This window comes from Neopsephotus bourkii, unplaced genomic scaffold, assembly GCF_033783945.1.
Source record: "Neopsephotus bourkii isolate Nb327-2 ecotype Australia unplaced genomic scaffold, CSIRO-AGI_Nbou_v1 NB_1615, whole genome shotgun sequence".
In the NCBI taxonomy this organism is placed as follows: domain Eukaryota; kingdom Metazoa; phylum Chordata; class Aves; order Psittaciformes; family Psittacidae; genus Neopsephotus; species Neopsephotus bourkii.
The window spans coordinates 1,798,931-2,047,469 of NW_026902090.1; the positions used below are offsets into that span (position 1 = coordinate 1,798,931).

The window sequence follows — 248,539 nt, forward strand, 5'->3', positions numbered from 1 at the left end:
ACAACCACAGAGCAAAGAAGCATCCACTTAACCTGTATGGGCACAACCACTCTTCAGGTCTGCTTCCACCGTCAAGTGAATACGACAGCAGCCACTTGTTCACATGCAACTGCTGTATTTTGTAGTTTTTATAGAAACACTGGATGCTCATACCAATTCTGCTTTGCAGATTAACATGTGCAGGCAATGCTCTTTATCCAGCCCAGTTCTGAACCGCTTCCTTACCTGCTCACAACAGGGGAGGCCTAACACTGTTTCTGAACTCGCATTCCATGTCATGGGGCAATTCTTTCCCAGCCATCCTAAATGGATGTTTGATGGTGTGTGCTGGCAAGAAAACTAAAGTCATACAGCTTCCAATATGTCTTGTGATTAACATCAGAAATGATAAAACTTTCCTCAGCTTTAAATAGGATAAAATATATCTAGCTAATTCAGACAGGGCTACAGAAAGAGCCGGTTGGGTTTGTTTGGGGTTGGGTGGGGGAGTTTATCTATAAAAACCAAAACCAACCCCCAAAACCCAACAAATAACTGATTTGTTCTTGCAGTTTACCCACTTCAATTTTTCAGAAATAGTGTATTTGTAGGAAAAGCAATGTTGATCAAATCTGATCCTTGTGTTTCTAATATTTGCCTGTATCAAGCTCACGTTCCAACTCAGGTGACCGATTTCTTCTGATCAAGGTGAAGCTCCATTCATTCTGTATCTTCCTTGTTTTAAGTTTTTCTGTTATTTTTCCCTGAACTAGGCAGGATTTCATGAATCTGGCTCCCAGAAATCATGCAGTTTTCCCTAAAGAGCAAAAGCAAAAGAGTAAACAAGTCAAAAACCCAATGACAGTAGCGTAAAGTAGGCAAGTGTTTAGCCAGAGATCACCACGATGTGTTGCAAGTGCCTAGAATTTTATTCAGAAACACTTGCCAGTTTTCACATATGTGAATCAACCCCACGTATCTCTCAAAGAGCTGCGTCATTATCAGCTTACATCAGTTAGTAAGCTGCAAGTTGCTTCTGCAGCCATGTGTTACTAATTTCCTTCCCCCTCTAGAACAAGAAATGTCACACACACAACTATGTCTCTGTTGTGCATTACTGGTAGTCACTAATAGTTTTTACAGACAAATGGTCAATGACACAATTTTTAACTGAAATCAATACTAAGCATATATGTATGATTTTAAGTGCATCACTACATTACTAGAAAGTTACTGTTTCTCCAAGACAGGACTCAGTCAGATGGCCTGATCACATTAGAAAAGAAATCTTACAACCCTAGAGTGGAAGAAACAGCTCTGAACTCTGGGTATCAGCAGAAATTATCCACCCATTCCACCAAAGACAGCTAGGCATCATGAAGGCAAATATTAATGAGAGACTAATCAGGACATCATTTACTACTGCTGCTTTCATAGAGCACAAAAGGCTTTTCCTAGTCACTGTATGAAATCCAACACATTTGAAGGGGAAGGAGTCATCAAGGGCTGTTAAACATATGTTGATAGAGCCCTGGACTCAAGTAGCCTCCAAGTCACACGCTGCCAGACCACAGCAGGAAGTGCATCATTGCATTCATGCCCCAATGTCCTTCTCAAAGTGTCTGCTAATAACTATAATCAGACACAGGCCCTGTGACTTGACTCAGTACTAACATTTTAGTGTATTATACAAGCCCTTTACAAAAGCAACACTTTTAAGGATAAAGATGAAATCTTGGTTTTACTGAAGCCAACAAAGTAGTAATTTTAATTAAATTCTATTCTAATACATTTAATTGCATGCTGCAGCCATGCCATTTACGAAGAAAAAAATACTCTTTAAAAGAATATGCTGTTTTCAAATGCTAAAATCATGAGTTAAATGCACCCTGCAATATGAAAAGAGAAGAAAGTTTCGTTACAGTACCTGAGTAGGCCGAGTGGTTTGTATCACATCTTGCCATTTGCCATATATCCTGGCAACCAAGTCCTTCACCTGCAAGTTCAGACAGATTACTTTAGCCATTTATGCTAAAAAAAGCCAAAATCATACCCCATCTCACCCCAAACCCCAGATAAACCCAACACCCAAGGTCTACTGGGACCAATTTTATAGTCAGCCCAAAGTATCACCACCTCAATTCCAACCAGACCCCTGTAATTTTGGGCTCTCAATGCAAAGTAATGTACTCCACACAAACACATTACAGGCACATGACTCCCCGTGTTAAGTGTTTGGAATCAGCATGCAAGCCTCTGGCTTCCAAACACCCACCTCATCCTTCGGGTGAGTTCAATTTGTTACACAAGTCTGACTGTATCTAGAAAAGGAGCCTGCAACTGCAATCATAAAAGCAATCCAAGCACTGCCTGCTTCCAAAATTAACTCCTTATATGTAAAACTGTGCTTTCTCATGACCAATCACAAGCAGGTGTTTAATCCAAGCCATTCAGAACTGAGATTTGCTTCATATGCTGTGTTAAAACCCAGCACAGCGGAGTCCTCTAGAAGTTACCGTATGATTACACAAATGAAGTGATGGAAAAAAACAGAGGAAGATTTTCCCTTCTCAGTGCAAGGGAAATAAAAAACTAAAGTGAATGTGACCCCAGACACAAAAATCAAGGCAAGAACATTTAACTTGGAAAAAGGATCCATGGCTCTACTAATCTGGCTGAATACAACAGAACAATCTTGAGAGCTAAGGATGCACACAACTGCAAATGTTTGATTTGAAGCTGAAGAATCCAAGGCTTTTCAAAGCTGAGGTTGGTCACTTATCACTGCTCTGATTTGGCCTGCTACAACAGCATGCAAAGCACGAAAGTCATAAAATTACAATTTCATCAGTAAACCCCACACCGCAAAGCAAATGAAAGTCAATTATCCAACCTTTGGCTTAAATCTACAACAGTTTTACCTAATTCATTAATTTGAAAATAAACCTGTGACACATGGCAAGATAGGTCAGTATTCCAGTCTGTATCCTGCCCTGCATATACCCTCTGCTCTTTGGAGCCAGCTACCAACGACTGCCAGGAAAAGAAACAGAGCGACTCTGCAGGTCTAAAAGCTGAGATGCCTGGTTAAAAGGAAGACAACCTAACAGTTTGCAGTTGTTAATAGTCCTGTTGTTAGCAAAAAGATATTTTCAGTGCATGAAAATGGGGTATATATTTATGTACATGCAAAGGCAGGATGCAGACAGAGAAAACAGGGCTGAGATAAGGGAACACCATACATCAAGAGCACTAAAAACCATCCCAAAACACCCCCTCTCCAACTTTCTTGTCTTACCTTAGTTCGATAAAACAGCCTTGCATCTTCCCTAATATCACATTTTATGTGCTTATCTAAGGCACCACAAAGCTTCAGTAAGTGTTGCTAAATAAAGACAAAAGTGTACAGCTCTTTAAATCCTCCATGTCAAAACTAAAAGCTTCCTTCAGACATTATTGCAATTTAAAAACAATACGCATCAAGATGGTTTTTCCTCAGAAATATACAGTAAGGAAGAAAAGAAAGAAAGGAAAAAAACCATAAGATCCTCTGTCGATTGCTGGCATGGCCCTGGTACAGCACATCTAAGAGCTTTAAAGAAGAGTTCAGAAGTATAACATTTGTGATGTGTAGCCCTGCTAAAGTTCATAGCAGCTAATTTCTAAGTCCTGTCTGTTCCCAAGGCAGCAAGTGCAGTGCCATTTATCAGCAAAAAAAAGTTGAGAAGTTACAATAGCTAAAAAATAACCTTTTCAGCAATGACTCCGGTCATTTTCTTTTGTAGGAATTAACTAAGCAGGTAAAACAGCCAAGGTTTCTGCACTGATCTTTGATTTATCTCAAAATTTCTGGTTACTTAATAAAGCAGTTTTGTAACTTCATCTCTTGATAATGGGCTCCCAAGACTTCTGCCATTCTGTGAATTCCTTTATAAGATTCCTGTTTTCAATCTCTCACTGAGGAGCTGCTAATAGGCTCTGCTCTGCACAGCAGGAGAGACATCCCAAAACTAAATATAAATATTTGTTGGTGTCTCAAGACCATGAGAATTTACCTCATCTCACTGGAAGAGGACCAGAAATGAAACAGTTATATTGATTTTACACAAAGCCCAGCCTGCACAGTATTCAGCCATACCCCTCTTGCCACTTGATAGTTAACAGGTCAGTGAATAATAGACTCTTTCTTCATTAAGAAATACAGAAACATTAAAAATTATATTAAAAGAGATCAAGTTCTCCACAATCTTCAGGAAGGCAATGTAAAAAAACAAACAAAAAACAAACAAAAAACCCCAAACAAAGAAACCAACCCAACCCCAAATCTCTAAACACCATTACAGTGCAATTCTTTTCTTTACCAAATTGTTTCAGATTAAACTCTGTGATCAACTTTTTGCTTTGAGCAGGAAATAAAGACACTTAAGCCCCAAAAGTTAACCAAACATTACTGCTTTACCTCTCTCAAACAGTTCATTTGACAGATTCCTTTAAAGCCAACAGTGATTCCATGGGACAGGGCATGTATATAGACACCCCACAGCAAGCAACTAGAGCAAGTGATCACAGAAATCTGAACAGGATTACTCTAAGTCTAAGAAGAAGGTATTAACAGATGCTTACATTGCATCACATGGCACAGAGGAACTATCACCACAGAGAACAGAAGAGATACAGTCCTAGTTTTTCACTTGCTGCATGGCTGCACTCCAACATGAAAACCATGGGGTATTTGAACGTATTTTACTGGATACTTTCAAAGGGGTTTTCTTTTAGACTGACACATTTCAACTGTACTGCAAGAGTTCACAGGATCATTTGGCTTCTCAGAATTTCTGTTTGAGTTAATTTATGGTTACTTTCTGAGAAGGATTAACAAAATAACCATCTGCTGATCCATAGCTTTGTGTCTTGAGGTTGCTCCATTTGCAGAAATGCAGAAGAGGTTTATTTCTCTGCAAAAAGTGCAGAGAAAGCTCTTCCGTATTTACTTTGCCCCCAGACAAATTTCCCCCAGTGCTGTCTTCCACTGGTGATCTATCAGATGACAGCTACTGATAAAAACCTAAAGATTTTTAGGAGTTACTTAAGTTACTTACCCTTTGATTAGAATTTACACGATCAAAGATACTAGCTTCACTGACTAGATGAAGGAGGATGTAGATTAGGTAGTATGCCTGGAGAGAAATCAAAAGAGCTTTAGCAGTCAAAATACAATCATAACTCTTCACATCTAGATCCAGCACAATTTTTGCTTTTAGAGTAATTCCTCCAATAGCCATATCAATGGACAAGTATGTCTACACATTTGCTTATCTAATCTGAAATAGTACATTCATGTACCAGAAGCATTTTAAATCACTATTATACTGGTTTAAGTTACTTAAGTAACCTACAAAAGTTTCTGTAGTTTTAATTACCAAAAATTAAATTCAGGCATTGGCTTTATTTTCCCATCATCTACATCTAGATCTAAATACTTGCTAAGAGATTCCATGATAGACTGAAAAAAATCAAACCAATATTCAATTTTTGGATGGATGGATACAAAGACTAAATCTTTCTAATACCTATTTTTGAGAAAGGATTCGTAAAAGATTCATAAATCTCTTTCAGAAGTCTGCAGATGAAGGTCTGGTTCAGCATCAAACAGTTTCCACTGATTGCATGAGAAGGGAGGAAGGACGGTCCTCTGATTACAGAAGACAGGACTCAAGACATCCATGTGACTGAGCCATTCAGAAAATCTGACCATTTCTCTGTTTGTTAAACAGTTCCTCCATCACATGCTACTTCTTTCCTTCCTCCATGACTATAACTAAAATAGAATGTAAGTTTGAATTACGCAGATGAACGCAGCAACAAAATAAGTGTATGTACAGTTCCATGTACAGAACTGTCTTCAATTAACAGGAATTAAAGGAAGCATTCTCAAAATTATAGAAGATGCAACTACATAATAACAACAATTAAATATTTATATAAAAATATATAAAAGACAAATGCAAAACCCCACTATCAGCTCTGTACCTCCTGTTCTAGTTCTGCATGACAGTGGTCTTCATCAGCATCCTGCTGCTCCAGTCTTTCCCTCATCTTCTTTAGTAGGTTAGAAGGTCTCATGTACACAAGAAACTGAAGCAGAAGAGACATCTACAGACACAAATGTTAACAAATTGGACTGGTTTAGTGGCAGTTGGTTTGGAAACCGAATGCCACCACCATATATTTGTCCCCCAAGAACAGGACATAAAAGGGATTTTTAATTAAAATGGAAAATTTTCATGCTTTGGGTAATTTTTGACTATTCACAGAAAAAGTGTCAGTATGTTGCCTCAATAAAAGATCAACACTACAGAAACAAAGAGCAACTCTACATGAACACAAAAGGAAGACTGAAAGTGTAGACCCCTTTCCAACATCCAAAATGAAAGTTCAGGCACATGAACAATACTGAACTTAAAACTGCAGAACATGCAGGTTGCACACATGCAAATATACTTCCAATACTAAACTAAAAATTAGTAATGGTAACTTTGCAAGGTTCTTGAAAATAGGCTTACAGTATTAAAACATAAAGCAGTAATATTCATGTTTTCTAAACTTTCAACTTGGGACACACCACATACATGCAGTACCTGCTTGTCACTGTCCTCAGGTATTTCTACATCCTTTTTGAGAAGCTTTGAAATTATCACCAGGCTAAGACGTCTTCTTAATTCCCTGAAACACAATTCAAAGACCTTTCTTTCCCAGAGAATTTCTTAAATCCAAACCATTTCTACAAAGTATAGGAAGCTATGGATGGCTTCCCTAGACACAAACTTGCCTACAACTACTAAATTGGATTTTCTGAATTTAAGTGCTATTAGACTAGTAAAGAGGCTAGTGAAATATAAGTACCTTTATGTCACGGCAGCTTTTCTTCTGCACAAATAAACATTACAAGATGCTTGCATCCAAGCCTAAAACCGAGGGCCACATTCATTCTCCTTGCTCAGATACATTATAATGTATTCATTTCAAAGACACAGAACTCGTAACAGATTGACACTTAAATGCAGATATGAATCACCCCCCAAAAAATTAACTTTTGGTCATTCAGGTGAGAATTAGAGTAGGTGATGGATCTGAAGGGGGGCTATAGGGACGCTGGGGATGGACTCTTCATTAGGGACTGTAGTGATAGGATAAGGGGTAACTGATTAAAACTTAAACAAGGGAAGTTTAGATTGGATATGAGGAAGAAGTTATTTACTGTCAGGGTGGTGAGGCACTGGAATGGGTTGCCCAAAGAACTTGTGAATGCTCCAGTCCCTGGCAGTGCTCAAGGCCAGGCTGGACAGAGCCTTGGGTGGCATGGTTTAGTGTGAGGTGTCCCTGCCCATGGCAGGGGGTTGGAACTGGATGATTTTAAGGTCCTTTCCAACCCTAACTATTCTGTGATTCTATGCCAGAACCTGAAGTTAAGTCTTTCTTTGCTGTAGAGTACCAGGAAGTTTGCAGCCCAGAAAACTACACATCAAATGTAAAGGAACTTCCACAGCAGAGGTGATCAAAAAGCTATACATACACACACACTGCTGACTGCATATACCTCTGTAACATATGAGAAAACCCACGTACATTTTTTAAAGCAGCATGTAATACCTATTGCATTTACCAGACTTTGAGCTTATACAGATAAATCAGCTGTTACCAATACAACATATTTGTGCTGTTACAGTGTCATTACCGTCCACGTGTTACCCAGCTAGGCACCAGCTGAACCAGCCACAGGAGATTATGGTGATGACTGGAGAGTTCACTCAGAGCCAGGCAGAGCTCAGGCATCTTTAAAAGAACAACAAAAATCCCCATACTGAAGAATGTATATGGTGGGCATTTGTTTTATTTGTAAAGAAGCACACATCCACTCCCTAGAAACATATGCAGCATGAATATTAAAAGGAATTGATCTAACAAGAGATGATGTGCATAAAGATTATTTCTACATTACACCTATAGTTAAGTCTGCTAAATACGATTTTGAAAACGGTTAGTTGAGATCAGCTTTTCATTATGTTTTGTTAACTTAATGCAATCATTCTGTCATTCTTTCAGAGAGCCATTTTAAGCATAATCTTGTATTTGCTAAAATAGCAGTAAGTTCAATACAATCCCCTTGCAGAAGAGGACAGGCAAACGTCAGGCAACAAAACCGACTCAGTATATCCACCCTCCTCCTAAACCTCGCACAAATCCAAAGCTCCCAATTTGTTCATCTTAGATTTTCAAGCATTGTTTTTCTGGTATGTCAACCCTCCCCCCCACCCAGAAAAAAAACAACAACAAAAAAACCCAACCCCAAACAAAAAAAACAACAAAAAAACACTCAAAAAAACCAACACCCCCCCAAAACAAAATCTTCAAAGCAGAAGTTTCTTGAAAATTAAACTCCAGTTTCATAAATCCAGTAGAAGAAAATTATTTATGAAGTTACCTTTGTATCCCAGTCTTCTATTCTTATCAGAAGCTTCAGGAAAAGGCACTGAAAATCTATCAAAGGAACATGCTTTAACTGTTTCTCCAAGCTTATTTTAAATAGCAATAGAAGCAGCAGCATTATTTCTTGATCAGTATATCCACCTTGAATTACTGTTGTACAGAAACCTAGAAACTTTAGAAGAAAAAAAAAGCATTAAAATCTGAAATCAGTTTAGTTTATTTTAAGGTATGAAGACTACTTAAGTTTTCCACCCTCACATTAAAGCATACCTCAGATTGCAATTCCTGTGTACTAACATCTCCCAGTAACTGCACTCTGATATTTCTTTATACCTGCTGGAGGCTCGTGTTTTGAACAATGTCAGTATTCCCTGGATATTACAGGGGTAGGAATGATTTTTCTCCACTGCAGGTAATTCTTGTCTAACTGGATGAAAGACTGACATAGTAGTATACTGCATATACTAAATATGCAGTTCTGAAAACATATATCAAGAGATTTTCCCCCACCCAAGTATTATCACATGGGTTACTTACAATCTGCGACACATGCATAAATGAGAACAAAAATTACTCAAGAAATGTGTATTGTCTCTAGTGGAGATGCTTCAAGTGCCTCCTCTTGAACTAAGTGATTTTATAGTTAAAAATTTCCAGAAAAAAATATTTTAGGATGGCTCAAATACTTCCACAAGGAACTGAAATCAGTTACAAAGTCAGTATTTTTACCATGCAACCTTTAATCACAGAGAAATAGCCTGTGAAGTGTGACCAGCACTCATTCAGCCTATGGTTCCACAAGACTTAAATGCACTTTACACAAGGGAGCAAAGACCTCTGATAAAGGTGCCACAGCTGGAAAAGGGAGGCAGCAGAACTGTGCAGTTGTAAGTGAAGCCAAAGGAAGCCAGGAAGCTCTGAAGTCTGCAACAAGCCTGCAATAATCTCTGCTGAATGTGAAGCTGAAACCCCAGGATAGCATCTACTCACCAAACATGCCCAGAACTAGGTTAAGACACCAGGAGTTTTGCTAAAAAACCAAAGCAAAGCCACCCCCCAAAGCCAAACCCCTTCCACCCTAACTGGAGTTCTCTCACCTTAATCACATTGATTAAATTGTTCTCTGGTAGACTGGAAAAGGCTGGACTAGCAGAGGTTAGCTCTCCTCCTGGCTGGTGTTTACTCATTGTTTCTTGCATCTGACTTCTAAGAAAAGAGACACTAATTGAGCAGTAAATCAACAATTTAGAAGTCCACAAAGACTTATCTGCATCAAACTGAAGGGAAAAAAAACAACTGCTACATGGTTCAGAATGCCTTCAAATCAAACCACTCCCCAGTTACAGAGCACACACATCTATCCCAGCTTGTAACCAATTCATTGTAATTCTGCTCAGCTATTTGGCAATAGTTCTTGTAAACCTCCATTAGGAAGATGCAGGACAAAGGACAATGCTGTGGAGTTTGCTGAATCCTTACCTAGAAGGCACTGTTTGAAGTTCTGGCTTATTTACTCTTAATAAAACCTGAGCTGAGAATTTAAAGAAGAATATAGCTTGGTGGAAGGGAGGGGAAATAAAGGAGAACCTTCTGATTCTACATTCCAAGCACAAGGCTTGCATTCACAGGATCTAAGCAGTAAATATCAAAAGGAAGACACTTACAAAATATCACACTCGTTAAAGTTGGGCTGAAGCTGCTGCAACGGAAAGAGAGATCTAAACGCAACACCCATATTGACAAAAACAGCTGACACATCGGCTAGTGAAGGAATCCATGGTTCATCACTGATGGACACTACAAGCAAAACACATGGAACGGATTAGTTTTGAATTTAGTTCTTAGCATAAGGTCCTCTTCAGGGAAACAAGTTCAGCACCGATTCTACCAGCCCTCATCTCAGAGGAGCTGGTACACTGAACAACATGCTTATTTTCAGAATGATGAGGGGAAACAAAAAAAAAGAAAGTAGTCTAACATACCATTTTATGCTGGAGAAACATCAAGTGTTATCATAGTGGGACTGGAAATGGAGCTCAATAAGGTTTGAAAACAGGCAAGGTTTCTGAACAGAAGTGCTAAACAGGTGGAATTCACTCACTTGATAGCAACAATGTTCATTGACAAAAGGGGCTGATTTGTATGACTTGTATCTGGAAGTCTGCAAACTACAGAGGATTCTCTATAGGACACTAAACTAGCAAGTAACAGCAAACTAGATGCAGTGTCTTCCAAACAGTTACAGAATTATTGGATCATTTCTGTGTGTTAGAGAAGTTTGTAAGAAAACAACAAATATAAAGGAACATAACATGCAAGACACTGCAGGTTCACATCTCAATGTTTAATTTAGTAAAAACAACAACAAAGAACATGCTTCCTCAGTTAAGCACTGGAACAGAATGCCTCAGGTTAAAAGATTACATAGTTGACAATTTGCCCCAAGTCTTTGAATGTAATTTCATCAGTTTGAACTGTTCATTCAGAACCAAGCTTAATGCCAGTAAAGCACAAAATAAAGGAGGCTACAGTCCCTCCTCTAGCAGCTCACAGTTTGATTTCAAGCAAAATTCAAAATATGGGGTGCAACTTGGATAGACCTGAGCAAGTACTTCACGAGAGACCATTACTTTACTAATGTTAACTGGCAGGATTAAATGAACTGGTGACTTCTGATGGATCTGAATAAAGTGAAGACATAAGGAACATATGAAGGAACTTGTATTGAGAAGTATTTAAGAGTACAGATGAAGGAAAGCAAAATGCACAAGACATGAGCAGCAGCATGGGCTGAAGCAGATCCTTGAAAATGTTTGTTGCTTTTTTTTGCAGGCATATGATTCTTTTCACTTTTGCCATTTATCTGGGCAGTAAACTATGCAGTGCTATATACTGGGCTTGACTATGTGAAAAACACCCTGTAGTCCTTAAGCTATGAAATTAAGGTCTGGATTTTCCAAAGTAAAACATGGAAAGGGGAATGAACTTCTGAGCAGACTGGGCTCATTTTCAAGTCACCTCTATTTGTTAAGTAACAGAAGTGAGTTTGAAAGACTCTGTACCAGACACACTGCTTTGCAAATACATGCCAGCACCACATCCTGCAGTACCAGCTTGCACACACTCGGTGAAAACCAACTTCTAGCATTTGTGCATAACATACAGAAGAGCCTAAATTCATGCCACAATCAGAGACAGAGCCTTTTACTTCCTCCCCAATACCCTTCTATACTTAACAGAAGGGAAATGCCTTCATTCAGGTGGTCAGTTTCAATTCTTCAAGCACTCACCATTTTTTAGTGTTATCTCCATCAATCTGTCTAAAATCTGGGTGGAAACACAACAGTTAGGATGAACAGACATCATCTGTGGAGAGAAAAAAAAAATGCTACATGTCAAACATCAGTTTGCTTTTAAATAAAACAAAAGAAAGTAAAAAAAACAAACAAAAAGGAAAAAAACCCACCCACAAAACCAAACAACTATTTGGCAAAATAAGAGACAGTAACAGAAGGGAGGAAAGAAAACCCCAACAAATGAACAAACCCTCACCCCCAAAAAAGCCCCAACAACCAAAACCCCAACCCGCAGTGCAAAGATGCTGTGAATACAATAAAACTGAGTATTTGCAGTATGGGAATGCTGTAACTCCAGGTTGAGTCTGTTGTTTCATAAGAAGGTACTGAGAGTTAAGAGTTAAGTCCCTTTGCAACTCATTTGCATCTGTGATCTAACTGAACTCCTCAATCAGACATGGGGGCAATGGAGTGACTTATAACCTTTTCCGGTCACGAGCAAGTTAAACATATACAACACTTAACCCAAACAATGAATTTTCAGTTTTTCATAGAACTCTTAACTACAAAAACATGACTATGAAGCACAGCTCAAGTTTCCTGGAACACTTCACTAGCGCAGCAAAACACTCTTCTTTATCTCCCACAAGTGGTGGGTAGTTTCCTGCTCTGTAAGTGGGCTGAATTGGCTCACACTTCCTTCTCATGAGAGGAACATCAGGGCTCACAGAAGGGGTGGAAGGCACTCTTTCACTGGCTGGAGGGAAGGACACAGAGGAGCAAAGCACTTCCTTTTGGCAAAAGTAGAAAGCCAGTCAGACCCAGGCTGCAGTTTCACAGGTGGTCCAGCTTTATTTTTTGTTTCAGGCACAGTTGGAATGTGGTAAATAAGTATAGAATGGTTTGGGTTGGAAAGGACCTTAAGATCGTTTAGTTCCAATGCCCTGCCATGGGCAGGGATGCCTCACTCTGTCCAACCTGGCCTTGAATACATAGTAACAGAATGGAGATTGGAGAGGGGCATTTTTGCGAGTAACAGACCAATGTAAATGCCTAAGGATTTAGACACCTAGAAAGACATCTAGAAAACAGACACATTTCCTTTGGCAACAGTTCCAGTCTTTTCTCCTGAGCTACCTTTTCCACATGAAAATTACCTGATAATGCAGTTATCTCTGATGATTTAGAAGGCGAAAGACGTAGAAATGGTACTTCTGCATTTTTGTATACTGCAGTATGTACCTTCTGGTTTTGTTTGGTTGTTGGTTTTTTTTTAAGGATGGAAGGAAGCAAGATTAACATTTGCTTATGATTTGTCCCATGCTATTATATCCTGAAGTCCCTTCTCACCTAGCATGTACTATCCCCTTTTAAAATGCAGTAACACATATGAAGATGGACTGAGAAGTGGAGCTTTGCAGTCACTTGGAAGCATGGAGAAAAACCCATCCCTAGCGTTTTACCCCTAATGACAAAGTATTTCAAACTGGAGAACAAATCAGAACCCAGAAAGAAAGACTTCTTTATATAAAAGAATTGTTAATATAATGCAACAAATTGACAAACTTGTTCTGATTATTCCTGCTACTACTGCTTTCAGGAAGAATATTGTATCTGAACAGAGTATAACTGCACAAATAGTATGGTCTTACCTGGAAAAGCCACTTCAGAATTGGTATGGGACACAAGACACAACTGTAAGCAGAACTTAGAAAACCATTAATAACTAAAGAAAGTTGCTGTGTTACACTGGAACTGCAAGACAAAGATGGGGGTGGGGAAAGAGAAGAAAAAATTCAGTTAGTGGTTGACTCAGTACTTCCCCACCCGTCAGACCATCAACAGCAAACAAAGATTTTTAGAGATTTTTAACTCCAATGACCTTTACCAATACTGTTAGAAGAGGAAAAAAACCACTTTGAAGTTTTTAAAATAACTTTTCAAATAAAAAGTCTGAAGGCAAACTAAAGCAAAACGGCCGAAACTCACTGTGCAAGTCTGTGAGGTGCAAAAAAGCAGCTGTCAGAACACAAAATACATCACTTTTATTACTGAATTATTTTAGCTTTAGCCTTCTTTAGAGAGTCAGATATGCCATAAGCAGCTGAATTAATGATATCCAGGTTCCCACACACCCTTTAGTTTCCCCTGTTCTCAGTATCTACTAAAACAGGTACCTCTGTTGAGATTTGTGTCCTGATTTCCCCCATCTCCTTGACCTGCCTGTCTGAGCAAGTGGCTAGGAAGACATCCATGTGCCAACTGAGCAGAATGCAAAAGCAATTAAATCATAATTGCCTTCTGCAAGGGATGATTTGTTTAGTTCTTATTCCTCCAGTCACAAGATGCTTTTGAAGCTTATACCTTTGTGATCTTCAAAACATGTTAATAGAGAAGCCTGAAGCTGAAGGAGTATATCACAAACATCGTTTTCTCAAGAGATCAGAAGCCACCCTCCTCCTCTTCACACCCACAGTAGCACATACATGTGTACATAAAATCTTCTAAGAGTAAATGAATTCTCTCCGTTCCACTGATGCAAGTTTGGAGTAAAATGCCAAGCAAAATAACTGGATTTTTTTTCAGGATTTGCACTTGTGGTATTAGGCAAGAATTTGTCCATCTATTTGGATCCTGACAGCCTTGTAAACACTGAATACAAATCCCTATGACTTACAGAACAGTTGTTTCTATACGCACAGACACACTGCTAAGCTCAGTGACTAAATCTAACAGATGTCAGAAACCATGACCTCCTGCAGCCCTCATTAGGTGGGGGAGGCCTGAAGTCCTAAGCCCATTCAGAAGGAAAACATCTGAGGTTTTCAGTAGACATAATGCAACATTAGCAGGCCACAAGTCAGTTTACCACCAACTGGCTTGCGACAGTTAAGCTCTTATGAATTAAACGTTTCACTTCCACAAACTTGTAAGGTTATCAATGACAGCCCAACACAGCAGAAATATACAAGAGGGAAGAACACCTTTTTTTCTTATGTCGCACTTAAGATGTTTCTCAAGAATTCCAGAGGAGGAAAGAAGGAAGCTTCAAGTAACAATTCACTGTTCTGTAAAGCCAACCTGGAAAGGAGACTTCCAGGAAAAGGGAGTCAATCTTGCCTACTTAGTAAGACAGAGCTTATTTGCTTTCAGAGATAATATTTAATGTTAAAAGCTGCTAACACTGAAAAAAACATGCAAGTAAACGCAACAGAGTGAAGATATTCTTACTTATGAAGTAGCTTTTCTATAGGATTTTGAGGGATAAAGTGAAAATTCCTGAAGTCCAGGTCACATTGACTGAAGATTTTCCCAGAGGTTGAGAAATCAAATATATCTTCTCCAGGGTGGTAGTCAGGTATGGCATGAGTTACTACTGAAAACCTCTTTATAAATGCCCTGTAAAATTCAAAATTGCTTTTATGAATTTAAACATACAGAGGCTATTTGCAAGTTGAGACAGTTATTTTCAGATGATGAACACATCAGCCCTATGTGAAAGCTCAACTGTTCAGACAGCACTGTCCAAGAAAACCCACCTTACCCCAGAAGACAATAAAAATGGTTCACATTAAACATACTAAGAACTAATGAAGGGAGATTAGAAAAAAGCTAGGAAAGTGAAGAACTAGATTTAATTGGTTTAGGAGCTGGAAGGACCTGTGCTCTTCTGAGAGATCTTCATCTCCAGTGGTATTCTCATTTTCTCCATCTGAAGAATCAGCTTCCTTTCCTTGTAGGTCTTCCTGCAGCTGCTTTTCTAGTTCATCTATCCTGAAATAACAGTAGCAGCAGAACTTATCATCACCATTTAGTATTTACAACAGAAATCAAAAAAATTGAAGCTCTGAATGTGAACCCAGTATGAACCCTAATGGGCCAGCAGCCCATTAGGTATGGCAAAATCATGTGAGACATTGTATCTGTATGAAAGCTAAGCATCTTGCTATTCCAAGATACAAATTAGATGTTTCCCAACCCCTAACAAATTTCCAACAGCACAATTAATCACTAGTTTGTCAAAGACAAACACACTCAGCCAACTTCTGACAGAATTTGCTGTAATTGCCCAAAACTCTGAAACTTCTCATTGCTTTTTTTAAATTTTGGGGGTTGGTTTGTTTTTTGTTGTGATTTTTTTTTTTCAGCATCATACTAGTATTTTATTTGTTAAACAGCATTAGTTATAGGAGTATTCACTACTCCATAGTCAGTCAGCCCATAGTTATTAGGGTCAGATTCTTTAATGAAAACAGTTAATCACACACATATATACCCATCACCACTGCCTGCCATTAGTGGTATTAGGCACGTTACACATTACACTTTCTACCCAAAAGATCTCTTGCAGGAACACTCATTAGCTCTGTTCACTGAACTGCGTAGCTACTCAAGATACCAAGAGTCTATGCAACTTCAGAAAACACAACTAAATTACAAATGCCTCTGAAGAAAATTAGTACAGTCAATCTACATAAAATCCTTCTATTTCATGCCTGTGCAGCAGCTGCTAGCTGGCTCAGTGACCTACAATGAAGGCATCAGTAAATTTAGTCTGGCTCTTGAGGGGTAGGCAGATGTATAACAAATCACTCGTTATTGCTTGGAAGGAGCACGTCATCCAGCTTTTACAGTTAAGCCACACTTGTAGGTCCCATCAGACGGTGGTATCAGCAGGCTAAGTTTTGCCTACAAAAACTCCATCAGTTTTCAGGAGGTAAGGTAATTCTGAGCTTCTACAACTCTGGCCCAAATTTTTCAAAGCAGCTTTAAGAAACAAACCTTTTTGATTCTTCTTTCTCCTTCAAGAGGTATTCTAAGCTGTTCACATACGACACTTGGCTAACAACAGGAGGCTGAGACAACTGTAAATGAAATAAAGAAATTTAGAAAGTACCGCAAGGTATCAATTCATTCTGTGTTAGACAATAAACATGATCAAAACAGAAACCTCCAATTTTAATGACATCTTACTTGAAGATAAAAACTCAAAGAAGTTATTCAGGAGATCCTGAAAACAGCAGAATTAACAGTTTAGGTTTCTTGGTCCCCCGACAATTATCAAGTCTCAATGATTAAACTGTTTCACAACGGAACAGAAGAGCAAGTCCCTGACTCTCTCCCTGTGGCTGACCTCCAGCTAACCTTCACAAGGAATACCAGCATCAGAAACCTTTCACCTCACTCCTTTATTATTATCATTCACCAAGACCCTGAGAATCCCCATTCTTGTGCATGAAACAAAAAACTCCAAAAATGATTCAGTACCTTTGTTACTTTCAGAAGTCCCTAGAGGGCAAAGTACCAGTGTTGGCTAAATCGTCACCAAAAATCATCAGACAAAACAAAGCTTCCTAAATCCTAAAACAAACCCAAATCAAGCAGCTAATAAATAGAACTAAACAAAACAACACACAAAGAAAGTCTTAACCACTAACAAAATTAGTATGGTTTTCAGTAGCCAGTGTTTTATTCAGTAGCAGACAATACAGACTTTAAGTCTTTTATGGCCATGACTTGGTTCTTTGGACAACCCTTCTGACAACACCTTCTTAAATGGATAGCCTCTTACCAGGGACAAAGCTTCTTCCTATGAGCTCATTCATTTTAGGAGAACACAATTCAGTAACAGCATTCCCTCTCAATTGGGGATTTTCTATTACTCGAAGGCAACAAAAACTAGTTAGTGTCACCTGCTAATAAAAAAAAGAAAGCCACTTAATACAGCACCTACTTCGGTACTTGAAAATAGCTTTCATACATAACAAGCAGCATGTCTTTGTGTGGGAAATCCTGTGGGAAAGCTGAAGCCCTCTAACCTTACTTTCTATCTGGTTAATAGGTCTAAAATAACTCGTGAACAACTGAGAAATCAAGATTTTACACCAATGTGCACATGTGCCCCTTTTTACAAGGCAAGGGAAGAATGCTAGTATACGCCAAACCCATGGTCATGGAAATTTTGGGACAGTTCTTAACTGTGCTGTCTTACTTGGCCATTAATTATGCAGAAACAGGATAGGCCAACTGCTGTGGTCACACACACGTTTCACAAACATTTGATCTAATCTACATCTGTTTATCAGTATTAGCCATTAACTATGTGGACATGTTGGCTGATACAGTGGAATATGCATGTAGCCACAGAATTCTGATCTATGACATGCTTGCTTAATGAATTATAAAGCCAGTTAAAATAATTATGGCTGTTCAACATCTGCCTACAGAAACAGTAACTAGTAAACAAATAACATAATCGTAGAATAGTTAGGGTTGGAAAGGACCTTAAGATCACCTAGTTCCAACCCCTCTGCCACGGGCAAGGTCACCTCCCACTGGACCAGATTGCTCAAGGCTCTGTTCAGCCTAGCCTTGAATACTGCTGCGGATGGAGCAGCTACAACTTCTTTGGGAAGCCACAACTTCCTCAGGCAGCCTGTTCCAGTGCCTCACCTCTCTCACAGTAAAGAATTTCTTTCTTCTATCCAATCTAAATCTCCCTCCATGTTTAAACTTTAAATAAACCACTTCAGAATTTTAAAAATAGGAGAGGAAGACAGTATTTATACAGATATTCTGCTGTTTGTTTTCTATTGTAGAAAATAGTGGTGGGCTGATGCCAGCCAGTATCTCGGCACCACACAGCTTGTTCCTTTCCCCGCTCGGTGGTGCAGGAGAATGAGCAAGAGCAAAAGCAAGAAAACTCCTGGGTTGGGACAAAGTTTAGTAAGTGAAGAAAAAGAGGATAAGCAGGGAAAAAAAAAATAATGCAAAGGCAATCACTCAGTACATGCCACAAGCAGGATTCCCAGCTCTGAGTAATAGCTATGTGCCAGACCAGCTCTTCCTGGTTTGTTTTTATTGCTGAGCATGACACTGTGTGGCATGGAATACATACATCCCTTTCCTCAGCTGTGCGGGCTCTGTTCCCTCCTAACTCTTCGACCACTCCAGCCTAATCACTGCAGAGGCAGAGTGGGAAGAAGGGAAAGCCTCTATGCTGCGCAAGCACTGCTCTACAGCAGTCAGAACACTGGTTTCTCATCAACACCGTTTCTGTCCAAAACACACAGCAGCATACAACTGCTCTAAACAAAATTAATTCCAACCCTGCCACATTCAGTACTGAATCTTTTATTTAAACAGAGGCATTTCCCACCTGTACCAACTTTGCCAGGAACGCCACATAAAGTCCTACTGCAGTACTTTCCTCATCAGAACATTATTTTACAGTAAAACTCCAAAACCACTATTTGACAAGGTGCTATCTGAACAAACAGGCTAAGTCTTAAAAACACAGATCAATTCATCAGTGTAATATCCTGTAAGCTGCGAATCACTGGTCCTCGTGAGCAGAAGTCATTCAGCTTTTTGAAATACTAAAATACGTCCAATACCCATGAAATTCAACCTCAAAGAAAACACCATACTTGCAGATCAAGAACTTGCACACAGAGCTCTGACAATCACAGACTGTCAAGGATATAGGACTGGAGTCTAGCACACAGGTCTCTCAACATTTAAATCAATTTCCTCTAGTTAACCTCAACTCAAAACCCCACACATCTTCTAAATGTAGCCTCCTGCCTTTTTCTTTAGAGGGAACAAGCAAAAACAGAACTCCTAAAAAACACTGGAAGGCATATAGGTAATGTAATCTAGCTGCACAAACCATCTTTCAGCCATTCCAAGGACATACATAGTAATGAGTTCTCCCTTTCTCTGACTGCATTGCACTGTGCAGCATAGGACCCTTCAGCTGAGTAACCACTTTTACAGGCAAGTGACTCCAATTTTCCATGCATTATGAACAAAGGAGAAAAAAACCCGAATCACTAAAAAATACAACAGAACAAATCTGATGCAATGCTTTCTTGGGGATTTGTTTGGGGTTTTTTTTAGCCACTTACATGAAGCTTCAGTAATGGACTCATATTGACCGGAGAAAAACTGTCAGAAGATTCTTCCAGGTTACCTGCCTGTGGCTTGGAACTTGAAAAGAGGATTTCTTGCAGTGGCACAAATTCTTCATCATCATCATCATCATCTAGATTGCATTCCAAACTTTCATCTTCGCTGTCAAAGCTGCTTTTTGATTTTCCACTCAGCTTGGACTTGGACGTACAGGTGCTTTCAACTTTTAAATCCCTCGAGGGTTCTGAACACTTATAGCCACTGTCCATGTGCCCTTCCTTAAAAGACAATGAATGGGGAACACTTTTACCAGTACCTTTGGAGAGTGCCAGTTTTCCAGATCCTTCCACTGAATCAGAAGCACTTTCGGAAGCCTCATCTTTTGTTTGTGAAAACCTGTTGCTGGATTGAATACTGTAAGCACATCTTTCTGTTCTTTTCCCATCTTGCTCTTTCTTAGCATCCAATACCTGAGATAAGCCAGTGTTCTGGGGATGAGATTTCACCCCTTTTGTATGTGTTAAGTGATGGAGAGAAGGCAACACAGCACTTTTTTCCTGAGAAAAAGGAGGGGACTTTTCCAAGAAAAAGCATGAGTTAGCCACCTGTAATTGATTCTCTTTGGTATCCACAACTGAAATGTGGTTATTCTTACCAGGACTGTGTGCAGAATATGAAGATGACAAACCACCAGAGGAGCAGTTATTTTTCTCATTTTCATGGCTTGAGTTGAGGTATTCCTCTGAGAGAGAAGAATCATGTCTAGGTAGAGCAGCAGCCTCCATCAGTTGCAGAACACCACCACAAGTAGACTTTAAAAGGATATTTTTTACGAAGTGAGTCTTCCTATTTTTGCATTTTGCAGGTGATCTACTAAAAGCAGGTTCATTCAAACTTGACACTTCAGACCGATTTGAACTGTCTGCATCCACACTCATGGCATCACGTTTTCTTTTCCCAGGAAAGTCTATTTGTTTTGATCGCCCAGAAGATATCTTAGTTCTAAGGCAGCATGAAGGAACAGACTGGGTCTTCTGCACACCAGCAGCCATCTCAGATGATGTTCTCAGTGCATTCGAAGAAGATGCCTCATGTTTGTAAACCCGCTTTGGCTTTGGTTGAGATGGGTCATCTAAAAAGTGTTTTAAGAAGGTAAACCACTGTTGTCATGTTTAAAAAATAATTAAAACCTCCAAAACAACATTTTACCCTTAAAAAAGTAACTGGTTTTAAATCAGCTATGACTGAATTTTTTTTTTATCAGAAACAATACTTCCATTCTGCTTGAACACAGTGGACCACAATCAAGATTTAGTTGATACTTTATTGTTATGTTATTATTACGTTATTGTAACTAACTTGGAAATGAAATTAAATCCTTTTATTTTAAAGCAGCTGAGTAGACACTGTACGACACTTTTCCTATATACTATAATCAGTCAGTCTTTGGAAACAGACAATACCCCAGTTGAGGTATGCGACTGGAAGAAAATGTCTGTAATTATGTATTATGTTTATAAGGAATGAACAGTACAAAAAGTATTTTGGGGTAATTTTAACAGCAGTCACAAAAAAAAAAATCAGAATACAAAGAAATCTGTTTTGAGGCTATTATTCTATGGCTCCAGAGACCACCACCTTCATCATGTTTTTCTGCTTCCTGTCTTAAGCTGGCATCAGCCCCTGGCCACTTCATGCCAACCTACTTCATGGAGCTGATGTGGCTTAGAACTTCCCAACTCAATTTTCAGCCAGATCACCTCCTCCCACCGGTAGCCAAGTCCCAGTGGCAGCATGGGTGGAAACTGAAGCAGAGTAGCATTGTTCCCCTCCACCTTTTTAAAATCCTCCTACTGACCAAGCCCAAGTTTCTATTCATGTGAGCTTTTTATATTCAGTTGTACCTACTGTAGAATAAAATTACATGGTTAAAAACCAGACAACAAGCAACAATAACACCAGCTAAATTTTAGTGCTTGGTTCAACAAGAATTTTCCTCCTGGATTAAGCTGAAATTTGTTAACCCCTTCAAGGAATGTGGATTTTCCAAGATGCAAGAGAAACTATAAAAATGGTCAGGTACCAAGGGCTTAAGACAAAGAACTATCATGACTTCTAATTAAGTTAAAAATAATCTGTTTTCACTAAAACCTCAAATTAACATCTTTTCAGACTTGCCATGTATTGGAAATAATCTTGCCAATACAACAGCATTTTACCTTTTCTTTTTTTTAAGAGAGAGAAAACAGAAAAACATAACTCCCAAGAAAAAATGCCAATAAACACAGACACTAAGTGATGAACCTGATTGTTTCATTAAGCCCATATTATCAACACTACTTCTACCTGAGGCAATCTTCCTTGAACCAGAATGCAGTATTTTTCTTAAAGGAAATCCATTTCCCTAAAAACAAAGATGGAGAAAATAGAAAAGTTAACTGCATACTTTTTAAAACCAGGATGCTGACATCTTGAGCCAAGTGTTAAATCCAGCACAGCCTTAGTTCCACACACTCCCAGAAACGTGGCAAGGTACTTCATTTCAAAACTTAAAACACAGTGCAAAGATCTCAACACAAGGACACTCCACAACCCAAACTGTGTATCTTTTCCTCAGACTGGCCTATGGTTCTATCTCTCTCCACTTTTAGGGCCATTAGGAAGCTTGGGTTATATGGCAACATACCCTATTTGCCTTTCCTCAAGCAAGTCATTAGCAACTTAAAAACCAAACTGACAGAAAGCACAGACAAGCAAATACAGTGGAACAGGTGCTAAGGAGAAAATGAAAGACAAACTAAATCTTTCTTTCTGTTCCATTCATATTGCACTATAGAATCACAGAATGGTTTGGGTTGGAAAGGATCATCTAGTTCCAACCCCCCTGCCACAGCCAGGGACAGCTCACACTAGACCATGTCGCCCAAGGGTCTGTCCAACCTGGCCTTCAACACTGCCAGGGATGGAGCATTCACCACTTCTCTGGGCAGCCTGTTCCTTATATCTAACCTGAGCTTCCTCTGTTTAAGTTTAAATCCATTACCCCTTGTCCTATCACTACAGTCCCCGATGAAGAGTCCCTCCCCATCCTTGTAGGCCCCCTTCAGATACTGGAAGGCTGCTGTGAGATCCCCACATGTGTTCTCTACACAACACTGTTAGAAAACATAAGGTTGTAAGACATTTAAGATAAAGACATTTTTTCTACAAAATACAATTTAAAATTACAGTTTCCATGCTCACATCTAATTCAGAATATCTCCCCTGCTTTTAAACCAGGATTTCTCATTTATTGTAAAATAGTTAAGAACCAGCTTACCCAAGCATGACCTAAAGTTCACAAAGGAACAGCAAAGAGCATAAACTTTTTTTACAGCTGAAAAAGGCAGTACTAGGAACCCTGTCCTTATAAGAAAAAAATCACTGATTTCCAATTTTAATGACCCTTTTAAACAGACCTGATGTGATACACTTGTTCCTGAGAATGACTTCCTTTCTATGCAGAGAGCTCCCAGTGACATCGTGAATTCAGAGTCAGTTGGTGTGCAGGACAGTTTCCTAGGAAGCCCTGGGGCTTGGCGCAGAGCTGTGTTGTTCACAGTGCCATTGTTTCTATCACAGGCTTGAGTATCAGCTTCTGGTGATGAAACCCGTTTGTCGGAGTCTGAACTTGTGTCTTCTAGATCCATACAGTCAGTTTTCTGTTCCCAACAATTTCCACAAGACAATGGTGCTCTTGTTACTCCTAAACACTTCTCATTTCTTCCCTGATCTGACTTGACAGTTTTATCCTTTTTCACCAAGAAATGGCTGTTTTGAGACCCTGGATTAACAAGGAGTTTTTCAATCACAACTTTTGGGTACAACGAACCCAGTGCCTTGCATGCTGTGCCATTCTCTGAAATGTTTGCACTGTCTTTTTTCTCTTTAATTCTCCTCCGAAAGGCATCTAACACAGGACTTGTGTTTTGTGTTTGGTCTGGCATCTTTTTTCTTCTGAACTTCTTTGGAGAAGACACTTTCTTTTCAAAATGCTCGGCACACAGAGCTGCATCTTTTACATTTCCACTGTCTGGTGAGCACAATACAGTTCTGTCTTTATGGACAAGGTCTAAGAGAGAAAAGACAAGACAAATTATTCACAATCACAATATTGGGGGGGGAGGAAGTCTTATTGAACTGTATTACTTCTATTTTATCTCACACCTGCAATTCAAAATTAATTTACTTAATCATTTAGTTTTGCTAATGCCATGCAATTTATTTCGTATCAAAGAACTGCATGACCTATGTCACATCTTCAGTTGTTAGAAACAGTCTAGCTCAAGCCTGAGAAAGTAACTTATTCGATAATTACATCATTAAATAAATCCATTTTATTAGGAAATTAACTGGTTTAAAATACATTATTAGAAAAAAAATTCAAAGTGCACATATTGATGTAGCTGGTAAGCTATACTTACATTGCTGCTCCCATTTGGAATGAGCTTAAACTATACTTCTGCACACTTAGATAACCAAACCTCACATAATAGCCTCTGTTTTAAAAAAAACATACTTACCTTGGTTTAAAACGGGTTTGAAGAACTCTGTAATGGTCTGGTTTCTGACAAGAAAACAAAACTTTATCATTTTAAAAGAACAAAATCTAAACACCCATACAGTGAATATTGACAAAATTAAAATGCTGCAATTTATTTCTACAGATTTGATTTTAATGCCAGCAGCTCCTCTTCTGGATAGATCAGAGAAAGCATCAGCATCCTCATCACCTTCTAGCCTTGTTCTGCTTGGCCAATCAAGGCAACCTGTCAGTTTCCTCATTCAAACCGTTTCCTTTATCATCCTAGTAAGTCTTAACCACTCTTCCAGCTTAAATTAAGCTTTCTTAAATGGGACTGACCTGATTTATACCCAGTATGTCAGAGGAAACCTCACCAGTCACTTGTGTGAGGGTTTCGACTGCCTCCCCATCTCCATTGTTGACACGTCGAGCTGGTAACTCCTACTGGTTGTTTCTCAAGGTGTAATAGCAGTAAGCAGCCTAATCAATACCATCAGTGACCAAACCCTCTTTAACGCATTATTAGTTGCCATCAAGTCTAACCATATAGTTCCACCTGCAAGATATACCTTGTTGTCCGAAAGCCTTTGTGGCTTTTTTCCACACATCTGGTGCCAGGCTGGGATGGAAATCCCTACCTGCACTATCACCAGACTCCTCAGCAAGAACTTGTACCAGCACTGCCCCTTAACAAAGTACATGTTAGCAGCCTCCCTCTCAGCACACACATTAAGGGCACCTTCTGGATTCCAACAGAAACAACAGTCTATAACATCTTACTTTTATACATACACAATGTAAGTAATAGCTTTAAATCGGAGGTATTTTATCAGGCAAGAGGTAAGTGGGATGTGAGAACACGAAGGCATTTCTCTGTGAGAGAATGCACTTCTAAAAATGGGCATTGTACTTTACTTGGAAACCTGACCATTAAAATGCAGCATGGACTCTGAAGTTGATAAACTTTTATCTTCTCCCACATGGCAAGGAAGTTTATTAACAACGTCAAGGTTATACTTAAGCCTGTTTTGGAAGTGTCTTTTCCAGTGAAAGATATGATAAATCAAGAATAATAAATATTTAAGACTTTCTTCCATCTTTTGTAATATTTCTGTGTCTTCCAAAACAAAGCTCTATCATTACTGTCTGTGTAACAGTGATTAAGAAGGCAAAACTTATTTATGCCATATTCTAAGCACCCCTAAGTGAATGCTTTCACAGAATCAATAACTATTTTTGAAGTTCAGACCAGAAGAACCCACTGCTCAACTGTTCCAACTAAACTTGGATTTCATTTTCAGTCCTTCCCTAAGCTTGTTACTTTCACTTTCACATTTCCTAACATGGCTTCTGCATTTTTAGCACCTGTCCAAATACAAAAAGTTGTTCATGATGCATTGATACTTTTTTAATCAGGTCACTGGCAAGCAGTGATGTTGAGAATACTGTAACTCAATGAAAAAACATCTGTCATTGGAACATGTGTCCCTTCGTCTTACCAAAGAGAACAAAAAAACTACTTGTCTCCAACCTATCCCAGCTTAATCTGATGCCTGGTCATCCCACATGCTGAAGCACCAGTGTCCCCAAATTTCAGTTCAACAGAAGAATCAAAAGGCTGAATTGCAGGTTTATTTGCTATTATTGCTGTTGCTGACTGATTAATCTCCCTGTCACTGACCACCTCTGACACCCTGACCTCACCTTCTCACAGCAAGGCTCTCTCAGTCTTGCATTCCTCAGGACACTCCTCTGATGCTTGCTTGTGATTGCTCTCACCTCTGCAAAACCATGCCATGCCACAGCTTTCTACATTGCACAGCTTTCCAAAACTCTTCCATTCTCCTAATTAAGCAACTGTACTTCTCCCTTCTAGGTTAAAGCCCCATCTGCAATACCAAACACTGCTGGCAGTCCAAATCTCACCTTCGGTTACCTCTCAGATTCCTCTCTGAAGAAGAGGAATTTTTTTTGGTTTCTCTTGAAGAAATACCAAAATCAAAGCTTTCAACTACCTTCTTCCTCCTTTGCACAGCCACTGATTTTGAAGGACTGCTTATGTCCCTCCCATATCCACTCCCTCATTGTTGTCTGGCATTCTAATGCAAGAGCTTTCCAACAAAATTAACATTTGTTCCATAATTATACAAAGCCTTGTATAAGTAACTGAGAGGATGGAGGCACTGATGCTAAAAGGGTTTTTTTTGTACCCTCCCTGGGATAAGTTTAACTTGACTGAAGAGTGATTTGTCTTATATTATTTGTTTTAAAGTGCTTATCTATTGACATTTTCTACTTTGCATTTGTAATTCTGCTTCTGGGAAGTGCAAGGGATAGGAACTACCCAGCTAAAGGTAATTTCTTGAGTGCCATACTGAATCTCAGACAAGGAAGTGGACTAGAAAAATCAAACTAAGACAAAGAAAAAAAGCAAGCAAGCATGTAATACAATACAAGAAGGAACATGAGAGTACTGGGCTTTCCAACCTGTTCTTCATATATATGAAAGTATAAACAGAACTGTGATTTTCATGTGAAAAGGACCATAACTGTTCACAAACTATTCACAAAAGAATTTCCACTCTTGTTTTAATAAAAGGTCAAATTATCAGCCCTAAAAGAATGAAGAACTGCTGAAGTAACAACAATTACCACGTTTCACTCTTTTTAACCCGACACGAAAGTCACAGTTGTTTCATATATCTTTGTCAACAACTACATAGCTCTGGTTAGCACTTTTTACCAAAATAAATAAATTCAGCAAAAGATATTCATCCCCACTAAAAACTGACCCACTGTTATTTTGTGAAATCTCATTTTCAGTGAGACACCAGAAACACTAAAAAACACAGAGAAGAAAAGGCAAAACCCATAAATATGATCTTACTTGAGGAAAAAAAAAGCTACCTAGCTGTGAGATGGCAGGATCCTTCCAGATCTTTCAAAATTGAGGGCACTACCTGCATGAAAGAGGGAGGGAGGAAATTTTTCCACTTGTGTAAAGAGACAAACCCCTGAGTATAAAATCACAGAATGGTTAGATTTGAAAAGGACCTTAAGATCATCTAGTTCCAACCCCCCTGCCATAGGTAGGTGCACATCACACTATGTCACCCGTGGCTCTGTCCAATCCAGCCTTGAACACTGCCAGGGGTGGAGCATTCACAACTTCCTTGGGCAACCCATTCCAGTGCCTCACCACCCTCACAGTAAAGAACTTCCTTGTATCTAACCTGAATTTCCCCTACTTTAGTTTGAGCCCATCACCCCTTGTCCTATTGCTACAGTCCCTAATGAAGAGTTCCTCTCCAGCATCCTTGTATACTTCAATAGTAATTAGTATTTACAGCCATATCAGTGATTATCTCTGCTTGGATAAAATCTGTACTTTCAGAAATCTGTGCTAGAAACACTAGAAATAGCTCAGAGAAAGCAAAGCCATGCAACATAGACATGAACTACTAAACTCAGAGAAAGCAAAGCCACGCAAAGTAGACATGAACTACTAAATGTTGCTTCATCTTTGACGAAATGAAGCATCTTGAAAAGCATCACAGAGTTAAAAACCAACAAACCAACCAAACACAAAAACAACAAAACAACTCAGAACAGAAAGTCACACACGAAACCACAGTCTTTCAGACCGTAAGAGTCTTTTATACAACCACAGCAAAACTAAAGAGTAGTTTCACTTCCTCGGGCAAGAAACAACACAGAAGAGGAGCTGAACTTCCACCTTTCTCCCTTTCCTTCAAATGTCAGTGCTATCAAAAAAGAGCATCAGCTGAAATGAATAAAACACCGCTAATGGCATAAGAAAATTATGCCATTGCCTCCCACCACCTTCACTGGCGACCTTGTCCTCTAGCATTGTTATCAGTACAGTTCACAGCTAGAACCAGCTTGAAATCTGAATCAGTGACAACTTAAGTTCCCTCTTTAAAGCAGAACTGCTGAAGTTTGCCGAGCTCCACAGGCAGACTGCTAACAAATACCAACAAGTATGACAGAAGGATGTGTACTACATGTATTTTGAACCATGTGCTGAAGATACCTGTCAGTACTCAGCCAGACAGGGGGGGGGTTTCAGTTTCTCTTCATGCTGCAGGCTGCCTGGCTATCAGCTTCCTTTCACCTTGGCCAACAAACTACCGGTACCACTGAACAACAAGGGCAAGCACCTCAGGGATGTAACTGCCAGCGGCACACTAACGGATGATGAGGGCACCAGCCGACCCCAGCCTGGCACACCACCGTGCTCCCTGGCAGTCTTACACCCCACCTGCCAGGCTCAGAGGGACTGAAAGGCTGGAGCAGGGAACAGCACCAGGGGCTCCTTCACCGCCCTCCACCACCAGCGCGCCCCCGGACCCCGACCATAACAGCCCCGCCGCCTCCGCGGTGCACGCCGGGAGTCCCACGGAGGGGCGCCCCCTGCTGGAGGCGCGGTGCACGCCGGGAGCTCCCCTCGCGCCCCGGCCGGCGCGGTGCATGCCGGGAGCCCAGCGGCATCCCGCTGGGCGGGCACGGTACCTGTCTGCGGCCGTAGTACCTGTCGGCGGCCGCCACCGCCTCCCGCCGTCCCGCCCGCCCCTCAGCCGCTCTCCGCCGCTACCTTAATTCTTGAGATGTCTCTGTGGTCGCGGCCTCTGGCGTAAAATGGCGTCGGGACTTGATGACGGGCACGCCCACACCGAGCGGCCAGGTCATGACGCGGGTCGCCCAGCTGGCCCCGCGGAGCTCAGAGGAACGCCGAGACCGACGGCTTCCAGCACCATAGCAAAGCCCGGCGGCCGAAGCGACCCTCACCTCCGGGGGCTGCGGCGGGAGACGTCCGCTATGGCCGTTTTTTTGAGGTGGTTTTTTTCCTCCCCCGAGTTCCGTCGCTGATTGGCTGAGCGGCTGAAGGAGTCGAGCCTCCCATTGGTTCTTTCGCCGCCGGGGGCGGGATGGGTAGACGGGACGCGGCCGTGATTGGTCTCGAGGACAGCGGGAGGTGGGAACGTCCGTCCGCGGCCGGTAGAGCAACGGCTGTTTGGCGCCTTGGTCTTGTGCCACTCGTCCCCTCCCACCCCATTCGCGCTCTCTGATTGGTGAGTGCGGGGCGGGCCCCACCCCGCGCCGGCCCCACCCGCGCCCGCCTCACCCGCGCCCGCCCCACCCGCGCCCGGCCGGGTGGCACCGCCCGGCCCGTTACGGGCGCGGCTGAGCCGCTCCTCTGAGAGCAACGGCCCGGGGCGGTCGGGCCTGACCCAGGCGCATCCAGGACAGTCTCGCGTCTGGGAGGGGATTCCTCCACGAGCAGAGGTGTCCTGTGAAGAGAGCGGCCAGGGACAGGCAGCGGGCTGCAGGCTGCGGAGCTTGTACATGTGTGACAAAATCCAGAGCGCACATCCATCACCATGGCCGCTTGATAAAGTTGCAGCTTTGCAAAGTTAAGGGAGTAACTTGTCTGAAATCATCCACATTGCCACCAAAACGGCACGCAGACCTGTGCCTTCCCAGTCTGCTGCACAAACTGCATACCTTAGGTTAACCCTCACACAAAACACATCCTTTGTGCAATTGCCCTGTGTGCTCCACTGTTGTGTCTCAAACATTGTGTTCCAGAGTCAAAAACTTGGACTAGACAACCTGAAGAACCAGATCTGCAAGTTTAGAGCACCCCAGTATTACTACCTGCAATGTGCTGTGCATGGTTGGGTAATTAGTCGCCTAAAACTTAGCGGTATGAGAAAGTCTCCACACTAGCTGCTTTAACAGTTAAAAGCAGACTCTACACAGGTACAAGCTACATCCTGCCCTTGGTCTGCAGAAATAAGAGATAACAGTGCCCTGAAAGTTATCTGGGACAGTTTATGCTACATTAGGTTTTGTTGGGGTTTGGCAAGGATTTTGTTTGAGGTTTTGCTTAGCACTTTGCCTAAGACCAAGGCCACTCTTCTGATGTTTTACCTGGACCCAGAAACACCAGGAGCCAATTCACTCAAACGGAAAGGAGTGACCCATCTGGTGTCTCTGTGCCATACCAGTGGCAGGCTGGCCTAGGGAGAGTCTGCAAAGCAGAAGTGACAGCAATACAAAACTGAAAGCACAAGTGAAAATAGGAAATTGCTATTTTAGCACATGAAGTGGCCAAGTCTGATGTACTGTGCACCGCAAACCACCTCCTTTCATCCTGCCTGATTCCTCAGTCTGTGTTTCAAAAGCTGTCATCTGTGTAGTTTATGACGTCTTAAACCCAACTTCAGGAGTAAAACATCACCTGCTATCACATCATGTACCTTGCATCTTTCTTGCTTTAACCCTTCTTACACACATTCTGCCCTCAGCTGCAAGCTCTCTGCCCCAGGGACACTCTGACCCTTAGGTTTGTAAGAAACCTGCTAGGAGAGGTTGTCCCTGCTTGACAGCACACTTCAAAATGCACCATCCACCAAGCATAAACATGGACAGCGGTTGTGTAACTTCCTTGAATAACAATGAAGAACAGTTGGACTTGCTGTCATACAGATTTCCTTGAAAAGACACTAGTGTGCAGTTGAATTATTGTAACTGTTAAAGCAAAGTTTCATGCCCAGGGTCAGCCAGGAATTCCAGATACTGTTATGTCACAGTGAAGGAGCACGTGAAATGTAAGTAATAGAAACAAAATAGAAACAAAAAGTGCTTTACCTTTCAGTCAAGGCTTTAACACTTCGATTTCAATAGACCTAGAGGCATTTTTACAGTTAGGTGACCTGGAGATGTAAACAGTTACAAAGGACAACAGAAGAGTCAGATACGGAATGCATTGGTAAGTTTGCAGGAAATGCAGACACCAAGCAGCTTCAACTGAAATTCCAGTTCCAGCACTGTTGATGTCAAGATGAAGTAGTTGGAGGAGACAGCAAGGGTACAGAAAGTAGCAGTTACCTAAGTAATCACTTGGTTGTAATAACCTGCTTATGGTAAGTGACTGAAATACATCACTGCAGAAGGTGGCACTGAGGTCTGTGGGGGAAGTTAAGTAAAAGGTGCAACAACTGTAATGGTATCATCTTGTTTGTGGTTTGATTTCTCCCACCCCTCCACACTCCAGCAGGATTGTTGTGTGCACATACTACTGTTTAATGCATGCCCTACAGCAGGCCCTAATTACAAATAAATAGGCAACAGGAATCAATAGGCACAGAAGTATAACTATCAATAAGTAATCATATCTCTCAAACTACTTTTTGAACTGATATTAATTAGAATAATTCCTATCACTACAGACACCAATTATGCCCAAGAAAGAGGGAATCTTACTTTCCCTGGCAATTTGGAAGCACTCCACTGCTTATTATCCCCTTCATCGAAATGAAGCAAAAGTTAGAAGACACTTACCTCATGCTTTGCTTCAAAGAGGTTGGAAGACCATTTGCCTCCTGCTCAATCCTATGCTATTGATTTTCAGTCATACCAGTCTGAATACCCACAAATAACCAGAAACTTTGAAAAAAATACAAATCTGGGAAACTTGATATGGTTTTCCAAGTAGATCTGGAATTATGCTTGGGATTTTATGCAAGTCATTCTTTGCTATTTATTTCATCTGTTCCTTAATTGCCTTCCAGAATGACTCATACTTTCACTTTCAAGCAAAAGCAGGAAGCACCCAGAGTGCAGAGGTTTTAAGCAATATCCAATGGGAAATGGGTTGTCCACAGCACAGCTACAGCATGATGAAGAGCTGTGATTTGGCCAGAGTCCATCTGAAACTTATCAGTCACCACCATGCGATCTTTATTATAATATTTAATGTAAGTGGTCTAGACAGAGTTAAAAGCCCCAAATCTGAAAGGACATATAGGCTCTTGTCAAAGAAAGAAAGGAAGCAAAATCAAAGCACCATTTCTAAGAAGTTGTCTTTAGGCTTTTGAAAGCACAGCTGGACTTCAGGATTGTCCAGTTTTTATCTAAATACATCACTACTTTCAGCTTTTCTTCTAGAAGACCACCATCACCGCAGAATTACTGTGCTTTAGAAGTAAAGGATTTCTGAAGTCTTGAAATGGCAGCTGAAATCATACTGGAAAAAAACACCCAACAAACAAAAAACCCAACACATCAGTTTCCTGAACCATTTTGGTTTGCTTTCAATTTCAGGGGCCAGAAAGATAGTTAATACCTCAGATTTGATTGTAGGAGAGGAAGAAGGTTGTTTCTTCCCCCTGTAGATCCCTCACCCAAGGGGTTATGTGGAGAGAGATATCTGCTCTTCTGGCAGAAATGACCTTTTTACACATACGCTCCAGCTTCCATCCCTCCCAGCAACTGCAGCCACTGCCTGTGTTAAGTCTTTTCTGCACTGGTGCAAAGGAACAACCAGAGTGGCGGTGCACGGCTGATGCACAAAACACCAGCAGATCAGTCATGGAGAAGTACGCTTGGGTATATGGGACATCAGACACTCACAGCTATGGGACCACCCTCCGCTGCCAAAAAAGGCTATAACCTGTGTTCAACCATTAACTCAAACTTCCTCTTCAAACAAGTTGTGATAAGAATACAGTTTTCCATGGGGTGATTCGTAGCCCTGGCCTAAACAAAGGAGTCAATGTCCAGCTGGAGACCAGTAACGAGTGGTGTCCCTCAGGGATCGATGTTGGGACCGGTCTTGTTTAACATCTTCATCGCTGACATGGACAGTGGGATTGAGTGCGCCCTCAGCAAGTTTGCCGATGACACCAAGCTGTGTGGTTCGGTTGATACGCTGGAGGGAAGGAATGCCATCCAGAGGGACCTTGACACACTTGTGAGGTGGGCTGATGCCAACCTCATGAAGTTTAACCATGCCAAGTGCAAGGTCCTACACCTGGGTCGGAGCAATCCCAGGCACAGCTACAGGCTGGGCAGAGAAGAGATTCAGAGCAGCCCTGCGGAGAACCGTATCCTGGGCTGCATCAAAAGAAGCATGACCAGCAGGTCAAAGGAGGTGATCCTGCCCCTTTACTCTGCTCTCGTGAGACCTCACTTGGAGTATTGTGTGCAGTTCTGGTGTCCTCAACATAAAAAGGACATGGAACTGTTGGAACAAGTCCAGAGGAGGGCCACGAGGATGATCAGGGGACTGGAGCACCTCCCATATGAAGACAGGCTGAGAAAGTTTGGGCTGTTCAGCCTGGAGAAGAGAAGGCTGCGTGGAGACCTCATAGCAGCCTTCCAGTATCTGAAGGGGGCCTATAGGGATGCTGGGGAGGGACTCTTCATTAGGGACTGTAGTGACAGGACAAGGGGTAATGGTTCAAACTTAAACAGGGGAAGTTTAGATTGGATATAAGGAAGAAATTCTTTCCTGTTAGGGTGGTGAGGCACTGGAATGGGTTGCCCAGGGAGGTTGTGAATGCTCCATCCCTGGCAGTGTTCAAGGCCAGGTTGGATGAAGCCTTGGGTGGCATGATTTAGTGTGAGGTGTCTCTGCCCATGGCAAGGGGGTTGGAACTGTATGATCTTAAGGTCCTTTCCAACCCTAACTATTCTATGATTCTATGACACATAGGACATTGCACATGGATGGCTATCATAAGCCATGAACCTCCATCCACTTTATAACATGACAGTTGTAAAGCTCCAGATCAAATATCCTGACCATGGGTTTTTTTTAAGTTCTAGTGACTTCCTATCTCATAATGTCTGTTCATTTCCACATTATTTTAATACGCCTGACCTTACCAAAGGCACAGCAAAGTGTAAGCCATTCAAAATCACTGACCTTGTGCTACCTGAAGAGAATCAGAGTCAAAATAGAAGATAGTTTTTTGAAGTGGCAGAGGACTGTGAAACTCCCCTAGAACATTTAAGTACAAGAACAGAAGCAACACAAGTAAATGAGGCTGCAAAAGGAAGATTTGTCTAAGGAACCACAGGGAGTGACAGGTAAGGGCAAAGACAGGTATCAAAAGTTTTCTCCCTTTGGAGTTTAAGAGGTGTAAATTGCCTTTTCCCTGATACAGGATCAAGTTTGTGGAGAAACAGATCAGCCAATATTTATTTAGCATTCATTTTATTTCATTAAGTTGTTTTAGTAGACTTATTAATAGCAGATCACTCTCCAGACAGTAAATTTAATTATTCTTCATGATTCACACACATGCAAACACCCATCATTACCCAGAAGGGAAGGAGAAGCTGACCAGAATGGTTTTCTCAGATACAGAGGCTCATACTGAATGACCCAGAGTCAATGCTTAGAAAGTCCATCTGTTTCTGCAGATGCATATGTAGTCCTGTAATCATTGTCAGCATCTAACCATCACCCTCTTGTTGGATGTGCCCCGGTTACAAAACCATTGTTGATGGCAAGTGTGCTGGTGGCCTTGCAGGGATTCATCTGACTCTGTCCTAGGATCATCAGTTCCTGTGGATACAGCAGGATCTCCCGGATCTGGAGCTCACCACTTTTGCACATTGGGACACTTGTTTGGGACACTTTTGCACACTACCTCTCAGCATATATTTTTCCTCGTTCAGTTTCTTGCTTTCTGGTAACTATTTCTCCATCTATATGCATCTAGATGTACCTGTAGAGCCTGTTTCAATTCGTACGGGGGATTTGAGACACCAGTGCTCCAGGTACCATGTAGGCTGTTCCTCGCATGCAGAGCACAGGCAGATCTCTCCCACCAACCACTGTGAACACAGTTGGCCACAATTTGCAGCACAGATTTCCCAAATCCATCTCCAAACCTGGATCTTCCAGAACGCTGCTTACCTACAAAGCTTAACATGCCACCACTCTGCTCATGCATTGTCTTATTTCAGTAGCAGGAATTACTATGTGCTGTGTTGGCAATATAATAATGCACGCTGTGGGGAACCTCAGCTCCTCAGCACCCAAATGATTCTCATCCATCATTTTGTTGTATAGACATCTAAATAATCCCTTCCACATTGCATGGTGCATTTTCCTGCTTGTGATCATCTTCTACCAAACATTTTTCCACCAATTATTTTCATTACACATGCTTTAATCATGCTTTCAAGCTATACCTAATGCTTAGCTACTAACAGTTCATGCTGTATATCCCAGACACTATCATGTGCTACTACAGGTGTTGTACAGGTGTACAACATGTTGTACAGGTGATGTTTGATGGCTACAGATAGTCTTACCTGGGTGTTTATTAGTCATGCTTTCAAGCTTCGCCTTATTTCAGCTAACAGCTATAATGAGCTTTTCTGTCCTTCGCAGCATTGCTCTGCATTACCCATGCAATAGCAGAGAGGGAAGTGCAGGAAGCAAAGACTGGCTTTGTCTCAGAATCCATTTATATATCATTTTATGTGGCAGATAAAAGGAATGCTAGGAAGTAACAGAAAACAGATGACATTTGAATGTGTATATGGCAAGGAATGGATAGAGACAGGTAAAGTTTAGCAGATTTTCCATTGATTTTCGTGGGAGAACATAGATACTGCAAAAAGTTGTGGAGCTGGTGGAAGGGATAAAACCCACAGATGTGAAAGTGTTCTGATATAGGCAGCCATTACTTTTTGCACTGAAAATGTAAAGGGGACTACACTGGGTGCTACACTGCTTGTTTGTTTTTTAAGTAGAAAACCACTCATTCATGGAAACAGAATACGAATGTTTTCTTTAGACTTAGGCTGGCTTCCTCTGACTGAGCTGTATACCTGAGCATATAGCTAGAAGCATCATTACAGCTCACACAAGCATGTCTGAGCTAAGCCTGTGTAAACTCATCAAGTCGACGTTCTACTTTTCCAGGCACCTCCACACCCAGCTTCCTTGCTCTGCCTGCCTCGGCTGCGCTTTGTTTCCTTCACTACCAATTTGCTGTGTGGTTTCAGTACAGCCACAAATAACAGTTCAGTTCAGATACAGACATTCCCTGGCATTCCCAGTTTCCTTTTCTTCCGTCTTTCTGGAGAACCTCCCCCCCTTCCCACTAATTCCCAGGTGTTATCAGATCAGACGCTCAGCAAAATCCCTACTGAGCATTCCAGGAGCTAATTTACACCTCCTTTAGCAAGCAGACGCTGATATCTTGTCATGCAGCTCACGGAGGAGTAGACTGCATTTTCATTTAGGTGAACATCTGGAGAGAACATTTATGGTACCTGTTTCAACTGCAATTATAGTTTCATCAGCGGAGGGGTTTCGCATCTCAAGATTGGGAAGTATCCGCTCTTCTTTCAAAGCATGTTTCACCCAGGGAACTGGTATCCCTAGCCAGGAGCTCAACTAACACACTAGCTCCCTCTTTCGACTGGACAAAAAGCTGGCAGCATTGCACTCGTGTCAAGGGAACGTGTAGAAAGTATCATCTGTCAGGGCTTTGTGTACCACAATAGTTCTACTAAATTAATACACATTTAATAATCACTACGTAGTTTTCTCACACCTTTAACACACATTAACCATTTTCCTGACATACATACCCATTCCCATAATCATTTTCAAAGAAAACTTTGAATCAGTGTGGGTCAGTTAAGCTTCCTGTATTCTACTTCTCCTATACCCTTACCTTTTAATTGTTCAAGCCTTTCAGAATTGTGAGCGCCCAGGCTCTCAAACTCCATAGACAAGAACCATATAACCACACACACAAAATTCCTCTGTCACCACCACTAGAAGTAGCCTGGTTTACATCTTACGCAAATTAAAAATGGAAGTGGCCTTCACCTGTGGCTTCTTCAGCAGACATCTATCATGTTAACATTCAGCAAAGCAAATTCCTGTCCTTGCTGATCCCTTTCTGTGCAGGCTGTCTCTTGGAGAAGAGCAGTGCTATAGTCTTGTAAACTCCCTGTTAATCGCTGATTGTTTCTGCAAAGATTAATCACACAAGGTCAAACAAAACCAAATAACATTGAGGGGCAGTCCTCAACTGCCAGCAGCCAAGGGAAAGATGTTTTCTTCAACAGCTTAGCAATGTTTCTCTGGCTTCTTTCTCCACAACATGAACACATTGTTTTCAGTATAACATGCACAGAAGTGTCAGTTGGTAAATCCAATTAGCTAATCAAGTTGCCAGGCCCCTCTGCCCTTCCTCCACTCAGTGTTATGCTGTGACCAAACTCTTAAGACAGTCTTTTCCAAAGACTGAGGGAATCCCTGCATCAGCCTCAAATATTACTTTTCTCTTGCAGTCAGAGATCAAATGAAGCTGGGGGTTGTTCAGCCTTCAAAGTAATTAATTGGGAAATGCCTGCTGGGAGAGGAGAGCTAAGAGTCACAGCCTCCATCAAAAGTAAGCAGAGAAAGGACATTTGATGTCTGGCCAAAATGAGCAAACACTGTTATATTTCAAAGTCAATGCATGCACTCAGTCAGTGAAACCCCTTAAACTGACTTGCTGCTATTTTTATCCAAGTTCCATGTCTGTGAATGAACAAACGGAAGGCTAGTATATCAAAAGTGGCAAGTACTAGCAAATCTCTTTTAAAGGACTTTTTCTTTAGTAACCAGCAGTGTCTGCAGAACCAAGCATTTCACCTAGAAGAGTACTGCACAGTTGTCACTTCAGGGAGGAAAAAGCATTGTGGATGGCATCATCGTGGCTTGGTACGAGAGGGACAAGCTTTGGAAAAGCAGGAAAGAGTTAGATGTCAACAGAAAAAGAGGTTAGGCCAACAAGGGGGGGCTGTGAGATCGATGCAGGTATCAAGTCTTGGTTTGTTTTTTATTTCTGCTGCTGTCACAAATAGGGCTGGGATACCAGCTAGTGTTCAGAAAACAGACATCATTACCCTAGTAGAACAATTAGGGGCACTTAAACTGGAAAAGTCAACACTTGCTTAGCACTTAGAGGTTGCATTTCTGTTAATTCAGAGTCTGTCAGTGTTCTGAGTCTGAGCAAGCTTTGTGGACAGCCTGTGAAGGGACTGCTTCCTCCTACACCAGTTCTAAGAGTCATTTCTCACCTACAAAACGCTACATCACAGTCCACCACATCCAGCTACCTCTTCCAAGGAAGGCTGACAGAAATGCAGAGATTCATGGCAGCAATACTAATGTTGATATGAAGGAAAGCACCAGCAAAAGCTATTAATCAAGCAAGGGCTGGAAAAGTGTCTTGTACTGACAACCAAGAACATGATCAACAGCGATCAAACTGAAACACTGATGGATGAGATGTTTGCATCATGAAGCCTGTGCTCTGATATAGCCACAGCAGAAAGAACTTATCAAGAGACCTGTGCTCCAATAACAGAAGGATGGTGACAAGGTCGTGTCAGTGCTTTCTGCTGTCCTAACAGGACGGCAAAGTCGCCATAAGGATACTCAAAATGAGACAGAGACAATGGGCAGCCGCCTTGTCTAAGACTATTGGAGAAAGAGCAACATTCTTAAGGGGAAAAAATTCACAGCAATAACTTTCTGGCTTCTTAAGGGAGTATGAGACCTTCCAAAAATTGGTTCAAACCACCTTAAAAAGTAGATCTAGCATGATCAAGAGGAACCTAAAACGTGGAGCAAGGATTTGGAGCCAATAACTCATCCTTTGTGTGTTACACAAGTGATGCTTGTAAGCTTTGACATATGTCTTGGAGCCCCTGAGTATATGGGTGTGAAAATGTGAATGAAATGTGTGTCAATGAGTGAGTGAAATAAGTTTTCTTTAAACCAAACTTTCCATTTCATAAAGATTCCCACTAAATCTCATGACATGAATTTTTTTACAGGCATAGGGCAGTGAGTGCAGCTTATGTCTCATCTTCCTGGAGTACATTTTTCTGCACCCCCCTAGCCTTAGCACTCCAGCAAGCTCCCCCACACCAGCCTGTATCAGATAGCAGAATCATAAGCCTTTTCTTGGATCCGAAGCCAAATCCCTGCTAGAAATGCACAAAACTGGGCAGCACATAGGGTTGGCTAGAGCAATTTCCACCTAAGAAAGATCCGTTATTGCTACAGCACACCACTAATTGCTCTCCTCTGAATTCCCTCGAGTGATTCACAGCTTTCCTGAAGAGCAAAGTGCAAACCTGTGTGCAATACTCCCACATTGACCCCATGTAGAGCTGAAGCATCTATCCCCATACTTGGAGGATAAACTGGCCCTCATACAGGAGGGAGGAATTCCCACCCCACATCCCTCTCCTCCCTCCCTCCCTCCAGTAGTGGTTTGCTATAACCTGCAGATCATTTCTGGCAGAGCTGTTGCTGAATAGTAGTTCTCTAACTGACAGTCTGTCAGCTCATTCCTTTAACTCACTGCAACCCTCTGTACCATTCCTTATTCCATTCCTGAGACTTTCTCAAGATTACTTTTAACTCCAGCCCTGTTCTCCAGTGCTCACCATCCCTCCCAGATTCACAGTAGTTTAACATGCTTCACAAAGTATACCTTTTACACATTAGACTGAATGAAAACACTGAACCCCTTAGACACTGGACAGGGTCCTGTAAAACTTTAGCCAATAAAGCTTTCTTTTCCTTGCAGCAAGCCCTTAGAAACTCACCTGAGTACAAGTAAGCACAGTATTGATACAGATGGCCAGGAACTGGTGAAATTTATGCAAAACCCCTCATGCCAGTTTTGCAGAGCACACGTCAAGGCAGACAGGTACCTAAATGTACATGGTACGGGCTCAGATAGACAAACATACCTCATCAGATTCTGTTTTGCAGGGCTACGTTGTTAGGGATTTCTCAGCTGGGCAGTTTGAAGGTGGTTTCTTGTGCTAGTTGGAGTCACCCATTATAGCAGTTATATGTAAATACACTCCTAGTGACCAAGTCACAGGGTAATCAGGGAGCTAACTGCAACACAGCATTCAAAGAACTCAACCTGCTTTTCGCAAATCTTGGGTACCTTCAGGCATAGTGGAAACTTAAGTTACATTGGTAAACCAAACAGTGAAGAATAGGTGCACACTTACGTCTTGGGATGCTTAGAGGCAGGACTTGGAATAAACATGCAGGCAGCTGCCTCCATCCAGACACCTTGCAAACAGAATATAGGCCCAGAACTGCTTTTAGAATTCTGCACTCCTAGAAATTTAGTATTCTGTAGGTGCTAAAAAATACCCTAAAGCTCTGACACAAGCCAGGTATGCCCTGAGTAGCTGAAGTAATGAAGCCTCTCTTCCTTTATGATCGTAATTATTGTCTTTAACTCCTTCATCTCTTCTGTTTCACCCTCCCATTGGGCAGGATGCAGCCAAATGCATGCTGATGAGCAAGTGCAGACATGTGGTTGCAACTGAATATACATACAGCCTTAAGGGAAGTGGATCACTGTGACAGGAGTACTTAGACTGATAAATCCTACCAATTTTAAGCTCTAAAATAACTTCATTACATTGGCATTCATTGAGGACAACCTTCATGCCAATCATTCTCATACTATTGAACATTATCACTACATATTAGTTCTTAAACATGGAATGGATTGTAAGGGACATTTGAAGATCATCTTGTCCAAACCCCCTTGATGATCCATGTGAGTATCATGTATTCAAAACAGACAGTTCTTTACCCTAAATCAGCTGTGAGCATTCAGTACATGTGCAATCAGTCCTGGCAAATAGGACCTCTGATGGTCTAAGACATATGTTTTTCGGCCCCAGAGCTTTTCCACAAGGACAGTCAAAACTGAAGCAGGCGCTCCTTCAATCCACAGCCCAAACTGGAGATCTCATCCTGCTAAGCCTGTTGAAGTTCTCACTAGTGGCCAGCCCTTGGTGTCTGCCTCTGAAGAGAGTGCTGCAAGGCTCCTAGGGAAGGGAGGTTACTTTCCCAGACTCTGGCACATGCTTTTATCACATCCCTGCCTAGGTTTGCTCCCCCTCCCTTTGCTAAGCAGCTTCTTCCTTCCCTGAGGCAAAAGCAGTCTTTTCCCAGCTCTCAAGGCTACGCTTTTTCAGTCATAAGTTGTTTATGATTCTCTCTTCTCTGCTTTCAACCCATGACTGTATTTTCAAAGCCCTTGTTACTATCTCACACTTTAACTGGGAATCATAGCAAAGAGCACCTGGTCCCAGGTGCTCCACACAGTCAGTTCTCATAGCAAGCTGATAACTAGCCTGACAAGCCAGGACCAGGGCCTTGCACCATCTTCTCTCTGGGTTGAAAAGAAACCAATATTGAAGTTTTAGTATGTTTCTCTTAAGGGTGCAGCAAGCATCCACTTTGGCTGCAGCAGCAGCAGCAGTTGGCTGCAGTTCTGACTCCTGGCCCTTTAGGACCTAGATTTGGAAGAGTTGTCAGTGGTCTTGCAAGAAGCCATTTCTCCACAAGGATCTTCCAGTATATTGTCATGAAATTAAAAAAAAATAACAATAAATCAATTCTTGGATTATTCCTCACCTGCTTCTTTTTACTGTTCAATTCCTACAATCAGTATCTCCAGCTTGGCTAAAGAGGAGTGATACCTGTCCGGGGGTGCATCACCTCCCCACCATGCTCTACTTCATGTTTTCATCACAACAGGCTCCCTCCACTATGGCATCCTGCTTCCAATCACACCTGGTTCGACCTGATTTCAGAGTCACACTGGGAACCCACCCTGGGACACCCACAGGTATTTTTCTCAGTAGCTTATCTGCCATGTACCAATGAGCTGTTGTCTCTGGCATCTACATGTACAGTCAGTGCTGATCCACAGTCAAACCCTGAGCTAAGATGAACTGGTACGGTTTCAAAATAAACCTCGGGAAATATGAGTGACCTCCTAAAACCCCCAGTGACATTTTAAACCTTAGAAACTCTGTTTCTAGCTGCAAGGTTAGTATTTTCAACAGGCTAACTTGAGTTTGGTTATCTGGATATCCTCTCTTCTAATTGTTAGCATTTTAATAATCTTGTTTATATGGGATTAGAAGCACTTTAAAACCTTTGTATTCCTACAATAGTCTTGAAAAAAATTAGCTTTTTTAATATACAAAACATGATACAGGATGAACTCACCTAGAAAACATTTCTTATATTGAAACTAGGAGATGGGGAGCCATACAAAACATGAAACATTTACAGCTTCGTTAAATTGGATACAGTAATGTAAGAAATGGTTATAACTTAGTACGTATTCAGTTGGTCCAAAGGAATTCTCTTGAATTCCTTCTTAGGGAAGAGTTTAACTTATAAGGATAAGACTCTAATCAATCCAATCGCTTTCATCCATGTTCCTTTCAGCCATCCATCAGCCACAACTGTGCAAATCAGTTCATTGCTCTCTGCCCTCTGCTGAACACTGCCACTACCCCAGCTCTCCTATAAACACACCTTCACCCATTTCCATCAAAGCAGCTTTTCCTGGCTTTTTAATAAGCCTTTTTGCTAACCCAAATTGTTTTGGCTAAAATGAGTGTGCGAGTGTGTGTGTGTGTAGAAACAAAGGTCTGCCTGTGTTTTCCCACCAATAGCTCAAGCTCATCTCTGCTTTAACTGAGTTGCTGTAAGTTAATTTACCTTTGCCTCAGTTGGGCTGGTCTTGGCAGAAATATTTATCTCAGACAGTTTCTCCCCATCAGCCAAGCTCTTCAAGAGGGACAGGGTGTATGTCTGCACTATGCACTTGCTCTTCCTATATTTCTGCTCTCAGAGAGAGCCACTGTGGCCTTTTAAACGCAAGGAAGCAAAACCATTTTCTTGTCAGGCAAGGAAGACATTTTTCACTCTCACACACTCAAGAAGGCTTGATTGCTTCATTTTTATTGATAACTTGTTATTGCTTCTTATGTAGCACTAAAGACAAGACTGGTTGTGTTAGATACTGCAGCCTTCCTGCTTTTCTTTTGAGGACTGGAAAAGCATCCCTCAGCAGAAGGCTTCGGTGGCAGCTTGATCCCCGATAAGGGACTCTGCTGCAACACCATCTCACCTGGAACACTTCCAGCCTTCTCCTCACCATAGCACCAGACATCCAAACAGCCCTATGGCGAGCAGACTGCAAACTGATAGTAACCCAGAGGCAACAGGGAGAAAGTTTATATATTTCAACAGAACCAGCCCCCTGCCCTGCTGCATTACAGCAATACAAATTGAAGAGATTTAATGACCATACCCCACATTCTGAAAAGAAAGCAGGTACTATTCTAGGGGGCATTTTGATTTACTCATAATATCTATAACAGGAACTAATATTTAGGATCAGAAACCAGACAGACTGAAACGAGTAATAAGAAACAGGAAAAGAGTGCCAGTGGTTAACTAGTAGAACAAATTATCAGGGGAAATGTTGGGTTTTCTCATTTCCTGATGTCTTCAGATCTGTCTGTTTGGAAAAAAATAATGTACTTTAGTTTACCATAAATCAGTGGGGTAATGTCAAGACAAACATGAAGAAATTGCAGGGCCTGTGAAAGATGAGAGGTCAGTCTAAGGGGTCTAGTGGTCTATGCCTGTTCTGCAGAGTTGAACTCCAGAGGGACAAATGAAGAGTGTCTTTTGCATCCACATGCACACACATCCTGTGCCCACAGAGCAGAGTATCCACAGGCAGCTGGTATTTAGTCCCACATGGAATGCTACACTGCTGACCACCTCATCCACACACAGCAGTCTGCTGCGTGTTCAAAGCCGCATGCCCGCTCATTTCACATCCAGTTCCCAGCCCTTCTGCTTTTCTCACTCCAGGACAAGAAACAAATCCAGGTTCTTCTCCCTCCTGCTCTGCATGAGCAATCATCTTGGAGAAGACATCCGAGTGCCGTACATACCCCATTATCCCTTTTACTACAGTAAGAGTTTTCTGTAGTTTGACAGATTGGACAAGGAACCTGCAAACACTTGTCACTTTTGGGACCCCCAGTTAAACCACCACACAAAACCAAGAATGTTTCCTTTAGCAGGAAAATACTAACTTCACCTCTTAGTTCTCATGAATACCAGGAAAAAGCTCTTACAAAGCAAATCCTCTCTACCAGTTTTTCCCCCCCTCTTCTGTGATCGCTCAGCTGGTGGGACAAGGTAACCAGCAGGTACAAGGCAATTTGGGAAAAGTTGGAACAGCCTTTTGACAAAAGTGTTTTTCTTCTGAATGCCATCATGCCAAACACACATCTTCCTTTACAGCCCCACAGCACCCTTCCCAGCAGTACATTTGGGTACCCTATTCCAGCCATTAAGCCTCAGTCATACACTCCTAATTACTACTGTTCACAGCCTCTTTTGGATCTCAGTCAGCTTCCAAGATGTCTTACCAGAATACTCATCACAGGTGTTGTTCGAACTCCATCCACATCAATTATTGCACACAAATTTAGGCAGTAAATCCAAGTTTTTACCTAGCAACATCAAATGCTTTCTGTATGAAAGAATAATCGCATTTCATACTGTTCTTGTTACTGTTATATCAGCTAGCCCGTCTCCCAAGCAGTATAGCTTTGGGAGTGTAAAGAGATTCCTTTCTGCCCACCAGCAACTGAAGCCATCACATCTGCAGTGACCCACCAACATTTGTGTGGGGTTCAGAATCTTCTCTTGCACTTCCAAGCATCACTCCACTTTTCATGGAATCCATAAAGGATGGGTTTATTCTCATCAGAAGATGGATACAAGTTAAACACTGTTCAGAGAAAGCAATTAAGCTCAGAAGAGCCTTTGCAAGCATAGCAACACACAAGATTTATTTTCATGTGAGAGGAAAATGATGGTAGTCTTAAGGAATCGATGTACAAGTGGTTTCTAAAGTGACAGGCCTGCTTTTCCCATGTACCGTTTACTGACGCATAGATCAGTGATGCCAAGCCCTTAATCTGGACTGAAACTGAAAGCTTCAAGCTTTTGAAGAGGCAATGAATATGATTATCAAGCTGATATGATATTGTGCAAGTCTGATTCAGGATTCCTTGTGCACTCATCAATGAGCCTGTGCTGACAGTACAATGATATTGAAAGCATTCACTTACTGAAGGAACATGAGCACTCACTAGTGCTGCTAAAACCATAGGGTTTAACTCACTAAAGTATTGATGCATGCTCCCAATGACATCATGAGCTTAGCACAGGCAGGTTGATTTTTACCTAATCTCCCAAGCAACTGGTGGCTTTTTCTTCCCTCACCTTTATGCTCTATCAGCACCCTGAACAGTATCTGCAGACATTCCCTCATCCCCACCTATTCCTGCAGTTCTTTCCCCACACTCCATTTGTATCAAGCTTCTGGGGACAAAACCATTGATTTCCCTTTTTATTCCCCTTGGCCAACCAGGTTATTACAAGGTAGGACAAGGGAGGACTTAAAGCCCGATGAGCTCATATGGAGACCATCTCTGACAAATGCCTTCCTTCCATGCTGCTGACACCTTTGAGGACAGTTTTACTTCATCCTCCCCCTCCAGGGTACAAACATGTGCAGAGTGCATCAGTTCACACTGTCACTGCTGTATACTTGAGGATAGCCCATGTTTCACGTAAGGGACTGGAAGATTTATCCATGTGCTATGTGAAAGAAGCCAGCCACGGTCCCAAAGCAGCGCTCATAGAGAGGGGTCTGGTCAGAAAGGCAGTGCTGTTCTCCCTGTGTTTGGTGCCTCCAGCAGGTCTCACAAGTGCTTTACAGCACAGACCTTAGCTCCAAAATGAGCTGGTTCATGACTGCAAGGCAAATGGAAGACAGAAGAGCAGAGCAAGTAAGCTGCTGTTATTGCCATATGATACAGTACCCTGTTTAGGAGACACAATGGGAGCCCCTTGAACAGCCCTTCTTAAAGGGGGAAGGCTGTGGGATGCTTTCAGTACTTATCACATAGCTGAGGGCAAGAGCAGGCACCAAGGTGAGCCTTTTCACCCTCTGCTCTCAGCAGTGCAGACCCAGAGACAGTGTGCACCCAGCTTGCAGCTGGAGGTGCAATAATGAAACCACCAGGATTCCCATGGTGTGCTCCTCACCAGGGACGGCACTTGACAGGGGCACAAGGCTGTGTGGTCTTAAGCTTGCCAATGTGGGCATCTTGCATAGAAGACACCCAGGATGCCAGGGCAGGTTCACATGCAAGAGTGTGGGCATGCTGAAAGGTTTTTGGGAGCAAAACACAGAACTGAATCTAGGTGGGAGCTCCTGGAAGGTCTCGACATAGGAAACAACAACATGAGAGCTTACATATGGGATGGGGTCACAGCTGCCATTAAAGCAGTGGGGACTTCTTGCAGGGGAACAGAAAGCCAAAAAAAACAGGTAAAAAAATAAAGCAGCGCACATAAGTGGTCAACGTTGCTCCAAAATTACTTAAGATGGGTGTCTTAAGAGTAAGCATGCCTTCGTTTTCCACCTTCTCAGTGCTGCCAGATTCCCTAGAAATCCACGTTATAAGGGAACCCAATGGATCACTTGGATCTGAGGCAGGATCAGCCATCCCCAGCCACTGCTTACCTATGATGAGGAGCCCACTGCTTCTGCCAAGGACACAGCTTTTGTGGGAGCAAGTGCTTTGCTGGAACTGCTTTTAAGGGAGCTGGGCAAGCTCAGCACACACACCTCAGCATCAAGCCCACACAGAACTTGCTTCTTTCCACCTTGTAAGTTTGCCTAGGCAGCAGAGCCTAGAAATGAAGGGCCCCCACCTTGGCCCCGTAGCAGGTAATTGCTATTTCCCAGCTATTCACTTCCCCATCAGGTGAGCGAGTGATGAAGTTAATCAGGAGTTTCCAGACCAGGCTCCTTGACAGCAATAGTGTGAGTGTGCAGCCCTCTAGTGCCCACTCCCAGCCATGCTTCGGCACGACCACGTTACTTAACACCACCGTCCACGTCCCTGCAGAGCTACCACAGCCTTCTGCCATGAGGAGGCCCTGTCGCTCCTGGAACCACTCCTGATGAGCAGCAGGTCGCTGGCTTTGTACCCCGAGGAACACAGCACCTTTTCTTTGTGTTCGTTCTAGCCTTGTGTCTTTCAGCTGCACCCTCCGCATGCAGGGTCAGTCCAGGAGCTCTCTTCTGCACTGTCTGCTGTTCCAGCTCCATCCGCTCACAAACCTTCCCTCAGCACGCAGGGCTGATGTACCTGCATGTGTACTGCAGGATAACATCCCCATAGACACACAACTCTTTCTGATTCTTCTAACTCTGCCACGAGTTTGCTCATGTCCCCTTTGCCTGGGGCATCAGCCCTGGCTTAGGATGCAAAGAAACCCAGGCTTCCTCAGGGTGTTCACCCCAGCTTTGCTGCTGCACTTCAACAATTTGTAATCTCTGGCTGTAACCCCAAAGAGGCCCAAAGTTGTGTTAGCAGTGAGGATGGCACCCACGCTGCAGCCCCTCTGCCAGGTCAGCCCTTTGCCACCCCCTAAGCAGTCATTACCACTTCTGCCCAGGCTCCCAGATAGCTTTTAGGGGTCTTCTTCTCTCATATCTACACCCTCTGCTCCCAGCAAACTTGCTGAAGACCCCAAAGCACACCTCTAGGAGACACCCAGCTTACCCCAGAGCCACACCAGGGATACAGCAGCAAGTTGCCAGATTTGACCTTTATTTGCTGACCACAGGTGCCTGCAGTCTGCACTTCCCATCTCCCATTGCTGGAGCCTAACAAGACCCAAACCCCATCCAAAATGTTCTCCAGGTGCTAAATGAGTTCGGCATCACCTTCCCCTTCTGCTGCAGCCCAGGGAAGGGGGGCACAGCACAGAGGTCTCAGCACTGGGCAGCTTGATTTAAGGCTACCTCTGTAAGGAGAGTGGTTGCTCTGGCTGCTGCAGCTCTTTGTAGATGCAAACCCCTTTCCTCATCTGACATTTGCTGCAGATGGAAGTAATCTTTTCTCATGTGAGGGCTCAGTTTGGCTGCCTGAGCATCTGCCTAGCTCCAGAGAGCACCTGAGATAGCCCAGAGGGCTGGCAGAGTTGTCAGAGGACCCTAGAAGATCCATATCCTTCCGAAGACAGGGTGGAGTGCCCCAGGCTGTCTCCAAGGGCTCTGCGCCCCTGTGCTGTGGCAGCTGTAGCAGTTGGTCCTTACTATAGCAAACCCGTATCCTGCTCCCATGTCTGGAGAACAGTGCTTGTGTCCAAGCATCCCCTCTTCCCTGCCAGCCAGGACATCTGTCTGGTAAAACACACTCTGTGAGTCCCCCTGGGCTGGCTGTGGGGAGCAGAGCACTGCTGCTGCCAGCTGTGGTGGGTTTTACCACCCATATGTACTGGGTTGATGTAGAAATGGGTGCCCTGTCCCAGAATGCAGATCCCTCCGTGCAGGGCCAGCCCTTGCACCCATTCCCGAGGCATCGGGGCTGCTGAGCCAGGTCTGCTCCCAGTCAGGTGCTCTCTTGGCATCTTTCCCTTGCCAGGAAAGGTTAAAAAGGCCCAAGTTTGGTGTGTTTTCCTTCCCCACACAGATGATTCACTGCACTTTCCTCCGTAAACAGTGGGTGGATCCCAGCTGGATTTCCGGGAGCAGCAGAGCACCAATTCCCGGCTTGGGGAGCCGTGGCCCCGGGCCTCCTTCTCCACATCCTCCCAACCTGTCTTGCAGCAAGGCACAAGTGCAGGAGCAAACCTGTGGTCCACATGCACCTGCACGATGCTTATGGGGCGTGGATAACGCCTGAGCATGCCCTGAGCCAGGTCTCTGGATGCGGGGGAGCTGCAGTGCATTGTGCACCCCTCACTGCCATGCACCCTTCGCTGCCCACTCAGCTTCTGCAGGCTCTTTCCCCCCAGCACAAGAGCATTCCCCTGGGAAGGAGCCTGGCATCACAGCTCCTCATCACATCCACCTCACGCTGTCTGCGAATAGCTCCATGCCAGCTAAGAGCTGACCTGGCTCTCACCTCCCACTGTGCCCTAGTTACAGGATGAGGGCACCGTTTGCAGAGAGAAGTGCTGGCTGAGCCCAACATCCCTGTATTTTTTCCAAGGGACTAATTGCAAGGCTAGCTGAATGGAATTACTTGGAGTTGAGCTGACATTTCCCTTGGTGTTCCTCATTGGGCTTTTGGGGCATGGAGCAGTGTGGGAACCAGAATGATGCCTGCCATACACCAGGCTAAAGCTTCCCATCTTGTGTAACACGGTCCCTAATCCAAAAGCCCTCAGTAAGGTTCCATCTCCTCCCAGATGAGGCCTGGGGCAGGCAGGGACTGGGGTCACCTACCCGATGTTGAAGTGTGGGGGCATTCGGGGGGTGTACCCTGTACCCCCATGTCCCAGCTCCAGCCCTGGGTGATGCTGGGGGTCAGTGGGAGCCCCAGGCAATGCAGGATTTTATCCACTAGGAGGATCAGGAGGTTGGATGCCATGGAAATGGCACACAGAGCTCTGTGTAGCAGGTCCCAGATCTGGACATGGGCACTGGTCTCACACTGAGCCCAACCCTGATCCAGGACCCATTCCAAGACCCATCCTGCTTCAGCTATGCTCAGCACCCAGTCCTGGCAAGGCTCTTTTCAAGCAGGAACATGGCTTTGCCCATCAGGGGATTTCAACCCTTTTGCAGTGCTTTCATTCCTGGAGAAACTGTTTCCACCCTGATGGCTCCAGCTCCAGCCCTGATGCCTTTCCTCCACCCCCTGTGCCATCCCTGCTGAAAACGGTTCTTTTTGGCATCTGCAGATGCTGGGGCAGTGTTTAAGGTTCTCCAAGCCCTGTATCCTCCTCTGCTAGCCTAAATCCCTGGAGCAGCATCCATTGGGCTAGGGCCACCACCTGCAGTCCATCACCCCAAATCCTGCCTTGTTTGCTGATGCATAGCTTGGAGAGGGGAACCACCCCCATAAGTCTGCCTGCTTCTGGGAGATACTGAAAGGCAGTGCCCCGCTTTGCTGCTTCTGGGAAGAGCTCAGCTTCCCCGCAGCCACGCTTGCCTTTGCTCTCACTTCTGCTTCATCAGCTCCGCTTTCCCCACTGGGAAGCCTTCCGATGGAAACCAGCTGATGCTGCCCAGCCGCTGGCCAAGGGGAGGCTCCGAAGTGGGGGGAAAGGATGCGGCCGTTCCTGTAAGCCGCCCGTGCCGCCCCGTGCCGAGGTAGCGGGAGGAGGGCTCGGCTGGCACTTGCCCAGATGCGAATGCGTTCGGAGGAGTGACTCAGCCCTGCGGTTTTCCTCCCTTCCTCACCAGCGGATTTGACTCCCAAAGAGCTCCATGGCTGCTGGCAGCAGGGCGAGGGGGCACCCCTGCCTCCCTGTGCCCCCCTCTCCTCAGCCCTGCTCCATCCCACAGGCACCCTCAGCCCCAGCCATCCGTTTTGCTTCCTCTGCAAGGCTATGTGGGGATGGGGAGAGCTGCCAGTATCCATGGACCAGGGCTGGAGGGGAAACAGGAACCTTGAGGGGAAAAACAACCCAAGAAACTCCCTTCCCCCCCAGCCCCCAGACATGCTTCCTCTGGGGCTGCCAGCACAAAGGGGACTGGCTTGTGCTGCTGGAGCATGTTTAGTGGGGAGCTGCGTGGGGTATGTGCTGCCTTCAGCATCTCTTTGGCGGCAGGAGTTGCCCCAGAGGGGTAAATGCTGTGTCTGGTGGTTGAACTCCAATGCATGTCCCTCCTTCATTCCCACTTCTGTCTGTCCTGGTGATTTACAAAGTCTCACCCAGTTTCTATCCATGTGGGCAGAATGTCTCAAAGGATGTGAAAATATGGCACAGGGAAACAACAGCCAGGCAGGTGGAGGGGATGCCCGAGCTCACAGACACAGGCTGAGCAAAACCCTGGCTGGGCTCAGAAAGCTCTGCAGGGGAGAAAGGAATAGCAAGCCCCTGTGGCAGGCAGATACCTGTTGCTGGCCATGCCTTTGCAAAGGGAGGGTTATTGTGACACTCACTGGTGGGTATAACCATGTTTGAGCTGCTCTGCAGACAGCCGAGCAGCCTGTCCTACCAGCCTGGCCCCTTGGACCTGGTGCTGAAGGATCAGCTCTGTCAGGGAGGGCATCTCTGACCTCGTGCTGTCCTGGTTTCACAGTGGGAAAAGCACCTCCTGAGCCCAAACTGCTCCAAACGCCACATCTTCCATCGCAAGGGCAAGGCTGAAGGATGTGGTTTCCTCCACGTATTACATTTCTCGGCAGAGGAACAGGGGCTTAGCGGAGAGGGAAAAGGAAAGAGGTACAAGAGCCAGACACTGAATCACACAAAGCCCAGTGCTTGAAGGGGTAGGCCTGGAGATGGGCTGAGCCTCAGCAAGATTAGCTCTGTATTAGACACCTGAGGACAACCTTCACTTGAGGAGGGGCTGTTGATGCTGGCTGGGCACAGGCCTGGATCTGGGCTCCCTTTTGTGCTTCTCTCGTGTTTACTGAAGGGCTGAGCATCCACGGTCACCTCACAGCACCTCCAGCCACTGCCTCCCTGCTTTGCACATCCCAGAGCAGCCCCCTGGGATCCCACCTCAATCAGTGCTGGAGCTGAGGAAGCCCTCAGCCCCTTCCAGCCTCAGAGGCCACCGGGACAGCCCCACGCTGGTCCCCGTTCCAGAGGCAGCTCCATCAGCTTCCATCCGAAACCGCGCAGCACTGCGGGGCTCAAGCACTCCTCAAGTACACGTCCGCCCTTCCCTAAGGCCCCTGGCTGCTTCCAGCACTAACACTGCACGCTGGTTTAACTGCCGGCTATTTCTGATCCCTCCATGCACCTTGCTCCTGCGGGCCGGCTTCGTCCGCAGCCGCAGGAGCCTGAAGATACGGCAGGGAAACCCGGAGCTGGACGTGGGTTCCCTTCGCTGCGGTGCAGCCCCAGCGCTCCGGTGGGCGCTGTCCTCTCCCCTCCCTTCCCTCCCCACAGCTCCCGGCCCAGCGAGGCCGCAGGAAACTCCCGCTTCCCCCTGATAAAGGCCGAGCCGCCGCGCTTCCGCAGGGAGCTGGGCCAGGCCTGGCTGCTCCTCAGACGAGGGGAGCACGGGGGAAAAGTGGAGAAGCAGTGACTAGGGATGGTGTCGAGTCTCAGCTCAATGTCACAGGGAAGGAATGGGTCCTGCTGCAGTGCTGAGCCCACAGGGCTAATCCCTAAATGCACCTTGGTCCGGAGGGCGGGCTCTGCCCAGGAGACCCACAAAAACTGGGGTCTGGGTGCTCATCCAACTCCGAGCACACTGCTCCTCCTCTTCCTCCCATTTCTCTTCCTCTCTCAACCTGCACTGTGGGAGCTGGCAAAGCTGTGCACTCTTCTTCCCACCTGTGCAGAGTTAGAGGTGCCCTGCTGCCTTCATTATAGCCCATCCCCTTGGCATTGAGCCTGCAGTGGTTTCCCTGTTTGCCCCACTTGTGCCTCTCTCATGCCTGCTTCTCCCTCTGTTCCCCGGTGGTTTTCCAGCTCTGGAGTGCACCAGACCCTTCCCAGCAGGTAGACGTATATGGAACCCAGCCAGCCCGGATGTGTACATGGATGGGGAACCCACATGCCAATGGGAATGCTGGGAAGCAGTGGGGGTGCCAGAGTGGTACTGGGAAGGGTAATATTCTTCTGGGGGCAAGCCTAAGGGAAGGCATGAGGAGCAGCAGTGGGGGACGTCTGAGGTGGTTAACGTGCATCCAACCCCATCAAGGATAACTAATGCAGCAGCAATGGGGACACCAGGTACTGCTGTGACGTTGCAGTGCTGCTCCGGGAAGGGCTGGGGCAGCAGCTAGGGAGGAAGGAGCGAGGAAAGAGCATGGGGACACCCAGGACTGGGAGTGCTGGGTGATGGCTGTGAGGAGGGTGCTGTGTCATGCCTGGGTGGGACATGAGCAGCCCGGCCTTGAGAAACAGGAGGTATTTCAGCTCACTGATTCACATGCCAAAGTCCCTTCTGGCCCCACAGTGAAGGAGATGTGGGGCAGAGTGCAGCAGCCATGCAGAGCTGGGGAGCACAGCCAAGCCCACGCCTGGCCTCCCAAAAGCACACTCGAGGCACTGAACCAGGGATGCTCATCTGGTTTGAGGGGCTGGCAGGGGTAAATCTGTGCCTCTAACTCAGCACCTCTGTGGAGCAGCCTTCCAGGTGCTTCCTGCCCCAGGAATTCATGTCAGTCCCCCACAAAGCCACTCTATGAATGTCACCAAAACCACAAGGGGCAGCTCTCGAGCCCAGCAGTGGTGGTGCAGGCAGACAGGGGTGCCAAGGCATCTCGCCATCCCTTATCAATTCATTTGCCAATTCATCGATTGATCTGTGCAGGAGGAGCCATGGTGCTCGCCTGCCGTTGGCTCAGTGCTGCAGCCTGTGCCAGGGCCCCAGACTCTGGTTTCCAAACCACTGTGGAGGGGAACCCCAGGGACCTGATGTCATTTCTGAGCAAAAACAATGGTTGGGCATTCTCCATGTCTCCGTGGGGAAAGGATGGGAAGAGGATGCTGGTGAATGGGACCTTGGGGAAAAGGAGTCCTGCTTGGACAAACACGCTCACCCCAGCTGGTAAGTGGGTTACCTGCCTGGCCATGATGTCCCAGGGCAACCGGCCCCGTGGCACACTGCTGGGTTGAACACTGGCTGGCACGCTGCTGGCAGGGCTCTGCAGGCTGAGGACAGACAGCACCCATCACACGTGTCAGTGATCCGGGATCACCCCAGCCCTGGCAGTGGCACCACATGCAGAGGGACTACATTAAAGGAGGAGGTGGATGAGCTTTGGCAGGGTGAGGCCAGGATGTGTCTGAGTCCCAGGGGATGGATCTTCACTCCCAGAGCAGGAGGCTGAGCCAGGGAAGCAGCACTCAGCACCCCTTCCGCTCAGCTCAGGAGGGGCACTGGGTGCTGGGCAGCCCAGCATGAGCACGGGGTGCTCCCGGCCATGCCACAGCATCCAGGGAAAGCAGCTCATCCACTCCTTCCCGGGGAGCAGAGGCTGCTGGGGGCCGCGGCCCTGGCACGGGGATGCCGGTTGCTCCCTCCCACAGCTTCCCCTTTTCTCAGAAAGCCTGGAAACCAAAGGTGAAAGAAGTGGGTGGAAACTCCGCGCGCTGCCGGCCAGGAAGAGCAGTGAGTAAGCCAGCGGCGATATTTAACAGTGCCTCCGGCCCCGCTGCTCGCACTCGCCTCGATGGAGCCGGAGCTGACGGGTGAGTGCCGGGGTCACGCTGCTGACACAGGGGGGGTCTGCGCCGGAGCGGGGGGACCGGTGCGGTTGCATTGTGATCGCTTTGCTGCTGCTGTCCCCAGGGAGTCAGAGCCCGGCGCTGCCGAGGGCAGCTCTCCCCGCATGGAGCAGCGGGAACACAGCTCCTGGCTGTGGGAAGCGGAGAGGATGTGCCAGACCCCACGATGGGGGCACGAGCATCTTCACGTCTACCGCTGGCTTTTGTGGTTATCTGCAAAGCCGGACCCGTTCTGCTGATAACGTTAAAGGGCAGGGGACGGGAGGCATGGGATTATGCCTGCAAACTTCCTTCCCCGGCAGGCAAAGTGAAACCCCCTGCGTTAACAGCCCGTGTGGCTCCGGTGCCTGGGCAGCACCCACTCAACCACTGCTTGGCCCGGGGCATGTCCTGGCTAATGAATAACTCCTGGGCACTGCCGCCTTTTAAAGCAGTGAATGGTTAACCACTGAGTGGTGGTGGGAGCAGGTCCTGGCAAGGAAACCACGTCCCTTCCCGGAGCAGCCCCTCCTGCTTCATCTCCCCCGGGAGCGAAGGAGAGGGGAGCTCTCCTGCCTGCCCTGTGTGCCCCATGGGAGGGAGCAAAGGAGAAAGCCAGAAAGTGCTAAATGCGACCTCAGATGCGCTGCTCTCCGGGAGGTGGGGTTGCCTATGGGTGAACATCTGCTTTCCCATGTCCTCCCATTACCTCCAGCCTGGCTTGCCATGGGGCAGTGCATCGGTGTGGCCATCTGATGTGCAACCAGGGCAGGGCCAGGCTGTTCTGCTGGGGTAGCTTGCCTTTGCTGATAGCATTTCCCCTACTTGTTGTGGAGAAAGGCAATGGGGGGTTTGCAGGGGTGACATAACCTCGTGGAGAGGGGGTTGTCGGATATATGGGGCTGGGGCGGGGGGGGTGCCTCCCTGGGGTGACTCCTGCAGCAGCAAAATGTACCTGTGGGTGCTGTTTGGGTCCCCTCCTGCTCACTGCTGGCCATTTCCATTCACTGCTGCCGTGGGGCCTTGGAGCCTCCTGCCCCAGGAACAGTGGCTGTGAGGGGCACAGTGCAGCACAGAAAACCCCGCAGCAGCAGTATCCTGCTGGTACCCGCTTGCCTGGGGTGCCTCTTGACTCACCAGCATTTTTGGGCTGAGGTCAAGAGCCCTGAGGAGCTCTCAGCTTTTTGGCTCCTGTGCCCATCTTTTCCCTGGTACCTGCCCCTGGGCATGTGTGTCAGCTCCAACAGGCCAGCACCTGGTTGCTGGGGTCAGCATCAGGATCTTAAATCCAGACCTGTCCCAGTGGCAAGACAAGCCTGGTACAGGCAGCCACAGAAGGGGATGTGTACCACAACCAGCGTGGGCACCCACATGCTCCGAGCCAGGCAGAGAGGAGGGTATCAGCAGTGCAGGGTGCTAAGGGGACGCAAATCACAGCAGGGCTACGAAACCCCCACCTGCACAGCAGCAGCTGGGCTGATGCAATCCTCCCCAGCGCTGCACTGGGGCAGTGGGCTTGCCCCATGGTCAACCCATAGATGAGCGCTGCATCCTGACACCCCCTCAACCGGGCACCTCCACACCAACAAAACAGCCAACACCCAGATGGGCTCGATGTCCATTCACCCTGGTGTTACCCAGCACCCTGCTCCAGTGCAGAACAGGGCTAGGGATACCCCCAAAGACACAGGGACAAATCTAGCCCTGGTCCTGTCTGGCTGCAGGAACGTGGGGCAAAGCTGGAGATGGGAACACCAAAGAGAGAAGGCAGAGCCCAGAAGTGTGCCTGGCACACACAATGCATACAAACATACACGAGCATCCCAAAACCACCACGGAAGCAGCCGCTCTCAAGAGAAGGGGTGGGTCTGGAAGCAGGAGGTTGGGTAGAGCAGTCCCTTTCCCACTGAGTAGCAGCAGGACCCCAGCACCCCTGGAGGGGGGTGGCAGCCTCCTTCACCCCATGGCTGCCTGTGGTGCTGTGCCCACATTGCTCCCCTTGCCTGCGGCCTATTGGTGCTGTGGATGCTATGTGGTGGGGACGTTGCTTGCAGGAACAGCCAGGAGTGAAAGGAAAGAGCTGGAGCTTGTCTGAGTTTGCATTTCAACCCCTCCTTTCCCAGCTTGGCCCCCATGGGCTTCCCATTGCAGCCGGGTCAAACAGTCTTTTGGCAATGGGGTGCCCCAGCACCCACAGGCAGGATGCCAGCAGTAGCTGCTGGAGCTGTCCCTGCCCCATCTTGGGGACGGCAGGGGCACTGGGCATGGTGGGACACATGCAAGGCAGCCACTGAGCTGTTCCACAGTGCCCCAGTATCCGCTTCACCTCCCTGGGGTCACAGAGCAAAGGAAAGGGATCACTCCTGAAGCACCATCAGGAGGGCTTGTCAGGGTTGCTCCCCATCCTGCTCACCCACCTATCTGCTTGAAACCCTTCCTCTTTCTTTGCAAATCAGCCTATGGAGGAGGATGGGGAGGAAGGCTTTTCCCTCACCTTCACCTTTTGGCTCCTGGAAGCTAAGGGCTGAAAGTGGGTGGCCGGCACTTTGAACAGCATCGATCCTTCAACCCTTTGGTGGCAAATGCCTCAGAGAGGAGTTTTACAGCTTAAAACTTGAAGCACAAAGACTTTTCATGTATTTAAACAACCAGTGACTGCCAGGCAACCACCCCATGGCCAAGGAGCAGCCCAAAGCATCCCATTCCCTGCCACCCATCACAGGCTGTTCCCAACCATCTGTAGCACATCTGGCAGGCTCCTGCCCTGTTCCCTTGCACTGGTGCCTGCCTGCAGAGCAGGGTAGAAGTTGGGGGGGTGGGCTCAGAGCTATTGATACCCCTCTGCTACACCACTGAGGAACAGCACCATGCACAGCCAGTCCTGAGCCCCATCTCTGACCCCAACGACCGGCTGCAGGCAGGGGGACCCTGGTGTCAGGCTCTGCTTCACCCCATCTCCCTTCACTGCTGATGCATGTGGTCCCTGTGCATGCAGGGACCTGCAGCCTGGGACCCCACAGCTTCTGCAGTGGGGTTTGGCTCCCCTGGGACACCCATCGGGATGGTGAGTTCACGCTGCCCCGGTTGAACTCGGGTTCCCTGCAGATGGATTAAAATAGAGCCCCAGGCCAGCGGTTGAGCAATCCTGGAGCGAGCTCCTCGCACCGACAGTTGCTCGGTGCTTCCCCCATCGCAGTTTCTGCCCGTGCTCCAGTGTGTCATTTCCCGTCTCTTCTGCTAATCCATCAGACCCAAGGGCTCCCCTCCTGCACTGCCAGCGTGAAGACAAAGGGCTGGAATCCTCTCCCAGCAGTTACTCCTGCCCAAGCCGCTCTGAGCCACTGCAGTCACAACTGTGTTCAAACTATTGCCAAGCCAAAAGAAGCCTCTCCCTGCTTTCCAGCTATCAGCTCCATCCCCGGGGGAATGGCTTTAAACTGACAGAGGGGAGATTAGGATTAGACACTGGGAAAAGATCCCTCACTGTGAGAGTGCTGAGGTGCTGGCACAGGATGCCTGTAGAAGCTGTGGCTGCCCCGTTCCTGGCAGTGTTCAAGGCCAGGCTGGATGGGGCTTGAAGCAACCTTGTTCAGTTGAAGGTGCCCTGCCCATGGCAGGGGGTTGGAACTGGATGAGCTTTAAGGTCCCTTCCAGCCCAAACCAGTCTGGGATTCTATGGAAATGAACATCTGCTGAGAACCAAGGCTGCTCAAATCTGCCCCACAGCACCTCTGTGGCTGCTCATGGGGGTTCCCGCATGTCCCCTGAGTCCGCCCCTCCACACACCTGAGCTTTACAGCCCAAACCAGTGTGTGGGGGCAGCGGGCAGCAAAGGGCACATGCATAGTTGTGGGATACAACAGCCTGTCCCACACTGAGACTGATCCCTCCCTGCATCCATTCCCTGAGCTGCCTGGAAAAGGCCTTTCGCAGCTTCATTTTAAGCAGCAGAATTACCCTCTGTCCTTTTGCAGATCCACACGGAGATGCTTCAGTGCACCTCGTGCACCACCCGTTGTATCATGAGCTGCACAAACCACTTCCATCCATCAGCTGCTGCCTCCCAGTTCAAGGGGCTCCTATGAACATTGGTTTCAGCATGAATGGAGCAGAGGGACAGTGCCTGGAAGCACTGGGGTGCTCCCACAGGGCTGAGCATCCCCCCCCCTCACAGCTGCACCCGTTTCTTAGATACACACGTGGAAGGAGAGCAGTTTAGGCTAAGGGATGTGTTACTGCAGTGCACAGAGCATATCTGTAGATGGGATTCCCAATGCATCAGTGAATACCAGCCCAAACCGGAAGGAATGGTATTTCTCTTCCAGCTCCAGCAGGTTTACAGAGCTCAGGGCTGACCTGCAGCTTTGCAGCGGCTCCCAATGATAGGACAATACGTGGAAGCAGTGGAAAAACCAGCAGCCAACTTGAGCAAAGTTTCCAAGGAAAGCCACGGCTGCGCACGCCGCCCCTGGAGCGGAGTGAGAGGTGCCAGAGCCCTCTCCTTGCAGTGGCTCCCAGCTGTAAAAGCCTGTGTCAGCACAACGCCTGCACCATCGGAGACACGATGAGCTCTCTGCTATTCCCCCCCTTTGCAGATGGAGAATGCAGCCGGCCGGAGCCAGGGGAAGCTGACTCGCACTGGCTGCTTGGCTCTGAGAACTGAATTCCATAGGCGTTAAAGCTTCCCAAAATGCCCTATGGATTCAGTTCTGCAGCTGGGCAGCAAATGAGCCTCAATCCTCCAGGAAGAGAATGGGACTGAGTATTGCTCCTGCGCAGAGACCAGAGTATGGATGGAGGTGAGTTACAGCCACCATGGGAAAACCACTCAAGGCAGTGGCAGTTTGTATCAGGCTTTCTCTCAACCCCAACTACAATAAGCTTTCTTCCATCTGGAAGTGAAATGGCACTTGGGACAACAAATGTGTTGCTACCTCCTGATGCACTGCATGCAATTGTAAGCCTCTGCTAAAAATACACATGGTCAGAACAACAGCCTGGGCGTGCCCAGCCATCTCCTGTTCAGAGTCCAGGCAGCAAAACCAAACAAAGCTATGGAGAAGATAAACAGGGCAGGATGGGTAAAGCTAAGGGTTGTGCCCGCTCTCTACCCATGGGCTGCAGAGATGTCCACTGTAACACAGTGCAAAGCTGCACAGGAATTTATTGGCTGGAGGAGTGGCTTTTAGGATAGATTATGCAGGTCCTGGTAAATTACATAGCACCTGCTCATCACCATAGGGCAGATCCCATGCTCCCCGTCACCTCACCTAGAAGAGCTGGTTTGCATCTGCTCAGAATCCCAGCTAAAGCAGCCCCTTCCCAACACCCTTCTAATGGCAGACAGCATGCAGCTGACAGCCCAAGCTGTGCCCTGAACCAGGCACAGAATGGGGGAAAAGCTGCTTCCAGCACCCCAGCAGAGCACTGCACTGCCTGGACAAGGATCCAATGCACAAACTACTGATGCAACACTACTGCCTGTAGGAGCAGTTGCTGCTGCTAGAAGGACAGGGAGTGCAACACCCTGCAATGCTATGCTGCAGCAATACATCTAACTGCACATCTCCACCTGGGCAAGATGCTCTGCTTTGCTAAGGGAGATAAAGAGACAGGAATTGCTGCTTTTTTTTCCTATGGTGGATAACTAAAGGTGTAGCTGATCAGCCACCAGTCATTAGTGGAGGCCTTTTCCAGCCCATTCAACAAGTCTTACAGCCACTCTTGCAACACAGCTAAACAGTGTCAGTTTGGTCTGAGGTTTCTGCAGCAGTTTTTCTGATTCAGCCCTCTTGCAGCTTTATCTGGCAGCAGAATTAACCCATTTCCAAGAAGCTGATGGGTGAAGGGGAAATTCAGATAGTTAATGAGACAAATTGCTGCATTAATTTTTAGAAAATCCACTTGCTTTGACTTTATAGCAACTCGGACCCTCCAAGAGCTAAGTTCACCCTCACAGGCTCTCCTTTGCAGACCAGGAGCACACAGTTACCTCCTGCATTATTAGGCCCTTCTCCCGTATGGCATGTCAGGGGGAGATTACAAGGAGACAGAGCAGACCTGTTTCTCCTGTACACCCTAGGAAGTCCCTACTAGTCCCCAAAGATGAAACTGTCAGGCAACAAACTGGGGCAAGGTAGGGTACTGCCAAGCAGAGCAAGCAAAATAACCCACCATAGCTGGGCAAGAGCCATGGCAGACCCATCCCTAACTCTGCAAAAGGGTATCAGACCAATTTGCAGGTTGTTCACAGGAGAGATAGCTGCCAGGCAGCTAAAAGCCAGGAATATAACACATTTGCATTTGACATTTTTATTATTTATAATCATTTAAAAGGTACAGAAGTTTACAAGTCAGACCCAGCCCCTCACAGCCCTCCGGGTTTCAACCACAACTTCCAAGAGACCAAGCTGTGACAGTGCTGTGGTTCACAACTCCAGTAACCTCACTGGAGAGCCAGCACCTCTAACCAGAGCTGAGCAAGACCCAGAGGAGGGTCTCAGCAGTGATTCCAACAAGGACACGTGGCCAGGAGAACCAAGCACCAGGTGACCAAATGTAAGAGGATGGGGACACCAGGATCTTCTGCAAGCGTGTAAGGAAATGCTGCATACAGGCATTACACAGTGATTCAGTACAATGGAATGGTCATAAACAGCAGTGACAAGACATGCAAATATTTGCTCTTTACAGTGTTCAAGAACCCCTTTCTCCTCTGGGACTTGCACTGCCCCCAGCCTGGAAGAAATCCCACTTTGATCTTATTGAGTGCCAGGAAAGGAGCCAGCTTCCAGGACATTCCCTTGCACGGGGTAGGAAGAGGCTGAAGTTTTCTGATGAAGGGCTGCTGCCTGGAGATGCCCCCACAACCAACCAGTGGAAATCAAACACATTTTAAAGCCAGAACCAAAGAGCTGATCTGACAGACAAGTGCCACGTGGTTTCTTCACAGGGCAGGCACTGTGCAAACAGGGTAAAGTTGCTGTAAGCTTGTGAAGGATGGGGAGCAGTTAAAAGCCAACAGGGGTGGTGGCATTCATTGCTTGTGCTACTTGCCAGCTGCACCAAGGAACAGCTGCCAACTGGTTTCCACAAGGGCTCTGAAGCACTGGGTGATGGACTACATCAATGTCTCGGTTTCTTTTTCTTCTTACTCTTCCGGTCCTCACTGCTGTCATCTGCCTCACTGGCACTGGGGGTCACAGCCTGCTGGATAACTTTCTTTTCCACTGCATATTCCTGCTCTCCTACCTTGGGGTCCCCCTTTACCAAGAACTCCCCTTTCCTGTAGGTTATAGAGACACTGGTACGTGGGTAGGTGCCATAAACCCTTCGGAGATCATCCTTCACAAATGCTGGGAGATCTTTCCTTGGTCCAAACACCTTTGCAAGCTTCCCCCATTGAAGTTCTCCTCTCATTGTGAAGCCTTCCGGCCATGTGTCACGATACTGATCTGACCTCTGGTAGGCAGCATAGGGATTGTAGTTTGCATAGGGATGGTAGAGAGGGATAGGGACCATGGGAGGGAAGTGCCAGGCATAGTACGGATGGAAGTAGGGACGGGAGGCACCATAGAGATGGTGATACTCCACCTGACCTCCCTCATAGTCAGGGTGGCTGTTCCGGTCCACCACAAAGGCGATGGGTCGGCTGTAGAAGCTGTGCATGTGGATGGGAGGGAACATCACAGGGCTGGTCATGTCTTCTGCTCTCCCAGTCCGCAGTGGTGGGTAGGTGTAGGCAGAAGGTGGGGTCACAGCTGGGTAATACTCCCGTGGCACAAAGCCAGACTGGTACATGGTACAGGAGCTAGGGTTTTACACAAGGGATGTTTCTTTAGAACAGTTGCTGAGCCTCAAAAGCTGCGAGGGGAAGAGAAACAATTTACATTGGTTATATACATCCCAGAACCAGGCTGAATAAGGAGATATGCTTAGCAGCACTGTAAGGATACCAACTAATAAAAGATGCTCCCTGCAGCTTGCAGGGCAGTAACATGCCAAGAACAAGCAGAGCCTTATTGCCAGTGACTGCCTGATAGCTGTTCAGCAGGACTCCTCACTTAACCCACCCACATCTCACAGTTAAAAAGAGTGGGAACCAGCTGGCATAGAAACCACTGCAGCCAGAAGTGATGGCCTCACATCCTTGTGACACATCTGCGCTGCTGGGAAGCAGCAAGACAGGCTACAAGAAGCTGGAGAGCCTTGAGCGGGCATACAAATGGGGAAGGCAAGCACCAGTGAAAGATGCTTGCTTTGTTTTTCAGCTAAGAGGCAAGAGGACACAGCCCAGCCCTGCTGCAGTAACTTCATGTCCTTGCCCAGACAGCAACATCTTCAACTAAAAGAAAAAAAAGCAAGCTTCAACCGTCCTTGACTCTCTCCCCATCCTCCCAAAGCACTCCTACTGCCATCTGCAAACAAGAGCTGCGCCTGCTCTTTGTTTCTAGAGCAAAAATCCAGCTGCATCTACATTTCCTCTGATGAAGTTCTCACGTAAAAGCATCTCGCTGCAGTCTCACTACTTACTCATTCACATTTAAGTGTGCATTTACCTTGAGAAACTCTGACCCACAGCTGAGTTTGTTCCTAGCCTGCCTTCACCAGACAATCCAAGCATCCTCCAGGGCATTAAGCAATGTCCTCCCGTGACTCATTATCCTCTCCCCAAGGGCAGGAAGGAAAGCTGTACATAGCATTGGGTTTTTTAAAGGAACCTTGCTACCAGAGTCAGGAAAAGTCCATGCACAGAACTAAACCAGCAGGTTGTTGTCCCCATTCCCCCTCAACCCCCCAGTTTAGATCCTTCAGGCTCTTTTTGCTTCAGCCTTAACCATACACTTGCCTCTTGCAAGTGTTAACCAAGATGGTGAAACTCATCCCTCAGCTCTGTGCCTTCCCCCAGCCTAACAGGAAATTTGGCAGTCCCCTAATAACCTGCCTGCCACAAGCAATGCTGGGTACTACACAATGGAGGTTGTTCCTGTCCCTTGAGGCTCATAATCTACACTAGCTCAAGCCTGCTTTTGCCATGGGTGCAGAGCTCCAAGTCTATCCCTGCACAAGGAAACAGCACTATTTAGACAAGACCAGGCAGTACCCTTAAACCAGACTTGTAGTCTAGCAGCCAAAGCCCATCATAACCATCACCTCCTCAAACAGGAGGAAAGGAAAAACATACAACCTACTTCATTTAGAGCCATTACAAAGAAAGTAGAGGCTGAAATGGCTTCCAGGCAAGTCAAGTAAATGTGAATAGCTTTGACTGAGGTCTCCCCAGCTCATTGGCAGATTGGGAAGGAGGAGAGCAGGTACTGTGATATTTCCTGCATTTAGCCCAGTTTACAACAGAGCATATAGCTCAGGCACTCACCACGCAAGGACAGGGCTGGGCTCTTCTCTAGGCTTGATGGCTCCTAAACATCTCTTTCCAAATTTGCCCGACTGTTCAGAAAAGGTTGAGAGCTGAGCCTCCTGCAGCTCCACTGCACCCTGTTTGAGCACACCTCATTATACCTTTATTGAGAGGATACCATTAGCTAGCTCCTTAACATCTTGCCTGCCTAACTTGCTCAGAGCCACCACAGAAATCCAGGGGGATATTGTATGTCAATAGCAGCATGAGGTGGGTAAATGGAATAAAATGATCTCTTCTTAAAAGCCAGTCTCAGTGCCTCTTTTAATCCAGTTCAGCCCTGCATCCCTACTGAGAGCCACAGGATCACTTCCATGGACCCTTTGTGTTTCAGAGCAAGTGGTCTGTACAGAGCACATAGCTATTGCAGCCATTGAGGGGAAACAGTGCAAGCAGCTTGCCCCTCCTGCTTCATGCCTGTTTAGGACAGCCCTAGAGAAGCTGTTTTCTCATGTAGTTGATCTCCAGCTCTTGCTCCAAAGCTACAGATGGTCCATCTACCACCAGTGCTCACAGGTCTCCCCTGCAGCTGCAGAAGGGTGAGACCATGTTAATCACTCAGGTTCCAGTACCAAGACAGCCCAAGCACTACTATTAATTGCTCTGATTTTGCACTGGGAGAAGGGGAACAAGCTGGTGGCTCAGCCAGGCAGGACGGCTCACAAGAGGAAGCAAACTGAAGAGGTAAGAGCGGGAATGAGATGAGGATTAAGCAGGGCTGGGAGTGCTCCAGGGCAGCACTGTCACACGCCTGACCACAGAAGTGCAGACATATCCCTGGAAGCAGATCACCCCAGAGGGGGGTGTTGACAGCAGCCAGCGTAGACAGCACTTCACAGCCCCAGAGGGAGAGTGCAAAACCATCAGGGCAAGCCTTGGCTTTGTGCTGGGGTTCTGGCTGCCTGATGCTGCCCAGTCCCTGCTGCTCCCCAGCACTGAGCTCTCCCCTGTGCCCAAGCACCAGAGCTCTCAGGATTGCCCCAAGAGAGCCTTACCTTCACAAGCACAAGGGGACAAATCCCAGCTCCTGGCTTGCAGGGCACAGCACTGCTCTGAAGCATTAGGTGTGTTACAACAAGGTTTTGGTATGCAGGAGGCACAAGGCTCCTACCCTGCCCCTGCAGAGCTGCAGCCTTGTGCTCCCAGAGGCTGACAACATTGGTTACCCCACCATTACACCAGTGCCTATCATTCATATTAACCTTCAGGCTTGCTTCAGCTCCCAAGGCAGGTTTTGGGAGACCACAGCTAGAGCAAAGCTCTGCTAGAGAATGCAGGGCTGAACTATAGTGTAACAAACCCATGCATATAGGGTAGAGGCATCTGAGAGCACGAGCACCAGCACCAGCTTGCCTGGTCCTGTCAGATGCTCACTGAGAAGTGAGAGCAGGCAGTGCTTCAGGGAAAACAAGGTTTGCCAGGAAGGTGATCTTCTGTAGGGCCATCTGATGGCCAGAAGGCATCAAAAGCCAGATACTTAAGCAAAACAAGCCCCGGACACTAACATTACCTAGTGGTACCCCTTAAGGAAAGGGTCCATCCCCCAGTCTCGCCTTCCTCTTTACCTGCTCCTGTTTCTCCAGTGCCAGCAACCAGAGGCTGCCCTGGCTTTGGAAGTAAGCATCCAACAGCCTCAATGCCCCCAGCTGTTCAGGAGCAACTGTAGGACCAGAGATGAGATCCTGGCCAACTTGTTTCCTCAGGCTACCATCCACTTTCTATCCTTGCTGCAATTTCAAGCTCTGCTATGCCTTCTGAAACATCACCATATCCATTGCCTGGCACCTGAGCAGGAAAGGGCAAAACCGTTCTTAAAGCTTTAGCTCTGCTAAATGCCTCCCTGGTCCCAGAGCCACAGCCACCCATCCATCCATCCATCTATCCCTATACACCAGCTCCTTGATGGCACAGACTGAATGGGTGGCTGGGCAGGCAGCACACTGTGCCTGGGAACCAAACCTCGCCAGCCTGGGCACTGGAGCTGTGGTTGGCAGCAGGGAGTAACAACAGACCACCGCAATAAGAAACAAGGCAGTCTCTGCCTTCAAGCCTTTCCAACAGTTTTAACCTCACTGGAAAAGGGTTCAATCCCACTTGGCCAGAGCTGAATGAGAAGCCAGGCACCAAATAAAGAGGAGAGAAAACTCACAAGAGGGTCACAGCCAGCTGAAATGAGATCCTCATCTCTGCTTGGTGAGAACATGATACTTCAGACTCTTCCCAGGCTTGCCAGAGCAATTCCCTCACCCATGCCCAACCATCTGGCAGGGCCTCTCCCTCCTCATGCGTCTTGGTGCAGGTCAAGGAGGCTGACACCACAGCTCCCAAAATACTTGATCTGCCCAGAAAAGCATGCTTCAGAGCCAGCTGACCCAGACAGAGTTGCTATGGAGCAGGCAAGCAGTATTTGCAATACAAAACCAGCCAGTACACTTGATAGCTCAAGTAGAGAGCAGATTTTGTTTCACCACTTAATTACACAGTTACTACAGGTGATGAATCCACCACTAGTTAATGCCTAATGCTGTTATGGCTTTTCTAGTATCTAAAGCAGCAGAAATTACTTGCTAGCATTAGAAAAACATGGTTTTGCTGGACATGACTCAGGGCAGTAAAGCTTTACTGTCACCCAAGCTAGCTTCGAATCCAGGGAGCTTTCTGTTTACCTGGTCATGGAGCACAAAGCCCACTGTGAGCTGCAGCAAACAGGGAAGTGTACATATTTGAGTACATGTCAGACTGCACATTCTCTGGGAGAGAGGTTAAAGTGATCCTGACTACTGGACAGCACAGTCCAACATACACAGTGTGCCACGGTATCCAAATGTGAAACTTCATACAAGTGTCTCCTGTCTGGAGATCATTTTCACCAAGGCCAACAGTTCAGAAGTGTCGCCAAGTCTTCTGTCCACCTGAAGCAGCAACTCAAGTTAGCTGTGTCCTCGGGTCAGGCTGGCAGCTTGAAATTGTTTGGATGCTTCCTTGGGAAGCATACTGAAAGCCAACACAACTGTAAAGGCATTGGGCCCATAGGAGAGGACATGCCCACTTATTTTACTCAAAGACTCAACCAAGACTATTCTTGCCTCATGCCATTGCCCTCTGATCAGCTGCTACACAGGGAGATCCCATTAAGTCACCTTTTCCTCTCCACTGTTCCAGCACCTAAACTTTCAGACTCTTCTTTCCAGCTTTCCTTCTGCCCTGCTCTCCCCATCCCACAAAAACCACAGATCTATTGCCATTGCTCTGTAGCAACTCCCAAGGGTAAAGGGATAAGTACTGAAAAAGCAACACTTCCCCTAACCAAGGGGATGAAGAAATGATGAGTTATTTCCAGTCAGTCTCCCCATTTTGAGCAGACTCTGTGTAACTGTCACTCTCTGACAAAGCCCTGGCAAAGGCCTCCCTTGAAATAAGGGAAAAAGCTTCCAGGAGTGCTTTGGAAGAGAGAGGTTAAAACTGAACATACTCATCGAGCCAAGGTTTGTCTTGCACAGCTCCAGTGCCAGAGTCAGACACACTCATCCAGCATCCAAGCAGCTGGAGACAGCACACAGGAGCAGATCACAAAGAGGTCTCTTATTTTTCCTTATCACTTCCATTCCCACTATTCCCAACATAAAATCAGGCTCTGTTTGAGGTCTTTAAGAGAAAGTCACCCAGGAGAAGATGCCCAAATACTTCTTGGGGAGGTGGGAGAGTGGCATAGAAAGCCACGGAGTACAACACAATTGCTTCAATCCTCTCCAGACAGTAAAGATCCTTAGGACAGAGGCACTAGCTGCCTTCCTAAAAGGGATGCTTCCCCTCAGCAAGACGTGCCTGGCAGCAACACAGGAATTCAAGGAAAGCGCAATAGCTGGGTCATTTCAGGACTTTACATATGGGAGCATCTTCCCACACCAAAGTCACTTGGTCACAGAAGCATTTTGGAACTCTCAAGGTAAAGCAGCACCACGGGTTTTTGATGCAATCTCCCAAAGAAAAGCAAACCCACAATGTCCCAGCAAAGCACTCCAAAGAGTTAAATACTTCCACAAGAGATTACTACATCATGCCTAGTACAACAGGGTGACACAAGGCAGTAGCCAATTACCAGCAGTAGCAACCAAGGCTGCAGATAACAGGTCATGATTTATTAAAGTGACACAATCCAAGGGGAGGGTTGACCTCCTGGAAGAAACAAGGTCTTGTAGCATGAAGAAAGGGAGAGAGATGCTGCATGGTGGCCTGAGATGAAGTTTCTGCCCCACTCCTGCTCACACACTGCACCCCTGCAGCCTTTCCAGTGGCCCAGAGCACAGCCTGGACCAGCACAGCAGCCTGCCAGCTCCCACACTGGGATAGCACAGGAGGAGGAACAATCTGCTTCACATTTGAACTTCAAGTGCCACCATGGTCACAGGTTTCTGTGTACAATTCATGTCACAGTGCACATAGCAACAACCTGCTTCCTGCAGGCAGAGCTGGCACTGCACACCAGGAGCTGGTTACACACCAGTGTCTCCTTACACTGATCCTCTTAGATATTTGCAGATGGAAAGTTTGGCAAGGCAGGAGAACACAGCCTCTGCTTCTCAGAAAAAGGGGTGAGGCTATTTGCCATCCCTTGTACTGTCTAGTGGTAACATGTAAAGGAAGATAACTAATACTGAAAGCAGCTTGAAAACAGCCCACAAGAAAGAAAAGGGCTTTGCAGACAAGAGCAGGAACTTCAAATGAAAGCAATGACTCCACAAAGAGCAGCAACACTACATGGAGGAAAGGTTTTGAGAGAGATTAAAAGCAGAGATTAGTAGAAACCGGAGAAGCCCACCAATCCACACAGGTCTGTGTTTTTACTAAAAGGGAAAATACAAAAGCTATTTTGGTGGGATAAAAGCAGCAGATGGAGATGGCTGAGGGGCCCCCCGCTTGTCCCCAGGGTGAGGAGCTGGATAAGAACAGCAGCTGAGGGGTGACACCTCACCTTGGCAGCAGGACAAGCAGCCCAGGTTTCCAGAGCAGACCAATTCCTTCACCCATTCATCTCTGAAGCTAGCAGAAGACTAAGCTTTAGAGCACAGCTGAAGAGCCAGAACAGCCCAAGCTGCAGGGCACCAGTATGCAGGCTTTGTAGAGTGCAAAAAAATAATGCTGGTCTATAAGGCTTTTCAGCCAGGAAGCTGCAGGTTTGCTCCTCTGAGCAGTACAACTGGCACAGAAGGCAGCCTGCAAGCAGCCTCATCCCCTCCACACACCATTTACTCAGTGAGAGGAATTCCCCAGCAACACTGGGGATCTGACCCTACTTCCACAGGGGGGACCTTTCCATCAGGAACTACTTCAGTGTTGAGATTCTTACAGCTGCCCAAACCAACTGAAAAGGTACCATGAGCATAGCTGTTACCAGAGCTCCTTTTGTGATGGACAGCCTAGAAGACCTCAGATACCAACTCCCTCTCCCAGAGGTGGGCTTGGGACCACTCCCAGCTCTTGCTGCATGAACACCCCTTCAGCTCAGCCAAGAGGGAGGCTTTAACTTCTTCAGCCAGAAGACTCCAGTCCTCACCCTGCTTTTACTAGTGCACCACAAAGAAAAGACCTCCAACTGGCACTGTAAACTGCAGAAATAGCACTTAATGCGTATTGCAGTCAGTCACCCCTTAAATAGGCACTTGGAAGGGGGAGTGAATCTCTTTCAGCTATTCAAAGCAGCAGTCCCAGAAAGCACTGAAATCTGGTTTGGGTCTGGCATCTATTTCCGAGGTCTGTGAAAAGCCCAGACTCTGTATGAGGTCAAAACACGAGGAAAAGCTCTAGTCATCACAGAGCAAGTCTTCACTTGACTATCTAAAACCCACCCCCTGCATAACTCTGCTCAAATAGCAGTCAAAACGCAACTCGGTGGTGACAGAGAGGTTTGGAGCAGCCACTTCTCTCACTGCAGCTGCTGAATAACACAGTAGGTCTGAAACAGCTGCACTGCCAAGAATAAGACACGGTGAATGTTACCACAGGGTGACTGCATCAGCAGGCAGGGCACTGGAAACCACCCTGCCTGACACCATCACCCCTTCAGGCTCTCCCTGGGCACAGATGGCTGCTGCACCAAGGTCTAGATTCTGGACACACTCCAAGCTTTCTCCTTTCTTGACTTGTCTGCTTTCAGCACAGCCCAGCTTGTGTGTTATTATAGCTCCCACCACCAGTCTCCTCTTCCTAATAACCACTGCAGGCACCCTTTGTATCAGATGTCTTCCTCACCAAAGATTTCAATCTCCATGCCCTGTGTCTCAGGATCCAAAAAGCTATCATCTTTTTCCTCATCTAAACCCCTTTTCAGACACAGCTCTGCATCAGACACTATTTTGTTTAATTGAGCATATTTTAACCTGTACTTTATAGCATTCAGCCCCAGTAATCCCTTCCATGTTGAAACAGCCTGCACAGAGACCCACTCTCACTCAAGAGTTCATCCCATATCCATCATTCCCATCCACACACAGAGATCTCAGTATCAACCCAAATCAAGAGGTCCTGTACCCCAACTAGCAGCTCTGCCCAGCTGATCCCCTTCAGATGGCCATCAGGGGACTAACTTCTATGAGACACTCATACATCAGCCAAGTGATCAACAACTTCATTACCACACCACTAGTACCTCATGGTTACCTATATCACTTTGCACACAACTACCAAGCTACTAATCAACTCTTACAAAACACACACAAGTGCTATTGAGTTACAGGGGTGTCACCCTTCCCCCCCACACCACTTAAAACCCAAATGCAAATCTGCCCCTCTTTGCCCTCCCACAGCAAATCTCTGCAACCCAGACCTGATGGAGAGTCCAGCAGCTCATCCAAGGAGCATCACTCCAGCATCCCAATCTTCAGACTTCACTACCATGCACAGTTGCTTGTGCTCCTGCAGTCAGCTGCTCCCACCTTCATTCTTTCATTCCAGGTTCCACTTTTTTTGCCATGCTCTTACCTCCCTTCCACTAGTCTCCTCCTAAATAGGCAATCCGCCCCAATTACTCCTTCCCTATTGGTCTTAGTTTTGCTACATCTATAACAGCATCTGGCATTTCTGATATTGTTACATAGACAGTCTCAGCCTTACATAATATTACTGATACAGTGCAGGTGGCCTTGCAAGGTTCTACCCTGCAAGAGTTGCTTCACTCTCCCCCATGATCTCTAGTTCGTCCTGTTTACATATTTACTTTACACACTCCAAGACAAAGCATTCTACTTTGGCCTTGATTCCTCTGCCTAGCTCCAGTTTCCTACCGGTGCTGTCTTATCTCACACAGACAGTTTCAACAGCAGAGCAACATGTTTTACACACTGTTTTTGTGCTGTCACAGCATCCATTCCCTCAGCTGCTAGATTACAGGGTTTTGCCCTTGACATGCTCTTGGTGTCCTACAAAGGCCTGAACTGGTTACACAGCCTGGCTCTCCACAGTAGGTTTTCTCTGTGAACAGACCAGCACCCAGTGCCACAAACCATTTATTTCTTAACTATATGTGTTTGAAATGCACTTGAACCCACATTCCTGTGCATCCAGCATTGAGAATGTGTTTAGAAGCCAGAAAGGCATAACTTTTTATGCACTTGTACTACATCTTCCCATGGGATAAACACCCCAAACAATAGGATAGGGCAGGAAACGGATTATCCAGATTTTAGGGTTGTGTTACATATCATCACTTCAGTGTATAAAAATGCCTTCTGGTACAACAGCAGCACACACTATTTCTAGCTCAAGTTCAAGCGTCTGAGCTAGAATTACCCATGAGAATACTGCTCTTACTGCATCCCCCAAGGCAAACAGCTGCAGCATCTGCTGATCTACAACTCTAATACATTTGTTTTGTGAAAAAAATATCCAGCTACCTTCTGTTATAGCCTTTAGACAATACAGAACATAGCTCACAAGTAACATCATTGATTTTTAAATGGGAATCAAAAGGCAATCTTCTGCTTCCAAAGCGGCAATCACTCAAAGAAGCCCTTCTATGTCACCTTTTCCAAACTAAAGGCTTTAAAGCCTACCACCAGCCAACAATAACAATTTACCTTAGTATCTTTCTAGATAGGTTACAGGCTAGAGCATTAGCATGAATCAAGGCCCAGCCAAGTTATGCAACTCTACTTGCATCTACTGGATACAACAGCAGATGTGCAGGGGTGAAAGGCATCACCTCCAAAGGGATTTAAGCACTTCTGTTTACAAAAACCCAAGCAAAGTGTAGAATACATTGGTCATACACTGCTACTACTGCAGACATTTAAGCTAGCACTAGTACTGTTTTGCCATTCTAACTGATAAAACATTGCAACATAGGCCAGTCTTTAGTCATAAGCACAGAAAACAGAGAGAGGCATTTACTTGGTGGGTATGTACTCACATCCTGAGAAAAACCAACCAAGATGATGCCTTCGCTTAACCAAGGAGCAAGAAACAGCAGCACGCACAAAGCAGCTTGCTTTCTGCAGTCTCCTTTCACTGACCTACCTGAATGGCGCATACAGAGCTAGGAGATGCACCAAGATACCACACTGCACCTTGCAGAAGTTTTCCTGTAGTAACCAGGGTTGCAATACCTGCCTAAACATGCCCTTGTACCTAAAGAAAGCAACAGAAAGCTCATTCCTTCTGCAGTTACATTATGTGCACAGATAAGGAGCCTTAACCCTAGCTACCTGTAAAGGCTACTAAAGCTAACACAAGGTACATGCTTCAGCTAGCTAGATGCTTTAAAGAATAAATAAAACAAAGTCCTTGAACAGAAAAGCTCAGGCATAACAAGGGTAAGGGAATGCATGTAAAGAAACAGCCAAAGTCAGCACATGAAGCCAGCATGAAAAAAACTTCAAAAACACTCACCAAAACTTCAGGTTCTTTCCTAAAGCAGTAAAACACCATCCACAACAGAGCTGCAAACCCTGAAATTGCAGCCTGAAAAGCATGGAAAAGAGCCCACCACTAAACACTGCACTGATGAACCCTCCTTCTTCTCTATCTTACCCCACACACACAGTCTTTGCTCATGCTCAGCTACAGGTGCCTACACCAGAGGTATTTGTACTCACTGCTCATTCAGTAGGCTGTAATTAAACAAGAAGCCATACAAATGGCTCCCATCAGCACTATTGTAAGCACCTGTGCTGTTGTGGGCCTTCACAGTACAAATCCCCATACAGGTTTGATAAGAGGACTGGGGCTGCAGGGCCAGTGCATCACCACTCGGCACAACTGCTGCATGGAGCACACTCCCTGAGGACGCTTAATGCCATGCTCTGCTGCAGGTGATCTCAATAGTGAAATACCTACAAATCACTCCTTAATTGCAAACCCTATTGACTGCAGTTAATTGCTTGGCTTTCATTTATAAAAATTACCTGTTCAGGAAGCCAACAATGAGTCTAATACATAGAATCACTGGGAGGTAGCAGGATGCAATGATACCTCTCTGAATATAGCAGTTGGCTTTTGCATTCATTTTCTCTGGTGAAGCTTGTGAATAGTTGGGTGGTAGCAGGCATTGCAGTGAGAGGGTGTTGATGTGGATGCTGAAAGCAGCAACTGTGTAGATGAGGCCTAGTTAACATGGTTTAGTGGTGATCTTAGCAGTCCTGGGGTAATGGTTGGACTTGATTTTCTTAGAGGTCTTTTCCAACCTAGCTGATTTTGTAATTCTATGATTCTAACAGGAGTTGCTTGAACTAAAAGGTCCAAAGAGAGATCTTTAAGTAATAAAGGACAACTACAGTCTCTGTGTTCTGGACAACATGGGAGGTAATGTGAGTCTTTGGAGAAAAGTATAAACACCTGCTAGCTAAGGCCAGAGACAAGTATTTGATGATTATGGAAGGCCCCCAGTCGCCACGCTCGTTGTTTTATCCCCACTCAATGCTTTAGAGGCTCTCTGGGAGCAGTGCGAGATGTTCCAGGTGAAAACACACAAATCCGCTGCCTCCATCAGCAGCCACCATGTGCTTCCCAGGTGGTGGGAAGCCTAGGGCCACCTTGCCTTCCCCTCCCCATCGGCACCGGTGCCAGCGGCCTGGCCGAGGAGTCTGGTCCCCGGGCGCGGCACCGTTTCCATGGCGACCGCGCCCCGCCAGCCGGATGGGTCGTAAAGTACCCGGCCTGCTCCCGCTAGACAGACCCCACGGAGCGATTGCTCTCGGGGGGCGGGGCTAATGCAAATGAAGCAGCCACCTCCCCGCGCCGTGCCCTCACAGAAGATGGCTGCCGGGAGCGGGCGGCTTCATTTTCCAGGACACAAGATGGCGTCGGGCCGGAGCTGACTCTGGGGTGTGGTGCCGTGCGGCGCGCATGCGCGGATGTGCCGCCTGGCGGCGGGACGGCGGGGGCAGCGCCGGTGTCGGATGCAGGTAGGAGGCTCGGTTGCTGTGTCCCCCCCTTGCTACTGTGCTGGTCTGGCGGAGCGGGGTGGGGGAGATCCCCCTTAATGCAACAGGGCAATCCAGCTGGGGTGGGGATTTCCCCGCTGTAGTGGGGCTGCCTGTGTGGGGTGAGGGGTTTCCCCCGTCCCTGCATTGGTAGAGCCCTGGTATATACATCTCCTCAGTACTCTGGACGGTACCATATGGGCTAGGGGTGTGCTCGCTCCCAGCTGTCAGTGCCTGTGTGCAGCGGCCTCAGGCGTTCTGTCCCCGCTGTGGAGCCGGCCGGGGTCTGTCTCCCCTTTGCCTCTCCTCGCAGCGTCCCGGCAAGGAGAAGTGTCTCTGTCCCACTGCACTTGGAGGTGCGAGGCGGGACTCTGGCTGCCGTCTCCCATCACAACCCCAAACTGGCCCTCCACCGCCATGGAGCAGGAGCAAGAGCCCACCAACAACCGTGGCTGTGCCCTGCTAGACCTCCCCTCAGCATGGGGGCCCTGCGGATGGAGTGCTGCGGTGCCACCACTGCTTGGGCTTGGGCTTGGGCTTGGCCTCTCAGTGGCCAAAGAAATGGCATCCCTATCTGTGTATGGCATCGCCTGGCTCCCTGCTTTCCTTTCCTGCTCATGGGGTGTCAGCTGCTTTAGCTGGGGACCTAGTGCTATGGGTTTTAGGCCTAAATGCCACAGAGATTTCTGGTGGCCTCTGCAGCTGGGCTTTCCTCAGCCCTTTGGTTAGTGGCATGTGGCCTTGTGGCTGCAGCTGGGGCACTGGAGGGGACTGTGGCTTTGGATGGTTTGCAGAGGTGACTGATCTCCCTGATGAGGTGATGGAGATGTGTAGTAGAAACTCGGGGTTGCTGCACTTGGGCACAGTGGTAAAAAGTTACTGTCACCTGGTGCTTCCTATTGAGTCTTAACAAGAGCAGGCAGTATCTGTGCAGTAATCCTGTCTTCTAGCTTCTGTGATTCCAGTCCTGGAGGTTGATTTCAATCAGGGTTTCATATTTACTTCTGAATTCATAATTTGAGGCCAGAGTTACCTGGCATTGGTTCCTGTACCAGTTCTGTGAAGTCTGATACAGGATTAGAGCTTGTAATTACAGTAATATCATGGGGAAACAGTTTTTAATACATCCAACATGCTTTCCTTACACTGTAAAACATTGAATTCTTCAAGAAAGGGATGCCCCATGCCTTACCAAGTTCCAGGACTAGGAGATCTACACATTTACCTCTATTAATGAACCTCGTAATCACATTAGGGAATGAGATCTGATTTAATGAGATTGCTCTGCTGGAACACAGCTCTGCACAAACTACCAGCTGGCTTAAGATGTTAAGTGTCATTTGTGTGGCAGGTGAGTTTATGTGTATGAGCTCTGCAGGCGTGGTGGAAGAACCTGATGGAAACACGAGATTGCCTGGAGCAAGAAGGGTGTTACCAAACCTCTCAGGATATGGAGGCATCTGTGATTGTTGGATTGGTAAACAGTACTGGGAAACACCCTCACGGCCTCTTCAAAGTGGTCTGTTTCCTTGTTTGATCCTGGTGCTATCAGGTTTTCAAGGGCTTCATTGCTTTACCATTCAGATACTGGTCTGCTGTTGGGCAGTTTGTTAGTGTTTCACGTGGGACGTGTGTTTGGTGTTCCATCAAGGATCTCTAGTGGATTATTTGAGGAAACGTGGTGTTAGGTTTTCAGAAGTAGTACATGGAGAAACTGAGAGTCTTGGAAATATGTTTATCTCTAAGAGGGTGCACAGGATCAAAGTTTGGTCAGAGGAGCCTAAATTTTGTGCAATATGTGTTTAGGTCGCAGCTTTCCTGGGATAGGTATAGGGTTTTGAGACACTGTTTTTGGTCCAAATGAAGGCACCATATGGAGGAACCAATGTGGAAATGAAACTTTCAGTTTCATTGTGAAATAGCTCTGTGGAAGGATGTGCCTTCTTACTGAACACTGTCCTGCCAGAGTCTAAGTAGCTCCATGGGGTGAGGTATCTGTGCTTTGGAGGTACCGTGTGCAGGCTGGGAAGGAGTGTGCTGAACCTGATCTGTGCTCACAAAACTTGTCACTGCTGGATAAGCCTGACCAGATGAAGACATCTGTGACTGTTTCCTCTGGCTGAAAATGTCACTGACACAATCTGGGAGGAACTCATGTGCCCAGCATCAGGCACTGTGCTGGGACAGGTCATGGTATCAGCTGTTCCGTGAGTGTAGCTCCAGCCCAGCTTGCCTGTGCATGGGGCTGGAGTGTCAGCACCCCAATCCTGTCTGGCCATGCTGACTGTCTGGAAATAGTGTCACTCTTTGGGTTGCTTATCCAGCTGGTGGATTTATTGTGTTGCAGATGCAGAGACACAGAGCTGGTATATTTATCTGTTTCTCTGCTTCAGCTAGTGAGCCACACAAAATCCAGAATATGCAGCTGAAACAGTGTATTGACAGCTGGAGCAAGCACAGACATATCATGAAGTATTACTTGGGATATTCCAGCCTGCATTACCCACATAGTGGGGAATGAATGGGAAGGTCATCCTGTTACTGCGGTCAGGTTTGCAGATGACTATATCAGGTTCCTGAGTGGCAACTTCAGCATATAGGAATCATCTGGTCCTGCTTAAGACAAGCTTGGGCCAAGATTCACATACAAAGCTCTGCTGCTAACTCAGTACAGCTGACTTCAGCTGTGGAAGGCTGGAGCTCAGCCCTGTTGCAAGGCCAAAGGGTTGCCGAATTGCCATGGGATGCAATGACTTGTGAATCCAGCTGTGAGCTGGTGAGGAAGTTAGAGCAGATGTTCAAGCCCTAAATGGTGATGTGTTTCCAGCCACCATATGCCAGCACTCAGACAAACCGGCTCTTTCCTGGTAGCCAGTATTCAAACATCCTTCTCAAAAAGATAATATCTGCAAACGTCACTGGCAGGAGCCAGATGTCAGATGCGGAGGTGGAAGGTTCTCAAATAAAGGCTAGTTGCTTTCTAATTTACAAGCTTGCTGCTTTATGACTGTGCCTTAGAAGTTCAGTGTGAATGAATGATAGCTGTTCCCTCCTGCAGCTCCTTTGCCCGTTACTGCTTAAAAGCCTAATGTTGAAAAGTTCTGACATACTCCATGAGTAATTCTCCATCCCAAGGAAAAGGTTATGAAAATACCAGTGTGGCAAGCTTAAATAACACAGTGCTTTGGATGTAGAAGCAAAATCATAGTTTTTACAGACAACTATGATTTGTTTCGTTTCATCTGCACATTTACAGATGGGGAGGGGGGGAAATATATATAAAATGACTTAACAGCTATCCCAGCAAAGTGAAATCACTTACATGTCAGCTGGCTGGAGGGGTTGCACATCTGTGAGCGAGTGACGAGGGAGAAGAAGAAGTGCAACTTCACATTCTTTAAACATTCAAAATGAGGTGTCTCTGTAAACTTCAGCAGCTGTGGTTTGTGCAACATGTGCTTAGTGAAGCATCATTCGGGTGGATACAGTATGAAGTGCAGCACTAAGGACCAAGCCTTAAGCAGGCTTTGCTTCCAAACAGGATTTGGGGATCAGAGTCAGGTTAAGAATTGCCCTTGTGGATCAGACCACTGGTCTGTCTCACCCCATGTTCTGCCCCACGATGACAGCAGCAAATGCTGTTTATGAGGAGAGCATGTGAGCTTGGCCGTCGCCTGTGGCCTTTCCACTTGTCTGCCCCTAGTTTGTGTAGCCCTCGGATTCAGGATGCTGGAGGGGATTTCCCTGCCTGTTCCCTTTAGTAGCTGTTGGTGTACAGCTGTTTTCCATTAAATTGTCCAATCCTTTGAACCTGCTTTGGCAGCAGATGTCAGATGTTTGCTACCTGCCAGGTATTTTTTGTGTGCTTTAAACTGATTTTCTGTTGGTTACAGTGTGTGCTCCCAGTTCTTGTGTCCTGGCACACAGCACTTCCAGCTTCACCATATCCACTGCACATGGGACTTAAACCTTGGTCGTGTCCCCCTTCGGCCTTTCCTGCCCACCTGAAGAGTCCAGCTGCTTAGTCTTTCATCCCTTAAGCACTTCAGTTGCTCTTCTTTGTTCTCCCTCAACTGTATGCTCAGGAAATTCGTATTGAGGTTAGATATACGTGGCAGGGTCTGGATACACTGCAGTTTCATATTGTGCAGAATGATGCTGTCTGCTTGTTCTGCATCCTGTTCATGAGTTACCCAACACTGCTGGCTTCACTGCCATTGAGCCAGTTGTCTGCAGAAGGCTCTTGGTGAGACAGAGGACTCATCGATGGGTCAGTTTGCTTCACTCCTTTATCTTTACACATCACAGATTCTTGATTCCTGTGCAATTCATGACCATATAAAATGCAATTTCCCCTTGAGGCTTGTCTGTCTTTAATTACACCTATAAAAGTTCATTGTCTGGCTGAATTCCCTTCCAAGCAGTGTCTTCCTTTTATCTGGCCCTGGGTTTTGGCATAGTGGGCGTGTGGAATGGTGGCTTAGCTCCACAAGGGCTTTGCAGTTGGATCCAGTTGAGGTCTGGTGCTTTGGCTGTGAGTGGAGTCGATGTGCAGTTTCAATCTAGTGATGCAATTGATTGGAACAAATGTCATTCCTAATCCTTCTGAGCTAGTTATGAGGAATACCTTGGGCTAGGCAGAGCAGATGGTTATTTTTGCTTTTCTGATCTTGCCTAGAAGTGGTCAGACTCATGGCTTCTGGGAAGTGCTGAATGGGACTGGTGTTTCAGCAGGTTTCATACCCAGCTGTGTATCCTTCCCCTTGATCTTCTGCTTGGACTTGATGCAGCTGATGTTGCAAGCCCAAGAAGGCTGACTTGGTGCAGAATTTCCCATTTTTGATGTGCTTATTCTTATCCTGTGTGGTGAAGTCCCCATCATGTATCTGAGTTGGATGAATGCAGACCCTGGAGGGCTGAAATAGGAGTGACTTCCAGCCTTTTATCTTGCTTTTGACAGTGTTAAGATAGTGACCTTGTTGTCACCCATCCTGCGTATGCTGTGAACAAGGCTCCTTATGATGGCACAGGCTGGAGAAGGCGACTTACGCTGATTTAAGAACCCTTACCACCTCACCACATACACAAGTGCCTCTGAAGAGGTGCCTGTGTTCTGCCTTTGGTTTGCAGCAAATTGAGTGTGAAAGGGAGCTCAGTCTGAAAAGCACGGGAGTACATGGTGGGAGAACGATGGAGCCATCTCCTGGCCCTGAGCTCCAGTCACTGCCAGCCTGAGGAGTCCCCTTATACCTCAGCCTTCTGTGAACATACAGCAACCTGTGTTTTTCCACTAGTTTTATTTCCATACATATTTCTGTCCAGCCAAAGCATCTTTATTTCAAACACTTACCCTAAAATTCATGCCACTCTAAGATGAGCTGGACAGCTGCTGAACAACTTCTGTTTGCCTGTATGCCATGATGGCAGCATATCTGCTGCATGCCATCATGTTCTGGCTGTGTCTCTTCATGCCACAAAGCAGCACCACTGCTTGCCATAAATATCTCCTGTCTTAGCCAGCCCATTTGCAGTTAGCTGTGACTGCCTGGGGAAAGCAGCATGTGCGTGAGGTTACATCATAGCTGGTGGCATTTTTCTGTGGCTAAAAATGTACACAAGTACCTAAAACTGTCAGTGACGAGGTGTGCTTTCTGAAGGCTGCTTTGCTGTTTGCAGCTCTGTAGCTCGATTCCTCCTGTGAAGAGCTGGAAAGAGCTAATTGGCTACTTGTGAGATGAGGAAGAACATCACAGGGTAAAGGACAGGGCAGCCTGGTCATGAGGAGAGACTTGTACCTCTGGGAGCCCACAGCCTGGCCTCTGCTTAGTGAAACAGGTTTAGTGCAGCAGACAGCTTTTAGTCTCATAAGTCCCCTCCAGTCCATTTTGAACAGCTCCTCAAAGCAATGTGAATTCTGATCTCTGCAGGCAAAGACTGACCAATTAATTAGATTCAACTGTTAATTAGTTTAAAGAAATTGAACCTGGTTTAATTGACTTTTATTTTTCTGTAGGAGCAACAATGGATTGGCCCCAACAAAGATGTCGCAAGTGTTGGGATAAGACATCCCGTCTGAAATGGAGGTGATCCAGGGAGCTGAATGCTGACTGCACCGACATGGGGTTGCGACTCGTGGCTTGTATTTTCCATTTGCCCACTGCAGTGATCTACGGGTCCCTGTCGCTGTTTGTTTCCATTCTGCACAACGTGTTCCTCCTGTACTACGTGGACACTTTTGTCTCTGTTTACAAGATTGATAAACTGTCCTTTTGGATTGGAGAGGTTAGTCTTTTCCACAGGCTTCTGCCCTCTTAAGTAAGAAATTGTGAAACCAAACCTGCTTCTCACTTAGAAGGGTGAAGAGCATTAGCAGCAATAACAGTGTTCTCCTTTGGAGAGGGAGCAAGGGAGCCTTCCAAGTGCTGGCTTGGACTTTTCAAGGTTTCCCGCTACTATAAAGATAGAACAGGCTGGGATAGAAAACCCAAAGACTTTATCCTTAAGACTGCCTTTCCTCTGGGGAGATTGGGGTATTTCACAAGCAGTGAAAACCACTGGCCCTGCTGTGTTAAATCTGGCAGTCACCCCAGACAGCAGAATCATTCTGTGGCGTGAGGCAGGCAAAAGGTGTGCTGGGATGGTTCTTGCTGGTTTTTCACTGTGCCAGCTCAACCCTGCTTGCTTCAGTAACAGAACAGACAGGAGCTGTCCTGTGCTTTGTTTCACTGTCCTGTTTTCTTTCCTAGACAGTGTTTCTGATCTGGAACAGCCTCAATGACCCTCTGTTCGGCTGGCTGAGCGACCGAGTGTTCCTTAGCACACAGCAGTAAGTTAACTCCTGCTTCCAGCAGGGGCTGGGGAGTTGTTCAGTCTTTGGGGGAGATGATGTGAAATTGGCAGCTTTAAAATGATGGTGTGGGAATAGTTTTCTGAGGCATGGAGCTCTTAAATACCTCATTTTCCTGGCATCTCTGATGTACAGTACTCTTTGCACGTTATTTCAGGACCTGGCTGTCACACACTTAGGTGGTAAATGTGACCCTAACCCTTAACAATCATATGAGTGATACAGAGCTTAAAATATGGGTGTCTGAAATACCAAGGCCCTGCTGTATAAGCAAACCTCTTAGTGGGGTGTTGAGGAGTGTCTAGGAGACACAGGGTGAAAGGACACTTATTTCCACCTGGAATGCCTGAGGCTAGTTATTCCCAAACTCCCTGTATCATGGATCACTGTTGGCCATTAGCATTTCTCATGTATTTACAGCAAGCTTTTAATGAAAATCATGTTGTAGCTTCCTGGAAATGGTGAAAACTTCAAGTGCTCATTGAAATTATTTACATGGTGCAAAGCACAGACAGTGCAGCACTATAAGGGAGAAAAAAATATCCCTTCATGCTTTTTGGCTTTCTTAAACCCATTTTTTCAGTGTATTCACATTAGCTGAGAAGGTGTTTGATGTGGGTGTTTGTTATATAAGCAAAAGCTTATGCCACTTATACCACTCCCTCAGAGAGGGAGAATCCATGGTCATGCAGGGTTTTGTCCAGGTGTTTAAAGATTTTTGCCTTCTGTTGCAGGCCAGGAGCAGAGATTTCCTCCCCCGAAGTAGTTCTGAAGAGACTCAAAGCACTAAGCCACAATGGCCCCCTCTTTGCCATCTCTTTCCTGGCTTTCTGGGTTGCCTGGGCTCATCCTGGTTTGCAGTTCCTTCTTTGCCTTTGCATGTATGACAGCTTCCTCACCATGGTCGACCTCCATCACAACGCCTTGCTTGCAGACCTGGCTGTTTCAGCAAAAGACAGGACAAGCCTCAACTTCTACTGCTCCCTCTTTAGTGCCATAGGCTCCCTCTCTGTCTTCACGTCCTACGCAGTGTGGAACAAAGAGGACTTCTTTTCCTTTCGCATATTTTGCATCCTGCTGGCCCTCTGCTCCATCGTTGGCTTCACCCTGTCCACACAGCTGCTTCGCCAGCGCTTTGAGTCTGGTGGGAAAGCAAAATGGGACCAGGAATCAACCCTAAAAGAGTAAGTGTCATCAGTTCTGCAGCAGGGTCCAAGGCCTGGCATAGATCTGTAGAGCTGTTACGCACTGCAGCAAACTAAATCTGTGGGAAGATCCATGACGAGGCAAACTTCTGTTAATCCTCTGTGGTTCTTGTCTGTTGATACAGTTTTCAGAATCACCTCTGTCACACTGGCTCCTAAGTAGGACAAAACTATCTCATGACACCCCTGGCCCAAACTGGAGTCAGAGCCCTGACCTGCTGTATGGCCATCCAGTGTTTGGAACATGAAATGAGCACCCAGTGAGGCCTGTGAGTGGCAAAAGATCAGAAGCAGCTTATCATGACAGCATTTGTGCTTGAGCATGAGGCTACCTGGATGCCCATTCCCTCTGGAGTGGGACAAGCAAATGTCTCTTACCCTTTTGCTCACTTTAGCTACCTGATAGTGGCTGGGCTGTTGGAAGGCCACGACGCAGCTGATTTGCCATGTTCAGCTCCCTTGCTTTTCTTTGGGCTGCCTCACTTGCCATCTCTTGTTATGAGCTGCCAGCATTATGCTGCAGTAACACAGCAGATCTTGATGAGATGTGCCAGGTGAGCTAACCACAGGGCTCTGGCATATATGTAGTGGAATGGCTAATAAAAGGAGGATGCTTCTATGGACAGATACCTGAATTTTGAGTTTGGAAGACAAATGCTGAGAGACCTGTTGCCTGTAGTTCTTGCTAGCAATAAGCAAACATCAGTGTAGACTCTACTGTTTTGATTTGGCTCAGGGAGAGGGATGATTGGGATGGGAGCTGGGAGACAGCTCTGCGTTTCCAAAGGGAGAGCTTGTGGGCTCTCACCTGCTTGGTGAGAAGGATTTATGGTTGCTTTTTCTCCTCTCCCTCTAGGCTGTACATCGAGAAACCGTCCGTCCCTCCGGAGAAGAGGATCACCCTGGCAGAGTATCTGCAGCAGCTCTCCCGGCATCGCAACTTCCTCTGGTTTGTCGGCATGAACCTCATCCAGGTGGGCACAGCAGCAGTTTGTGTGATTCAGAGGCTGAGTGTTGCCTCTGCCTGTTTGAGGTGGTGATTCAGCCGTGTATGAGTTCCCCCAGAGGGGTTTCCAGTGCCCACTTGCTCTTGGAGCCTCCTGCAATGCCAGCTGATTCACCAGCTGTTAGCCACTCTCCCTGTTGCAACCCAAGGATGCTTCCTGAGCAAGCTGCGGGGTGCTGCTTCCTCTCTCTGCAGCATAAGCTGCATTATGAGGGCTGGCTGAGCTCACCACAGCCCATCTGGGGTGCAGCAGCACAAGGCCTGGCTCGTGGTGGGGATGAGTTCAGGAGTACAGTTTGCTGGCGTGGCTGTCAGCAGTCTCCTTCTCCTTTCCTGAGGCTCACATCACTGTTCTCGCTGTCCAGCTGGATCCGCCTCCCAGCTGGCTTTTGCCATTTCTGTTCTTCATCCTCTCACTGATTACTACCAAATGCCGGCAGCCTGCCCAGCTTTGTGCTGCACTCACAGCTCCCTGTCTCCCTGGGGTTCCCTCACTTCCCCTCAGGCAGGCTTTTGATGCTGGTCTGCATCTTTGCATTCAACCCTGTTCCTGACAGCTGCCTCCTCCCTCCTGCTGCGCCACTGTCTTCCCCAGGCCCTTGTGGTCACCACTGCTGCCTCCTTGCCCTGACTTCCCCTGCAGCTGGGAAGCAACACTGATCAAACAGTGGGCATGGCTGGTGGTGCTGCAGCTTTGCAGTCTCAGCCTGCAGTGTTGTAAACTCCACAGCCAAGCTTTCACTCTGCTGAAGTGCTACTGGCCCACCCTGCATGGTCTCTTGGCACAGGGCTCCCAGGATAACAGAGGCCAGAAGGCTGTTAGCTTTTTCTGCTCTCTAACTGCTGCTCCTGCTGACCAGCTCATCTGCATGCTGCCTTCACAGGTTTTTCACTGCCACTTTAACAGCAACTTCTTCCCTCTGTTCCTGGAGCACCTGCTGTCAGACCAGATCTCTGTCTCTACAGGATCCTTCCTGCTTGGTGAGTCTCAGGTGGGATTGGAGGGAGCAGCCAGGTTAGGACCTGGCTCAAGTCTGGGTTTGCTCTTCCCAAACTCACATGCAGGTCTCTGGGCTATAAGAGTCACACGTGCACATGTCCCACATGCTTCCCTGGGACTTCTGTGTTCCCCTTCATGAGCACAGAAGTAACTTGGAGCCTTTTCTAGTGATGAGGAGCCCAGCATGCCTGACTCTGGCCTAAACTCCACAAAGGAGGTGTTCTAAGCATTAGTGGCTGCAGAGGGCGTCCCAGGGAGGCAGCAGGGAACACAGCCCTGGATCTAACCCCTTTAGCTCTGTGGCCTGGACCATTTCCAGGCTGCCACAGGTATGTGGGCATTGGTCCTAGAGTTACCAGGGGTACCACGGGAGGGTTCCGTGTGAGTCAGGACTGGTCACAGTGTCTGTCCCTCTCATTTCTGCTCTCAGCCCCTGTGTGACACTGGGCAAGTCTTTTCTTCCCTTTTGCCCAGGCAGTTACTGGAAGAAGGCTTCCTTCTATAGGAATTGTGTGTGTGTTGTGCCACAGAGCCACTGGGTAAATCTGCTGCAGCCTTCTGTATGTGCCTGGGGGCTATTCTGTACCATGCATCCTACAACACCACTGGTGACAGCAGCCCTGTTCTCTTCCAGTATCGGTCCTAGGGGCATGGTAGATACTGAAACTCCCTCAAGCTATTTGTGCCTCTGTCTCTGCTCAGGTGTTTCCTACATTGCCCCCCACCTCAACAACCTCTACTTCCTGTCCCTCTGCCGCCGCTATGGGGTTTATGCTGTGGTGCGAGGACTCTTCTTCCTGAAGCTGGCTCTCAGCATTGTCATGCTCCTGGCAGGACCGGATCAGGTGTATCTGCTCTGCATCTTCATTGCCAGGTAGGCAGCACTCCCTTCTCCTCCCCTCTGCCACCTGGGGAGGAAAATGACTTGTCCCTGTCTTGGGAAGAGGAGCCAGAGTCACACAGAAGCCACGTGGCTCCCAGCTCTGACAGCACCCAAGTGTGGGATGGGTCACTTCAGAACCCTCTTGCTGTGCCTGCAGCAGGGTGAGGGAGGACAGAGACCCAGCAGGGATGGTGGCAGCCTGCAGCAGCCTTTCCCAGCTGCTGAGTTCCTCACCTCTGCAGCCTCCCTGTGATGATAGCCCTGAGCTTGTCCCCAGAGTGTCCCATTCCCAGGCCTGTCTGTGTGGCAGGTCAGGAATGATCCAGGGCATCCCTGCAGGGTACACAAGGCTTATTATTAGCAGTGTTCCTCTCCTCTAACCAGGGCTTCTGAAATTCTTACGCATGGGGGAACCTTTCTCATCCTCTTTCTGTTTCCTCTGATCTCACTTGCTCCCATAATTTCTTGATGTCCCTACAAAGTACTTTGTCTGTTGTTCTGCAGCAACCGGGTGTTCACAGAAGGGACCTGTAAGTTGCTCAACCTGGTGGTCACCGACTTGGTGGATGAGGATCTAGTCCTGAACCGCAGGAAGCAGGCAGCCTCAGCACTGCTCTTTGGGATGGTGGCTCTGGTCACCAAGCCCGGCCAGACCTTTGCCCCTCTGATTGGCACCTGGCTGCTCTCTGCATACACAGGTAAGGGTGCTCCCAGAGAAGGCAGCGGGGCAGGAAAGGGCAGACTTTGTGAGTTCAGTGTGCTTCCCTATGTCCTGTGTGGGTGCAGAGGGCTGGGTCTGGTCTCTGCATCTCCGAGGCCAGTCACTTGAGGTGACAAAGGTCTGTCCCACCGATCACAGCCTCACAAACTCTACTCTGACACCAGGTTACGACATCTTCCAGCGCAACCCCTTGAGCAACGTGGTGAGTGCCCAGCCGAAGCTGGAGTCTCCTGCATTCCTGGAGCCAACGCTTCGCCAGGGCTGCTTTTACCTCCTTGTCTTCGTACCTGTCACATGTGCACTGCTGCAGCTCCTCACCTGGTCTCAGTTCAGCTTGCATGGGAAGCGCCTGCAGATGGTGAAGGCTCAGCGCCAGAACCTGACCCAAGGCCAAGCACCAGAGGTCAAAACGATCTAGGGGTGCCCAAGCTGGCAGGATGTGCCTGGGTGCAGGCTGGTGGGCTGAGACCACCCAATGTTTACAGCTCCACTGTGAAATGCTGTAATGCCAATCTTTATCCATTCCAAGAGGTGGCCACTGGGGAAGGCAGAGGAGTTCAGCAGGAGGGGCCTGGGGTAGATCACTTGGCCACAGGAGCAAGAGCATTTTATCCTGACCTGTTGTAGGAGGAAGCGGGGAGGTGCTGGGTTGCAGTGTGTGCTACAGACAGAGAACCACAGGGAACCACAGCGGCAGAGTGAGAGAACTGCACAGGGAGCCCTTCCTTGCTAGAGCCCTGCAACTTTGGGGCGTGGAGCAGGAGGCTCCTGGGGGACTGAGGGGGTGACAGCAGGAGCAGGGATGAGAGGACCCTGAAGGCCTTTCCCAGTAGATGCTACAACCTCTCCCACATAGTGCTGCAGTTCTTGGACCAAATCCACTAAGGCATTTCTTATTCCCAGGACAATATCCTGCACAGCCAGGGTCTGCTGCCTGTGCTTGTTTTATGCCGAGTTCCCTCCTTCGTAGCCTTGCAGAGGGAGCTGTTGCAGGCTGGGAAAGGCACTGGGCTTGGAGCCTTGAGCTGTGACATGGCATTTGGCATCCTACTGCCTGTGTTTATCCCTCCTTTCCCCTCCACAGCCCTGTCTTAGCACAGTGTCACACAGCCGAGAGCCCCCTCCCACTCTGGCAGGGACTGGGGGGGATGAGGTCAGAGAACCAGCCCCTAACCCATCCATGGAAGTGCCTCTCTGCCCAGGGCCCTCCCAGGTGACCGTGAGGCAGCCTGGCACCTTCCCCTCTTGCAGGGGGAGAGCACAGCCTGGAGGAGACACCAGGACTTGCTTTTGTGCCTTCGATTCCTCCTTGGAGCCTTAGTGAGAATGCTGGGCTGGCACAGGGCTGGGATTTTACCCTTGTGGGAGAGAAGGTATCTCAGATGGTCTCCATTTGAAATGGGGCTCCAGAGTGTGACCAGATCCGTGGCTGCCAAGCCATGCACCCGAGGAGAGCAGGTGGTTTTGGCTGGGGGGAGACAGTCCCCAAAGGGATCCCTGAGGTCAGGGAGCGCCTCTCCAGTCCCTGCATTGCATTTGGGGGTAGGCAGAAATGATGTGCCAAAGCAGAGCTCTGCCCTGTGTGTGCCTGCAGCAGGAGGGGCAGTGTCTGAAAGCGTATGCATAGGGATGTGCTGGTTAGTGCCAGGTTCCCTCGGGTCACCCACAAACCTTCCATCCTGCCTCAGGACACGGCTGCCTTCCGTCTTGGACCAAGACGTTCTTGCTGTGAGGCTTCTGTAGCTCTTGGTGTTCCAATCATTAAGTTATGTGCAACTTACCACAAGGTTTGGGAATGATTCTTCATTTCATAAACTAATCTTTTCTGTACTGCTTGGTGGTTTTATTCCAGTGGGTGGATGGCACCTGGCTGTGGTTGTGTGGGAGAACAGGGGCATAACTGCACCAGCCCTTGCCCTCTCCACAGTGAAAAACTGAGGTCTTGAGGATAATATAATGGTTGCTGGGGGGTAGAGCAGCTTTGGACATCACCAGTGCACACCACAGCTGAAGCCCAGGCCCCTCCTCCCCTCAGCCCAAAAGCCAGGCCAGGAATGTGATCCCAGACAAGAGATGATGTTTTCTAGCTGAGATCAGCCAGCAGCAAACCTGCAGTCAAGAGGAAAGCACAGGTTACCTCCTTAACACCGCACGTGGGGGAAGATGAAGCCAGGAGGCTTGAGGGTTGTATATGAATTATTTTATTTAAGTATGCTGGGCACCACCAGGCAACATGGTTTGGACAGTGTGCGAGGGAACAGTCAGGCAGATCAAACGAACGCTGGATCAGAGACGGCACCTTTCTGTCCGGTCACTGCGGGTTACAAAGTGGAGCACTGCTGCTTCTGCAAGGGCAGCAGTGGGGCAGGGAGCAGGAGGAGATCGCTGGCACTGCCTGGGATGTGCTGACCCAACCGAGAAGGGGGGGATGCTGCTTCTCCTCCACATGCTGCAGCAAACCAGCAAGGGGAACTGATTTTCCAGCAGAAGGCTGAGCATTGATGGTTCTTTTCTACCTGCTGGGTTCTTGCTTAAAACAGTCTGCTCTGAGGAGTAAGTGAACAAGCAGCTTGGTCTCACCTGGGAGGAGACCACCACTCCTGCCTGCCTACAGATCTGGAGCCCACTGGTGGGCCCTAGGAACATGGTGCCCACAGGGGGAACATGCTGCTCTCCCATTCACCTGGGCTGAGACAAAGGCACCCACTTTCTGACTCCTCTGCAGCAGCCCTCCAGCTCCTACCCCAGCTCTGCACTTGAGAGCGAGTGACCCCAGGGTGACGCATGGCAATGAACAGGATGGAGGGGAAGAGGGAGGAACCGCCACCGAGCAACTCCAGCTCCACTGCTACTGCCACGTGCTGCAGAAAAACAACAACAGAAAGAAAAGAGCACCAAATAATGCAGAAGACGAACCTGAAGGGGAAGCAGTGGCACACCCCAATGTAAGCAGGTCCATAGCCCTGCCCTTGCTTGTAGAACAGTAGAAGCAAAGCAGCCACCAGCTGAACAAAGGCACGCAGCCAGCATGACAGGGTCCTGCTCACAAACCTGCTGCTCACACCAATGTCCTGGTAGGGTTTATTGTCCTCTCCTTCAGTGCACTCATAGAGAACAGCAGTTACCGGGTGGCATCACAGGGCTGGCTGCTGCGCTAAGCAAGTGTGCTGTACACAGAGTTAACATCAAGCAAGGGACAGCTGGCATCAGGTGTTCAAAGAAGACCCAGAGCGTAATTCCCAGGTGCTGTGGTCAGTTATTTGAGATATCCTCAGACATTTCAATAAATAAAGCAATTTTTACATTACAATGCACCTTTCAAATTACTGGTTTTGCCCCAGAATGGATGAAGTACACAGGAGTTATGCCTGGCTGTGAATACATGCTCCCTTTGCCCTGACGTGGCAGGAAGGAGGGAAACAGCCTTGACTCTTACAGAGAACACGAGAACTCAGCACTGTAAATCTTGGCAGGTTGAGGGGGGACACACAAGTGCCTTCACCCCCATTCTGGGGGACTTGCTTCCAGAGAAGTATTTAAAACAAGGTACGAGAGAATAACCGTCTAGGACAATGACAGCTGATTAGGTTTGCTTTGTTCTACTCCATGCAATACAAACTAAGTCCTATCACCAACTTCTCCAGCTGCGGTGCAGACCCACGCATCAGGCTAAGAAGTTCCACAGGCATACACACACTCACACACCCAAAACAGTGGGGGCAAATGGGTTTAACTGTTGAGAATGTGCTTTCTCTTAATAATAAAAAAAAATATATATATATATTAAAACCAACTTCAAAAACCCACTGATGGTGAAGCCGCTGCTGAAGAAGGAAGTAGCTATGGGGCCTTGGTTGTGTTTCCAGACAATCCAGGGCTGACTAAAGCAGTGGTTGGCTCCCTTCTGGCTTGCCAGGCAGTTTCTATAAGCTGTTCCCTTTGTTTTTGCTTGCTGCTTTGTTTGTTTTACAGTGACAAATGTGACTGCGATACAGAAATTAACGGACTGAAATGAAAAAGGAATGGGCCATTCTGGAGACATTCGGATTGGTATTTTCCCCTTTCCAATGATAAAAAAAATACCCAACAACAAAACAAACAAAAGTAAAATAAAAAACCCAAGAAGTTAGTAGTACTAATACAACCCTCCTGCTGCTGTTGTCTTTGCTCAGTGACATCGGGGCATGCTGGCGCACACACACACACACAGGCAGCTCTCAGACACTCGGACTCAGAAAAGCGAGTTTAGAACTGAAGTGAGTCTTCGGAGGAGACTGAGGACAGGTCCCAGGGCTAGAAGGTTTTTCGGTGGATGGCACGAGCTCCGTCTTCTTCATATTCTTTTTTCGAAACCCACATTTTCTTAAAGGTGTCCAGTGAGGCCAGGATAGAGCCGCTGGGGAGAGACAGTATGGGTTAAAAGACAACGTTGGCAGCACTCTCATCGTATCTCCACAGAGGTGAGCTCTTCCTATTGCACGATGCTTCCCCATATCAGAAAGCTGCTGAGGCTATCTACAACTGAAACACTCTGGACAGCCACTTCCTCTCCTGTTGGCCTCAGATGTGCCAGCACTGGAGCCTGCCACCAGCTCCCCCTCCCAAACAACCTGCTGGTTGCTGACCATCGTGCAGGCGAACAAACCCTCCTGACCACTTAAGGAACAATAGTGCAAGTGTGTCAGGCTGTGCCTCCCTAGCCCCCATCCCACAGCAAGATGTGCCATCATGTACTACGTACCCAATCCACGTGGAATACAATCTCTCCTGAGGAGCTGATATCTGGGAGAAAGAGAGAATCGGTCAGCACCTTCCCAGGCTCCAGACTGCTCCTCCTGGCATGCTGCCCCCATTCCACTATGGCTAACAGCTGACAAACACAGGTATGATCTCTCCCACCAGAGGGACACCCAACAGCACCCCTTGAAACAGCCACTGTGGTCCAGGATCCTGGACAGGGGCCACGTTGTCAGAGAAGCCACCCTCTCAGTGATGAAAACAGTTTTTCATTGAAACAACAAATACTGCTGGGCTGTCTCAGGGAAGTCATTTCTGGTTTGAAGCAAATGGCAGCTGCACTCTCAGCATGGTTCTTTAAAGGTGACAGAACACTACATGCAGGAAGCATAAACACAGAGAGATTGCTCCTACCCTTATTTTGACGTCCTTCGGAGCTAGTTTCTTCACTTCACTCAACAGCCTGTCACCAAAGCCTGCGCAAGACAAAGTGTGGAGTGTGAGCTCCTCGGCCAAATCCCAGGTTCCATCTGCTAACAATGTGGACTTGTCCTATGCAGCCCTACTCAAATTTTCCACTCCAGATCCCACAGACAGACCAGTTTGGAAAGGCACAGAACACAGCCAGCAACATAAAGGGATCTGATCTCACTCAGACCCATTTCAAACAAAGCACACTGGGTTCCACCCCTAAGCAGCAACTTGTGAGGAGCAAATAGGACTTTTAGCCAGGACCTCCTTGTTCCCTGTGCGTTCCTCCTGTGTTCAGCCCATGTGTATAGGGGAGCAGTGTTTAAATGGGAAGACCAGGAGCTATCTGGAGATGTCCATCTGTGAGTAACAGGTCAACAGGTTCTGGCAGAGGACATCTTTAAGTCAATGGGGACTACCTGAGCACCAAGGGGAGGGGTAGAAAGCTTTCTGCACACATGCAGCTGACACACACGTATGCAGCACCAGGACTCTCAGACTCTTGCACACACCAAAGACCTAAGGGAACCTCAGGAGATTCAAGAGCCTTTTAGGTACCTGGTCTCAAATATCCTGAACTACAGCAGCAGGAAAGAAAACACTTACTCAGTCCTGACTCAGGAGGAAAACAGTAAAAACCCTGCAAGCCCAGCAGGTGACATACAAGGGCAATGGCATCCTGCATACCCAGAAGGGTATGATCAGGGCTCATAGACAGTAACCCCCCTGAGAGAGTTCCCACAGCCTTATCCCCCCAGGGCAAGTTGGGTGATCTAGGTTATCTCTGCAGTTTCCCATGAGAAGGAAGCAAGAGATCAGTTATGTCACAGCCCACTGAAAGAGAAGAGAACAGGAACCTTTGAAGAGTGTGGAGCCTCCAGAGAGCACGATGTTGGAGAACAGCGTTCGCCTCAGGTCCATGTCTGATTTCTGAATGGCAAAAACAAGCACCTCATGGAGTCCTTCACATTCCTCCCCTATTAGGTCTGGCCGGAACAGGAGCTCCGGGGCTCGAAAACGGGCAGCGCCAATCTGCAAGCAGAGAAGTTAACACAGGGGAAGGGACAGCAGTGAGGCTCTGTGCACCATCACAGTTTGGGCCTGCCCTTCTGATGTGAAACTTGAGAACAATGAAGCATCCTGGGCACTGATGCTGCATCATTAGTTCCCAAGTGAACACCAGTTTGGTCTGCTTCTAGAAAGAGCACTAGTTCCATTTTGCAGATCAAAGAGATGAAGAAACTTGCTCAGCTCCATATAGCAGGTCACTGGCAGAAAAGGGAGCGGATCCACCCCTGGTGCTGGAGGCAAGACCTGTATTTCCTCTCCTTCCACCATTCTATAGTGGGCTCAGTCTTTTAAGGAATATTCCTACTCACTCTTCAAAGGAATTGTTTGTGCTCCTCTAGGCAAGATGAAAGCCACATACAAACCCACTGCTGAGTTCAGTGAGCAGGTAACTACTCACACTCCATACCCAATCTGCATAAAGATTGGCTAGATCAGAGCCTGCCCTCAGTCCCCATGGCTGCACTGCACCCTTACCCAGGACTTCCAGTAGGAGTTGTGAAGTTTCTAACAATGCTTGCTTCCCTTAGGAATTCTAGTGCCCAGTCAATAGCCTGGGGTGGGTTCTGGTCTTTGAAACTATCCCCTCCCATCTAACACCGCATTAAGTTTCCCATCACTAGGCAGAAGGCTATTCTGGAAACCCTGTGCTTCACATTAGGATCCTCTGAGGGCAATCCTTACAAACCTCAATAGTGCTTCCATCTGGCAGGTAGTACTGAGCCTTCTCGGTCTCCAGAGTCTCATCCTTCTGGGGGTTTATTGACAGGTAGCAGGCACGCTGGAGAGGAAACAGAGACACAGAGGAGGAGGTGAGAAGGGTAAACCCAAACGCTTCTGATAAAATACTTTTCTCACTAACAATCAAAATCTGTAGATCCCTTTGGGGAGACCAATGTCAACAGTATTTTGTGCTGGGGAAAGACCTTTTGGGCTCACATCAGGTAAAATACCTGTAATATCCCACCTGTGATCCCTGCCTGCCCTGGGTTTTACAGACCCCTGCCCTGTAGGGTAAACAAACACTAGTCAAAGGTATCATCAGACCCTGAGAAACTGCAGCACAGATCAATGCAAAACAAGATTCTGAATCACCAGCCTGTCTCAATCTCCATGTTAACAGCCCCTCAACAGTGATTAGACGCAACCTTGACTGTAAGTCTCCAGAACACAGCATAACTGAGGTTGCAAGGGACCTCTGGAGGTCATCTTGTCCACCACCCCTTGTTCAAGCAGTGTCTCCCTCTGATGGATAAAGGAATGAGGTGTGGAGCTAGGTAGGCTGGCACTTCCCAACAGACTTCCCCAAGTCATGACTGCCCTTGGGCAGAAGTCCCTTCTTGGATAAAGCCAGAAACAGACAGTGCATCACCTCCTTGATGGTCTTGACAATCTCAAACTCAGAGGTTGTGTGGAAGTCGTAGCCCTCCTTCCGGAGATAGAGACGCAGGAAGCGGGAGACATCGCGGCCAGCAATGTCAATCCGCATGATGGAGTGAGGCATGGCAAAGCCTTCATAGATGGGAACCGCATGGGTAACGCCATCCCCAGAGTCCAGCACCACTCCTGTGGTCCTCCCAGTGGCATAGCTAGCAAAGGGGCAAACAATCAAGTCAGAACAAGCAATTTGGAGTGACCCCAAGCATGCAGCACATCCAGGCTCTACTCAGCGAGCAGAGGTTTCACATGGAGCACCTCCCATATGAAGACAGGCTGAGAAAGTTGGGGCTGTTCAGCCTGGAGAAGAGAAGGCTGCGTGGAGACCTCAGAGCACCTTTCCAGTATCTGAAGGGGGCCTATAGGGATGCTGGGGAGGGACTCTTCATTAGGGACTGTTGTGACAGGACAAGGGGTAATGGGTTAAAACTTAAACAGGGGAAGTTTAGATTGGATATAAGGAGGAAATTCTTTCCTGTTAGGGTGGTGAGGCACTGGAATGGGTTGCCCAGGGAGGTTGTGAATGCTCCATCCCTGGCAGTGTTCAAGGCCAGGCTGGACGAGGCCTTGGGTGATATGGTTTAGAGGGAGGTGTCCCTGCCCATGGTAGGGGGGTTGGAACTTGATGATCTTAAGGTCCTTTCCAACCCTAACTATTCTATGATTCTATGATTCTATTCTAGGAACAGGGGCTAACTTCCTCCTCCCCAATAGTTCTCATCATAATTCAGCAAATTCCTGTAAAATCTTTAATACAGAAACTAAAAGTGAGATTCAGTTCTTGCCTGACAAGGGGCAGTGTGTGTCTTACACAGGTGGAGGATTTTTTTTGGTTAAAAGTAGATTTCATGGCAACATTCCACAAGCACAGATCAAAGGCAAGAAACACTTACAGGCTAAGCACAGCTTGCATGGAGATGAATAGCGCCGGCACATTGAAGGTCTCAAAAAACACCTCAGCAGCACGCTCCCTGTTCTTGCGTGGGTTTAGGGGTGCTTCTGTCAGCAGCACAGGATGCTGGGGAAGAAAAGGAGCTGTGCTGCAGTAACCAGGGGCATGTGTTCCTGAGAATTTCTGCTTATTTGTTCACTTGTGCAAGAGGACAGGTAGAAAGGAATAACTTCAGCTACGGCGCTGTAGTAGTCTGTGAATAACCTCTATTAAGCTGGAAGACCAGCAGGGCTCTGGTCTAGATATGAAGAAGCGTTAGGACATCTATTCTGTGAGCAACCCTGCTCCATGAGGATGAACAAGATGACTCTCAGTGCCAGAAGTCAGCCAAGTTAGCCAAAATACACACTCTTTTAAGGGTGAAGGCGTATGGTCTTACCACGAGCAGGCAGAAATATTCCTGCTCCACTTACACAACCTATCACTCTCAGTCATTTAATAATTTTTTGGTCAGCTCTTTCCAGACCACAGGATTGTGGTTTTCTCCTTCCTCACTTCAACTCATGTCACAGCTGACTGGATATGCCTGATGCGCAGGCAGAACAGGAAAAGTTAGAAGCACTTGGCCTAAAGCAGAATCATAAGAGAGAGTGTGAATAACAAATGCTGAAAGTCAGATTTTCCATCATGCCAGAACATTAGATCTGGGGAGGAATTCTGCTTGGACACTTCCCATGCAGGATCTCTCCAGAGGTGAAAGAATGTAATTTTAACAGACACACTTAGAAAGAAAAGTCCTGTATCTTTCCTGGAGTTCCAAGGGTCCTGGTGTTACACACACACTGAATGACATCCGTGCCATTCATAATGAGGTATCTTACCTCCTCTGAGAATGTCTGAAGCTGGTCTTTTGAATACACATACTGCCAAATGCGCTCCATGTCATTCCAGTCCTTCACTATGCCATGCTCCATAGGGTAACGGATCGAGAGGAGACCTCTGTGCTCCTGAGCAAACACAAGAGTGATTGTTTGAGTCTGACAGGTATGCACATTTCTAATCACTATGATTAACTCACTTTTTATTCCACTAAAAGACAACTTATCTCTAGCATATAGGGCAAAACCCAAACATTGATCACAAACATCTCTCCCAAAGAAGCATTCACAAGATTAAACAAGGCCTTTTTATACCAAGTCTGGCATCTGTAGAGCACATTCCATTTTAACACTTTTCAAGATAACATACAGGCACCTATCAAATGGTGTTTTTGTTCTACCAGCTCAGTTATGATATAAAACATAACAGGGTGGCAAAACATAACAGGGAATGCAGTTTGGAGGGCTCACAAGAAATGTGAGACCATATGACTTAGACGTTGACAACGCAGGACTATGGAAAGCAAGCTTCTTGCCCACGTCAGGGAAATAAAAGACAACCAAGTAGGTCCATTGCTAAAGCTCCCTGTCAAAAAGATGGGGATGTAACCACACAGACCTAGAAGTAGCCTAGGGAAAAAGGAGAGATATAGGAGTTGGGAGAAAGGTCTGTGATCAGCAGGTTGGCGCAAGAATTTTATGGAGCTTCCCACTCTATCTTGGACATGCTTCAAAGTGACAATCCATTCTGTTCTTCAGATCTATATACTGATACCAAGGAACCATAGCCCTTTCAGGTGCAACTGCTACAGCTTCTTACAGCAGCATACTGGGATGTATGGAGAAATGCAGTATATAAGTGTCTTACCTCTGCTTTTGGACCAATGAAAATGTCCCCTTCTAAAGCACCAGCCATAACACGAACGTGCTTTGGTCTGCCCACACTGGAACAGAAGCAAGAGTATAAACACTTCTGGAGAGTGAACTAAGATGCACCTAGGGATTAATTACTTTGTGTTCCTCTGTCCTAATCAGTACTTTTAAAGCAATGGGTGAGTGCATGGGCACCGGAAGGTGCAGACAGACCCAGGTTTGCTCTGTGCTAATCTAAGAATCAGAGGTGAAGGGAACAGATTGTAGACAGTTCTGAACTGGCAGGACACATTGCTGAGTCTGCCAACACTCTCCCTGGTGATTCAGAACTTCTTTATTCAGCAGTAACTGGGGTGACCATGGCTATAGTGAGCAACGGTCTGAACTCATAGATCCACATGGTGTTGCCCAACCCAGGTAGGTTTCTCAGACCACACTCTCATAGTCCCATACCGCACCTCATCATACAGAACACAAATATACTCATTAAAACCCCACTCCAGTGACTATCACTGTTCCTGATCCAGCAGTTCTCCTATTAAAACTCTCAGAAAACTTCCAAGGAAGTGTGGCAGGAATCAAGGCATCAGATCACACACCAGGAATGTACAGAGGTCTTCACACCTCTTGTTCCAGCTTCATCTTTTTGACAGTTCTTTTCCTGTCTCAAGTCTAAAAAAGATCCTACAGCTCTGGTTGGGTGTTGAGCCTGACAAAGTGGTAAGTCATCCTTTATGGCGTGTTCCCACTGGGAAAATCTCAAAGTGCTTAGTAGCAGAGTCGCATCTCCCTGATGCTTCTGTGCAGCAGGCAGAAATAGAATAATTCCTTTCTCCAGTGACAAAATTGGACCATTCTTCCCCTCTACATATCAGGCAATTGGTACAAGGCACTAAGAAACTAACAAGACCAGCAGAATACTTACTAGTTTGGAAAGCAGTATTTCGGTATTTGATCGCCTGCAAAACCTGCTTTAATCACACCAGAACCCTGTGGGAGCAACAGATAAATACATGAGTTTGTCATTCATCCAGCCATCTTCACAAGTTTTAAAGGAGCAGCAAAGTACATCAACACTGACAGATCTTCTCTTTTTTACTAGGAATAAAGCTCCCCACAGACTGATTCTCCAGGCAGGACTGGGCACGGGAAGGTGCCAGCCGGGCCACAGAAGGAGAGTAACTGGAACCTTCCTTGGTAGTGACACATCACATATGGGCAAACATCCAGGGGCATCCTGGTCCTGCTTCACCTGCACACCTAAATGCTGCTCTGTACAAAGTGTTTTTCTACCCAGTGCTATTGCTAGGGAGGCAAGAGGCTAACCCTGCTAAAAAGGGGAGGAGGAAGGCTCTAGGCCTCTCAGAATAAAATCAGAACGGATGGAGGGAGGGTGGATAAAGCCAGAGGAGGGGTAGGAAAGGACTGTGTGAAACAGTGGCGTGGAGACTAGGGAAAAGAAGATCAGGTGGTGGATAGACTAGCTAACACTGAGGAGGCAGGTCACAGAAATGTGGTCAGAAAAGACACTGGAAACAAACCCACACTGGGATGTGGGAAGAACAAAGATGCCAGTCAGGCTCCAAGAGGAAAGGCTGGAGGCAGGAAAAGTGGCTGACAGGATACGGCTTATTTAGAAGGGACAAGGAAGAAGAGATTGAGTATGGCAGTCAGAACGGCACCGATCCAAAAAGCCTTCTGCACCACTGAAAGCAGCAAACACAGAGTGGACAAAACCAGCCACAGGGAGGCCCTGGCAGGGAGTCAGTGCTGGGCATCTGGCCCTGCACCTCCCATCCCATCAGTGTCATCCGGAAGCATCCTGAGAACTCCATCATCAACTTGGATCTGTGCTGACTCCTTCCCCTCCTCCATTTCCTCTCCCTGTATAAGAAATGACATCTCAAAACAAAGAGGACCTTGCAGGAATACCCAAGTTTGCCAAGGAATGGATTTTCATAGCATCCCCTTGGATAAACCACACTGGTAATCCCAGACTAGTATGGGAGCAAACTCTGTGCAGAAAGAGGAGCAGTTCCACTTTATCACATGCTGGGAGCAAAGCATGGGAGCTTGCATTGAAACCCATGACCTGTGAAGTGACTGTTCACTCTCAAGGGCTCTACAGCAGAACTGGTCTGTTTTTGAGGCCAAAAAGTCATTTTGACTGCCCCAGAGCATTTCAAAATGAGTAACAATGCAGCTCCTCCATTGCTTTCTTCTTCCCACCACCTCTGCATAAGTCAGCATCACAGCTTTCTCTTGGAGGCTGAGGCCAAATGCATTGCTCGGGCTGCCAGAGGTTACCAGCCAGAGCAGGCTCAGCAGAAAGGAATGCAGGGCAGCCCCAGCCTCTCCAGTTCACAGCCCAGTGCCTTATTCCCAAGCTATTTTATCAGCAATTTCAAATGAGGTGCCAGGCTTTGCACATAGGATTGTGCTCTGCTACCAGGGCACTCCTGCCTTAAACCTGCCAGTATCAGATTTGCAAGGATGCATCCATAGGAGATGAGATCAGGAACACCCTGCAAACCAAACCTAGCTAGTTATAAAACATACAGAAGGTAGATTGCTTGAATCCTTGTCTCCTGACCAACACCTGCAGCCAGGCTGGCTCAGGGAACACACCCAAGCTGGCACCTGGGCACGACTATTCCCTCTGGGCAAGAAGGACTTCAGTTTCATCCCAAGGTCTGCACTGTGACAAAGTGAGCTGTGAAGTGCTTAAAAGACTTCCCTTTAGACAGACTCTTCTGGCTACTCACTTCAAAGCAAAGCAAAGAACAAACCCGCTGTTTTTAGTTTCCCTATAAACAACTCTATACCTGGGAAATAATACCATCCTTTGTCAAGTCTTGTAGAAAAAAAGTTGAATCAAAAGCAGTACCAGAACCACATCAGAATATTGTGCTTATTGACTATTTTATTCAAAATAATGACTGCTCCGGCTGCCAGCACAGTCTGCTGCTGGGAAGTGGTTTCAGGAGAACAGTGATGCTCCTGTTTTAATGCAGAGACTGAAACTTCCTTATACCAGGCTTAAAATCACCCACTGTGTCCTGGTGAGATTCCCAGCAAGTTCTGCATTTTAAGGTTTACATATCGAGGTTCAAAGTTAACCAAATACGTGGGTAGCTCAGAACTCCTAGCTGGAGTCAAAGAGGAATGACTGTTTTGAATGTGCCGTAGGATGAGACTTCAACAGAGCTATGCTTCCAAGTGCCTGGGAACACACCAAGCACAGCTGTTTGCTATCTCTGCAATACAAAGACCTGACAGCACTTTCTGACCTATTCCATTTTGCTTGAAAACATTTTACTCCTTTGAAGCTATGTGTGCACTGAATAAATCTGTTTATTATAGACCACTCAGATTCCTGTGCAATGAAAGGAAAAGGCTTAAATTTTTAAGTAACCCTGGCTCATTCAGAAGGTTTAAAGTAAAAACTTTGGGATTTTAATCTCTGTTTCAAATAAGCAAAAAACCCATGCATCCTCCCTTCTGCTACAAGCTCTGATTTATTAAAACCTTTTAAAAAACATAAAGATTAACATCCTTCCACCAGTAACCATCCTGGCTGGGCTTTCATCCCATTCTGTTTGGAATACAAGAAAGAAAAACTACATGTCAAATGTAAAGGTCAAGGAAGATAATCTCATGAAAGAGTCTCCCGTGTACCTTGAAGTAACTGTACATGCCTCTTCCGTTAGCTCTGTGGCTAGTCACTTATTGACTCATTCATCTTGGCACATTCAGGTCCCAAATACAAATGGAAACCACCAAGAGTCAATCTGCTTTGTAGCACTTGTCATGGAGAGTGTATGTTTCATATTGTTGTTTTATTATACTGTTTTATTAGATACACGTTTTATAAGATGAAGCACAAACCAAAGACAATGGCCCTTAATGACAGCTCAGCTGTTTAAAACGCCACCACATAGACTACAAAGCCATCTTTTATCCTCTTTTGTGCAAACAGAGACAATTCCATGGAGGTCAAGGAATTTGGACTTGCTTAGGACACAGCTGAACCATACTGTCTATTTACACGTGCATTATGTTCATCAGGGCTTTCAGAGTGTTTATTTCAGAGAGTTCTTGAAGCAGTGCAAGATGAGAACACAACTCTTGAAATTACTTATTAGACAATGAAGAGTATTAAGGTTGTGCTGAGGCACAGCTCCAGCTTCTCAGTGTATATTACAGAGCTCTCCCTGCTGAAAACATGCAGCTGAGCATACTGTTTGGCAAGAGGAAAAAACCCTTCTTGAGTTTTTAGCTTTATACTTTAACACCCTTTTGGAACACACTGAGATGCTAGAGCAGGGCTCAGACTGGGGGATTCTGGTTCACCCACCAGCTCAATATCTCATTTCCCCCTTCACAGGAAAACATTCAGCCCTGCGAAAGCGCCTGCAACTCTCTGGGGTACAGCAGTAATGAGGCAGCAGGAACAGCGGTACCTGCTCTGTGCAGCTCCACTTCCCATCCTGCCTGAACTCCGGAGAGTACCAAAAATGCAGCGTCACCACAAGGCTCCTGGCTGACAGCCTGCCAGTGCTCAAGGCAGATGTCACAACAACTGCTTCATTCTGCTTCTTGTACAGGGAGGGGAAAGGGGGAAACTCATTTATCAGGCAGGCAAGAAGAATTAGCTTTTAGAAGACAAGCTGATAAAAGGAGAGAAAAACCAGAGTCAGTTGCTGGCACAAGAGCCCTTCTTCAGGTCTGAAGCAGGGGTGCCACTGCTGTGCTAAATAACAGAATTGGATATAGGATACTACTATATGACTGCAGCACAACAAACTTACCCTCAACAGTACCAGCGTGCCTGGAAGTAACTTTAATGATTAGCTAATCACTTGACAGTGCAGCAGGGTCATTCCAGCACTATTCCAGTCATCTCTAAAAGCAATCAACTTATTCTTTAATGGCTCCAATGAAGAAGATAACGTTTACTTCCATGTGGTCAATGCTATTGCTTAATCTCCTTCTCCATTAGGTATTTTCTTTCAATGTCTAACTAAATCTCCCTGCTGTAGTTCCAGCGGAGAAAAACAAAAACAAAACTGTGTCAGAGAACTCAAAGATGTAGAGAGGCAATTGGGATCGATAATAAAGAAGGGGTCAGAAAAATAACTGGCTTGATCTGAGAAGACCTGCAATCATTCAGCCTATGGGGAATAAAGGGAATAGGTTGAGAAGTGCTAGGTTAGCAAGTCCACATGTTGTATGGCAAAAAGATTCAGCAGAAATTAAGATTATGGAGAAAAAAGTGAGCACAGCACTGACCCTTCAAGACAACAAAATCTGAATCACTGGCAGCAGAAGTCAGAAGGGAGGAGCATCAATCTGTGACTCACTATATGGAGGCAGTGTCCAAGATATGCCCTCCCACCCCTTCCTGAATGGTCCTTTCTCTTGAGACCCCAAGCCTTGATGTAGCTACTCAGAGCCGGACCCAGAAGTACCTCACCAGGACATGCAATAACTACTGTTCCTCTCCAGCAGAGCCATTACCCACACAGGTTGAAGGTCTGCTTTGAGCTCACAGAAACATTGTTGGGAGCAGCCATCTGCAACGCCACACCCCACTGTCAGATTACAGCTGATGCAACCCATGCTGGGCGCAGCTCCTTCTGGAGCTCTGCTCCTGCAGGATTCGGAGCGGGATCCACGCCATGGGTGCCAACACTCTCTTACTGTGACCAGCGAAGGTTGGAGGTGGCTGGTGCTGGGGTCACTGGGCCGTGATAGGGCGCTGGCTGCAGGGCATCGCCTCCAGCCCGGTCCCTCAGGGAGGGAGGGGGCAGCGCGGCCCAAACCGGGCCCACCAGCCCTCATTGTCCCCCGCCACAAGGCGGAGCCGCTCGGCCGGGATGCAGCCACGCCTGACGGGCAGCCCGGGCTGCCAATGAGCACAGGTACCGGGCAGGTAACGCCGGGCTGCCCCCCTCCCGCCCGCTGACTGACAGCGCCACAGCCAATGGGGCCGCCGCGCCCCGCCACCACACACCTCGGCGGCGGCGGGGGCTGCTCCCCACCGGCGCGGGGCAGCGGCCCTCCGACGGGTGACGGGCACACACCTCAGCCAATCGCGGTGCGCCGAGCCCCGGCGCCCCGCCCCGGCGGCTGCCTGCGTACGGCGCTGTACGAAGGCCTGAGGCGGCGGCCAGGCCGGCGGGAGAAGGAGGGGGGGGAGTAATGGTGGTGGCGGCGGGCGGGGCGCGGCCATCCCCGATGACAAAGGGATTGCTCCCCGCGGTCCCTTCCCGCCCTCCCCGCTCCCGGGGCGCCTGGCCGCCCGCACTCACGTTGTCTATCACGACGGGCTGGTTCGCTATCACGTCGTAGGATTCCATGGCGAGGACCCGCCGCAGCCGCCCGTCAGGGAGCAACAGCCCAGCCCTCGGCGGCGCACGCGCGGAACGGCGGCGCGGGGCCGCCTGGGCGATGTATTCCTGCGGCGGCGGTGCCGCTGGGAAGTGTAGTCCGGGGCCTGCGCGGCGCCCGACGGGAAGGAGCGGGAATGCCGGGAGGTGTAGTGCGGGACAACGGGGAGAGGAATGGGGCTTTCGGCGTGAGGCCCGAGCGCTGTGTGCAGGGGGAGCCGTGCACCTCTACCAAATCCCACTGCATTCCAGATGCATGATTTACAGTTTAATGGATTGAGATTTACCCTAAATTTTCTGATGGGAATTGAGAGAAACCGATCCCACCACCTTCTGACAAGGGAATTTATGCTAATGGCAGCACTTTGCTGTCCCATCATTTCATGGGGTTATCTCTACAAACTGCTGGTCATGACACATCTGTTACCTCCAAGCATCTCCTCGTTTCTGTACTTTTTGAGGCACGGCAACCAGAAATGAAGCAACAGCACACCATCACACAAGAGGCGTTGTGGTACTAAACAATGTGTTACCTGTTGGTTTCCATTTGCTGCATGTAAAGCAGCAATGGGAAGCTGTCTAGATGACTTGCCCAGAGAAGCTGTGGCTGCCCCATCCCTGGTAGTGTCCAAGGCCAGGTTGGACAGGGCTTGGAGCAACCCTGTCTAGTGGAAGGTGTCCCTGCCTGTGGCAGGGGGTTAGAACTCCATGAGCTTTAAGGTGCCTTCCAACCCAAACTTGTGTTCTAAAAGTACTTTGAATAATCAGTGACTGACAAAGACACTCAAATGACATGTTCACTCAAAACTGAGCAAGACACTGGGTCTTGAAACCAGTTAAAGTGAACGTCAGCACTGTAAGTGCACGTGGAAGCCGATTCAGAACCCATCTCCCTCTTCCTGTATCTTTCCTATGGACACTGGGGCTTTTCTACAGTTTCTGCTTTAGCCCAAGCAGACAATCTCACCTCAGGTATTTATCTTTGTGATTCCCACATAGTGTAAAAAGCTTTTTATAGATAGCCAGGACGGAGGAGTTTAAATTATTTCAAGACTAGCATTGTATCACCTCAGTAAATGCCAGGAGAAACTCACGATGTCCTTATTAAACCCACACAGCATTTCACACATAATTCTGTTTTATTTACCTTCTCAGCTGATGGTAATTGACTTCTCAGGCAGATGTCACAAGAAGTAGTATCACAGTAACGGGATAAGTGAAATACTGTTCACTGGGGGAAGCAGTGATTCACAAGGATACCAGCTGCTTACCTCCTTTCTTAGCAGATAGTCATTTGTCTGCTTGCCACCTTATTGACTATATGCAATCCCCTAAAAGGTACGTTGTGACTATTAGAATGAGCTCTCAGCTATTTAACTGAGAAATACAACAAAGCAGGAGCACTCATCCTATCATCTCAGCACTCTGTGGTTCATTTTTCTCTATGAGGATTAAAAAGCAGGATGCTGCTCTAGCAAAGAGGAGCAGGACTATTGAGCACATGTCAGCTCACGCATACATACAAGGCTCTGCAGGATCACAGATGTAGCTGCAACTCAGGAATGCGTCAGATCTTCAGTGTTATTACACCGGCCAAGATCCTTGATCAGACAGCTGCCTCCGAGGGACCTGCAGATACAGAAGGGTATAGGGAGAGAAAAATGCACTGTGGGGACTGGAGGTGTAATGGTAGCGTAACAAAAGCTGTAAGAGCAGCAGTAAATAAGGCTGCTAGGTGGCCTCCTCTCAGAGCTCAGCCCTGGTCCCACACCCCACAGAGAGCAGTGCTAAGCTTCACTCCAGCTGTGTCCCAGGCCATGCTGCACAGAGAGATGGCGTCCAGCAGAAGCAGCTCCTGAACCGCTGCAATTCACACCCTCACTGCACACCGAAGGCGGGATGGCTGCAGCCAGAGGGCTGCCCTGATGTAACCCGGGCCGAGACAGGGCCGGGACCCTGCTCCCCTCACCGCGCCCGGCCGCCGCGTTCCCCCCGGCATCACACGGGGTCCCTCGTCCCGCTCCACGCGGTGCACCGCTGCCGCCGCTAGAGGGCGCGCTGGCGGCGTGGCGTGGAAGGAGGGGGAAGAGGCGCGGCCGACCTCCGCGCCGCGCCCCGCCATTGGTGGAGCTGCCCCGTCAGTCACCGTCTCTAGGGCAGCGGGTCCCGCCCTCTCCTCCCGCAGCGCCGTGCCGCGCCGCCCCGCGCAGCGCCGCTTGGGCCGGGTCGGGCCGGGTGCACGTCGGAGCGGGAGCGAGTTGAACCGAGCAGAGTCGAGCAGGCCGTGACCAGCCGCTGCCGCCGCTGCGCCGTCCCCGGGACATGGAGGGCGTGCGGCCTGGCGGGGGTCCCCCCGCGGGCGGCCCCGGTTCAGCCTCGGGGTCCGGGTCTGGCTCCTTCCCGTCGCTGTTCCCGCCGGGGCTGCACGGTATCTACGGCGAGTGCCGCCGCCTTTACCCCGACCAGCCCAACCCGCTCCAGGTCACCGCCATCCTCAAGTACTGGTGAGGCGGCCGGAGCTGCGGCCTGGAGGGGGCCAGGGGCCTTGTGTGGGGCTGTAGGGGGAAGCAGTGGGGCTTGAGGCCTTGTGTGGGTCTCTGGGGAGCGGTGAGGCTGGGTCCCTGTGTGGGGTTGGAGAGGGTTTGGGGGTCGGTAGAGGCATGGAGGGAGCCATGGGGCTAGGGACGCTGCATGGGGTGGAGGGGGGTGAGGCTGTGAGCCTGGGGAGGGCTGCAGCAAGAGGAGAGGGACTAGGGGTGATGTGCTGAGTATGGTGTGTGATGGGTCTGGGGGAGGAGGCACTGGGGATACAGTTGGGTGCCTGGGAGGTGTATTTGGGGGGGTGTCCTGGGGAGGGTGCATTGGCAATAGGAGCGAGGGTCTAGGGAGGGATGCACTGGAGACAGCAGGATGCGTTGGGCTTTTGGGGATGATTTGTAGTTTTGCTGAGAGATGGCTGCTGAGGGCCTTGGCTGGGGCAGGTCATGGGAAAAGGGAGTGTGTGTTACTCAGTGGAAGGATTCCCACAGATAGCATGGGGCTGGAGTTTGTCCGCCCGGACAGGAGGCATGAGCTCTGTCTTCTGACCCTGTGCTTGGAGTGCGAGCATGGCCAATGCTGACCAGAAGTGAACCTGCGTTCCAACCTCAAAGCCAGATGTGTGTTGTGCATGTACCCATAAAACCCATGGGGCAGAGCCAGCTTCTCTTGCCCTTGCGCAGCCATGTGCTATCGCAGACTGGGAATCTGCTGCTCACCATCTCTGCTGACACAGTGTCTGACACCAGTAACAGCAGTTGTTTATGTGGGAGAGTGGCATGAAGGAAGTACTTGGATGTTTAGCTATCGAGATAGGTGTCTGGCATCTAGTCCTGTGCAAAGAGCATTTTCTTTTGCTTTCTACCATTGCTGTTCTGCCCAGCCCCCTGTTCTGGGCCTGAGGAACATAATCAGGTCACCCCCGAGCATTTGCTGTGCCTGACATTGGCCAGTCCCTACTCCAGCAGTTGGAAAAAGTTTAGTAAATGCTCAGCTTCTTTATTTACAGTTCACTTCAACCTGTATGTCTCTATCTAAGCAACAGCAGAATAACATCAAGCAATAGAATAAGTCAAGCTCGTGCAGTTGTTTTCCAAATAAGTGTTTTATGTGATTCTGGCAAGAAATATGCCTTTTAGCCCTTATTGCTTAGGGTTTTTTTGACTTTAACAGCGGGATAAGATGTTGTAAATCTGAGACCTCAAAATACTGTTTCTTAATCATCTGTGTGGGTCAGTACTGCAGTACTTTGGTGGTGGGGATCCTATTGCTCTGGGTTTGCACCTGTTTCTAATCCTAGATACTCAAGCTTGATGAGTTTCCCGTCACCTTGATTGGGGAGTCACCACTCTTTTCTTTCAACTGCTTGAAATAATACTGACTAGATTGATGTGAGGTTTGTGTGGCATGGAAGGAGATTTAGGTCTGTAACAAAGAATGGCAGAGATCCTGGTTTGGGAAGAAACCTTGCTGCTTGTTTGCTTAAGGGGTTGGTTAGGGCTTCATTGCACTTAGAGCTTAAACACTAACAAAACTGCAGTTGGCAGTGATGGGCAGCTGCAAGGAAGAAGCAGTGTGGAGGCTGTTTATCCTGGCATTTTCCACTTAGCAGTTTTTCCGACTGGCAGCTCAGCTGGCAGTGAGAGCGAAGAGCTTCACTTGTAGAAATCAGAGGTGAGCTCCTTCCTGCTGTCCTGCACAGGAAATTCTTGTGGGAGGTGGAGCATTCCATGGACCCTGCAGGTACTCTCTCCCCCTTCGTTAGGTGAAATTTGGAGCTTGGTTTTGTTAAGTCTGGTAAAAAGACTTCTGCCCCCCCTTGCTCTCTGTGAGCCTGTTTTCCTCTGCCTGCGCTGCCAGCTATTAGTTGGTTTAGGTTAGAAGAGGAAATTGCTGAGCAAAATTCTCTGCCTTAGGAGAAATATTGTAACACTAATCAGCTTTTAATTATACGTATCAGTTTCTCTATGGTTAACAGCAGTACTTTTTGTTCAGGGAGCTGAAGTTCTATTCTTTGCCTTTGCACAGCAGAGCAGATCCTCACTTTGTAACAGTGGAGGATCTGCAGAAGCATGTACCTGTTAAACGAAGCGGTATAGCTGTGTTGGTTATTTCATGGAACTACTCTTTTTCTAAATGCTATTTGCATATCTTGGGAGAGAGTTTGTGATTGCAATCAGAACTTCTTGGAAGAGTTCCTGGCTGCATTATAAAGGTCGTGCACTGAGGAGGAGTTTCCCTCTGTTGATATCCAGTACCTACTTTTATTTTTAAAACATGGTTGAGTATCTCTAAGTGAAACACTTTCATGCACAGCATTGCTGGTGGAAAAAACCCAAATCTGTACTTTGCTTTGTGATAGGTTTTCAGATACGCAGAGTTTGGGCTGGACAGTTGGTTTTTTCATCAGCTGTCTTGGTTTTAGGCCACGTACTCAAAAACCAGTGTACTGACCTGTGTTGTGCAGCCACTCGGGGATCACAGACTACTTCTGAAGGGCTGTCAAAAGGTAGCTTTGAAAAGCAGTCCTGTTGTCAACTGCAAACAATCCAAGGACTTTCCAGGGTGAATGGACTGGGAATTTTATGGGTTTTTTTTTTCCCCATTGTGGAGCTGTTTCCTCTTTGCCCACTGTGGGTTTCTCCCTCCACCAAAAGTTCAGCGTGCTCTTCACATCAGTCAAAGGAAGGCTGTTGGTGCAGATACAAATACCAGTTTCCCCCGAGGCTGCTCTTCTTGCTCCTGAACGAGCTCTGTGAATAGAAGTGTAACAAATTTGTACTGTACCTCTGGCTTTGAAGTTGGGTTCTTCCTAATAAAATCCTCCAACGCTTCCAGCTCTTTGTGTGAGCGTGTGTACTGATATGTAGATTGTGATACAAGGTCGAACCCTATAACAGTGGCTGTGGGCGGGAGGATGTACCGCAGAGGCATTAGCGCTGCTCGACTAGTTAGCTTAGCTAACTAACCTGCCACTGGGACAGGGTAAAGATACCAATCCCTGTCCTGAAAAAGCGCAGTATAAGGGTTTGTCTTGTGTGTTGTCAGTGTCCAAGTGCCTGTGTCAGCAGCGTGCCAGTGTGAATCGTTTGATATCTAAGACATTATTAAACCCAATTTGGAAGCAGGTTTAATGTGTGTGAGAGATACTAGTTGCTCAGCACGTGGAGGTGTTTTCATTGCAAATCGTACATTAGCAAGCTCTGATTGCTTGCTAATCCCTCACATTGATGTGCTAGTCAGTGTACTGACCTTCCTTGTTCTTGCGTCGTCCCAGTCAGGTAAGGATTGTGTGTGGCTGCTGCTTTTCACTGCCACTCCTTGGGGGTGACTATCCTGGCTGGAGTTGCTGGGGTATTGGCTGGAATTCCACTTGGCTGCTTCTATCGTGGATCAGGGAGTTAATCCCATGGGGAGCCTCAGTGCTGGCCAGGATGTTGGTGCCACGTTCTGAATATAGCCACCTGAAATGGGTGTCTGTGGCAGAGAGCTCAGCCTCCAGTGTGACCTGATGCCAGTGAGATGGAACAGGTGGAGATGGGGTATGTCAGAGGAGGACTTGCTTTTTTCCTCAGTATTTAAAGCTGTTGCTAGACTTTGAGAACAGGTTTTCCCAGGCTGCCATTGAGTGTCAAACTCTGCTCCATCCCAGGGTCTAATTCCCCATGCTTATTCACTAGTTTGCCTTTTACATCATAAAGATATTACTTGTCATGTGAGAAGGTTGCACAGTATGACTTAACTCTTGCCAATGGACCTCTGTGCCATTACTGGGCATGGTATGCTCACTAACTCTGGGCTGCATCCTTGACTAACCCACTGGGAAGCTGGAGCTGGCCCCAAGCCACCCTGGTGGCCTTACGTGACTTCAGAGGAGCTGTCCTGGGGGAAGTCACTCATGTTAGAAAATGCTGCTCTGCTTCTCTTTTTTCCCTGCGGCAGTAGGAGGGAGGCAGCACAGCACAGTTAAGGAGAAAACCCACAAACCTTTTAATGCAGGCTGATGCATTACTTTGTACAGGATTGATAAACTTGGGCAGCAGAAGGTGGGCAGAGGATATCTAATAGTTTGCCACTGTCACAAGAAATCCATGTAGAGTGCATAGGCACTTTCTGTAAGCAAAAGGAAGCCTGTTCTCATGGCCCTTCCTGGCACCATCTTCCCAGCAGGTGATAGTGAGGCACTGGAATAGGTTATCCAGGGAGGTTGTGAATGCTTCATCCCTGGCAGTGTTCAAGGCCAGGTTGGACGAGGCCTTGGCTGATATGGTTTAGAGCGAGGTGTCCCTGCCCATGGCAGGGAGGTTGGAACTTGATGATCTTAAGGTCATTTCCAACCCTAACTATTCTGTGATTCTATGATAAACTCAGTGTGTTCTCTTGCGCATTAACTTTCCTCAGAGCTCGCCCTGGAAAGCATCTTCTTGCAGGTGCTCTACAACATCAGCTTAACCTGGTGCTGGCTGGCCTCTTGCTGGACTGTTGAGCAAGGGCTTATGGTAGGTGTTCTATGATTGACAAGGCGAACAGTGAGCAAAACAGTCAAGTATGTCCCATCTTTTGGTGGGGAGTTGACCCACCATTGCATTGGCAGATGTGAAGAGCAGGATGCTGTGCTCACTGCTGGCACACCATCCTTATTTCCTTGTCATGGGAAGGAAGGCTGCTGGTGATCACTGCTTAAGTCGGTCTAGCTGTGCTATGTTGACTTTTAAGTAAGGTTCTTCTAAGGAACCTATTCTAATGTTGAAGCAGAGGGTGCAGTGATGCTTTTTACTTGTTCTTGGTTAATGCAGCTAGTGTGTTTTACAAGTTCTGGTACTAATTTTTCTGAATCAGTGTTTTTCTCCTCCACTTTTCACTGTCACGTCTGTGTTCAGAAGTATGGATTATTCCTCTCAAAACTTAGCTATTTCAAATTCTGCTTTGAAGAATAGCATCACTGTTGGGTTTTTTTATTTGAGGTATGTGTCTCTGGACTGAATTAAGAGCTTGCAATGCAGATACAGCTATTGCTCTTTTACTAGTATAATTTTCCAATTTTCTTTGTGTTTTGCGGAAGCTTTAATATGATTTTCCAGAGGTTTTTATGCTTTAACATTAAAAACATTGTAGTATGTTGCACACATGCGCTTTGCCTTCCTGTGCTTGAAGCTTTCTGGACTTAACCCAACTTTTCTCCTCAATTTTTGTTGTTTTAGAGGTAACATGAACATGCTAATTTCATTTTTGTCACTAGCTGTGTCTTAAAGCAGGTCTTTGTACAGGCCTTTGTAGCACCTGTGGAGACTTCCCACTTGTCTTGAATTAACTTAAAGAATCATAGAATCAGCTAGGTTGGAGAAGACCTTTAAGATCATCAAGTCCAACCATTACTGCAGGACTGCGAGGACCACCACTAAACCATGTCACTGAGGGCCTCACCTAACAGTCTTTCTGCTCTTAATGCAGGCTGGGAGGACCTGACCCTCTGGACTACGTTAGCATGTACAGAAACCTGGGAAACCCAGCGCTGAATGTCCCTGAGCACTGGCACTACGTCAGCTTCGGGTTAAGTGACTTGTATGGAGACAACAGAGTACATGAGTAAGTGCCATTTAAGTTCTGTTGCTATGTGTTGTTTTTTGTGTTGCATTTTGGGGGAGTATAGATAAAACCCTGTCCTGCTGTTCACATTATTTGAACAGCTGGGTTTCTGCTTGGGAATATCCTTGCCCTGGTCTTGTAAGGAGTGGTGTATGCCTGTTCTTGGATGCAGAAGAATTACTGTGCTCCCTTCTGCAGGCTTTGAACGCAGTGTATTTCCTCATCAGTGTTAAGCTGAGTGTGTGTGTGTGTGTTTAAATTTCCTTTAGCTGGTTGGGATTTCTTTTTTAACTGACTGTCTTGTTCTGTTTTTAATTCCTGGGAGTCTGCTATGGTCATACGCTTAAATCCTGACCCCTCCCTGTGCGTGTTAAATGCCTTCCTCTGGAAAACTGCTGTAAGGGCATTTTTCCTCTTGCTGGCACAGCAGTGTTAACTGTCACTGGACTGCCACCCCAGTGGCTGCTGTGTGAAGTGTCAATTTGTGTTCAGAAGCATAAAATTCTAATTGTTTAACTGTCTTTTCTTCAGTAATTAAATTATTTTCTTAGCTTGTTGGTGTGCATGGTCTTTAGCAGGCACTTACCAGGCAAGCAGCATGATCTAACCTTATTCTTGTTTTTATTTTACTGACCTTGCTCTTTAACTGAAGCTAAACTGAGTAGAAATGGCCAGGCTGTCATGATCTTGGGGCTGTGAACATGACCTTTTAAACCAGCCAGAAATGGCAGAAGGTTTCTGCTGTTACTGTTTAGTGAAACTGTCTTTATGCTGTAAATGTCCTCAATGAATGGTGCAGCAAAGGTCCCAGTTTGTTCACCCACACTTTGCTGCTTTTATTTGTCTTGGTTAAAATTCAGCCACCACTCTTTTTCACCCAGGTGCTTCTCTTGCAACAGCCGCAGTCAGGCAGTTTCTTTCACCTTACCCATGTTCTCAAGGCAGTTTGTTCTGTTTTTTTTCTCCTCATGTTTGTGATTACAGAACTGTTTTTCAGAAGCAAGTCTTTTAAAACTGACTTTATACAGGACCCTAGTGTCACAGAGATCTGCCTGGGGCATGTAACCAACACATCTGCTAACAACAAACCCCAGTCACTAGTTGCTGGGGCAGTGGAAAGGTAGGGCAAGTGAAAGAAATGAAGCTAAATATTCCTTCCCTTGCTTCCACAAGGGACCCTACCATGGACATGTTTTCAACTGAAAATCTGAGGTTGTCAATACTAGGTGACCTGTGTTTGCCCACTTGCTTTGATGTGACTTTGAACGGAGTAAGTTCTGTGCTGTCCTCTCTTTGGTGACTTGGCAGGCTGAGCTTTTCCCATGATGAGTCTCTTTTCTTTACTTGGACTCTTTCCTGATGTTTTTGGTTTTTTTTTGTGAGAGCAGGGAGTGGATATGAATGTTTGAGCTGAAGACATGAAGGGTGACGTGTTTTTATGACTGAAGAAGCAAAATATGTAAGGACACAGCCTCCTTAGCCCTGGTACATGCTTTGGCTTCTCACTTTCAAAACCTGTCTGCTTAATAAAAACCTGTTATTCTTCTGTAGTGAAAGCTTGGGGGTGGAGGAGTGAAAGTATCACACAGGTGGAATGTCACAACTTGAAATAACTTCCTGGCATGAGAACTCCTAATTCTTCATATTGACATATGGTTTGATGTGGAAATTTGGATTGAGATAGTGGAATATTTGCATGCCTTTTGCTGGTTGCAGGGCACAGGAATTAAACCCCCAACTCAGACACAGGCTGCAGGTGATTTCTAAGGACTGCTGAGTGAAGCAGGAGCAAAGTCTGCACCACGCTCTGGGAGGTCTGCAGTCCCTCAATGCCCTGTGTTGCCCTCCCTGGGAGGAGGCTTAGAGAGAGCTGATGTGCCTTGGCTGGACGTTGTAAGCAGATAGTGAACCCGCACTGCTGTGCTGCTTTGGGGATGTTGGCTGCAGTCTCTTGAGCACAGGCCTGCTTGATCCATCAAAGTGGTCTCTATGCCTTGAGCACCTGTGTATGTTTCCCTTCTCTCTGTGGCTGGAACTGTGTCCCCAGCTCCACAGTGGGGTGTCCCTGTGTCACTCACTCTGAGGTGTTCAGCTGTCTGCAGTCTGTCACCTTTATTTTGGCCTCATTTTTGGAGCTACAAAACTTAATATTACATGTGCTGTCAAGAAAGCTGGCTCTGCCTTTACAGTAAAAAGTCTTAATACACAATTATGCATGTGGTAAAACCATCAAAACCTACACATCCCTTAAACACTGAACCTGAAGTTATCACCTGGTAGATGAGCACTGTAGGCAGGTGGAGAGAAGATTTTCAAAGGAGCTGAGAACTCACCAGCAATTCTTGCCCCTAACAGCAGCTGCTTTTTGCTAACTACTCTTGAAACACCACTGCCACGCGAACTGCACATCACCAGACCAGCAGTGGGTGCACGCTGGAGGAACATAGTGGTTTTCGTATGTGTTGAAAGACTCATGTTCTACAGCAGGGAATTTAATACAGCCTTTGTTTAAGAAAATGGGTATCAGTCTCTGTTGCCTAAAGGACCTTGTGATTCCTCTGTCCCACGTAAAGCATGCTGTGGGATGGTTGGCAGGAGCACAGGGTGACAGGGGAGTTGCTTAAATCTTTGGAAGACTTCCTTTGAAGCTGGTGTGGCACTGAACCCTGCCCGACTGTCCCTAGCCTATGGACATAGAAGTTAGTTTGTGGTTTTTTGGTTTCCCAGCTCTCTCTGCAGAGAGTAAAGAGCTGGATCTGGTTGTGATGGTCAGCAAGGTCCCTGCAACAGGGATATGCTTCCGTGACCTTGCTTTAGAAAGGTAAAGGTAGTACACTGCCAAAGGTCTTTTTAATTTCCCAGCTTGACTTTGGTTAATTTCTTGTGGACCTTTTCCAGTAGCAGTATGATCTAGACCAATTACAATGCAGTATTAAATGAAAAGCACTTTTTGATTCTTTTTTGAGCAAACTAACGCTGAATTGGAGGCCCCTGTATTTTTATTTATAATGGAATAGCAAACAGATGTAGCGAGTAACGTGAAAATGTTGCCTTTAATTTATATTTTTTAATAAGAACCTGAAAAGTCTGAAGCGGGGCTCTCCCAGTGCCTCCTTGTTGACAGATTTATTTTCAGTTAAAGCAGCACTGTTTCCTGCTCTGCTTAAATATCAGCTATGCTCTGCTTTACAGAACTGCTCTGCCTTTAAGAGTCCACAGAATAAAATGGAAGAAATCTAAGAATTTCAAATGGGGAAACCTTTTTCATTTAAAACCACTCAGTGTTTCATGGTATAATGGCAACCATGACACCAGCTGTGCTGGGCTGATGGCGCTAAACATCCTGATCCATGACGTCATGACAGTGTTAGGGAACCACAGGCCTTTCAGTGGGGTTTCATGCCAAGCTGCTTACATGGAAATAAGTCTCTCCAGTTGAGCATGTTGCACAATTTCAGTGGCAGCAGAAATCCTTCTGGGGCGTTTCTGCAAGTTACGCTCCATTTTTAACTTTTTCTGTCTCCTTTAAAATCAAAATCAATGTGTAACTCTTGAATCTGTTCAGCAGGGTTGGAGTAGAGCCATTTTTTATTTTCACTGTTCTTGCTTTCTGAAGAGATTCTGCTCTGCAGTGCTGAGTGCACGTGTAGCAGGTGAGCACACAGGCTGGTGTGGCTGGTACAGATGTGGGAGAGGAAACAGGTCCTGCACCCTTCTCCAGCCCTTGTTGGCAGCTGCTGCCCCACCGCAGTGTCAGCAGCAAGGAACGTGTCCCATGTGTCTGCACAGAGCACAGTGCCTCAGCTGGCAATCACAGATCCATGCTCCAGTGCCACACCGTTGGGAGGACTAAGGCACAGGCACCTGATCCTTCCTGCAGTTTCCAGGCATGCTGGTGACTTCTGCCTACATGCAGAATGGGTGCCTGAGGGATGCAGTGTCAGCAAGCATTGCTGAACTGTGATTCCATCAGTGGTGATGCCAGCTTCAGCTATTGCGGTGCCACGGTGTGCTGCAACCCTGGATTGTGCTGGCTCAGGTCTTTGTAGGGCTGTTCAGAGAGCAAGGAAGTGGTGTGTGTTTTCATCAGACTGACTCCAATCATTTGCTGTAAGGCCAAGGCTGAATTCCCATCAACTGTTCCTGTAATTTGAGTGCTCACTCTTTCTGTTAACAGTTTTAAAAGTGTGTGGAAGATGACAGCCACGATGTGATAGAGTTCCTGAAAACCTTGAATGGTCTTATTTATATTCAAATTGCAAGGTTGTAATTCACAGCCACAATAGAAAGCAATGCTTAAATTATGGCTAGGTTGAGAGATAAGATTTGTGTTTGTGGCCTTCCCACATCCTGAGAAGAAACGTGCCAACTGTGTTTTGATGTTTAGCTTTTTATGCAAATTCCAATAATTGGGTTTCCTGATCTACACAAACTTCATATTGACAAGAGGGGTGGGTTTTGTTTTCCCTTTTTTTACCCTGGCAGCTAGCCAGGAGCTGGAGCAGCAGCATCCCATTTGCATAAACCCAAGGAGATTACAGCTGCCTTCATCTCTAATACAGATGCAGGGTACCACCCGCGGAGACAACAGGTTCCAACTTGCAGTGTTTCTTTTGATTTGCACTACTTTCCATTGGGATCAGGAGGGAGCAGTGCATGCCGGGATAACGTGTTGTCTCTGTGGGTGGTGCCTCCCTATTAAAGGTGAGGGTAAGCATGAGCCTTTCAAGGTCTCCAGTCCAGCTTGTGTTCTACTTGCTTGTATAGATCCTCTGAATGACCTTAACTTGTAAAAGGGCAAGGATGCTTGTTAGAGCTGGGAGGAAGAAAAAGGAGCACAAAACTGGATCAGGTAACAAATGCAAGGCTTGCAGAGGGGTGGATGTTTTCTGGAAGGCTTTTTGCAAGTATGAAAGGAGTTTGAAAAGAGTATTTAGAAAATAGCCTGAAAGTTGGAACGAGTGCTCTCTTTTAAGTGCGTGCTGGCTTCTTTGAGTGTGCGTGAATGTAGGACGGAGTGGTGCTGACAGCTGTCACTTCAGTGGCCTCTTAGTTCTGTAGCCTTTCATAAATTTAAAAGCTCACTGCCCTAAGCATGCCAGCCTTTAGCCTTAAGTTTTGGTATTTAATAGGTCCCTAAGTGCTTTATAAACCACACGCCTAAAGCACCACTGAAATATTACACCAAACTCCAAAGTGACAGTGAATGCTTCTAAAATGGTGGAGACTCATTCTGCCCCTCTTTGTTTTCACAAAAATGCTGTAAAATAAGGGGCCCTTGGGAAGAACCCTTAGATAAGAAAGGGGTGGTGGTGGTTCTGGATCTGTATTTCAGGTAAGATTTTTGTGGAGTTCAGCATATCTGCACTGGAGGGAAGAAAGATCAAATCAGTTTAGCCTGAGAGTTGAGCCTGCAAGGAAAATTATTTAAGCCACAAGGTTTTCTTATACCTTTCATGGTGCCCAGTTTCTTTTAAGTGTGGTGTAGAAGCATACTTTCACACATGTGTAAACTCTTCCTTCTTCGTCCTAATCTAGTTTCACTAAGCTGTTATCTCTGAAGTTAAAGGACACCTACCATGTCAGGGGTGGCTGAGTGGCAGCTACTTTGTGGAACAGGGGAGTGAGGTTGAGTTTTGAGGACATATGCTGAAGTTGAGGATCAGGAAATAGTGGTTCTTCTCCTGGGTCAGACTTCTGTGAAGTGTAACTGTGTTGGGTTGGTTGTGGGGAACAGCCATGAAATTCTGTCATTTACAGTTACTCTTCTGTTACTGTAAAATGTAAGGAGATTCTTCCAGGTCTCCATAACTTCCTGCTTTGTGTTACCATTGCTTCACCTGTGGGAACTGAACTTTAGACAGTGCACTGAAGAAAAGCTTCTTCTGGATGCGGTGGCTGGAGGTGGAGAACCTACCCCAGCTAAAGGGAATGACATGGAAGAGAACATCAGTAAGTATCAGTTTAGGAAAGAGGTACGAGAGCTGACACTTGGAGAAGGGGAGCCCAAGGGGAGCACCGTACTGTGGTCTTCCTTTTTCTTCCTAGGTCTCTTGTTTGTCTGTCAAAGTCTGCCCCAAATTTAATGCTTATTTTTCCAGTTGGCAGAGGAGAGAGGGGAAGGTTTGTGGCAGAGCGGTGAGGGACAGGCCATGGAATTAAGGAGTTCTGTGACTAAAAAGATATTTCCTTTTAATGATAGCTAATTTGAGAATCCATCAGAATGGAAATGAGTAATTTAGCTGTGGGGGAGCAGTAAGATCTGTATTTTAATGGATTTGTGTTCAAGGCCAGGTTGGACAGAGCCTTGGGTAACATGGTTTAGTGTGAAGTGTCCCTGCCCATGGCAGGGGGGTTGGAACTTGATGATCTTAAGGTCCTTTCCAACTCTAACTATTCTATGATTCTATGTGTTGTGGTAGGATGGGTTTTGTCTATGAAGACATGAGTTAGACTTAGCTTTTCCCAAAATCAGGGGAAACGGGTCTTACCCATGTGGGTTCTTTGATGTTTAGAAATACAGTTGTGCTTCTACTGACGCTTACTGGAGTCCCTGTAGATCCTTTTGTTCTGTCTGGCTGTTTGTTTCTGCCTTCATAGAAATGTGGTATTTAGGGGAAAACTTCCTTTGAAGGACTTGATTGAATTTGACCAATGAGTTAGAATATTGGGGGGACATTTTAAAGAAGCACATGCAGAAGTGTGATCATCTAAGGTTCATTTCCCTCTTTCCCAGGCAAAAAAACCCAGTAAAACCAACTGTCATGCCTATTTACGTGCCCCATTGAGATGAGTGTCTCCTCATGGACCTAGGCAATGTACCAGGACTGATGAAGGCTTGTGTTTCTCTGCTGGAGGCAGACCTCCCTTGAAGCTATGGTCACCATGGGGAAATCTTTTTTCCCTCCTCCCAGGCAGACAGCACTTGGCTTCCAAATGTCATTTGTTGGAGGTGGTTAGCACCGTTAATAATATGAAAGATTTAGGCCACCTACAGAGAGAAGTACGCTTGTGCTGCAGTCTGTGTCTGTGTGTGGAAGCTGTGGGACAAGAGTACACTTGAACTGTGCTAGATTTGGATCTTTTGTTGTGAAGTATTGAAGGAAATTCATGTAACATTACAGCACAGTAGTTGGATTTACATGAAGGACTGCTCTCAATCAAAAAAAAGGGAAAGGGTTTGAAGTAGGTTTATAGGTGAGTGATAACTGAAGGCAAACCTCACTTCCTGTTCAGTAGCAGGGTCTGCATGTGCATCTTGGTAAGATGAGCCTTGTGCTGCCATGCAGGGGAAAGGTCAAAGTGTTCAGACTGTGATCTCATCAAACTCATGATTTCTTTTTGTCAGCAGAACTTCGACAGTTATGATCTTGGCCTACGGGGATGGAGTTGGCCCAAAACAGGGCTTCCTTACTGTCATCTCCCAGCTGGGTTAGTGCTGTATGACGTGGGAGAGCTCGCAGGCTCTGCTGTCCCAGTGAGTTCAGCCTGCCAGGAAGAGGAGCGACTGGGGCTCAGAGTTGAGTCTTCCAGTGAAAGATTGCTTTATGTGATAAAGGTCTGTTTAGGATGCTCTAAAAAGCAAGAATTAAAAGGCGGTGAGCTCTCTTTTTTTTTTGGTGGGAGGTGAAGGTAAAAGCGTTTTTGGAGCTGTGTGGCCATTCCAGCTGTGAGATCAAAGAGGAGTTGACTTTTTTTATCCCTTTGCTGCTTGGAGTAATGATACTAACAAAATGAATGTTTGAAGAGATGAATGCCATTATTATGTCTAATCCCCTTTTTCTCTTCAACACAGATTTAGCGTTGGGAACATGCCTTCTTGACTAAGACTAGAATAAGTCCGTGTTTCTTGATGGAGCAGTGGTTACAGTTGGTAACCACAAATTACCACTGGAGACAAAATTACTGATTTCATTTGAAAATCTGAGCTATTGGGATTTCTGTCTTCTAAGCTGGAAACCCCATAGCGATTACCTAACTTGGCTGCCTCGCTACTGTCATCTCAGTTTTGAATTGAGGCCCAATAGGCAGTGACACCAGGCTAACAAAAGAGGGCTGCAGATCTTTGGTGGTCTCCCATTCAGATGGTATTCCCTTCCTTTCGCAAAGGGGTGGCTAAGGGCTCTTCAGTGCCACTCTGCCTCCAGGGATGGTAAACAAGGAATGGATCATCTGGTGGGAGGCATTTTTTGATCACTTGACAAAGCTGGGTAGATGTGATACCACCTGACAAAGGGCTGAGGTTTAAAGGAAGATTTTGCAACAGCTCTGAAGAAAAGAAAGCATCAAATTGGGGGGGGGGGGGGGAAAGGCCAGAAAACGGTGGTGTTTTTCAGAATGTAAACAGGGTGGAGGTGAAGGGGGACTTGGCCATTCTTGGGGGGCTCTGATTTAAACCCGGGACATAGAGACAAGGAAAGGAGGGGATGGGCGCACAGATGGCTCATTGTTTTGCGAAGCTCAGCATTCTTGCACTGCCAAAGTGAAGGGCAATTGTTTTAAAATCCCTTTTGCAAAGAATGCTGTTTGCTTTTCGACTATCCCTGGTCCCTGAGATGCAAACTGTAAACCAGAGGGGCTGGTCTTTAACACCCGCTTGTGTTGGAGGGTCAGTGCCCTGTCCAAGGGGCACAGGACGGTCCCTGGGCTGTGAGGCATCACTCCTGTAAGGGAATGGAGGAAAAAGTGTGCCTGGAAAATACACTGCATTAGCCTGAGAGAAGGTGACAATGAAAGGATGCACATGGGGGAGTGATGCAGAGCAGTGTCTCGCCTGGGGGAACATCACCAAAGCTAAGAAATGTGGCCTAAAACTGGCACATACCTCACCTGCAACAATATCTGATGTACAGAATAGTTCTTTTACATCATTATTTTTGGTAGTAAATACTTTGTTAGTGTAGAGAAATGTTACTATTTCTATACTGTTATTCTTTCAACCACTCCAGTTGCACTGGCATAGCTGCCGACCCTCCTCCCCTGTGAATTGTTGTGGCCTTTCTGGAGCAGGGGCCTTTTTTGGCATAGTCGACAAAAATAAACCATAAAGGCAGCTGTTGTTATGAATAAGGCTCAACAGGGGAATTTTACCAGTAGAACTGCAGCAATATAATTATACTGGTAGACTAGTTACAGTCAATTTCCTCATGAAGACAAGCCTTAAGTTGACATTTCCTAGCTAAGTTGGATCCATATGTATAACTTTATCATGCAAAAATAATACATCTCTGAGCTCTGAATTCTTTTTTACCCAGAAGAGTAACATTAAGCAGAAAAGCAAAGAATTTAGTGTTCAGAGATGGATGAGAGATTTGCCGTAGCAGAGCTGCTGTGATGATGCGCTGTACGCTGAACTGTTTTACTGGGTCAGTTATTCTTCCCAAAGTAATCAGGAACGTGAGGAGCGTGTTCGTACTTAAGCACATTTCAGTACTGCTTACTTTTTGGTGCAGTGAGTTCACATCTCTCCCAACTTTACTCCTGTTTGGAAGAGAAGCTGAGCCATTTTGCAGTTTCCATGACCAGAATGGTTTGGCTGAAAGGCAAAACTATTTTGCCACTATTAAAATCTTTTGGGTTAAGTGTGGACCCACTGAAAGGAAGTGGGGAAGGATGCTTCCTTTCCTCCTTTGTTTGATTTAAAGAGGCTAAGATTGATTTTGTCCTTTTGGATCTTGCGTTACAGCGGATGGAGCCTGTGTAACATTCACAAGCCAGGTGTTTATTTCTATAGATCAAAAATATCATCTATGATTCCTACTTCTGGAAGTTTCCAGTGCTTCAAAGGAACCACAATCTTTCAGGAGAAGCTTAATGCTTAAAGGCAGATTAAAAAATATATAGTATACTTCTCATTGCAGCTGTCTGGTGTTTCCCTTTCAGGAGTCTTGTGCAAGCAGTCTGGTGCTTGCTTTTCCCGGGAATTACAGCGTGAGCTCCCAGGGCCTTTTTGAGTGTGCCCTTTACAATGAAATGAGACTATGTAACAGCTCTGCAAGTAAGCAGGTATTGTCCTGATTGCTACAGCTAATGAAGTGAAAGATCAGGGACTGAATCCCAGATCCAGCAGGATACTTAGGTGCGTAAACCCTGCTTGAAATCTGTTGGATTTGGATCAGCCTCCTAAAAGCTCCAGAATACCTTTTATGCCTCAAACTCACTTACTGTGCAGCTGAGAACTTAATTGTATGAATTGCATATTCTAACTGTGCTTGAGGGTGTGCTGAAGTTTTCTTGCGTTTTCTTTTAGCATATGTTCTTTAGCCAGCAGGAAAGTAATGGGAGACACCAGTGTTTATATTCTGTGTAACATGTTGGAGCTCTGATCCTCGCTTGAGGATTCTAGGCAATGCTGTAAAAAACTAACTGTAGCTGTCAGTGTAGCCTCTGGCTTTGGGTTTTTCTCTTATTCTTTTCACCCTCCCATACTGCTTTTGAAAGCCGCTTTTGTTATGCGAATGGGTTCCTCCCAGCAGCTGCAGAACTTTCCACAGTAGGAGCTAGAAAGGAGCCAGCAGGCACTGCAAGGAAACTTGGAACCCTGTTCCCAGATGCTCACCAACACAGCAGTACTGTCCTTTCCTTCCACACTGGCTCAGACTGGCCCTTTGCTTATGTTCTGTTGGCTGGTGAGGTTGCAGCTGAGCCCTTTGGTGAAGTTTAGGGGTGTGTTACCGTTCCTTGCTGGCTACACAAAAAGCAGTGTATGAGAGCTAAGGATTCTGTCCCAATGTGAAAAGGATCTGTGTGCAGGTGGAAGGTTGTCTTCTTCACTGGTGCACTGTGTATAGCACAGTAACTGTGTGCTTCATTTGCAGAATCACCTCCAGCTCCGGCCAAATGAGAGCACTGTTGTACTGGACCTTGTAGGAATGAAGGATAAGTAGTTCTGAAGTGCAGCGTAAATAGCTTAAGTAAAATGTTGAAGTACAAATCTTGATAAGTTGTGGGGTCTTTTTTAGTAGTTCCCTGCCCCTTGTTCTATGAATGCAAGAACAAATCCTTATTGTACTCCTAGCTGTTCTTTCCAGGATCCTTTCAGTGGGCATTAAGGTGATGCAACTGTGCTCCAGCTTCCCCAGGCCATCGCAGTGAGACTGTTTGCCCTTTCCCTGTGGAGTCATGGAAGCGCAGCCTCACTTGCAGTGCTGGCTGTGCTTGCAGCTTGCTGCAGGAGGTGGTTGAGAACCTGCTTTCAGTGTGAGATGGGTTCTGCTGCCTGTGAGATTGGAAGCCTGGGTGACTCCATGGAGAACTCTGTGAGCCCTTGAGCTGAAAATCATGGCCAGTCCTCTGTCACTTGACTTCAGGGAGTTTATTTTTTAAACATGTGTTTTGGGAATCATGAAGATGAAATGGTTTGGTCTTGTCAGTTTATTTATGACTATAATGGAAGATCAAACCATCACCTACTGGTATAGCTGTATCCATGCACCATAAAACAGAAAAAATGAAAAGTAAACTGCCCTCATCTGGACATCTTTTTCTGGGGTGGAGAGTGACACATCCCATGTAACCTCCTGTTTCATAGTTTGTTGTTTTAGTCATTTCCCATGTGCAGTATTTGTCCATGCTGTGTAGAATGTGGAGTTCATTTCCCAGCTTTTGTGACCTTCATAGTTGAAGTATATCAGCATTTCCTATATATGACAAGTGTGTCACATTACTCTTTGAAGCAGGGAAATGTCATTAATTTACATATGGGAATCAAATTCTGAAGTAACTTGTTGAGGAGGATAGGAAGTTTATAGCAGACAAGAGATTCAAACTTAGGTCACCCAGATGCTGAGTTAGGATTTTAAGTCTTCTAAAGTTTCTTGACTTAATAATGAAGCAGATAGATGCCTTTGGCACCAAGAGGGCTGTTACAGCCTTTTGCCCTTAATCAGTGTGCACTGTTCTTGTATGGATGACTATGTTAGCCCTCTCCATAATGAGACAATAATGTTCCCAAGCCTCTAGAGCTCAAAGTGATTAACCTCCAGCAGCTAAGTGGGATCCTATACTTAGATGCTACTGCTTCCATGGCATGGACAGCTGAACCTCAGAGAATCAGCCCTTAGATTGCCTTAATTTGCAGCCCAACACATTAAAATTACCTGAAAACTGATGGTGGTTTACTTTAACATGCTAGGCTGGAGGAGCACAGCTCGGGAGCTGTTTCGCCATGTGGCTGGGCAGGAGCTGAATATAGCAACTGCGTCTGTCAAAATGAGTTAAACTCATGTGTTCATAAAATTATCAGCTGTGGGTCCTGCCAACTTGGTTTTGGACACAGGGTACCAGTTGTAAAAGTTTATCTCTTGTTTGTGATGCTTCATCACTTGGGTTTGAAGGGACCTCTGAAAGTTTCCAGTTGATGCCTGCTCAGAGGGCCAACATCTGCAGCCTCCCTGATCCTGTTCCAGAGTTTGATCATCTGAAAAAGATTTCCAGATACATGTAACTGGAATAGTTCACTGCCATTTTGCTGTGCGTCTCTATGAGAAAGAATCATAGAATTGTTAGGGCTGGAAAGGACCTTAAGATCATAAAGTTCCAAACCCCCTGCCATGGGCAGGGACACCTCGCACTAAACCATATCACCAAAGGCTCTGTCCAGCCTGGCTTTGAACACTGCCAGGGATGGAGCATTCACAACCTCCTTGGGCAACGTATTCCAGTGCCTCAGCACCCTAACAGGAAAGAATTTCCTCCTTATATCCAATCTAAACTTCCCCTGTTTAAGTTTGAACTCAGTACCCTTTGTCCTATCACTACAGTCCCTAATGAAGAGTCCCTTCCCAGCATCCCTATAGCCTTCAGATACTGGAAGGCTGCTCTGAGGTCTCCACGCAGCCTTCTCTTCTCCAGGCTGAACAGCCCAAACTTTCTCAGCCTATCTTCATATGGGAGGTGCTCCAGTCCCCTGATCATCCTCGTGGCCCTTCTCTGGACTTGTTCCAACAGATCCATGTCCTTTTTATGTTAAGGACACCAGAACTGCACACAGTACTCCAGGTGAGGTCTCACGAGAGCAGAGTAAAGGGGCAGTAAAGGTCTGGCTCTGTCTTCCCTTTGCCTTCCCAATAGGTTATTAAGCAGTAAGATCCTCCCTTCCTATTAGCCTTCCTTTACTGAGACTCAAGAAACCAGCACCCAGCCTTTCCTCATGTGATGGAGGCGGCTGTGTGCTAAGTGCTTCTCACGTGTCTGACTGATTTGGATGTCTAAAAAGTGGTCAGTCTGTCAGGTCTACAAGTGTCTGCAGAGTTAGAAGTGTTAATGACTCTGTAGTCAGCAGGTTTAGGGGAAAAATCAGTTTGTCTGCTGTGTCAATGCTCATTATTTCATAGAATCATAGAACAGCAGGTTTATAGAAATGACTTTTAAAAACAGAAACCTGAACTGTGACTTTCTAGGCTTCAGGGGCAGGATTGTCCTAGCTGAGTTTTGAAGAAGCTGAATAGTAACGTGTGAAATCGGTGTTGTGTATGTGTGAGTGAAACTTAAACTGAAGTCTCCTCTTTCCCCCTGTGCCCCGTAACAGCACTTTACTTGCTGGATGGTAGCTCAGTGAAGAACATCTCTGTTTTTTATACTGGGCAGCACAAATTGACTCGCAACAGATCTATTTCAGTGTAAGTTTTCTAAGCTCATCCTACATGAGTATTTTGGAAAGCTGACAAACTGCCTCCAAATGCCAGCAGACTGAGTGCCTCTGCATCTGTTTGGGCTTAGATGTTGGAATAATTCTCTAAAAACAACTTAAGTTGCTGTTTCTAGAAAGGTTTTCCATTTGGTTGACGACTTAGACATTTGATATGCTCCAAGCAACAGCTTTGGGTGTAGTCTTAGACTGATGTCTCAAGCATCTTGTGTCACTCACTTTCTGGCCTTGATTTTACATGAACAGAAATCTCTGAGCATGTGTTCTTTTGGCATTTGTATTTCCCCTGTTTATGCATGAAGCTTTTCCTTAAATCAGGCTAGGAAGGAGTCCAGTAAGATCCTGTGTGCAGGTTTGGGATGGCAAGATCTCATGGAATTTCCTGTTGAGCGCTCTGAAGAGGTAACCATCTGACAACCAGATAACCACCCCCTGCTCCTCTGAGATGTTTTTATGCATTTCTCTTTAAAATTGATGCTTTTCTTAATGCCAGGAGACAATCCAGGAGAATATGTGAGTGAGCAGGTGGGGTTTGGCTGAAATAACTGTTCTGGATACTTTTTAAGCCTTTAATGTAGGAAGGGTTCTGTGCCTATTATGAAATTGTTTCACAGGAGTGTCCCAGCATTCCATCAGGGCTCTCAGATGAGACTTTCATATTATTTGACAGCTGCACTAAAACCAACCATTTCCTGTTAGGCAAGATGCTTGAAGAAACAGGCAGGATCACTTATTTTCTTTCCATTTTCTTCTGAAGCTCTGGAATCTGAGTCCTTTGGTTATAGTGGGAAGACATTGGATAATGCACCTGGAGCTTGAATTTGCAACAGTGATTCTCTGCATAGTCTTGTTTGGGGCACATCAGCTCTTGCCTGATGTCTTTCCTGGGAGATGGAAACACTAGGGTGTTCAACTCAGTGGCTGTGACAGCTTGCTGAAGGCTTATCTTTTGGGTTTTAAAAGGCTTCTCTTTGGGTTTTAGACAGGAGCTCACCCTTTGTGTTGCTTGTTTGTAAGCACATGTGGGCAGGGGAATGATAGATGTCCTGATTTTTCTCAGGAAGGACCTGTGAAGTCAGCTTTTTGTTAAACAAGCCATTTATGTTGCTGATAATATCTTTGCTAGCTAATAGGAAAATCTTCTGGGATGGTTACTAGCTATGCAGTCTTAAAACACTCTTGAGAGTTGGGCCTTGAAGTACGTCGGTCTCATCAAGCAGACTGACGGGCACTGCCCATTAGCTTGGTTTAACCACCTTCTCAAACATCCTGATAGGCTGATCTGGAGTACTGAAAGCTGTGGATTAACAGGGTTTTCTTGAGGGGTGGGGTGCACTGAATGGTCCATCCCTCAATTCCATGCCTCTCCAGTCAGAAACAAGGATGTGTGGGACATTGCCACATGCTTTGCACAAGTCCTGGCAGATGATACTAGGTTGTGATAACTGTATTTCTACAGCCTTCAGAACAGTATCAGAGTAGCTCACCAGTGGCAGAGCAGAAGCTTTGTCCTTGTAGAAGATACAGGGAAATGCAATTAGGGAGTTGAAGCAAAAGGCACATGAAGTGGCTTTGCTAAAGCAGTGGCAATGAGGCTGGAAACTGAACCTGGGACAAGTGGGCTCAGAGTACTGTGAGACTCCCATAAGAGTCCTGGTTTATCTCCCTGGAGCTGCTGGGAGTGGAGCTGTGACTTCTGAAAGGGCAGTCCCAATTATCCCAAAATACCCTGAAAGAACTTTCTTCTTGTTCCCTGGCTGAAATAATAGTAATGAAGGGCCTGCATTTCTCTACGTAAACTCCCATTTTCAGGAGTGGTTCACCTAATGCATTTATACATATACTTTTAAACTCTCAAAAAATAAGCACCTAGCACACTCTGCTCCTTGTCTAGAGCTGTGTCACTTCCAAAAGCAGAATTTCAGAAACACAGCCATTCTGCACTGTAGTAGAGCAAATCTCTTCTCATTCCTTGCAAAAGTGAGGATGAAAATGCTTTGGCAAACAGCTTTGATTTAAACTGAAAAGCCTCTGGTTTTCAGAGCTGCTTTTAAAGCAAAGGGCTATTTTGGCTTTTGATCCTGTTAAGCTGGGTTATTTGATGTGAAAAACGCCGTGGGTACTCTGCTGCAGAGAGCAGCTTTTCAGTTCTCTGTGTGTGGCTTCATGAGAGGGCCTGGCAGAGCACAGGGTGGTGGGGGGCTCAGGGGGCCCGGCCGCATGGCTCTGTAAATAAAGGGGCCTCTATTTCTTTGGATTCTTTTGCTGGAACTAAATATCATGATCAGTGAAACTCTTACCTCATTAAAGGAACAAGCTAGGCTCCTTCAGCATGTGTGCAGTGCTGAGATGTGGTCTTTTCTGCTGAGCGGATTTGCTATACAGATAAAGGGAATTTTAACCCAAAGAATGGCATGTGATACATGACCTTGGCTTTCAAAACGTTTATTTTTGTTCATGCGACAAAATAAGGTTTTAATATTAGAGTTGGATTTGACTTGGCAGATATCAGAGCCTTCCATTACTGCTGTGGTCATAATATAAAACTATCTGATGTGTGGGCATGCAGCAAGCCAAGAATTTCTCCATCAGTGTTTGTTTTTTGTGAAAACTTAGCCAGCTGCTTGGCAGTTGCCTTGGCTATAAAGGTGATGTGCCCTCATGTTGGAGGGGGCAAAGCAGTGGCAGGCACAATACGGTTCATGCTGTCTCTTTATAGTTAGTATCTTCAGTTTACGGGCAAAATATAAATGTATTTGTTTTCCTTCTTAGTATTTTAGGGGTGTTTAAAAGAAACTTTCACTTCTAACTGTAGGGTTCAGCAGAAGCAAGGCATAAACCAAGCTAGGTTTGACCAACCAGGTTGGACAAGGCCTTGGGTGATATGGTTTAGTGTGAGGTGTCCCTGCCCATGGCAGGGGGGTTGGAACTTGATGATCTTAAGGTCCTTTTCAACCCTAACTCTTCTATGATTCTATGTGAAATACTTGGGTCTGTTAGTAAAGAAACTTGCTGCTGTGTTGCAGCTTTTAGTTCATGTACCTGAGGCTATGCACAGATACAGAATACTAATTCTTGAGGTTCCTTTACTGCACGCACTCCATTCTCAGATCATGGTCTTACTGTAAAGCTGAGGCTCTTTTGGATTACTGGATTCTAATTGTTTTGCTGAAGAAATGATCTGTAAAGCGCTTCGGTGTTGAGATGCTGAACTGAGCTCCAAAGCCTTTGTTCTATATTGGCTATAGTCTGAATTGGTCACCTTCAGATTTAAAGAAAAAGCCAAACAACACCAAAGTGAGCAACTAAACCTCAGCCGAAAAGCCCCACCACTGCAGTTGCCACCTCCACTGCTTACAAAGAAACCAGCTCCTAATAACTGTGCCAGAATCTGGCTTCTGTAAAACAACAAGTGTGCAATAGAAGCATTACTTCTGCAGTTGACAGGAATCGGGATCAGGGTAACCTGCTGCAGAGGCTTTGCTGCCCTGTTGGAAGGAGCAAGTTAGTTCAGGTAGTGGATCATGAGCAAACCTTGTCTCTGTGTGCTTTAGCAGGATTTCTTCCACCTCTGGGTTATCCTCATACCTTCACCCAGTTTTCTGTGGAAATGAGGTTTGTTCCATCTGTCTTTTCCAGAACTATAGGATTTTTTTAATGTGTTGGTTGACTGTAGTTGGATTTTCTGGAAGTTTTCTGGAAGGAAGTTCAGTGAAAATTGGGAACATTTGGGAAGGAGACTGAGTTTGAACATCAACAAGCCTGCAAGATGTGATCCTTTTTTGTCCAGTTCCTTGGCATCCTCCTAAGATAACACTTAAACAGTGGGGATGTACCCTACAAGGAGGCAGCTGCCATGGGAATTCAGTGTGTCCACATTAAAGCAATGGATCATCTTGGTATAAATGAACTTGTTTATGAGGAGTCTCATTTTATTCCTTGATTATGGGTGGATTTCTTGATTATGATAGGTGCATCTTTTGTCCTGTTGGTAAAACCTTGAACAAAAATGAGCACAGATAAGCTGGGGGAATGAGCAGCTGCTTACAGCCTGGATATAAGGGAGGAATAGTCTCTTTACTCTTGTGGGGATAAAATGGCATTTTCTTGAGCTTCTCTTCCTATGGTGTGCATATCTGGAGGTCTCAGGCTTTTTACTGGGCAAATTCATTTCCCACACGTTTGTTGTGGCTGTGGGTGCTACTTGCCCCTCTGTCAATGGACTGATGCATCCTTACCCTCACAAGTTTTGAAGTCCAGGGCAGTGTAAGAACTCACTCCCTACTGAAAAGGTCTTCCGTAGGAGAAGCCGAGCTGTATAACTCAGTACCAGGATTCTTCTCTGATTTCTGTTAGAGCAAGAGTCAGAAACATGTGGCAGGGTTATAGTTTGTTCAGTTCTGAAAGCTCACATCTACCTCCATTCTCGGTACATCGGTTTATGGTCTCTTGTTCATTGAAAGAAATTTTATTGGCATCTATTGAAACTACATTCAACTTCCTTTCTAATTCAAGACTTCTTAAGAATAAAAGCAAAATCTTTGGCAAAAATGCTAAGCGAAAATAACTATCTAATTACACTCTGAATATTAGCATTTCTTCCTATGAAGAACTTCCCTGAATTAAATATAAAGGATTTCTAAAATAATCACAGGCTTTTAAAGCCACATGTGTCACAATTTCTTCAAAACCAAATTGCCAACCTAAAATTAAACAGATCGGACTTTTACTTTATAGACTGTTATCTTGGAACAGCTGCACAGTGGAGGTGAACTGCATGTATAATTTTTACTGTGACAAAGCCATGTATTTTCAGCAACCTGTGACCATTCACTATTAAAAAACCCATTTGAAATCTAATCTTTAATTACAGATCTCTTACATGCAGATAGGACTTTTCTGAAATGTAACTGTTAATTTAAGAATTTGAGAGTTGAAGCATTGTGTGTTGCTGTGGTTTTTAGTGGTTTTACAAGATGCATGTTTTATTCTTGAGGGTTTGGGGTTTTTTTAAGTCTTTTGAGGGAAGTAACTTCTTATTTCTTTATCTTTAATTCTATTTATTTTCTCGTAGATCTTCTCTGTATTAGTGTCTATTTTATTACTATATTAAAAAAATCATGTAAGAAACATTGCCTCTGTTTTACTGCTTTGCCAACTACTGATACGTTGTTGACCAGTGTTCTCCTAAATGTTCACCTTGCTTTACATCTTATGGGTAATCACCTGAACACTTCTGTTACCCTGTAACTTGTGCATGGATCAATATAAAGCATCTATTGTGTTTTCTTTAACAGTTATTTCTGAGAAGTGGAGAGGGATCTGTGGAGTTCAAAAAGCCCCCACTAAACTCTAGTTTGATGCATATTAGAAGTAAAGCTATGTTGTTTCAGAATGGGCCTTGAAAGGAGGAAATTCAATAGGGAGCCATCTTACTTTCCAAAATTTAAACTGTGAAAGATCAGCTCGGAGGCTTTTTGTTAACTTTGAACTTTCTTAAAATTGACCCGTTCATAATGTGTTTCAGTTTCTGCTGTATGCTTTTTCCTGGAATCAGTCCTTGAAAACTACCCCTTTGAAGCATTTTTGTTTCTCCCTTTTAAGAAATAGTTCTGGTTTTCTTTTGCTAACTGATACGTGAAACTAATAAAATACTACATGGGTGCTGAATGTGCAAAGTACAACTTTGCATTTGTGAGGCTATCACCATCCTGGGTCAGTCTTTTTGGTAGGCCTGTATGCGTGATTGCAGAACACGGGTTTCACTGCATATCCAGATTTCACTCCCTGCTTGGCTGGTTCTTCAGTAAGCTCTTGCTCTGTTTAAGAACCAAATGTAATTATTTGGCTTGTTGCTTAAAGCAGCACTTCTTTCCCAAAAGAGGTTTTGTGGATCTTAAGGTCCTTTCCAACCCTAACTATTCTATGATTCTATGATTCTATTTGACCATTCTGAAACGTGTTTACTGCTCTGTTCATAGAGGGTTTGATTCAGTAGTATGTAATTCTCTAATTCTTTGCTGAGGTGAATGTAGAGATAAATAAAAATGAACATTGAATTTTACTAATGAAATAAAGACTTTTTTTTGCTATATTGCTTATTCCCTTTTATTGCAGATGTCTGTCTGACTTTCAGTTCATACTCCCTTGGTTTCAGTCAGATATTTCTATTCTTTTCAGTATTTTAGTGGTGTTTAAAAGAAACTTTCACTCAAAATTGTGGGGTTCAGCATTGTATTCAATACTGTAATTGCTGTTACCTCTTTGGACTGTCTCGTAGCCTAGCTCTGTCCTTGGGTACATTTCTTAACTACTTTCATTACATCAAACTTTCCTTGAAAAATCCTCAAATGAAGTTATATTACATTATGATGGAGTGGTATCAATGCTTAAGTCAGATCAGTTTTAACATGTTATTACGTAGAGTCACCATAAAGCATTTGTGTTTCAAAGTCTTTTGGAACTATTGGAACAACCCTTCCAGAACTTGGAGCTGGTCACTACATTCCTGCTGAGCTTTGCTTTTCAAATGGAAAATGCTGTCATTACTGTCCCTACTGCTCTGTTTCACTGGTTTAAGACATAGTACAATGTTAAGGCTTTGTGCGCTGTGACTTTGATATGTGCCAGCAAGGTACCAGCATCCAAGACATTCGCAAAGTTTCTCCAGAGAATTTGCCAATGACTGCAGGTGTTGGAGATTTCAGCTGGCAAAATGATACTGATTTGTGAAAGCTTCTGTGAGATGGCTTTATGCTCAGAGTAAATCTTTCTTTCCTCTGCCTTTGTGGAATATCCACAGCGAACAAGCAAGGCAGGCCATAACAGCGGTAAAAAAGGAACAGATATCCTCAACTTGCTTTCAGTTTCTCAAGCTATGAGGTTGCTTATTTTCCACAGGCACATGTGGCAATTTGAGTTGTTGGGGACTTGGAACAAGAAATTTCCCTTTTGTGTGTCTGTATATATATGTATATATATATAAAAAAAAGGATTTTCAAGCTCTAGTTTTGTTGAAGTAAAGAGTAGTTTGGGGTATCCTCTATTTATTCCATTGTGCTATAGGCTTGATATTTCAATTATGACTTTATGCTTTCGGGTAGATACTATCTGACCAAACCAAATAAACTGGCACCTATTTACGTCAAATGGGGAAATGCCCAAGCCAGTGCTTCTTGAAGAGTAGTTGTCCTGTTCAGTGCTTCCTTTCTTTTCTTTCTCCTCTACAGACAAGGAGAATGTGTGCAGGCATGTATTGGAGCAAAATAAGAATTACTGCATTGTATGAGACATTAATAACTTTCTGCCCGTATCCTCTTGTTTTGCCTCTCCCTTGCTGACCATCTGCAACACAGAAATGTGTTACACATCAAAATACTTAGCTGTTTCAACCCAGAAACTTACTATGCAATACTTCAGTTGCATCTCACTTCTCAATGTATAGAAAATTGAATTCACAAGGGTGGAGTAACATTATTTTCTGTTACACACTCTCTTTGCTGTTCCCATTTAGCTATCAGTGCAGAACTTACAATGATGTTTTAAAACCAAATTCAGGTTGCTGAAAACCCCACCTGTCCCGGGAAAGAAGTCATGTTTCCAAGGCTCCGTTATTTTGACTGAAAACACTACAATGATAGTTATCTTTGAAATTGTATTACGTCAGCTGGCCTAACAATGTTTTGCCATTTGGGCCAGAGTAGACTGAAATAAGAGAATTACTAAACTTATCTTTTCTATGGGAACACTCGTAAGTTTTCCATGGTCCTAATCTTGAAGCCTGCTCTGGTTACAAGGAATATGTCGTGACTTTTTATTTTTCATTCCCTCCAGGTTTACAGGAACAGACGGACCAAGTGGTTTCGGATTTGAGCTGACGTTTCGCCTAAAGAGAGAAACGGGGGAGTCAGCACCACCTACTTGGCCAGCAGAGTTAATGCAAGGCTTAGCCAGATACGTCTTCCAGTCAGGTACTGCAGGGTTAAGTATGCTGCCTCACTTTTTTCCTGCCCTTGTTCTTAAGGGCAGCATCTGTTACGTGGTGCAACACTTGTCTCATCAGCGCTCTATCAAATCTTGGGCATTACCTTTGTCTGAGAACCCACGAGTGTGTTCCTTCCATCAGCCCAGCTTGCTGGGGACAAAACCCAACTGCTGTTCAGGTAACACCAAATCCATAGCACTGAAAAGCTGAAGATACAGAACAGTTAGTAACCATAGGAAGCCTGCCCAGTGACTCTTTGTTGATCTTTTGTGTTGTTGGTTTCACCTTCTCTCAGTAAGGAAAGCTTATAGTGAAATGGCTGAGAAGCACCCACCTTGATAAGGTTGCACTTCTCAGCCTAACGGCTGAGAATAACTTCAGAAAAAGTTGCAGTTCATTCACAGGCAAGTATGTTCTTATTGTCTCTGCAGTTGAGCAGCAGCAACATGTGTAAACAAGAAGTTGCTGGGATGAGAAAATGGCATAAGGGATGCCAAGGCTGGGAGGGCTAGGGAATTAACAATTGGGAATCATTAATGCTGATGGAGACATGCCAGAAAACTGAGAACCAGGGAACCTAGAAAACATCCTCTTGCATCTACCCTTTCTGGGTTTCGTCCACACCAGTAGATTGAATATTAGTTCTAGTCTGAGCACGTGCAGACCCAGAGAATGGTTGAGTGCATTGGAAAGCACTCTCCAGAATCGCAAGATATGAATGAAAATATTTGAAGAACTTTCTTTTAACCTAGTTTGAGGTCCTTTACAGGTAAAGTACCTTCCAAATCAATGATTATTGAATTTAAAACATTTGGTGCTTATTCTACTAGTTAATAAATTGGTCAGTAACTCCTGATTCTGTTGCTGGTTAAAACCAGGATTGCTCTGCTGACCTCAGTGACAAATCTCTGAGGCAGTGGCGACTCATGTGGGTTTGTTTTGTTTTGTTTTCCTAAATATTGACAGCACAGGTTATTGCTTCTCATCATACTGGGAGTGTCTCTTGTTGCAGTTTAAAACGACCCAAGCATATTTTTATAACCTTTGCTGTGTAGCTGTCTCCGCTGGTTGACATCCAAATTTGGGCTCACCTTTCTGTCTTGATTTTTGCTGCCCTTAAGTGTCTGAATCCGAGTAAATATAGTAATTTTTGCTGTTGTTTGAGGTTCCCATCCTGCCCAAATTGTATTGTGTAGTAGCTTTTTGATACTGACCATGCAGTGATGAATTCATACTTACATTTTCTATGTTTTTGCTACAAGGTCTGAAGAAAAAAATCTGAATCTAAAGTCTCCCTTTTACATACTAGATACTTACATACTTATTATTTAGATATTTATCTTATGTATTACACCCCTTTTAAAATTTTCTGCTCCAATGTAGATTCTCATAACAGTCTTTTAACAGAGTAGTTTCAGTGCCTTCTATTAGCATGTTAAGCAGCCTCCCATGCTTATTTTTCTTGCCCTTTTCGTGGGTGAGAGAAAGTCTGCAGAGTAAAATGGGATTTGGTAGGCTACTTTAGGACAAACTTCTCTGTGACTAAGTTGGCACTCAGGGCAGAGACTTTCCTTGTTTGGCTCCTGCACTAATGCAGTCTCGTGTTTCTGAACTCAAAGCTAATGAATTGTTTTTAGACTGGAAAGGGTGGTTGTGCCCATGCATCAGTCTGACATGAACTTTTAAGGGCCTCCGGTATTATCCATGCTGCTTTTGACTTTCTGTCCACCATGACTCCTTAAAGGCACTGCTCAAATATATGTTAATGGATTCTAGCCTCTGGGTGCTTAGCTCTCAATTTACATTGTTTAAAAACCCAGTGTATGAACCATAAATTGACTTCTTTCTTTGAATATGAAATTAAGCAACAAGCCAACTGAACACTCATCATGCAATAGGCAACCCATGTGCTGGGTTGTCTTAGGAAGAGCATGACCAGGAGACTGAGGGGAGTTATTACCTGTTTGGCAATGCACTGGGGATGCTTCACCTAAAACACTGGGTCTTGGTTTGGGCCTTCTGGCTTAAGAGATGCTGAAAAACTGGAGAGTGTCCCGGGCAGTCAGGGCCCTAGGGCATGTGAGCTATGAAGAGAGCTGAGGGAGCAGGGCAGGGTTAGCCTGTGAAGAGAGGGTGCAGAGTGATCCGACAGGAGCGTACAACTATTGAAAGGATAGTTACAGGACTGGGGTCAAGCCCTACGTAATACAACAAGGGGCTACAGCTCTGAACTGTAGTATGGGAGGTTCTGGAAGGTCTTCAGGAAAAACTTGCTCACAAGGAGGGTGGTAAAGGACAGGTAATGATTTATGAGAGGTGGTGGATCTCTATTCCTTAAAAGGTTCAGGACTTAGCTCCACAAAGCTACAACAGTCCTGATCATCATTGGTGATGGCTCCACTTAAATAGGAGGCTGGACGAGAGACTCCCAGAGGCCCCTTAGATGTTACCAGAAGAGTTGGATTTTTTGTTTTGTTTTTTCTCCATGCAGCTTCGTGCCCTTCAGCAAGCAGCTGTGTGCTGTCACTGAGTATTACCAACCATTCCTTGCCCTGTATAGAAGGAAACCATATGATGTTGCAGCAAGTGAACAAGTTCTAGTTTTATTTTAGTACAAATTTATTTATTGCTCGTCTCCTTTGGATATGAACTTTCTCAGACTAAAATCTTCTGGCTAATCATAGACACCAGGTTAATCCCAAGAAGATGATGTAAGTAAGCCTTACTTGGAAGATGATGTAAAAGTAAGCCTTGTAATGGGATAGACTATCATGTTTCTTGATCTCTCAGGGCAATGCTTGTTGACAATACCTAGATGTAGGCATCTTCTGTTTAGTGTAGGCTTGCTCACTCTATTGCTTTGCACAGTCCCCAGTCCTTCTACATCTGACGTATCTCACTGCTTTGCTTATGAGCTGCTGCCTCTCAGGCTGGCAGTTCCCAGAGCAGTTCCTATGTTCTTCTTTACATCACCCCTGAGTAATCAGGCACCCACTGCTCTGCATTGTTGGGGTTTTTCTGCCTAACAGGATTTCCCTCAGTATAATGTGGTCACTCTGCAAAGCCAGGTGTCTTTTTTCCTTGGTCTTTTACAGGACTTTTCTAGTCAGATGTTAAAACTGGGAAGTATCTGAAGGGGTGGTTTTCCTGAAGCCCATCGGGTAGTAGGCAGGCTGGGGTACAACAGCATTGTTTCACATGACAAAAGGTTTCTTTTTTGCTCGAGTTCTTTCTGTCTGCGCCACTCGGAGCATTTATCAGATGCAGCAATGGTGGTGTTTGACTCTGGTGTATGTACCTGAAAGTTGTCCTCTTCTTTCTTTTCTTTTTTCTTTTTTGTTTTTGTGGGTTGTTTTGGTTGGTTGGTTGGTTTATTTTGTTGGGTATTTTTTGGAGGGGGGGGTTGGTGTTTTTTGGTTGGGGGTTTTTTGTTTTGTTTTTTTTTTTAACCCAACTTTTTAGTCTCTTTGATACTCCAAAGTAGCCTCAAAAACATTTGATGAGCCGAACCAACTTAAGTAATGCCTATGAATCCTCTCTGAACAAGAGGCAAGAAAAAATAAACTGGTAGGAGCTTTTTGGGTAGGCTCCAAGCACTTCCACATGTCAAAAGATAGCTTACTTTGAAAGCTATGCTAAGAGCTAAATTCTTATCTCTTGAATAACCAGCCAACTTTTAGGTTATCATAGATGTGCTTTGTTGGGTCGGGTTGAAGCTGGGGGAGAGTAAGGTGTAGTTATAGTCCTGCTGAACCTGAGCATTTTCAGATGGTGATGACTGAGTTGAAAACTCACCTAGCAGCTACTGCTGTCCCAAATATTATTACTTTATATTGCAGTTGCAAAGCATGTCTCATTGCAGTTGATGTATTTTTGTAACAAACACTTCTAGGCAAATGAATGTCATGTTCCTTTGTTCCTGTCTCTCCTGCACTCTGGCTGTGATTTAGAAAAGCAGCCTTCTGCATTGAATTTCAGCCCTCTTTGAGCCTTGGCTTCCCTGTTCACTGTTACAAACACTTGGTGCTTTGTGCTTTTGATTAAATGGCACTACTTCCCCTCCTTCAACAAACCAAGCTTGAGAATCTCAAACATTTTATTTGTGGCTTTATCTGTTCTTTATTTTATCACTGTTTGACCACGACCACGCATTCCAGCTCTGTTATTTTTAGTTTTAAAAACCCCCAAACCTTGAATCGGTGACCTTAGCTTGTCATGGTTCACGGGTATACTGGGAATATCTCATGGTAGAACAAATTTATACTTCAAACAGACAGGAAGAAATGCTCTTCCTACAAAAAGCGTATCTTGGGCTTATTGCAACTCTTAACTCTTTACCTACTGCAATATGACAACACGTAATCAGTATAGAGAGGCTGTGATTTGTGTTTTCCTGAAATCAAAATCTGCATTGTTTCTATGTTATTTTTATAGGCGCATCTGATATGTATATCATAAGGGCAATACATTAATGTTGCATGGAAACAAATATGTTGTGTGCATGAGTTCTTGCTGCTTCTGTGTTTCTTGGCCTGAAAGAAAACAGCTGCAGCCGTAAGGTACAGGTTTGGGGAAACTGTCAGGAAAAACCCATCATGTTAATGGTATAGTATATGTCATGGTTATATTCTCTGCAGTGCATGATTGTAGTGGGGAGCTAGTTAGTGAAACTATATTCAGAAGTACTAAAATGTCCCTGAATTAGAGGTATACAGGTTGGCTAAGCTTGATAACATTTATCCTGGCACATGTCTGCTTGAGCAGTTTGAGCCCTACTGTTACAGGGGGAGCAGGTAGCTTTACGGGAGGCTGGAAAATGGCAAATGCTGTTCTTCACTTTCAGCCACACAAAAAAAACCCAAACAAACAACAAAACCAGAACAAACCCCAAAAATGCAAAACCCTGAGGTTTCTAATTGGTCTCCCAGACTTTAGATCTTAAGAAACAGTTAAGAAAAACAAACCATCTAGCAGGCATTCAGGGAATAATGGATGTTCCAGCATGGGCTTATCAAGATAAATCAGAACAAACTAACTGTGGTGAAGTTACAGGCACCATGGGAAGCAGTGAGTGTTGGTTACTTTGATCCTAGTGAGACTTTTGACATTGCCTCTTCCAACAGGTATGTGGGTGAGCTGAGGAAGTGTGGCCTTGATGAACACTAAAGAGGGATGGATACTGGTACTGTTTGGGTGTTTGGACTCTGAGTAATTCTCAATGTGCAGTTGTCAACAACAAAAGATGCATAGAGTTTGGATTCCTCTAAAATCTGCCCTAGAGCTCATGCAATTTTGTACTGATCAGGATGATGAAATGCAGAGTATCCTGATGAAATCTGCAGACACAGCAAAGCACTTCTTGTGCAGAGAGCTTAGATTCAGACAGCCTTTGCAAATAGTGGAAATTATCTCCAGTACCAATGTGCAGTAAGGTCAGGGATGTGCAGCAGCTGTGAGGTCCTGTGCTTACACAAGTTAATCCACTGCACAGTTCTGAAAGAAGAAAATGATTCAAAATTAAAGTCATCAATGAACTATACCTAAAGCAGCATGCTGAGAGAAATTTAATTACTCTAATGTAGAAATAGGAGTGTTCTGTGTATTGCATATGATAGCATCCTGTACTGCTGGAAACACCTTGAAGGGAAAAGGGAGAGCATTGTCTCTCATTTGGGGCAAAAGACTTCAAGTCAGATGCATCCCAGTTGGAGAGAATCTGGAGGACAGCAATAGGAGTGACCGGAAGGTCCACAAAATATGACCTGTGGAGGAATGATAGAGTTACGTTTGTTTGGTGTAGGGCAGAGAAGATGGGAGGAAGATGTGAGAACAGTCTTCAAGTATGCAAAAGGTTGCTGTAGGGAATAAAGTAATAATTTTTTTGTGTGTCTACTGAGGATATGAGAGTGTCACTACCAAAATTTCTGTAAGGTAGACTTAGGATTTGTCATTAGGAAATCTTTTGGATAAATATGGTGAAATACTTCAATAGTTGAAGATTCTCCATTGCTGCATGCCTTTAAAACCAAGTCAAACTATTCTTCATTGATACTTGTCAGGAAGAGTTGATCCCAGATGAGGGCAGAGTAGGCGCCTTCTTGGCCTCCTTTGTATTATAAACGTGTCTTCACCGATTAGGTGTCCTCATCAGGTTTTCTAAATGCAATTTTGGGTGGTTCCATAAATACATAATTTATCTTTTTTTCCTAGTCTCCTGATTACTGGTGTGCTAAAAGATATTTAAATGTGTGAGCTTGAAGTGTCTGCTAATTTGAAAGTTCAATTTTAATATTAAACCTTTGACTAGACAGTAGTTAGAAGCTGTCTGGGGGACAGCTGCAAAACAGTAATAGCAAAATGTGTGAGCAAAAGAAGTAAGCATGCAAAATACAGTTTGTGGGTGGCGGTTTAATGTAGATTTCAGCTGATTACTTCAGGAGAAACTTACTTGTATGAGGTATTCCTTAGAAAACCTATTACACTTTTGTAAAGTGCATTGGACAGAACTAATTCCAGCAGGTACATCCAAGTTCTACATGCGGGCAACAGCATGTTAAAACACTGACTGAACAGCTGATGTGTTGGGCTCTTTGCTGAAGAAATGAGGCAACTTGGTATCTGTGAGCTTCTGCCCTCTGTCATGATTCAAGTCAGTGGGACAATTTCCCACTGTTACTGGAAGGGAGGATGGTGCTGAGTGATGCGTGCAAGTGCCCAAGGCAGCACAGCCACACAAGCCTTTGTCAGCCAGGCTGAAAAGAAAGCCCAAAATGAGGTATGTGTAGCCTTCCTTAGCTACTTCTGACATGTCGTACTTCAGGTAGAAATTATTGTCTGATGGTTTATCCATAGTTTGAGGAATCACATACATTCTTCCTGCCTGTGTGCTTGTTGGGTTGTTGCATCGGTTTGGGGCCATTGTGCCTGCTCTGTGTGCTGCAGATTCCCCTTTTTTTAAGCCAGGGTGATTCTAGGAGTTGTAAGGACTGCAGACAGAGATGCAGTTTTCATCTGATCAAAGTTAGTTTAAGTCTGAGCCACAGAGGCACTTTGCATTTGACAGGCAGTATAACTTCTACACTGAAAATGGGACTCAGTGGGATTAAGTGATTTGACTGGGGTCGCAGCCCTGCAGCCGTTCAGCCAGCAGATACCTTGACACCTGCTGCCCTGCTGTAACTGCTAACACCTCATCTTCACATCTTCTGGAGTCCAGAAAGCTCCAGCGTGGTAGCCTCACTGACTCTTACCTTGCCAACATGTTTTCAAACATTCTTGACACAGGCCAATTTTGTGTGTAAAAAGGCAATAAAAAACCCAACCAAACCCAAAACAAACTCCTTGCTTCCTTGAATACAAATGAGGCCTGTCTAGCTTGTTTGTAAAACAGTGTTTATTTCTTCCCAGTATGGTGACTAAAGCCAAATACAATCTCCCAGTAATTCATATGTATTTTTCCCTGACTGTGCCTTTATATATATTTTTTTCATCCCCAGGCTGATTTATTGTTCTCTTCTGGTTGCTATAGCTCTGTAAAATGTATGTATTTTTTCTATCATCTGTTTGTAATATTGACCAGTTTCCAGCGTAGAGCTGGCCTGGCTCCTCTGTAGTATTCCAGGATTTTAGATTAAAAATGGGGGGGATTAACTATGTTTTTTAACTCTACAAAGAAGTATAAATCAACATCAATTTCATTTCAGCAGAGCCTGTTACGTAGTGAACTCTGCTGTGCAAACACTGAAAATGTACCACAGTAAATTGCCGTAGGTGAATGGGACTCAACTAAGTGCGCAGGCTGCGTGCCTTTATCCTGCAAAGGGGTATGGAAACATTAAGTCACTGGTTCCAATTTAACCCAAGTTTGTCATGGCCAAAAGCTCTCATCATCTGATAGTTATTCAGTGGTCCATGAGAAATTGGTTGGGTCTTAGCCTAATTCCCCTTAGATGTTTCCCATAAAACAAGCTATTCTGTGAGCAGCAGCACAGATCAAGCGTGGTCCTTTACGTCTTTGTGCGCTAGCTCCTCTACATCCCACACTGCAGCAATAAATCCACTCCCCATACTGCTGCCTATGAGCTCACCTCCCAGTATTTCCCATCCCTACCCCCATCTCCTAAGCCAGTCTTGTCATATCCCCTGGATTCCAGCTGGGATGTACGTGCTGTGGCTGGTACCAAGCAACGTGCTGGGTGATAAAACAAACTGGTTGCTTGTGTTCAGAGTGGTTGGCTGATGTGCCAGGCATGACAGACAGCTATTGAGTTTGTGCTTCAGTCTCTAACCTGTTGCTGGCTTTCCCTGTGGCTGTCTGGGGGCTCTTAAGTTGCTGGGGAGGGAATTGCCAAATGCAGCTCTTGTAAATTGCCCTGATAGGCGCTGCAGCAAAGCGCAGGTTGCAGATGGATCTGGCCATTTTTATTTCCCCTTATAGATCACAAATAAAGCTTATGCAGCAACTGCTGGTAATCTAGGAAGAAGCGTCTGCCTGCAAAGCTGTCAGATAACACTGAAGAGACCTCGTGGAAAATGTTTTTGTCTACAGAAGAGGTGATTCTAACAGGAGACATTTTATTTGCATGTAAATGCATCTTCTCTTGAAATACTGCCCTATGGCTGCACAGAGAAGATACTGAAGGTGGGACCGAATTTAGTCTTAGTGTCTTCTTGTTGTTACTGCTTGGAATGCTTGAAACTTACCTTGTGGCACTATCTGATCACCCTGTCCTGCCTGATGCTGGATGCCTGTTGAATGTCCCGCCACATGAGGCTCGTCCTGCTATGGCAGCTCTGCTCACTTTGTGCGTGTGCCCATTAGCTGACACACAAGGCAATGCCACTTGCAGGAAACCTTTCCTTTTGCAGCAGCAGCGATGACAGCTTGCCATATGCTGGCCTCAGCCTATGCGTGCAGTTGTAACTTAACACAAACTTAATTGTGTATCTGACCTCTCAAAGGGGAGATGTCAGTGTTGCAGTATGGCTTCATTTTTTGAGTGGGCTTGAAGGATGGGGCAGCTAAACACCTATCTGCTTTCCTGCTATAGCTACTCTGAGGCAAACCTTAAGGAGCTTTCTAGTTGTTTAGTTTTTGGCATCAAACTTTCTAATCCTTTTGTTGTTTTTTTCCTGGGACTGTTCTGGGTTTGGTCCAGCACTGCTCATTGAAAGGCATTATTATAGCTCTTCTTTTCCCCCTAAAGAAACTGTAAACTTCCAGCGCCTGCTTTTAATGTGAAGATGTTCTTGCCAACCCCTAGCAGAGGTCTGTGGAGGAATATGCATAGCAGTAATATGCATAGCAAAATAGCCTGTCTATAACAGCCAAGTGGAGGGAACCTTTCATTTGAAAAGGAGATGGTGGGCAGGTCTTTGCACTGATGACAAGTTTGGGACTTGCTAGGACATTGTGCAACACCAAAGCATCTCTTCTCCACACAATTCCTCTTGCTGCCATGAGAGAAGACCCCTTGCAATCCTCAGCTAGGTTTAAAAAGTGCTGGATGCTTTGTCAGGAACTTGAGAGGAGTTCCTGCTGGAGAGAGTCCAGCGCAGGGCAACTAAGATGATTAAGGGAGTGGAGCATCTCCCTTATGAGGAAAGACTGAGGGAGCTGGGTCTCTATAGCTTGGAGAAGAGGAGACTGAGGGGTGACCTTATTAGTGTGTATAAATATATAAAGGGGGAATGTTGTGAGGATGGAGCCAGGCTCTTCTCAGTGGCAAACAATGATAGGACAAGGGGCAATGGGTACAAACTGGAACACAAGAGGTTCCGCTTAAACTTGAGAAGAAACTTCTTCTCGGTGAGGGTGACAGAACACTGGAACAGGCTGCCCAGGGAGGTTGTGGAGTCTCCTTCTCTGGAGGCATTCAAAACCCACCTGGACACGTTCCTGTGTAACCTTATCTAGGTGTTCCTGCTCCGGCAGGGAGATTGGACTAGATGATCTTTTGAGGTCCCTTCCAATCTCTAACATACTGTGATACTGTGAACCAGCAGCACTGCAGTGTGACACCGACTTTTGCTTTGTCAGCACTGGTGATGTGAACATAGACTGGGCACAAGGTTCTCCCAGGCTTCCTCCCAGTGTGCAGTTCAGCAGCAGAAATGCATGACTGGGAAACCAGGAGCTTCCAAGGACACAAGTATTCACTTTCAACTTGGAGGGGGAAAAGTCTGTGGCTTACATTGTCTGTGAGCTAGCTATGTAATACAAGTTAAAGCCTTTACTTCTCTACCTACCTAATGTCATGAAGTTTGGGCTTTTTTTTTTCTCTCCTGTAGTTTGTCCTATGGGTCAGGCTGGGTACTTCCTGTGCCTTGCCGTTGAAGCCTGACCCTGTGTCTCTGACTTCTAGCTCTCAGCTGAGAACAGGTTTTGGACCTTCTCTGGCCCCAAAGGGTATGTTGACACTTAAGCATGGAGACACTTTGTGCCAGGAGCCAAAGGTACAGAAAGTCTTTGTTCCTTATAAAAGACTTGTTGAAATAGAAGGAAAGCTGGCTTCCCCAGACTGCTGTACTGATTGCATAGTATTTGTAGGCAGTAAGCGAGGGACCTCAGCACTGCGTGAAAGAGAAGGCTTGTTTTTAGCTGCTGCTGCAATTTAGATAAAGTAGGTTTAGGCCCAGTTTGAGTTGGCTGGATTTCAACTGATGTTGTCCCTTTTAATTGTGTCAACTCATGTCCTGTTCCTGCCTGGGAACTGAACTTGGCTCGTTGCTTTTCAGCTGTTCAGTTCAGCTCATTCAGTTCATTTATTAAAAAAAAGAAAGAAAAAAAAGGGGTGGGTGGGGTGGTGTCTATTTTTTTCTCAGTGCTTTGCATCAGTCCCTGTGCCCTAAGGCTGCTCCCAAATGGCAGGGATGGACAGAGCAGCAACACTTGTAAATCTGATACGTGGTTGCATTTATAAATGCACAACTTGCTTTAGGCTTCATATAGACCGTGGGCTGCCACTGAGAGGGGGGAAAGAAACATGCACAGAGACCTGGAGAAAGCTGTGTGACACATCTCTCTGCAAGTCTGCTGCAGCAGTCGAAGTGGTAGGAGGGCAGCCAGCAGGCCCTGTACCCTGGGGTGCTTTGATGCTGGCCCCTCACAGTGTCTGTCTTGAGTGGCAGCAGTTTCAAGATCAGAACTGATCTTGCTCATGTTTTCTGCCCAAAGTGAGGAGGAGTCGAGCTCTCTGCAGGAAGCTTTTTCTCCATCATACCCATAGCTTCCCTGCTGCAGGAGGGTGACGAGGAGCTGACATGCTGGGGACCAACAGGCCCTGTTAAGAAGAGCTTCTGTAACTTCTGGGGTAAGAAAGTGGGGGAGAAGCTGCACATGGTCCGCCCAGCCTCGGACAAAGGCTCTGTCCTGTGTACTGAAGGAGGAATGCAAGACAAAGGCAACAGCTCAGAGAAGGCATAAAACTCCTCCTCCTGCTGGTGTGAGGTCCTTTGGCGTGTTACATAGGAGGTCTTTGTCCCACCCGGCCTTTCCTGGGAAACGGAAGCAGCCGCTTTAATAGTTAAAAGCTTCTGCACAGAGCAGTGTTGCCTCCTCCTATCGAGGAGCTGAAAGCCACAACACAGAGGGATTGTTCTGTGCTCGCAGGAGCATCCTCTCTTGCTGCCTGTGTGCAATTGTTTGAGATGCACAGAGGAGAATTTGAAGGTTATGTGTACTGAGTAGCCTTGTGAAAAGGACTGGTTTTTCCCTTGACAGCTGCCAAGCCCATGTTAGATGAAACCGCAGAGAAGAGTGGACTGAGCTGGAAGTTGGGTTCAGTGTTACATATCCACCTTATGCTTTCTATTGAAGATCTGTGTAGCAAGTGGTGTTCAAACTGTGCTAACTCACTCTTCCTATGAAAGTGGCAGTATGTGGAGCTTATTACAGACCATCTTCTGACAGCGTCAGACGCAAAGACCCTTAGCAGCAGCCTGCTCAGCCGGGAGGCAGCAAATGGGCACAGCAGGGAAAGCGTTTTGTTCTTGGTGGGGAAGAGAAACTGGGAAAGTATATTCAGAGGCTGCAGGCAGCCTACAGCCTGTGGAAAATGGACTCTCCTGCTTTCTGGTTTGAAAACATGAACCTAAAGGAGTTATCTTGGAACACTTGGGGTGACTTTTCAAAAGGTGCTCCATAAACATGCCAGCCATTTTGGATCTGAACCATAAATATAGCTCTTGGACTAGGTTCGCATGTTTCTCTTGCCCTACTGTAATGGGTTGGTAGAGCTCAATGCGTAACTAATATTTTACACAAATATGTGTGAATACAGAGTTCCTCTGTTTCCTGCCCTTCGGCCTCCTGCTTTGCCAAAGGAAAACAAAAGTTTGGCCTGTGCAAGCTTGAAATTCCTCAAAATTTAAGAGAAAATAATCACTGAGAAAAAGGCTACAGTGCTCACTCTTAAGGGACCCTGCCCTTCCTGTCCATTATAAGCCCCAGAACTGAAGCCCAGGTAACTAGAACTCTTTTTCTGAAGAGATTACAATGTAATAACTGCATGAGTCTTTTCTCGCGGAAAATTTTGTATCTATTGCCCTTTTTTGAGCATTTTTTGCTAAAAGGGGTACTCTTGTGCAGTCTAGCAGTCTTCCCGTTAGACATCTGTGCTGTGAAGGCTATTAAAAGAAGCTGCTTCCATCTTCTTTGCATCCTTCACAGGAGAATACTGCCTTCCCTTTCAAGCTCCCTGAAAGCTCTTCAACATACACTTATCCTATATAGATATCCAGGGGAGGATCACAAGTGATTGTACAGTCTTACAGTGCTCCCGTGTCTATCTGAGCATCCATCATTCTCAGTGGCTTGCCACATGCGCAATTACGTAGGAGGTCCAACAGAAAGAAGTGCTTTTGTTTTTCTTTCCTGCTGCAGTTCTCTCTCCGAACACACATAAAAGTTGCTAAATGCTGTGGGTACAAGTCTTTGTTCTAGTTGCATCTGGCTGGGAGGCATTCAGGTAACCATAAAACATTCTGGCTTTCATGTGCCAGAACACAGGATAGGGTTTTTAAATGAAAGGCAGGTATCTCTTCAAATTAGCCACGTGGGATCACATAATCTGTAAATAAACTGTCATTAAATACCTATTTTGAGCTGAGTCCTTATCTGACAGGGATCCTTCTGTATAACATCCTTTCTTGCTTGTGGGCCTCCACCCCATCCCGAGGCTATTCAGTTCCTGAAACTGCTGAAGACATAAATACCATCCTTTGAAGGGGAGCTATAAAAAATACATCTTGTTCAGGTGAAGGATGCAGGAAGCTGGTGGCAGCACAGCTGAACAGAGGTGAAAGGGTCTCTTGCCTGGCCTGGAGCTCAGCATTTGGCAAGTGTGTCATTCCTGGACTGGGTGATGGAGAGGGTGAAGAGAAGGTTGTCCCACTTGCCTGTTGGAGGAGCTGAAAGAAGCCCAGCCCTGCAGCATCCAAGGGCAGTGGGTCTGAGTGATGGGGTGTAGAGGAGTAAGAGCTTGGAGCAGGCGAGTTGTGGGGCTGTGAAGGAGCAACTTGTATTAATTCTCTTTCTCTGCCATACTTGTCAACATCAGAGAAGTCCTTTGATGCTCCTTTGTCTTCCTCCAGCCTTCTCTCCCTGTGGGAGGGAACCATGCAGATAAATCTATAGATAGGTGAGAACAGTTCTTGCAAAAGCAAAACAGGAGATGCGTCCTGCCCCAGGCGTTGCTTATGCTGAGGGGATGCCAAGCACAATGGATGTGCCAGCTCCCGCCTCTGCTGACTTCGAGGGCTGGAGAAGGCTGAAAGGAGATGTGGGAAGGAGAGGAAGTGTAGGAGGAGGTGGCTGGGGGAGCAGGCTGTATGGAGTCAGGGAGAGGACAGGGGGCCCACTGCTCGCAGAGGGTGGGAGCGTGCCCTGGGCACCGGAGTCACTCGCTGGGAGCCCGCATGAGAAATTCTCGGAGGCTGCAGTCATGGAAATTGTATACGTGCTTAGAGATGGGCAGGGAGAAGGAGCCAGCCAGGCACACAGATGTGTAAGGCATGGAATGAAACATCCTGGAAACCACAAGAGGTAGAGGAGGCCTAGAACCAGATCGGTTATTGCATGATAGCATTTTAACATTTGGTTTTTGGCTAAGATACTACACTCTAATGTTACAGAAGGTACCTGGGTGCCTGGGACCTACTCTGTGATAAGAAAAGCAGAGCTTGCAACTCCATCAGCAGAAGCTGCAGTGCAGTGAGACACATTTTCCACCCTCCCACTGCCAGTAGGGGTGAGTGCTGGCTCTGAGCAGGGCATGGAGAAGTGAGGACTTAGTGTTGTCCTGCTGGTGATGTAACCTGGGAAGGCATGGGAGGCCCTTCATGGGGCTTTCAGTCCAGGAGACTTGAATGAGCAAGTGAGTTTATATATGCTTGCATGAACTGATGTGACTTTCGAGAGGCACGTTAGTTTTCCAGGCTTCCAGCCTGGAGCTGTGCAGTCACCACCTCTCTATTTTCAACCAGCTGATCAAGTTTTGGAAGTCTGCATCACACTTCTGTCTGATACTGTCTTCAACCCTTAGAGGTCGAGCAGTGCTTACAGTACCAGTTACAAAGTACAGTACCTTACAAAGCCAATTTTGGGTTTTCCACGTGTTAAAAGAACCTCTTGCCTATGCCTATTGTTTCTAAAAGCTCCATATGAATCCCTGCAGTGGAGCTATCATTTAATTGTACTCCAGGACTTTAGTACTTCCTGAAGCACCTTGTCTGTGCTGCATGTCTGCAGCAAGCAGCAGCACCACGTGTATTTGCCCCTCTTTGGAGTGTCTGGGCAGGGGCAGTTCCCATTTCCAGGACAGGAGATAAGGGGCAGCAAAACAACTGAAAAAAAGAAAAACAGGGAGAAAAAGCATTTTTTTAACATAGGACAAATGTACTATGGCTGGATTCTACTAATTCCTTGTATATTCTTGAAACACATCCAGCTTGACTTGCAAATGAAATTACAAACTATTTGTCAGCAGGTCCCACAGAAGATACTGCCGTCATTTCTCCCCTTTACCAATCTATGTGTGCAGTCCTTTGTAGGTTAGGAAACTAAGCAGATGGGCTGAATTCAGCATTAATTTGATTATCCTTAGATTATCACAATGTGGCTGGCAAATGAGTCTGAATAAAGCCTTATTTCATCTCTGTAATAAGTTGCAATAGCAGTATTACTTTGAAGTTTTTAGACACAATTTTCAGTTTTAGCTTTTATATCTGTTTATTATAGGTACGTCTTTGCATGCTTATATCCGTTATTGAGGTAGTTAGAAACATAATTAAGTAGTTCTAGCGAAAAGTGTATCTGATACGTTCAGTGCTGGCCCCTGAGTCTGCCCTTAGTTTCAATTAGTTCTAGCTGTTCAGTCAGCAAAATGGCACTGAAAAACAGCATCACATCTTACTGGTGACAGATTGCCAGATTACCTTTTATTTTTAACAAAGCCAGGCTGAATATTAAGAGCCTGTTGGAGAAAATTCGTTTATATAATAAATTATACAGACCATGCATGGGGTAATCGTGGGGCAATAAATTACATTGTTTCTGTAAGTATCAGACAAGCTGAATTCAATTTAAACGTCTGGCTGCATCACTGTCGTGCTGGTGAGGAACTCACTGGGGGCCTTTTTAACATTCCTGCACCCATAAGTCATGGAGCTGAAATCCTGCTTTGCTTTGCTGTCAAATACAGAATTGCTCTGAGTTATGCAGACTGATGTCTGTGTCTTGCTGCCTGCACTTTAGCTGAGATTTCACAGTAGAATACAAAAATGCAGGTTTGTACCCCTGAGAGCAGTGAGTTTTCAAGCTGCCAAGTGATGCAGATAACGTAGGTCTGGCTCCTGTGAGGGATGTGGTCATCTTGTTGGTGTGCCAGCATCCCCGGTGCCACATGCTGTTGCAGATTTATTTGGTGTTATATTTTAGACCAAGTTATCAGAGAAGTGACAAGCCTTATGCTGGCATAGCTAAGCAGCATTGCTAGCTCAAGAGGGTAGTCCAGGTAGTTGCTGCTTTATCAGGGGAACAAGCAGGACTGTTTTTCAGCATCAGCTTGTGCATATCCCAGGATAAAGTGACCATGTAATGGTGGCCTGGCTTTCTGCAGAAATAAGAGGGGAACAGAAACTTGCTTTTGAAGGATAGGAGTTGCAGTAGGGGCGGTTGTATTCCCCAAACCAAGCATACTTAGTAGATAATGTACTTAGGGCATCTTCTGCTCTGTGTGATATCAGCTCGTAACCTGTAACACACTCTCCGGATGGATTTATCCAGCTGGTAAGTCAGAACAGTTTAACTTGTCTGTTGCAGACTTTAGCTGGCAATTTGGAGGAGGAGGTATCTTAAAAGACACACACACAGGAATGGTCAGGCTACAACTCTGTTCTTTTAAATTGAAAATCTATCTAAAGCACTCCATGGCATGACCATGTCAGAAGGTGGAAGCTTCTGGCCTTTGTATGAACCAGGGTGGTGCAGTGTGAACTGGAACCAGGCTCAGGCTGGGGTCTGTATGCCAGGCTGTGCATGGGCAAGAGCATGCTTCAAGTTTCTTTGCTGCCTCCTTGCTGGTGGAACAGCATCAGCTCCTTGTTTTCCTCCATACAGTCCCCTATGCATATGCCAGGGCAGACACTTGACTCACAGATGCCCAAATAGCTATTTTCCATCTGCTCTGCATGCAGGTAGCAAACTCACTGGGAATGCTCCCTAACCCAGATTAAGCCTGGGGCCACTTTTTGCATGGAGCTGTTTTAGCTTGTAGTACTTTTCCCTGTTTGCTATCCTTTTCAATTTATACCCTTTGGCTATTCAAGGGAATAAGGACTCCTTGCAGGATCCCACAGAAAACTGGCAGGTTAAAAAACAAATTGAAAATACAGTGGGAATTAATCTGTGTTTCTCTCTAGAGGTAGGTAACACCTCTTGATCATAGACTGCATGCATTACACTGTTTATAAAACATCTTGAGGCAAAGAATATGGCTTGGTTTTATTTCTTTAGGCATCAGCTATATTTAGTCAAATTAAAGGGGATGGGAATGCACTCCAAGGAAATACATGAGCAATGTTACACAAAGAAAATTTACAAGTCTTCAGTGGAATGGTTCCTTCTGAGTTATTTCCTCAGTTCTCATTATAGAGCAGTTGGATAGTAAAGTTAGGAGAGATTGCACAGCTGAATTATGACCATTGCTGCATGAAGGAACCTCACCTGCTTTAAATGGGTTGTAAAAGAAAATGGATAATGACATTTTAAAGACTTCAAAATATGGGAAATTTAACAGAGTGGCCCAGTATAACTGTCTTAGAGATGCTGTTCTCACGTAATAAAATGGTACAAGAGCTAGTTTATGGAAAATTTAGAGATTTCTTATTTTTGTAGAGCTAGAGAGGGGCTTCAGATTTGCTATTATAAATTATGAAACAAAATAGTAAGCTTGAAATGAAATGTTTTAATGATTTCCTTGCTGAGTTTTGGTGAAAGCAATACCTCCCTATGAAGCACTTTGATTTCATAGAATCAGCAATTTCTGAACAGAAAGAAAAAGAAAAATCACTAGTTTTTGTTAAAACACAAACTTGGAGGAAAAGAACCAGTGTCAGACCTGCTAGGATGGGTCACCTGGCTGTGTTAGGTTTAAGTCCTGTTAGTATGCCTCCTGAGCAGGAAGGTTGCAAGTATCCAAGAGGTTGCTGTAAGCAGCCTGTGTATTTACAACACATCCAGCACTCCCATGGTAACTGCTGAAGGATATGTGTTTATCCTGAGGCACGTCAGGAGCTTAGCTCTTCCTTCCGTGGAGGGAACATGTCACCACCTCAGGTTTACTGTGAGGCAGAAGTGTTCAACAGCAGTCCCTTGTGAATCAACTTGTATGCAATAAATCATTGCCTTTGTGTACTCCTGAGGTTTTGTGGATTTATCCATACACCAAAATCATTTGGATTTAATTTTTTTCATATATTTTTTTTTCATGTCCTTTGCTATTTAATTCCTCCTGTTGATGGTTAGATGTTTTCTTGCCGTCTGTCCGACGGATTTGACAGTTCCCTGGTGAGGTGCTGATAACTTTTTCTGGTGACTGTTGTTTTCGCTGTGCTCATCTACGGAAACAAGGCTGTTTCATTCATGGTAGCTGACACTGCTACACAAATGGTGTTTGAACCTGTTGGCCAGTGTCAGACAGACTTAACAGAGTAGTAGGGCTCTTGGAGAAACTTGGTTTTTAGATTGTAAAAAGAAGCAGATGAGTAAAAATGCTGACAGTGCTCCCTGTGGTGGTGAAGAGTGGTGGTGTGTCACACTCAACCTTAGACATGAGGGAACCTAGATAGGGTCTTCCTGTGTGTGCCATAGCTGCAATAAAAGCTTTAGTTAAAAGCTCCTTCCTCCTTAGGCAATGAGGAGTCCATCCACAATGTGCACACCCCAGAGAAGAGAGCATCTGTAGATCCCCTGTTCCTAGAAGTCTTCTCCAAGCTTATTCCTGAGCATGGGAACATACAAACTGGTTTGAGGCTTGCTATTTACACAAGAGTACATCAGAGTTCTCCCATTATATAAAATTATTTCCCTGGACATAACCACATCTCTTGTTGGCTTTGCTGCTCAGTCAGGTAGCATGGGAATTCAGAGGCAGAAGTCTTTGCAGTAGGAAAAGACACCTGAGTCCTGGCATTTGCTGCTCCCAGGCTGATCATTGCCCTCCTGTAGTAGTAGAGAAATGCTTGTCCAGTAGAAGCCCATGATTTTTCACTGCTGAAAGCCGTCTCACCTTTTCCTGGATTCTGGACACCAATGCAGTTTCTCTCATTCAGAAATACAGTGCAAAAGGACTTTGGTACCATCTGATGTGTTCAATCCCTGCTCAAAGCCAGTAAGAAGTTTTCCCACAGGTGCTAATCTGCACACAATTACAACATGCCAAAAGGGTTGTCATGCCAGAGCTTGTTAAGAGTGAAAAGTTTTGGATCAAAAGTTGCTTTTTAATCACCTAGTATAGAGCAGAGGTAGTTCCCAAATCTACAAGGGCTGGGACAGCATCAGTGTTATGATACGATCCTTGCAGAACTTGCTTTGTTGCTGAGGCTCTAAACTTTCAGCTTTACTAAACTGAGATAATTCGTAAAGGAGTGTTCTGTGCTTATCTGAAAGGGGGGTTATGTTTTGCCTTAAAACTACAAATCGTTCTGAGATATTTGTAGCAATGAGTCCTGTTAGACTAGGTCAGAGCTCTGCAAACATAAACTTCTTCCTGTAATCTTTTGTTTTTCCATACAATATTTCCTTTACGTGTTTATTGATACCTATCGTCATGTCTGCATTTTCATTTTGTATATAAGTAGCTTCCAGCTGTGAGTGTAGGAGTCTCATTTGATATCTGCAGAAGGCATCAAAATGTGTACTTCTCAGTATGGCGCTAAAACTGAGTGCTGTTGAGAGACCCATATTGGCATCATTATCTCTCAAGGTCCTAGTCCCGTCCTTCATTCATAGCAATACAAAACGGATCTCAGAAATTAGTTTGGAGATGGCAGGCTGCTCCTTTGGTTAGTCTGCATGGTTTACGAGATACAGGTTTGCATTTTGGGGAACAAAAAGCTGACTTCAGGCACGTCTGACTGAAGTGTGTTGTTTCTTTTAAGGTGTTTGTGCTCCTCGTGTACCTGAGCGTGTCCTGTGCCCACTCATCTCTTGGGTTTATGGAAATACATACGTACATGTAGGAAATACTAGAGCATTTTACCTGTTTGTGGATGAAAGGCAGGTTGTGAAAAGTGAGTTATCAACAGCGCTGCAAATGTAAGGTGCAAAAACCACAGGAGACTTTTCACATCTGGCCATGCTGTGATGAGTTTGAGGATTTATCGGGGTGTTTAGTGTTCTATTCAACATAAATTAAATTCAAAGCCCCAAGTTTAGTTATAAATTTACTTTGGAGGATGAAAGCTTTAGGATTTTCTGGCTAAAACGTTGTTTAAAACTTAGAATCATAGAATAGTTAGGGTTGGAAAGGACCTTAAGATCAAGTTCCAACCCCCCTGCCATGGGCAGGGACACCTCCCACTAAACCATGTCACCCGAGGCTTCGTCCAACCTGGCCTTGAGCACTGCCAGGGATGGAGCATTCACAACCTCCCTGGCAACTTTCCAACTAACTTAAATGCTTGGAAAGACTTTGATCGTCTTGTTTTGAAAACATGAATGTGAAAGGTGGGAAAGGAGAACGCTCATCCTCCTTCATCCTCCTTTCCAGCATTAGGCAAAATAAAGTTATCAAGTCCTTTCTTTCTGTAATTTCTTCGCTTCTGTGGCTACAAGTGCTGCAATTAGAGCTGTCCTCAGTGCAGTGGTCTCTGTAGAAGAGCTTGTATCTCACATTCCACATTGGTTACAATGCACCAAGTGAAGAACTGAGGTTTATGCTGTAATTCTGAATTTCTTGCACTCCTACAGGTTTTAATTCAGCTTCATGTTATGTGCAGTGTTTCTGTGTGATTTAATTGAGTAGTCAGTGTGAATTTTGTGGTGTTGGTGTGCATGCAAGGCAGAGGGAGGTTTTCTAAGTGCTCAGTGTTCACATGGATATAAACAGGTGGGTTTCCAGCAGAGACATTTGCATTTGAAAACCTGCTCTAAACGGGCTGGGCTTTCCCAGGAGAAGCAGCACCAGCAGTGAAACGCAGCGATCGATCAGCATAGAATTGTGTGAGCATTTGATGGGCAAAGTGTTGTGGTGGAAAGACAGGGCCCAAGAATAAGCGCTTTGTGGCTTTGTTTCCTTCCTGAAAACTGTGACTGAGAGGCTTTTATCATTTAAACCAAAAATGCAATCAGCCACATTTTGGCTAACCTGGAAAATATCAGAAGATCCTTTGCAATATTCTAAGTGGTTTCTTTAATCCAGTCTTGATACTAAAGAAAAACAACCCATAAGTTATGCTTTTCACTTTTATATGCTTATGTTTTCCCAACTTTAAAACTAAAGTAATATCTGAGCCGCTCCTTTCAGTTGCAGAGCTGAAAGTGTGCAAAGAGTACCTCAGGATAAACTCTTTCAAGCAGCTTGCATTCGCTATGTTTTCTTTCATTCCTAATTTTAACTAAGGAAAACATTCCCTTACTTATCACAACACTTCTGTTACATGCCTCGATTTTCTGGCCAACTTCCTTATGGTATTTGGAGTTTATTTTAATTTTCAATGGAAAAAGCAGTCCAAGACATTCATGTGAAAACCCTGTAATGATAAATGTTGAAATGCACACCAATGGGGACACCTGGTGGAGAAACTACGAGTTGCCCGGGACGCCCTGCATGAAATCCTTGAACGGGTGAGCCTGGGTTAGCTCATCACTGAGACTGCTGGTGTTTTTAACCACAGCAACTGCAAGATAACTCTTGTTACCTGCTGATGGCTCCCTTGAAGCATCCTGCACTTGCTGCTGGCCAAGAGTACATGCACACAGTTGTGGTGGTGTGAGTGCACAGTGAGTGGTGTGCAAGGACCCAGTTCCTCAGTATCTGTTTTTTAATGTGACTGGGGACAAAGCAACAATTACTGGCAAATGCTGTTTCTCTTTTGTCACTGCAGAAGCTGCCATGTTCAAGGATTTTCAAGTATGCCCTATAGATAGTTAAGTCCTCTTGACATGTATTTGGAAGGTGATGTGGGAAGGTTAGGTGAAGATCTAGGACCACATCTGGTCATAGCTGCACTCTACTGAATCATGAGATGCTCTGAGGTCCCATCATATGAGATGCTCCAGTCTTGGCAAACAGCAGCTCAAGTAACCACTAACATTTTCCTGTTTGCAGTATAAGTCCTAGTCCTCCTCCAGTAAAGGAGGGCAAAGCCTCTCCGGTAAGCATGGCCTTGAGAGAGACCATGGTAAGAACAGCAGCCCAGACTGCCTTCATCAGTGAGCTTGGTCAGGCAGAGGGGTGTTGTGCTTGCCACTGGCTTTGGTAGCAGGCAGGCAGTACTTGCTTTATCCCTGGGGCACTACACATCTGTCAGAGAGCAGAATGTGTATTCCAGGCTGTTTACTTGTGTGTGCTATAAAAGCTCTGTCTGGAGTGAGACAAGCACAAGACCCAGGGACAAGGCAGTCAGCTAGGCAGCATTATCTCACACATCTTCTAGGAACTGTGTGCAATTGGACCATGCTATAACTGGTGTGAAATGGTCATGGTTGGTTGTTTTACTTCTAGCTCACTCAGAAAGCACGTATTAGCCTTTCCTATGATGGGGCAGCAACATACAGATGGGTTCTGGTGGGCTTTGTAGCATTCACCAGCTGTGGAACATGGGATTATCTGGGGCTTTGTCTTTCTAAGTAGGAGACAAAGAAAAGAAAGGAATGCTTGCAGTCGTGAAGAAGGAAGGATAATTTCTGTCTCTTTGTTTTAATGCACTTTATTCTGACATAGAGGGAAATATATAACCTGTTGGTTTTCTCATTGTTTGGGAAGGAAGGAACGTATTAATTATAATTCTGCACCACAGCCACCAGACAGCTGGGAGAGAAAGTGGCTTTGACTGAGACCCTCACAAATTGGGCTGCAGACTGTGGATTTTTATTAGACATAGCAAAATGTTATTTGTGTTTAAGTCACTTTTCAGCATCTTTTCTCTGTGGCAAATCAGAGCTGCAAATTAAGTATGAATTGGTGTCCCATCGGCATCCAGCATGGCCTGCTGACTCTGCACTCTCTCACAAAATGAGACTAATAGTAAATGAGAGAAAAGCTAATCTTGTTTGTTGGGTTTGGGATTAATATCAAAGCAGGACACCCATTTTTTGCTGCAGGACTCAAGAGTGAGCAATTTTAAAGTCAGTTCTTGAATTCAGATGGCTCAGCGGTGAGTCACACCAGTGACTGTCCTGAAACAGACAGGGGTCAGGAGCAGATGCTAAGAGAAGGAATATTCTGGCAGACTGCACAGACTAAATATTTCATGCTTGTCTTTCTTGCAGAAAACACCTTCTGCAGCGGTGACCATGTATCGTGGCACAGCCCTTTGGACAACAGTGAATCCAGAATCCAGCACATGCTGCTGACAGAAGACCCTCAGATGCAGCCGGTGCAGACTCCTTTTGGGGTTGTTACTTTCCTACAGGTATGAGCCAGAAACAGTGGCTCTGAGTGTCACCTCCCTGGTGTGGAATGCAGCTAATGTGTACATTTAATTTAGCTCTGATAAGTCAGATGATTATTATCCGGTCTTCCACCTTTCTTCCTTATTTGATTACCATGGATTTGATCTTCGAGTTGTTACTCTGGAGGTATTCAGTAAGCATTTTACGGGGATTGAGCAATGGCATGCTCAGCTCTCAAGATAGAGGTCTATCTGATCAAGAGAAGTTTTACACCCTGCAACAGAGCTGGAGTTGAATATTACGGTACTGCTCTGAAATTCCAAACATGAACATAGGGGAAAAAAGCTGAGAGAAACGCTTTTAAAAGGTAATGTAGAGCTAAATTCAAATTAATTCTATGGTAAGTGATCCACTGGTTTGAGTTCCAGGAAAAGAAGAGTTTGGAGCAGAACTCAGAGTTGCTTTAGCATTATTTAATGGCAGAAATGTAGCTTGCAGCATTGACACAAAGACTCTTCGGGGGCTAAGTGAGCTTTCCTATATTGATGTGCTGTTTAAGAAAGGTTCAGTTTTGCTTTGCAAAAGAAACACTTAAAAATTCCCTTGCAATTGAACCTGACTGTTAGTGAGGGGAGCTTCCTTGGCCAAACAGGTTTGCTTGCTTTCCCAGAGTCCTTCTCAGTGGTGTCTCTTAGAGATGGGCTGCTTTGGATATTTTTAAATTGCATATTGAAGTTAATAGCCTTAGTAGAAGAGTTTATGCCAACTGGTTATTTCTTCCTGCTCTATGGAAAAGTTTCCATCCTGTGGGAAAATGCAAGTGTCTGTATTTTACAATATAAGCTTCAAGTTGCTCCCATTTGTCCTTCACTAGTAGTTGCAACATGTAAGTGGAAGCTCCATTTCCATAGACCTACACAAGGTAACTGCTGTGCAAGGGCAGAGGCCTTCCTGAATTTTCTGAGGTGCCCAAAAGTCCCTGTTTCATCAACAAGAAAGGGATGGGTGTGGGTTTAGTCAGTGAAAGGTGAGTTGTGGGACCTGGAAGGAGAGAAGGTGCCAAGATAAGCAGGGTGATTCCTGGCTGATTCCCCAGTTAGTGCTGCATGAGTCCTCATCTCTCCTTTAGTGCCCAGCTGTGCTGGATCAAAGGACAGTCAACTTGTTTCATCCTGAGGCTCTTGGCCTCTCATCTTCCACAGCACATATGGTTGACTTAGTTTTCCCCTTTGTTTGATGCTTGTTGTTATGGATTTATTTTGACCCTTGAGGATAAACGATTGCAAAAAGAAAAGAATGAACACAAATTAATTTCCTGTTTAGAGTCTTGCTGTTTGTATGTAATTAGTGAGTGAAGGCCCAGGGAGGGGTGTCCTGAAGCAAGGGTGATTCAAGCCGTTGCTGGAGGAAGCCTGGGAGATGGGTGGGGATGAAGTGCGTCTCCAAGGGCTGGGTCCTGAGAAAGTGAGGTCTGCAAGGGGCAGGGGAAGTAGGGTATGCAGGGCTGGCTGTGTGCTGACGTTGATGATTTTCCACACAGATCTCTATCAGTGCAGATTCACGCTTGTGGCAAAGGCGCATCATGCACTTCTGCTTGCTGCTCTTCAGAACTTAGTTTTCAGCTTTTCTCCTTTCTGATAAAACGTCAGTTCAACAAATTTTGGCCAAAACTTCAGTGTCATTGGAAAAGACTTAGAGTATTGAGGAAGAAAGTAGAAAAGCACGGCTAAAATAACTTTTCATCCCAAAGAGCGAATCATTATCCTCAAAGCCACAAGGCAGCAGATGATGGATCAGAAATAAACTGCCATCCTCTGTCAGCTGAAGGGTGTTTCACCCCTTCATCTGAAGTGGCAATCTCAGCTGCTGTGAGAGACATCTGCTATTGCTCAGTTATACCTTATACAGGAAAGCAAACACATCCTACTTTATACAGGAAGGCAGAAGTCTGCAATTGCCTGCAGTGGTGAGTGGATTATGTGATGTGTAAGCAGCTTTACTTTATGGTGCTGGGTAAGATGTAACCAACCAGTCAGCAAACTGAGTTGGTCAAGGATTTATAAGCACTGAAGCACTCCCTCGTGGCAGCAAGTCCCTTGCCTGACTGAAATTGCGGGTGCAGTATTGCATTTGCCCCTAGCAGTTGGCTGACAGAGCAGTGTTTTGCATGTGCTCAGACCCTAACCTGTCCTGTCTTGTATGGACTAGATTGAAAAGTGAGAACAGATTAGTGGATCTTCAGTAAACCCTGATTTATCATCAGGCTCTCCTCATAGTTACACACTGTGTGCAAGATTAAATGTTACATGACCAGGGCACTTCCCATGACAAGTGTAGTGAGAGGGCATAAGGAATTGCAGAATCCTTCTATTGTCTCAGGCTCAGTTTGTCCTTGCTCACCTACTTTAAAGATTGGTGCTTTCCCCCTGTACCTGCACTGTTTGATCCAGTACCACATGGTACATTTTCTGTACAGTTCTTGCCGGGTTCCCATTCAGTTTAGTATCCCTATTTTTATTTATTCCAGATTGTTGGGGTTTGCACTGAGGAACTGCATGCGGCTCAGCAGTGGAATGGGCAAGGGATATTGGAACTGCTTCGGACTGTCCCAGTGTAAGTGCTCATATAGCCCATATAGGGGAGCATTCCCGTGGAGAGCAACTCACTTGTTTATTTTCATTAACAGTCTTTAACTTGTTGATAGAACTTACTTAATCCTGTGCTGTAGCAAGAGATGGGAATTCATTGCAAATCTGTTCTCACGCAGAGACACTTAGATGGCAGATTAATGCGTGTAGAAGTCCACATGTTCATGGTGAAACAGAACAAGGTCTTGAAAACTTAATTTCTTTCCTTTTATGCCTGCAGTATTTTCTCATTGGCTCTTCCTGGTAGAGCTGGGATAACTTACTGATGACCTCTCTGTGTAGTTCAGAAGGAAGGAAGGTCTGATTTGCAATGCCTAGCAAAGCTTGGGGACTGAAAGTGAGAAAGTCACTCTTAAACTGGCCCCACTCTTGGTGAGCCAATTTAGAACACGAGGAGTGCTCATGCAAGTGAAGTTTATTGTTATTTCTCCCATAGCAAAACAAAGATGTCACTGGGTTAAGAAGGAGATCACTTTTAACTGTTAAATGATATGATGATGCTTTATTTGCTGCCTGGTTGCAGCTAAACTTTTTTGGCTTGCAAGTGTTTTGTTTAAATGTTTTCTCTTATATGTAGTGGAAGTTATTGCTATGTGATTGTAGTGCAAAAGGTCACTTTTTTATTTAAAACAAAATAGTTCTGCATATGTGTTCTTGGGTACAATAGTATACTCTCTAGTGTCACGATGGCCTTTGATTATTTGGAAGAGCCTTTGCTGATGAACTCTTTAAACTTGAACCTTTCCCTTCTAGGCACTACTATACTATCTCAAGCAGAGTGAATTTGTCTAGCTGCAAGCTTTGTTTCTGGTACCCCAAGACAATAAATGCTGCTTGCAGCTCCTTTTGCTCCTCTAAGTTAATAGAGATATAGCACCCCTCTCACTCTGTTCTCATATTGGTTTGGGGTATTTGTGGTGTGGTAAAAGCACCTTTCCAAGGATAAAACGGGACCCAAATGTGTATAATTCAAAGGCAAAACTGCAAACTACTAGGCTGGTGATGTGGAGTCGGGGTGAAAGTCCCTTGCTACCCCAGTAAGGAACTGAAGCAGGTCACACCTCTGCAGGTAATAATTCTCAGCTTCCAAAGGGATGTGAAAACAGAGTGGCTATCAATGCCTCTGAAAAACTAGAAAATACTAACTTTTATTGCTCCCATTTTAGGAGACTGTAACACAGACAAGGCCAGAGGAGGGGGCTTTTGACTACAATAATAAAGTGTCTCATGAAAATAATGACAATTTTTATGGCAATTCCAACAGACTTCAGTTTTTATTTCAAATGAAAAGCACCATCTGAGGCTGACTTCTGCAGTCTGCCTGCACCGTGACCCCAAGAAAAGTTTCTGAGTAGTTCATCTTCACAGTAATCCGTTTTCTATCACCTTTGTTGGGAAACATCTTGACCCTTCTGACTTTTAATGCTAATGAAGAACAAAGCTTTCCCTGAACCATCCTGAGTACTTGGCCATTAAGTACCAACTAGGTAAAATGTCTATTGTGAGGCTATTTATCAGAGCAGGAGGCTTTTTATGGTACTGAACGTGATTGCTGATCTCTTCAAAAAGTACAGTCCCACTGGGACCCTGCTGCATCTTTAGATATGTAGCAGAGGTATAAACCTTGCCCCTATGCTTTGTCCATCTTCCTTAGACCCAGGCTACATTGGACTTCCAGTCCCAATTCAGTTACTTGTAAGATTAAAACTCAGCTCAGTCTCGTATGAGTAAGTGGGCCCACACAGAGGACAGGGGGCCGGACTTGGTGATGCCAGACACCAGGCAAGGAATAGCTATGTCATGGAGGGCTTTTATTATGTATTTGGGAAATGTAAAGGACGAATGCATGTTATGAGATGTATGCACAACACAGAGGGGCTTCTAGGCTTCTTTTAAACTCTGTCTTGTGTTTCCTTCCAGTACAAGTCCACTCTGAGGTCTCTGCTGGGGAGTATGAGCTAAAGTGCTTGTTTGGTTTATTGACTTCCTTTCTTTCTTTGTAGAGCTGGAGGCCCCTGGTTGATAACAGATATGCGAAGAGGAGAGACAATATTTGAGATTGACCCACATCTACAAGTATGTCTTTAGTTTATAAAATGTCATGTCTTTTGTAGTAGCCAGAGGGAGAATTGGTTTAATGGTATAAACCGTTCTGTTATTTTCTATAAAGGTGCTGTTATCTTCTCAATGTTTGCTATAGTGCTGGAAAAGTATTAGAGACTCCCTTTGCTCTCTCAGAGGTGGTTCAGGACTGCACATATCCAGTCCCAGGTGGATGGCAGCTCTAGGAAGAAAGTTAGAGAAGGGGGACCAGGAAAACAGAATCTCGTTGATGAAACAAATTGGTAAGATTTGGGCTGCATGTTTTGGAAAGAAGGAAAATAGAAGAAGATAAAAGAACATAGAACAATACAAGATTTAGACATTATTAGGAAATTAATCCTTTGTTTTGTATGCAAGCATATGGAGATGTAACATGCAGAAAACTCAAAAACAAGTAAGTAATATTTTTTCACGGCGAATGTGATAGTGTAGCTCATTCCTGTAGGATGTCACTTGAGGCCAAGCAGTTAGTGTGGTCTGAGAAATAATAGGAAGCCAAAAGTATCTCATGCAGTTATTACTAGTCCATGTAGGAAGACATATTCTTCTTTAGAGGTTAAGTTAATTTCTAATGTTTAAAGATCAGCATAGGACCTCTATGGAGGGGGTCACAGTCCCATGGGCTACTGCTGATCCATTCGTTTAGGAGGCAGTTCTGCATCCCTTCAGCAGAGTTGTGGTACTGGGGCACATGTCTCCCAGGCAAATCCAGTGTGTTTCTGGCCTTGGTTCAGTGAATCACTGTGTATTTGCCTTTAACAGAGAACTTACGGCTTAGCCTGGTAGGCCACATGCATATATGCACGTTTTGTACAAGCCATTGCATTTGCTTATGGTCTGCATGTCTGCATCTGCTAACCCTCAGTTGCCTCACAGCATTTCTTGTTTTGAAAGCTTACAAAGAAAGCCAAATTCTACTTTTACTGTTTTTAAGGTTTTATTCGTCTAAAATAACCCCAGTCTGAGACACACACAAAAAAATGTTCCACAAGTGTCCCACAGTGTGGGAACTAATGCCACGGCGGGTCCTATAAAGTTTTTAGGCTCTTCAAAATGTTGCCCTGTTACCTCCTGGAGGTATTTCTGTTCTCTGCACACTGGTGATTCCTAATGATAACAGGGTTTTCTTCAATTTACTGTAAATGAAAAGGAGCTCAGCTTACTGGAATCTGAGTCAGCCACAGCAAGTTAAGGCAAATAGAGTACCTCTGCCTCACCAGTGTGTCCTGCCTCCGAAAGCTGCTATGTCTGTGGTCCTTCCGGACTTCCTCACATTGAAGACATTCCTGTTTCTGTTCTCTCTTGCCCGTGCAGTAGTGTGTGTGCACAGATGTGTGTGTGAACCTCCTTCCTGCTCTGCTGCTGCAGCCCCTGGGGATTCACAGGGCGAAACCTGCTCCTGCGGTGCAAGAGTCCCAAAAAGAGCCTTTGCTGAGTGCAGGGAGCTGGACTGGGCTCAGCCATGTTATGCACCTCCTGCTCTAATTAGTGGGGAAAGGATAAAGTGTCATTCACTTGGCATTTTCTTGGTGGTGGTACAGGGTGTGTGAGAGGTGAAAGGCAGCACTGGAAGATAGGTGGAGAGGAAAGAGAGAGCCGGCAGGGAAAACAGACAACTTTCCCCAGAGCAGACAGGCATGGTGCCTGCCTGGGAAGCGGGCAGAGCTTGTTTTGAGGCTGCATTGTGTCTGTGGGAATTGGTTGAGGCCTAAACCCAGCCCTGGCAGCAGCAGCTGTACTTTCTGTTCGGAGTTGCTGAGAATGGATCCCAACTAAGATGTCATCCCAGGATGTCGGCAATTAACACTGTGGCAACGCTGGCTGTTTTCTGTTCAGCCAGGCTTCCCTGTAGGCCATTCAGATTTCCCTGGCAGCACTGTCAAGCAATCCTTGTTGGTCCCCAGCTCTGCGCTGATTCTCAGTGCTTCGCTTCTGTTTTAGCAGATATGTCAGAAGAGAATAAAGCTGATTTGAATTTCCTGAGTTGTGGTTGCTGCTCTGCGGGTCACACTGCAGTGCTCTGGCTCATGCAGAAAGGGATCAATGACTTACAAGAGCCTCAGAGCATCCCTCCCACATGCTGAGAGGAAAATGGGACAGAAACATCCTTTCTTTGAGGAAAGAAAAAGCTGAACCTCCTTTGCCCTGGGCTACTCCAAGCTCCTGCTCGGACTGCCCTTTCAAGGGAGGAAGAAGAGCTTCTCAGTCCAGGCACATCTCTGCTGACTAAAGATGGACTGAAGCTGTGCACTGCCCCAGCTACTGGTTAGGCTTTTGGGGGTTCCCCCCCCCTTCAATACTTGCAAACGTTATAAAAAAGGCATGCAAATTTGACTGCCTTAGGCCAGATCGTTTCCATCAGCCCCCCTTGATCTCCAGGGGATGCCAGCAGAGCTGTGCTTCTTCCCCTGAGGAAGTGCTCTGCAGACCAGCTGAGATGCAGATGACGAGTCCCTTTCCCCCTCCCCAAGGCTCTGTGCACTGTCTGGGGGCCCCAGCTATGTCTGTGAGTGGGGGCCCTGACTTGTGGGGATGGAGAAGCACATCCCACAAGATTGTATTGATGGAGTCCTCAGGGCCCTTTGGGCTCTTCTGTTCCCTGCTAAAGGGCAAGTTTGGTGGTCTTCCCATGCTTCCCCAGTCACTGGAACAAAAAACAACCATGCTGACAAGGCTGATGTGGGTCCTCACAGAGCACTGCGGAGGGCTCCCAAAGGAGCCACGTGCTAAATCTCACTCTGAGCATTGTTCTGCATGTGTAGGATCGGATGTATTTTTACTTCTTTTTCCACAACTTCTATTTCTGGGTAAAACAACTAATTTTATGTTTAGGATATAACAAAAGAAAATCCCAGCAGATTTGTTATTTCTCAGATTTTCCTATGACGTTTTCATAGAAGCCAGATTCCCCTTGACGCCAGAGGAAGATCCCAATGAGGAGTAGGCTTTCAGGGAGAGAGGCAGACGGAAAGCAGTCTCATGAATGCTTAAGTATAAGTTAGGACTGCTCTGATCCTGCCCTCAGCCACGGGCTTGGGCCAAAGAGCCAGTTAAGGGAGGTGATCCAGCTGAAAGAAAGAGTTGGCTCAAGGGAAGGGGTAGGAGCACATGGAGGAGGGTGGGACTGCAGCCGCTAGAATTACATCAGTTTACACTGCTGTGCAACCACACCCTGAGCGCTTGTGCTTATCTTGGAGCTGCTCAGATCCTCTCTTGAATGGTCACAAGAACAGGCAATGCTCTTTCTAAGGCACTGCTGGGCAAGGAGGAACTGAATGTAAGCGGGTTTGGGAAGAGGTGACAGCGGTAAGAGCAGCCCTTCCTCGGTGTAGCTCAGCCCCGAGTTTGTTCAGCTCAACATTACCCCCTTGTGGGGCAGAGGTGGAAATTCAGACTAATGCCAGTTTCCCCAGCAGGTAGGTGTCCTGTGGAAGCGTTGGCTGTAGCTTACAGCAGTCTTGCTGGCTACAGATGCACACATCCTGGACAAAATGCATGGTGTCTGGGAGCATCCAGCTGCGTGTGGGTGGTGTATGACACCTTATGAGGCCCAAATGGTGGTTGCATGCTTGGAAAGTCCAACTTGCAAGGCAGGAAGTTTGTGTGTTTTGCTGATAAAGCTATGCAAAAGCTTTGACACTGTGAACAGACCTGTGTCTCCTTGCACATTTGCCCTTTGCTGAACACCCCAGCACACTGAAAAGCGCAGTGGTTGTCTGGTTTGCCAGTGATGAGCTCTCGTGAATGATGAGTCTCTCTTTGAGCGCTTTTCATTGTGGGATTCCGTGGTAATCTTGGAAAGAGAACAAGTCTATTCAGGAGTTTGTTGTCACTGACATACACTAGGTAGACTGCCAAGCTGTGCTTCATAGAGGAGTGTATAATGTACTTTGAGTTGGTGTAAAATCAGAGCTAACACTGAAAGTAGCAACACTGCATACCCCAATCCATCAGTTTCCACCTCTCCCTTTCCCTGCCTTGTGCCTGCTAGGGCTGTGTAATGAAGCAGTGGGAAAGGAGTAGGACTTCAGGCAAACCTGCTAGGGAAAAGGTTTGTTCCATTTCAGACCTGCTCCCTAATTTTGCTGAATGTGCAGTCACTGTTAGCTGATACATCAACGTATGGAGGACAGAGAGTGGAAACTGGCCACAAAGCAGGGTCATGTGAAGGTTGGGTTGAACCAGGGTGGGTTCCAGCTCGGGTTCAAGCAACACCCAAAAACATCTTGGGGTTTTGGATCTTTTCAAGCAGGAGAGAGTGGACAAAGGGATTGAGACAGATGGCTCAAACCTGAGTGGAGTGAGTGCCAAATGTGCCTGGGACGATCTCAGCCGGCCCCCAGAGGATGATGAAGACAGCAGGAGCATTTGCATTGGGACCCAGCCACGGCGGCTCTCTGGAAAAGGTGAGAGGTCCTGAACTGAGTCACTGTCAGAGCCTCTTGGCTTGTTTTCTGATGGATCTGGGCAGTGGGCTGAGTCATGCAGCATCTTGGGGTTCGTAACGAACACTACAGTTGCTGGAAGGCTCAGTATGCCACAGGAGAGGGAAAGGAATTCTGGTGTGGCCTCTGTGTAAGGCAGGGGAGAAGAAAAGAGATCTTTGTGTTGTTTTGTCTTAAGTGCTTCCTTCAGGTTTTAGGCTATTTCTAATCTAAATCTGCACAGTTAAACTGAGCACTGGGTGAAAGAAACCAGGACTGTGAACACCTGCAAGGTGAAGCAACTGCATTTTCCTAGGCTGTGCTCCTTCACTAACATTGTCACTTCTTGGGGGGCAAGTTAGACTGATCCCGCACATTTCTGTAGCTGAACTCAAGTGATCTTGCAAATCCGGAACTCTGGAAAGAAGAAATAAATTACAGTGGAGTTCCCCTTTGCAGTGAGATGCCATCCCAGGGTACCAGATGTCATCGCCACTGCACGTGCTTGAAATTACACGTGTTGCCTTTCAAGTGCGTGAAACAATGTCAAATTGAAGGGCTTGTTTTCCTGGAATTAATAATGGTTTCCACAGGAATGGTGTCTTACTTGGTTTAAAGTCCATGGTAAAATAAAGAGGATTTAAATACATATAGGGTTCCTTCTGGCTCCTGTGCAAATATTTTGAGCTGCATTGAATCTAAAAAGGCTGTTTTCCCTCAGCTCTGCGAATGGAGAGCCCAAGACTGGTAAATGTGATGATATTTGTATAGCCTTCAAAAGACTTTTAAATTGTTTGGATATTTTTTTGTCTACCCAATTCCCACATTTCTCAGAAAAAGATGAGGAAACTTCTAAGAAAGGAAAGCAAGGCTCCTATTGAAGTATTTGGCCATTACACGTTATAGGAAGATGAAAAAGTAAGAAGACTGCATCTGAACTGCATAATTTGCAGTTTATTTTCAAATGTGAGCTTCAGGCTAAAGTTTGCCCTGGATGAAATTCCTTTCTTTTGTGAATCTTGTCGTTAATTAATCAACAGATTTGTAAAGCCAATTGCAAAAGCTTGGGAACATCCTTGCGCTCGTTTGGTAAAGGAACAAATTCCTGTTACGCCTAATGGGGAAAGTGGCTTCCAGTGCGAAGGCTGGAAGTGTCATGAGGTTCTGTGGGAGCTGCAGAAACAGCAAACACCTCATTTATGAAAGGATACAAAGCTACTCAGAATTTCCTCCTGAGGAGGGCTCAGTACAAAAGGTTCCAGCTCTCCTTGCCTGACACAACATCGCAGCCCAAACTGAGAGAATTCAGTCTGACTTTACAAAGTGAAATGGCTCCTGAGGTGCAGAAAGAGCTGATAAGAATTAACCCTTAAGGGATCTTCATTTCTTTCTGAAGGGGAAGTTTAGATGAAACACACCATAGAAACAGGCCTTAAAGAAAGTCAACCAACTGACATTTCCTTGTGGCTGTGAGGTTTCTGAGGACTCTAAGTCATGTTTAAAACATTTCTCTTCGCAGATACGGAGCAGATCAGGGAAACTTTGCGGAGAGGGCTTGAGATTAACAGCAAACCTGTTCTACCTCCAATAAATTCACAAAGACAGAACGGATTGAACCACGACCGAGCACCGTAAGTTTCACCCTGGACACCCCACACTCAGATGGAGGGCACGGGGAGGCTAAAGAGTTCAGTGTGGGAAACAAAGTTAAAGCTGGGTGGGAAAAGACTTGGCAGGGGGAAAGGAAGGCTGGCAGCAAATACTTGCACAGCACAAGGACAGAGGGAGAAGAGTTGTTCAGGTTGGGTTAATGGGCTGATACTCAGGAGGGCAGATTTTGAGGAGGGTTTTGGACAAACCTTGCTAATGCAAAGCAGCTCTGACTGTGTTCTGTAGAACCTGCTGTTCGTGATGTACAGTGATTGGAATCAGACTGGACTGAGCCCTGTAAAATGTACGGATACCTATAAAGTGTATGGTATCCAGAGAACTAGGTGGCATAGATGAGTATTTGCTGATGTTTTTGTCTAAGCATTTCAATTTCAAGCCCATAATTACAAACCTTTTGCTTAAAATGTTGGGTTTATCCCCCTTTTTATTTTTAAGTGACTTTGATCTTACCTTGCTTAAGCATGCATGTACCGGCAGTAATTACATACCAGTACCACCCTGCTCTCTAATAGTCTGTAGACTAACAGGTGATTTAAGTAGGACCTGGTGGGCCTCATTTGTAACTTGACTTCAGTGAATCTATAGGAAATTACCAGTGGTTTCAAGCCATCTCCAGTATCTGTACTTAGGTCTTTTGGGGTTTCTCCCCTTCCTCACTTTGGCTTATTTCAGTTGCTAATTAAATATCTTCCCACCAATCTTTATGTTTTCACCTAAATGATACAGAGAGGCATGCATCTTTGCTGTGCCCTTTCATCTTGGTATTTCCTTTGGTTTCCTAGTCTCCAATGAACATCTGTGCTTTCTTGTTCCAAGAGTAAAGATCATCATGAAATCAGGCAGGGACAGCATCCTGCTCTGTTTCAATTCCTGTTTCTTTCTTGATTCAAGCATTTCATGAGAAAAATATTCCTCATCCTTTGTTAGCACCCTGATGTCCTTTCTTGTTCCATTTTGTGGCTGACTTCCGATTTGCCTTGTATATGAATATTTCCAAGTTGCATAATCCTTTTGGGGGAAGTATTATGTCAGTTGCCAATGCTGTGTACTACAATAAGTAATATGAGATATTGCTGCTTATTAAAGAAAAATCTCAAGTGGCTTTATTATTGCTTTAGAAATAATCTTACTTTTGCTATATAGTAATTCTGTGGAGCCACATTCTGACCTGACTCCGATTTTGAGAAGTATTTCTGTGCCTAAAGTTTGGTCCTGTTGGCCCCACAGAAAAAACAAAATGATTTGCACAAGTCACACCCAACTTGGGAAGGCTCAGAAGTATTGAGCAGCATTTCTCACAGATGCTGGGCTCCTGCATGGATCTGCATGCCCAGCAAAAACTCTTGAGTTCACAGTGGTTGGGGACACTCAGAGACATTTGGGGTGCACATCAGATCAGGGAGGCAGCTGATTGGTAAGCCTTAATGCTGGGAGACAGTTGTTGCTTAGATAAGAAAGCTTTATGTTATTCAGGATAAGATAAACAGAGATGCACTCAAGACAAGGTGGTGAAAGGTTAGCAGAGGTCTAAGATGAAGCACACAAATATTTATCTGGGGTTTTAACTGTTCTGAGGTACAGAAAGGAAGGCAGGTCAAATTCAGAGCCTCATAGCCATGACAGTGCTCTTTGTTGCAAACTTCTCTTACCTATAGCAGCTGCACACCCACCCTATCTGAAGCCTGAGTGGTAGGAATGGCTGGTTCCCAGTGTTTGCCTGCTAGAGATCAATACATTTCTCTGAGGCCTATGGTTACCACTATGGAAACTGATAGCGAGTCTGTTTCTCCACAACAGCAATTTATTTAGGGAAAGAGAGCTGTCACCTGTGTGTCTTACCAGCAGATGGTCTGGTGATAGTACCAAGAGGTGTCCTCAATGCAAGTGTGGCATAGTACTTTCTTCCTCCATCTTAGTGACTTCTTTGAGAGGAATTTGGAAAAGGTCTTTCTCTACTTGTGTAGTGGCTTGTCTTCTACAATTCATGTACCGGATAAAATGGGACTTGCTGAGTGCATTGGGCATACTGAGAGGGGTGGTTTGTGCTGGAAAGCAGTGTTTACTCACTAACTGGTACTTAAATCAGGCCTGTTGATTATCCTTACTGTCTGAAACTTAGCAGTCACCACATTGTCCAGCACAGTGTGGTACAGGTAAAGCAGAAGAGGGAGATCTTACTAAGTCTCAACCTTTCTTAACACACTCTCTCAGCATATCTTGCGTGTTTCAGCAGCGTTGCTCAACATGCTATAAAGTACATGAGCATGATCTGGAGACTCTTGTCTTCAGCAGCTACAGAGGGATGTAACTTAAAAGAGTTTAGCTTTTGCATGTAGTAATATATCTACATCATATTCACTACAGATAGCTGCAGTGGCAAAGGATGAGACACAAAAGCAGAAAACCAGTGCAGATACAGTAATTTCATAATACTTTCAAGCACCTGAGATGAAGGACAGCTCTGCACATAGATCTAGTCCTTCTGGTGCAATCCTTGCTTGAGCCTGATAGGTTTACAACTCAGTTCTGTCCTTCAGTGTAAATCTTGTGTAATCAAAGGCAAGTCATTTAGCTGTTGAGCTTCAGTTCTGAATCTATAAAATGGGACTAATAACAATGTCATCTTCTTGAGGCACCACAAGGATAAATATGTTAACGATTACGAGGTGGTGGCTGATGGGAAGCAGGCTTGTGTGTAATCATATCCTGCACTGTACACACCAGACCATAAAATATCAAACCCATGGTTCATTGCAAGGGTCCTGTGAATAACTACTACGTTAGAGGCTCCTTGGGAACTTGACAGCAACGCTGTTGGGGCATGGCAAATTGTTTCAGATCCCAAATCTGCTTTCCATAGGGAGCACTGCAGAACCCCAGGCTGTCAAATTTGCACCCAAATGACATTAGGATCTTAAAGTCTGACACAGACTCTAATGGAATTGTGCAGAAGAGGAATGTGCTGTTTATTTATCATAGATTTGCAACCACCAACTGCTTTCCTAGTAGCTTTCTTCCCTTTCTTTCATCTTAACCCTACCACCCACACACAATAATCTATCAGAGCTTAAAGGCGACAACCTGTTCTGCATTCGGTGTCACAAAATTGTATCAGAAGCACTCAAACTCTCCAATATTTATTGGTATAAAATGTGGAGGATCCGAATTCCATACAGATTCCACTGCTTTTGTGTAGTTACAGTTTTCAGCACTTACACAAAAGCCTCCCTTTGTTTGGGTGCAGATAGGACTTGATTCAGTGTTCTGGCCCCAGCAAAGCACATACTTACATGTAAAGCATGCATACTACCAGTTGTTCACTGTCCCAGAGTCCTAAAAAAAAAGTTCCTTTGAGAAAAAACTGGTTTCTGTCAGAACCATGTTGGGCAGCTGTGGTACTCCAATTCATTAGTGTTATTACTGTAGACTGTGTAGCCCTTTTTCTCCTAAGGATATGAATAAAAGCACTCTTAATGCTTAAAACTGCATCAGACATCTGTTTCTCAAAATGACTGTTAGCTCAGTTTGTAAGCAGCCATTAAATCAGTTCATACACATTAAACAAAAGAACATGTAAATTAATCTTTGGAAACATGACTAATCATTTCAACCATAGGTAACATAATACTCTCGATTACTGCTTGGAAAAATGGGGTGTGTGTGAATATAAATGTACTTTACAGTGGTGCATTATTTCTTTCTTAGGACCCTTTAGCACCTTAGTAGGTGCTGCTCAGACAGACAGAAAGGCAGAGCTTCCAGTTGCCTGAACCATACAGATCCACTCTTGGTATAGCGAGCTCTTACCCTTAGGGAACATTGAGATGTTAGGCTAAGCCCTGCTGCTGCTAAGACCTTGGAGGGCTGGAACCTCCAGATGTCAGAGTTAAGTGACGCTTGTGGAGTCTTGCTTCATTCAGTATTTCATTTCTTATTTCTTCATGTAGTAAGTTCTGGAGCCGAGTCTTTAGTTTTCCGTGGTAATTATCTCTCTGCTTTCCTGTGAGGTAGGCAAATAGTATCCCCACTTTGTAGAGGAAGATAGAGGAGTTAATTTGCCACAGTTGCAGTGAGAGCCAGGGTTGGGATAGGGGAATTCATGACCTTTTCCACCCCTCAAGGGTCCCCTTGATCACGCAATGTTGCTGAAAGTGATGTTTTTCTGCCCCTTGGCTGACTCAGACCGTTCTACAGCTCCTGTGAGCTGAGGCATGGAGTAGAAACCTAGAGCTAGCACACTGCATTGCTGCACATGCTGAGGCTAAAATGATCACTAATTGCTACATTTCATTGTGCCAGGAGTCAAGTAATGGCCGTGTGCATCCTTGTGTCTAAAGGTGAGGCTTGAGTGTTCGAAAAAGGTCCCCCAAGGCTGCGTCAATGAGGCTTTTCCAGCATATTTCTGCTGTTTATCGCTTTCCCCCTTCTCAAGAAGCATAAGATGGTGTGGTTCAACATACCTGATTCCCCTATTTCTGTTTGGGATTCCCAGATAACTGTATGGGCACTGGTCCTCCCCTTGCATTGCAGTGGTTCATCCAGGGACCCACACTGAATGCCCCAGAGACCTCAGATCCCGTCTGCATTCAATTTCCAGTCAGAAAGACAGGTTGAAGCTAGGGAAACCTGAACATTCAGTAGCTCTGTGACCATCTGCTCATCCATCCAGCCCTGAACAGTTTCCAGCTGTGTGTGGAAATGAAGGCAGGTTCCTGGCAAAGGGAGCAGGGAACAACCCTCCGGCAGGTGGGGCTGGCAGAACTGTCCTGGCTGTGACCTTGTGGTGCCCTGCACCATGAGCATCTCAGGATGTTGCCATTCCTTTGTGGGTAGAAGGAGTTGTGTCACTCCAGGAGTGCTCCCGGGAAAACCCCAGACTGTCACACCGTGTGCCTGGTTTGGAGAGGCACCACTTCCAGAAATGGGAGTACATTGCCCATGTAGTTCCTCTGAGTTGGTAAATAGGGCAGGCTGATGTCTCCTTTCAGTGAGTAGCACTGGGTTAATGCATTAACAAGCTCCATCTGAGCAGCATTTCTGAGGAACCTCTGACAGCAATACCAAGATGTAGGATTTGCTTCAAGGCCAGTCTGCACTTTGCTTCTCCCAGTTGCACTGGATTTTGTTTGCTGCTTTCCTTGGGCGGAGGGGAGCTGTTGTCTGTGTAGCTGGTTTCCTGTCTTCAGTTCTTGGAGGCAAACTTTTACATAAAGGGGAACATTTCAGCATTCTCTGAAACTATCCAGTTCTGGCTAGACTTTCTGATTCTGGAGCCACTAAGCTGTAAGTTTCCAATCCAGTCCTGCTTATTTAGGCATGCTCTCTCATCAAAACGCCGTTCAGTGGTGTCTTGCTTAAGTAAGGAATGCTAAATGGGGGGAGGCAATATACTTTAGGGAGTGTCTCCCAGCATGAGGCTGAGTGCCGGGTGACAAGCCTGCGAACTAGTAAAGTAAATGGAAAACCAGTGTCAGAAGAAGTACAGAATGGCCACCATGCAATAATTTGCACTTCTGCATCGCTCTCCCCATCTAAGAATCCAAAAGTGCTTTGCAAACATTGACTCATTCCTTGCAACATCTCTACGTGATAAAATGTCTCAGTTTTACAGACAGGGAACCTGAAACATAAAAGACTCAACTTTGCTTATTGAGTCTGCAGGGTGCCAGTGGCACAGCCTAAATCTCCCTATCCCTGCTCAGTTGCAGCGCTGGAACAGTCTTGCCCCCCTGCAAGCACTGACAGTAGTTACTGTGCAGCTTTCTAAAGGGATGTGTGAGTGGCAAGATGCTGCTGGCATTGTCCTTGGAGTCCTTCCATGCCAGGAAATGCACACAGAACATCTTCACTGTCTGGTTTAACCAGGGTGACGAGCATCCAGGTCTGAACAGTCCAGCTAGCCTTGTCTCGGTGTGACCACAGCAGGAGCTGTGTAACCGTGTCCTCCCCATTCCTGCAGTTGCTTCTGTGCATCTGTGACGTGTGCCGTAACTTTGTTTGCCAAGATGCTTAGGGCTCTTTCCCACAACTGCTGGTTTGCCCTTCAGGGGTGACTGTGGGAAAGACATTGGAAGATTGCCGGCACTAAAGTGATCTTTGACTGTATCTTCGTTAGGGAGTGAAGAGGTTGGGAAAGGAAGAAAGGCGGGGGGGGCAAGTGATTCAACCTTTCTCTCCCAGCTGTGTAAGCTTGCACTGATGGTTTGCATTTGCTGGGGTTTGTACTGAGAAAGCAAGGGGCAGTGACTCTAACTCGGGTTAGTGGTGCAGTAGGCACCCACTCCTACAAAGAGCCCTTGCCACAGCCAGCTTCCAACAGTATGTCCTTTGGTACCTGGGAGAGTAACTTGGAAATACAGTGAAATTATGTTCTATGTCAGTGACAGAGCTTGGAAGGGCACTGAGACCTCCTTCTGTGACAGATCCATGAGATCAAACACTCTGATCGTAAAGCAAAACACAAATGCAAGAATAAATAAACCTTTCTTAATCCAATCAGCCTGGATATTCTTGAATCTCATAAAATAACTGCCAGTGGTTGCTTGAGAAGAGGTTGTTATAAACATGGCTTAGAAGGAGGGGACATCCAAACTTTGTGCAACCCGGTGATTGCATTGGCGATTTTCCAGGAGCCCCATGGACTGCTGCTAATTGCCATCAACTTAAGGAGGTTGCAGCCACCCTCGTCTTCAGTACAAAGGCAGGGCCCCAGGGAGGCGGCAGGTTCTAGTGTGTGGCTCACATTGAGAAGGAGCGCAGCACGCTGGGACATGTAGTCTCCTCAGGCCCTTTGTCCCTGTTGACAGAGGTCTGGGAAAGCTGCAGGCCACACTGGACACCTTTGCAAAGGTTTGACAACCCCTGTCTTGAAAGAGGGGGGAAGAATTAGGTTTGGCTTTGTTTAAGTTCATGGGCTGTTAATCAGCATTCATGAGACTTAAAAATAAATGAAAAACGCCAACAAACCTCATTTCCTCCCTCTCTCTCCTCTGCCCAGAAGCAGAGTACTGGTAGAAACCTAAGCTGGAAAAAATAGTTGAAAGTCAGCTAAAGTCACCTTGGTAACTGCAGCAATACACTTGCCCAGAACAGGAGACATCAAACCCAACTACAAACAGCTTTAAAGAAACAAAAAGAATGTAATCATCTAAAGAATTAATCTGACAACTGCCCACGTTTACACCTCCCACCAGCTCCCAATCAGAGGGAAATGCGCTTTAATCTCCTCCAACTCCCTTCCAGTTTCACAAAACACGAGATGTGCAGTCCTTAAACTGGGGCATTTCCGGCATGCCGCTTCCATTTAAATCTACAGCCTTTCCTAATGCAGCAGCCTGGCGTTTCCAGACTTGTTTTTTCTGGACACTGAGAAACATGAATTTTTTTGTGTGGGTTGGATGAAGTATTAAATCTGGAATAGACAAGGTTTGCAGCATTTTACATGATAGTCAGCTAGATCTTAGTCATAACAAGTAAAACTCCACTGGCTTTCGGTGCTGATTTATTTGGTGATGGGGTGGAGGAAGCAAAGGCTTACGGGTAACTGACAGTTGTAAAACCAGGGATGTTAGTGTTAGGAAGCAGACTTTTTCTACATTTTCTTCTGAGGCTGAAAGCTACAAGCTGTGGATGGCAATGTGTGTTATGACAAGAGCATTTCATTAATAACAACCTCCAAGTCCTGCCGACCCTTCATCTTGGCCATCGCCCTTTGGAAGGATTTCCATTCCCCAAAAGAGAATTTTAAGGGGTCATGCCAAGTCCCTGTGTCATGCAACATATTCCAGAGTCTGCAAGTAATTGCACTGTGGCCTTTTGGATGTGTTATACGCAGTCCACAACACACAACTCTTGTATAGGAAAGTTTAGCTTAGATAGACGGTTATTTGGTTTCTGCTATAGGAGCTTCACCCTTAACTTTAAATAGCTGCGATTGTGTGAGAAACACAGACACCGTGACTATTTTGGGAAGGTTTTGTGGAAAGGATTAATACTTTCATGTCATTCAAAGTATTAACTGCTATTTTGCTTCACTCCTTCACCTTTTTGACAGAAGGGCTGGTTACTTATTAATGTGAAGTCATAATTATTGACAGCCTTAAAGTCATGACAGTTCCGTTTGATAGTTACACATTAGTCAACATCTTCTCTTGAGCATGTAATGACAAACAGCATTTGCTGGTTTTAATAAGACTTAGAAAGCTTTGCCCCTTGCCTCCAGAATACTGTCGTCATTCCTATTATTGCATTAGCAACCGGAGGCTGTTTTCCCTCCGGACTGCAGCCCCATTGTGCTAGGGGCTGTACTGGATAGCATAGTGGGAACCTAAAATCCCACCTTCAGCTCAGGGAGGTTTGGAGCCATGGGGCATGGGGAACTGTCCTGTGTCTGTTTGTCCTTCTGAAGCATAAACCTACCTACAGCAGCAGTTGCCTGGAAGGCTGTAAGGGGACCTGCCCAGCACTTTTAGGTGGTCCAGGTGGCAATGGCACAGTCTCTTGTCTATAGCAGTAATATTGCTGTAAAGCTCCTGATCTGCTCCAGGGTGCATAAACTGCATTTAACGAGTGCAAGCTTATGGCCTGCTTGAAAATCATGCGTTGCTAATGGGTGACCCTTTGGTAGGGGTTGATAAATGAATGATTGGAAGCTGTAGACCACAGGCTGACTTTCCCACAGCTCACTGTGTATATAAGATCTGATAAGGAAGTTGAGGCAAAGCTTAGCTTAAGGTCAACTGATCATTAATCAACTGTAACTGCACTCCTCTGGTAATCAGCCTGTAAAATGCTGGCCCACTCCACTCTTTGAAGACCCCACCTACAAAGAGCTGTAAAATGTTTGCTGAAGTAGATTAAACATAGCTTTAAGTGCCACCTATGGACTACAAAGCATGTTGTGTCTTTGCTTCAGGGTTAAGCCACCAAACTCGATGCTCTTGCTGACTTGTCAGTCCATCAGCCCCCCCTGTGTATAATCTGTGTCCTGAGTTACTGTGTCCTTGCTGGGCCCACATTGCTTTTGTGTGTTGCCAAGGCAGAAGCTGGGACATGGTTTAGTTTTTTGTCTTGCAGGCAGCCGAGCTGCTCTGGTTTATTTTTTCTCCTCATGTTTCTGGCCTGGCCATGCAGAGTATTTGCAGGAAAGCACTGTGAGATATCAGAGTTTAGCTTGTATCCTCATTTCAGAGTGGGCAGCTCAGCAGTCTGGGTGAAAGGCTCACCTAGGTCTGGGTGACCTGGCGAAGCAACAGGCCGATCTGCTTTGGAAGCCACACTGAACTATATTACAGTGAGAGTGGTGGATGCGAGTTATTTTGGGACAGAACCCAAATGTAAAATCAAGTAAAGGTGTGATTTAAGTCAGCTTGTGAGGGTCAGGCTGCTTCTTTATGACCGTTTCCAGATGTACATTAAAGTGGTTCCTCTTAGGTGGAGGAAAGACCACATTTACCAGTGTTCCCAAATGGAGCCACAGCCTGATAGCCTTGTTTGGCTTTTTGTCTGTCTGACACGATGAAAACACATTGCAGTGTGGCATCTCCCAGTTTCCTTCTGCTTTCCCTGTCCTCCTCTGGTGATTCTGTGCTACAAAAACTATCTCAACAAAGTCTTACCTCTGTTAAGTTCACATGGAATGCTAGGTGGTAAAAATACATCACATATCAGACACATCCCAGCAGTCTGTCATCTGCAAAAACTGTAAACCCCCATTTTCTTTGTTCTGGACTATCAAGTAAGGGATCGCGCTGATGCTCTTTGGACATATAAAGTGTTTATGGTCAAGTGTTTAGAGATATACCGTTGGATTATCTAGAGGATTCTTTCTGGCGAAGTTCTAATTATGTAACAGCATGACCTTTAGTCCCAGCTTCACAATATGCTGGTCTTGCAGAAATGAACAAATAAGAAAGCAAAGCTGTATTGTCTTAAAGCAGCTCCGCTTACAAGTGAAAACAGTCTTCAGATGTCCTACTTGTCACATGTAGAGTCCACCTTCTGGCTGTTGCACTTGATGCTGGTGGAAGAGGAGGGTTCTCTAAACCTTTTGTTTGAACTGTGCAGAGAAATGACTTAGGGATGCCTCAGACCTCAAAGATATTCAAGCAAAGGCACCAGGGACTGGACAACTCTGTCCTACAGGCCACTGCCTAAAAATCCTGAAGATAAAGCAAAAGCAGGAGGGAGGGCACACCTGGTAAATTTTCCAAGCCATTTTAAGGGGTTTTGGAGAACATAGGTTTGCTCCAGTTCTTTCCAAAACTTTTAGTTCTTGTATGCTGGGAAGGGATGCGCCATGTGTGCGCCAATTCAGATCCCAGGTCGTCAAATCAAGGTGAAGAGCTGCAAGCTGGGGCTGAGGGAGGCTGTCTCTCTGTAGGAGTGATGAAAACTCAGATGTGCGTTTGTACAGTTTGCTCCTGTGTCCTTCAGCATTCACACAATCGCTTTGAAACACAGCAGAAAGCACACAGCACTGGGATCCTAAATATGTGTGTTTTGTCTCTTCTCTTAGGAGCCGTAAGGACAGCTTAGAGAGCGAGAGCTCAGCAGCTATCATTCCTCATGAGCTAATCCGCACGAGACAGCTGGAGAGTGTACACCTGAAATTTAACCAGGAGTCCGGAGCACTCATTCCCCTCTGTCTAAGGTGAGCGAAGCTGTCCTCCTCCTCAGCTTGTGCTAACATGCTGCTTTTGCCTTGTGGCGTTGTTTCACCATACAGACATGCATGCAATGGATCTTTAAAGGCCAGAGCTGAGATATTTTGCCAAAACACATTAGAAACAGATGATTCTTTGCATGTGCGTTCATCAGGGTAAGATTGTTTCTCATTCTTTTTATGTCCTCCAGTATATTTTGAGTGCTGAAACAGGACAGGGTTAGTATTGGGGGGGGTTATTAATGTAACGCTGGCAACTCTGTGATAAAGAAGGGATGTCTTAACATTCTCTGTCAAAGAAACCCCTTAAGTTGTTAATTCTGGCTTATGGGCTCAGACACAAGTGGTTGTGCAAAGTCTGTTTGCAGTCAGTTCATGCGTGCAAGTGTGTTTTTCAGACAGATTATGTCACATACATGACAGAAGGAGCAGAAACATCGCGTGTGTACTCTGCACGTTGTATTTTGAAGGTTCAGGCTCTGCATACCACTGCAAGTGACTTTTCTGAGTTTCCACAGTTCAGTCAGCAGCATTTTTACAAATACCTGTGGCAAATATCATAGTCCTTAACATAAAGATGAACTGCGGGGTTGAGACAAATGATTGTAGGTGGCTGAGTTACTTCAGCTTAATGAGTTACATATCTGTAGTATCAGAGTTATCAGCAGCTGGTGCACACTTGCCTGTGCCTGTTGAGAAACCATTGGGGTAGTTAACATGAATATATTTTATTTTACATCACAACTGTGTGAGTGGTCTGTCTCATCAGTTACCACATCTCAGCTGACCAGCAGTAACTCATCAAGCAACTGGGATCTGTTAGGCACAGTATATCTTACCTGAAGTTTTCCCCCTTGCATGTTGGAAGCCATGCATGCATGTTACACATGCTCTGAGCCTAAATACCAGAACCATGATTTTCCCTGTAGAAAGCACTGACAAAAAAAAAGGGGGAAATGATACTTTAAACGGTCAGGTATGCATGTTTTCTAGGCATTTGCTTAATAGAGGTTATGTTTATAAAGCACCAGGGCAGTGGATTAGTAGGTATTGTCACAGTAGCTAAGTTTAGCCCCACTGATAAGCCTGCTTAGAAATTCATCTTCAGATTCCCACATGATACGGAGTCTGGATTCCCTTCTCCAGTTTTCATCTTGCTGAAAGACTGGTAGTCTTCTGCCCTTATATACATCAGCACCTCATCATGGTGACAGGCATGCAGTGGGCTTTAGATGTATTCTAGTTCTGTAACAAGGCCCTAAGATTAAGGGGGAGATAAAGGGGAACTCCCAGCTTCAGCAGGAGGCTTGTGACCTGCTTTGTGGAGCAAATCATACATATATATTGCAGAAAAATTAATAGTTGCTGCCTTCAGAAAGGTTTCCCATGCTGATGGCAGAAGGTACAGGTCTTCATCATTCTGTTGTTCACTGCTCACACCCTCTCAATTCACACACGTGTGTTTTATTCCCCAGGGGAAGGCTCTTACATGGACGGCACTTTACATATAAAAGTATTACAGGGGATACAGCAATCACGTTTGTATCAACGGGAGTAGAAGGAGCCTTTGCTACAGAAGAGCACCCCTATGCAGCACATGGACCTTGGTTACAAGTGAGAGAGCCTCCTTCCTTTTTCTCCCCCTTCTTCCTTTAGTGTGTCCTAAAACTGATCCTGCTAAGGGCTTCTGTGGTTTAAAAGTGTAACAAACCTGTGTTTTCTGCTGCACCATGTCTTATAGCTCTTGCATAGTTTTTTCGGTAATTATGGATTCAAAAAATAATGGTGAACTGTTAACTATATTAATGGAACTCAAATTGATGAGCAGTGGCTGGGAAGTTAAAAAATCATCTGTGAATGCAAGCGTCCATTTTGTGGAGTCAGCGAACACTTTACAGGCAGTATTTACTCTTGATATCTTCCAGAAAGGAATTTGGGGAGGCAGAGTGGAATGACCTAAACAAGAATGGAGCCAGGGCAGAAGAGCTAGAAAGCTGTGGGACTGTGATCCTGCAGAGCCAAGATCTCGGTTTGACATCATCACTAACAGGGGAGCAGCACAGAGAGCACTGCTTCTTTCAGTTTCAGCTCTTTCCAATGGATTCTTTGACAAAAGCTCATGGTTGTGAAAGCACCCACACATTTTCTGCACCCAGTTTTTCTGTATCACAGATTTTTCCTTGGAAGCTCCCCATCTGCTTAATGTTGAGGGTCAGCCCTATGGAGCAGTGATGCACTAATGATACAATGGTGTATCACTAGTCTGACCTTGAATTTCTTCATGGTTATGAACATATTGCAAAAATAAAAAGCTTTGAGGAATGTGTTTATGCTGAAAAGCCCATCTCTGCGGGACTATATGCATGCACTAAGTCTCTGCCTTCATTGTTATTGTGGCATTCCTGCCTCCACTTCTGTTTTGAAGGCAGGGATTTGTTTTAGCATTACAGTGTTGCAGTTAACCTTCCAGTGACTTGTTTTCAAGGCATTCCACTGCCCCTGTTCATATGTCTGGAGGACATCATACCTTGAAATCTATATGACTTGTAAAGGAGCTGATCTTGGCTAGAATCATGTTGTGTGTAGGGATTTTCAAAGAGCTTGCGTGCTTTGATTGTACTGACTGGAAAGTGCAACACTCCTCTAATGATTAACAGCAAAGGGTCAGGTTTAAAGGTGGGTCATTTGCTGTTGGTCCCTGTGCTTGCCAACACATGATACACAGGATCTTGTGACTGTGTTAACTCCAAACATAAGTGTTTGTTTGCATTTACATCACATCTTGAAATGTATTGATGTGTAGAGTAGTCAGGTAACCTCTAAATTGTGAATAACGGCAAGGATCAGGTCACCATTCAGACGTTAACCCTTATGAACCTGGCTGATTCCATGTGTGTTGCTTTGGTGGAAAATTGTGGAAGATTTTTGGAGCAGGTTAGTGGGAAAGGTGAATAATTGCTGGCTTCTGAGCAGCAATGAGAAGCAAGTTTCCTTGCTTGTCTCCTACACAAGGTCAATGTATTGGATCTTCTCATCTGACGTGACTGGCTCCGCTGCTGGCTCCTGCCCTGTCCTGTGATGAGGATGAAGGAGGACAGACCGGGTAGGGGAGGAAGGGAAGCTAAAAGCAGCACAGGACAACTGGAGGAGCACCCAGTTGTGCAAGATACATGTGGGAGTGTCTGAGGCTCTTGGCTTAATACGCAATGGGAGGCTTCATCTGTGCTCAGCAGTCCCTTGTGGTGGTGTGAGCAGAGGAGGGAGGTTCATGTGGCTTTGCTTCAGAAGTAAAAGAAGTTGTGGTGCATAAGATTTCCAAGGAGGTGAGCTGTGTTTGGTTCAGTCCCTTGCAGCCTGGGCTGGCCGAGTTGGCAAGCCCTGCAAAGCTTTCACAGCAAGGCCCAGAGAGGATTTTCCTCCTCCCCTGCTTGGGACCCCAGGCACAGCGATGAGCTCCAAGGAGAGCTGGTGGCTGAAAGCAGATCACTGCAGTGCAGGGGCTTGTTGCAAAGACAAGTAAATGGAGAGCCCATAGAGAGAAAGAAAGATGGCAAGCGTCTCCTGTGGACTTTTCCCCTATCTTAGGGGAGAAATAAGAGCCTGAAAAATCCCGACCTTGGCTCTGCAGCAGCCAGCAACTGCCTTCTCTTGAGGCTGAGCTTTGGTGCAGTGAAAGCCCAAACCTGCAGACTAAACACAGTACCTCCTGTTTACATGCCGTGGGCTGGAGTGGAGCATGTCCAAGGTGGGACAGGCCATAGAGCTGCTGCAGTCAGCCCCTGCTCCCAGGCTGAGCAATGAGCTGAGAGTCGCTGTGCTGCAGTGGAGGGCTAGCAGATGACAGGAGCTTGGCAGGTCCCAGGGCCATTCCCACCGGACAGGTGTCTGTATCCCCACCACAGCTGGCACTCGGCTGTTCTAGCTGTCTCAGCAGAAAAGGCCAGGAGTTGTTAGACCACGGAGATTGTATACCCCGTTTCTATCAACAGCCTTTCCAGGTCACGTTTGAGGCATGTTAGTAAGGGAAGCCTGTCCTGCTGCTGCCCATGCTCTGGGGATGATGAGATTATTTCATTCTCTAGAGCTGTCAAATTGGCACCTTTCCCAAGTACTTGGACTTTTTTTTTTCTTTTTTCTTTTTTTTATAATTTTTTTCATTTAAGTAACATTTAATTACTTCTAAGAAGCCAAATTCTATTAAAGGTCTAAGCATGTCAGGCTGGTTTATTTCTGAACTTCTTCCACTGTGTCATGTATTGTTGAGTAGGGAAATTGCTTTGACTCAGAAATGTACAAACATATTCAATAAGTCCTCCTTGTTAACACTAGGCTCCTGTTTATATGCTAGTTACCCTGGCAAAGTCTCTGATGTGTAACACTTGGCATTAACATTACACATGATCAAAGGCTTCCGTGGTTCTTTCTTCCACCCCCCCTTCCCCCAGTGCTGTGACAGCAGAGCCCCCACACTGCCTCCCTAAGCACCTCTCCTCTCCTTTCCAAGGGGTGGATGTTCCAGATGCACAGCAAAAGGCCACATGTTGAAGGGTTAGGGATGCTGACCATGCAGACAGACTCTGACATTAACGACCCCATGGTGACATTCGTATTCCTGGTGGAGCATCCAAGGTTCTTGGTCCAGTGTCTGAGTTGAGCCAAGCATGCAGTTAATCTCACAGATCAACCTTGTTTGTCTCTAAAACCTACCCAAAGCAAGGTGAGGTTGTTCATGTGTTCTCCCTCCCTCCCTTACTTATGTTCCGGCAGATGATAAAGGTCTGTTGAAATGTGTTTCTGATCAAGCCCGTCCCAATAAAGTTGCCTGAGCCTTTAATACATATTAATATTATCCTGGGGTAGTTTGTGTCAAAGCCTGTCAGCATGCATCATCTTTTGGGAATTACCATCATTAAGTCTCCAGTGATGGGAGTCAGGACATGCTTCTGCAAAGCTCCTGTGCTTTTATGTGGAGCTCTCTGCCTGCCTAGCACAAAGCAGACTGTTCTCCCCTCCTACCTTGCTCACCTGGACTGCTTACTCTCCCCAGAGGGGAGAAGGAGGTTTGTTTAACCCTACCTTTAGATAACTTCTGCTCCTGCTGCTTTAGGCAGTCATTGTTCCAGGGAAGAAGATGGCACTCAAGTCTTTGATCATGTACAACGTACACGTTACGCATCAGATACTGCTGCAGACTCTGCCATATGAGCCAATACAGTGCAGTAAAAACAAACCTGGAGTTAGACTCCTTGTTAACTGCAAAATCTAGCACACAGAATGTAAGAAATGTCTCTGCACTTCAGCCTTGCCTCTGTTGCATGTGTATTTTGATGCTGTATCTAACTGAAGGATCGATCATACCTACTTTTCACAAAGCATGTCTGCCTCATTCAGTGCACAGAGACGCGACATGAATCAGGAGTGTGGAATAAGGTATACTCTTGCCTATAGGACTTCCTCTTTGTTTGTCTGTCAAAATTAAGAGGTGTGTAGTAAATGAGACAGGTAATTGCAGAAAAATCACAATAGTTTTATGGCTAAGTCTTTAAATGTTGCCCTGGAGAATTGGATCCTGTTCTGCCTCTACTACTCTGTTCCTCTTAATGCTTTTCCACAGAGTCTTGAGCTCAAATGTAGTCGTGTGGCAGCTGAGTTTGTATTCCATGTTTTCTGGGTGCTCAGCTCGAGACCTGAGGTCTGACCTGTGTTCCCAACAGCAGAAGGAGGCCAGGAGGAATTCCTCTGTGGATACCCCTGTGCCCTGCAGGGATGAGTGGGCAAACAGAAACCTGCAAGTCTCGAGACAGGCACCCACAAGGAGAAGACATTCAGATCCAATTTTCTCTTCACTTATTTTCCCATGTCTGTTCAGGAAAACCTTCTTCCAGTCATCCTGCGAAGATTAATTCCGTGCTTGCCAAGCATTCCAGCTCCACAGATGAGCACCAGAAACAATTTCAGGAAGAGATTAAAATTTGTTCTTGCAGGTCAGGAGAAGGGATCTCTCTGGGGCAGGGGGGGCAGCCTGGGAGTCGAAGAGCCATGTTTGGCTCCCTGCTCTTGCAGATTTTCTCTGTGACTTTGTTAAGGCTCTTTGCTTCTTCCAGCCTCCCTCCCCCATCTGCTGCATGGAGAGGAGCACTTCTCTGCCTCGCTGAAATGTAAGGCTGAGCACGTCAGAGGCTGTGAGAGCGGTAAGGACAGTAAGATTAGGTACTTCCAGTGTAATCCATGCTGGCAGTAGTTGGATGGAGCATACTAAATAAAGGGGAAGAGAGTAGGAGGGAACAGGGAAGCAACTTGAATGATAATGCAAAGAAATGATGACTAATGCTGCATTCAGTGAGCAGAACCATCCTGAGGACTGAGCAGGGCATAGGTCTTGTGGGAGAAAAACTGCAGGCGATCCTGTGATTACAGATTTGTTTTGTGAGGCAGACGTACACTGGAGCCAAATTAGCATGGCACAGGCACTCTCTGCAGCCATTTCCAAAGTTTTGTATGCCCAATGTCACTGGTCTCTGAGTCTAGAGGGGCTTTTTTTCCAGGTAACTTACTCAGTTTCAGGATGATTCGGCAGATGGAGGCTATGGTTCATTTGCAGTTGGCACCCTTCAATTCTCAGCACAAGGTCTGTGTCTCCGTGTGAACTGAGCAGCTCGCAGCAGTGGTGGGGTATCATCCTCTGGCACCAGCCACTGCTAGAGGACACGCTTTGCTTGCCTCCCATGCCAGTAGGTTTGCGACATCCAGCAGACGGGATGTGGATGCTGAGGCTGTGGAAATGGGGTTCTCCTCCAGTTTCCTCGCCCTTTGTGTTGCCTCCAGCCTTGGCCTCTGATCTGCTCTCCATCCTGTTTTTCTGTGTCTCTGTCTTCCCCCCATCCTGGGCCATCTCTGCTTTCCTTTCCTCCCCTTCATTCAAGTTGGCAAATTCCTTCTCCTCCTCCTCCACACGGCCTGACTTCCAGCAGAAATGCTGAGAGGGCTGGAGAATTTCCCTGCCTTTAGTCCTGATGTGCTTGGTGCCATAGCAATCCCTCACCACTCAGAGGAATCCCTCACACAGAGGAATGATCAGAGGGAAAACTGCTCCTTAGCTACCTCTTCCCTGTGTTTGGGGCAGACCTGCCTTGGGTTTGGACATGCTCAATGAAGAAGGACTCTTCAGAGCATTTATCTGCTTTTCTCTGACAGGCTGTGGACCAACAGTGACTTTCCGAGGCTTCTGACTTGGCAAAGCATTTCCATGATCAGGAGGAAGACTTCCTCTTGACCTCCAGAGTACTTTCTGGCTAATCTCGTAAGGGGTAGTTCTCTTGTTTTGCAACAGAATGATCATACACATTTGTTAGTACTGTCACAAAATACTTTTTCCAGAATACCTCTCTGAGATCACTTGAGTCCTTTTCCCCTAAAAGCCTTAAAAAAAAAAAAAAATGAAAAGGCATCCAGCATGGAAAAATAAGTTGATGCTTAGGACAGCAAGGTCAAACTTCTCATAGGAAATGTTAAATGTGCCTGTAGGCAGGATAGGTATATGGAGGCTGTGGGAAGCATCCAGCATTCAGGAGCTATCAACATGCACTATCTGTGCTGTGTCGGCGGTGGGGGTGGGGATTAGTGTGAGCAGGGTCATGGGGGACAATCCATTCTTTCGGTTTGGCAACCTAAGTGAAAAATCTGGGGAAGAAGATCAGCCTGAGCCCAATCTTTAAATATTTTCAGTTTTTCTTGCTGAAACAAAAGCCTTAAAGAGACCAAAAGCTGAAAAAAAAAAAAATCCTTTTGTGTTGAATGAAACCAGAAATAGAAGGTTTTCTTCAATAAAAACAGAAAAATAATAATCTAGCTTTGCAGAACAGAGCTGGAGTTGTTAGAAGTTTTGCCTTCTCTAATCAATATTTGAGGGATAAAACAGTTGCGTAGGATATGAGAAACTCGTGTTTTATTCCTTTCCTTTTATTTGAACCCGCATTTCTACTTCTTGGCTTTATGGACACCACAACTACAGGGTATTTTGGTTCTTCCTCAGCTCGTCCAATTGGAGTTGTTCCACATCATATAAAACACTGAATTAGTCACAGAGACAGAGAGCACAAGAGAATGACTCTGTTCCGGTAGAGTTAGGACATTCCCCTGGAAATGAGCACATCTGGTTCTTCTCTCTGCTATACCACATGTTAAATCATTTACGCACATTGGCATAATGGCAGCAGTAGAGGTTCTAAGCAATGCTTGAAAGAGCTACTCTGGTGCTTGAGGTGCCCACTTGCAAGTTGGAGTTGGGTCAGGTCTTCTCTTGAAGAGATAGGGGGGATTGTCTCCCCAAACTATAATGGATGTGTTATGCCTCGTGTGGTGAGTTTACAGACAACACTCACAAACTGGTTTAAGTCATGTATAACTACATCCTGCTGTTCTCCAAAGCAGTTTGATGCATCTACCCAAAGAAAAGCTCTTTACAGAATCTCTTGAGTGGCTTCCCCCAAATTCTGTAGCAGTTCTAGGAAATCTAAGCCAGCACTCTTTCAGCCAGCTTATCATCTTCCCCAAAACCTCACTGCATTATCCCTTTGTGTTCTTCATCACTGCTGAATGAGACGCTGGGTGAAACCTACACTAGGGTACATATGTCCCATTAGGTCATCACGATCCTCCCTGTATCACCTCTCCTGCAGCATGTTCTCTAGCACTTTGTCCAGGCTAGTTTTGGGTGAGTCAAGTTCTTTCATCTTTCTTAAGCCAACTGTCTATCCTACCACCTAATGCCCCTCCCTTGCTGCTCAAACTACATTTTGGCAAGTTTGCGTAGGTTTTCTTCCACCCACTTGGAGCATTCCATGAAATGCCTGTTCTTCCTTTGCTTTTTCACTCTGAAAGAATTAGTATTGCCTGTAGCCTTGGCTCTCTTTTCAGTGCTCTCCCATCTGAGCCAAGCTTTATGTGTTCACTCAAAGCAGCCTGTCTGAAAGACATATCTCAGTCAGGCTAGCCTCTGAGAAGGCCAGGTCCTTGCAATCAGCCTCATAGTTGGGAATGTCATGGAGAGATCCCACAAGGTCAAAATCTTTCAGCGTCATCATATACTTCCTCTTCATGGATTGTAACACCGCAGTGTGAAGCAACAGGGTCCCCGAGGCATCTGTGAGTGGATGTTTTTCCTTTACAAGGAGGGTTATGAATCTCCTGGAAGAGCAACAGTGGAATTCCCCATCAAAGGTGTTTGTTGCAATACTGGTACCTTTGAGGCTGTAATGAGAGCTCTGGTGGGTTCAGGCAGCAAGGTGGCCTCTCCAGGTAGTGTCAGGGCTGGTTGTGACGTGGAAGTGATGTGACAAGACCTCTGCCCTGAACCACTTGCAGTCAAAGCAAAGCAGTGTGAAGAAAGAAGGGGAGAGCAGAGGGATGGGCTGGGGGATGCACAAAGAGTGATTCATCAGGGGGGTTTCTTGATAATGTTTAATGTCATTGGGAAACGCTGACACACTTTAACTTTGCTTTTTACTGTGCTGTTGAAACATTTTCAGGGCAGAGGGCTCCTAAAAGCTTCTAGAGACTTCCAGCTCTAACAGATGACATGTGGCTTAGGGTACAACTGCTCCACCCATTCCAGACGTAGTACCTGGATGGTTGAACAGTTTCTTTGGAAGAGTTGGCATGGTTTATATAGGGGTTTATTGCAATGTGTCCCCACCTTGCCTGGCTGAGCTGTATAAGACAGCTCTGTACTAAGTCCAGAACTAATAAAATGTGGTTTCTTTTCTTTGACAAACCCGCTAGAAAAGCAAGCGGCAGTGTTTAATGCAAACAAAGTGCTAGGGCAAAGGGATTGTTTGGTTTGTTTCTAGGTAGGCAAGAAAATGGGGTATTATCAGTAAAAGCACCCCTGCTTAATTGTCCCTCTCCCAGTCCCTTGTGTTTTGCCCTGGACAAAGCATGTTTCCTGAAGCTGGAAAGAGCTGCAGCTTGATTCCAAGCTCAGCTTCCGAGGGTCCTCCTTGATCAGAGCTGTGCCAGGCTTTCAACATGAGTGTGACCTCTGGCCTCAACCAGCCTTTCCTGAGCTGAGAACTTCAAGCCCTTATAACAGTGTTGAACCCTTATACAAGATGGGGTGTTAACTGTGGGGTGGTACCTGTAAGCTGACTATTATAGAGTCTCTAATGTTTCACTAAGCACCACTTGCTTTCAAAGTCAGCCCTGGAGCCCCATGACCTTGTGTACGTTTTCAGATCTCACCTGTTTTCATACACTTGCAGCCACATACCTGTAACAAGTCACAATACAGGTTTCTCAACTATCCGCGGGCATGAAAAGCTTCAACACGAGCTGCTTCAGTTGACCCGTAGGTAAGCTCTGTATGGTAAGAAGCAAGCTCAGGTGAGTCTTGCCACGAGAGGGAGACATCATGCATGTAGCCCATGTGTTCCCCGAGCACATCCACCTGGATACGACTGCCTAGCCTGGTATTTTGTAGCATGTCTGGGCACATGCAGTTGTTAGTGAAGAGTGAGAACCCAAACTTCGGACCTCGGTTATGCGGTAGGTACCTGTGATAGGAAACAGGGATGTATCTGTTGGCTAGTCATCATCTTCCAAGCATCCATAGCATGACTAACAGCCACAAAGCACACAGAAAATGGAATCTTGATCTGCTAGCAATAGGATAGCACGTGTCTGGGCCTCTCTGGTTCAGGTCAGGGACATCCTGGTGCAAGCAGGACCGTGCAGCACCGACGGAGATGTTTCAGATACCTGCAGCTGGCTGGCGAGGCCGTTCCCTGTTCATATTGCAAACAGCCATTAGAAAGGCTGAGCTACACCCTGTAACCAGCTCCAGCAGGCTGGGCCAGCAGGAGTGTTTGCACAGAGCTGTGAAAACACAGTGCTGCGAGCTCTGCGGCACCCAGGGCGCCTGCTGCCACTCGGGAGAGGGCCTCTGCTTCCTCAGCACCAGCCGGGAGATTTCATGGGAGAGGAGGCCTGATCAGGGTGCATGGGATGGCTCCGTTTCCCCTCCAGATTGTGCTGCATTTTCCCATGGCTGCAGCACAACAGCGAGGCTCTGTTTTCCTTTGGGAAGGGAATAAGCTGCTTCATCATTGTGATCTCTGTGCAGTGTCCTGTTGATAAGATCAGTTAACAGCATCGGAGGAAAACTCTAGATTCAGGTCTGAAATATAAAGTGAACAGGGCCTATTTGTTTAATTTGAGCTTCTAAGGTTTAAATCCCAGAGGAAATTAAATTAGGTGCCTAGAGCAATGGCAGTCTGTCATGTTTATTTGCTGGGAATGTCACCTTTAATATCATGCACATATAACGTGTGTGTGTTAATGTAATGGGGTATCATACTGTGCAGGAGCAGGCATGCTACAAGAGCTGGAAATGTGAAATATTGTGAGTGAGGGAGGCTGAGATGGGATTGGATTTATTCTCATCCTTCTCCATAGGAGCAAAGACTCACCGGCATGAAGGTGGTTTTGCTGATTGCAGGTGGGGATGGCAGCCTGATCTATGAGCACAGGCCATAATGCTCCTGGGCCATTTTGATTGGGCTACTTCTAAGAGGAGAAATCTTGCCTAGATGTGAAGGCAGGATGACAGTACCTCTTGCTTCAAAGCCCTCTTCGGCAGTTAGTGTGCTGCAGACACATGCCTTCCCCCCTGCATCCTCAGGAGAGCCAGTTCCCTGAGCTGAGGATGTGGCTGCTTCTATGTTCAGTTGCACCCATGCCTCAGAGACTCCCTTCTCCAGGAGGAAGAGCTGTACCCAGCAACGTGAGGCTGTAGGGTTTGGGGTGGTTTTTTTTTTCCTGTCTCCTGTTGTTAAGGACAGGCTCTGAGTGACACACTGTGAATGTCACTGCAGCAGTTTGTCTATGCAGGCTTGCAGAGCAGCTCTGCAATCCTTTCCCATTGCTTTGATCTCATAAACACGGGCCACGAGACAGTTGAGCTGTGGACTCCAGTCCCAGTGCACTTGTCAGACCCTTCAGGAAGCCAGTTCAGATCACTGCATCAGTGGAATTTGGTTGGTTGGGGCTTTTCTTTTCAGCTGGATTACCAAAACTCACTGAGAGGGGAAAGCCATCAGCCATCTCAGGGGGTTGCACCCCAGGTCAGTGCTAGCCATAGTGCTCCACCTAGCTTTGTCCTTACTCTGGGAGTCTGTGGTTTAGCCTGGACTGACTTATCCCCCCCTTCACTCTCTCCACCCTTTGCTGTTTACTGCTGCATACCCTGTCTTGTTTTGCCTCCAGCCTCGGAGCAGCTGGCTGCCTTGCACACGTGGTTCCCATTTCTCTCCTGCCTCTGGCACCTCAGGAGCGCCCAGGGGTCTTCCTGCTGCGCTTGTCTTCTCGTCCCCTTGCCAAAGCCACGGCTCCTCATTGCTGCTCTCTCACCCATCCCAACCTCTGGCATTTTTGCTCATCCACGAATGGCTGAATATTCATTTCCTCCTTGCTGCTTTCCCTGATTGCTGCGAATACCAATTCCTCCTCCTTTTTCCGGCTGTTCTGTAGATTTTGATGTCTGCCAAATTGTTTTCATTCCCTCACCCCATTGCAGGCTGCACCTCCGCAGAAAGCGATCTGCTCCACGCAGAGCCCCGGCTCCCCACCCAGCTCTTCCTTGTGAGCTGAGCGATCAGGTTGCCCTCCTGCCTCCAACACAGACAGACAGCTTCCTCCTCCTGCAACTAGTCAACAAACGGGTGTCTCCAGTTCAACAGGCAGAATAGTTACAGGCTCCTGCAAGGAGACTGCAGCACTTTGCGGTGGTACTGTGTGTTTTAGTGCAATGTTCCTCAGCTTGCCAGTCTGCAGATTGGTGCCAGGTTGCAGAGTCCTGTCCAAAGCAGCAAGCTCCTGGCTCCTAGCTAAAGCAGGTTTTTTTCAGGCTGAGGTGTGATCAGAAAGGCCTGATAGAGGTGCCTGCATCCATACTGAGCAGCTCGGTCATAAGCCCTGGCCTGGAGCCTGCTTGAAGCTAGGCAAAGAAAGGAATGTAGTGGAAAGGGGGGGGGTGCAGTTCCCTCATCCCCTGGGAAATCTGTCAGCAGTGGCAGCAGGGTGACAAGGTTGAAGGGTAGGCACCTGATAGCTCTCAGATCTGGATTTGGTGTTTCCAGATCTCTTGCCAACAAAGGAAGAAAGGGAGACCTGAATCTTGCCTTTCTCTTTCTGTCCAATAGTCCTGCTAGTGTGTGACCAAATGGAACTCAGAGGCTTTCACTTGCCAAACAGCCCATGTCACCCTGCCGATCACCTGCTCCTTACTGGTGTTACTGGTACCAAGGAGCTGGTGGGCATAGGAGGTGGGGCTTTGTGGTGGCTGCCCGTCTTCCAAATGTGAGCTGGAGGGGAAGGCAGAGAGGAGTGGGGCTGGGCACATAGCTCCATCAGTGTTTGGTGCTGAAGTGGTTCCTTCTATGGGAGGGAGCACAGAGTTCATTGCTGGAGAGAACAGAAAAAGGGAAGAGTAAGAAAAGAGGCACTGGGGAGGTAGTTGCTGCAGGATGGAAGGCAATGCCAGAGATAGAGGAAAAGGTGGAGTGAAGAAAGGAAAGGAGGAGCAGCAAGGGAGAAACAAACCTGTAGGCTGAAATGGAACTAATCTGCTGGATACTGCTGCAACCTAACTCCCAGGAATGCCACTGCAAGGCCCCCTCACCGCGTGGGGATGTTTGCCTGGTCCTGCACTGCTGTCTCTGCTCCTGTGCCAAGCCAGCTGGCCTGCCTGGAGCTCTGGCCTTTATGGCTGTTGTGAAGAGAGGCAGGACGTGTTTGCTTTTGGCTATCACATGCTTTTGTAAGAGGGTGGGAGTTCCTCCCCTTGAATTCCTGGGGCTGGTTTTCCCCCCGGTGTCTCTGGTGTATGTGACCTGGGGAGCTCCATGGGGCCAGGGTCGTAGCCCTCAGCTGCTTTCCTGGGCTGCTTTGTGCATCCCAGCCTGGCTTTGAGATGAGCTAAAAGCTTTCTTAGCACAGGCATGTGTGATACAACATGGAGGTGCCTGGCGTAGGCACCTCTGGGACCACCTCCCGTACCCAGCATCTGGTTCATCTGAATGATGTGCTGCACTCGGGTCAGAACCCTCCCCGTGCCCAGAGCACCAGCTCTGTATGGGTCCCTGTGCTGCTGTTTCTTGATTAAACTGAGCTTAACTTCAATGGATCAGATGAAAGCGGCTGTCTCCCACTGTCTCTCCAACAGTTGTTCTCCTGACCCCTTTTCCTTCTTCCCCACTCCCTGTGTCTAAAGCTGAGCCTCTAATTTTAGACTAAAGAAGATAATTGAGGGTCAAAGAAAGACTGCTGTATAATTTTAACTTTTTTTCTTTCAGTGGTTGGGGTGGGAAGCAAAGTTAGGAGCTCCTTGCCCTCAAACCCTTGTATTGCAGGAAAGGAGGACATGGAGGAAGGAGTGAGCTGGTACAGTCTGCTCTCTGCAGAAGTCGTTCCGTTTCTTGGCTATTAGCTAAAACTAGGAGTGTAAAGGCGTAAACTACTCTTATTTCCTTTGCAGATCCTACTGACTGAAGAGTTCGTAGAGAAAATGCTGGAAGATTTAGAAGATCTGAATTCTCCAGAGGAAGTAAGGCTACGTCATTCCCATATCTCCCATGTACTGTTCCAGAGAGCTTAGCCCATCCTGCAGCTTGACTTTGATCCTCCCCTCTGCTCGCAGGCTGCAGCCTGCATCGTAGACATGAGGCCTTGCTAAACTTTCACATCTGCTGTGACCTAAGGCACTGAGAGAAGGGGTTGCAAGAAGTACGGGGCAGGGATGGGTATTAAGCGAGACTCTGCATTTCCTTTCCACCAGCATCTTTCCCAACATGGTATGTGAGCACCCCAAATCAAGGTGGTGCAGCCCCTGAGCCAGGTGGAGGGGTTTCCTTCATGCCATGCATAGTGCCTTCCACAGGAGCACCAGGCACATCACCTTCCCTGCTTTGAGAAAGGCTGAAAGTGGTAGCAGTACTTTTACTGCTGAGCAACCTGTGATAGGGGCCTCCATTCTGGGGCCTGGGGAGCAGGGAGGGGGGGGTTCACATCTGCTGCTTGGCCTTCACTTGCCAAGTGAAGGAGAGGACCATCACCAGCCTGGAAGCCGCATAGCAGCAGCCAGGGGAGCTTTACAAAGCTTTGCCGTGCAGTACTAAACTTCTCTCTGCCATGTGAACCCTTCCTGGGGAACATTTAACACCCTGTCTCCCATGCATGCCATATAAATACTCTGCTTGACTTCAAAGAGCAGTGGCAGAAATGACATGTAATATTTTTAATCCCATTTTTTACAGCTCCCTGCAGACTCTAAAGAAACTTTGCTTGGTTTGTAGAGCAGCCCTCCCATCCCTCACCCTGCTCCCTTCCCCCCATGAAAATCTCAGGGCTCTAATTGTTTAATCCAAAGTTGATTTAATGCCAGGGTATTCTTCACTGTGTGAGTGAGGGGAGCACGCTGCTAGCTGTGCAGTGACTTTCAGACCAGCTTTTATCCAGTTAAACCTAATCCAAAGCTCATTTTTGCTAGTGACATAGAAGCCCAGGAGCACTTTGGTTTGAAGGCCCTTTAGTTAAGGCTTTGGACTGCTCTTGTTCCTTCGCTCTCCACTGAGAAGCAGAGGCAATGAGCATGGCAGCTCCTGGCACAGCAACCGGGCATTCGGTTCTGAGTTACTGTGACTTTGCTGTGTTAAAAAGTGGCAAATAAACAAATGCAAAGGATGACTTCTCCAAGAGGATTGCTTTGGAACCACTCCTGTTTATAAAAAGGAAAATACTCGAGATGAAATGTGAGCTTTCACCATCCAGATTCCTCCAAGGATTTGTAACTTGCAGGACCCTGGGTTGGGCCAACCCAAGGCGTTCCTCAGCAGCCCTTGCTGTTGCTGATGATGTTCCTGTGGTAGAATGAAGCGCTGCAATGAGAATCTTCCCTTTGCTGCATAAAGAGCCACCTGTGTTAAGTGAAGTTAGATGATCTGAGTATCTTTAGCATGTTTTTTACATACCCTAGAACTGAACTCAGAAGAATCCCCTCAGTATGAGGGCTTGAGGTTAAAAAAACACCAGCCCTAAGTGGGTCTTGGGCTGTTTATGTTTCCTAGAAGAGAAAGAGTGGAAGTTTGTAGTAGCCACTATCCTAAAGGACCCTTCTTCCATGGTTCTGATGCTGAACCACCAGCCTGGCATACTCAGGTCGGTAGGTACCAACTGAAGGTTATCCTTATACACAGCTGCATATGGAGCAAGGTTGGGAGCAAATTCATGCTAGAGCCATCCTTGCTGTGGAGCAGGCAGCTGGAAGGGATTTCCTTTAGCAGGAACTTGCCACTGGGCATGTGTTAATGTCCTTCAGAAATTGGGCGCTTATGGGAAGAAAGACAAGTAATTAGGTAAGGATAAACGATTCCCAGATCAGTGCCCCCTTGCACCAGCTCTGATTCATGTAGGCCCTGGGAAGCTTATGGCATTGATGGCTTTGGTCTGAGGACTTTCCTAGAAGAGGACCACTGTATCTGTAACTGTTCTGGATAAGCTGCTTCCAGGTCAGGTTGTTACTGGTGGTGTGGGATCCCAGTAAGGAATCTTCCTGGGAGTCCTTCTGGGGTGTCAGGGACTATCATGGTGTCAGTGGGTATAGCAGATCCTGCAGGCTGGCTTCCAGAGCTGTCCCCCACATGTTTTGGACCCTCAGGCTGGACACCAGGATTGCATGAAATGCCTGTGCAGAACTGGTTGCCATCCAACTCTGGATGGGGCAGATTTGTAGCTTAAGAGATTCCACCCCCACCTCCCACAGAGCTGTTTTTGAGGTCTCTGTGAATGCATGGGCCCTGGTCAGATGCAGCTGTGAGAAGGGTTGGTGATGTAAGGCCCCTTGGAGCCCTGTCCCTGCATGGTTGTGTTTGGGGTCAGAGATGATGGGGTGACTTCCCAGCCTGAGGCAGGATGCCCTGGGGCGATATCAGGATGGGACGAGTGCACTCGCCAGAGACAGTGCTGTGCAAACCAGACTGGGGCAAAAAAATCTCCGTTCCGAGTGCTTCAATCAATGTTTGCGAAACAGCCTGAGCAGCGGAGTGCCTGTGTGAATATGAGGCGTTGTACAGCACCCTGTGAAGCCTTTGTACCAGAGGTGGGTAGGGCTGGAGCAGAAATGCTCTTCAGGCACACTGTCTTTCCTCAGCCAGGGTTTGCCCACCCAGAGATGATGGCCATTTGCAAGCCCGTCACCCAGCAGAGCCGTGCTAGCTCACATCCCACCCTGTACCAACAAGAGTTCAGAAGCTGCCATAAGTCTCACTTTAAAGCAAATGGGGGCTGGTGCAGGTGCAAGGAAAGGGATATGGTCAGGTAGGAGGGGAGATAGTTCTGCTATGACTTTTCAGCGAGGTTGGGAGGGGAAAGGGTGATGGGGGCAGAAACCCTTCAGGATCCGTCTGATGAAATAAACAGTGCTTGGGCTGAAAGCTCCGAGCTTTACTTTGGCAGCTGAGGCAGAGGCTGCATTATCTAATGTCCACTGCTGTCCAAAACACACTGATGGGGAAATGTTTTCTTAGTGGCCTCTTGTTTTAAAAGATAATACTAACATGGGGCTGCCTGCCTTTGCCCTGGGTTTGTTTGTTCTGTGCAGGTTGCAGTGATGTACATTGACTGGTTCTCTTTGCTGTCTTGCAGTTTAAACTTCCAAAGGAGTACAGCTGGCCTGAAAAGAAACTGAAAGTTTCCATCTTGCCAGATGCCGTGTTCGACAACCCGCTGCATTAGAGCTGAATTACACCCTTCTAACAACTGGGAGAGCCAAGTTACTGTCCATTGCCCAGTGACTCACAGGATAATTAATGCAGTAAAAACTCTGCCGACAAATAAGAGTTTGCTGCGCAACCACTGCGAACAGAAGAGGAGCTACTCAGCACCAGCCCAGACCGAACTGAGCCCTATCCTTTATCCTTCCCAAGGCTGAGCTCTCTGGGAACAGCCTGCGTATGTGTGAGTGCGAGTGAGGAATATTTAACTATGAAAATCAGTAGTAAGAATCCTTTTTCTCTCTCCCAGCTCCAGAACTCCCCTCTGCCTTAGCTCAGGGTGTAGATGCTCTGCACGCCTGTATTTACACATGCGTTTCTGCCAGGTGCGAGCCTATAATCCATGGATTAAATGTTCTTTACGTGACTCTGGAGTCCTTTTGTTAGCCAAACTTTTACTGACTGCAGAACTGTTCTTCCATGTGCTATTTTTTTTCTTCTTTTCAGAAACGGAATGGTATTTCCCCTGTTTAAAGGAGGCCAAAAGCTCACATGCTTGAAGCTGAACAGATTTAAAGATGAACTTTCTAGTTCAGTCAAGAAAAACAAACCCAGATCCTCCCTGCCCTCAAATTAGGCATGTTTTAAGTGTTGGTCTTGGTGCTATTAGCTATGGTATCACTGCAAACAGAGGCAACTTTATTCTCACGCATCCTGTCCTTGTGCCTGAACCCCAGGGAAGGTCGCAACCCCTGGTTTTTGCACAAGCAGGAGGAAGAAAGCTACCGGGGTGGGGGAGATCTCCTGTTTACAGTGTGTTTATCTTTAAAGAGATACTGTCAAGTATTTTTTCCTTGCTATTGTACAGAATTTGAGAAGCTAGAAAGGACCATTTGTTCACAGGGACAACTTCAGCAGCTCTGCAGGATCCAGAGGGCTGCTTGAAAGCATATGAAACAGAGATCTCCGCTGCCCTGGCGCAGCAGAGAGGAGACAGCCTCAATAAAGCCAACTATTCTCCCTGTTCCAGCAGGGTTGTGCCCTAGCACAGCTCCATTTTCCCCTCTAGCCTCACTGTGATGGCTCTTCTTGTTATTGCCGATGTCCTTCCTTTCAGAGAGATTTGAGCTGTAAAGCATCAAAATCAGCTTGAAAAGACCTTCTCTCTAGATCCCCATGGCTTCCTCCTTGGAGCAAAATGTGGTGTGCAGAGGAGACAGTCTCTGCAGGGTCAGGTTGTGTCTCTGCATTGAGATGCTGGCCCCTGTGGATATGCTGCAGCAAACCACTGCAGGCTTTACCCCCTGCTGCTGTTGCAGGTTGTTTCTGATGCATATTCCCCACCCTTCTTCTGCCCATTGTCTTTTGGTGACAACTCTTCACTCCTTGTCAGGGGAGGTGCAGCTTTCCTTCCACCCCTTTTTGCCTACAGGAGAACTTAGTGATTTACTCACAGTTGCTGTGTGATCGGAGTACAAGTATAACAGAAGCTTTTAACACTCAAGTCCCCTGACCAAACAGCAAAGTCCAGGAGGCCTCACGGTACCCCAGAGTTGGTTTTCTGTTTGTTTCCTGATTTATTTTCTTCCTGGCACATTCAGCTTTGATGGTTTTTGCATATATTTGGGGCTGGTTAACGCTGGTCAAGGAGCAGAGCTAGGAGCCACAAAGCTTTCTTTGGACTTGCTACAGAATTCTGCTGTGGCTTCAGGCAAGTCACTCAATGTCTCTCTGTGCAGAGGGTGATTATTGACTAGAGGGCTGTAGGACCTACCGAAGCATGCCAGGGTTTGCAGGGGAGGGCGTGCTTTGTGTACAAAGTAGTATTTGTATTATTATAATTGTTGTTATATTATAATTTAAGACAGGCCAAATGCAGGGTCCAACACTGCTCGGCAGAACCTTCCTTTCTGCAAAGCTACGGAAGCAATTTACATGTAAATGAGCTTGTAATTTTGTCTGAACTCACAGGATCATCTTAGAATCCTGCTGCGAAAGAACAAACTTTCAGATATCTGCATGTGCCAGCCGGGGGGGGTTCTGTGCTGTTGCAGACTGCAGTCATCCGTGGGAGCTCTTGGCCAGTTTTCATTGTCCTGGTTAGCACGAAGCATCCTTTCTGCACTGGAGATGTATATGCAGGGGACAGCGTGGGTGAGAAAATGGCATAAAGATGTACCAGTCCAGCTTCAGAAATTACATGCCCCACCACCGGATAATGAACAAACAGAGGATTGTGGCAATCAAGGGAAAAAGGCAAGGGCAGCAACTAGAATTCTGTCCCAGAGCCATCCGCCAGCAGTAGCCCATGGGCTGCTCTTGTACGATGCTTGCTAGGGGTGTCTGCAGCAGAGCTAGGCCATCGCCATGGTGTTCGCTGCTCTTCCTTGTTTCTAGATGCTAGCTCTCATTAAAAAGAGCTTAAAATCCACATCTTGGTGTAGAAGGACATTTGGAAGGTCAATTGTTGATGTTCCCACAGAGATCAGCACGGGGCAGAGAGAAGTCCATCAGACCCTCTCTGGGCTCTGACACACATCTGGAAAGCTTAGGACCTCCTGCCCTATGAACTCCTTGAGCCTTCGCAGTGGGGATGCAGTGCTTTACGCAGGGAATGCACCTCCTCCAGGCTGGCTTGTGCTCCAGTTCTGCCTTTCTTATGTGTATGTTTTCCTCACATATTTACTCTCACGAGATGCGCTGGGTTGGGTTTTCATTGACTTCAGAGGGAGCGCGCTGAATGCATTTGAAAATCCACCCAGTATCTTTGTGTGTATTTTTGTTCTATGTCATGTATTTATATATAGTTCTGTGTATTTGAGTTATGAACAGGTGGCATGCCAGAAATCTCTATTTCTGAGACACTTTCTCACAGATCCTTGCTGGTAGCCAGATAACAATTGAGGGGAAAGTTTAAAGGCAAGGAAATGAAATCTTCCTATTTAGTTAAGGGGGGGAATATTAGACAAGTGCTAAAATAGAAATCTCTGTCTCTTACAGTAGGTGTAACACCGAGAGAAAGCGGTGAAAGTCAGCCTTGAAGCTCCAAGGTTGTGTCGCTGCCTCTCAACAGTTGTCTAAGGATAAGAAAGTTGCATGTTCCTCAGTATCGTGAATTGCTGCGCACCCACAGGACCTCCCCTCCCCTGACTCACATCAGGTTTGCAACCATGCCAAAGGCTTACTCACTGGCAACTAAATGAGATCTCAAGCTTGGATATTTTCGTCTTGGGACAAGAGGACATGCCTGTGTGTGAAGGAAATGGAAAAGAAACCGTTGTATTTGAGTGAGCATTTTCCCTTCAAGAAGGGAAACGCATCAGTGTTAATAACACCATGGTATTTGTCTAGCCCAAACCTGCTGAGATGCTAGGTCCCTGGTGCTGGGGTTTTGTAGATTGTGTGGAAGGTGTGAAGGAGGATTGTCTGAAAACAAAACCTGTGAGGCTTGTGTTGGCTAAAGATAACGTTCTGGGTGGAAATGAACGTGGTTCAGAAGCAGTGAGTGCAGGTTCTCTCCCTCCTGGAGAAACCTGGCGATGCAGGTCAATAGGGATATTGCCAGAGATGAAAGCCTCATGGCAGACCCGCAATGCCTTGAAAATCCAACATGTGACAGCAATTCTGAAATGAGAGAAGTCCCAAAAGCCAGGACTGTTCTCCCTCTCTACTTGTGATTAAGAACAGAAGGAATGTATAGTTTCACTCCTGAAGTATGTGGGCTATGATCTGAGCAGAACTTGTAGCTGGTGTGACCTACGGTGATATTTTCAGTGGCTCAGAGAGGTGGTGCCTGCTGTGTATCGTGTCTTTGAGGACAGTGATATATTGCACAGAGATTTGCCAACAGTGATTTGAAATTGTATTCTGAAGCTCTTCAAATACTCAGTTACTCTTGGATGGCTTTTGAAATTACACCAAGTCATCAAGTGGTCTTTGAAGAAGTGGGGGTTGTGTTGTTTTTCATCTGTGACCAGTAGAAATATTTAGGGGGTGTAGCTCTTAAAAAGAAAACAGTTGAAAGAGATGCTTGCCTTGGAGGGGGCAGATTGCTGGGGAGAGGTTGCGTGGTAGGGGAGCAGCTTCCTCCTGCACCCACAGCTCAGGCTTGTTCAGGGCAGTGCAGCCCTTACACATCCCAGGCGCTGCAAGGGGAGCTGATGTGGATGAAAGGAAGCCAGAAACCAAAGTGAGAATCATCAGGGCCTCAGCACAGTATGGGGCCCTGCAGGCAAGTCCTCATTTCCATGCCAGGACCCACTGAGGTCCTGCATGCCGCAGGCAGCCGCCACGCACATCCCACTGCATGTTCACGCTCTGATGGCAGAGACTGCAAATGGCTGCATCTGAGGTTGAGTCAAAGATGGGGAGTGGCAACGTGGCTGCTGCTGTGGGCTCATTTGTTATTCTAATCAGTGTGGGGTGGGGAGCCGAGCTCCTGCTCCGCTGCCCCTCGTGAGAACCTCCAGGCTGGTCACCGAGAGAGCCTTATTGTTCACCCGCCATCCCTTCCCTTCGGCACATGTCCCCCAGCTCCCCACGGAACCCTTTCTCTGGTGCTTCACTGGAAGGTGCTTGCCTGGCTGCGTGCTTTGCAAGACACTGGGTTAGATGACACCTGGGATCATGGCTGCTCGGCTGTTTGTCTGCCCTCCTTCCTCCTGGGTGGGCATCTGGAGTGCATGACCTGCTTTGCCGGCCTGTATCTGGCCAGGGCAAGGCAGTGTTGTGTCAGGTGGGGAGATGCAAAGACCTTCAGGCCAGAGGAAACCCTTAGACCTCTGTGTCCAAGCCAGCCCAGGTGAGGAGGGGATCCAGCACCGTGAGAGCCCTTCCACTTCCCAGGGACTTGGTCCTTTACGTGACTGCCCTCCATTTAGAGAATGTATTGTGCCTTAATTCTCCCCGTGAGTGAAGCTGCAAGGGCACATCAACTGTCGAGCAACCAGGAATCTCTTTGAGTGCATCTGTCCCTATCGATTAATGCCAGCCTGCGCAGCAGCCAAACTGTATCCAAAACAACCTCAAAATGCGTGTTTGCCAGTGGGGTTCACCTCCAAAGATGTTAAAGCTGGATTTAGGTCTCTTGGACCATGGCAGTTTGTAATGAGCTCTGCAGCAGCCTCCTGTTTTGATAATGTTTGTTCTGTTGTGCAGTTCTCTTTTCAAAAGAAAACCCTTGTGTTTGACGTTAGTCCAGAATTTCTAATGGAGAATAAGCCTGAGGTTGCAAATGTGTTTAAAACCCAGCCTTGCATCAACCTGTCTCTCTCAGGCAGTGAACCTGTCGTGTATCGTGCTTCACCACCTCTTCATTCCTACCATGGTTCTGTTTCCCCTAAAGCCGCTGACAGGCCATAAAATCATCATAAGCGGCACATCAGTTCAGAAACATGATTTCTGGGCTGCCGTGGAGGTGGTCCCTTCCCTTTCCCTCGCTGGAAGACCACGGCATCAGTAACCGTTTGCCTCGCAGGGCCCCGGGAGCAGGAGAGGAACATCAGCCCAGGAAGGGCTGCTCGTGCCTGGGGCCAGCGCTTGGTTGGTTTTAACTGTCCTAATGCTGCCTCTTCCCTTCTTTAAAAGGAGGAACAGAGAGGGGAAAGAAGCCCCAAACCCCCAAAACCTGGGGGGGAAGCTTCCTGCCGGCTGTTGTGCTTTGCACACACTGGCCTTTTCTCTCACCCTCTCCCTCCGCTCCCGGCGAGGCTGGAGATGAAAATGGCTCCTTTGTTCCTTTCCCTGGGGCCCAACTGCAGCGAAAGTGCGGCTCCAGAAACCCTCTGCTGCGCGAGTGGCGAGGGTGGGAGGGACCGCGCTGTCGCCGTGTGTGGTAGGTCCTACATAAACACGGCATGTGTTGACAATGCCGCCGGCAGGATGGGCGCAGGAGGACTTTGTGGTGCTGGCGATGAAGCTCTTGAGCTGTGCGGCAGCGAGCAGGCAGTGAGGCCCATGGGGGGCAGAGGAAGGGGTGTGAATGGCTGTGTCCTCCCGGCAGTGACTGGTCACAGGCTGGGGACTCCAGGCCCTTTTGATCTCTGCTTTTGGCTATTCCCTTGTGGAAGCAGACGGCATCCTGCTGGGGGCTTGCACCGATGCCTTGGACCCCGCACCGGGATGCTCCTTGCACCCATCCAGCCCTGGAGTCCTGGTGCTCCGAGTCTGCCCCTGCTCATGCCCCAAACCCCAAGTTTAGTCATTGAAAACGCTTCTCTCATCCAGCCTGGGGTGGACACACCAGCTTTTCCCTGTCTTTAGAGGGCTGGAGGTTTGGCTGTGCGCTGGGGACACTATCTTGCATAACCTAGAGCAAGGGCAAGGGGTGAGGGACATGTGGGTGACTGGGACCACAGCAGACCCTGACTGCTGGTGCTGCCTTCGCAGCCCAGAGATGAACCTTTCTGTAGTTCAGCGTGTGCCTCTGTGTGTGTGTGTGTGCGTGCGTGCTTGGTCTGCGTGCACAGGGCTGGATGGAGCGAGGAGCCCAAGGATGCTACCGATGGGGCCGGAAGGAGCCCGCGTGCCTGTAGGCGGTGTGTCAGTACCCTGTAGATGGCCTTTCTTCCCCTGCCCCTTCCTTCTTTTTTATAAAAGACAAAGGAGAAATAAAAAAAAAAAACAGAAAAGTTAAACTAGCAGAGGTTTTTAAATATTTTATATTAGTTTCTAATGTAAATTCCTACCTTGTCATTGCAGTGCTGGGGGGGGGGGGGTTCGCCTGCACGTGACCTTTTGTAATATTTTTGTGACTCACTAAACGTTCCTGTTTCCCTCCCGTGTATTCGAAGTGCATTAAAGGTATTTGCAGAACTGTTGGTGTCCTTCTCTGCGGGAGAACCAGCGGGACCCCCCCCTCCTCCTCCTGGTCAGCGCCTTCTCATTGATGACTTCTCCCCACCAGCCCCTGAGGAGTGGGGTCTTATCTTCCTATTCCCATGCATGGTCCTGCCCAGGTAGGATCCTCCATGGCAAAACCAGCCTGAATGCCGTTGGGATGGGGAATGCTCGCACACGGGTCCGAAGACGTGGCCGGTTGGCTGAGGGATGACAACCTCATCCGCTGGCGTGGGAAGGAGGGAGCTGGGGTGAGTGCTGGGTCAGGTCCCTGCTCCCGTCCTCTGCCAAGCGCCTCTTGGCTCCGGCGGGACCCAGGGGGGTGTGGATGTGTGGATGTGCGCTCTGGCTTGCCGGGGAAGAGACACCGGGAACACCGCTGATGGGAACAGCACTGAGGTAATGTGCACTGATTCCCCAGTAAGGCAGAGCCATCCTGCAGTGATCTCTTTACACTCCTCGGTAATAAATTCCTTTCAGGTCAGAGAGGAGAGAGAAAGGGTGGGATGTCGGGGAGGGGGGAAGGGAGGCGGCTGCGCATAGAGGAAGAGTGATGAGGAAGGAAAGGGTGCATGGAGAGCTAAATCCAGCTTTGGGCAGGTTTTGTGCCTGCTCTCTGGGGTGTTGTCTGGGCACTCCCTGCATCGAATGGGGAGCAGTCAGCAGAAGGGTTCCTGCGTGAGTTTGTTTTCTTTTGAGGTTTGGGGTGAAAACCATCCTTTCCCAAAGAACCTCTCCCACAGCTGCATCCAGACGTGAACAGCCCCAAGGCAAAGCAGCAGCATCTCCAGGAGCCAACGGTGCAGAGCAGCCACTGCTGGACACGTCAAAGGGAATACGGCCATAGCTTGGTCCTGTTCATCGTCTCACTTGAGCAAACTTTGCTGGTCAGCTGGGGTCACAGTGAGGTTCTTCTTCCAGGCAAGATTTGGGAGTGTGAGGCTCCCTACAGCTGCTCCCCTGTCCTGAGACACCCCCCCCTCCATACCACTCACCTTCCCAGACATCAAAGTGTTTGCAAGCACAGGGCCACCCTACTGAGCCATCCCAGCAAGGATGGTGGAGCTGGGAACCCTCCCCGCTGGCTGCTTGCTTACTTTAATGAATGACCCAAATAACCCAAGGGCAGCAGTCCCCTTGCAATGGCACATCCCAGCCGATCCCTCTGTCCAGCCCCACAGACACTGAGCGGGATCCAAGGGGACAGGGTGTCCCTGGGGCTGCAGCTCAGTGGGGTGCCGCTCTCCCACCGCCACCCTTCACCCCAAGCCCCAGCAGCAGCCTGGGCAGCGGCGGTCGGGGCTCTGCCTCCGCCGGCTGAGAGCACCTTCGGGCAGTGGATTTAATTAAGGTTCCCGAGGAGCGGTGCCTGGGAGCCCCTCCTGCCTCTGCGGCTCTGACCTTCATTAGGAGCGGTTTGTTACTAATAACGCCGGCAGCTCCTTCAATTAATAATGGAAAGGCTGCGAGCAGATGCCAAGCCAGGAGAGGGAAGGGATTTGTTTGTTTATTTCTCTCCTCTTCTTGGTTGGGTTTTCTGTTGTTGTTTGGGTGCAGAGGGAGGGCTGGGGCTCACTTCCCATCCAAAAAGTGAACGGCAGCGCCCAGGAACCTCAATGGAGGAGAGAGTGAACCTGCGGGGCAAGAGGGATGGGGTGGGATGAGAGGGCAGCCGCCATGGGAAGGGATTCCTGCTGTGCTCCCTGCCCACCCAGGGCGCTTGGGTTGTGCTGGACTTGGGTAACCAGGGATGGTCCTGACCCGGGAGACCTGGCCATAGCATCACCCCCACAGCATGTCCCTTCCTATAGCATGTCCCCCAGCCCATGTCAGGGGAGGGAGGAGTTCTCCATGCTTTAGTCCACTTGGACCACAAGGAAATACAGGCTGACAGGATCAGCACAACAGGTCCCCTTAGATTGTTCTTTTCCCCCTCTTTTTGCCTTGTTTCTCTCCTGCTTGCTGTTTCACCTGCCTGGTGGTACCTCAGTGCAGAGGAAAGGCTCCCAGCACACACCGGTGTGCAGGACCTGACACATTAACACCCTGAGCTCCTGGGGACCCTGTGGCCAAGCTGCCTTCGGAGAGGGGCCTGAAGCAGCTGGGCTGTGTTGGGTTCTGCTGCCTCCCCCCCATGCAGGACAAACCCCACAGAGCCTTGGGGACAACAGGGGTTGGGCAAGCATCCTCACCCTGAGCCTCACCATCCAGCGAAGGAAACCAGCGGTGGGAGAAGCACTGCAGGGAAGCCCCAGCTCTCCGCTAGGAGCCCACAGCATGCCCTAAAGCTCTGGCTTCTCCAAATAGCTTTCAGAGCCACTGCTCCTGCTGTCAGGCAGTTTGCATTGGAGGAGAAGAACGGCCTTACCTTGCCCCAGCACTTCATCGCTCACACTAATTGAAGCAGCCCATGAGGCAGGCCGTGGCAGCATGACCTCAGCGCAGGCTCCGTCCCCTCGGTCCCCCACTGCTTACCTGCTGCAGGGATGCGCTGGCTGCGGGTGCGTTTCAGGCAGCAGCTTTCCAACAGAGCGAGCCGCAGGTCTGGGTTTGTTTTTCCCAGGGGAAAAGTATTTTTAATGCCTTTCCCATCATTCACTTTTCCTCAGCCTTTCCACACTCTGGCCACAAATAACCTGATGGAGGGCAGCGAGCGAGGCTGGAAATGCTCCTGCGCAGGAGATGGGGTACCTGCTCCCCAAGGTACCTCGGGAGCAGGGAGCAAAGGGAAGCTGTCCATGGTCAGTTTGATCGGGGAGACCCCACTCCTTGCCTGGACTGGGATCATCCCCATCTGCTTAATGCACAAAGCCCTTCTCCAGCTGTTAAAAACACTGGAGCTGCAGCACCTTGTGCTCCCCGCTTGCTTTTTTGGGCAGGGAAATGATCCAAAGCATCCGGCAAAGGGGGAGAATAAAGGCAAAATGGGCTCAGGAATGGGGGGATGGCTGGGACGCGTGGTGGGGAGCGTCTCCAGGGATGTGGGGCCGGTGGCAGCGTGCCCAGCCCCAGCACAGGCAGCCCGACAATAACGCGAGGCGTCAGGAGCACACTCGGCGGTGGGAATCCCAGTCCTTGCCTTAAAAGGAGATTTCAGGGATGCTGTGATTGGAAAATTGTTTTCTGATTATTCAGCTTATTGAGAGCCTGTTTCATTATTTGCAGTGTGACACGAGGGGGGCTGCGGCTGCACACGAACAGCCACAACCGGGGGTGTTCCCGTGGATTTCCAGGCCAGGAGAGTCCATTAAATCATCCCGTTTGACCTCCCATGTTCACAGGCCAGTTCACCCAATTCCTCTCACATTGAGCCCAATAACTTGTGCTTCTGATTCAAGCAGGAGGCCCACGACTAAGTCCTGTCTCAGCTCAATGACTTCAAGAGAAGGAGAATCGGCCATTGACTTCCGTTGGCTCTCTGTCCTGATGGCAAGGAACCCATGACAGCAGCATTCTGCTGCTGACCTATTTCTAATGCTGCTGCATCCCGCTTGCTTTGACCTTCTTTTGGGCAAAGGGGATACCCACAGGGCCCCTCAGCCAGTGCCTCCCGTGCATGTGCGCTGAGCCACATGGGTTAATACAGACAAACAGTGGGATCCCTCTTGATCTGCTGTCAGCGAGCAGCTCAAGAGTTAATAAACTTCGAACAGATGTGACCAACATGTCAAGACACGAGAAGTACGTGGTATGGATGTTTATAAGTACATCGACAGAAGGCATTCATAAAAGGTTATAAACCATGGTAATAAGCAACCCATCAACTTGTTTGGACTCTAACACTTGATTAACCATTTATTAAAAGGTGCAGTAATCATTTATAAGCCATAAGTGGGACTGAACGTAAAGTACGACTCTTTCCATGTTAATAGATGCCTCAAGAATTTCCTCTCCCTCCATGCCGTGGTTTGGGTGGTTAAAGGCTAACCCAGGCTGCCGGGAGCCCCAGCCCCTCCTCTGTGGCATGCACAGGCTGGATTCATACTGGGAGCCTCCCGCTCTCCCAGCCCCATGGAGCAGGACGGGTGCCCCCACCCCAGGTTTGGCAGCGCCTTGGGGTTGTGCTCGTGGGGAGCCATGGGTTTGTTTGGGGCTCTGGGTGACCTCCAGCAGTGCTTGAGCATCTCACCGGAGACCCCAGGAGGGACCATCCCGGTGGGTTTGGGGGATGGAGGGACAGGCAGAGGGGTCTGTCTGCTGCTGTGCAGGGGCAGCACAAGGTGGTGGGCACTGAGGCGAGCATGGGGAGAGGCTCTTCTACCAGGCACAGCCCAGTGCCACCCGCGGGTCCCATTGGACCCTGAGGAAGGGCTCTATGGGGACAGTGGCCATCAAGTGCTGAGCTGAGCGGGGTGGATCACGGACCACGGACCACGGATTTCAGCTGCCTGCCTCAAGTCCCTGGGGAATGAAGCAGAGCACAGGGAGAGAGCTGGGAACTGTCTTCCTGCATCCCCCTGCATGGAGTCAATCCAAGCCCCAGGCAGCCAACGTACCAGGATGGGACGGAAATGCCTCCGACGCAAAGGCAGCTTCATCCTTCTGTCAGCAGGACCCTCCTTTATTTGCCATCACTACTCCTACCCCCAGACAGCCCGTGTTTTCCTTCCTGGTCTCTTAAACCCATAATTGCTCCCATTACACAACCAGGAGTGACAGTTTGTTAGCAAAGCTTCCTGACCTAATTTACACTGATACCCTTGTGCTCTTCCCTTCGCTGTGGGCAAACAGACCTTTAGGAGGGGAAGGAGAGCCCTGGCAGCAGTGTGTGCATGGGCTGCAGCCCCGGGCTCCCTGCCCTTGCCCTGTCTCAGTTTACCCCGGCTGCACCAAGCTCAGGAGCAACACTTGGGCTCAGGGACTGGGCTTTAGGGGTTGCAGGGGGGGACAGCAGCAGCGGATGGACTCCCCTTTAAGGGAAAGCTCAGTAGCGCCCTGGCAGGGGGTGTTTCAGCATGCCGGGGGCCGGGTCATTTGGCTGCAGCTGCCTTTAATTGCAGAAAAGGAAGAGGAAAGATGAGAAATTGCTCTGGAGTGATGATTCCAACGGTTACACCTTGGCCAGGGCAGGGACTGCAGGGACCTTCTGGTGGGATAGTGGCTGAACTGAGCTGCAGATGGGAATGGAGGGGGTGGGATCGTACCCTGCTCCCACCCTCAACCTCCTAGAATTGGATCTGGGGCTGTCAGCTTCATGTTCCCAAGCTGGGTTGGCTCCATCTTTCCCCCAAGAAGGTGCCCAGCTACAGTGGGGGATGCTGTACCAGAGCTGCACGCACCAGCCTGGTGCAAAGGGAGGGAAGGGCCACCAGTAGCCACAGGCTTGGGGCAAAGGGCTGCTGCTTCCTGCCCTGCCTGGCCTTGCAAGGGGTGCATGTGTGCAACCTGGCACTGGGGGGAAAGAGGGGCAGCAGAGCCAGACCCCTGGGGCAGGAGGGCTCGCAGGGCCGCTGGGGGGCTGTGAATCCTTCCCTCGCAGCTACAGCACAAACCATGCGGGAAATGCCTCACAGTGACTCGCCTTCCTGCGGCACAGCCTGGGCTTAGGGCAGCGCAAGCCTGGAGGGGACCGTGGGAGCTGCGGCAGGGATTTGCTCCCAGCATCACCTTCCGCTGCCCCAGCCCACGGTGGGAGACCCACGCTGGGTGCTGCCAGCATCTGCCGCTGTCCCTTCCCGACCCTGCAGTTACTGTTTAACCCATCCAAGGACCTCTCTCCGGGTGCGGAGCCTGCCCCGGAGCACCCCCGAGGAGTACGAACCCCAGTGCTGGCGCTCCCTCGGATTCTCGCACCATCCACCCCCAGTGAAGCCTGCCCGCTGGCAGCCCGGCTCTGGCAGCACCGATTCGGCTGGCAGCAGAGGGTAAAATGAGACTGAGCTGCGCTTACTAATCCCCTTGGCCACCCAGCAAACTTGTGCAGTGCTTCTGCTGGGTCCTGGCCCGTCCTGGGGGAAGCAGCAGCCCCACAGGGGGGAAAGCGGCCCCAGTCTGGACCCAGACTCCTTTGTGCTCAAAAAACAAAGAAAAACAGAAAATTGTGTTGGTTGTTTTTTCTGTTTGGTTGGGGGTTTATGTACATCTATATATATATATATATACATGGAGGGTTTGTGGCTTTGACGCAGTTTCCTGAAAATCCTGCCTCATCCTGCCAGGGGCTGAGGGAATGCACATCCCAGCCCTCGGCGGTGGGGGAGAGAAGGAGGAGGAGAAGCCGGGGAGGGAGAGAAGAAAGCCTTTGCCAAACTGGCCTGACCAGAATGTGACACAAGAGCAGGAAATGAGTCACGCCGGCAGGGCAGCTGCTCCCAGGCATTTGCATAGAAAGAAACCCCACCAGGCAGGGAACTGCTCCTGCCCAGTCCCGGATCCCCATGCTCCAGCCTCACAGCCAGTGAACCCACTGCCATTCTCTGTGGCACCCCGAAGCCAGGCAAGGCAGGGAGCCCCTGAGCATCACCCCCGGCCCATGGCTGGCTGTGCAGCCCTGGATTTGGCCATTCAACCTTAGATTGGGATGATCCAATCTGGGTATGCCCTGAACCAAAGCAGATCTCCCCTCCATCAGCCCCCATGCAGTTCCCCTTGGACAGACCTCAGTATCTCCTTTGCCCTGTGCTTTAGGCTTGGGGAGGAAGCCCAGCATTTTTGCCCTGAGAGGAGCCCCAGTTATGCATTCATTGCACAAGGGCAGAGCTCTCCCAAGGAGCCAACGAGGCCATCGGCATCCCTGCACCCAGTACACCAACCCAGCCCTGTTCCCAGCTGTCAGTGTTGGATGTGGGAGTCACTAGATCCCAGTGCTTGGGTGCTCAGGGCAGGGAACTTGCTTTGTGTGCTGTGGGGACCAGGCTGCACACCCAGCTCCCAGTCCTTTCTTACTAATCATAGAGTATGGAGGTTCCCCCTGCATATAGACTGTGAATGCATGTGTGCATGTTCCCTCAGCAGGGACTGGGCTGTGAGGATACCAGAGCAGGCACTGACAGTGTGGGATGGACGCTGCAGCAGGGATGGGTGCAGGGTGGCCAGGCACAAGCAGTGCATGCTGGTGGTGTGCCCTCAGCTGTGTCCAGGGGTCCTCAGCTGAGCCGTGGGGACCCCTGTGTTCTGCCTCCTCCATAGGGCTGTTTCCCTCCTCCTCCTCCACGCCAGCCAGGAGCCAGGGATGGCCACAGAGAGATTTAGTGCTGCAAACCAAGCTACTGCCACCCTGCAAGTTCCTTAAACCCTTAAACCCAGTCTTAAAACCAGCGAAAGCCTTCGACGCCTTAATCACACGGAGCAGGGTGGAGGAAGCTTTCCCCATTGCACTTAGCCACCTCACAGGGCTTACATGGAAGCAGGACAGAAGGGCAGTGATGGCTTCTCTCTGGCTGGTTAATTGAGTTATAAAGAACCCAAGAAGCACATAATCTGGTATTACTTCTGGAGGGTTCAAGACTTCTGGGGAAGGCACAGGGCTGGGTGACAGAGCATCCCCCAGGAGCATCCCAGTGACAGGGTGGTGGCAGGGAGGGAAGCTGTCACTTTAACACCAAACCACTCTGTGGCTATGGGGGGTTGAGGGATGCGCACCAGGACTCTCCCAGCTAAAAAACATCTCTGCAGCCCCTTGGCATCGGCTGGAGCACCCACACGGGGCTGGGTCCTGGTGGGGGGATCCAGAGTGGTGAGGAGCACAGAGTGCTGCAGGCTTTCTGCAGCTCGCTCCTGCTGGTGTCCATCATTCACACAGCACTGGCAGGATGGTGTCTGGGAGCTGAGTGAGCACAGGGGACCCTGCCTACAGTCCCCTCCGGGCAGCTCCTACCGGCTACAGAAGGGTTGTGATGCCCAGCCTGGCTTTGGGGCTTCCCTTGCCGAGGGGGTATGTCCAGGCTGGGCAGAGCAATGGCATTGTCCAGATATAGGTGAGATGACAGCAGGGCCAGCGCCAGTCCCGGGACAGCAGGATTCCCATCTGAGAACAGGACGCATCTTTCAACTTGGCCTAGCCCCAACCCATCCATCTTCCACCTCTAAATCCTGCTAAATACCAGCCGGATTCCCCAGCTCCCCTGCAGCAAAGGGCATGGGGTTGTTCCGAGCAGCCCCTTCGGAAGAGCTGTGCCCTGCCTGCGGTGGGGATGGTGGCTGTCACCAGGGGCTGCCCGGTGCTGCCTGCGGTTGTAAAGAAGAGAGAGTCACAAATAGTTTTGCACTGACTTTCTGAGGAGAGGTTTGCCTCTGCGTGGGCTCAGCAGCCAACAGCATCTCTGACACATCCCCTTTGCAGTGCTTGAGCCCCAGGAGCCCTGGGCTGGATGTGCAGGGATGAAGGGTGATACAGGGTGAGCCCCAGTGCTGGGGGGGTACCCATCACTTCATCTCCTTAACTCTTTGGCAAGACCTGCCTGTGGGTAGGGTGTTCCTGTAAAGGAAAGTGTGGCAACAACTTGTGTGTGCTGTTGGGTGCTCATCCCTATCAGGCAGCCAGCTGCCCTGGCTGGCCCATGGCACCAGGGCTGTAGGGTGGTATAGGAGATACTACTGGGTGGTGACTCTAGACAGTTTGGTCCATGGCTGCTGTTGAGGAATTCCTGCTAAATCCTTCCCATAGGCAAATTGCCATCAGTGACCATCACCCAGGAGCAAGGTTGGAACCGGATCCTGAAGCCACCATCTGAGCCTTTGCCTCCTTGTCACTCCACCATAAACCTGATAGTGCACTCTGAGCATCTTTTGGTCTAAATACTCTATTTTGAAGCCATTTGAGACCCCCTTGCCAGTGGAAAATGAATTTACACCAGCAGGGTGCTTGATTCCCAGCGGTCTGGCACATTTGGCCTTGAAACAGCTACGGGAACATGTGGTGGAAGAGCTGTTAACAGACACACCTCTATGCCCTGGACTCTGGCAAGAGGTGCTGGGGCTGCCCGCTTGGGAAAGATCCCATGGGACAAATGACTGTTGCTCTGCAGGGGGATGAAACAAACCTGAAATGCTCCTATGTAATGTAACAGCCCATCCAGGTGGGAGTGAAGAGGGGGTAGGAGGCTCCAGAGGGCAATTCTGGTACCAAGGCCAGCAGATGCGAGCTGGTTTCAGGGTGATCAAACCCTTTTTACGGATCAGCACTTTGGATAAGTGTGGCTCCTGGCCGTGTAGGGATGCTGGTGGCCTGGTAGAGTGGCCCTACCTCTGATGCAGGGACCAGCAGGGACACCCCAGCTGGGGATGGAGCTCGACACCCTTAAGGCCCTTACCAACCCTAACCGTTCTATGAACCCCTGACAAGCCGGACTTCCCTGGGCCTGCGCTGCCGCAGCAACGGCAGCGCCGAGCACCGCGGTGGGGCCCCCCCAGCTCCGTGTCCCCTTTAAGGCGGCGCGGTCTCGGGGCGGGGCGGTCCCCGGTGACGCGCGGTGGGCGGGCCCTCGGGGGGGGCGGGGCCGGTATCTCCGCAGCGATCGCGGCGCAGCTCCGCGGCAGCGCCCGGTGGGACCCACGGGCTCCGGCAGCGCCTCCGGCTCCGCTCCCCTTTCCCCCCCCCGCCTACCTCGGCCGGGTCCCGAGCGGGGCGGCCCCGCGGCGCGCCGGGGCGGGGCGCACCCGCCTCCCCCTCCCTCCTTCCCTCCCTCCTTCCCCACGGTCGATATCTCCCCGCGGCCGCCGCCCCCATGGCCGCCCCGCCCGCCCCCCGCCGCCGCCGGGGCTGAGCCCGGCTGTCTCCGAGGCGCCGCCCCCCTTCCCCCCCCCCCCCCTCCCCGAGGAGCTCCGCTGCGGGGATCCGCGTTCCCCCCTCCCCTTCCCCGCTTCCCCTCGTCCGTCCCCCTCCCGCCCCGGGCCGCGGCCGCCTCCCCGGGGGCGGCGGGAGGAAGGCCGGGGCGTGGGGCTCCGGCGGGCGGGCGGGCGGCGCCCAGGGCGACCCCAAGATGGCTGGAGGCGGCGGCGGCGGGCGCGGGGGGCTCTGCTGAGCGGCCCCGACGGGACGGGACGGCTCGGCTCGGGCTCGGCTGGCCCCGCAGCCCCTCCGCAGAGCCCCGCCGCAGCGGGAGCGGGTTTGTGCCGGTGACTCCTATTTAATTATTTTTTTTAAATACCTTTTTTTATTATTATTTTTATTTTTTTATTATTTTATTTTTAACGCGTCTCCGGTCTCCGCTCAAAATGGCTGAGAGCTGACTCGGCTCTCCCGGAACCGCACGCTTCGGCCGGCTCCTTCTGGCTGCCCGCCGCCGCCGCCGCCTCGCCCCTTCCCTTCCCGGCGGGGCCGGACCGGGGAAGGCTCCCGGACAGCGTCCCTGTGCTCCGCTGCATTGTTACCTTCCCCCCGGCCGGCCATGAGACCGGGCTAGGTCGGTGTGTGTCGTGTCCTTCCCCCCGTGCCGGACGCCTGTTCCCCCCCCAGCCCCGTGGGAAGCCGGAGCAGGTTGATCGGGGGCCGCGGGGTTTCGCTCCCCCTTGGCAAAGCCCATCCTGCGCTATCCCTGCGGGGCGCTGGGCGAAGCTGCGCGGCTGGGGTTTGCTCTGAATGACCGAGCTCTCCCATTCAAGACCTCGCAGTCTCGAAGCAGGCGAGAGGTTGGCTTTTTTCCTTCCCCCTTTTTTTCCCCCCCTCCTGTCTTGTCTGTTTCCCCCCCCCCCCCTTCCTTTTTTCCTCTGCTGCTCCACCGGGTGAGGAGCAAATCTCGGGGGCCGCGGAGAGAATTCGTTATTTTCGCCATCGTCATCATCGCTATTATTGTTATTTTTTTTTAACCTTCCTCCTCTTCCCATTTTGGATCTTAACCCTTTGATCCGTTTCCTTTAAAAGACTCCGATTCCCAACTCCCATCGGGGGAGAGGGAGGAGAAATACTGGGGATTAAAAAAAAGAGACCCTGAGCGAGCAAGCGAGTCCACGCTCTCAGCTGTTAGCCGGGTTGGTGGGGGACAAAAGTACCTTTAAAATATTGAATGTCAGTTGCTAAACCTAAGAAAAGAAAAATCTGATCCGGAGCGCTAAATTTAGGAGCTTTATATGGAACTTGGACTCTGCTGCTGGATTTTGTATGGATTTTTTTCAACCTTTGGTAAGTTTCAATTCACCTTCTTGGGTCAAAAAGAAACAAATGGGTTTTCGGGGTGGGTTAAGGCTTGGGACTGTAAATCCCACGCTATCACATTGGGGGTTTTTAACCGTTTGTGTCGCTTGTTTTAATGAAGCGGTGGCGGGGATGTCACGTTTCCCCGCTGGAGATGCCTAGAGTGCTGCTCGGTGGGTTTATTTTATCCCTGGTTTTAGAGCTCCCTGTGATTTATCATCTACTGTGTGCTGCGGGGTGGGGGGAGCCCGGCCGTTCACCCCCAGGCTTCCCCTTGCAGGGAGGACAGACCCCGGCGTCCGCCCCTAGACCGCACTGAGTGACCGAAGCGGGTTTGGGGGGGGGAGAGAGAACGTCGCCAGAGGCTGCCGGCAGAGATGGCCGAGAATTGGAAGAACTGCTTCGAAGAGGAGCTCATCTGCCCCATCTGCCTGCACGTCTTCGTGGAGCCGGTCCAGCTGCCCTGCAAGCACAACTTCTGCCGGGGCTGTATCGGGGAGGCGTGGGCCAAGGAGTCGGGCTTGGTGCGGTGCCCGGAGTGCAACCAGGCTTACAACCAGAAGCCCAACCTGGAGAAGAACCTGAAGCTCACCAACATCGTGGAGAAGTTCAACTCCCTCAACCTGGAGAAGCCCCCCTCGGTCTTGCACTGCGTCTTCTGCCGCCGGGGCCCGCCGCTGCCAGCCCAGAAGATCTGCTTGAGGTGCGAGGCTCCCTGTTGCCAGTCCCACGTCCAGACCCACCTGCAGCAGCCCTCCACGGCTCGGGGCCATCTCCTGGTGGAGGCGGACGATGTGCGGGCCTGGAGCTGCCCCCAGCACAACGCCTACCGCCTGTACCACTGCGAGGCCGAGCAGGTGGCCGTCTGCCAGTTCTGCTGCTACTACAGCGGGGCCCACCAGGGACACTCGGTCTGTGACGTGGAGATCCGCCGCAATGAGATCAGGGTGAGTCTGACCTGCGTGGACACGGGGGTTTGTCCGGACCAGGGGGGACACCTCTCTCCCTTGTTGCCCTTTCCCCTCTTCCCCAGAGGCCTGTGTTTGTGTAGGACCTGCACAAAACCCACCCCGTTGCTGTTCCTCCTCCGCCCGGTCCCCCGTGGCGGACATGTTAGGTGGCCTCGGCAGCCCAGCAGTGACAGAGCCCATGGGTGCCGGGGGGCTCTCTGAGGAAGAGCATCTCTGCTGGGAGGTCTTTGGAGCCCTTCAGCCATAGGACCTCAGGCCGCTGTGGTCTGGGCTGTGAAGGGGAGGGTCGAGGCTGTGGGCCAGGGGGGTTTGGAGCGGTCATCTCCCCAGTTCCTGCTGGGGAATGCAGCCACTGTGGGGACGGCTGAGGAGCTGCTCACATCCGAGGTCGAGTCGACCCCAAATTGGACCCCCTGAGGGGACAAAGCGGCTGCAGACACGGACCCCGTCCATTATAAGGCCTGTGAATGTCAAACTGCTGGCTCTTCCCACCGCCATCCCCTTCCCCCCGGCAATGAGCGGCTTCATGTCAGAGACCCCCTTCTTCTTGCTGCCAGGGATTTGGGGGTTTTGGCCAAATAATGGGGTTGTATTAGGGGGCACGGGGCTGACCCCCCCTCCCTAAAGCAGCATGGGGCGTAACGCTGGCTTTGAGGGAAAGCAAATGTATTTCGCTGGTGGCCAGGCCATCTGGCAGGAGCTTTCACCCTTGGTTCCCCACCCTGAAGTTCCTGGTGGGCATTTAACAGCCTTGCCATGACCCCACCACCACCTTCCCCCCTCTCAGGGCCGCCCCTCCGCTCCCCTCCTGACCCTTCGAAAGAGGCCCAGCGCTTGTCCACCGAATAAATATTTAACAATGAATTGAATGGTGATTACTGTAAAATGGGGATGATTTCCTGTGTATTTTAATGTTGCCAAAATGAGTCACCATTTAGCAATAAAAAAAACCCCAAGAAGTCATAAATAAAAATTGCAGTATAATTACTTTCCAATTGGATGGCCAGGCCTGGGCTGGGCTGGGCTGGGCTGGGCTGGGGGGGGCAGCTCTGTGCAGACAGCGAGCCAGCCTGAGCTCACAGGAAGGTTATTTTCCTCTCCAGGTTTTTTGGGGGAAAACCGGAGAGCTCCGCAGAGGTGCCAGCGGCTCCGCCACCCGCGCTCCGAGGGGAAAGACCCGGCCTGCCTTCTGGAGCAGCGCTTTTTTGCTTCTATTTATAGGGAGGCATTTCGCTCTCCCTCTGCCAGGGTGGGGAGCCACCCCGCGAGGGGCTGGGACGGGGCTCGCGTGTGCGTTTCCCGGGAGCCTTAAGCCAGGGACCAGAACTGTTTTTCCAGGTCCTTTTCCAGGACACTTTGATCTCATCCGTTCCCGCTCTCGCTGCGTGGGGTTTTTTTTGTTGTCGCTGCCGTTGTTATGGCTGGCTGTTGGCTGCTCCTTGCGGATGCACGCTGCTAATGACCTGACAGAGAACTGCCACGGGCTGAGGCTGGGTTTTGGCCGTGGCTTGAAATGTTAGGGTATGTGACCAGGCACCTGAAGCATCAGGCGGCTGTATCGTAGGGCTGCAGAATTATTTAATGACCTTGGCCAAATCCCTTGGTACCTCCATCGCGGTGGCGTTATCTTAATTTCCTTTCTCTGCGGTGATAAGCTTGTCTCTTCCCTCTGGGCGCGTGGCTTGGTTGGGTGCCGGGGCAGTGGAGGACAGTGCAAAGCAGGGGACAGCACGAGGATCCTCCGCAGTAGTTGAAGCAATTCGTCCATGGAGAGACTGGAGTAGGGAAGAGCCCACAGGAAAAATGCCTGGCAGGTTGCTGAGGGCCCCCTGCGTGGCCTTGGCCAGGTCTCTGGTTGGAAGTTGCCCCATGCCAGCCGGTGGCTGTGTTGGTTCCTGAATTAGGGTGCGTGTGCTCAGCCGGTGACGGCTTCCCGCCTATGGGAGCCGGGCCCGGGATTCCTGGCTGCTTGCTCACCCTGCAGCAGTGAGCCGCTCTTGGAGCATCCCGGGAAAGGACAGCAGGGGCTGGATGAGTAACGCTGGGCTCCAGAGGTCCGGGGGAGGCCCCGTTGTGAGAGGTTTGTTCCATGCATGGGTCACGTTCAGGAAGCTCTTAATTGAGAAATGAGTCAAAGTTTGGAGGCTCAGGGCCCTGCCCTTGGCGCAGGGGACTTGTGAGTGTGGGGGTGACATGACCCAGTGTGGTTGGGGTGGCCCCATAGCCCAGAGAAAGGACAGGAGCCTGCAAACACACTCCCTGTAAACTCACCTTCTGCTGGCCCACCTTAAAGGACATCTTACCCAGGTTACAGTATGATTTGAAGGCGAAAAGGTGCTCAGCACTCCTTAGGGACAGCACCAGTGCTTTCTCAGCTGTAAGCTGGCAATTAGGGCAAGAGAGCTTGTGCTGGGCAAGAGGAGCCAGAGGTGTGTGTCTGCAGGAGGAAGGAGGGTGTCTGGGGAGGGCTGGCTGGAAGCGGAGGTGTGAGCTCGGTAGGTTTGGGGGCCGCTCGGCATTAGGTGCTGCACAAACCCGCAGAGCCCTGGCTCAGAATTGGTTGAACTCCACAGTGCAACTGTAATGCAAACAGTAAATAAAATGTGGTTAATCTTTCTTTCGTGGGCGTATAAAGCGCTTACCTCGCCTTCCCCCCGTGAGATGTTTTCTCCTTTGTTTCCTGTTTTTGTAGTGCTTAAAGAGGAGAGGGGAGGGGAAAAAAAAAAAGCCAACAACCCACCCTCTTTTTTTCTTTTCTTTTTCTTCTTGTCTTTCTGTTTGTGTCAAGGTCTCAAAATGAAACATTCTGTTTTCCATCTTTGCCTTTACTGCCCCAGGCACGTGCCCCCTGCCTGCATGGGGAACCTGCCGTCTCCCTGGTTTGGGGGGGACCTGCTTCCAGCGTTGAAAAAGAAAGTTGCTCCAGTGCAAGGCTGATGTATTGCTTTTGTTTATGAGGGTAAAGATAGATTGCTGGGGTTGGAGCTCAGGTCAGAAGGCAACAGCCAAAGAAACGACTTAATTTGCAGGTGATCACCATGTTTGCCACGTCTTTGTATGGGATGTGGTTGGTTGAGGCCAGGTATGTCAGAGCTTGCTTGGGGATGCCTCAGCTGGAGGTGCCACCAATGGAAAAGGGCTTGGGGTTTTGTTTCAAGGGATGGAGATAGACTTCCCTCTGACCTAGCTTGCAGTGTGGTTTTGAGAAATTGGGAGAAAATCTCTCACATTCTGAAGGTCCCTGGTGGTTTTGAACAGTCAGAGAGAGAAAACGTTTTGTGGTGCGGAGATCTGCAGGAAAACACTGGGGATCCTCCTGCAGGCGTGTAGGAGCAGCACCCAGCACTGGCTGTGGAGCGGTGCCCGTTTGGCAAAGCAGGGGGACAGGGACTGTGCTGCTGAGTCCATCTGTTCTTGGTGGGTTTGGGCTTGCTTTCTTGGCAGCACCTTGGATAAGGCCGGCTCAGGTGCTTTCTGGAGTATGGGAAAGAGAAGTGAACACTTGGTAGGAGCACAGGAAGAGATGAATCTCAAGTCTGTACCAGAAACTCTGATCTTCTGCCAGCACTGGCTGCCAGCCCCAGTGCAGAGATGGCCTGTGCACTTTTCCTACCTGTCCCAGCTGATTGCTTCTGTGATTCAAAAGCTTTAGGTCTCTAGAGGGAAAAGCCACCAGCTTTCGTTTGCTAGACAGCCCTGACACCAGAGATGCCTCCCTATTTGAAACAAGTCCCATCTCACATCCCTGTGCTGCCATCTGTGCCAGGGATGTTTTGCTGGGACCTACGGAGCCCCACTGGTGGGGAGGCTGGGGTCGGCTTCACTGCCCCGCTCCTGGCTTGAACTGCTGGAGGTTGTTTTACTCGGAAACAGGTTTGGTAACTTGTGACAGGCTGGGTTTTTACAGGCTTACTTATTTTCCAGATGACTTGTTTATGAGGAGCGTGGCACACAGCGCACCAGAGGCATTGTGAGCACAAGTGCCCAAGTGCTCGAGCATTAATGTAGCTCTCACGACTGTGGATGGTGTAGGCTGGTGTCTGGCAGGCGTTCCCTATGGCACCCTTTGAACACGCTTGGTCCCCAGATGACTTTTGCAGTAGGTCCTGTGAAGCTGGAGGTGTGCAGCTTCTCTCTGTGCCCTCCATGTGAGCCTCTACCAGCACCCCAGAGCTGAACTGCCAGCCCAACCTTGGGGTTAGGTCACCTAACCTAGGTTTTGCCTATGCCCTCGTTCCTGCTCGGGAGCCTCAGGAGACCAGCACCAGGCTCCTAAATGTGACTGATCATCGTGCCCTGGGATGCTGTCAGTTGGTTAAGCCGCTGTGATGAGTAATGACTTCTTAGGCCTTGGGCAGCGGCAGAAATCCCAGCACCCACCTAGACTTGTGTTCTAGCTCTGTGCCATTCATCACCATCGATCTGTCAGGCTTCACTGTGCTGTGGTGTTGGGGGCAGTGGGGGATGTCCGTTCAGACTGACTGCCTGTGCCTTCAGTTTGAGAGGTCTCAAACCCATCTGGTTTGCTGGCCAGGTCATTGGCTGGACTGGGAGAGTCTCTGCCTCCCCAGGATTGGATTAAGGGCTTTTCCCCACTGCTTTCTTTCTAAGCTTGAGCATTTTCCTTGCCCTTAGCCCATCAGCCATCTAGGCCTGCTGTTGAAAGTCTTCTGTATAGAGTTAATCTGAGAAGTGACAGTGGAGATGGAGGATGCTGGGAGGCAGCCTGGTGGGTTTGGGTGGTAAGGAGGAGGCTTGGGTGGAGGGGACAGGCTTGGTAAAGAAGAGGAGTAGGACAGGATCTGCAGCAGAGAATACGCTTTTACCATGGGATAAACGCTATGTGGATGGGTGCTGGTGAAGAGTGAGTTGGAAGGAAGAGAGAAAGAGAGGTTTATCAGAAGACCTTGAGCTGTTTTGCAAGGAGCTAACACACTGTAGCCCAGGCCTACCCCTGCAGTATATAAGGGTTGGATGTACTTTGCAGGTGGGGATCTCCAGCCGGACAGCCCAGAGCTTTCTGCCTTGAAGCCCTCCCCCAGTGGTAGTTTTGAATGAGCTCCTGCGACAGGGTTGTCTGGGTCTGGTCTCTGAACCAGGAGGTGTAAGCTCAGCTTTGGCTGGTGGTGAGGGCATAAGAAACTTAGCCCAGACCCTTGTTTGATCTAAATCCAACCTGTGATATTTATGTAAGCATCATGTGGCTGCTGGCATGGAGGTGTGCAGCATGCTGCTGTCCTCAAGCCTGCGAGCATGGCAGAGAAGTAGCAAAGACATGGGCTGCAGTGTGACACCCTGGACGTTCCTCCACCCTCAACCTCATGCTTTGCACGTGGGAGCCTGGGTGAGCCCTTCGAGGAATGCAGAAGTCCTTCCCTTCTCCTCTCCTCGCTCTAGCAAAGCACTGTCCTCGAGCTCTTCTGTGTGCTTGGCCAAGCCTGGTCCTGCCAGAGGGGGGTCCATAGCTTCTGTGCTGCTCTGATCTTTGCCTCTGGAGCTGAGGAGTTGCCTCTGTCCCCTTCTGAGAGGGGGGAAGTAGAAGGGGGGCCTGGTGGAGGGGGTGGGAGGAGAAGACAGATTTCCATGTCTCACAAAGGGCACAAGCGATCAGATTCATGCAACTGCCCAAGAATAAAGAGGCTCTTACAGTGCTGGCTGCCCTGACCTCTCTCCTCTCTGCTCCAGAGGACAGCGTGTGACCACACAGGGATTTCTTAGCTGTGCTTCAGAGGGAGGCAGCGGGTTTTGTATCCCCAGCTTGCCTTGCAGTGTATTGGCCTATTTTTTGCTCGTTACCTATCTGTTTACTGGAAATCTTGCAGCATGGTGGTAATTTCTTCCTTTCTTCTCTTTAATTTCATTTAATTGTTTGGGTTTTGTTTTTTTTTCCTTTTTCCAACCTGACACTGAAATGGGGCTGAGAGCAGCAGTGCTTCCAGAGCAGGGACAAAAGTAACCAGGAAACACAGGGCAAGAGAGGAGGGATCGACACCGAAACAATGAAATAGCCAAGCAAGGAAAGACTGAATACTCAATAGCACAAGCCTTTGCAGAAATGCCTGGCTAGTGCAGCATTTTATAATCAGCTTCTGTGCTGGGCTGGCCTGCAACTGTAGTGTGATGGGGGAGGAATGCTTTGAATTAGCTGGATGCCAGAATTAATTCTGTCAGAATTCAAACGTACATGTATGTACGGATTTATAAATAAACACTTGGAGCCAGATTCTTGTTTGCCACGCAGGCTCTGGGGCACAATCCGCTCTGGCTTGGCTCCTTTTCTTTAAAAAGCCATAAAATGCTATGGCTCCGGGTTAGGTTCTGGTGACTTTGTCAACTTTCTGTGTTTATCAGCAGCCCGTAGCCTCAGGAGATGCTGGTTTGGTTGAAGTAATGGGGATGGCTGGGAGGAGTCAGAGCTGCTGAGCTTGCCTGTGGTGGTAGCCAGTTTTCTGCAATGAACTGATAGAGAAGATGGGGCAGATGCTGGGGGACCAGTGGGGAGGTGTGGAATGATGTCCTGCCCTTCTCTTTCCTCCATGGAAAAAGGATTGATAGAGGCAGCCACCCTTCCTGTATCCAGAGCTACAGCCAGCACACTTGGGAATGGGAGGAAGAGAAGCCTGGTCCCAAATACGGAGGGAGGGGTGGTTGTTTACAGGCACGAGACTCTGGATGCACGCAAGAGTTTTTACATATGTCCCGCAGATGAACTCAGGAAAGAGGTTCCCAGTCCTGAATCCTTTCTGATAAGGACAGCTTCAGCACGTTCTTGCCAGGGGATCGTGGTTGTCCCTCTTCTGTCTTGTGATTCGCTTGTGATGGTAACATGAGCAAAGTTTCCGGCTCAGAGCAGTCTCCTGCCACTTCACAGTGGTGCCGTCTATGTAACACGCACTCAAAGTCATCTGCTGGGATGATGTACCAGAACTGTGCAAAAACCCCAACCTGAAATCAACATGAATTGATTTAATTTGTGTTCCTTCTCTTCCCTCTGCCTGTCCTTCCTCAGTTCCTTGGTGTGTGGATGCTTTGGGGGAGCCGTCTCCAGAGCAGGCTGGGAAGAGCTGAGCTGCGGATGGCTCCAGATGAGGCAGTTGGCAGGGAGTGATGTTCCGGATGGCTGTGTCTCTCTGAAATATGAGTAAACGTTGTCAGACTCTATGATCTGGGGCTTGGGGAGGGCTGAGCTGCCCTTTCCTCCTGCTACCCGTCTCTCCCCATGTGGGTTCCCCCGTTAGCTCGGCATCACCCAGTTTCCCCTCCCTTACTGGGTGACCTGGAAGCTTCATCCTAGGGCTTTGGAGAAAGGAAAAGAAAATCCCTCATATCCTAATGGAGGCAGTGTTTTCTCTTGCTGTACAACAGCTTAATCCAAACCCTCATTTGAGACAGTTATTGTGTGGCTTTAAAACCCCGTCCCCTGGAAACTAGCCTCCCGCCCCTTTCCCTCCCAGTCAATCCCAGTCGGTGGAGCCGTGCTCCGGGGTTTGGTGCTTGGCCACACGCAGACACAGATCGATTGCGCTGGGGGGCGGGTTGATATTTCTGTGGCAATGGTTTTTATGGCTGGTTGCGGTTGTTGTTGGAGTCGAGGGGGTTGGCGTGCGCTCTAACGGGCTTGTGTGTGTGGCAGGGGGGGAGAGGGTAACGTGATCACGTCCTTCTGCTCATTATCCTCTTGTTAGCAGCGGGGGCTGCATCCCTCTCCCCGTCCGAATCCATGCGGAACTGCGGTGGGATCTGGTTTTCCCTGCAGGTGAACTCCTCTGTGCTCAGACAAAGGGCTGGGGGGTGCCGGTGCCTCCCTTTGTTCTCCTCCTGTCCTGGTGCACCCGCCTCCAACGGCAAAAAGCCCTTTGAAGCGCGCCTCTCAAATGGATGGAGCGGAATAAATGCGCTGCGAGGTCTCTGTCCCCCTCACAGACCCTTTGGGGATGGGAAAGGGGGGCACTCCCCCTTCCCTCGGGTATTGTACTAGTGATGGGGGTGGCCGGATCCGAGAGGGAATTACTGCGCTTTCCTGACACAGCTGCACTGTTGTGGCTGAGGCCCATGAGCCCTCTTTGGGTCAGAGGTGGATTGGTTGTAGAGGATGGGATGTATGGAACGGGAGCACATCGTAGTCTTGTTTTCTTGCCTCTGCCTCCTGGCATCCTACATGATAGGGCATCCTACATGATAGGGCATCCAGGCAGGGGACTAGAAATAATGCCTTGTGTGTTGTGCAAATACCACCCCTTGCCAAGTGCTTCCTGAGAGAGTGAGCCCAGCAGGAAAAGCCATGGTCTGTCCTCCTGCCAAGGATTTTGTAGCTTTTGCTTGTAATGGGGGCAAAAAAAAAAGTCAGTTTAATCCCTGAAACAACCTAATATCTGGGTAGGGAAGTCAGGGTGCTACCCTAAACTAGAGGTAAGTGGAGGTGGAGGGACCTGCTAGGGAATCGGAAAGTCTGTGACCCTGTAGGGACACAATCCTGGAGACTCAAGCTTTCTTTGCTGGTGGTGATACCTTGCTGATCACAGACTGTGCTAGTTGCCTCCCATCCAGGCCCTTCCTCCCCTGGTCCTTCTCAGGGCTGGTTCCTGGCTACTGCTATCATCTGTGAACAAACATGGTACTAATCTCCATTTATCAAAGTGGTTTTGCAGCCATCTGATAATACCAAGGCGATGAGCGAGAGCTAGACCTTCTTCCACGTGTTAAAACTGCCCTCTGGAACCTTCCTCGGGAAGTGCTCCTCCTTCCCAAAACTCAAGGCCCAGCTTTGCAGGAGAGAGAGAAAGATAGGAGGTGTCCGAAAAGTCAACCTTCGAGCACACGCTGCACCCCGGAACTGTAGCCACAGGCATTTGAGGAAAACCTTGTGCTTCCCAAAAGGTGGAGGCTCAGAACGGCTGTTAGCTTGGGTGGAGGAAAGCAGGGGAGTGGGAACCCATGTAGCAACAATCCCAGGCCCAGGCTTGTCCCATCCATGGGTGAGCATCTTGAATCCCAGTCCTGCTGGCTGCTTTGCATCTGTGGAACCCATGTTTTGTTCTGCCTGGTGGAGGGAGCAGAAGTTAACGTTTTGAAGGTGAAGCAGAAATCAAGAGCTGGCCCCAAGGCACAGCAGTGCTAGCTTGCAGGTAAGGAGAAGCCACAATAACTGACCTCACAGCCAGGTTTCTTTGTGGGTGCACGCTCAGCAGGGGATGAGGAGCCACTGTTGTTGGTCCTTCTGCTTTAGAAAATGGCAGTGTGGTCACAGCTAGAAATGGCTTCTCTGGTCATACCCTGCATGCTGGCGCTGCATCCCCAATCCTTGTGCAGCTCTCGGCACATCCGGTAATGGCTGTGCCTCCACCGCATCCTCCTTAAAAGAGGATAATGAAACTGGAAGGGGGAAGCAGTGCACGCTGGAGGCACCTTGGTCTGCCAGGCTTGATAAAGCACTACTGATCTGCTGGAGAGCTGGGGATTTTTGAAGCAGGAAATGAAATGCCAGGTGGGAGGAGAGGGCATCTGAAGAAAGCCACCTCATTTGGGGATGGAAACTGAGCCTCAGATCTGGCTCACATGAATTGGCAGGAGCAGGGAGGATGGAGCTGACTGGGGTCTGAGCTGTCGAGCTCCGATCACAGAGTCAAACCTGGAAGATAAATGATACTTCAGGGGCCTGAGATCAATAATGTCAAAGGCTGGCCCGTAATCGGGTGAGATTAAAAACCAATGACAGGCCTCCTCACAGGGGCAGAAGTCAGCACGCTGAAGGAGAGAAGCAGGGTTTGCTCCTTTAGTTATTCCCTGGCGGTACCCGTATCCAAAACCCACCTTCCTGGGCTGCCCCTGCAACATCAGCAATTCCCCCCTCAATCAATATCGACCAGATCCCTCAGGTCCTCTATGGCCAGACCCTCTTCACTGGTCCCTGTGCAGCTGGTCCAGCGCACTCCTGCCCTTGGGACAGTGCTGAGGTGCAGACAAAAGCAATGCAGCCCAGCGCTGGCCGCCAGCCGCTTTCACTGCTGTGGGATGTGCTGGGGCCATGGGAGGCAGAGGAGAGGAGAGGCTGAAGCAGGAAGTCACATCAATGCTGTGGGTACCATGATGTTCTGCATGTTGTAAAGAACACCTAAGGAGTTTGGGAAATGCGGGCTGCAGATGGCTCTTGACTTTGTCCTAGCATGTTGGGTTTACCTGTATTTGTCCACTGAGGGGTGCACAAGTGCTGGGCAGGAGATAAGAGGGTGTGTGCTTGTACCTGTTTTGGGGGGCACTGGTGTTAGAGCTTGTCACAGAGGTGACTTTTCCCTTGGATGGGTACTGGGCAGGGAACTGTGGTTCTGTCTTGAGCTCAAGTGTGCTTCCCCTGGTCAGCAGCAGCCACAGTCTGGCTGAGGTGGAGAAGATGGAATTGATTTATTTGGAGGAACAAATTAAGATAAACTTGAGTCCCTTTTGTCTGTGCACCCTTAAAGGAGTGCATGCTCTGCTGCAGCTGCACAGGGCAGCACTGGGGCTCCTGTGAAGGGCACTGGGAAATAGGATGTTGCCTCTCTTTCCTGAGCGCAAGGGCGATTAAAGGAGAAGGGGCTGTGCCGTCTCCTGCTGCTGCCCCTCTGCGCACACGGGGAGCTGCAGATATGGCTTGCCTTTGCCCCGGGCTCCTCTTCCCCTTCCTCCCTGCTCCCCCCCCTTTCCCTGCCAGGAAGCCTGGCCTTTGTGTGAAGTGATGCCTCCTGACATCAGCCGGGCATTGCAATTTCCTCTGCAGCGGGGAGGGTGAGCAGGAAGGATAGGGGTGCTGTGCTCCCCAAGGGCTGCCAAACAGTCCTGGCCTTGATGGAGCATGGGGAGGCTGCATGTCCAGATGAGATGCTCCAGGGAGGTGGTAGCCCCACCAGTGTGGTGGTTTGGCAGAGCTTTGCCTGCTGTGCTAGTCTGCCTGAAAGCACCATGACTGGTTTGTTTCTTGCTGCCTGTGACTGATGGCTTCGGTGACACCTTTATTGGACACCTCTAGGGACACAGTGTTGGGCTCTATATCGCTGAAGCTTGGGCAGTGCTGGCTGTGGGGTCTTGCTCCCGAGTCAGTGGCCTAGAAGCAGAGAGGCTCACAGCAAGGCAGGAGCAGGGCTGACATCTCCTACACCTCAGCCCTGGGAGCATCTTGCTGTCCATGTAGACACATCACTTTGGCAAGGGCAGGGCACAGCTCTGCCGTGAGGGGTTTTGCGGGGTCCAGGCTCTTGGCTGCTCCTCGGAAAGGGGCTAATGCAACACATGGGAATTGGCCAAGCGCCTGCCAACAAGAAGCCGTGGCTGGCGCCTTGCCAGGAGCCTGGGGCCTTGCATCTCTTTAATTCGCGATGTGTTTACGGATGGATGGCGTTTTGCATCTGGCTGGCTGGAAACTACAGGTCCCAGCATGCTCCCTCCTGTGTCACCTGGCTGCTGAGTTCCAGCAGGAGCACGGTGCCACGGGGATCGTAGGCTTGGTGCTCATTGCTGCAAGGCTGTGCTGCTGTGGAGAAGGGCTCTGCTTCAGCATTGCTGGGCAGAGCCAGGCTGCAAGACACGGGGCTGGTCTCTGCCTCCTGCTTTCATATCCTCCCAACCACCCACTTGCTTGATGCAAGACCAGGTTGGCCTTTTCATGTCACCAGGCTGGGGGAGCGGATCTGGTCCTATTCTTACTCGTTTGCAATGTAAATATTTTGGTCCCGAGTACGTTGCTGGGAGCTGTGTGTCACATTGAGGAGCATGATTCATTCATGCTGTTGCTGCTTGGAGCACAATGAGGCAGCCTTGGGACCGGTCCCAAAGATTTCCTGTGATCGCGGCTGGTGGGGAATTTGGGACGTCACGTTTGAGTAAGTTGGAGCCCTCTCCGCGTGATCCCTGCAAGCCACACGTAGTGTGCCATGCCCAACGTGCCCAGCGTGGCATGATTACATGTTCAGGACTTGCTATCCCCAAAATGTGGTGAGTACAGGTGGCTTGAATTTCCAGAGAGGGAAAGAATGGAGAACGAAGCTCAGCTCTGGCTCTTGCCTTCCCCAGCTGCTGGTATGTGGGAACGGTGGCAGCGTGTAAGGCTTCGTACCTGGTTCCAGCCAGCCTAACAAATAAAGGTGCAAAGCAGTTCAAGTTCAAACCCTGCTGCACATCAAGTCTCAGAGGAAGACCTCACAGAGTTTCCCTGCTGGGGCCAGCATCACATGAGCATGTGTTTTAGAGGGACATGGGACAACCCAAGGTGGGATGCTGGGCGGATGACCCAGAGCAGTGGAAGACACCCCTCCATCCTTGCTGGTGATGCTCTGCTGCCAGAAGGGACCCTTGCTCTCCCGTTTGGGTCACTGCTGCAGAAAGGGCTGTGCCCCCCTCCCTGGAGCTGGCTCCTTCTGTCCCCCTGTGTGTAGCTTTGTCCTCCCCACACCACTGAGAGCCAGGTGTGAGCTCTGCAGCACCCGGATTCGTTCTGGTATCCTTCGTTAGACACTGTTTGTTCATGCTGCATTTTTCTGTTTTGCTGGCTTGTTTGGACACGCACTGGTACATTCACAGCGCTCAGGCAGTAACGTGAGTCTCTTTCCCATTAGGAAAGGGGCCAGGATTTGGGGGGGGGGGGTGGGAGGGCGGCTTAAGTAGTAGTTTCTGAGATATTTCCTTCTGCCGCCACACCCTGCATGAAAGAGCAATATCCGCGGCTTCAGCTGCTATCACAAGGCTCTGAACGTCTCTCTTTTAATATAGATTGGTATCATTTTGCATTTTAAAGTAAAAACACGCTGCAAGCTGCAGACAGCTGTTGGTTGGCAGCTTTGTTTGAACATCTGGTATTGCTGGGCTGCTGTTCAGCGCAATCTAACTATGGGATTCATAAAGATTATAATCCGGGCTTTCACATTCTCAACAGCCGCCTCGCAAAGAAAGCTGGGGGGAGAGAGAAAACCCAGCGGGGAGGTGGCTGCGGTGTCCTCGGCGTTCGGCAGGTTGTGGCCGTGGTTGGTCCCCTCTTGGGTGCAGAGGGGTGGATGGGCTCACTGTGTGTCACCCTGGCTGCCCTCAGGTGCTGATGGGCTGCTTCCAGCCTGCAAAGCGCCGGGCACTGGGGAGCTGTACAAGTGCAAAGTTCTCTTTTTGGGTTTTTTCCCCTTCTTCCTCCTTTTTCTTTATTTTCTTCCAGCTTGTGTGCTGAATCCGGTTGAGTCTCATACTCCCCTGGGTGGTGTCTGGTGCTGGCGAGCTGGAGCAGCAGATTCTGCTGAGGCTTTTGGTAGATGTTTGTAACAGTTGTCTGCAGCAGCAGGACTTGGTTTCTTTCCCTTTAAAGTAAGTGATGGAGGAGCCAAGGCTCAGAGTAAACATCTCAGCCCGTCAAAACCTCGTTTCCAAGAGAAATGGAGTCCCCTTTTCCTTGAAGCAACCGAAAGGTTGAGATAGCCACCTCTGTGAGCCCCATCCATCCCTCTGCGAGTCAGGCACTTTCCTTGGCACCTCTGAGAATTGAGCAGCCTCTAAGCCCCTGGACGGGTTGTATAAATCTTGTTAGTTGATCTGCATTTTTGCAAAGCTCTTTGAATCCAGCCTATTGACGCATAAGTCACCTTGACTTTCTGCAAGGCTCTGACTCCCAACTCACTTTCAGGCTCCATTTGTCAGTTGGAGGTGCACAAAAAAAGTCCCCCCTTATCTTTATTAGAAAGAAAAGAAAAAGCTGCCTGGAGAAATGTAGCTGCGCTCTAGTTGGTGCAAGCCAATAATAGAGGTGCATATAAACCTGGTCTGCCCTTGTTTGTGTTGATTTAGCTTACCAGTACAAATTAAAATAGCCTTGAGCGGTTGGAAGTTTAACTAGATCTGTTGGAAGGGCAGGGGGGAAACAAAATCATGGCCTTTAAATCAAAGCAGGGTTTTCTTCCTAGCGCTGCCTGAGTCTGGAGAGGGGCTCTGTGCCGCCTGCCCACCCAGACCCTTTTTCTTTGGGTCACCAAATGAGGTAGTGATGGGGTATGTGGCTGCAGGTCGTTGCCTTTGCACTTACTGGTGTATGTGGGTATTGCTGTGGCTGCTCTGTTCCTTGGTGGTGTGAAATTCACCCCAAACCTGCTTGGGCATTCACATCCTCAATCGAGGCTCCCTCCAAAATTATGGGGGTAGGAAGCTGAAGGGGCTGTTCTGAACTCAGGTCTTCCCATGGCAGGGCTGAGCCGTGCAGGGTGTGGAGTAGAGGTCTTTGGGCAGGGGAGAGTCAGCTCAGCCTGCAGTGGGAGGAAGGGTGGAAGAGGCTGGCTGTGTTTCACCCCTGCAGGGAGAAGGCTCTGAGATCACACAGGCCAGCTGGATCTTGAATCCAAGATGTTTATTTGGAAGAGGGAGTGAGGGTTTCTCAATTTTGCAGGGGCTGCAGATGGGGGTAGGTTTGCTGCCAGGCGGTGGGAGTGGGTCTTTGCAGGATGGCTGCTTTTGAAGGCAGAGCATCCTGCCAGCCACAGTGTGGGGACAACTGAGATTGCAGCATGTTGGGAAGATCTGGGGATTCAACAGAGGTAGATGAGGCTGGGACAGCAGCAGATCGAGGCAGGATTGGGGGTGCTGCCAAAGCATGTTCATTTCTTTGTGGGGTTTATGGAAGGAGCGACTCACAGGTGATATGTCAGAGCAACAGGGCTTGTGTGAGGAGCCGGAGTCTGTGATACAACTGAGTCAGCAATGAACAACCTCCCATTGCTGCCCAGACTGCCACCACTGGGGCTGGTGGAACACTTTGAGAGCCAGTTCAGGGGGATGATCCAGCTGAAAAGAGTCTGATCTTTTTACTGGCTTCATTTCTCTGCTGAACTGGTGGTCAGGAAGGGGAAGATGCATGAAACTAGACAGAAGAGGGAGGAAAGGAGGTTAGGGCCCTTGCAGCATCCATGTAAATTGACTGAAACCTTCAAGAAACCACACAGTCTCCTTGCTTCAGAGTGCACTGAAGATGGAAAGGGCAGGACTTCTTATGTAACCTCTTAGGCCCCCACAAATGTCAAGTAGGGTGAATCCCAGTCAGTGCAGTTTCAGGACCCAGATTTCATCTTCTGGCATGGCAGGGAGGAAGCACAAGGCAGTGTTGGTCATTGGGGCCAGATGTGCTCCAGGTGCTGGTGTCATTCTGAGGTCCCAAGTGGCTGGAAATGGTTGCTCAAGACGCTTGCATCTGGGTATCTGAAACTCTGTGGGATGTCGCAAACCCCTGCGCTTTCCCGGAGTGCCCCGGTGCTCCGGAGCCAGTTGCTCAAAGGGCATTTGGTGCTGGGTCGTGCTGGGCAGGGTGAGCTTGTGCTGGGGTCTGCAGCCAGAGCCCCGTGCCAGAGATGGCTCGGCAGCAGGGTGAAACCAAGCACTGATCTATAAGCAGCCCCAGACCAGGGTATTTCCCTCCTAAGACCGAAAGAGGTGGGGAAAAGAGCTCCTCCATCACATTCCTGATGGCGGAGAAGGTGCAGACCTTGTCCTTCATAAACATGGATCTGAGCCTTGTGGCTGCTCCTGGCTCTCTGTGCTCCCAGGCAGAGGCAGCCTGGACAGTCCTCCCTCTCGCAAGCTAGCCAGGGAGTACTGCTGGCCATGTTTGCACCCAGGCCTGGGTGGGATCTCCTCTCCCACCCTTCCCAGCAGAGAGCAAAGAGATTCCTTGAGCTCCCTTGAGGGCCTGGTCGTGCCTGCAGCCCCAGCCGCTCTCAGAGCTGGTCTCTGTCTTGCTCCTACACCACCCAAAAGCATCTGCTGTCCCAGTGCTGCTGAGACACAGTGCAGGAGCATGCTTCCCCTGTCCAGGTGTCTCCTGGCAGATCCAGGGCAGGAGGCAGCTGTGCCAGCCAAAGGCATGGGCATTACCGAGGCTCATATTTGTCCTGTGCATCCTGCGGCATCAGTTGAGACTCTCCTGTCTGCACACTCGGCATGCAGACCAGCTCCTCCAGCCCCATATTCATCTTCCAGGTGTGTTTCCAGCCCCTTCCTTCCCCTCCTCCCCATGAGTGAGTCTTGAGCCCCAGGTCTAGCAGATGTGGTTCACTCTGCTTTCACCACCTCTTGCTGTACTTTGCATGGGGGCAGCTTGTCTGACACTGGCCCATAATCAGCACAGCCTCCAACATGCTGCAAAAGTGGCTTTGGTGTTTGGGGTCCCTCTGTTTCAGTGGCCCATCACCCGTACTGGGCACCAGGCATCAGGAGGACTCCTGCCTTCAGGACTTGAAGGGTTGCTGGCACAGTGAGGTTGCTTCTGTAGCTGCTGGCCTCATCTCCTTGCTTCTGAATCTCCTTTATCCCCCCTTTCCCCTCAGAGTAGATCTTCACCCCTACTCGGAGGATATGGAAAGCAGTGGCAGCTGGGCCGTGGCTTGTACTTGAGGTCTGAAAACCATGGGTAGAGCCCCAGCCTCCTTCCCTCACTTGTGCAAGAGGCACAGCCACAAGTAATCCCCCCAGCAGTGGGGAGCAGGGTGGGCACAGAGGGCTGGGGAGGCAAATTAACATCCTCAAGGTCCTGCTGAAGGTCGCTTTCCGACAGAGAATAGGTCCCCGTTTCCTGGCCTCCAGAAATCCTGCTGCTGGCCCCACACAACACAATGCCTTGTATTTTCCTTTTGCTAATGAGTTCTTCCTTTTTGCTGGGTATAAACAAGGTGCAGAGCTGTCCTGGGCTGTGGGCACCAGCACAGCCCCACAGTGGTCCAGGGTCTGATAGTACAAGGCCAGGCAGAGGAGCGTGGTCTGCCATGGCCACTGTCCTATGGTGCCAAAGGGACAAGGGCCAACCTGAATACTGCTGAGCAGCCATCAGTTGTGGTTCAGGGGTAGCATCCATCTGCTGTAGAGGTGTCCTGTGCCCTGTCACCAGCATGTCAGAGGTGGGACATGTGACTTTGCCTCTCAGGTAGCCAGTGGAGATGGAGCATGGGGCTTAGCCTGATGGTTTTTCCTCCCTGCATGCTGGGGAAGGCCCAGAGACCAGGCAGCATCTTGCAGGGAGATAGGGACAGGCAGGAGGAGGCATCTCCACCCAGCCCTACATGAGAATAGGGCAGAGAGCTGCTCTTGTGAGAGGCACCCTGCATCCTGTTCCCCCAAGCCAGCACTGAATATTTGGCCTCCAGCCCTTTCTATGAAGCACCAGCTCTCCTGGTGCTCAGGGGGTCCCCACAATGCTAGCAAGGGTGCCTGATGCTCATATGGTGCATGGTTGCTGCTCCCATACCTTCCTAGCAAGGGCAGCTATTAATATCTTGGAGGCTGTTCCCCTCCCCTCTTCCTTTCCCTGCTGGGGATAAACCAGCCCAATCTGTACAGGGAGCACCGTGAGAAAAGCCAAACCCTGGAGCAGTGTGTGTGTGCTCCGTGCTGTCTGGTGGAGGCAAGGCCTCCTGCTCCGGCCAGGGACCTCCCCTGCTGCCTGGTGCTTACTGTAAATGTGTGCAAGATGAAACCCCAACCAGAAAACATTTCCTTCCTGTCCCTGTAAGCGGATCAGCCTCCTGTGGGGGCTGTGGGGAGCTCGAGAGGTGATTCTGCCTGCGTCTGGTCAGCAGGACACTGTGGGGCAGCAGAAGGGATGCTCCAGGCGGTTTTGCTGTGGGGACTGGTTCTCTCAGGCTGTGGTAGTGCTGGATCTCATGGTTTGGGGTTCTGGTTTTGGGGGCTCTGGTGTTCCATGCCCCAGAGCCGTGTGCTGCCAAGGTGCTGGTCTGTTATCTGCTGGGGGAGGCTTTCAGGAGGTGTGAGAGTAGCTCATTGTGTGGGTTTTTATCAGAAACCAGGGCCAGGAGCAGGAAGCCTGTGAGGTGTGGGGCGGCGAAAGGTTGCGCTCGCCTCCTCGGTCCAGGGCTTTCGCTGCATTAACATTCAGTCGCTGTGACTTCGGGCCCGTCTCCAGCAACGTGCTGGGACACGGGTCTCAATGGAGGCCCTTGATCCCAGTCCCTGGGCTGAGCTGCAGGTGTCTGGAGCCATTCCCGCAACAGGCATCTGCCCTTTGTGGCTTCCTCGCTCCCATTCCACCTTCCTCCTCCTCCTCACCCTTCCTCCCCCTTGTGCTCTGAGCTGCTCCCTCCGTTCTGGCTTTCCGGTGCCTGCAAACAATGTCCTTATTCACTCAGTGGCTGGGATTTGGCGACGAGGGGAAGGCCCGGGCAAGAGGAGAACGAAGGAGGGAGGCAGAGAAGCCAGCGTGCCTGCCCTAGGCCAGCTGTGGTTAAAGGCACTCTATGGGGCGATCTGCCTTTCTGCTCCCCCCTGTTTCCTACAGGAACAAGGGCTGTGTGCTCTTGTCATTTGTCCACCTGCCTTCTTTAGTACCCTCCAAACCTGTGGCTGGTTTCAGCCTAGTTTATTGGGAATTAGCATCTTGCAAGTGTCCCACAGGTTGATGTGTGGTACATGGTTACTTTTGCTGGGGGTACATGCCTGTAGGAAGCACAGTGCTTATTAGACATCACAGGAGATGTATGGGCTTCGTTTACCCCGTGAACACAGAAAGGCTTTTCACTGCTCCAGCTCTCATTTAAAACCAGAGCTGCTCAGCAGGTCGAGGGGCACCTCGCTGGCTCTGATGCAGCTGCCAGGCTCCTTCCTGAAACCGATGAGTCAGGCAGGGTCTGGCCAGCACCCGAGCCCTTGGGGAAGGGGTGCCACAGGCTCTTTGCTGCCAGCTTTCCCCAGGGAGGCACACAGGGACCATTCTTGGAGCAGGCAAAACCTTAGGGCACATCATGGGGTTTTGCTCCAGGGCCAGCCCCAGGGCCATGCTGGGGGCTTCAAAGGGGGGATGAGAGGAGTGATTTGCTCCAGGCAGGGCAGGGTGTAATGTGCTGTTATCGGGCTCAGCAGCGACCATAGGCTTAGCCCTGTCCTTTGGAAGAGGACGGTGGTGAGACCAGCCTAAAAAAAGCCATGGAGCCATCTTGCCTGCAGATTTCTCCCTGCCTGGGGGAGGTCTCAGGAGGGTGTGAGCTCCTTCCCACACCCCAATGCCCCCCTTTGCAGTGGGGGTTGTGGGGCAGCTGAGCTGGACCGGTGTGTGCAACACAGCCGACACTTGTGGTGCTGCAGGGAAGTGATGGCTGCGGGATGAGGAGCCTGGATGCCCTGTACTGTCTTCAGCTGTTACAACTTCCTGGCTGCAAGCATTCAGTCTTGCAGAAATTCTGCTCTGTTGGGGCATCCCTGTCCCCCTGCAGGCATCCTCATCCCCTGCCTGGGGGATGGAAGGAGACCTTGCAGTGCTTGCTTTACTTGCCATAGAAATGATCCTCCGAGTAACGTTTCCCTGCCAGCACGTGGCCTCAGCACCCCAAACCCTCCTGACTTGCCATGAGTGCTTCCCAGGACTCATCCTGTTTGCTGGCAGTGGGCTCCTCATCTGCAAGCAAAGGATAACCTCTGCTTGTTTCTCCTTCCACCTTCAGTGGTCCTGCTTCTGCACAGGGTTGATGCCCATGGTGTGTTTGCAGAGAGCCCCACTTAGGGCTTAGCCTTGCCCTGTCCTCCTTATGTTTTTCCATGAGAAGGGGGAATAACTTGCAACTCCAGACTGATGTCCAGCAACTAGCCCCTCTCCCTGGGGCTGGGCCAGCCTCTTACCCTGGCTGCAGGTTAACTTACCGATGAATTAGATGAGTTCCCTCTCAGCTGCTGTTGGAATACAGAGCGGTTTTAGCAGCCGCTCTGCAAACTGGCAGCGTGTCTCAGTCAAGACAAGCTGGGATCACAGAGTCGCTCAGAGCCCAGGAAGGGCGCCTGTATGGAGGGAACTGCGTTTCTCTCAGCATCAAGGTCATGCATGAAATATGAGAAATTACCCTGAGAAATTCTGATCCTGGAGGAGGAGTTCATGACTTCAGAAATACCAGATTTGGGAGGGGATGGAAGGGCAAGGGATATATTTTCCTTTTCAAAATACCTAAGGAATTTAGCCCGTGCTGCGGAGACAATGAGATTTCACCCTTCCGTGCCAGAAGGGGTAGTTCAGACCCGTGTATCTTGTTAAGGTTTTGGTCGCTGTGGGTCAAAAGCCCTCCCATCCCACTGCAATCCTAGGCATGCATGGGATGGGTTTAAATCTCCCTAAAATCAAGAGAGTAGCTCAAATGTGAGATTTAAAGAAAACACTCCATGTTGTCTATTCTGTACGATTTCTATGGCTTTAGGTTAGATTTCAATCACTTTTTCCAGCTGTGAGGGGCTGTTAAATTAACTTATATGTATAGAAAGTTGCTTATAGATACATTTATGCACATTTTTGTGATTTCACGTAATTGTACGATTCCAGGAGCTGAGCGCCCTGAGGTTTGTTACAAAACACAAAGGTTGGCAGCTCTGCCACGGCAGCTGCAGGGCGGTGGGAAGGGGACGATGATACGTGCGTGTCTCAGGCTGTTTGGTCTGTCCCTCGCACTGGACGGGCTGGCAGGGTGGCCTCTGCCCGCTTGGCATCTGCCACTGATGGGAAGCCCTGCTTTCCCCCATGAGACCATCCCGGCAGCATCAGGGCGAAGAGCAGGGGCTGCCTCAAGGCGGCTCCCTGTCGGACACCTGATGCTGGAGTGGGATGGGGGTTGGCCTCTGTGCCCAGTGAGGCAGCATGCTTGGATCCTGTCCCACATTCTTACCCAGCCCTGCCCCAGCTGGCATCTGGGGGATGCGGGCTGGGGACCTGGCTGCTCCCCAGGGCCACCCCACATTCAGCCCTCCTCCTGGTGGACTGGTGTGGGGTGAGCCTGGCTGCTCGTGATGGAGACAGTGAGTCTCTGCCGGCAGGGAGGGAGGTGCAGGGAAGGGCTCAGTGCGAGGTTTGCCATGTGTTTTGGCTCTCCATCGTGGGGAGCAAGAAACTCGGCCTGCGCTGCAAGAGCTGCTCCATCAGCCTCCTGCACCCAGGGATGTGGGAAGGCATCTCCTTTCCTGGAGCAGGCGGCTTTCCCATCACTTGACTGGGATTTTGGTGGGGAAATTCCAGCCTGTGGATGCCGGAGCAAGATCCAGAGCCGGGTGTGCTGTGCTGCGCGCCAGGGGGATGTTGCAAGCCCTGTTTTCAACCAGTAGTGCTGGGGGCAGGTTGTGTTGACATGCACCTGCCTGCACCGCTGCTGGAGCAGGTTGCTGCCCACTGTAGAATGGCTCTTTAATGATGAAAAAGGGAGATTTTTACTATGTGCATCAAACCTTTCCCCATGTAGACACTCCCACCTATTCAGCTGGTCTTAAACATAGCAGCAGCAATGCTCTTGGGTGCTTGCAGGCCCTTGGCTTTCTGTATGCATGTGCCACCAAATGTCCCCTCATGCCTGGGGCTCTGTTGCTGCCCCTTGGACCCTGCTTCAGCGAATATGCTGTCCGTGTGTCCATGTGCACAAGTGGGTGCACACACATGTGGAGAGTGACTGCGAGTGGGAAACCAGGGTGTTTTTAGCTCCTCATTATTATCAATGGTAGGAGCCCCATAGCAGTGAGGCTGGAGGTGCCCGAGACCTTAAGGAAAACAATAGGGAGGAGGAGGCTTCGCATTCCTGCTCCCGAATTGAGTCGGAGGTGACAGCCTTTCCCTGCAATGCAATTAATCCCGGCAGCGCCTCTGCCGCCCTCCCCCTCCCGCCTCGTCCAGGAATTAATTACTTGATTATAAATCCCCGAGCGACAGTTTATAATAGCAATAATCCCCTCGAAATTCATCCTTGCTGCCGCTTTCTTCCCATCACACCCCTGTCGTTGAGTCTCTAACGCCGTGTCTCCGTGCTGGGCAAGGCCCTTCTCACCGCGCTGGTGCCATGGACTTTCCCTGGGATAACCACAGAGGGAGAGAATCTGGAGTTGATTTTGAGGGATGTTTGGCTCCTGCTGGCAGGGATGGATCCCTTCTCCCACGCGTAGTGCATGGGGAGGCGTGCAGGAGCAAAGCGCTCATGCTGATAGCTGGGGACTAAGGTTTTGTCCCACTTATGAGGCTGATGGCCCAGGCCCAGCCCCAAGGAGTGGGGGCCAGGGGCTGGCAGCCTGGTGGGGGGAGGCCCTGTTTCTCCTCTCTCTGTCCCTCCCGATTATGCTGATGCTGGCTCTGGGGCTTGTCACAGAGGCAGGGAACGCAGAAAGGATTTGGCACAACATACAGGGGTGTGAGGGGGGTGGCCATGCCTTGCAGGAGGCTGCTGGCGATGGGTGATGGGCCTCAAAACAGTGCTGCCATAGCGGCAGATGAGCTCTCCCTGTGTCCCCCCTGAACCAAACCCAAGTGACCAGGTTGCAAACTGTTACCCAAGGGGCTGCCCCCATCCAGGGGATCCAAGTCAAGGTCCTCAGCTGTTAAGGCAGTCCAGCATACACAGGCCCTCTGTGCAGCCATTGATAGGGCAAGACTTCCACCTCCACAAGGCATGCTTGGGCTTTCAGCTCAGCAGTGGCACCCCACTGTGAAGAAGCACTGTCCCTCCTGAACAACACGGGCAGAGCCAGGGCAGGCAGCACCATAGCTTCCCGGTGTGTGTGGCCACTGCTCTCTAACAACTGCTCCTCTCTCCCGTCTCTGCAGAAGATGCTGATGAAGCAGCAGGACCGCCTGGAGGAGCGGGAGCAAGACATCGAAGAGCAGCTGTATAAGCTGGAATCGGACAAGCGGCTGGTCGAGGTAACTGGTGCTTCACCCTGCTGTGACCAGCCCAAGGGACTGTCACCCTATGAGGCAATAGGGACAGGCTGCAGGGGCAGAGGGGCCTGGTTGGCAGGGAGGAGGGTGGACATGCAAGGGGTGGGTGGCTGGACAGACCTGCTGTCGTGCAAGTCATCCTTTTGGGTGAAAAAACATGTTTGGGGCTGCCCTACAGTCTTGTGGGTCCTGGTGTGGATTGAGAGGCAAGGAACAAAGATGGCCTTACATATCAGATGTCCCACCTCAGCTCAACACAGACTTCCTGGCTTCATTCCAGGCAGAAGGGGAGGGTCTGGAAGTGGGAAATCCCTGAATAAATCACTGAAATACCCAGGAGGTGGAAGAGATGCAAGTGGGTGTTTTGCTGGGATATGGGGAAAACAAGATTAGCTTGTGGTCCTTCAAGCTAACCCAGAGCATGGGGGGGAAGGGCTCTGGAGCATGCTGTCCCCAGGCTGGGGTGGAAATGCGGATGGAAATGGGAATGAGGATGAAGATGGGCATGGATGGGACTTTCCAAGGTGCTGTGGCAGGTTGTTGCTTGGTGTTAGCTCTCTGGAGGTGATCCCCACCTAGACCCTAGAGGTAGGTCCAAGGGATTGTCTACAGTGTCCCTGTTGGGTCTTGGCACATGTGGCTGCTGATGGCAGGGTTAGGTCTGTGTGGGTACTGCAGGGGGGCAGAGCTATGGTGCAGCTCTCAGGCCGCACTCATCCCTGCTGGGGAATGGACCCCGGTGTTCTGGGACACCATGGTTGGAGGGCGCAGTGGGCCTGAGCCTGCTCCTCTGCCCCAGGAGAAGGTGAGCCAGCTGAAGGATGAGGTGCGCCTACAGTACGAGAAGATGCACCAGATCCTGGATGAGGACTTGCGGAAGACCATGGAGATCCTGGACAAGGCCCAGGCCAAGTTCTGCAACGAGAACGCAGCCCAGGTCCTCCATCTCAATGAGCGCATGCAGGAGGCCAAGAAGCTCCTCAGCTCTGTGCAGGTGATGTTCGACAAAACTGAGGACATCAACTTCATGAAGGTAAGACAAGCCGGTGATGGGATGGGGGCCGTGGGGAGGAGTGGTTGTGCAGGGAGCATCGGGGAGGTGTGGGGCATAGTGGGGAGGGGACTGGGGACACGGACAGAGCTAGCTGATGCCTTCAGGTGGCTGAGCAGTGGGAGAAGGCAAGGAGGAGTGGGGCAGGCTCGGCACCAGCCTTGAATGAGGAGATGCCGTAGCTGGAGATGGAGCTGGGACAGCCTGTGCTGGGGAGAGGGGGCTTAGCACCCCTGGGCAGCCTGTCCCCTCCTGAGGGGCCACAGAAGGTGCTACTGAAAGGGGAGGTGACTGCTACAGCAGGGACAGGCCTAACTGACCAGATCTTCTCCTTCCCTTCCTAGAACACCAAGTCTGTGAAAATCTTAATGGACAGGTAAGTGTTCTGGGGAAGGGGCATGTCTGTGTTTGCACGGTGGCAGCAGCACAATGTCCAGAGGAGAACCAGGGCCAGGGATGCTACAGGGCCTGGGAGAGGCATGTTTCGTGCCTCACTATTCCTTTTTTCTCTGGGAGGATGAAAAGATCCCCTTCTGCAGCCATGGAATCCACTCTTCCCCTTGTACCAGGGGAAACACAGTGTTGTGCTTGTGGAAGAGCAAAGCTGGGACTCAGCATCCCATCCAGCATTCTGTCCAGAGTGGGAGCAGCTGGGTTGGGTCACAGGGCTCAGTTGGCTCTGCTGGGGCAGAGGCGGCACTAGTAGGGCCAATGGGAGCTGGGGTGGCCATGATGGGGGACACAAGGGCTGCAGGAGGTGAGTCCTGGCATGGGGCCTTCACAGCAAAGCTGCACAGGAAAAGTCCTGCCCATCAAGAGAGAGGCAGCTCCCTGCTGCCTTCCACACTGCTGCCCTAGGGAAGGGGTTTGGCCCCAGAGGGGTGTGAGGAAGAATCCCTCTGACCCTCCCCTGAGAGTACCTTGTCCCTCACATCTCTCCTCTGTGCCCATGGTCCCCAACAGGACCCAGAACTGTACAGGTGGCAGCCTGCCCCCACCTAAAATCGGCCACCTCAACTCCAAGCTCTTCCTAAACGAGATCGCCAAGAAGGAAAAGCAGCTCAGGAAGTTGCTGGAAGGTGGGTGAAGCCTGAGGGGTGCGAGGGGGAAGCATGGGACCTCACTACCTCCTGTATCCATAGCTGGGTGTCCTGTGGATCCCAATACAAGAGGGTGGGGAGAGTTGTTGGGATGCAAGGACCCGTGGGAACCCCTCTGTGGTCAGCATGGACATGAAGATGCCGTGAAGCCAGCTCCTGGCTCTCCCCAGGACGTTCCCCTTGGCCTGTGAAGCAGCTGTGTTTGGGGGTGACAGAGCAGAGGGCTGCCCATCAGCAGGAAAAGTCAGTGGAAAGCTGGGGGTCGGTGCCTGGGCAGGGACAGCCAGGGGCCAGCGTGGTACCACAGCCCCCAGCCCATGCCTGGGGGCAGACCCACCCTGATCCTGTTACAGACCATGATCACGAGCTGTGCACGGGCTCAGCCTATGCAGTGATTGCAGAGCAGCACTTGAGGCTGCTCTGGGCCTGCTGGCCAGGTCCAGAATAGAACCTGCAGGTTCACCTGTGTATGGCTGTTTGCCCAGTGTGCTGCTGGTGAGGTGGGATGGGGAACTCTGCTCGTGTGAGGCTGGAACGTGGGTCCTGGGGCTTTGCTGCAGATTGGGACCAGTACCCTGGAGCTGTGCTTGATGCAATCCCCCTTTCCCATTCTCCTCTGCAGGTCCTCTGAGCACCCCCGTCCCCTTCCTGCAGAGCATCCCCATGTACCCCTGCACCGTCAGCAACTCCGGCGCGGAGAAGCGCAAGCACTCCACCGCCTTTCCCGAGGGCAGCTTCCTCGAGCCATCGTCCGGGACTGTGGCGAGCCAGTACATGAGCCAGGGCGCTTCGGCTGGCGAGGGGCAGTCTGCACAAGCCATGGTGCCTTGTAGCTCCACGCAGCACATAGTTGGACTTCCCAGCGGCCCGCAGCCGGTGCACTCGGGCTCCGTCTTCAACCCATCTCACTACCCCAACACCACATCATCTCAGCAGTCCGTGCTCTCCCAGTACGGCGGGCGCAAAATCCTCGTGTGCTCCGTGGATAACTGTTACTGTTCCTCCGTGTCCAACCACAGCGGGCACCAGCCCTACCCGAGGTCGGGGCACTTCCCCTGGACGGTCTCATCGCAGGAGTATTCCCACCCGCTGCCGCCTGCCCCTGCCGTCCCACAGTCGCTCCCGGGACTTGCCGTGAGGGAATGGATTGACGCATCCCAGCAGCACGGCCGGCAGGATTTCTATAGGGTGTACGGCCAGCCGTCGGCGAAACACTACGTCACCAGTTAACCATCACACCCGGCCCGCTCCCTGGCGCGCTCGGAGGGAGAAGTCTGGTTTGGTTTGGCTTTTCTTCCCCACCATCACCCCCTTTTAAATCAAACCCGAGGTTTTCCCCACCTCCCGCCCCTCCAGGATTTTGGGGAGGGTTGTTCCCTCATCCCCCACCCCTCCTTTTTTTTTTTTAATCCCTTTAAAATGAAATAATAATTTTTTTTTTCCTTCTAATTCCTCTTTTTTTTGTTTTTAATTTAATTTTGGAAAGTCCTTCCCGCCCCTCGCTGGGAAAAGGCGAGGGAGAAATTACTGAGAAGAAATTGATGGGGATTTCAGTCGAGCGTCTGGGCCTGTGCTCTTCCTTGCTCCTCTCTGCCTTTGGAAAACTCCAGAAGGGACAATGGCACCTTCCCTCTTCCCATTGCTCCGAGTTCATTTTTATTCCGCTTTGGTTCCGTTTTCCCTCTTTTTCCCACCCTTCTCCTTCCCTTTTGAAAAAGAAAGCCACCCATCATGGATTCCGTATGAAATGTAGATTTTGGGTTTGTTACCTTGAGGTTTTTTTTATTTGAAGAGGCTGATTTTTTTTTGCGTTCCGAGGCCACCTCTCACACCTGTTGGCATTTTTTGGTTGTTTTCCTTCTTTCAGAGGTTTGTAAATACACGATGGCAGGAAATTAATGCACAAAAATTACAAAAAAAAAAAACCACAAAAAAAAAAAAAAGGGAAAAGAAACTTTAAAACGAAAGAAATCACGAATAAATCAATACACAAAGACCGTGTTCTCGTCTCCAGGAGGGGCCGCGTGGCCCCGCGCCCCCCCTCCTGCCTATCGCTGATGCAACTTCCTGTAACAAGCACTTTGTATAAAAAGAAAGTGGACTTCCTGCTATAAGGCACAGGTATTTATTCTGTAACCCATTTTAGAACACACACACACACACACAAAGTACTCAAATAAATGTGATCACTTAGTGCAAACGCCTCGCTCTGCTGCAGCTCTTCCCCCCCCCCGGGAACGCCAGCTCCGGCGGGAAGCTCCCATCTGCTTTCGGAAGGAACCGCTCCGACGATGATGCCGATGACGGGGATTTTCCACAGGGCTGTTGGGGAGGAAGCAGTGTGGGGATGGGGTGGCAGCGGGTGCCCACCAGCACCCATCCTGCATCCCAGCGCCGTGGGGAGGATGCTGGAGCCATGTCTCCCAGCCGGTGAGGATGTGAGTCAGGCATGGAGCTGGCCGGGCCGCATCCTGCCTGCAGCCTCCAGAACAATCCCCATTGTGGGATGGGGACACGGTTGGGGATGGGGACAGTGGCTTTCCTGCCTTCTCTGGCATCCACCGTGCTGGCTATGCTGCAGCTTCAGCACCCAGGCTCCATCCCCACTGCCCCTGGGCTCTCTGTGTGCTGGCAGCACCTCGGGTTGGTTCAGGGACCCTCTGTGCTCACCCAAGGATGGGAAGGGGCAGGAGGAAACCTTCAGACAGAGCTTACAGTGGAGCCATGGCCTGGGCTGGCTGTGCCTGTGCAGGGGCGAGCTCTTCATCTGGGGAAATTGGGGCTGACTTTGTAGAGCACAGCAGGGTCTTAGAGGCATTCAGGTTTTTTCCATCGCGCTCTTCGGGCTTGGCTTCCTCTGTTTCTTCCTGGTTTTGTTCCAGTTTGGATTCCCCCCTTGCTTTGGTGGGAAATGAGAAGGGAAGAGGGTCTTAGAGAGCTGAAACCAGCAGGCAGTGGGTGGAGGGAGGGGACCTTTGTGCTTGGCTCGGCCCATCCAAGCCCAAGGGAGGCAGCAGCAAATCCCTTGCCAAAGGGGCCCCTTTCCGTGCAGTGCACCCCACCCCTGTACCACTCTGTGCACAGGGTGCTGCGCTGTGCGGCCGGGCCCTTCCCAGCCCCATCCTGTGCAGACGCTTCAGGAAACACCCAATCCATTGGGATATTTGGGGCTTTGCTTCTTGGTCACAAGCAGAACACTCCGGTGGGATGCTCACAGCCTCCACCACAGGGACCGCACAGTGCTTTCCCCGTGTCCATGTGCCCAGCTGCAGGGAGAAGGGGGAAGAGCTTCAGGAGTGCCAGGGACACAGACAGGGGTGAGATGAGCAACTTCCCTCTCTGTGGAGGGGGGTCCAGGAGCAGTCCCTGATGCACAGCCATGGCCATCCCGCACCGCGCATCCCCTGTGCTTGGTGCCTCCATGTTTGCCCTCCCAGCTGTCATCACCATCACCACCCTCTTCCCCCTTGGCACAGCTGCCTCCTCCTGCAGGATGGAACAGCTGCCGCATTAAGGCACCTGTCCCTATAGATGGGGGGGACGAGGATGGGGATGGGACACAGGGTGACCCCCAAGGGCTTGGGACATGTCCTCACTGTGGGCTCCCTGTGTCTGTGCAAGAGGGAGCAGCCCCAAAACAGTGGGGAAAGCGCCCTGGTGCCATGGCCCCCTGTGCCCTCCCCAGCCAGGAAGAGGACCCTGGAACTGCAGCACCACATCATCAGACCCCATGTGGTTGGGATGGAGGTGATGCTCCCCCCGTGGTCACCCCACTGAGTGGTGTGCCCTCAGCCCCATTGGGTTAGCAGTGTCCCAGGCCACCGGGAGGGGAAGCTTGGATGCTCCATGCTCCAATGCTCCATGCTCTGGTGCTCAGCAGGGTTTTATTGATGGATGGCTCCATCCGGGGGGTGGGACAAGCAGGGGGATCCGAGGCACATCCATAAACAGCTCGAGCTGTGAATGGAAAGAGACGGATTAGGAGCCAGGTGAAAACATGTCACGCGGCGGGAAGAAAAATGAGCAGCTGGGCCAGACCAAATTGGTGTCTGATGAAGGACGTGGGGCCTGGTGGAAAAAGGATCCCGGGGCTGCTCAGGGGAGGCTGATGGGGAACAGCTGGAGCTGGACACACACATCTGGCAGAGCAGGGTGAGGGGAGAGGCCGAGGCAGCAGCAACCACCACCCCTTCGGCCACCACTGGGTGAGGGCTGCGTCTCATCCCCGGCTGGGTGATGCTTCATTTCCCAGCTGATCCAGGGGCCATCCCTCAGCAGGGATTTACCCGGTGGGGTTCGGGCTCTGCCGTGCCCAGGGGTCCCCAGGTGGAGGAGCCGTTGCCTCTTCCCCCATTTGCATACATGTAAATAAGCAATCAACATAATGAGGGCGAATGCAAACCAGGCTTTCAGTTTGCAACCAACTCCTATTTTTAACCTTGGAAAAGGGTTTCAGCAGGAAGCTGCAGGCCCTGCCCCGGGGGCTGGCAGCACATCCATGTCCCCCAAAGCACTGCTGACCGCATGGCCACCACTGGGTCAGTGCCTGCTGCGCTCCGCTCCCCTTTCCCAAGGATACGGACCTCACATCCTTATGGAAACATGGACAACGCTCCATCCCACACCAGCTCATGGGAACCTCCATGGGCAGCTCTCCCACCCGCCGAGCCCCTGGGTGCTGCTTCAAGCCGGGGTGTGCACCCAGGGAACCCCCCCGGCGCCCTGGGAGCAAAGCCCCATGCTTATACATGAGGGGTATATTTAGATGGCATCAATCCGAGTTTGCACATCAACCTTATAAATATGAAAGCCCATCTCGGCGAGATGTTGAAGACACCTCATCAGCCCCTGGAAAACATGCAGGGATATTAATTAGCCAGATTTGGGTATTATCTCGTAATGAGTAAATGAAGAGGCTCGCTGCCTGGGATGAAGCACTGGTGGCTTGGTGGGGTTTGGTGGGGGGGTTGTAAAGAAAAGTGTATTTCTGAAGTAATCCCCTCCTTTTAGGCCAGTGCTCATGGAGGGGCTCAGGGGACGCAGCTGTGCAAGGGTGGGACACCTCAGGGTGCTGCTTACCTGCAGGGACCCTAATGGACCCTTAGGGCTGGTGTTCTGCAGCCCCTGGTTTGGCCTCTGCTGGCTGCACTGTGTCGGGGATGGAGGGAAGGGGACGGGGTTGGAGCCTTGCTGCAGCTGCAGCTCCAGGCCCAGGATGAAGGCGGAAATTGCAGCCTTAGTGCTTTAAAAACTTACTTTTGGCTTCTTCCTCTCCTGCCTCCATCCTCCCCTCCTGCCTCCTGCTCTGCATCCTCCAGCTGGGCCAGGACGGGAACATCCCAACTGATGAACAAACCCGAATGAAGGACACACTTCAAACACCAAACAAGAAATGTCTTTGTGCATTCGGATGGATGCTTCTCCTTGCTGCCATGCAGCAGCTTTGGGGGCCTTCTTTGGGGCACCCCACCCTGTCAGACCCAAAACCTTGCATTCAGCCACAAGCAGAGACAGGGTCCCTGCAGGAAGGGCTTGGAAGATCTCCATCACTGCAGAGCATCGCTGCACTCTGGGATGGAGCAGCCACTGGGGTTTTGCCATTCCTGCCAGCTCTGGAACCATCTCCTCCCCTGGCCTTAAAGCTGAGGCACCCTGAGGGCGGTGGAACAGGGGGCTTAGGGCTGAGCAGGGGACAGCCCAGCTGGAGGTGGCAGAGGACCTCGAGGTCCCGGTTGTGTCCCCAAGCCGATGGGCCGGGCAGCAGCGCCGTGTCCCGTGGGCACAGGGAAGGGGGCATCGGGAGGAGGCAGGTCGGGACAGAGCAGCCGGCAGGTCCCTGGTCCCCCCCAGTGGCGCGTGGCGGCTGGCGGGGGTGCGGGGCGCTGCCGGCTGCCGGAGCTGCCATTGTTTGCCTTCAATCAAGATGTTTCAGGCAGAATCAAAAGCACCAACTGGGGAAATCATCATCACAAAAAATCTTGCGCCTGCAAAATAGGTCAAGTAAGACTCCAAAGAGAGAGAGCGTCTGATCTGCATTGCAAGGAAGAATAGCAACAGCTGTGATCTCCAGTATATATGGATGGGCTGGGGGGGGGGATAAATATATATATCCATGCATATGTATAACCGCTTACAGCTGTTGGGCCGTATGTTCATTAGGGCCAACTGTTTTGGAGGCAGAGGGATCAGCGCTAATCGGGAAAGGGAGTTTATCATCACATTCAGAGGCAAAAGTGTCAGGAGCAACTGCAGCCCCCCCGCTCCGCAGCCCGCACCAGCTGTGCTGCGCTGAATGCACCCGATTCAGCGTGTCCCCCCCCGGCCCCCGCGGGGCTGCCAGGGCTGCGCATCCTGCCCCAGCTCCAAACGCAGCCGCAGCCCCCAGCTCCAAGCGTCACCCCAAGGCACATTGAGGTTGCTGGGCCTCAGTTTCCCCATTCCCCCAGCCCAGCTCTCCATGCTCACGCTGCTGTCCTGGCTCCCTATGGTGTGGCCGCCTCTGTTATCCCTGCCTGGCGCTGGCCTCACAGGTGCTGGCTATAAAAATGACCTCAAAATGCGTATAAATCCTCCTGTCTGACACTGCGGAGGGTGATGGAGCCAGGGCAGGACAGCTGGGTCAGCCACCCCAATACTGCCTGGCCACGGGGGACACAGCTGTCATGGGCTGCAGCCCCCAGCCCATGGGTGATGCCCTCAGCATGGCGGGACCTCCTGTCCCCATCAGCATCCCTCTTAGCACCCCGAGCCCATGCCAGCCCTCCTCTACCAGCCAGGAAAGCACTGAAGCTCGCAGGCTTCAGCTCCCATCAGCAGCACAAATAAAGGCTGCGAAGCCAAGCAGCAAGGACAACTTCTGCTTGAAAATACCCCTCATCCAGATGATTTATTCACAGGGTGTTCCTGCCAGCGCCCAGCGCAGCTCAGACCTGGGCCCTAACCTACCTGACAGCTCCCCTTGCTCACAGGGTTATCTGTTCAGGGCTGTGTCTGGCTGCCTGCTTGTGCCGGCTTGGAGCCGCGCGGTCACAGCGCATTGCGAGCAGAGGGGCTCCTTCCAACCCCTCCACTTCCAACTGGGGTTTGGCTTATTTTTGTTGTACTTTTCCCATTAAAAGGACACAGATATTCATCTTGGTCAGCCAGCTAAATAGGAGTCGTGGAGAGGGCACCCCCCACATGCCATGCTGCTCCCAGCAAGCCTTTGACAGCGTCCCCCAGCACAGACTGCAGCTTTACAGGAGGTTCGCTTCCAATCAGCGCTGGGAAGGGAAATAAGTGAACAGATTGCAATAAAAACCCCCAAATTCAGCCAACTTGAGCCCGGAGCTGCGATTCAGCCAGGAGCCAGCGGCAGGGCTGCGGGGCGAGCTTGTGTCCATGCTAACGCACTGAGTGCAGGAAGCTTCAGTGCAGCGCCTGGGCCATGCAGGTGTGCGGCAGCGTGGCCAGAGCACTGCACGGTCACTGGTCCAGCAGAGCAGGGCAGGGCTGGGTGATGCCCACTGTGGCTAGAACGCTATGGCTGCAATCCCCAGCTCCGCAGCCATAGACAATTTGACTTCTCTGCTCTGATAAAGGCGAGTGCAAGGCCATAAACACAGGGAAACACTGGTCAAAGAGGAACAAACCCCTCAATGTTTATTTCTCCTCCAGGCTGTGGGTTATTTGTAGTAGTGTTTTTCCCCTCCCCACAGCCAATCCACTCGGATCCTCGTCCTTTTGGGAGCACTAAATCCATTCATCCTGTGCATGCAAAGCGGGGCTTGTGCGGGGAAGCGCGCTGCGGTTCGCCCCGGCAGACGCATGCAAGGTCACAACCAACCTCGCCATGAATTACAGCGCGTCGCACCGTGAACAGCACCGGGAGAGGGGGAGCAGGGGCCTCCGGGGCCGATATTTACTGTCGTGACAAGTCAAACAACTCTCAGGGTGTTTGCTTGCCAGAGGAGGATTTTTTGCATCCAATCCATTAGGCAAAACGAGATGGAAAAGTGTTTCCTACTTTGGGGAAAAAATACCGGGGATCGGGATAAAGCGTGCCTTAAAAAAAGAGAGAAAAGGAATTAAGTGTGACCATCCATAATGGGTTTTTTTCCAGCGGCTCTGACAGCATTCCAGCCATCCCGGCCGGGCAGGGAGGGAGCTGATGCTTAAGAGCTCTAATGGCTTCTCGCTTCTTGGAACAGTAATGAGTCAAATTAGCTGGAAAGGAACAACCCCGGGATTTGCTTCCCTCCCTCTAAACCCCCTCCAAACCCTCAACCAAACCCAGATTGTTGTTTGCTGCTTTCCTTTTTCCCCTTCCCTTTCCCTGCCAGGCCGGTGGGGACGTGTTCCCTGACACGCTGCTTTTTAAACCTACAAAATGGTTTCTGACATGGGAAGATTGTCCCGAAGTTTGGCTTTCCCACCAGCAGGGTTTTCCGAGAGCTCTGGACAAGGGAAAACCCAAAGGGAAAAGGCTTCTTCCAACTGTTCGACCACTTCTAGTACTGGCAGCTGTCTCTGACGGGGAGCTGGAGGGGAGTGGTGGAAGCACAGCCCCGCAGACTGAGCGGCGGCTCCTCAGCCGGCCATTGGGAACTGAGCCTGTGGAAGCAAAAGGATCACCCCAACCACCAGCTGTGTTTCTACTAAAGTTTAATTTATTTCTTTTTTCTTTTTTTTCCTCTTTTATTTGACAAAGACATCTCCATCATACACCGAGTCACAACATGGCCAGGTACTGCAAACACTCCTTTCTGGTGAAATTCCAAAAGGGAACATTTTGTGTGGACCCAGCCAGCTCAGGGAATGCAACAGTCGCCACCGTTTGCTTTAGCAGAGGATTCGAGCCCTGTTGGGCCCAGGAGAGCTGGAGCGGGCTGCTCTCCTCCCAGTACACTTAATGGACAAAGTCTGGTGATCAGCTGTGATTTAGACAGAGAAAGGGTCATTCATGGGCACGAAGCAGTATTGGTAGGGGCAGAAATGGGAGAGGGGTGCATGAGGCTTTTGCAGGCATTCTCCAAGGGCACGGAGAGAAGAGATCCTGCACCAGAGCTGCAGCCAGAGGACAATGCTCATGGTCAGAGCAGGGGTTTGGACTCCTGCTTCCTGATGTGCCCTTGGAGAATTTCACTTCTCCATCACCTCTCCCCTCCTGAGAACACACAAGGGGCAGGAGAGGCATTGTCCATCTACCGCAAAGGTAAAACCGCATTTAATGATGTGAAAGTGAACCAAGATAAACTCCCTGTGGGAGGGGGATTAACCCCTGCAACAAACCTCTCAAGGCCTGGGCTGGATCTGTCACCCTGAGCCTTTAAATCAAGGCTGGGTGTCCTCCTACCAGGGGTGCCCTTAATTCAAGCACAACTCACCGTGCTGGCGGGGTGGCATTTAATGGGCTGTGTTACGAGGGAGGGAGGTCAGGAGAGAGGAACAGAATGGTCCCTTCCGGCTTTAAGCATCTATGAATTGATGCGACGCGTGGCAGAGCTCCTCCCATACCAATGAGACGGTTGGTTTGCTTCCCCTGAATCTCACTTAAAGGAGGGCAAAGCAGGCAGAGTTGGAAGGACAAAGCCTGGTGTATGCAGTTACCATAAGCCAAACGGGAGCTGAAGGGCTGGGAGAGGGCAATGGGTTTCTCTGCGCAGAGGCAGGCGTTCTGGGCTGGCCCTAGCCAGTTTTGCAGGCGGTATTTAGCCAGGTGCTGCCAAGGGAGGAGAGCCCTGCAGAGGGTATAACAGATGTAAATACATTCAGATAAGGAGCAGGAAGAACACAACCTCAAATCCTTTCACATTTTCACCAGGTGGATACACAGAGAGATGTTTACAATACAAAATGCAGTTACAGCCGTCGCAGCAGGGTGATTTACTTGCATCATGGTCATTTTAACCCTCCGCCTCCATCCTCCCAGCACAGCTCGCTCTAGCAAGGTCTTCCTCACTTACTACTTGGTGCAGGTAAACCCAATTAATCTCCTGGATTACAGGTGAAGCTCTGGCTGGTACAGATAAACACAACCAGGATGTGTAGCTACATGCAAACATAATGAATGAGCCAGCAAACACTTCTGGATCCTGCGTTCAGTAAGGCAATTTTTGCTTCCAAATTCAAGTGACAGGGAAACGACTACACATTTATTTTACACACATTTCCAAGTTTAACTTCTGTGAGTGTAAAAAACCCCAAATTACCCTCCTGGATGTTTTTTGGATCTAGAAAGTGAAGTGTGGCACAGGGGGGGTGTCACAGGGTAGGTTTGCCACTGGTAAAAAAGTAGGGAGCAGGGAAGCACCAACTC

The 248,539-nt window shown here is 48.0% G+C and overlaps 6 protein-coding genes and 1 long non-coding RNA gene across 20 annotated transcripts; 4 read left to right on the forward strand and 3 right to left on the reverse strand.

Annotated features, from left to right (window-relative positions):
* Positions 1-550: 550 nt before the first annotated feature.
* Positions 551-31,690, reverse strand: SLF2 (SMC5-SMC6 complex localization factor 2). Of its 11 annotated transcripts, XM_061372553.1 has the most exons (21): positions 28,856-29,240; positions 25,945-26,021; positions 24,239-24,282; positions 23,135-23,787; positions 21,981-22,080; positions 19,673-20,808; positions 16,545-16,627; positions 15,423-15,536; positions 14,994-15,161; positions 13,415-13,517; positions 11,757-11,832; positions 10,131-10,263; positions 9,564-9,672; positions 8,462-8,638; positions 7,715-7,812; positions 6,609-6,702; positions 6,010-6,132; positions 5,079-5,156; positions 3,278-3,364; positions 1,907-1,975; positions 551-796 (listed from the first exon to the last, which is right to left on the reverse strand). In XM_061372553.1, exons 4-21 carry the CDS (start codon positions 23,660-23,662, stop codon positions 761-763), a joined length of 3,312 nt encoding a protein of 1,103 aa, XP_061228537.1. In that variant the 5' UTR covers positions 23,663-23,787; positions 24,239-24,282; positions 25,945-26,021; positions 28,856-29,240; the 3' UTR covers positions 551-760. The 11 variants fall into 11 exon arrangements, with proteins under 11 accessions (XP_061228537.1, XP_061228536.1, XP_061228532.1 ...); XM_061372552.1 differs by lacking the exons at positions 25,945-26,021; positions 28,856-29,240 and adding an exon at positions 31,609-31,690; XM_061372548.1 differs by lacking the exon at positions 25,945-26,021 and having other exon boundaries at positions 28,856-29,350.
* A 22,181-nt stretch (positions 31,691-53,871) lies between these two features.
* Positions 53,872-59,101, forward strand: LOC133222660 (uncharacterized). The gene is made up of 2 exons (XR_009728331.1): positions 53,872-54,145; positions 58,756-59,101. It is a non-coding gene; the product is annotated as an uncharacterized LOC133222660 (long non-coding RNA).
* A 2,001-nt stretch (positions 59,102-61,102) lies between these two features.
* Positions 61,103-61,986, reverse strand: CUNH10orf95 (chromosome unknown C10orf95 homolog). Its single transcript, XM_061372538.1, has one exon. The coding sequence runs from the start codon at positions 61,958-61,960 to the stop codon at positions 61,286-61,288; it is 675 nt and encodes a 224-aa protein (XP_061228522.1). The 5' UTR covers positions 61,961-61,986; the 3' UTR covers positions 61,103-61,285.
* Positions 61,987-73,823: 11,837 nt separating this feature from the next.
* Positions 73,824-86,321, forward strand: MFSD13A (major facilitator superfamily domain containing 13A). Of its 2 annotated transcripts, none has more exons than XM_061372539.1 (9): positions 73,824-73,975; positions 80,007-80,275; positions 80,740-80,819; positions 81,575-82,024; positions 82,902-83,019; positions 83,936-84,032; positions 84,754-84,925; positions 85,439-85,632; positions 85,820-86,321. In XM_061372539.1, the coding sequence occupies exons 2-9, from the start codon at positions 80,111-80,113 to the stop codon at positions 86,071-86,073; spliced, it is 1,530 nt and encodes a 509-aa protein (XP_061228523.1). In that variant the 5' UTR covers positions 73,824-73,975; positions 80,007-80,110; the 3' UTR covers positions 86,074-86,321. The 2 variants fall into 2 exon arrangements, with proteins under 2 accessions (XP_061228523.1, XP_061228524.1); XM_061372540.1 differs by lacking the exon at positions 73,824-73,975 and adding an exon at positions 75,186-75,470.
* Positions 86,322-87,838: 1,517 nt separating this feature from the next.
* Positions 87,839-102,475, reverse strand: ACTR1A (actin related protein 1A). Its single transcript, XM_061372541.1, has 11 exons — positions 102,326-102,475; positions 96,937-97,001; positions 96,007-96,082; positions 95,142-95,267; positions 94,262-94,386; positions 93,304-93,520; positions 92,620-92,712; positions 91,721-91,895; positions 90,807-90,868; positions 90,397-90,437; positions 87,839-90,051 (listed from the first exon to the last, which is right to left on the reverse strand). The coding sequence occupies exons 1-11, from the start codon at positions 102,371-102,373 to the stop codon at positions 89,949-89,951; spliced, it is 1,131 nt and encodes a 376-aa protein (XP_061228525.1). The 5' UTR covers positions 102,374-102,475; the 3' UTR covers positions 87,839-89,948.
* A 2,200-nt stretch (positions 102,476-104,675) lies between these two features.
* SUFU (SUFU negative regulator of hedgehog signaling) lies at positions 104,676-194,973 on the forward strand. Of its 3 annotated transcripts, none has more exons than XM_061372562.1 (12): positions 104,676-104,907; positions 110,393-110,527; positions 132,009-132,145; positions 155,153-155,295; positions 157,803-157,888; positions 159,927-159,999; positions 164,276-164,432; positions 165,970-166,081; positions 176,638-176,772; positions 178,260-178,398; positions 191,315-191,383; positions 194,479-194,973. In XM_061372562.1, the coding sequence occupies exons 1-12, from the start codon at positions 104,726-104,728 to the stop codon at positions 194,566-194,568; spliced, it is 1,458 nt and encodes a 485-aa protein (XP_061228546.1). In that variant the 5' UTR covers positions 104,676-104,725; the 3' UTR covers positions 194,569-194,973. The 3 variants fall into 3 exon arrangements, with proteins under 3 accessions (XP_061228546.1, XP_061228547.1, XP_061228548.1); XM_061372563.1 differs by having other exon boundaries at positions 164,279-164,432; XM_061372564.1 differs by lacking the exon at positions 104,676-104,907 and adding an exon at positions 109,308-109,440.
* Positions 194,974-211,148: 16,175 nt separating this feature from the next.
* TRIM8 (tripartite motif containing 8) lies at positions 211,149-240,442 on the forward strand. Its single transcript, XM_061372568.1, has 8 exons — positions 211,149-212,291; positions 212,382-212,442; positions 212,735-213,401; positions 235,978-236,073; positions 236,891-237,124; positions 237,487-237,518; positions 238,106-238,221; positions 238,865-240,442. Exons 3-8 carry the CDS (start codon positions 212,832-212,834, stop codon positions 239,470-239,472), a joined length of 1,656 nt encoding a protein of 551 aa, XP_061228552.1. The 5' UTR covers positions 211,149-212,291; positions 212,382-212,442; positions 212,735-212,831; the 3' UTR covers positions 239,473-240,442.
* Positions 240,443-248,539: the final 8,097 nt, after the last annotated feature.

Excerpts from the sequence above, each read along its gene's own strand:
- SLF2 (XM_061372542.1), bottom strand. The coding sequence starts at position 24,500 with ATGAGGAAACTGACAGGTTGCCTTGATTGGCCAAGCAGAACAAGGCTA. Across the intron at positions 7,813-8,461 it reads TAGAAGACTGGGATACAAAG|ATGCCTGAGCTCTGCCTGGC; the intron begins GTAACTTCATAA and ends GTTCTTTTAAAG. Across the intron at positions 6,703-7,714 it reads AGCTGGGTAACACGTGGACG|GGAATTAAGAAGACGTCTTA; the intron begins GTAATGACACTG and ends ATTGTGTTTCAG.
- CUNH10orf95 (XM_061372538.1), bottom strand. The coding sequence starts at position 61,960 with ATGTACCAGTCTGGCTTTGTGCCACGGGAGTATTACCCAGCTGTGACC.
- MFSD13A (XM_061372539.1), top strand. The coding sequence starts at position 80,111 with ATGGGGTTGCGACTCGTGGCTTGTATTTTCCATTTGCCCACTGCAGTG. Across the intron at positions 80,820-81,574 it reads GTGTTCCTTAGCACACAGCA|GCCAGGAGCAGAGATTTCCT; the intron begins GTAAGTTAACTC and ends CTTCTGTTGCAG. Across the intron at positions 84,926-85,438 it reads CTCTGCATCTTCATTGCCAG|CAACCGGGTGTTCACAGAAG; the intron begins GTAGGCAGCACT and ends GTTGTTCTGCAG.
- ACTR1A (XM_061372541.1), bottom strand. The coding sequence starts at position 102,373 with ATGGAATCCTACGACGTGATAGCGAACCAGCCCGTCGTGATAGACAAC. Across the intron at positions 90,869-91,720 it reads AGGCTCCACACTCTTCAAAG|GCTTTGGTGACAGGCTGTTG; the intron begins GTTCCTGTTCTC and ends TGTCTTGCGCAG. Across the intron at positions 90,052-90,396 it reads TTGTATTCCACGTGGATTGG|CGGCTCTATCCTGGCCTCAC; the intron begins GTACGTAGTACA and ends GTCTCTCCCCAG.
- SUFU (XM_061372562.1), top strand. The coding sequence starts at position 104,726 with ATGGAGGGCGTGCGGCCTGGCGGGGGTCCCCCCGCGGGCGGCCCCGGT. Across the intron at positions 104,908-110,392 it reads ACCGCCATCCTCAAGTACTG|GCTGGGAGGACCTGACCCTC; the intron begins GTGAGGCGGCCG and ends CTCTTAATGCAG. Across the intron at positions 132,146-155,152 it reads CAGATACGTCTTCCAGTCAG|AAAACACCTTCTGCAGCGGT; the intron begins GTACTGCAGGGT and ends TCTTTCTTGCAG.
- TRIM8 (XM_061372568.1), top strand. The coding sequence starts at position 212,832 with ATGGCCGAGAATTGGAAGAACTGCTTCGAAGAGGAGCTCATCTGCCCC. Across the intron at positions 236,074-236,890 it reads CGGACAAGCGGCTGGTCGAG|GAGAAGGTGAGCCAGCTGAA; the intron begins GTAACTGGTGCT and ends CCTCTGCCCCAG. Across the intron at positions 237,125-237,486 it reads AGGACATCAACTTCATGAAG|AACACCAAGTCTGTGAAAAT; the intron begins GTAAGACAAGCC and ends TTCCCTTCCTAG.